This window comes from Glycine soja, chromosome 17, assembly GCF_004193775.1.
Source record: "Glycine soja cultivar W05 chromosome 17, ASM419377v2, whole genome shotgun sequence".
Classification (NCBI taxonomy): domain Eukaryota; kingdom Viridiplantae; phylum Streptophyta; class Magnoliopsida; order Fabales; family Fabaceae; genus Glycine; species Glycine soja.
In genome coordinates this window covers 9554073-9811754 of record NC_041018.1, presented here as the reverse complement: position 1 = coordinate 9811754, position 257682 = coordinate 9554073, and the positions used below count along the sequence as shown (strand labels likewise).

At 32.3% G+C, this 257682-nt stretch overlaps 23 protein-coding genes and 1 long non-coding RNA gene across 45 annotated transcripts; 17 read left to right on the top strand and 7 right to left on the bottom strand.

The window, feature by feature from the left end:
* The first annotated feature begins 1556 nt into the window (after positions 1-1556).
* LOC114394141 (arogenate dehydrogenase 1, chloroplastic-like) lies at positions 1557-4556 on the top strand. The gene is made up of 2 exons (XM_028355744.1): positions 1557-2857; positions 3395-4556. The coding sequence occupies exons 1-2, from the start codon at positions 1713-1715 to the stop codon at positions 4320-4322; spliced, it is 2073 nt and encodes a 690-aa protein (XP_028211545.1). The 5' UTR covers positions 1557-1712; the 3' UTR covers positions 4323-4556.
* Positions 4557-12772: 8216 nt separating this feature from the next.
* On the bottom strand, positions 12773-17134 carry LOC114392671 (translation initiation factor eIF-2B subunit delta-like). The gene is made up of 7 exons (XM_028353881.1): positions 16786-17134; positions 16526-16657; positions 15488-15843; positions 14523-15267; positions 14190-14286; positions 14048-14102; positions 12773-13141 (listed from the first exon to the last, which is right to left on the bottom strand). Exons 1-7 carry the CDS (start codon positions 16997-16999, stop codon positions 13079-13081), a joined length of 1662 nt encoding a protein of 553 aa, XP_028209682.1. The 5' UTR covers positions 17000-17134; the 3' UTR covers positions 12773-13078.
* Positions 17135-18944: 1810 nt separating this feature from the next.
* On the top strand, positions 18945-19921 carry LOC114392925 (oleosin 1-like). The gene has a single exon (XM_028354184.1). It carries the CDS (start codon positions 19190-19192, stop codon positions 19658-19660), a length of 471 nt encoding a protein of 156 aa, XP_028209985.1. The 5' UTR covers positions 18945-19189; the 3' UTR covers positions 19661-19921.
* A 7283-nt stretch (positions 19922-27204) lies between these two features.
* LOC114392557 lies at positions 27205-27904 on the bottom strand. Its single transcript, XM_028353734.1, has one exon. The coding sequence runs from the start codon at positions 27861-27863 to the stop codon at positions 27435-27437; it is 429 nt and encodes a 142-aa protein (XP_028209535.1). The 5' UTR covers positions 27864-27904; the 3' UTR covers positions 27205-27434.
* Positions 27905-35537: 7633 nt separating this feature from the next.
* On the top strand, positions 35538-38202 carry LOC114393551. The gene is made up of 8 exons (XM_028354905.1): positions 35538-35547; positions 36528-36583; positions 36678-36807; positions 36937-37019; positions 37423-37543; positions 37645-37751; positions 37835-38044; positions 38131-38202. Exons 1-8 carry the CDS (start codon positions 35538-35540, stop codon positions 38200-38202), a joined length of 789 nt encoding a protein of 262 aa, XP_028210706.1.
* Positions 38203-44153: 5951 nt separating this feature from the next.
* On the bottom strand, positions 44154-45054 carry LOC114393079 (CLAVATA3/ESR (CLE)-related protein 13-like). Its single transcript, XM_028354342.1, has one exon. It carries the CDS (start codon positions 44659-44661, stop codon positions 44317-44319), a length of 345 nt encoding a protein of 114 aa, XP_028210143.1. The 5' UTR covers positions 44662-45054; the 3' UTR covers positions 44154-44316.
* Positions 45055-46703: 1649 nt separating this feature from the next.
* LOC114394218 (general transcription factor IIE subunit 1-like) lies at positions 46704-58931 on the bottom strand. Of its 3 annotated transcripts, none has more exons than XM_028355879.1 (10): positions 58648-58931; positions 58368-58490; positions 57828-57948; positions 53956-54039; positions 53603-53712; positions 53305-53488; positions 51346-51537; positions 49248-49484; positions 48942-49134; positions 46704-47426 (listed from the first exon to the last, which is right to left on the bottom strand). In XM_028355879.1, the coding sequence occupies exons 1-10, from the start codon at positions 58665-58667 to the stop codon at positions 47326-47328; spliced, it is 1365 nt and encodes a 454-aa protein (XP_028211680.1). In that variant the 5' UTR covers positions 58668-58931; the 3' UTR covers positions 46704-47325. The 3 variants fall into 3 exon arrangements, with proteins under 3 accessions (XP_028211680.1, XP_028211679.1, XP_028211681.1); XM_028355878.1 differs by having other exon boundaries at positions 53911-54039; positions 58648-58927; XM_028355880.1 differs by lacking the exon at positions 58368-58490 and having other exon boundaries at positions 53911-54039; positions 58648-58928.
* A 2344-nt stretch (positions 58932-61275) lies between these two features.
* LOC114393349 (transcription initiation factor TFIID subunit 2-like) lies at positions 61276-76059 on the top strand. Of its 3 annotated transcripts, none has more exons than XR_003662548.1 (25): positions 61276-61614; positions 61773-62115; positions 63202-63347; positions 63471-63537; positions 64956-65155; positions 65259-65412; positions 65563-65647; positions 65759-65850; positions 66366-66491; positions 66618-66671; positions 67745-67813; positions 68076-68173; positions 68265-68609; positions 68691-68778; positions 69336-69461; positions 69546-69602; positions 70154-70233; positions 70321-70363; positions 71287-71373; positions 72179-72268; positions 72579-72637; positions 72716-72806; positions 72886-73051; positions 73524-73702; positions 74517-74817. XR_003662548.1 is itself a non-coding variant. In XM_028354652.1 (25 exons), exons 1-25 carry the CDS (start codon positions 61496-61498, stop codon positions 75712-75714), a joined length of 4167 nt encoding a protein of 1388 aa, XP_028210453.1. In that variant the 5' UTR covers positions 61282-61495; the 3' UTR covers positions 75715-76059. The 3 variants fall into 3 exon arrangements, 2 of the variants coding, with proteins under 2 accessions (XP_028210453.1, XP_028210454.1); XM_028354652.1 differs by having other exon boundaries at positions 61282-61614; positions 73519-73702; positions 74517-76059; XM_028354653.1 differs by lacking the exons at positions 61276-61614; positions 61773-62115 and having other exon boundaries at positions 63277-63347; positions 65237-65412; positions 73519-73702; positions 74517-76059.
* A 14856-nt stretch (positions 76060-90915) lies between these two features.
* On the bottom strand, positions 90916-92845 carry LOC114393281 (transcription factor TCP12-like). The gene is made up of 2 exons (XM_028354558.1): positions 91548-92845; positions 90916-91181 (listed from the first exon to the last, which is right to left on the bottom strand). The coding sequence occupies exons 1-2, from the start codon at positions 92625-92627 to the stop codon at positions 91119-91121; spliced, it is 1143 nt and encodes a 380-aa protein (XP_028210359.1). The 5' UTR covers positions 92628-92845; the 3' UTR covers positions 90916-91118.
* Positions 92846-96909: 4064 nt separating this feature from the next.
* LOC114392109 lies at positions 96910-98193 on the top strand. The gene is made up of 3 exons (XM_028353144.1): positions 96910-96950; positions 97035-97439; positions 97521-98193. Exons 1-3 carry the CDS (start codon positions 96936-96938, stop codon positions 98175-98177), a joined length of 1077 nt encoding a protein of 358 aa, XP_028208945.1. The 5' UTR covers positions 96910-96935; the 3' UTR covers positions 98178-98193.
* A 13227-nt stretch (positions 98194-111420) lies between these two features.
* Positions 111421-122964, top strand: LOC114393536 (DNA mismatch repair protein MSH2). The gene is made up of 13 exons (XM_028354889.1): positions 111421-111718; positions 111870-111919; positions 112895-112927; positions 113554-114627; positions 114879-115433; positions 115572-115682; positions 115814-115903; positions 116004-116075; positions 116309-116419; positions 118990-119116; positions 120350-120549; positions 121724-121876; positions 122450-122964. The coding sequence occupies exons 1-13, from the start codon at positions 111667-111669 to the stop codon at positions 122648-122650; spliced, it is 2829 nt and encodes a 942-aa protein (XP_028210690.1). The 5' UTR covers positions 111421-111666; the 3' UTR covers positions 122651-122964.
* A 4923-nt stretch (positions 122965-127887) lies between these two features.
* On the top strand, positions 127888-136304 carry LOC114393077. 3 transcript variants are annotated; one of them, XM_028354338.1, is made up of 14 exons: positions 127890-128324; positions 129646-129736; positions 129995-130079; positions 130400-130484; positions 130806-130875; positions 131813-131882; positions 132705-132750; positions 132863-133109; positions 133187-133392; positions 134222-134296; positions 134835-134904; positions 135134-135214; positions 135692-135771; positions 135908-136304. In XM_028354338.1, the coding sequence occupies exons 1-14, from the start codon at positions 128209-128211 to the stop codon at positions 135984-135986; spliced, it is 1401 nt and encodes a 466-aa protein (XP_028210139.1). In that variant the 5' UTR covers positions 127890-128208; the 3' UTR covers positions 135987-136304. The 3 variants fall into 3 exon arrangements, with proteins under 3 accessions (XP_028210140.1, XP_028210139.1, XP_028210141.1); XM_028354340.1 differs by lacking the exon at positions 127890-128324 and adding an exon at positions 128442-129341; XM_028354339.1 differs by lacking the exon at positions 135134-135214 and having other exon boundaries at positions 127888-128324.
* Positions 136305-140762: 4458 nt separating this feature from the next.
* On the top strand, positions 140763-145426 carry LOC114393614 (protein DENND6A-like). 3 transcript variants are annotated; one of them, XM_028354970.1, is made up of 6 exons: positions 140763-141053; positions 141219-141428; positions 141531-143314; positions 143476-143668; positions 144689-145022; positions 145118-145426. In XM_028354970.1, the coding sequence occupies exons 3-5, from the start codon at positions 141699-141701 to the stop codon at positions 144908-144910; spliced, it is 2031 nt and encodes a 676-aa protein (XP_028210771.1). In that variant the 5' UTR covers positions 140763-141053; positions 141219-141428; positions 141531-141698; the 3' UTR covers positions 144911-145022; positions 145118-145426. The 3 variants fall into 3 exon arrangements, with proteins under 3 accessions (XP_028210771.1, XP_028210770.1, XP_028210772.1); XM_028354969.1 differs by lacking the exon at positions 141219-141428; XM_028354971.1 differs by lacking the exon at positions 141219-141428 and having other exon boundaries at positions 140763-141154.
* A 3890-nt stretch (positions 145427-149316) lies between these two features.
* Positions 149317-150916, top strand: LOC114391893 (transcription factor SRM1-like). The gene is made up of 2 exons (XM_028352894.1): positions 149317-149897; positions 150133-150916. The coding sequence occupies exons 1-2, from the start codon at positions 149470-149472 to the stop codon at positions 150611-150613; spliced, it is 909 nt and encodes a 302-aa protein (XP_028208695.1). The 5' UTR covers positions 149317-149469; the 3' UTR covers positions 150614-150916.
* A 2423-nt stretch (positions 150917-153339) lies between these two features.
* Positions 153340-161670, bottom strand: LOC114391827 (histone deacetylase 15). Of its 4 annotated transcripts, none has more exons than XM_028352809.1 (18): positions 161469-161670; positions 161218-161335; positions 160547-160744; positions 160215-160326; positions 159115-159191; positions 158167-158242; positions 158024-158088; positions 157478-157533; positions 156845-156968; positions 156636-156743; positions 156458-156508; positions 156172-156240; positions 155432-155540; positions 154842-154921; positions 154510-154592; positions 154379-154424; positions 153985-154156; positions 153340-153718 (listed from the first exon to the last, which is right to left on the bottom strand). In XM_028352809.1, the coding sequence occupies exons 2-18, from the start codon at positions 161311-161313 to the stop codon at positions 153627-153629; spliced, it is 1614 nt and encodes a 537-aa protein (XP_028208610.1). In that variant the 5' UTR covers positions 161314-161335; positions 161469-161670; the 3' UTR covers positions 153340-153626. The 4 variants fall into 4 exon arrangements, with proteins under 4 accessions (XP_028208610.1, XP_028208609.1, XP_028208612.1 ...); XM_028352808.1 differs by having other exon boundaries at positions 156618-156743; positions 161469-161667; XM_028352811.1 differs by lacking the exon at positions 161469-161670 and adding an exon at positions 161016-161082 and having other exon boundaries at positions 156618-156743.
* Positions 161671-162239: 569 nt separating this feature from the next.
* LOC114394134 (tRNA (guanine(37)-N1)-methyltransferase 2-like) lies at positions 162240-167191 on the top strand. Of its 3 annotated transcripts, none has more exons than XM_028355728.1 (11): positions 162240-162547; positions 162622-162719; positions 162816-162920; positions 163238-163300; positions 163585-163658; positions 164622-165135; positions 165226-165315; positions 165561-165719; positions 166201-166307; positions 166522-166596; positions 166722-167191. In XM_028355728.1, the coding sequence occupies exons 1-11, from the start codon at positions 162396-162398 to the stop codon at positions 166779-166781; spliced, it is 1497 nt and encodes a 498-aa protein (XP_028211529.1). In that variant the 5' UTR covers positions 162240-162395; the 3' UTR covers positions 166782-167191. The 3 variants fall into 3 exon arrangements, with proteins under 3 accessions (XP_028211529.1, XP_028211530.1, XP_028211528.1); XM_028355727.1 differs by having other exon boundaries at positions 162241-162547; positions 165226-165345; XM_028355729.1 differs by lacking the exon at positions 165226-165315.
* On the top strand, positions 163686-164112 carry LOC114394135. Its single transcript, XR_003662646.1, has 2 exons — positions 163686-163861; positions 164025-164112. It is a non-coding gene; the product is annotated as an uncharacterized LOC114394135 (long non-coding RNA).
* Positions 167192-169718: 2527 nt separating the features above from the next.
* LOC114392961 (glucan endo-1,3-beta-glucosidase 8-like) lies at positions 169719-172024 on the top strand. Its single transcript, XM_028354219.1, has 2 exons — positions 169719-170308; positions 170849-172024. Exons 1-2 carry the CDS (start codon positions 169959-169961, stop codon positions 171960-171962), a joined length of 1464 nt encoding a protein of 487 aa, XP_028210020.1. The 5' UTR covers positions 169719-169958; the 3' UTR covers positions 171963-172024.
* A 2064-nt stretch (positions 172025-174088) lies between these two features.
* On the top strand, positions 174089-177331 carry LOC114392069. Its single transcript, XM_028353101.1, has 4 exons — positions 174089-175355; positions 175497-175715; positions 176178-176269; positions 176455-177331. Exons 1-4 carry the CDS (start codon positions 174255-174257, stop codon positions 177155-177157), a joined length of 2115 nt encoding a protein of 704 aa, XP_028208902.1. The 5' UTR covers positions 174089-174254; the 3' UTR covers positions 177158-177331.
* A 2846-nt stretch (positions 177332-180177) lies between these two features.
* On the top strand, positions 180178-183762 carry LOC114393910 (nucleolin-like). Its single transcript, XM_028355411.1, has 3 exons — positions 180178-180659; positions 182740-183004; positions 183138-183762. The coding sequence occupies exons 1-3, from the start codon at positions 180378-180380 to the stop codon at positions 183521-183523; spliced, it is 933 nt and encodes a 310-aa protein (XP_028211212.1). The 5' UTR covers positions 180178-180377; the 3' UTR covers positions 183524-183762.
* Positions 183763-186877: 3115 nt separating this feature from the next.
* LOC114394274 (dnaJ homolog subfamily C GRV2-like) lies at positions 186878-204216 on the top strand. Of its 2 annotated transcripts, XM_028355955.1 has the most exons (22): positions 186878-187786; positions 188461-188697; positions 188884-188971; positions 189072-189280; positions 189997-190098; positions 190182-190244; positions 190472-192706; positions 193053-193415; positions 193673-193813; positions 194326-194718; positions 194846-195340; positions 195904-196127; positions 196244-196588; positions 198204-198498; positions 199576-200028; positions 200107-200452; positions 200552-200895; positions 200990-201454; positions 202328-202452; positions 202939-203062; positions 203514-203582; positions 203738-204216. In XM_028355955.1, exons 1-22 carry the CDS (start codon positions 187358-187360, stop codon positions 203942-203944), a joined length of 7752 nt encoding a protein of 2583 aa, XP_028211756.1. In that variant the 5' UTR covers positions 186878-187357; the 3' UTR covers positions 203945-204216. The 2 variants fall into 2 exon arrangements, with proteins under 2 accessions (XP_028211756.1, XP_028211757.1); XM_028355956.1 differs by lacking the exons at positions 186878-187786; positions 188461-188697; positions 188884-188971 and having other exon boundaries at positions 189077-189280; positions 189987-190098.
* Positions 204217-216671: 12455 nt separating this feature from the next.
* LOC114393555 (palmitoyl-acyl carrier protein thioesterase, chloroplastic-like) lies at positions 216672-221069 on the top strand. Of its 3 annotated transcripts, XM_028354911.1 has the most exons (8): positions 216672-216854; positions 216972-217043; positions 218072-218581; positions 218755-218888; positions 219406-219519; positions 219909-220080; positions 220187-220255; positions 220338-221069. In XM_028354911.1, exons 3-8 carry the CDS (start codon positions 218090-218092, stop codon positions 220605-220607), a joined length of 1251 nt encoding a protein of 416 aa, XP_028210712.1. In that variant the 5' UTR covers positions 216672-216854; positions 216972-217043; positions 218072-218089; the 3' UTR covers positions 220608-221069. The 3 variants fall into 3 exon arrangements, with proteins under 3 accessions (XP_028210712.1, XP_028210714.1, XP_028210713.1); XM_028354913.1 differs by lacking the exon at positions 216972-217043; XM_028354912.1 differs by having other exon boundaries at positions 216672-217043.
* An 8248-nt stretch (positions 221070-229317) lies between these two features.
* Positions 229318-232904, top strand: LOC114393398 (serine/threonine protein phosphatase 2A 57 kDa regulatory subunit B' kappa isoform-like). 6 transcript variants are annotated; one of them, XM_028354733.1, is made up of 4 exons: positions 229319-229775; positions 230000-230057; positions 230923-232114; positions 232296-232869. In XM_028354733.1, the coding sequence occupies exons 3-4, from the start codon at positions 230954-230956 to the stop codon at positions 232677-232679; spliced, it is 1545 nt and encodes a 514-aa protein (XP_028210534.1). In that variant the 5' UTR covers positions 229319-229775; positions 230000-230057; positions 230923-230953; the 3' UTR covers positions 232680-232869. The 6 variants fall into 6 exon arrangements, with proteins under 6 accessions (XP_028210538.1, XP_028210534.1, XP_028210535.1 ...); XM_028354734.1 differs by having other exon boundaries at positions 229937-230057; XM_028354737.1 differs by lacking the exon at positions 230000-230057 and having other exon boundaries at positions 229318-229775; positions 230931-232114.
* A 7403-nt stretch (positions 232905-240307) lies between these two features.
* LOC114392265 (protein PGR) lies at positions 240308-243639 on the bottom strand. The gene is made up of 5 exons (XM_028353325.1): positions 243389-243639; positions 243177-243290; positions 242550-242772; positions 240851-241105; positions 240308-240641 (listed from the first exon to the last, which is right to left on the bottom strand). The coding sequence occupies exons 1-5, from the start codon at positions 243544-243546 to the stop codon at positions 240510-240512; spliced, it is 882 nt and encodes a 293-aa protein (XP_028209126.1). The 5' UTR covers positions 243547-243639; the 3' UTR covers positions 240308-240509.
* Between the last annotated feature and the right edge of the window lie 14043 nt (positions 243640-257682).

Sequence of the window (257682 nt, the reverse complement as noted above, 5' to 3'; positions counted from 1 at the left end):
TCTTTTTCTGGTTGTTGCTGGGTGATTTCCTCTGTAGTTGCTTCTGCCTCGGCCTTGACCCCTTCCTCTGCCTCTACCTCTACCCCTTCCTCTACCTGTGGAGTGAGTGTTGGTAGAAGCCTTCAAAGCTTGCTCTTCTGCTGTCAAATTTGAACTTCGGTTCATCTTCTGCTCATGTACTTACAAAGAACTTTGCAATTCATCAAGAGAGAATGCATCTATATCTTTGGACTCTTCAATTACACAAACAACATAATCAAACTAACTTTGGTGTTAGGGATCGCAAAATCTTTTCTACAATGGTGACATCTTTCATCTTCTCGCCATGGAATCACATCTCGTTGCTTATCTCCATTGTTCTTGAAAAATAGCTAGAAACATATTCACCATCCTTCATTGCTAATGTCTCAAAATCTCTTCTTAAGGCTTGAAGCTGTGCACGCTCCACTCTAGTAGAACCTTGATACTTTTTCTTCATAGAATCCCAAATGTCCTTGAAAGTTTCTTTGCAAAGAATAGTTTCTAGGATGGGCCAATCGATGGCAAGGAAGAGATAATTTTTTGCCTTTAGATCCTTCTGCCTTCTAGCCTCCAAGTTTGCTTTCTGAGGTTCTGTCAAACTTATGCCTTTTTCTGGCTCTTGAATTCTAGATTCAGTGATTGGGCAATACTCCTTTGACCAGAGAAAGTTTTCCATTAGCATGCTCCAATGGTCATAGTGACTATCAAATCGTGGAATGGCTACTTGCACAAAGTTGGAATATGTAGCCATGGTTATGGGGAAGAGATTTATTTGATGCAATATGTGTTTTTTAAACCTCACGTGTCTCACTCACAGGATCAACTTGATATCACTGTTAAATGGCAGAGAGCAAAAAAATAATATACAAGAGGAGAGCGTAAACGAGAAGAAGGTTGCAATCTATTTTATTCATTAAAGATAAAGCCTTTTTATAGGCTTAACAAACTCCTAAAATTAAGGATAAATTAAACTGAAACAATTCAACGAAAAATTTACGTGCAAAAACAATAAAAAAAAAGTTATCCTAACAATAAATTGTAGTGACTTATCATAATATTATTGTGTTTGTTGCCTTAAACCATAACCTAGAGTTACAGCTATTTAGACCTATGGGATGATGTATACCAAAACCATTATATTTAACTTGTTGTTGTCATTGTTATTATCAAATAAAAATATTATTAAATTAGTTTTAATATAATTTGAAACCTTTCAAATGAATCTATTTTAAAACTAAAAACTGAAAGAAAAAAAACTAAAACTAGTCACATTATTTTTCTCCAACCACATTTAAAAAACTGATTTTAAAATTTTCCAAAACTAAAAACTTACTGTGATTTTTAAAAATTCAACCCTCAAAATCACCCCAAAGTGGCTAGTTATTTAAAATGTCTTTATCAAACTAAACTAAAATAGGTCTACTGTTATTTTTTTCCATTAGTGATATTAATTTCAGCTAAGTTGACAAGATTAGTATAATGATTTAATAGAAGAATCAAGTTGATTTAAAAGAAACATTTGTCACAATAAGTGAGACAAAAAAAAAAAAAGATTTAAAACGTGTTACATGCAAGTGCGTAGAAGTTAAAAAAAAGTACTACTACTATTTGTAATGTGGCCGTGAACCCCACTTACGTACACTATCTCCGCCGATTCAACTCCGTCGGCGTCGCCGTCAGCAGCAACAACAATGGCTGTTTCCACCTTTCAGGCGCCGCCACTGAAGCCCTCATTGCCTTCCACTCTTCTCCGGCGCCTCAAACGCGTGCCCCTCTCCCACTCCTTCTCATTATTCTCCGCTCCAAACACAAACAGCTTTCATTCTTCTTACAGAGCCCTCCGTATTCGCGCCATCGACGCGGCCCAGCCATTCGACTACGAGTCGAGAATGGCCCAACAATTCCACGACGCCCAGAAGCTGAAGATCGCCATCGTGGGCTTCGGCAACTTCGGGCAGTTCCTGGCCCAAACCCTCGTCCGGCAGGGCCACACCATCCTGGCCCACTCCCGCTCCGACCACTCTCTCTCGGCCCAACAACTCGGCGTCACCTTCTTCCAAAACCCCCACGACCTCTGCGAAGAACACCCCGAAGTCATCCTCTTATGCTCCTCCATCATCTCCACCCAGCGCGTGCTCCTCACTCTCCCCCTCCAGCGCCTCAAACGCAGCACACTCTTCGTCGACGTCCTCTCCGTCAAGGAATTCCCCAAAAACCTTCTCCTCCACGCGCTCCCCCCCGATTTCGACGTTCTCTGCACTCACCCCATGTTCGGCCCCCAGAGCGCCCCACGCGCCTGGACCGGCCTCCCCTTCGTCTACGAGAAGGTCCGAATCGGCGCCCACGACGACCGCCGAATCGCGCGCTGCGAGAAATTCCTCGGAATTTTCGCCAGAGAAGGTTGCAGGATGGTGGAGATGAGCTGCGCCGATCACGACAAGTTGGCGGCCGGGTCGCAGTTCATAACGCACACCGTTGGTAGGGTTTTGGAGATGCTGACCGTAAAGTCAACTCCGATTAACACCAAAGGCTACGAGTCGTTGTTGAATTTGGTGGAGAACACTTGCGGGGACAGCTTTGATCTGTTCTATGGATTGTTTATGTATAATAAGAACTCGCTGGAGATGCTGGAGAGGTTGGATTTCGCCTTCGAGGACTTGAGGAAACAGCTCATGGCGCGTTTGCATGATGTTGTTAGAGAGCACTTGTCGGATAATGCTGGAATTGGGAAGGTGCAGAGTTTGCCTGATGAATATGTCCATCAACTGCTGCTCAAGAACGGTCAAAATGGATCTGCTGCTGCACCTCTGCTGTCACTGCCCTCCGAAGATCTGAGGTGTTTGCTTGTTTTAAAAGGCTTACTATATAATCAAATGAGCTTAATTTCTGTGCACCATTGGCGTTAAATGTTTTGTACTGTTTACCAATTAAGATAGTAATCGTGAAAGTTAACAAGCTTATGGTGGATGATAATTTGTGAATGAATGACATTATAAAAACCTTTGACACTCTTGAATGATAATGTGTAGACTGTTTTACTCTAATCTTAATGGTTTTTAGTACATTATGGGCACATGAATTTGTTTTTTTTTTTTTTTTTTTTACTTTTTTGCTTTTATGGGGTATGTAAGGGCAACTTAGCTTTGTTGTTATGATTTCTGCTGTTTCTTGTTTTGAATTGTCTTAATCTTTACGTGATGTAACAGAGCTGAAGATTGTTCTAGCAATGTTGCTAATAAATAATAACAGTTTGTAGGGAGGATTAAAACTGCTATTTTTGTTATGATTTCTACTATTTTAGTTTTTTGTTTTATTTCGGATTGGTCTTTCTGATCAAGTCTAATTTATAGTTACATTTTATGCTAATCTTCAGATCTGGTGATGTTGTTAAACTCAACAACTACAAGTCAAATGATGCAAACCAGTCTGATGACAACTCCAAGCTCAAGATTGCGATTGTTGGTTTTGGCAACTTTGGTCAGTTTCTTGCGAAAACTTTTGTGCGTCATGGTCATCGAGTGTTGGCATACTCTAGATCAGATTACTCTCTCGTGGCTCAGGAATTGGGGGTTTCATATTTCAATAACATTGACGATCTTTGTGAACAACACCCAGAAGTGATTTTACTTTGCACTTCAATCCTTTCCACCGAGAAAGTTCTTAAATCATTGCCCGTGCAAAGATTGAAGAGAAGTACTCTGTTTGTTGATGTACTTTCTGTCAAAGAATTTCCTAGAAACTTGTTTCTTCAGCATTTGCCGCGTAATTTTGATATTCTCTGCACTCATCCTATGTTTGGGCCAGAGAGTGGAAAAAATGGGTGGAATGGTCTTGCTTTTGTTTTTGATAAAGTTAGAATAGGAATAGATGAATCAAGATCATCACGGTGTGATCAGTTTCTTGACATTTTTGCTAGTGAAGGGTGCCGAATGGTTGAAATGTCATGTGCTGAACATGATTGGCATGCAGCTGGATCACAATTTATCACGCATACTACCGGAAGATTTTTAGAAAAACTGGAATTGGAGGGAACGCCAATTGACACAAAGGGCTATGAGACTTTGTTGAGTTTGGTGGAAAATACTGCTGGAGATAGTTTTGATCTATACTATGGTTTGTTCTTGTATAATAGAAATGCCATGGAGCAACTAGAAAGATTTGATCTGGCTTTTGAGTCTGTGAAGAAGCAGCTTTTTGATCGTCTGCATGGCTTCTACCGACAGCAAGTATTTAAACATGAAGAAAAACTCCATGACTCGCCAGAAAGGCGTATGTTGCCTAAGATATCTGAAGATAAATAAATGTAGGGTCATCTTTTTCTAATACTGTGGTCCGTGGACACTAAATGAAATTGATTTCCCAGATTTGCCTCTCATTTGTAATTATTGTGGGTCTTGCTTATTTTATTAGTTGGTTTAAATGAATGTCATTTCTAAAAGTTCATACTAGATTTCTTAAAGTTATTTTGATCTGCTTGATTGAGATGAAACAAAAATGATTTTGAAATTTTGGATATTATATTTTTAATTCTCAGATATTTTGATTTTTCAATTCATTTTACTTCCCATTTCTATCTTGCTGGATCAACACTTGAGGGAGCTTGCACGTTCATATTTTGTATTCCATTGTTATTTATGGCAATGAATGTATATTAGAAAGTTCTGCATCTAAAGAGAGATATTCAATTAGTGCAATAGAGTTATGAATATATAAAATCTTTAACTGAGAGCTTGATTACTCTAGGAATGATTCAAGAAAACAAATATTTACTTCGTCGTTATCCATCCAAAAGTTGAATACGATCCTTTAAACTAGTATGATCATGTATAATACTGGTACTGAATGCCTTGGTACAAAAGAACTTAGAAAATTGAAACAGGAAACCTAGGAAACATCACTAAATATGTGGGTACTTGTACTTCTAATTCAAGTTGAATTTAACTGTCATTATAGTCAGATTAGTGTGTTTGAATGTTGATTAAATTCAAGGTGCAATGGATTTGGTATGGGGAAAAGATGGAGGTTGTGATCAAAGGTCATCTTCTATTACTTATTCATTTATCACATGGAAAGGGATTCTGGTTCTGGCGTTGCTATTCTTTTTTATTCTTCCTGGAATCACTCTACAACACGAGATTTGTGGGACCTGGGTTGATGATATAATCTTGATTCTGCTCAACATCAAAAGGAGAGTGCTGTTGCCAATGAGCTTCAGAAATTGGTCACTGAAAACCTTGGCACTTGCACGTGTTTTCTTAATGGTGATCAGAAAATGTGAAAAGCTTTCGGGCCCCACTTTGAAGTTGACATTCCCCATGACAGCAGCACCCAAGTTGAAGTTGCGTTCGGAAATTATTGTTGCCTACCCATGTAATATTTTATCGATCCCTTGTTCCTAAAACATTAAACATATATTAGTTAATTAGGAAGATAAAGAAGTACTCATAATTTCATATCATAAGTTGTCTTGCCAAAGATAGATACATTTGTGTAAGATAATTTGAAGCGTTGCCTCCACCAATTACAGTTACAGAAGCTATTCAACTACATCTGAAACATTCCTTCATTCGCCCTAGTTTGTCATAATCAGATGCCTAAATGCATTGAATTTTGTCTGGTTTGAATATTGCTAATTTGTTTCCTATCTAACTTTGTACAGTGCATTACTAAATCTCAGAACTCAAATTAAGCTCTGTTTTTGTTCATATTGCACAGCTTGGCTAACTACTTTAACTTTAGAGTACTTGCCATCAAGCTGAAGGAGCCTCGTGCGTCCCCACTGAGTCCAATGGTGGGAGTCTTAGACAGTTCAACAAACACGGACTTTTCACAGAATCACATATCTAGATTACAGTAAGTTTCCTAAAAATCTATCTCACCATTACTGTTTGTCAACGTGTTAGATTAATTATCTGTACACGTCCCAAGGATAAGGGGAATACTCCCTCTAGTCTCAAATATAAGGGGAAAAAATGACAAATTAATTAAGAAAATTAGTTAATTACATTTAATTGTATTAATTTTAATCAAAAATTAATAAATGAAGAGAAGTTTAGAGATAGTAACATTAAATAAGGTAAAATTAATTGAACTTTTTTTATATTTGAGATCAAAGAGAATATGTTTTACTTAGATTTCACGTGTTTATTATCATTTTCATGTGCTGGTTAAGTATAAATATACATCACTTTTAACACGTTTTTTTATTAATTGAAATTTATGTGAATCTCATTAGTATGGGGAAGAGACTCACTAAACAGGAAATGAGACCCACATATTTAGTCGGATTCACATGAGTTTTAGCTAATAGGAGAATTGTGTTTTCTTTATGAAGTAATTGAGGATTGAGAAAGCACAATGACTACCCAATTGAAGTTTCTAACGTTGATGCATTGTAGAGTTCCTGATAACCCTCAACCAAAGATAAAATACCGGATTTGCCTTGATACGATTGCAATTATTTGTAGATTAAGGAGGTCAAGGAGAAGATGAAAGGAAAGATCAACACTTCAAGCATATTTTGAAACTGACTGAGACACCAAGTCAAGCCATAATCTAATTTTTCTTTCAATTTCTTATAATTTATATTCGCCAGCCATAGATACACAAAAAAAGAGAGTACAATTAGCCTTGGTATAGTTTGGTTGTTTGTACCTATATTGTTTGAAGGATCTTGTGTTAACATTACCACAGGGCATATTTGAAGAATAATGTCAGTTTTCTACTGTGTACCAAGCAATGAAATGACCAAAATTCAAGGCAGTGACAATGAAATTAACCTCAATAGTATACCAAAAGATATCCACCTCATATACCGCTTGGGGCTATAATCTACACATAAAGGCACAACTAAAATTCTATCGAGGACCACATAGAAAAACTAAAGTCACCAATAAGTATAAAATGCTCAGATCAAAGATACCCCATCAATAAAAATGAAATTTTTATTATATATGTATGCAAAATTATGAAAGTTATATTTGATTGATAATCCTAGTTGTCAAGGAATTACTTTTTATAACCATTAGATTAAAAAAATAAGAAGTAATATAAGAAGTAACTTTTTAAGAGTTATTATATATATATATATATATATATATATATATATATATATATATATATATATATATATATATATATATATAATGACTTAAATATTTTTATTAAAAAAGTAATGTGTAAAAACAAGGGAATTAAGTAATTTAACTTATCACATCTACTATGGTGTGCAAAAATATTAATCAAATTATTTTAAAATTGAATAAAATCATTCTGGAAAAAAAGTTAAATCAAACTGTTTTTATAAAAACGGTTATGTTAAACAATATGCTTTTATAAGAGATTTGGTTTGATTTGATTCTTAAAAAATAATCCATGAGTATAAAATGAATAATCAAATTGAATCAAGCTAAATCATTTAAAAAAAAAAGTAAAAACAATCCACTTAATAAAAATTTGCTTTGTTAAGGTTAAAAAATGGATCGCTTTAGTTTTTCTTTCTAAAAAAAAAATTACACAGCCCAAACATCTATTATTCTACTATAAGTTAGAATGCACAACTTGTAAAGTGAGTGTTTCATTCTTGACACTTTCTTACTTATACATTTTTAATATTCTTTTTTCTATCTTTCAAATATACATTTCACAGACAAATACCTAAAAGAAATCTCTCTCAAGTATATGGAATTATTTCCTTTTTTTATTTTCTTTCTTTATGTGCATATGTTAGGTAAGAATAATACTTCTACAAATTAGCTAACATTTAACTAATGAAGAGTTTATTTTATTTTTTTGTTTATTTTTTCTCTTAAAAATACTTATAAAAAATCTTATCCAATCGCCTAATAACTTTTAGGTTTAAATACATTTTTTGTTTATATATATTTTTTTAATCATTAAAAATAGTAATTATTTTATTTTTTGTCCTTAAAGTATTTTAAATAGTATTTTTTTCACGGTTCAAAATACTCAAAATATTTTATTTTATTGTTCAAAACACAATTTACAATATTTTAAAGATGAAAAACAAAACAATCACATCTTGAAAAGACTAAAATGAAGAAATTTTTTTAAAGAAATGAAAATAAAAAATATTAAATTACAATTATGAAAAATGTATTTAAGCCTAACTTTATGGTGGCCTCTCTAATATATAGAGGCCAGCTGAAGTGAGGGAAACATGAGAGTGAGGGAGTGGGAAAAGGAAAGTGGTGGGCTATACTGCTATAGTATACACTGGGCTAGGGAAGAGGAAGAAAAGGGCCCAAATTTAAAAAAGTAAAAAAATGAAGCCGACTAACTAAGGTGACTGACGTTGGGCTTAGGTGAAAGCTCAAAGCTAGCTGGTGTAGACACCAATGGCTAACTCAACTCATTCCGTTGTTTTTCTCTTCTAGAAAATAACAGTAATAATAATAATTGAAAAGAAAATAGTTTCTTAGGCTCTAGCGAAGCGAAGCCGTGTTAGCAACAAAAAACTAAAAACCCCAGATCTCATCTACCTTCACTTCAGCCACGCCGCGCTCTCTCTCTCTCTCTCTCTCTCTCGGCTCAGATCCACTCCACGCCGATCTTCCTCAGCTTCAATCGTTTCTCTCTCTCTCTCTCTCTAATCGCAATTCAATTCTCCGCCAAAATTGAATTATGAGTCTCATCAACTCTCCCTCACGGGTATGTATGCCCAGTTCCTTATTTTAACAACATACAACACAACACTTAGAAGTTAGAAATATATGCTTATGCTGTGTTTGTTGCTGATCAGACAGGTGACGGTTGGTGATGCTAATTACATGGACTGGGGTGGTGCTGGTGCTGGTCTTAACAATCACTACAGAACTACTTACAAAGGTATATACTATATACACAAACACTATCAACAAAATTTAAACTTGTTCATGTAATTTTGCTGTTGAAGCTTACTGTATTGCTTCATTGTGCAAGTAGCAACAAGGAATCAATCAATTGATGTCTGTGAACTGTAGTTCCAGCATGTGATCAAACAAATTAGTAAATAGTGTAAGGAAATTTTCACACTAATAAATGATAAGTATATTGACTATTACAATAACTACTTTAAAAGTCATGCCAATGTTGATTTTTTATTGGTTGATAGATTGTGTGAAAAAAAATTCACATTGACAGTGTATGAAAAATTAAACTCCAAAGAAATAGACCTGGTTTTCAGCATTCTAACTGTAACATAAACTTCATTTTCTATGAGACTAAGTTTTTTCTTTTTTCTTATGAGTAGACGACCAAAAATCCATGATGGAGGTGGCACTCATTTCAAACATGGATCCTGTAAATATTGGGCTGGGCTGTTCAGATAAGCCAGCTCCTGTTACTTCACTGAAGCCAAGAAAGAAAACAATGACATCAGTGTATTTGAAGTTCTTTGAGACAGCTGCTGATGGTAAGACTCGGAGATGCAAGTTTTGTGGACAGAGCTATTCCATTGCAACCGCCACAGGTTACTTTCTGCCTCATCTTTAATTAACTCTTCATTACTTTCTGTATCTTTTCACCACTTAGGTATCATAATCCATCATAACCCATTGTTAATGGAACTTTGTTATGTAAAGATTGCAAGCTTTTGGCATTTCATCAAGTTAACTGTTTTGTATTTGCCCTTTTATTTTCTTATTTCGGTTTATATGAAGCTTGCTCAATTTTAAATTGTAGCATTCTTGGTTACAAATATTTTTGTCCCTAGTAATTGTTCTTCCTTGCACATCCATTCACTAAAGTTCCTTTGTTCATGAAGGCAATTTGGGAAGGCATCTTGCTAATCGTCATCCAGGTTATGACAAGTCAGGGGAAGCTGTCAGCAATGCAGCAGCACGACCTGTCACTGTGGTTAAGAAGTCCCAGCCTCATGGAAAAGCAAACCAGGTGGATTATGATCATCTAAATTGGTTGCTCATTAGGTGGCTTGTTTTAGCTTCTCTCCCTCCTTCAACTCTGGAGGAGAAGTGGCTCGTGAATTCCTACAAGTTTCTAAATCCATCAATACAACTGTGGCCAAGTGACAAGTATAGAACTGTACTTGATGAAGTTTTCAGAAGCATGAGGGAAGATGTAAGAGCGTTGTTGGAGCAGGTTTCTTCCAAAGTATCCATTACACTTGATTTCTGGACCTCCTTTGAACAGATCTACTATATGAGTGTAACATGTCAGTGGATCGACGAAAACTGGTGCTTCCAGAAGTTGCTTCTTGATATCTGTCGCATACCCTATCCATGTGGGGGTGCAGAGATCTATCGTTCCCTCATAAAAGTTCTTAAATTTTACAATATTGAAAACAGAATCCTGTCCTGTACCCATGATAATAGTACAAGTGCCATGCATGCCTGCCATACTCTGAAAGAGGACTTGGATGGTCAGAAAATAGGGCCGTTCTGTTATATTCCCTGTGCTGCTCGAACTTTGAATGCGATAATAGATGATGGGTTGAGATCCGCAAAACAAGTCATTTCTAAGATACGGGAGTTTGCAATAGAGTTAAACGCCTCACCAGTGATCTCTGAGGATTTTATTCAATTATCCACAGCTTATCAAGAAGGTATTTGGAAATTTCCTCTTGATGTTTCAGCAAGGTGGAGTGGAAACTACCAAATGCTTGATCTTGTTCGCAAGGTAGGCCTTTATATTTCCAATGGCTTTAGTTAATTAGCATAAGAATCATAAAAGAAAAGGTACTGCTAGACAAAACTTGGATTTGGAATGGCTTTTTGTGCTTGAAGTGTCCCATATTTGCTTGTCTAATAACTGTAAGAATTTTTTTATTTTGCTGATGAATTCAGCCTGTGTTGATGTTGATCTGATTTCAATTTGTTTACTACAACAATGTAGCATGTTACGTCACTAGTGTGAATTGAGTTGAATATATTAAACGTCACTCATGTGAATTGAGTGTAAGAATATATTAACATATCTTTTGAATTTGTGATGCATCTCATGCATGCCATTGCTATTGCTATCAAAATCAGAACAACGGAGCAGTTACAAAATAATGTATATATTTTATGGTGCAGGCAGGTAAATCAGTGGATGCTGTTATTCGTAAATACGAGGAAGTGTTAGGCAGTAGGATGCTGCTGGGATCTTCTGACAAAAGTGCAGTTAGCATCATGCATCAATATCTTGAACCATTTTACAAAACCACAAACAACATCTGCACAAGTAAGGTGCCAATGGTTGGGCTTGTCCTTTTCTTCGTGGATCACATTTCAGAAACAATTACTTCCTTCAGAGAATCACGGCTCAGCCCAGAATGGCTAAAAAATGCTGCAGAAGAAATGGCTAAAAAAGCCAGAAATTATATTAATCAAGTTTGCAACATATTTACTTATATGACAGCAATTCTTGATCCTCGAATAAAGGGAGACCTGATCCCTGATAGTTTAAACTCAGAAAACTTTCTGGATGAAGCAAGAACCCATTTTATAAGAAATTATTCAGCCAGCCATTTCTCATCCATGAGTTCTGGATACAATGCTCAAGAAATTGAAGATGGAGGAAGTGTTTCCTTTGCTGAGGAAATAGCACGCAAGAAGCGAAGGACAAGCATGAGCTCTGCCACTGATGAGCTTACGCAGTACCTATCAGAGGCTCCAGCTCCAATACCAACAGATGTCTTAGAGTGGTGGAAGGTCAACAGTACACGCTACCCTCGACTATCTGTGATGGCTAGAGATTTCCTGGCTGTGCAGGCAACTTCAGTTGTGCCTGAAGAACTTTTCTGTGGCAAGGGTGATGAAATTGACAAGCAAAGAATCTGTATGTCACATGATAGCACACAAGCTATTCTTTGTATCAAGTCATGGATTCAGGTTGGCATCAAGTTTAAGTTTAAATCAACTGAGATAGATTATGAGCGGTTGATGGAATTGGCAGCTGCAGCTGCTGCAACAGACAATAGTCCTTCAAGTTCTGACAAGAAGCAAAGATAGTGATAGAAGATGGTGGCACTAAATAATCAACAGGCATCGTTACTGTCACTGTTAGATTATATCTTGACTTCGGCCCATTGCCACTTCAACTTAGAAGGGGTAACTGGTGCGTGTTTTGTTCTTAAGTACTTGTTGTATCATATTAATATAATTATGTTGTACAGTTCTGAATTCTGGAAATTGCTAACCAGAGAAAAATCAAATATGCAACTTGACGATGGAACTCTCCCCATTTTGTGTCTGCTTGATTTGTGTCCACAGTCCACACCAAGAAAACGTATGTTTGTGCTACCGTTGAAACTGGGGCTGCATTATTAAACTTACCGAGAAGGCTAAGGATTTTAAAGCAGTGCCCTTTCACTTTGCAAAAATGAAACAAAAAATGTCCCTTTATTATTATTGTTTGTTTGTTTGGATGCAGCACCATAACTGAAAAGACACAATATGTGAAAAAAAATGACAGTTAAATAGTAAATGATAATAAACAGTTATCATATTATTGTGACTTCTAAGTGGCTATCTCAGCTCCGGCATGCTGCCAAGTGCCAATACAAATATAGCCAACCAATCGATGGCTTGTACAGAATATGACTCTATAACAAATTATCTATTGTATGCTCAATGCCCTAGGATCCTGTTATTCATTGACAGCAACTGTTATTATAACGCTGACAACTTTCTGGACTAAAAAGAGTATAAATAATTCATTATATAACTGAAAGTAAGTGCATCTTCGACATTGCTGGGAGCGGAAACCCTAAAAACATTCATTAATGTAGGATAATAAACGCAACTCAGAATGAAAGGAGATGAATACCCACTTTTTATTGAATAATAATTTGTTTAAATAGAAATTTTTATAACTAAAAGAAATCATAAAAGCAATAACTAACTTTCTAAACAATAGCCACTAACATAACGGCGACTAAGTAACAAAAAAAATAAACCGTCCTAAAGACTCGATCAAACAGCTAGCAGAAAACAAATTAATAGGCAATTGCTGATACACACATTTAACAACTAACTAAAATTTCGAGTATATAAAAAATTCCATTTATCTAGATCGATTGCAGGGCTGTTAACACCACTTTCTGCATTCTCTATATCTACATCAACAAATGCTCTCGTCCATATTCACGTACTATTACAGGCACGCTTGTAGGAGGGAGCTGTAACATCAACAAGAAGAGTAAATAGAATATTGTGAAACTGGTAGTTATGCAAAAGCATGAATTAAAAGAGTAGGAGATGACAATTTTCCCAATATTAAGCTTCGTCCAACTAGAAAAAAATAAAAAAGGATACTAAGTATCATGTGTATTGTATGAATATTTTTTCATTTATGCAAATATTTCAAAGTATAAAAAATATGCATAATTTAATTCAACTAAATAAAAATATAAATAACTTAAACTTGGGAAAAAGCTATATTAAAAAATTGATAGAGACGACCGAGAGTATAAGTAGTCGTGATTTGAGACAAAAAGGGAAGATTTTAATATAAAACAAAAAAAGGTAATATAAAATTTGAGTGCAACAGAGAATCATTAATTTAAAAGGAAAAATTTGACAGCAATTAATAATTGGAGAATTTTAAAAAAATATAAAAAAGTAATAAATAATAGTGAAGTCATGTGTCATAGAAAAAGAGGGTATAACCGCTCACGTTAAAGAACGATAACTAAAATTTATAATATATGAGTTTATTTAAGTGGAAAGGAGAAAAATTCAGATGTCATGAAGAGCATGTAGGGATAAAACTTCAATTTTCATACGTATGGATCTAACTCCCCCTCCAACCCCTTCTTTCCAAACGAAAAGGAGAACATAATTTAAGTACAAAAAGTATATAGACAAAAAATTCCAGGAAAAATAAACAGAATTCTAAAAATGCAGCTAATAAGTACAGAAAACAAGCCAAGGATATTGATTAATTAAAGAATATATATGTAAAGATGAAGCCATTAACAAATACAGATTTAGAAAGCTAAATAGTGTACTAACTACTAAGTGATGACTGATGACCCAGTCTCACCCAGCACTACCATCAAAACTTTAAACAATAATTAACTTACCATGCCATAATCTGTCACAATAACCGAGACATAATCTGAAGGAGTAGCATCATACCTGTCAGTGAAATAAAATCAGTGGTAATCTTTTCTTCTTTTCTTGGGGGGATAAGGTGTTCACACAAATGAAATAACTTAAGCTTACATCAAATTCAAAAGCCTCAAATTATCTTCACTGGCCCAATTGCTAAGATAACTGACATCCATTCGTCCAGGAACCCTGGCAATAGCATCTGGGTCACCTGCAAGCAATTTCAAGTTTATCGACGGACAACTCCTTTACAAAAATATGAGAGCATGTATTAAGACCACATTTAGAAGCGCTTGAAGTCAATAGAATTGGGAGCAAGATGCCACATTTTCCCGCATAAACAATACTTGATAGCAATAAAAAATATCCCATCCTAATCTTGAGACATAAAGATAGTTTATACTGAAGTGAAAATGTAACATTAACAAGCTGATATAACAAAATTACCTAGTTCATTAGAACATATTGAATCCAGTTGCACCCTTTCATGAAATTTATATGCTTCACAACAGATCAATACAGGAACATGAAAGGCATGAGCGACCATTGCAACACAAGAAGTCCCAACCCTTGAATATACAGTTCCATTAGACAAAACTGCAGAAGCTCCCAGAAGAACCCGTGTGACCTCATGCATGATATAAGAAACAGCATTTATATGAGTATATGTGCAACTCAGGCCCTTAGCCACTAGCCTACGAAGTAAGGCCTGACCTTCAAGCCTAGGTCGTGAATCTACCACCACCACACGGAACTTTTTACCTTGCTCATAGGCATATAAAAGAATCATCTCAACAACACATGACAATCCATATGTGAGAAGAACATCCCCATCCTTAACCTTTGTAAAAGCATGTCGGACAATCACCTTATCAGCAAGAATTATTTTTTCATTTATGAACCGGTCAATATCAGAACACAGGGTTGTTTTTGCCTCAAACTCCGAATGATTTAAAGTCAGATTGACAATACGACTCTTTACAAACCTAATTGCATTTCCCATGCTCATAGAAAGTGGTCTACATTCAGTAAAGAAAGATACATAACTACTGATTTTTGAAGCTAAATCCCTAACAAGGACCTTTTCATGTGGTGTGCAGTAATCTCTAATGGCATCTTGAAATGCTCTTAGCATTGCAATACAACGAGCATTACCCCCTGATATATCTCCTGCTGAATAACGCAGTCCAACCTGAAAATTAAATAAGACAATGAGCGCCATATGGTCCATATCTGAGTTGTTATTAATAGTTAAAGGGACAACAGAGCAAAGATATGCAACCATAAATAATGAACTATTGTCAATAAACAGAATAATTTATTTATAATGGCAACATTCATCTTCAGATCACATATGTAACTGTCCTGGTCAACAAAGAGATGCCATGTGCATTATTTCCAAAAAAGAGTACCTCAAATACAGCAGGATGCACTGAACCAATTTGGAAAAACTTTGATTCAAGATTAGGAAGCTGAGTTCCGTATTCATACTGAGGCAAATGCTGAAATAATTCAACTTTGTTTCTAGATTCAGTTGGATTGACTACTGCACATCTTCTAGCCTTTTCCAATCGGCTTTTGTCATCAAATTGCATTCGCGGAGAAGGAGCATCCATTTTCCTATCTTTATCCAGAGGACGATTTCCTGCATTCTTATCAGTGGCCACTGGAGACACACAGGAAGGACCACCTTTCTTTTGTGAAGACTGCTTTGTACTTTTACCTGGGGTGCCTCGACCAGATTCAGCAACTGCTTTACTTCCCTCGTCTGGAAACAGAACAATGACCAAAACTATAAGCACAACTACACAAACTATATGAAGCGAAACCAAGTATTTCAAGTTCCTGATTGTGGCAACTGAACTATTTAACACAGAATTTCATATTATCTCTTTCACGGCCAAACACAGTATATAATGCAAACTTAATATAATTTATCGATTTTCATCAAATACTTTCATAAAACAAAGGAACAGAGAAAAAAATGATGCCCTCAAATATATGAAACCAAAAATAGCAACCACTTTTAAAACTTAACTGAAATTATGTAACATAATCATAGACTTCACAATCCATATTCATAACAATGATAACATCAATCTAAAATTTCAATAAGAAAATAAGAATAGTCCAATATAACATGCTAAAGTTTATAGTTTTAAAAAACTTTTTTGTGTGTGAAAAAAGTGGTAGAATGGGGAGGCACCCCCAATGCTACTGGTCGGGGTGCAAATGGCATGCTGGGAATGCTAATCGAAGCCCACCTAGAATATTACTGCATAGGTCTAAGCAGCAAGTAGTTTTACACAATCACACGTGATGGATCAACAAATACAGCATCTGAATTCTAAATTAGTAACCATATATATTTAATCAATCAATCATGCCTATAAAATTAGTGATGAAGGGAGAGAATAAATAGCAATTACTACAAACAAAACCTAAACAACCTTTAGAAGCAGCTTTAGCAGCTCTCTGTGCCTCCTGCAAGGCCCGTCTCTCAGCCTTGGTAGTTTTTGCTTTCAACGGCTTTAAGCTTGATTGCAGAACCTCTTTCTCTTCCTCTTCCTCCCCTCTCTTTTCTAATATTAGAAAGAACAACGCACGTGAATAATCCTCAATGATAGGAGTATAATTCACGAATCATGCACGAGCACGAGCACGACCACAATAAACAAATAAATGATAATTCATATTCAATTAATTTTACCAATGCCAGTAGCGAGTTTTGGGTATTCCGTGGGATCGTAGCTCCCGGATGCCACGTGGCGATCTCCGGAAGGGTGCGTCGGCGGAACCGGAATGGAGCGATGACGTGGCGACGGGATCATGAGAGAATCGGTGGCGGAAGAATCTGAAGCGAAGAAACCAACGCGGCGGATTTTGGGGTCGCCGATTGCTCGAGAGACACGTGGTGCATCCATGAGGATGTTTTTCAGTTAACTAAAAATTCAGGGTCTGTTATCATCAAAAGGGGGGAATTAGGGTTTGTGTTCATTAGGAAAATTGGGAGGATTTTTCAGTTTCAAGAGTAGCGTTGTAACCACGTTCGGTTTCTGGCCGTTATTTCATTGCGCTAGGGGCGGGAATCGGGCTTTTATTATTATTATTACCAGGGGATAAATTTTTTAAATAATAAAAAAAATAGAAGTTAAATACCGTTAATAAAAAAATGATAGAATAAAAAAAATTAATAATAAAAATGATAGAAGTTAACTTAAGTTAAAAGAAAATTTAAAAATTTTAAAAATATTTAAAGGTAAAATTGTCCTATGAAAATGAAAAGTGATAAGTTACTGATTATCTAATTTTGGTTAGTAAATCAATTCTAATATGCATAATTAAAGAAAATTAATTATTATTACTACTTTAATATGCAATGAATGTCATAATTTTTTCATACAACTATCATATCAATAAAGGCTAAATTACTAAAATAAAATGAGTTAAATACTTTCATATCGTTAACCAATCAAAATTAATTTTTGATATGATATTTAAAGTATTTTTTATATATTTTTCAATAAAAATTTATCATTCATAAGAATTTTTTTTAAAATAAATGGTATAAAAAATAGATGATAAATCCATAGGATTGGCACAAAATCTATCTCGTGTATGATCTTAGTTGTGTTCAAAATTTATTCACACTAGTAAAAGACACAATATTAGAAATGGAATTAGTTTTTAATCTCAGACAAGGGATATTCGTGTCAGAAAAAAATGATTAGATGATATATACAATATATAAAAATTGGCTTAATTAGCATTACTGTCTTGATTGTAATAATTTTCTTGACTATATATCTTGAATATCCCGTTTCTATAAGAAATTTAGTTTAGATTAAAAAAATTAGAAATACTTACTGATTTGATTTGTCGAGGAAAGAAATATATTAGAGAAAAATCACACTTATATCATAATGTTTTATAAACACCACTAATGCAATGATAAATGAAATTTAAAATAAATTGTAAAAGAAATTATTATTTTAAATGAAAATTATATATTAAACATTTTTTACTAACATATGTAGTATTTTTATAAACATAATATAAGACCTTTTTTACTTTATAGAAATTAATGAGAATTGATTGACCTAAAACTTTACTTATTTTATCTCTAGGCCGACCCTATTCGTAAACAAAATTTATTTAAGAATCCCATTATATTTTTATATAAGTTTTAATTCGTGACAAATGAGTGAAATGACATGATAGCATGCTCGTATAACTCGTAAACATGAGAATGGAAAATTATCTATGTTGCATTAATACCGGTTCACGAAAAAAAAAGAAGTTGATATTGATAAATTTAATATTTCGTGCATGTTGTTATTACTTATTTTTCGTGCATGCTGTTATTACTTCTTTAGTTTAAATTTAAATATGATTTTAGTTTCTTAAAGTTGGCTCATTTCATTTTTAGTCTTTTAAATTTAAAATTAATTTTTTTAGTTCTTGAAATTTATATAATATTTTTTTTAAGTCTCTTTATAGTGTGAGGCAAATAAAGAATAAGAGAATTTGAATTTGTAGTGATTTTTTACCATCAACAATTAATTTTCTATTTTAAATTTTAAAATAGGATTTCTCGGTGTTTAAAATTGTCAAGTCAATAAAAAAATAGTTTTTAAAATAGTTAATAAGTTTGTAAATTCTGATCATTAAAATTTATTACAAATTATGAGTTTTTTTATTCTCTATTCGACTCATACTAAGAAACTAAAAAGAATATCTAAGAATTTTGTGGACTAAGAAAATAACTTCAAATATAAAAGAGCAACAAGAAAATGAGTTAAATTCAAAGACAAAAAAAATAAAAATGTTGAAAAGAGTCTAATACTATTGCAAAGTACTAAACACAGAGATGTTGAGTTTGAGAATGCGAGAATAGAGAGAGGTTGGAGAGAAAAAGAAGAAAAAGTCTGAGTGTGAAGCAACGATCTATCCCAGCACCTCCACGTAACCCTTTGCATGTCACCAAAATAGCACCCTCAACCCCACACGCCACACCTGTCCGTTTTAGATACTCCAGGCCCCTTCATTCCCTCATCTCGATCCATCTTTCCCTTAATCACTCCCTTCCCTTCTCCCACACAACACCTCCAACCATGGCGGACGCCCACAGAACCACCGCCCCACCACCCTCCCTCTCCGCCGCGTTTCTCCGAAAACTCCAAGACCGGGGACCCAACTCAACCCAGCTCGCCTGCATCTTAACCCTCCTCCTAACTGCCTCCGTCTTGCTCCTCCTCACGGGCCTCACCGTCGCTGGGGCCGTCCTGGGCCTCATATTTTTCCTACCCTTAATCATCGTATCGAGCCCAGTGTGGGTCCCAGCCGGCACCTTTCTATTCATCGTCACCGCAGCTTTCTTGTCCGTGTGCGGTTTCGGCGTTGCACTCGTGGCCGTGCTGTCTTGGATGTACCATTACTTCAGAGGCCTCCACCCGCCCGGTTCGGACCGGGTTGACTACGCTCGGAGTCGCATTTACGACACCGCCAGCCACGTAAAAGACTACGCCAGAGAATACGGTGGCTATTTGCAGAGTAAGGTCAAAGATGCAGCTCCCGGCGCGTGAGGATGACCCACCCGATTAAGATCGGATCGGGTCATATCCACCAACTTACGGTGTGCAACTATTGAAATTCCGTCAACTTTTTTATTTTTTTTTTGGTTTCTTGTGATTCTGTCTGTTCCTCGATCGACTTACGGGGTTGGTTGGTTGCTCTGCTGCCGCGTGTATTTTGATTTTGCTCTGTTTCTGTCGGTTATCGTCGTCGTTATGTTTTAGAATTCTGAATGAAAAAATGTAGTTGTTTGTTACAATTTTGGTCTTGTACGAGAATGAGCTCAAGACTTTACAATTTTTTTTCTCTCACGAAAATGACGATTCCACAATGTCTAAGTGTATATAACCTGGTGGAAACTGGAAAGAGACAAGCAGGAAGGGAATAGAAAGAGATAGTAGATATAATAAACTATGGGATAAAAAAGAAAGAAATTAAAAAAAAAAGGAGACAAGGGAGGGAGGAAAACTGTTTTTAACATGGTGGTTAAAATGCCAACTACAAAATTATAAGAGAAATTAATTAAACAAGACATGGGGTTTAATAAATTTTAGCTAAAGAGATAACAGTGTCTTAAAGGAGCGTACGTACTAGCAAGTTTATTGTTAATTAGTATTCCTATCAAAATTGGCCGAGAGATAAAGAAGAATGAATCACAATTACTCAATTAATTAGGTTAGAGTGAAGTTGGTTCTATCAATTTTTTGGTATGAACATTTGGCGATCCACGGTGGATGCTAGCAGAATCTTCTTCGGGGTAGCTCAAGTCGGTGGTGTAGAGGTAAACAAGCATCTATCACAATTAGGTTAGAGTGAAGTTGGTAACCTGAATTCTGAGATTGGTTATATAACGATTGTTCTGGGTCCATGGGCTTAGTTTCCTGAATTAGATATGATATAATGTTTATCTTAATTGTGATAGTTTCATAGCCGATCTGAAGTGATCTCATCTCAGCTTTATTTGATTTGTTGATCAGTAAAGACATACTTTCCTCTTTTACTGATTTATCGTGGTCGAGTAACCCTGTCAGCTAGAAGAATGATCCATTCAGCTGACCCTGAGTGTGGAGACTGTCGGGATCCCTCCTTAATTGAAGAGGTTCTAGAAAATTCTGGAGCTTTCTGGAAAAGTGTAGAATTTTCTAGAACGTCCTGAAGAACTCTATAGTAATGTAGAACTTTCTAGAAGCTTGTGGAAGAATGTGGAAACCTCTGAAATATTCTAGAGATGTGTGGAACCTTCTGGAACCTTATGAAAAAGTATGGAAGATAGTAGAAGAGTGTAGAGACTCCTAGAATGTGTGGAGTATTCTAGAGAATTAGTCTCCATCCTAGGATACAAGTAATCTCCACTATTCATTGTGGAGGTGGAGTAGTATAAATAAGGGTAGGATCCTTCATTCCTAAAAAATCTAAGTAGAGAGTCTCTCTGAGAGAGAAGATAAATAGCTTGGGAAGTCTCTATCCTCAAGCATAAGTAAGCCTCTCTGAGAGAGAAGATAAATAGCTTGGGAAGTCTCTATCCTCAAGCTTGAGTGAGCCGTCGTAGAGTGATTCGATCCAAGACAAAGAGTGAATCCACTTCTTAGAGTGAGAAAGAGCCTCTTTGAGAGAGAAGATAAATAGCTTGGGAAGTCTCTATCCTCAAGCTTGAGTGAGCCACCATAGAGCGAGTCAATTTTGTAAACACATCCTTGTAACCCCTACTATCATTTTGTATAGTGGAAGAATCTCTATATTGGAGAATTATAATCGTGTGCTCCCATTACTACCTTTAATTACTAAGTGCCTATCTTAACTTCACGAAGCGGGAAAGTCTGAGTTTTCCCAACAGTGGTATCAAAGCCAGGTTGTTTGACTTGGTGACCGGCTGGTTATACTCGTGGATGATGACTTTCGCTCGAAGGGGGAGGCTTCCATGTGGAAGAGACTCACACTTGAGGGGGAGATGTGTTAGAGTACAAGTGTGAGATGAAGTCCCACATTGGGTAAAAGAATCTCCCCGGTATTTCCTCCCATCGAGTTTTTCCCAACAGTGGTATCAAGAGTTAGGTTCATCCGGAGCCGTCATTAGCTCGTGCAGTTCAAGATAGAGGATAACGTCGCTCATGATGGAGACATGTTCAAGGATGTGTTTACAAAATTGAAGAATAGAGAAGAGCCATGCAAGAAGAGATACAATCCTTGCATGAGAATAACACCTATGAATTGGTGGAGTGGAGAATAGCCATGCAAGAAGAGATGAAATCCTTGCATGAGAATAACACTTATGAATTGGTGGTGGAGAAGAGCCATGCAAGAAGATATGCAATCCTTGCATGAGAATAACACCTATGAATTGGTGGAGTGGAGGATAGCCATGCAAGAAGAGATGAAATCCTTGCATGAGAATAACACCGGAGTGGAGAATAGCCATGCAAGAAGAGATGAAATCCTTGCATGAGAGTAACACCTATGAATTGGTGGAGTGGAGAAGAGTCATGCAAGAAGAGAAGCAATCCTTGCATGATGACCAAAGCACATTGACATAAGGTATCCAAGGTGCCGATTTGCTACTACCCCCGAATTAAGTCGGGAGGGGGAGATTTGTTGAGATCCCTCCTTAATTGGAGAGGTTCTAGAAAATTCTGGAGCTTTCTGGAAAAGTGTAGAATTTTCTAGAACGTCCTGGAGAACTCTATAGTAGTGTAGAACTCTCTAGAAGCTTGTGGAAGAATGTGGAAACCTCTGAAATATTCTAGAGATGTGTGGAACCTTCTGGAACCTTATGAAAAAGTATGGAAGAGAGTAGAAGAGTGTAGAGACTCCTAGAATGTGTAGAGCATTCTAGAGAATTGATCTCTATCCTAGGATACAAGTAATCTCCACCATTCATTGTGGAGGTGGAGTAGTATAAATAAGGGTAGGATCCTTCATTCCTAAAAAATCTAAGTAGAGAGTCTCTCTGAGAGAGAAGATAAATAGCTTGGGAAGTCTCTATCCTCAAGCATGAGTAAGCCTCTCTGAGAGAGAAGATAAATAGCTTGGGAAGTCTCTATCCTCAAGTTTGAGTGAGCCACCGTAGAGTGAGTCAATCCAAGACAAAAGAGTGAATCCACTTCTTAGAGTGAGAAAGAGCCTCTTTGAGAGAGAAGATAAATAGCTTGGAAGGTCTCTATCCTCAAGCTTAAGTGAGCCACCATAGAATGAGTCAATTTTGTAAACACATCCTTGTAACCCTACTATCATTTTGTATAGTGGAAGAATCTCCATATTGGAGAATTATAATCGTGTGCTCCCATTACTATCTTTAATTACTAAGTGTCTATCTTAACTTCAAGAAGCGGGAAAGTCTGAGTTTTCCCGATAAAGACTTACCAAGTTTGAGTAGTATACGGTTTTGTTTAAAATATAAAAAATGAAATGTGAGTAATATGTGCGATGATATTTTTTGTTTTTTTAACGTTATTTAATGTTTAATTAAAATCGTATGTAACGGGCAAAAAATGAATAAAAAAACTTTACACAAGGAACTAAAATTGAAGAGGTTCAAATTTATAAGAATTAAAAATAAAAAAGAAATATTGATGATTAAAATTGAAAATATAGGTACAATAATTAAATTAAAAATATATTTAGGTCTATATTTAATTATAAATTATGTCAATTGTACAATAATATCTCTGTGCATACGGGTCCTCAAATTAGTATTTTACACAAGCATATTGGTCTTGGTCCAATGGGGGGAGAATAATAATACCCTTGTGTTTCCTAAGTACACTGCCTCCCTCCTTTTAATATTTTGTATTGCTAATTATATCTATTTTATTTGTTAAAATAAAGTTCTATAAATTAATTACTAGAATAACATATATCAATTATGAAAAGAAAGTTATGAAACTATGTTTTTAAAAAAATACATAGTTTAATAAAATAGTTTTTGTAATAACACAAATCAATTTTGAAATATAGTTTTTGAAATTATATGTATTTTGTTAAAGCACGGTTACTATAACAACACATCAATTTTGGAAAGAAATTTCCAGAACTATGTTTCAAGAGAATAACATGTTTCTAGAAACTATTTTTCGAACTATATATATTTATACATATGTTGTTCAGGAAAATAATTTTTGATAGTTATGGAACGTATCCTCTTTTATGAGTTCCATAAATCGATGATTTTGACGATAGATATTAAGAAGCCGATAATTTGTATAGGTAAAATTAAATTAAATTGAAGTCATTTTTTGAACCCTAATAAATAAATAAAGGAACAAACAATTTAACCTAAAATTTAATTAAGTACAACCCAACCAAGAAACAAGACTCACAACACAAGCATATTGATCTTGTGCAATAGGGTGGGGGGAATAATACCTTGTATTTCCTAAGTGCATTCCCTCCCTTCTTTTTATATTCTGTATTGCTAATTATGTTTCAAGAAAATAACATAGTCTTAGAAACTATTTTTTCGAAGTGATATATGTTGTTCTGGAAAATAATTTTTGATAGCTATGGAATGTATCATCCTTTATGAGTTCCAATAATTGATAATTGCTAATTGTTGGATGTATACTTATTTTGACAATAAATATTAAAAGGTTGATAACCTATATATGAAATTCTCAATGGATGAAACATGAGGAGATATGATGGTGTGCTAACAACTCTCGTTTGTGATTATTAATTATTATTCTTATTTTTTAGTCTATAAAAAAACAAAGTATTATATACACAATGTAATAGATGAAATCAACCATGCACATATTTTGAAAGGTAACGTCATGCGGAGGAAAATACAAAGTATGACAAATATGACATTACATAAATGTTTGATACTTTTTTTAAAAAAAATTATTCGTAAGAATTAAAAATATATCATAGGATCAACTTGAGGTAGGCTCCGTTGACAAAAGAAAACTTTTGACACTTGAATTAGATTTTTATAATTAAAAAATAATTTTAAAAAAATTTCATTAAGGGATTATTGTAACAGTAATCATAAGAATAAACTATACTGATAAATTATGTCATCTCTACGCAAGAGTTGCCCATCTACACGGCAAGAAGCGATATTTGCAATATACTCTGCGTGCTTTCAAAGGTTTGAGCATTTGACTCGGCGTGATGCAAACGACAATTTATGTATGGTGATTGATGAATGGGTCAGACACAAACTTTTCTTTTCTTAAATGTGGATTCATGGCCTATATGTCAACTACATAGCAAAATTTGAAGTCAACTACCGTCTTAGATTTGACCAGAATCATTAAGTTCGCCACTCGCCAATCCATTTTGTTAACACAGTACTTTTTTAATTAGTCAGTTTAAGGAGAAGAGGACATGCCAGAATAGAATGTCGTCAATGTTCCATATCACCTACCAGTAGAGATAAATTTAATATCAGCTTATAGATTGAAAAAAAAATTCTCTAACATTTGTGCATTATATGATAATAACTTGGTAAAAGAATATATCAAGAACATTGTAAACTAGATATGTCAAACATTTTTTCATCTTCATATGTATTTCTAATGTTTCACCTGACATGCTTTTATGCCATAATTTTAAATCATGTGCACAGATTTATATGTCATTTTATCATATATGTAATTTGTTAAATTAATGTGTGTGTATATATATATATATATATATATATCATATATGTCTTTTTCTGTAAAAAAAAAAAAGCTATGTAAAAAAGCATTTATTCATACAATGCAAGTGCTAAAATACTAGTATATTTGTACATTTCGTCATACTAGCTACAAATATAATGAAATCATGAACTCTTATGTCCTTGACCCATTCAACATAAAATTATAAAATTAAGGTTCAAAATTTGTAATAAACAAAGTAACATATATATTGAAACATTTTGCAGCTTAAACAAGATTTCATTTGAATACTTGATAACAAGTTCCGTTAAAGATAAAAGAAAATAAAATATTAAAGAGTTGAATTTGTAGGCTTCAAAGTCTCAAATTAACATGACATATGACGCTTGAGAAATTAGAACAGAATTTCATTTTTGTATTCTCATCTAAGGTCATAAATCGTTAATTGAATATACATATTATAGTGATTTCTCTTCCTTCTTTTACCACGTCTTATTTTAGTTATGTTGTGTTTGGAAATACTGTAAGATCCTTGTGAGATTGTTAGGTTTGGGAAAGAAAGTGAAAGTAAAGGAAGAGAAATTCTTTTGTTTGATTGTGTAAAAGGTGAAAGAAAAAAAATGTGCATATACGACATAAATAAAACTAATGAATTAAGATTAAATTATACATTGATATTTTGTTTACTTATATATGTAGAGTTATAGGCATCCATATTTTTTTGTTTACACGTATAGATATGATGAAAAAATTATTCATCATAATATTATATATATATATATATATATATATATATATATATATATATTCATGTAAAATTTTATATTTAATATTAATTATATTATTTATTATATTTACTTTTATAATATTTTTTCCCACAAATAATGATAAAAGGTTATCCTTATTACTAAGTAATTTTAAAATCATTTTAATTGATATGCAATTTATTTAATAATTTCAAATTGGAGCCTTTAAGATAAAAATATAACTGCATGAAATACTTGAAATTTACCAACTGTAATTAGATTTGAACAATACGCTTGGCCTAAAAAAATGTTTGTTGAGTGACATAATGGGTTGTACTTTGTACCCGACCAAAGAGCAGTTTGACAAATCTTCCATTCCTCTTTCTAGTTTTTTAAATTAAATGACTGCGTGGTGCGTGCCAATGCCATTGTGAGAGAATCAAATTCGGATTATACCTAATCAAATACACTTGTCTTTGAAATACGATATATTCCTTTGAAGACTTATATTTCATTATGTTATCTGTATCTTTTTTTAATGGATATATTATCTGTATCTATCTCTACTTTATTTTTCAAAGAAGTAAATACTTGATTGTTTGCGGCTCTCTTTCGATCTTTCAATTAAAAGAGCAAAAAAAGATTTTCATAGAAACCTTAATTTCATAGAAACTTTAATTTCATAAGGCTGCGTCGAATCTCGAAATCACGTGTAAGAATTACAGCCACGTTTAGTGTGTGTTTGGTTATGAAAAAACAGGATAATTTTTTAAAAAATTATGTTTGGATCCCCACTTTTTTTTCTATTTTATTCAAATATTTTTTCTTAATTTTTTTTCCATTGTTTTCTCTCTTCTACTTAACCTAACTTAGTGGACACTGGAAAGCAAATTAAACTTTCGCAAAATTAAGTGAATGCAAATATGACTCAGTGAACACGTAATTAAACATACATCAAATCATCCCTGATAGAACCTACCACTTAACTTAGACTGAAAAATAAAATTAAGAAAAGAAAAAAATATATATATTACCTCATCCGCCGGAATAAACTTTAGACCCGTTCAGCACGATGGCGTGAAGCCTAGCCCGTTATAATTTCATTCTCAGTTTCTCACACACTTAAACTAAAGGAGGCTCACAATTGCAAATACTCTGTACATATGTTTTCAACAAGAAAATAAAACGATGACTAATGGGAGAGTGAAAGAAGATGGAAGTTTGAAATTCGAAAATATTTTATTAACAAAAACTATAAATACTAATAATTAATATTTATCCGATGAAAAAAACAATAAAATCGAAGAAAGCAACAACCTAGAAAACCAGCCAAACAAACAGAAGCTTGAAATTAAATTAAATTCAAGAAAACTAAAATTAAAACAAAAATAAGAGACGCGCGTGATCTGAAATCGCTCGTGGCGGTGGTGATGGATGATTCATTGGCGGCGCGTGAGGTAACCGGGCAAGGGGCTGGCGCGTGGCGACCTGAGAGGGATTTGGCTTAGCTGCTTCCCATTCCCATCGTAATAAATAACACCGGAGAAATTCAACGGCTCACACTTGCCACCCATGAGAATCTCCTTCTGCCAAACGCCGCCGTTTCCCCACCCTTGTGCTTGTTGTGTCTCTTCCACGCTTCGCAGCTGCTTCTTATTATTCTTCTTGTGACCGAAAAGCGCTTTGCTGCTTATGTTGCTGAGAAGCTTCTTCGGCCGCGACGACTTCTTCAATTCATCCTCTTTGCTCGCCTTCACTGCTGCTTTGCGCTTTTTTAACAGCGCCAAGATCGCCGAGATTGTTACGATGAAGCCGTTGTGGTTGTGGCGCTTCGGCGAGCCCGAGGTTCCAAAGTCCACGTCAACCATCGCGTTTTCTTTGGTTTCTTTTCTGTTATGCTCGGAAGTGTTGGGAGGTATATATAGATGCTTGTGTGGGTGCAAGTAGAACTGGAACCGTGAGAGAGTCCACGGTTGTTTGGGTTGACTCGCTCTCTTTTCTTACTTTTCGAAATTTTTAAGTTACTACTATGTAGGGAATTTTGTTAAACCCTGTTAATCTTATTATCACGTTTTAAACTTTTCTTTTCAACGGTGAAAAAAAGGAAAATTCGTTCTGTTCAAATAATTAATGTGACAAAGAATAAATATCTTTGGCCAAGGGCATACCAAGGAACATAGAGGAATTTAGAATCAGAGTTGTTTTTTTTTTTTTGTTCCTTTTTTACTACAAAATCATAGCTAAGTATGTTAAACATGAATAACATGTGTAAAGTAGATTGCATTTTAAATTTTTTTTTGTAAAAGTCACAATTACATATATCACAAGTAAGATTAATTTATAACTCAATAAATTAAGAGATACACATAATCTCTCACCTATGACCCAAAGAAATAAGTTACATGAAATTTTAATCCAAAATTTACATGGTCCCTTTAAATTAAGCCTTAAATGTCACTAAAAATAGTAACTAATAGTCATAAAACTTATCACCTGACGGATACCAAAGGATTTTTACACTTCAAAGTATTTTTTAAGATTAATATTAATTATTAATTTGTTAGTTTTTATTAATGGAAGATTTTTAAATCCATAATTTCTCTCTCGTCTCTTCCCCTTTGATCCCTGAGTCAATATTATAATTTCTTTCATTTTAAAACTTAATAGGAAAAATCATATAATCACCATATTAATTCCAACAAGAATTCAGCCCGTAAGAATTTATCGTGAACAATCATCTCTAGATATTGTTAAAAATCTAGACCAATATTGTCAATACTTAAAAGTTCATTTGGAAATAGCATGGTATATTATTTATGAAAAAATAATCAATGAATCAGAGTTTCTTGGCCTCTTCCTTGGTACAACCATTTACCTCCAAGAAGGTTGTCACTAGTTGATTTTGAAATTTAATTATTGTTAAGTGAATTTTACCGAACATAAATTTTTTTATGCACGGACAATGAATGAGTGTGGAAACTAGTTAGCGATTCCCACATGTCACGATCCCAGTCATTCCGTGTGCGAAAGGTAAAACAAGTGGTGGAAGCAGCACTGATGCAGTGTTGTCGACGTTGGGTTTTTATATTTTTTTCAGAATAGGTTACTCGATAATGCAAATTGCAGAGTGTTGCTTTCTACAAAATAGAATGTAATTTTACACTACACATTAAGCATTTCATAATGTGATGAAATGTCAGAAACAAAATTGAAGGTGCAGGAAGTTTTACTAAAAATAATTGCAAAGGCCTAAGTCTTAGCTTTTAAAATACCTGGACTGAGTGAGTGGGCCCAGTGGAGGCTTGTTTGGACCAAGGGTTGGACCCATCACCAACTTTACAAATCAATATCTTGCGCTTCTGGTTGCTATTGCTCCCTGACCCACCAACTTTACAAATTAATTAAGTTGGCAACTTGTGTTGTGTGACAAACTAATCACGCTAGTTAATTTTTTCTTTTAAATTATTTTGAGTTATTTATTATTTTTATTTTTCTGTAACCATATAATACTATATTATAGCACTGATCAATTTTTCGTGATGAAAATATCCTATTACAACCTATTGTTTTGTTTGATTTAGAAAACAATGGCAAAGAAAATAAAAGAAAACAAAAAGGAATACAAACTAAGATAATTTTTTTAAAAAAAAGTAAAAAAAAATTCTTGTTTTATTATGTAAACAATAAAAGGAAATAATATATATATATATATATATATATATATATATATATATATATATATATATACACACACATACATAAATATCCCTAATAAAAAAGAAAAAGTATGTAAAATTAAAAAAAAATTAGCATTTTAATTAAAAAAAACAATTTTCTTTTGCTTTGTGTGCAAAATAGACGGACTAAGAGCGTGTTTATTTTGTCGTTTCAAATGAGATGACACAAAATTCAACTCACTTTTCCGGTAAAACAAGGGGAAAAAATGTTTTTAAAAATAGAGGTTGAGATCAACAATCCAAATACACACTAAAACAATAATAAAGTGCATTTACTTTTTCACATTTCTTTCCTTCCCTAATACTAACCAAATGAACAAAAAAAAATTTTAAAAAAAATCTTTCGGTTCCTTTCTATTCCTTCATCTTCCAAACATTCGCTACAAGCCCCAACATCCTTAGTCGGATTAAGTAACCAAATCAAACAAGAATCCTAGCTGAATTTATTATCGTATTTAATTAATTTGGTTACCTATTGGAGGCTTATCTTACAACCAGAAGGGAAAACAATTCATTGTTATCTTCCAATTGTGAACGCTGGTGAACTGAACTGAACTTTAGTAAGGTATTGATTGGTAGGTTACCTTCCATTTTTACGTGTGCATTTGCCACGAATATTCGATGAGTTTGATTTGGTCAAGGACAAATGTGTGGTACGTTTTTGTGTTCGTCCACAAGAATCCTAAGATCCATGGTTCAACTCTTGCCAAATTATATTTAAAGATTTAAAGAAAGAATAAAAGCTGGTTGTGTACGCTAGTTTGGGTCAATCTTATGCCCTGGATTCTGACCTACCTTTTTAATGATTCCAAGGGGGCATCTTTAGATGATTTGTAGGGATCATTTGAATTCAGCATGCAATTACGGTTAACATAAATTTATTAATTATAGATGTATGTCATAATCATTCATCAATAGTTCTGACTTACTTGCTAGCTTTTTAATTTAAGCATTGACTTAATTATATAGAAGGATGGTCAACAGATCATGGGGATTAAAGCTAAACAAAATACTATTTGCGGGAAAAACATCTAATGATAATGATAACAATTTTAGTTTTTTTTTTCTTTCCGATTAATTACTTAATTTTATCTACTAAAGTACTGAGTGTATATATATATATATATATATATATATATAATATATATATATATATATATATATATATATATATATATATATATATATATATATATATATAAGATAATAGTAAAAAATTTAGACTTGTCTGGGCTATCTCATTTATTCTTTTTTTGTCAACAAGTTATCTCAGCCAATCAAAAAATTGTGAAGAAAAATATATTTTGGATTTTTTTTTAAAATTAACCCGTTATGTTGACTTCTTTTTGTGTTAAAAAGGTGAACTAAAAACGTTGAAGAAAGTAAGAAACACACTTGTTTTCATTATTTAAGTGCTTAATTTTATTAAATTTATACCCATTAATAATTATAATTTTTCATTTTTCATTTGATTCTTAAATTGACTCTGAAGTCGATATTGTGGATTAGACTAAGATTGTTTCTTAATGTTCACACTCTTTTTACTAATCACACCACCTTCATTTTTTTGTCCAAAATACTCTGTTATTGCTACATTAATTTCCCAACAATTGATATTTAAATTGTTAGAGGTATCTTTGATTTTGAAAAAAAAAAACAAAAAGAAAAGAAAAGAGAAGAAAGAAAAAAGAAGAAAAAGTGATATGATTTTTTAGATTGTTTGGTAGGGAAGTAAATAAAAGAATTTTTTTCTTTCTTCTTGCTTGATTTTCTTAAAATGAGAGAGGAAAGACAAAAAATCTACATAAAATATCTGAAATAAAACATAAATGCTATAATTGAAGAATGAAATGTAATATAAATAAAGATATTTTTGTCTTTGTAGAAGACACTTTGTTTTCCTTTTCCATCCACTTTGGAAGATAAAAATGATATGAATATTGTAATTTTTTTCTTCCATCTCCTCTAACAAAACAAATGAAGGATTGAAATTTTGAAGTTTTTCCTTCATTCCTCAACTCTACATTTTATTTCTTGCATATCAAACAAAGTCGAAAACTCTATCGTCGAGAATACACTCTTTTTTTGGTTTTCTTCTTGCTCTCGATCTCTACTTAACCCCCCCCTCTCTTTGTCACCTTTGGTGTTATTGAACTCAGTAGTAGTATGAAGCAAAATTTATTGATTATTAATTTAACTGACAATCCAAGAGGTTATACAACAAAAGCTTGAATAATTTTGCACATGGAAATCCTTCTGGCATGTACGCTTTGGAAATCCTATTAGGTGATTTGTAATGGGAGTCGGGAGATGATGATTCCGTGTTTTTTATGGAGAACATAGTTTTGTGTTTGGAAAAATTACGATCGCAATTAAATGTATTACACTGGTGGGAATTCTAAAAGTGGACCAAGATCAACATGTGATGCATTCGGTCGTCAGTTATATACATTAGCAGCTCAACTAGCCAAAAATTCAATAAAAATTAACAACCCAAAAATAATATATGGTTGTCTAAGTAGATAGATAGTACTATTTTTTTTTTTTCTAATCTAAGGGTCTAAGACTGTGTGCATGAAATTGGGGTGCCTCTTATCAAAGAAACGGGAAATATATGGTTAATGGAAGTGAGGATGTGGTTTTGTTGAGAGGCATGTGATGACGTGATGAGATAGGTGGCGTGTTTTCAAAAGAAAAACAAAATTAAAAAAAAAATGGGCGGTATGTTTAGTAAAAATGAATGATAATAAAAAAATAATTACCTTAAATTTAATCTGATTTGAGTTCTCCTCCTTGGATTCACAATAAAGATCTTTAAATTCACACATTAAAAAATGAATGATAATGATTTTTCTCATATTTAAATTCACTAACTATCATCTTATTAAATCTTTAATTTATAAATAGTATCTTTAAAATTTAACAAATCCTAAACATAAGATAATATATTTTTTCGAAAAAAAAAAATATCTTAGATATCTGAATTTTAAAATTTGAGTTATTCTACCAAAAATTCTAAAATATCAATTGTTTTAGAAAGAAAAAAAAAAACTAAAACATACAAAAAGATATGGAAAGGATATAATATTCTCGATCGCCTAAAATCCATACCACTTAATGTGAGATGAGATTCGCAGTTCGCCTATATATATATAAGATACCATTATTATTACATAATGATGGTGCAATTACAGTATTACACGAATTTGCTTGCAGAGAGGTAATTTTTTATACAATTTATTTTCTGTATAAAAAAAAGAAAAAATAAAGTGTAAAATACCTCTCAGCAAATTTTATACATCTTTTTTTCCATATGTTTTGTGCACCTAGCTGAGCCGTTCTAAACATTTACCTTATCAGGTTTCTATCTTGTTCTCACGTATATTATTTTATTATATCATATCCTAACTACAAAACAAACTCGATCTTAAGGTTCTAGCATTAAAGAAATACAATCAATAATTTAGATTTCATGAAAAAAAATGCTAGGTAATAGTTAAGAAAATAAAATGGAAATTTTTTTTATTGAAATACGAAAAAATGTGTTCTTTTATAATTCTAAAATATTTTCAATAAAAAATTATCTTTTAATTTTTTAATCAATGTTCTTTTAATAATGGTTAACAAAACCAAATTTGTATTTAATATATCTTTCATCTTTTATATTAATTGCTTACATTTTCTCTGTATATTTCTATTTTGTTTTTCACTTCATAAGAAATGATTAAGGATATAAGAAGAATTTTAATTATACTTCATCAATATTACAAAATAAAAATAAAATAAGAATTTTTTTTTCCTGTTAAAACGTCAAACAAGATTGAGCGGATGGAATATGTATTATAATTTATAGTGTAGAGAAGCCACGGGATGTAAAATTAATAGAATTTTTCTTTTTATATTTTCCTCTTCCTCCAACATTAATAAATGAAAAACTACGATACATAATATGAAACAAACTTCGTGAATCTTGGATGAATTATATAACAATTAATTTGATAAAACGAATTAAGGTCATCATGTTGACATTAATTTCATTGTTTCTTGAAAAGAAAATATACATCTTGGTATATGAATGGAATAAAAAATATCAACTGGAATCCTTTATCTATGGTAATAGACAAAATAAAGAAAATTAAAAGAATTGAAGTAACAAAAATATGAAAATTAAAATATATGAAAATCCAACCGATAATGAAAAATCTTGAGACATGGTATTCAAGAAATTAAATAGATCAAAAAGATTCCCGAGATAGGCAAAGAAATCGAAGGATCCCAAGAACAAACACTCTCAAGAAAACCTGCAGCTAATGATGCCTTGTTCTTGTTGGGTTTAATTTGTTTCAGTAGCTTTTGTATTCTTCTTTAAATTCACGGTGAATAACTTCTTTATTTGCTTCTTCATAAACTCCTTGTCTTTCTGCTTCCCTTTGAAGGGGCTATACATAACAAGGTATTTTTGTCTGTACAATGCATATTCTTGATGATGTATTGACAAAGGTTGAGAAGGAACAATAACATCACGCATCGACGAAGGTAGAGAAGGAACAATAACATCACTGTCTTGTTTCACGCATAGGCTTTTCAAGAAAGCCGCTTCTTCGGTAGCTTGTCGATAAAGCTTTGCATGTTGAGATTCTTGGTTAACATCTAAACGGGTGACGTCTTCGTTGATGGAAGAGTAACCCATACTTCTGATGATTGAAATTTTTTTTTTGGTTTGGTTGTAACGTGTCAAGAGTGTTTTATCATAAGAGAGGTGAGAGAATTAAATAACAATTTTTAAATCAAGATAGAAGGCTTAAATCTAATTGTTAATTAAATGAGATGAAAGAAGAATTAGGCATACATTTAATCCTTTCACATGAAATTTTTTTCTCCCACCTTATTTAATTAGCAGTTAAATTTGGATCTTTTATTTTGATATTTAATCCTCTCACCTCTCATAACAAAACACTCTTCTCACACCTGATATACCTCTTATATATATAATTATTAATTAATTAGGATAATAAATCTAATTTTGAATACAAATACTTATATCTTTCATAATATTTTAATTTTTTTAATAAATATATATTTAATATTTTTTTAAAATATTTAACACTTTAAAAATATTTTTAAATGAACATGGCATTTGGTATCGGTGGAATGGTGGTGGATTTTTCAGTTATACATTAGCAGCTCAACTAGCCAAAAATTCAACAAAAATATAATAAAATTAACTACCCAAAAATAATATATTGTTATTTAAGTAGATACATAGTACTATTTTTTTTAATCAAAGGGTCTAGGACTCTGTGCATGAAATTGGGGTGCTCTTATCAAACAAACCAGAAATATATGATTTATGATTTAGAGTTAATGGAAGTGAGATTTGTTTTGTTGAGAGGAATGTGATGATATGATGAGATAGGTGATTAGGTGGTGTGTTTTTTTTTAAAAAATAAATGTGTGGTATGTTTAATAAAAATAATTACCCTAAATTTTAGGATTGTTGAGCCAGACTTTGTTATTTTCACCTCCCCCTCCTAAGTAAGTTTAGGATTTTGCTAGGTGCACCTAACACAAATACTTATGCACCCAACAATTTAAGTGAAGTGATAAAATTGTCCTTCACTTAAATTTTAAAAACCTGAGTCTCTCTTTCTTGTCCGTACACCCCGGTGTTGTGCTTCCTTTCTTCCTTTTTTGTTTTGTTCTTGTTGTTACGTCGCCACCACCGTTTGCCTCCATTTGCACTGTTGAGCCAATTCATACCATCGTCGTCGTCATAAGTGTCTCTCTTCCTTTTCCTCGTTGAAAATGGGTGCGCGTGAGTTTATTGGATTCAAAATCCGTATAAATCATGCAGATTGACAATTCGTATATTTATATATTTTATTTTAGTAATTAATAAATTAATTGAATTAAATTTTTATAAATAAAAATAAATTATTTATTTTGTTGTAAATTTTTTTAATAAATAAATATTGTTGTATATTTTTATGTGTTTATATCTAATTAATTATATTTGTTTTTTGAATTTGTTTTTTAATAAATATTTTATCAATTTTGTTTATTTAAAAATGAATGTATAAATATTATTGTCATTTATTTATTTTTAAAATATAAGTAATTTATTTATATTTTCTACTTAAGTAATTTATTTTTTTATTGATCTAGTGGTATATATATTATTACACTCATAGTATTAAATATTTTTATAAATAGTGGTTAGAAGTATAAAATTATTTTTTTTCTTTTGTTTTAAAAAATAAAATTTATTCTCTTAGTAATTTATTAAAAAATGAAATAGTCATTTGTTAGAAATAAAAACCAAAATTGTATTTATATTTTGGTCATTAATTTAAGTTCACTAGAATTAGTGATGCCAACTCTTTAAATTTGAAAAAAAAAATATTGTATATTCATTTATGAATTTATAAAAGTAATACAAAAAGTTATTTAAAAATAATAAATTCTTTATTTATGAATTATTAAATAGTGATTGATTGTAGTATTGTTTGAACGATGACTTTAGTTGTTATGACTGTTAAAATGTGCAAATTATGATTAGAACCAGAGGTTTGGGTCAGACTTTAGGCAGGGTTATAGGAAGATCCATAGGGAGAGAAGTTAGTTGTGATTCAGATGAAACCCCCCAACGGCAAAGACCCACAATATCTGCATGTAGGCAACAGGAAGTTGCACTTGTTGCTAAGGATGTTTAGCATGTGGATCATGTAACTGATGAGGTTCATGAACAATCTGAAGAGGTAGGTGTTGATGATTTCGTTGTTGATGCCTTTTCAGGTGAACCCCACGATACATCAGTTTTGATGGACTATGTTTATCATGTGGCAGTGACAGTTTGAAATAGAGAGGTATTTATATTTTTAAATAAATAATATTTTGATAACTATTTGTTATTATTGTTGAAATGATTTAAATTTTTATTTACAGAAGCGTCTTGAGTTGAAGTTATCCTCCCATGGAAGGAAGGTAGAGAAATTTGGCAAGCCTGCTCTAGAGATTGAAGGCTTAGTGGCTGCTATAGGATTAAGTTCTCTTATCACATGTCCGTTGGACACTGGTGATCGGGGACTTATATCTGCTTTTGCAAAGAGGTGACATAAGGAAACTAGTAGTTTCCATCTTCTGGTAGGAGAGGTGACCATCACCCTGGATGATGTGGCATTGTTGCTACATCTGCCCATTACAGGCACCTTCCATAGTTTTGAGACTCTTCATGTGGACGAAATTGTCTTTCTGTTAGTGAAATTGCTTGAAGTTAATTCAGAAGAAGTAAGAGCTTAGATAGTACAATATCATGGGGCATATGTTTGACTATCCTGATTGCGAGACATCTATCGTAGCAAATGTGATGCAGGACAATGGATTATAGCAGCTCGAGCATATATGTTGCATCTGGTAGGTTGCACACTCTTTGCTAACAAGAATGTCACACACGTGCATGTGGTATTCTTGGATGCATTTCGTGACCTCACCCAGAGAAGCTACGCATAGGGAGCTCCTGCACTGATACATATGTATGAGAATTTGAATGATGCATCAAAGAGCAACGCCAAACAACTTGCATAATATATCACACTATTATAGGTATTTATAATTTATTTTAAATTTAATTTTTATCTGTAATTTATATTGAGAATTGTTTTGATTTTTTTTGTTTTTAAAATATATGCAGTGTTGGATCTACGAGCATTTTCCTTCTATTTCTTCTTCTATTTCCGTCGAAGATTATCATGAGAGGAAACCACATGTCTGCCATTGGAAGTCTGGGAAGACATTACCAGTGTTGACGTATAGTAAGCGTTTGGATAGATTGACGTCTGATGTTGTGTGTTGGATTTCTTATAATAACCACCGTGTATTCAAAGAATTTGAGCTAATCTCTTTATTTTTTCAGACATGTCTGATGAGGTCCATCTATTGTCATACACCGACCAGAGAGGGTTGTGCGACAGTTTGAGTATGTGCAAACCATTCCTTCACACCCCGCTGCTCCTTCTCTATGTATAAAAGATATTGATGATAGATGAATTTAGTTTTTTGAATACCTTGCACCGGTGGGTCAGATATGTGTTGTGCCTGGACAGTGTGCAACAGACTACATAGAGTGGTTCTACATAATATTTCATCCCTTCATGAGTCTGGCACAACCTGAGAATCCTCGTAGACATCTAACTGTTGTGGACGATGAGACATTTGTTGAACCAAATATTCCTCAACTGCCGGTGGCCGTAGCGGCTATGGACGAAGCACCTGCAGATGCACCTACTGATGTAGAACAACCTCGACATGGACTAGTAAAACATATTTTCAATTAAATAGTCACTGATTTTATGTGTCATGCATTAAGTGCAAACTTTTTTCCTTGTTGTCGATGTGTTAGGAGGCTTTCCAAGCAATAGCAAAAAGGTTGGAACGGTTGATCAATCTAAGGGTTGTCACTGAAGGAACATAAGCATACACAATCACTGAAGAGTGCCTAAGGATCGCAAGAAGTGTGATTGCGGAACACAATGTATTTGTTCGTTCGAGACGAAGGCGGCATATGGAAGACGCAGGAAGACTTTTAGGATTTTTTAGGTTTTATATGAATTGTGTTTGCAATATGACTAAACAATATTTATTGTTTAATGTTTTTTTAAAAAAATTATTTATTTTCGTTTGTGTAACATGTGAATTTTTAATTAATCACGTAACACTAACTATAGGTTTTCAAGTAAACGTAAACCATAATTGCTCTCATAACCCTAAACCCTAGGTATTCAAGTAACACTAAACTCTAATTAGTCGCATACCACTAAACCCTAGGTATTCACGTAACACTAAGCTGTATGTATTGTAGTAACCCTAAACCCTCTTTAGTCAAATAAGTTTGTCATCAAAGCACTAAAACAAATAATTATATATTGTTTGAAAGTTAAGTAAAATAGATAATTATATGAACATCCAATGAAACATGCATATATTATCGTATTACATGACAACCCCATAAGTAACTTCCTGTTCAATCTTCCCCTAAATCAACAAAGTCACTTTTCAACCTTGACAAATTTGTATACTGTTGCATTCTACTAATATATGGTGTAGGGCACTACTTTGCTTGATGATGACAATGTATAAACCATAACAAAGCTATTGGCGATAATGAACAACGGTCTATTAGAAATACTTGTTACATATAGACATACACTTTCCAATTATCATAAAACAATTTAATACATAAATTACATAAATAGGATGATGGTGCTTTTACCTAAACAAAATGATTATCAGACATATGACCGATACATATTACACTATGTACAAAACAATCTTTTGGTGGTCAACTTCTAAGAGGAAAAATGTCATGTTTTGTTGGAGAGAAAGAGAAACAAAGATGATATTATACCTTGATGTAATCACATATTCAATGTCAGTTATATTCAACCTTTTATCCATGGTAACCTACATGTAACAATTATAATTACATTTATTTGAACCAAATTTAATCCGAGAAAACATAACAAAAATCATATACCATGGATAATCCATCAACAAGTAAGAATCTCTTTAATTCTTCAAATTTGTCTATGCCTCAAAGCAAATTGATATACTCATCAAACCATTTTGCATGCTCTTTAAGAAAATGGTTGCACACCAAAGACCATGAATCTTCACCCATACCTAATAAGACAACAATTGCATGATATCCACAGTTACCATCAACTTTGACATCAACAATATTTTCAATGGAATCATGAATGCATGGATGAAATTAATCCAACATCGGCATGGTCTTTCTTGGGTTTGCTTGCTTAGATGATGAGACAATATGTTTGATTGAATTACTATTTTGCACAGAATGTAATGCATCAACATACTCCAGTAAGACGGATCACGCTTTGTTAATCTTTGATGTTTGGTCATCGATTTCTTCTAAGCACCTTTTGTTTTGACCTTTCCAGGAGGAGCACACATAAAGTTTAGATCAAGGTAGACAATTTCTCAAAGTTTACTCTTTAGAGTAACTTTGCCACAAACATTAAGTTTTTCAAACTGTTTGAATATGGTTTCCATCTCTTCAGTTATGCTGACTTCGGGTTCAGATAATCCTTGGTCTAAAAAACTTAGCCTTCACAAAAACATATGGATTACGCTCAGAGGTATGCTACCGACAACATATCTAGCTAACTCACATGCACAAGAAAGACCATGAGTACTTCTCATTACACATCCACAACAAGAACTGTCAATATCAGCATAACTTACACACTCATACTCAGTAGCAATCTGGTTTAAAGCATACCTTGATACCATGCCAAGTAGAGGTAAATTTAAAAACATGTCCAACCACACATGTATTTGTCTCAAAAGATGCCTTAATTTTAGTGTGTTGCAGTGTGATCATGTTGTTCATGGCTTCCCAAACACTACATAGGTCTCAAAGCCTATTCTATAGTATTATTTTTAAGGCCCAATGAGCAGTTTCAATCTTGCATATGAAATACACAAAAAAGTAAACAAAGACAACTATTTTTATCCATTAAATCCTAAACCCTAAACAACAACAAAAAAATTACAATTTTCATACTGTTAGTTGTTGCGCTTCCTAAGTGCATGACCTTATTCGTCTGGCTTTAACAAATTTTTCTTTGTGGGGAATTATCCATGTTTGGTTCATATAGTTAACAAACATTGGCCATGGTGAACAAACAATTTCAAACTTCTTAAGACACTCATCGAACTCTTTCTCAGAAGGACAATCCACTAAACCCCCTCAGGCTTCCATGACATAATCCTATGCATTTTTTTACCAACCAAGGTTTTACACTTTGCCTTCACATTCTTGTCAATGTGAAACCAACACAACAATTTGGTACACTCAAGGAATACAGTTTTCATTGCATTCATCAACGCTACATCCCTGTCAATAACAATAAGTCTAGAGCCCAAACAACATTATTTACACATTTTCCCTCCAAATAAGCAAAAACAACATAGAATGTCATCCATGTTGGTGTCACACCAACAATGTCAAGTAACGAGAGTTTGTACTTGTTTGTTTTGTGGGTACTATCTATCAAAAATACCAAATTACATGCATTGGATAGCTTGACTGCATCAGGATGACTCCAAAAGATATCACGTACGACATCTTCATCCTTCAATCTATGCCAGTGAATATATTGATCTCGTTCAAGGAGCTTCATCAATTGTTGCATTTCAGTATTACTGTCTCTTATCGAAGAACGGTATACATTTCATGCATTGCATACTTGTTTGATTGTTGTATAATTATTGGCATTGTGCTCCTTCAACATTAGAAGAATATTTCTTGGTTTCATCATTGACTTTGTCATATCAGCAATAATAATCTTCTCATCCTTAGTCAGTCGACCAACATATGGATGTCTAACTAATGACTTGTCCAATTCATGATTGTCACTCCCACATATTAATTTCACCATCCATCTTTCACTTCCCATTACTGATTTTACACGCAGCTTAAATGGGCACCCAAATTTTCTACTAGTAGTAATTATTCTTACTAAATCTTTCTTCCTGGTCCTATAATGACCACTCATTTCACAATCAATTAAAACAAATGAAGTCCTTCCTCTGATACTAGTATCTATGTCTGACCTCATAATGACCGCCACAAAACCAATTTCATAAGCAACAGATCAAGCCCAATGCAAAACATCATCACGGGTAGCAAACACCTATAATGCAATCCATACAAGTTTAGTCTTCAAGGGACATTCATTTACTTACTTTAATAACAATAAATCATATTAATACCTGAGAAGTATTTAAGGCATCAAAACAATTAACGTGTTGATGCACACCAAGTTCCTCTTTATTTCCTTCATTCATATCAACTTCTTTAGATGTTGCGCTCTCATGCATCCAATGATCTTCATCCATCTTAACAAAACATTGAAAAAAATTAATAACAAGCAAACGACCACTAAAAGGTACAAATGAATTATGAAACTATACATATTTAAATATATTTTAAATAATATTGCTAATTAGTTTTCAAATAACAGTAAAACAAATGTTACAAAAATTGAATAAATAAATTTAGAACTTACGGATTGGTAATCCATATGAACCTTACAGATTGTCAATCCGTATGGTTCTTACGGGTTGTAAATTCGTAAGTTCTATAAAACTTACGGATTATCAATCCATAAATTATATACATAAAAATAAAGTAGATCAAAGAGAGCTACCTTACCTCCACCATTGTTAACAGCCAAACCAATCACCACCACTTGCCGATGAACCACCGTAATGCTACCACCTCGACCAAAGTGGACAAAACAATGACAGATCTCTCCTCTCACGAAAATAAATGAGTAGAAAACAAAACCAACATAATGAATGAGTGAATAACAGAAAAGGAAAAAGAAGAATTAATCAGGGGTATTTCTGGAATATCGAAAATATGTTGGGTGCACAAGCAATATTCTGAGTGCACAAAGCAAAAGCTCTAAGTTTAGCCCAATATAAAATTTAACCAGGCTTAATCTCTGGATGGCCCATTCAGGAAAACGAATGATTGGACCTAGGACTCGGATGTATTCTATCATTAAGGCTTAAGGAGTGTTATTTTCTGTACTAATTTATGGTTTTAACTACACCACATATGAGTATATTTATTACTTCTTCCAAAATTTTATTTCTGTAATGTATTATTTTTCTGAAATCTTAATTCAAAAAACAATTTTCAAAACACTTTCTATTTTTTTTATTAGTAGAAAAGTTAAAGACAACAAAAACAGAAAATAAATTATAATTATTATTTTTAAATCAATCATTTATGTTTTCTGTGTTTTACATATATTTATATATTCTCCTTTATATACACTCCCTTTTTATTTTTGTGGTTATTTTTTCTTATCAAACGTGATAAAAAGCAAGTGTCATTATCTATTATATATGATGGAACCAATATATTTTTATATGCTATTTTATTTATGAAAAGTTTGTCCAATCATATATATATATATGATTCTGATTTTTAGTAGCTAATTCTCTTAACAAATGGAGAAATTATTAATATTCATGTTTTAAAGACATTAAATGTATTTATTATTTCATTCAATTATTTTTTTGTTAAATATTAAAATCATTAACAAAAGAATATTGTAAATCCTTTTTCTTTTGTGTTTATATGTAGGTTAAGGGACTTGGGTCTCTAAGTATGTTTAACAATGTTTTCAAATTATTTTTTAAACTTTTTTTATTAACGGAAAAATTTATTTAGTCAATTAATCCATTAAAATGGGTTAGCTCAACACCTAAAAGCTTTCACACACGAGGCATAATAATAAAATGGCATTTGTATAATTATTAATAATAACAAAATAATCATAAAAATAGTAAAATAAAATCCCCCATCAACAAAAAGTGGAGTCTCCACTGTTTCAAAGTCAACTACATAGGCTAGCAATAGTTGCACGCACGCATGATCGAAGCACAAAGGACATAATTTGAAAGCATTAGAGAGGTGAAAGTACAAAGGAAGAGGAGGGAGGTCCCCATTAAGGGTCCCCAACCCTAAAACCACAATTAACCACTCCACCAAACAGACTAAAAAGAGGCCTAATTTCACTATCCTTCAATTGAATCAACACTCATCGGATGCCTCAACTCCACTGAGCTTTTAAAGATGGCATTGAATTGTGAGGACGGAAATGAAGTTGTTAAACTTGATCAAACTAATACCCACCCCGGTTGAAATTAGAAAAGACAAAATAAAATTTTAGAAAGTGATCGAATGTGACATTAAGTACAAAAAGTCCGAATTTGATGGTAAAATGTTACTTAAAACAACCATTGAGGCCCAAATTGAAGCAAATATTTCCAAAGTAAAGAAAAAAAAAAAGAGACAATTACAGCAAGACCTACGTGAGCATCTATGTGGAGAAAGTGTGCTTAATTCATCCATATGTAGTTTAAAGTCAACCCCATTCTAGCAACATCCCTGCACGATCACATGTATTTTCAAAGCCCCTTATTATCATAACTAACACCAATATTAAAATGCATGTCTTTTCGGATATCTTGTTAATTATTTTCTTCTTCGTGATGTGCCGTGCCGTCACAACCACTACAAATCAAACATAATATATAGCATTTTTTTTTTATATCAATCAGCATAATATTTAAGCATCTCATTATTGATGCATATTGCTTCAAGCTAATTAATTAAGTAGGCCATATTGGCGCGCGTGTTTCGTCAAAACAAACTATATAATTCGAACAACATTAATAGGAATTAATTGTTCCCATAGGATTAATTATGGCGCAAATTCTAAATTATAAAAACATAAATAGATCAATGAACTGTACATTTATAAATGAATGAAAACAATAATACTCATCACACACATGTGTACACAAGAAGATATAATATGAATAATAGTAATAATAACTTATTAGTTTATAAAGAGAGGAATTATATGTATATATAACAATTTTTTTTTTAACTAGAGCTAGACAAATTCTCCTTTTATGAATACACAAAATTACATTATGTCACGGTGAAAAATTGAAAAAACAAAGTATGTGAACCTCATTAATGGTGCAATGGGTTTGGACCCGTTGGAACAAGGCGTTTCTCAACACCATAACGTGGATCAATCTCGGTTTCCTTTGACTCCGGCACGCGACTCCGGTGGTGGTGGCGCCGATGATGACCACGATGGTGGTGGTGGAGAAACGGGGTGAAGTCAAATCCTCGGCCAGTTGTTAAGATTCTTCTATTTCTAGACAGAGAGAACTGAAGTTGGTTGTTGGTGAAGACGGCGTTGTTATCATTGTTGGATTTGGAACCAAACCAGACATATTGAAAGAGTACCAAGAAGAGGAAGAGCCAAAGAATGAAGCTTAGTGGATGTTGGAATCTGATGATCATGGCCATGATGATGGGTGAGATAAAGTAGAGAGAGATATGAATGATTGCATGGATAGAGAGAGAGAGAGAGAGAGGGTTTTTTGAAGAAGGAAAATTTGAAGACAAACAATAATGGGGTTTTAGAAGAAGAAGAAGTTGGACTTTTGAGGGTTTGACAGCTTGAAGGTGCTAAGCATGCATAAGAAATACTGCTACGGAAGCTTGACATGGGGGAGTGCTTGCTTCCATTAGACTATAGCTTATTATTTTTATATATACATATATAATACTATAAGGTATAATTAATTTGGAGTGAGAGAGAAAGAGGGGGTTGAGTTAATTTGGAAGGTCCAGTAGATGCGGAGAGGGGGCAGAATTGTCGAGCATTCTTATTCCAATGAAGCTTCCTTTGCGTTCAAGGAACAAAGGGGTCATTAAGAGCAGATTGTCAAACCTTCAATTATATATTGCACACTACCACCATACCTGCCCGAAAATTTTGTAACTAGGGGTACTTAGGTACGGGTATAATTATATATAATATGAAATCAGATATGTGCGAATTAGTGAGTAGTTCCAACATTTGTCCAACGAAATGCCAAAGTGGAAGGATAATTAAGCAACCCATTATTAATCTATTTAATATAAATATATTGTGACGAAATCTCATTTTTGTTTTATTTCTAAAAGGCTAAAACACAAGCATTTGGTATGTATTGTTATCAGATTATGAAGCTCCTTGAACTCTTATAAAAAGTTATGGTGTAATCGCTTATGGCCTTAAAAGATATAGATGGATAGAGTTAGACGACGTCTCGAAAAGGTACTTTAATTTGTCTCGTAAATTTGGTGGGTTCTTAAATTTTTCATATCCATCATCAAATCCAAATTTCTAACCCTCATCTATAAAGAACGACACCTCAATTGTGTACAAGAGAAGTGGAGCAATCGAAAACGCTAAAAAAAATGGAAACACAGAATTATAAATGCAAAATGTTTTTTTTTTTTTTTTTGTGGAAAATGCAAAATGAATTCATTTAAATTGAAATACCTCCTTTCTCTTTTCCCGTTTTCTTGGGTAAAATAACTATTCTTAAGATATACTTCGTCTTAACGCAAGTTACGCCAAGATGCTGTATAGTAACCGGCAGAAAAAGAGAGAAAATACTTGAGATTATTTTGACTAAGTTTTTTGTTTTTTTGGTATTGACCGACATTTTATTTTAAATGAAGAAAATAAACTTATATACCTACATTTGAAATCCCCTATTTTAACCTTATGTATAATTAATTATAAAATATATCATTGGTATTTGACCTTCAGCTCAGCTTCAGCATAAACGAGCTGGCATTAAAAATTCAGATACGTTTCATCAAATATTTATTTATATATAATTATGCCAATTCACACTTCTGTACTCTACATTTTATATATACGTTGGAACACGCTAAAGTTGCATAGGAGAGCTGAAAACACTTGCTTCAATTAGACTCTTCTTTCCGTCCTCTTTCAAATTATATTGTTTGTTTGATTTAAGCTGACAAATGAATTGATAACATGTTCACACCCCATATATCTCTTTTGATGGACTTGGGGCATGTCGATGTGAGTCTTAAAATTTGTTTCTAGCTTTCTCTGACTTTTGAGTAACGGAAGCATGTTACCTCCAAATAGTACATATTTATTTTGACCTCTATATCTTACAGTCCACAGATAAATGCGCGCAAATATGCATCTTGATTATTTTATTAATGCAACGAAAACAACATTGTAGCATTCAAATGCTTGCAAGGTGGAGTAACCTAAACAAAAGACAGAGAAAAAGGGATCCAGATTAAATGGATTATTTTTCTTTTTAATGATCTTGAAAATTTTTAAATTGCAAAACACTTCTAAATTATACGTCAGTGTTTTTCAAATAAACTTGGTGTTTAAAAAATATATATATAAATAAAATTAAAATTACTTGTTGATAAATTACTAATTACTAAAGTCAAAGAGTTATAAGATTAACTTAATAATCAGATAGAAGGGTTTAAGAGTTGAAGGAAACAAGGGGGAAAAGAGATTGTTGATTTGAATCTCTACATTAATATTCTAACAAAAACTAACCATGATTGATAAAAAAAATTACTAGAGCCAGTTTCATGGGATATAAACTTTGACTTTAATTGAAGATGCCAGGCAACGAACACATTGCCCATCTCTCATTACAGCTTTTTGTACATTTTCGGGAAATGGACAACTAGGATGAGTTGGAAATAGCCTTGTTGGAAATAGCAGAGGAGATATAATTCAGGGCTCACCATTTTCTTCATTGGTGTGAGCGACACCACAGGTAAGTAAAACGTTGGGATGGCTCATTACTCACAAATCTAGGTATCCATTGGTAAATAGTATGTGATCACAATGAAATAAAGTTAGAGACACTATTTTTGGACGGCTAAGTGTCAAAGTAGAGCTGTTGTTCATTCAATATGTGACGAATACTGATGATTAGCAACTAAAAAGTCAACTGCGCACCTTATCTGAAGCCGTTGACGCATAACACCACAATAAGATGCACAGGCAATAATAGGAGCAGCTAATTCTGGTTTTGTGGTACATAATTTGAAGCGGTATTATTAATGAGCACTGGCCATTGCAAATCAGAATAGACCATTACATTATACTGATCAGATAATTTTTCATCAGCCTTCCTCCCAGTCAACATCGTCATCATCGTCGTCATCTGCTGCAACTTCCTCAGCTTCAACATTCAAATCAACCTTATAACCTCCATTTCCATTGCCTTTTAAAAATTACACCCAATGCATAAATTAGTGGACACAAATAACACTTCATCAACCAAAAGAAAAATAAAATAAAGGGAAGAGCGGAGTTGCTAACTAGGAAATTTCAGAAATGGACCCAGTCAATATTAACATTAACATAAACTTACAAAGAAAAGTTTTATTAAATTTTAATACTTCTGGTGCCAGTCAAATCTGGGGGAGAAAAAAGGTGTTCAGAGCAATAACAAACAAGCTTCTGCCATTGCTATTATTTATGGATGGCTTACAAACAAGTGTCCTATGTTACCAATAACTTCTTAGCATGCGTTGTAATAATGGAAGCAGAACAAGAGAGAAAAACATAAGGATTTAAATTCTTTAGAGAGTATATTTGTGAGAGATTAAGAATTCATAGAGAATTCTTCTTTGTAGTTTTTTATTCTTTTCTCATTAATAGAGATTCTTCTTTAGCATAAACTTTCTACGTCAAATACAATTTGTCACAACAAGAATGGTGGTTGTGCCATATAATAGTTATGCTTTGTAGTGGATTTTCTTAATTAAGGAACATGTGAAAGTGCAGTCATGACATTCTGTTTGTGACTTGAATTTGAGAACAAAGATGTAGTGTGTAATAGTCAGAATACTATCTCTGTAGTGTGTAATTTCAGCTTGTTTCAATAAATGCTTTCAGTTCAAATTTGATGTACTATCACAATCACAAACATAAATCACAAAATTGATCCTCAATTGCATCAGTGTAGTCTCTGAAAAAAAGTCTTAGTTTTCTAATTCCAATCTTTTAAAGTGTCTTATCAATTTGAAAAACCCAGTACAAGTACCAGCATATTACTGAAACATCAACTTAATAAGAACCAGACAAATTAAATGGGTCCATAAAACAGACATGACTCCATATGTATAATTATTACCAGCAACACATCACCTAAAATAACAAACTAATCCTTCCCATGAACAACACTTAACACAATTTCTTGACAGTAGTTCCTTCCATATTGTTCAAAACAGTGTTGAAGGGAACCAACTTTTATGCTGGTCCAACTAACACCAGTCAGTCAAACATGATCAAAACAAAGGATTTAAATAGAAGACCTTATCAATTGGTGCAGCACAACACCATATTTGCAGAAAATGTCACAAACACATTACAGTGAGTACAGATTGTGCATTAGCCTGCCATGGCTGCAACACATACTGCAACTGCAATTTAAAATCCCAGTATAGCAACCAGCCTAAGAAAACTATTAAAGCCACATTATTGTTTCCTGAATTACGTTGAGAACACTGATGGAATACTAAGGTAGCATTTGACATGCGAATAGAATGGAATCAAATAGTCTGTTCTATTCTCAGATCCACCCTTTTAGTGAAATCAAAATTTATTATTTAAAGTTTTATGCTTTTTAGAGGGGACTGGGGAGGTAGCATTAAACATATGTTTCAAAACATTAGGGATTTAAACTTGAGGATCCAAATTTTAGTCAAATCACATCAGAAGAGAACAATTGTACCTGCAATTGGAGCCTCCTCCCATTCAGTACAATCATCATCTTCCTCACGTTTTGATTTCATGCCAACCTGGCGATTGGAAGTACTGCTAGAAGGATCATCAGCAGCAAGTGTATTTGGCAATTGTTTTTTTGCAGCTTCTTCCAATTCGTGTTGCTTAAGTAAAGCAGCATAATAAGCCTTAATATACTCATCCTACAGAAATAGTAAAGGAAACAGAAATATTTAGCAAACAAAAACGGTCTTATACCTTTGGGAGGAAGGGCAACAGAAACAAAAAGAAAAAAAGTTCATCTTATTTTAAGAACCTGTATATTTTGATTATTGTCATGTCCAATTGTTAACTTCTTGTCATCTGTGTACTGCACTGCTGTGGAAGTTGAAGTCTCATCCATCTTTGTTTCCTGCTTCACCTCTCCACGTTGTTCCTTTGTAAGATTCATACCTGATGTAATCATCCATGGAGGCAAAACCTTTAAAGATGTACTGTCAGTTTCAGACTTAACACCCTCTCCTTTGCCTTCAGTATTGAAGTCAACTACAACCTGTCACATTCAACAATAGACTACTAAGTATTTAAAACTATTTAAGGAATATATTCCCAATGCAAAAATTGAAAATATTCATAGAAGATTCATTATGATATAATATAACTTGTTTCAATAAAGAAAAGGTAAAAACTGTTTTTAACTGCAAACACTATAAGAAAGGAAAACAAGCATGAAACCAAGACAATCAAGCAAGTTGGCAAGGATGTTCATGATACACCTGGACATACAAACTACCATATTACCACCACAAATAGAGAAAGATCCAATTTCATTTCAGGCCAATTTAAGACATGCTCTACTTTTTTGTATTCATCCACTCCTTAATGAGTAGAAAGTTGTCCTTGAAAATCCAAAACTCCATCCAATATCTTTGGACAATGGTTCAATAATAACAGCAACAACGTGTATGGTTCTAGGCTTCTAGCCCAGAAATAACTGGTAATTTGTTTTCACATTTCCTTATGAGCAGATCAATGTCAACTTATCAAGTAGGCTATTTGGCGAGTTTGGTTACCACTGTATGTCCCCTTTTCTTTGAATCAGTTTCTTTTTAACTTCAAAGGCTTTAGGAGGACTAAGAAGGAAGTTTATTTGATGGTAGGGTGTTATCTTCTTTGGTGTCTATTTGGTTTCAAAATGCTTATACTTAAAAAAAAACACTTCTCAACCCTCAGATCTGATTTGGTAAAAGATATTTTGAGTGATGAAAAAGGCTCAGATAAGGATCAACTATAGGGCTTGGATCCTAGCAAGGAACGTATACCGAAAGTGTACTCCAGAAGGAGGTAGGACAGTGAGGGAATTTTCTGTCATGGGGATTTCGTGACGTGGCTGAGTTAGTTAAAGGATATTATTATGAGAGAAGGGTCAGAATGGGGGAGGAAAGCACTAATTTGCAGGACTGAGGGTAGCATCTCAGAGGGGCCTTTGGCTCCAGTAGGAGAATTGTATTCTCTGGTTGCCAATGATAAAATCATTTTCAGTGCTCATTTTTCTGTTATTTCCTGGATTACAATTGTTTTCTATCTTTCTTCTCCTTGGTATCTATCACTATCCCAATTTCCAATTAGCTTTAGTTCATTGTACAACTTAGGTTCATTGTATCTTAAGAAATTGAGATAATTACCCTTTTTTGTGAGTGTACTCTATTAATAATCTCTGTATATATATAATCTAACTGAGGGTGTGTAACTTTGTATTGACCACTCAAGAATATTCACTCAAAATCAATCTTATTTTTATCTTCAACTATATTTTTCAGGCCTCCCTTAGGTGCTAGGCAAATGGTTTTTTAAGAGAGGTAGCAACAGGCAGATATGTAAAGACACTGAAATGCTTTATTTGTTATAGCACTAAGTACCAATATGTTTATCTGATTTCTCTTTGTTTCTTCTTGCAGAGTCTCTGACTCCTTGTTAAGTAAGGTACTATCCTCTTCCATCGTATTCTTTCATTCTTTCTTCCTTCCAACAATATTTCTTATTTTAACACCACCACCACCACAAAAAAAAGGTGCATGCTACGAAATGCAACCCAGAGATTTAAATTCATCCAAGTGATAAATGCAACCCAGAGCTCCATCTTTTTTTAAAAATTGAGATATCGGCACTATTTGATGACCAAATGCAAAGGAAAATTATTTTGTTTCAACTAAATGAAATCAATGAGTTTTTAATTTTCTTAAAAAGGAAATTTTATTAGAAAGAAAAGATGTAATGTACGATATGAAGAGAATAATACATCATTCATAACAGGGAGGGATTGAATTAATAAAATTGTGGAGAAAAAAGTACCATGGTTGCCCAGTCTTTGCACATGCCAGAATTAATAACACCCTTAAACAGGAGAATGTTACCTTAGTGTCTCCACTGTAAGGCACTCCATTATATCCTAGCTGCGAAATTTTAGAATCACCAGCATTGATATCTCCATTAGCTGCACGAACAGCAGCACTAGCTCTAGCTTCCCATGCTTGAAGACTGCCAAATTCAGGAACAGGCAAGTCTTTTACCCGACTGAGTTGGTCCATTAAAGGCTTGAGCTGAACCTGCACTAGCACAAGAAGTACAACAATCATCACAAGATTAACTGTGGGCCAGTAGCAACAACAAAATTAATGTCACAAATATGTAAAGTCTAACAATATCAGGAAATTTGAATGAGATTAAGATACCTATAGGCAACGATGTGACATTCATAAACTATCCCAAGTTTTGCACCTATACTGAATACTCTCCCAACAAAATGTGCCCAGCATATATATTATATACTAGAATGGAATATGATGGTTGAACAAAACTAGTGAAGTAGTTGACCTGCTAAAAACTTGTGAGTGTGTCAGGTTTAGCTCAAGGTTATCTGGTTGTCTTGGGCCATTTCTAAACTAAAGTGGGTCATACATTGGATTGGACCACCAAAACCAAGGTATCCACTAATGTTTGGCACCAAAATGCTGCACTCAAGCTTGAACTAGCAGCAAATTCATTGTTTTGATCATCTCCCAGGTCCCAATTAGGGCAGGACTGGAATGATGTATAGAAGATTGGAAAACAGGGATGCTGCCTTATGGTTCTTTCCTCTTTGTAATTTGTTGAAGTTGGTAACCTCCCCATGGCTGCTACAGTTATGAATTTCTTATATTGGTAAGATGGAAGAGCTAAATTCAGTTTTGTCTTTATCTTAGGCAGTGATTATCATTGTAGAGACAGGTTCAAATGCATCTAACCTAACAGACATTTAACGTGGGAGGTTTTTTTTTTACATTTCATAATGCAGGCTTCTGGTTGAATTTAGAGTGGTATTGATAGGACTGGGAGAGTAGACCTAGACATAGAGGCCAGGCCCAAGATGTGGAGGGTGTATGTGAGGAGAAACTGGGGTGTGAAAAGAGGAGGTAATGTGGCAAAGGGTATAACCGAATGGTCAATTGCATGAATAAGGTAGGGGAGTATTTAGGGAATGTTGAGGAGAGAGAAAGGCACCTTTTGATTTTGGAATTCTGTTATGGGCAGAGGACTTTAGCCTCTCTGTAAGGAGCTCAGCTCTGTGGCAGTTGGATTGAATTCCCTCTGTATTTACGTTTGTTATTGAACAACACAAGCATTCCCTGATTCTGAAATCTGTTTATTCTGTTACTATTTCAGGGTTCTATCCGGTATCCAGTTCCAAAGTGAAATATTATGATTGGCTGTAAGTTTTTAGTAAAATTGGGTTTCAAACATTCTTTAGATTTGGACTCATACACATGGGAAACAGGCTTACAAGGTCTATCTACATTAAATTCTGTTAGCTAAAATATCAAGCCTGTAAAATTTTTTAAAAAATAAAAATACTCTACTATGCAACATGAAATCAATTAGAAGTGATTAAGCATTTAAGCTTACTACCAAATGACAGGTCTAAACCTGAAATGAAAGTTTCTGAGTTATCAGCATGCCATTACACATACTTCTTTTGTTTATTTATATTTCAATTTAGTTACTCCCCGATGCATCTTAGTAGGTGAATCACATTACACAACTTATTTCAACATTAAGATAAAGAATCAGAGAGATAGTCTAATGGTGCATGAAAACAGAAAATAGACCCTGCAATCATCGTCCTTAGGGAAAATATGACTTGGCATATTCTAACATTTCATACATAATAGCACAACCATTGCTTGCTACAAACTATGTTAATTAAGTTTCCCAGTTCTTGAAAAACAACAATGAAAACCAATTAGGCATCATCAACAATAACAAATTTAAGTAAATAGATCCATCATATGAAGCAACAACTAGAAATAAACTGCATAGTAAAATCAGATAAGAACCTCCATCTTTTGAAGCATGTCCTTTAACTTTTCACGCCGTCGTCTTCTTGCATTATCATCTCCATCTCCCCCTTCTTGAACAGCTATCTTATCACTTTCAACCTCTAGTCTTCCATTACAACTTTCACAATGGAAGTCCTCATCTTCAAACGATACTAACCGCAGAGCATCCAAAGCATTGTATCTAAAATAAGTCATAAGCCCCAAGTGTTATGAAACGGAAAATCTGAAAATGCATCAAAACAAACAAAATAACTATGACATATTATGATCTTGATATTACAATGATTATTGAAACCTTTTTCCACAGTTTGAACATATATATTCCTGAAGTGTGTTTTTGTTCTCCAACTCATCTTTCAGCTTATGCTTCATGCGATGTAGTCTGTACCTAATCACATCGTATATCTGCAATGAAAATCAACATAAGATTTTCTATAATCTATATAAGGAGGGGGCATAAATTGGCTGTACACTTGTAATGGATCAAATTAAATGCTACTAAAATGGGTAAAATAACACCGTTTTCGACTTTTCCCTGCAATAAAACACCCAAATATCCTTGGCAAACCACAATTATGGAAAAATTAGATTGAAGAGATGGACCTGTGCATAATCTAGACAACAGTAAGAGTGTGTGTGCAGCTTGACCTTTTCTTCTCCCTCTTTTGCTGTCTGTTGACCATCAGCTGTAGCAGCTACAGCAGCACCATAAATTTTTGCACCTTTCGCTGTCTGAGGTCAAATCAGAAAAAATGTACTTGACTATATAAATTCACCCACACTTCTCACATACATGCAAATCTAACAATGAAAAATAACTAAAAAAAACTAATAAAGCACACATCAATGGAGGAGAATTACAAACCGGAACCGCTAAATAACTAGTTATGCAGAATTCAAACTTAAAATAGATGGGTTGATGGAAGAAACTTTGCATGATAGAGAAAAAAATATGAAATGTATGCAAAGGGGCCCTTTCCGAACACTAACAGTGATCTTTCTTTTGCCACTTGGCATTCCAAATTAGGTCACCCTAGTGGTGATACTATGAAACTTGTATCCAAGCTTTGTAAAACAGGTTCTGATTTTTGTTCTCACTGTTGCATTGGCAAGTTCCATCTTCTTCCCCTTCTCTTACTGTGTATTCTAATCCTTCTGAACTCATTTATACAGATTTGTGGGGTCCTTCACCTGTCTTGTCCAACACTGGTTACAGCTATTATGTAACCTTTGATGCCCACACTCGGTTTACTTGGCTTTATTTGTTGAAAAGTAAATCTGAGACTCTTAATCTGTTCAAACAGTATTACACTTTAGTTAAAACTCAATTCAGTTTACCTATAAAAGCTGTTCAGTCTGAGGGGGGGGGGGGGGGGAGAATATAGGAGAACTTGGTATGCAACATAGATTGATATGTCCATCATGAGAATGGAGTTGTGGAAAGAAAGCACAGACACATAGTTGAAACTGCCCTAACTATGTTGTCTCAAGACTCTATGTCTCTTGAGTACTGGGACCATGCTGTTATTTCTGCTATGTATCTCATCAATCGCCTTCCATCATCATCTATTAATCAAGAGGTACCTTATCAGAGATTGTTCAAAAGACTCCCAGATTACAAGTTCTTGAAAGTGTTTGGGTGTGCTTGTTATCCTCTTCTGCGACCCTACAATCAGCATAAACTTCAACCAAGGTCTCAAGAGTGCCTTTTTCTGGGTTATTCTCTCTCTCACAAGGGTTACAGGTGCATGGCTGAAGATGGAAGAATTTATGTCTCAAAGGATGTGATATTTGATGAGTTGAACTTTCCTTTTCCTAGGCTGCTTAGAGAACCAGCCACAGATTCATCAACTACTGCTGATGTTTCTCACTCTCAACAGACCTTAACAGTTCTGTCGGCATCTCCAACAGCAGCCACTCCTCCCACTCTTGGCAGCCATACAACTGCAGAACAAATGGCTAACGATCCCTCACTAGCAACTTCAACTTCAGTGGGTGCAAATTCTGTTTCAGATAATGATTCTCAGCCAGACCAAGCAACAGTACCCACTGTAGCTGCTCCCACTCCAACAGCTCTTGTCAGACCTAATAACACTCAACCTATGTTTACTAGGGCCAGGGCTGGTGTAGTTAAACCCAGGTTCCAGCCTACTCTTCTTTTAGCTCATGCTGAGCCCAGATCTACAAAGTTTGCCCTTTCTAATCCAACATGGCTGGAAGCTATGAAAACTGAGTATGAGGCCTTGATGAAAAATGTTACTTGGTCTCTCACTGCTCTTCCTTCCAATAGGTCCCCTGTGGGTTGCAAGTGGATTTTTCGAATCAAAGATAATCCTGATGGCACTGTCAGTAAATACAAAGCCAGACTTGTGGCCAAAGGCTTTCACCAACAACTTGGTTATGATTACAATGAGACATTTTCTCCTGTAATCAAACCAGTCATTGTCAGAATTCTTCTTTCTCTTGCTATCACTCACAAGTGGAGTCTTCAGCAGTTAGATGTCAATAATGCATTTCTCAATGGTGTTCTTGAAGAGGATATCTACATGAATCAGGCCCCTGGATTTGAAAATCCCAACAAACAGCTTGTGTGTAAGTTGCATAAGGCAATATATAGTCTCAAACAAGCCCTTAGAGCTTGGTTTGACAAACTAAAGGCCACCCTTCTTTGGTTTTAGTTCAGGTCCAGCAAGTGTGATCCCTCACTTTTTGTTTACACTGACTCCAAAAATACTGTTATCTACATGCTTGCGTATGTAGATGACATTATTGTCACTGGAAACATTCCCACATTCATCAAGTCCTTATTCACCAACCTCAACTCTGAGTTCTCACTCAAAGACCTAGGGAATCTTCACTATTTCCTGGGGATTGAAGTCAGACCTCAGCCCAATGGTGCACTCTTTCTGACCCAGTCAAAGTACATTAGGGATTTATTGGGAAAAACAAAAATGGATGAGACCAATCCTATTTCTTCTCCAATGGTTGGAGGCTGCAAGTTAAGTAAGTTAGGGTATGAGCCTTTCCCTGATCCCACTCTATACACGTCTATTGTGGGAGCCTTGCAGTATGCAACGGACACTGGACCTGAAATTAGTTTCTCTATTAACAAAGTCTGTCCGTACATGTCAGATCCATCAGAACAGCATTGGGCAGCAGTAAAACGGATTCTCAGGTATCTAGCTAGTACCATCAACTTTGGTTTGAAGTTTCTCCCTCCTTCTACTGGACCTCCCTTTACAGAGCATGCTTACTGTGATGCTGACTGGGCATCTGATCCTGACAACAGAAGGTCAACTTCTGGCGCAGCCATCTTTTCCAGGTCAAATTTAGTTTCTTGGAGGTCAAAGAAACAGCCTGTTGTTGAAAGGTCCAGTACAGAGGCTGAATATCGCAGTCTAGTCTTAGCCACTGCAGGATTAGGTAACTTCTGTCTGAACTACACATTCCTCATCACTCTCCAGTCATCTTTTGTGACAATCTAAGCACAATTGCTCTTGCTCACAATCCTGTTATGCACTCTCGAACTAAGCATATGGAACTGGATCTCTTCTTTGTTAGAGAAAAAGTTTGGGAGAAGCAACTTCAAGTGGTTCATGTTCCTGGCATTGATCAGAAGGCTGATATTTTGACAAAGGCTTTGACTCCTTGCAACTTTACTACTTACAGATCCAAGCTCAGACTGGCTGAAAAGTTTTCTTCCAACCTCCCATGAGCTTGCAGGGAGGTATAGGAGTACATTTACTCGATAGACTGTTTTTCCTTTCTTAGCTTCTATGTATAGGATTAACTACAGTTTATTGTACTGTTATAGTTAACTGACTAGAGTCAGTTGACAGTTACCTCTGTGTAACTGCCTATATAAACTGAGGTGTAACCTTTTCTCATTGGGTTGAATAATTTTTTACTTCACCTCAATTCTATTAGTGATATTTTCTCTCTAAGATTTCTATACCCCCCCGCCGGAAAAAAAATGACACTGTTTTGAAAGCCAAAAATGGGTTTTCCCAAAGCCTCGGTTTAACACCGCTACAGCCACTACTTTGGCCATGAAATGCATTGCTATTCAAGCTGTGCAGTGGCCCGTGGCTGCTTCTCACCGCTATTGCACACTTTTGATAAATGTTAACTAACCCACATGACTAAACATTAAAAGTTTATTGCGCCTTATTGGATAATAATCTATCAGGTTGTTCTATCTTTTATTAAGTGAAACTCTCAAGTATCCCTACCTTATATTCTTCATTAAATAACAATGGGGGAAAAAGCATTAAGGTTTAAGAAAATACCATATTAATATAGTGTTATTCTGCAGTTTTCAACTTATATGAAATATGGTCGTAAATAATCTGTCAAATTGCTATGTAAAGGGATGACTTAACACCAGTCACCAATAATGAGTCTGTTATAAGCTCATTCAAAAGAGAAATGCTAAGCCATTTCTCACCATCAAGATATGAATCAGACAAAAGAAATTGTCTATTAGATTGGCTAATTCATAGACAGAACCAAATAGTTACCTCTCTCCTATGATCCCGAGTAATGATCTTTTCTTCTTCAAAAAACCGCAGAGTTCGACGAAGTTGTTTTGTGTGTAATTTGAGGTCCTTTGCCAAGTCTTCTTCCCTAACCCATTGTCGTCTGAAATATTAAAAGAGTACAGTTAAACACCAAATTCAACAAATTAAACGACCCTGCATTCTTTCAACTACATATATAGTCAAGTTCAACCTACATCATTTTTTTTCCATTTTCTTTCATTTAATCTATTCTGCTTTCCCATTCTCTCTATTTCACTTAAAAATTCAAATAACTTCAATTCTCTTTATGTTTCCCTTCCTTTGTAACTGCGCACACGTATAAGTTCCATGGTTTAAAATTGCAGTGAATTGAGCTTCTTAAAGTCTCACAAAATCATTGTAACCACAGTCACAGCAGCATTTGCCCACAACTATTCGCTACTCAGCTACCAAAACTCAAAACCATGCGTTCTACTTTCAACAGAGCAAAACACCAAGGCATGTCTTCAAAAGCTGATAAAACAAGATGGAAAGCCGAACCTCGTGAGCGCGTCAAGAACCACCACAGCTATTCCCCTGTTATCACTCCTTCCCGTTTTGGGCTGATTATCTCCTGTGCTCGTAAGATCATCGTAGAAAGCCCTAGCCCCTAGTTTAATCAGCCTACGCACATTCATTCAACAAATTAAAACAAAAATTTATATATCCTGAATTATTTAGTGAATTGCAGCTCAAAAACCGCTTATTCTTCTTCTTTCTCTTTTTAATTTGATTAAACGCAACTTTTGGGCAGTTGAACTAGAGAGAGATGAATCATTACTTGTTGTAGGGTTCAATCATCGATTCGACGTGGTTTAGGGTTTTAGCACAAAAGTTAGAGTTCTAGAGAGCAAGGTGGGTGCAGTTCGTTGAATGACAAGTCGAGAGACCTCTGCCCCGAGAATTTCGATTTCAATAACTGCTGCAAGAACAAGTATTAAGACTTTGTCAACGGCGTTTATATAGAGGGGAGTGGAACGAACTAGAGACGCTTTCGTTGTCGTGGATGATGGATGTGCCTTTCGTTTCGGGCTTTATCCATTTCCGCGGCTTAGCCTTACAACTCTTGGATCTGACTAGGCTACGGGGAAAAAAAATCTTTGAATTCGTCGATATTTTAAATGAATTTATTTAGGTATTGTGATTTTTGAATTTCTAAAAAAATTATCTGTTGGTGTCGTAAAATCTATTTATTTCAATATATTTAAGTAAAAAATAGTACAGACTAAAATATATATAAAAAATAAATGGAATGACATTTTTGTAAAATCGTTCTGTTGTTTTAGTTTTAAAGTGGATTTAATTAAAATTAATGTCGTGATTTTTTTATAAATGCATCTGAAATTCGCATTTTACACATAATTATTTGGGATTTGAAATAGATTTAGTATACGAAAACATTTAAATACCTTGAAATTTTAATTTAGTGAAAATTGAACGATTTTGTAGGAAATTAAGTTGAGGTTCTGATTTTAAAAAGAGAGAAAATTATTATAATTAATATGGTTTATACCAAAAAAGTCAATGAAATACAAATAAATAGTATTGGTTAAATAAATTATAAATTTAATTGTGTGTTCTAGATAATTGAATGACATGACTTTTGTTTATTTTTCTCCTAATCATCATCATATAAGCATGAAAGGAATAGGTGTTACAACTCCTTAAGAAAATCTACTTCTCCCTTAATTTTTGAACCACGAGAGGTATCTTATTAAAATGAAATATTTTCATATTCATTTTAAAGGTCTTTTAAAAGCCACATAATAAAATTTAAGTCAATATCTTCAAAGTTTTGTGAATTCCTTTTAGTTTCACTTCTAGATGTCTCTCTATGGCAAAAATGTTGCAAAAATTGAGTCATTCAAATTTTTGTTGAAGGATTTAAACAACATTGTCTTACTTTTTCAAGGTTTATAGACTAATGAAAGATACTCTTGTTACATATACTCGGTTGCCTCAAATCTAAATATTTTTATTTATTTATTTATTTTAAGAACATCGAGTTACTATATCTTAAGAATAATGAATCACAAACTATAAAAAATACATATATCAATAATTATGAACACATCGTCTTTTAGTCAAATGTTCTATTTTAACCTATAAAAAATACATTATCCAACTATGATCACAAACTCACCTATCCAACATAAGAGAAACCAAACAATCTACTCAACATTATCGTTGCAAAGTATATTTGCAGCCAAATAATTCGTTGTATATAAAACCACACGTGTTTAGGCACTTAACAATCATATGTGCCTTGATCATCTTTCTAAATCTTAGTAACCAACCAGTTGAGATTCATGTGAAACCCACATGTTTTTACTCTCATCTCTTCTTTTATACTATGTTTTCAGCTGTATTAAACAAAGCCTAATTTAATTGAAGTTAGAGTCCAACTAGCAAAGAGAGTTGGATTTAAGTTATCCACAACTTTTAAAACATAGTCATGTTGAGTTTGGGATTATAACCTTTTGAACTTGGCTCTGATCTCATAAAGTCATATATATAAAAGTTGAAAGATTTTTTTTAATTATAAAAATTATTAATTAATATTTTATAATCAAATAACTTAAATCATAATAATCATTAAACAAAAAAGTTAAAATTATACAATTAACTAAAAATACAATTTAATTCTTAATTTGTTAGTTTTTTGTTATTGTTTTTATATATTATTTGAATTTAAATATACTAATATATTGATATATGTTTTATTCTAAATATAAGTAAATCAATTTTTTTATAAAAAAAGTGAGATGCATTTTAAGAAATTGTTTTCTAACTTGAAAAATCTAACAGGATGTTTTTTTTTTCTTTTTTTTATTTTTATTATTTATAAATCCAACTTTAAACTTACTAAAAATAAACTCATAGAAAAAATATATATTTAATGAAAAAAATATTGTGTTTGATCATTTTCGTTTGAAATTTTTTATCAGATCATGACAACGTTGAAATAATGAGAATCATGCAACAAGTACATGATTATTTGAATTTAAATATACTAATATATATTTTATTTTAAATATAAGTATCAGATTCTTTAAAAAATGTGAGATGCATTTTAAGGAATTGTTGTCTAACTTGAAAAATCTAATAGGATGTTGTTTTATTATTATTATTATTTATAAATCCAACTTTAAACTTACTAAAAATAAACTCATAAAATTAACATAATAATGTAAGATTTATTGTGTTAAAAAAATATTTAATGAGAAAATATTGTATTTGATTATTTTGGTTTGTAAAATTTTATGAGATCACGTAATGAGAATCATGCAACAAGTACATGATTATGATTAGTTTACCATCCTTTTTTTATTTATTTATAATTAACTTAGCCAAAAATTGAAAGCAGTGACACATCTTTAGATGAAGGCATTTGGCGTTTGCATTGCCAAAGTAGGGCACACAGGAACAGACGACACCGATAGGGCACTCTATCGTCATCGCTTGTCAAGGCGTGACCCAAGCATCCTACTACTGCGCTACCTCCTCTATAAATAACGCATCACTTCAGCTATCTCAAAGGGAGACACACAAGAGAAGAGAGAGAGAGAGAGAGATTCCTATTTCCTAGATTCGAATTCGATTCCCATTTCTCACTCTTTCTTTCCTCCATGGCGAAGCCTCGCAAGCCCAAGAACAACGAAGACCCGAAGCCCGAAAACTCCGGCGCCGTAGTTCACCACCAAAAGCTATGCCTCTCCATCGACATCGACAAACGCCAAGTCCACGGGTTCGCAATTCTCTTTTCCCCCTTTCCGTTACTCGATAAATTAGCATTTACTGTTCGCGACTGTTGTAAATTAGGTTTTATCACCGCTGAGATTGTGTTCGTGATCGCGTTGTCAAAATCGACCTAGAACTTGATTCGAGTTAATTTTTAACATGCAGGTACACTGAATTGGAGATTGCGGTGCCTGAGATTGGGATCGTAGGGTTGCACGCGGAGAATTTAGGGATTGAGAGTGTTTGTGTTGACGGCGAGCCAACGGAGTTCGAGTATTACCCGCACCATCAGCAGCAGGGGGAGGATGAGAAGAGGTTTAGCTCCGTGTGTTCTCCTAGCTCTGCTGCCGATGCTGCTGTCTCAGTGTACATGTCCGCTCTTGAGAAGGAATTGGTTCCCAATTTGCTCATTAATTGTTGCAAACCTTCCAAGGCTGAAAGTGAACAACAGCAGGAGCAACAACCCACTTCTGAGAACGGGTTTCACTCTTCGGCTGAGCCCAAGCAGGTTATAGTTGCTAACTTTGAACTCTTGCTTCCAGTGCTGTGCCGGATGCTGAGCAATTTTTGAGAGTTCTGTTACACGAGACTCGTAAACCCTATGCATAGCAACTGAATTTTAAATATTGGAGTAATTGGCTGATTTAGTCCCTAAAACCGTGACTCGTTGTCACTTTAGTCCTTAGATTTAACGAAATAAAATGTCATCGTCTCATCTTTATCTCCCTAAATCTAACCGTCATTTTGGTCACTGAACATATGCTGATATTATTACTTAAGTCACACGTAGCATGTAACTTTGGACCAATGTGAGTGATAAAATACAATTTCAGGGTTTTGAATTTTGTTAAATTTAGGGACTAAAATGACAACGAATCATAATTTTGGCTCTAAATTTGTTATTTACTTGTAAATAATGTGTACATATTCGTAATTATTATGATTTATTTAAGTAATTAAGCACTGGCTGAATTTTATAATATGTGTGTCTGCATTATGTATCAGTTGAATTGAATTTTTTAATGTATGTATATATTTATAATTGTGATATGATCGTATTTTTTAATTATCGCTGCCAGCCTGCCACGTGTAGGGCCCATATTATGTAAATTGCGGTTGCATTTTTTTTTGTTGCTATCCTTGATATTGTGGGAAATAGTGGACAAATGTGGCCACAATTGCCGTTGTGATGTGCTTGTGCCGTTGTGGAGAGTCCACCAAAAAACCTTGATGTGTCTGAAATTGTAGTTGCAGATGATTTTTCAAAACCTTGTACCTAAGTCCATAGTAACAACTAACAGCCTAATTTATGAACATTCTCCTCTGCTTGGATTTTTCACATGTTTTATCAAGATATTGCATGTTTCTATTTATAATGGGTCACCATGGCTAATGTTTTTTCAAAATATTCTGCCTATTTAGCCTTTTGATATCTGTGTTTTTCGCCTACTCATTGTAAGGAATGGGTTCTTGTTTTTGATTGTTGATAGTGTAGTATCCTTCCCTGAAAATATGGCAGTTAAATGTGAGAAATGAGTAGTTGTGGTGAGGTTTACTATTTGTGTTTTCTCATGTAGGTTGATGTTGGGTGCAGAATGTGAGAACTGTTCGTATTGACTATTGGATAGAGAAGGCAGAGACAGGAATACACTTCAGAAATAATCTTCTTCATACTGATAATCAGATAAGGAGAGCAAGGTGTTGGTTCCCATGTATAGATGACAATTCACAACGATGCTGGTATGAACTATTAACTCTTTTCCATTTGTGTGTAGCCATACACCAGGTCCATGCTCACATTTGTAATAACAATATTTACTGTTCAATGCTTGAAGTAATTATTGTCGTTTTATTCATGTTTAGCTATGACCTGGAGTTCACAGTAGCATACAATCTTGTGGCTGTCAGTACAGGAAGCTTGCTTTATCAGGTATCAATGAATGATACTGATGTTCTGTTATTTTAGTTCTGAAAGCATGAAAAATACTATTTTTTAACAAGCTGATAATATTTTGGATAAGCGCATTAATGTTCTGTCAAGTCAAGTCAGGTTGGGAATTGGAATTTCTATTGTTTCCAACAACTGGGCAATTGGAGTATGGCTACTTTCGGTTTTTCATTTCTTATAATCGACAGATGTTAGATGATGATAGGCTTCAAATTCAATCAATATTTTTCTTTGGGAATATTCATTGTTGAAAATGACAGGATTTTGACTGCTGTGATAGAACTATTGAAAAATGCAAATTGCTAATTTTGTAAATATTGGAAATAGTTCTTTCCTTTGGATGGTCAGTGTTGCTCACTTTTGCTGCCTAATACTTAAGCTTTAGATTGCTGTTAAAACAGTGAAATAGCTGTTGTGGCTTTGTTTTTATACACGGCATGTTGTGGTTTCCAATCTGTTTATTCATAATTTGTTAACTGGACCCTTGACATAAAGGAAGAATGTTGTACAATTTGAATTGCTACTTGCTTTTCCAGTAAGTTATGTTTTTCGATATTGTGAGGCCCTTTAAAACATTCAAGGATTGAATCTGCTATTTTCTATTTTTTCCTCTTCCTCTTTGGATTGGATGCAGCCTTCCACTTTTTTTCCCTTGTTTTCTTTTTCTTCAATGATTAGATTCATCTAAAATATAACCTTATCTGTTCCTGTATCTGTTATTTTGACACAACTCTGACATAGTGATATGACCTGGATTTCATATGTGGCTGATCTTGATTTGCGGGTTTATTCTGAATAAGCCATTTTTGGTTATCACTATCACTTTGTTGGGTAGTTAATGCAACTCTGCAACACTTTGGGCTGGATATTGGTTTCTGGTAGGTGACATTTATTTGCGGTGATCTTAGTTGGGAGAGCGTCAGATTGAAGATCTGAAGGTCGCATGTTCAATCCATGCTCACCGCACCTCTAGGGTCAAGGATTTATGTTAGCCAGATTTCTTATCCAAGGGATTTGGCTTGTATTATTTAGCTTCATTTTGAAGAGTTCATTTTATTTTCACAAAAATTTGAAGCAGCATCACACTTTTTCTTGTACTACCATTTCGGGGAAGAGAAACAGAAAGGAAGAATGCTTTTTGTCCAAGTTGGAAAACAAAAGTATATGATTGATTTTTTCCTTTTCTTGATTCTATTCTCTACATGCAATGGGATATAAACTATGTATGATACCCTGTTCTGCTCCCCCCCCTGGCATTTTAGGGAATTTTCTATCCTCTCTGTTGTAATTCTTCTCTTTTGTCTCTAATAAAATTTCTAGTTCTATAAGAAAATTTAATGGGTTATATGCCTTGCAGAGTTAAATTTGTATATGATGTTTAAACCTCCTTTATTTTTCAGGTCTTAAGCAAGGACAATCCTCCTCAGAAAACTTATGTCTATAAACTGGATGTTCCAGTTGCTGCAAGGTGGATATCTTTGGCTGTTGCCCCATTTGAAATTCTTCCTGATCACCAATTTAGCCTTATATCACATATGTGTTCTCTGCCTAATCTGTCAAAGATGCGGAATACAGTGGATTTTTTCCACAGTGCCTTCAGGTTTGACATGTGATAGCTGCAATTTAACTAGCCTGAAACAGGTGGTTTTTTTCATCATAAAATTGTATAATGATTAAATAGTTGGATTTTTATTGGTGAGCAGCTGCTATAAGGATTATCTTTCTGTAGACTTCCCATTTGACTCATATACACAAGTTTTCATAGAGCCAGAGATGGCAGTGTCTTCATTGAGTTTAGGAGCCTCTATGAGTGTATTTAGTTCTCAAGTTTTGTTTGATGAGAAGGTTATTGACCAGGTCAGTTCACTACTTGAATTCTTTTATTTGATTTTGTATTTTTTCTAATTAATCTCTTTCTGAATGAATAAAAAACTGTTTTTCTTGCACACAAGGCTTTTTTTCTTATGATATGCCTGCTTAATGACCTGTCTTAGTCTTTGTTGACAGACTATTGATACAAGGGTAAAACTTGCATATGCTCTCGCAAGACAGTGGTTTGGTGTGTACATCACTCCTGAGGCACCAAATGATGGTAATTTATCAGAGTATATTTTGATTGTTGTTTTGATTTGATTTGTTTCTTTGTAAATTCAGCAGATTGTGTTTCCTCTAGTGTGATTGGTGAATGCTTTGCAATTTGCAGAGTGGCTCTTGGATGGACTTGCTGGTTTCTTGACAGATTTTTTTATTAAGAAACATTTGGGAAATAATGAGGCACGGTACAGGAGATACAAGGTTTGTTTTTCTTTCTTGGTTAGTCTGATCTATGTGAAGGTTAACTTATCATGCATTAGACTGTAAAAAAATTATGAACTTGTTGTTCTCTTTATTGCTGTCTAAAAATGTTGCTGCTGCAATGCTATTATTGGGGAGTCGATGCTCTGGAGTTTTGAGTGTTCATGTATTCTTAAATATATTCTTAGGCCTGGTTGCTGTTAATGGCTTTTTCCCCCACTGTTTTTATTTTTTCTGCTCTGCAGATTTGTTTCAATTTATTAATATTCTACAGCTACTTAGTTTCAAATGCCTGAGGCATTCTTCTTTTGTTTTTGCTTGGATTTTTTATTCTTCTAATTTTTGGACATAGATGACCGCAGCAAAGTTTTTCACTTGGATATCATTTCATATTTGAACATGCTTGATTTGTGTCAGTCTAGGTTGAGGCCATGGAGCATTATAAATGAGTTGAAAGTGCAGCAGTTAAATATGCTAATCTCATTTTTCACATGCTCTTGTAAATCAATCTGCAGGCAAATTGTGCTGTTTGCAAAGTTGATAATGGTGGAGCGACAGCTTTGAGCTGTTCAGCTTCCTGTAAAGATTTATATGGAACTCAGTGCATTGGTTTGTATGGAAAAATAAGATCATGGAAGTCTGTAAGTATTTTCCTTTCCTGTACTTCTCCCCCTTGTTGTATTCATATAGCAACCTGTGCAGTAATGTGTTTCCCACTTTTCTTATTTAGTATTGAATTAGATATATAAATTTTTACCCTTTTTCAGGTGGCAGCTCTTCAGATGTTGGAAAAACAAATGGGTCCTGAATCTTTTCGTAGAGTGAGAGCCATTGACATTTACATTATTTGTCCTTCTGACCATTTTACATATGCTGGATGTATCTTAATTTGTCATTTGGTTCATTTTTGGTGGTCATGTATATTTGTAATTTCTTTTGGATATCTGATGTGATGTGAGACTTAGGTTGGAGAAATATACTCTTATATCCCTAAATATAAGACACTTATAATTAATTCCCACACATTAAGATTGTTGGTTAATTTAGTTAATAACATTAAATTTGTTTGTAATTGTAAAATTTCCAAATTACCCCTAAAATTTTTGGGATTAGTTATATCACTTTTCCCCACTTGATTACTTTCCACCTAAACAAGGAATGTATGGAGAAGAGTATTTTTAGTGGATTTTTAATTTTTAAAACTAAACTCTTCAATTCTCCAATCGTCATAAGAGAGAGAAACACAATTCATAGTATTTATGGAGTAAAATAATTAATGGTATTTTGGTAAAAAAAATAGGGAAGGCTAGAAAAGAGTCTTATAAAAAGGGACAAGGAAACTTGAGTTTCTTTTATTTAGAGGGAACGGATGGAGTATTATTTTGACTTCTTGTTTAATTATATGTGCTAGATTAATTTATTTCAAAATGTCTTTGTCCTCTCTCTTTACTGATTCAATGAGTCAATGACATTGATTTTGAAAACATTGATGTTCTTATTCACTGAAAAAATGGGTAAATGATATGCAAGTTACTTGGGTTCCGGTTATTTGTTATGCATTATCTGTAGGCTATGTTGAAGAATGTTTAGATGATTGTTGGCTGATACTCTGACAGATGTCAAAGAATAGTTGTGGAATCTAGTGTGTTAGTTTTTATGTGTATTAAAATATACTTAGTGATTAACTTAGGTGGAAGCATTACTTGAGATACTTTTAGTGGTCTCCTTGCATATGAGACCTTTTCCTGTTCATGATCTGCCATAATTGTTTTCCTGTGCCTTTTGTTTTTGTTGTCATTACTCATGAAGTTTTTTCCTCTTTATTTCCCCCCTGGAAGTTATATGTTTGATTGAGAGGTTTGATGATATTGTTTCCCTTGTTATCAATGTGTAGATTTTGCAAACTATAGTTTCTCGTGCTCAAGATAAAACTCGTTCCATAAAGACTCTTAGTACTAAGGAGGTAATCTGCTTTTGGTTGTGTAAATTCTGTGACTTATTTTCTGCATGTAGGTTCTATGAAATTATCTTGAAGATATAAGAGCTGTAAATTTTTTTTTCTGAAATTAGCTTCATTAACAGAATTTTTTTCTTGTAATCTCACTTGAAACTGAGAAATATTAATGTAGTTTAATCTTCAATGTTGTATTAACTGAAGCATCTTATTCTTGACGGGTTTTGCTTGTCAATATAATGTGGATCTGATCATTTTTTTCAATATGCAGTTTCGACATTTTGCTAACAAGGTTGGGAATCTTGAACGCCCATTTCTTAAAGATTTCTTTCCTCGGTGGGTTGGTTCTTGTGGATGTCCTGTTTTAAGGTATAAAATAAGGATTTACTCATTACTATTTATTTCATTTTTGGAATTCTTTCTGCTCATGTATTCTGATGAGTTACTTGCTGTTGCTAAGGATGGGGTTTTCCTATAATAAAAGGAAGAATATGGTTGAATTGGCTGTGCTGCGGGGATGTACAGCATTGCAGACTTCAAATACATCCATTCTTGATATTAATCCAGATACAGAAACTCGAGATGGAGATACTGGATGGCCTGGTATGATGAGCATCAGGGTATATGAACTTGATGGTATGTATGACCATCCAATTCTACCAATGGCTGGAGATGCATGGCAACTATTGGAAATACAATGCCACTCAAAGCTTGCTGCTAGACGCTTTCAGAAGCCCAAGAAAGGTTTAAAACTTGATGGGTCTGATGATAATGGTGATGTGCCTTCCATGGATATGCGTTCAAAGTAAAAATAAGTTTCCTTTCTCTTTTTTTTTCATCTGTGGTTGTTGTCTTTGAGTTTCTGACAATTTCTCTGTTATGGCAGTACCGAGTCCCCTTTATTATGGATTAGAGCAGATCCTGATATGGAGTACCTTGCTGAGGTTCATTTTAACCAACCAGTTCAGATGTGGGTAAGGATAAAATTGTGGTAGACTGGTAGGGGGGCAGCCAGTTGATTCTGTGGAGTTGTTATTGTGATATAGTATTTTGCCACCCTATGAGAGGCACTGCATATGTTCAATTATTTAGGTCCTCTTTCTGGGTTTATGTATACAACTAGTTTACTTATCATATGGTAAGAACTTTAGGAGGACCACATAATGAAATCTAGTTATTGTAATTGAAGACCTCCTATGGCCACCACAAACCCCACACCAGAAGCCCATACTTCCAATCTATCTGTTTCTAAGTGTTCCTTTTAAGTTGTGCATCGTACCACTATTTCTTGAACCTTTTTTCATTCAATTGAGGAAACAGGAAGGCTTGATTACATAAAACATGCTATGATGCAATGTTTTGTAATCATGCTCAATCATGCTCTTTAACCTTTTTTATTCTCTCTTCTTGGCTTTTTTTTAGAAACAAATCATGCTCATTCATTTGTGATGGTGTTTGTATTTTGTACCTTTCACTATCATAGTCTTTTGTAGTTATTTATTGATTCTAGACATTTGGCTTCTTCTTTTAGATCAATCAATTAGAGAAGGACAAAGATGTTATTGCTCAGGCACAAGCAATTGCAGCCCTTGAGGCATCCCCACAGCTATCATTTTCTATTGTTAATGCCCTAAATAATTTTCTCAGTGACTCCAAGGTGATATACTTTCTGTAATATATTTTCAATAATTGTTTTTAAACCTGTAACTAATATCTGGGAGTCTTTTGGTTCTAACTCAAGGCTTTTTGGAGAGTACGGATCGAAGCGGCATTTGCATTGGCAAATTCAGCATCTGAGGTATTCAAAGCTAGGTTACTTATTGCATTATAACTTTATGAAATACCGGTAGATTGTGAAATTCATATTACAGCCATGAGTCGAGTGGGAATCAACTAGGCTGTCTTTAATTTACCGAATAGTTTCAGTGTTGTCAGATCTGGTTTTGATATAATTATGGAATTTTGATAATTTGCCAAGTGCTGGTATATCAAATCTCTGCACCTAAGAAATAATATTCACTAGTGTTTTTTTTCTTCAAAATTTGGTACAATGCTGAACTTAAAATGGAAGATTTATGCCTTTTAAGTATGCCATGCATCTGGTTGCATTTACAACTTTGAAATCCATTCAAGAGGAGTTCATGTTCATGAATATCTGTGATGCCATATATATGACTTATTGTAGCCTTAGCATCACTGTATCAATAAAGTTCATGGATATAGTTATTTGAAATGTGAATCTGAATAATAAACATGCCATATGGTCTACAAATTCAAATCATTGTTGATGCTTGGTTACAAAATGCAGATGGTTGTATCTAATTATGGCGTTATTTCATTGTTTAACAGGAAACTGATTTTTCTGGTCTACTCCATCTGATGAAATTTTACAAGAGTCGAAGGTTTGATACTGACATTGGACTGCCAAAGTAAGACTACCGAAATTATTATTTCATTTTATCTCATTCAACTTTCACAATACGAAGTGACTCTTATTGGTATACTACTCTTGCCAGGCCAAACGATTTTCATGACTTTGCCGAGTATTTTGTTCTTGAGGTAATGCAAGGAGGTAGGATGTGTAAGTTAGGTCCAATGTGATGTGATTACTTGTGTTCTGAATTTGTATTTATATTTAAGAAAATATTTATACATAATTATATATTATGTAATAGACACACACACACACACACGTATTCAGAATAGCGGCCATCCAACAATAGCATTTGTTGGGGGCTGCCACTTCACACCCATTGTTTCTATGCTCCTAAAGTTATAATACTTCTATGAGCAATTCAAAATGATTTCCAAATAAGTGCCTGACATTTCTTAGATACCGTATGATCTTAATCTTCATCTTCATAGTCATTTAAATTTAATTTTGTTTTATTTATTTATTTTATGATTCTCAATCTGGTTCTCTTCTTTGTTTCAGTCTTCTTTTAGTGGCTAAAGGCTGAAGCTTGCTGTGTGCTCTGTTGTTGTTGTTGTTGGGTTTTAGTGGGTTCTGCCTTCTGTGTGCTCCTTTTTCTTTTGTTTTAGTTTTTATGCTGTCTAAACTTTTGTGCATTATGAAGTATGTATATTATTTGAAACTTACGATTTGTGTTATCATATGATGATCCGGTGGCCTCCCCCATTCCAATGTTGAAGCTTGATTTTTGTTTCTGTGATTGCTCTACTTCCTTGAACTTTCCTGCCCTTGTCCTTTTACAAATTTTAATGTTATCCATGGATTCTGCCCTTATCCATTGCTGTGATTATTTGTATTTTTTTTCTTGGCCAATGGTTTTTTGTTTTTCACAAATGAATAATGAATGTCCCTTGCTGTTTAAAATCGGTTAATAAGTTATCTTTGTGCGTCTATGGTAATTCTGACCATTTATGCATATTCTGCTTGTGACTAAATAATAAATAGTTGTTTATTGATTTATTTTTAAAACTTGGCCAGTAATTTTTTGTTTAATAAATGGCTGTTGTAGGCTATTCCACATGCTGTTGCTATGGTTAGAGCTGCTGACAAGAAAAGCCCAAGAGAGGCTATCGAGTTTGTTTTACAGCTATTGAAGGTAATTGTTTACTTCTTGCTGCATGCATTAATCTCTTAATAGTAGCTAATGTGACATTGGCATCAAGAGTTATATCCATGAAATGTAAATAGTGAATGCATTAATATTTATAGTGTCTTGTCTGAATAATCCTCTGCTTGATGATGTGAATGGGATTCGTGTTAAATGAGCTTTATTCATCAAGTTATACTTGTGATTTTAGAAGGGAATATTTGAGACTCTGAAATTGAAATTAATATGTGGCAGTCACGCATTTTGAAGTCTACAACCAATATCACTAGAGAGGCTTCTTCTTTCTTTGATTCTCTCTAGTATTTTTATTTTTCCATTCTGTTCTCTGTTTATATTTTTTTCTGTACTGTCTTGTTAACCGTATATAATGCATGTCTTGTTCTATATATAAATGCATTTTGTATGGTTGCCATGCAGTACACCATTTGCCACAGTGCTGTCTTCCATAATTCTATGGCTGATTTTTGGTTTCTCTCCATAAACTGCAATCTACCATTGATAATACTGTAGCTGGCCAATTTTATCCTTATTTTATATTTAGGAATCGGCTACCCAAAAAAATGGGTAATCAATTAACTTTCACTGATTCTGTCTGCTTTTTGGTCCCTTATGCTATTTTGAAATATTGCATAATTTTTGGTTACTCATATGGCACACATCACTGCACTAAGGATTCATGATATGCTGGTTGGGCAGGATTATTATTATTGGGATGTTTTCTTGCTTTTAGTTATATAAAAGTTGTATGATCAGCTTTGTGGCTCATGTCATTTTTATCCTCTTATTTTTTCAGTACAATGACAACAATGGGAACCCTTACTCAGATGTATTCTGGCTTGCTGCATTAGTCCAGTCAGTTGGTGAGCTTGAGTTTGGGCAACAGGTTCATAGACTATTCCTTTTGCTGATTCTCATGGTCACCTTTATGGATTAATATGCTGATCTGAGCTTGCTGGGTCTATTTTGTTTTACATTTACCAAGTACATAGCTCCTTAAGTACCTTTCAATTAACTAAAATACTAGTTCTTGAGTATAGGCTATAACAACTATGCAAAGGTTGCTTGCTTTGTAGTCTATATATTTTTTTATCAGTTGTTGATTTATATTTATCATTGATATAATCTTAATCTTTGTAACATTACTCAACCTGATTTTGAGTATTAGGCTTCTTTCTGACTGAAACTGTTGACAGAGTATTCTCTTACTGTCATCACTCCTCAAACGCATTGACCGGCTTCTACAATTTGATAGGTGTCATTCCTTTCTATGCTGGATTTATTAATTTTATTTGTAACTATAATTTACATTTCTGGTAATGTCTTCTGCTAGTCTCATGCCAAGCTACAATGGAATCTTGACTATCAGTTGTATCCGGACATTGACCCAGATTGCATTAAAGCTTTCAGGGTTCATTCCTCTTGTAAGTACCTTGTCATTGAGATTCAAACTGCTGTTCAAAGGTTGGCATGAAGATACTTAATGCTTCAGCTTTAATACAGGATCGAGTTTATGGACTTGTAAAGCCTTTTCGGGACATAAAGGCATTGTGGCAAGTTCGAATTGAAGCAAGTAGAGCACTCCTTGATCTTGAATTCCACTGCAAGGGCATGGATTCAGCTTTGCTTTTATTTATCAAATACATAGAGGAGGAGCATTCCTTAAGAGGTTGTAAATCTTTTCCCTGAGAGAGGATTTATAGATGATGTGTGACAAACTAAAAATTTGGTTCAGAATGGTAGAATTAAAATTATTTATAGAAATGTTTCTAAAGTTGGACAAATTTCAAAACATATGTAGATTGTGCAAAATAGTTATTGTTTAAATCTTGATATAAGTTTTACATTAAAAAATTTCTATAGAGCAAGGGAGAGAAAAATATAGTAAATAGCTTTATTATCACCTAGTAATGGTTACCTTTGAGCTAGGTTTGATTTTTTTTTTTTTCAAATTTTTAGTCATTATCATACAAGTTTTTGTATCTGATCAACTGATCTAGTGGCACATAATTATCTTGTTTTTTAAGGTTGACAACCTTCTGAAAGAAGCACTCCTGCTTCTCTATTTTTTCCTTTCATTTCATCTATAGTTTCCCCTTTTTTATGTATAGGAAATTTTACATTCGTTTATTGCAGGGCAGTTAAAACTAGCCACCCATGTTATGAGGCTATGTCAGATGAGAGATGGATTGAATTCAAATGACGAAATTACAAGCCAAACTCTTGTCTCTATGCTTAATTTACTGGAAGGGCGTATAGCTTTTAATAATGCCTTTCTCCGGCATTACTTGTTCTGCATATTACAAATACTTGCAAGAAGGTACATGTTTCTTTCAGAAATGAAATGCTAGCTTGCTGATTTTGCAGCTAATCTGTTGTTTGAATATTACTGGTAACTGCTAAAACAAAAGTAATTCTTTTTTTATTTGTAACTTACCAATTGTTTCATTTCACTTTTCAAGAAAATAATTTGTTGTGAAATGATTTTTTTTTTTTGTCTTAGTCCAGACTATTAACCATTTCTTACCTATATATATTTTGTCAATTTTTGTAATTCAATGAATTTTTGGACATTAGTAGAAAATTTATTCCAGCTGATGTTGAGAGTAACTTCAATAATATATGATCTAAGCTTAATTTCAATTGGAATGGTTCCTTTCCTATGTTGTTACTAGTTCTGATTTTACTTGATAACTTTCCCTAGGAAATGAATCTCATCTAGAATATAATGGCCTGGTTGGTTTGACAAAATGTTTTGTTTCTGTTCCTGATTTTACCAAAATACTATTTCACCATCTCCTGTATTTAAATACATGAGATGGTGAAACAGTGTTGTTTTTGTCATTTGATATACATGTCTTAGGAAGCATGAAGTTAAATGAGAGTAAATTGATATTTTTGTAATTATTGGTGAAAACTGATTTTCTCGATCAGCATCTTAATATTTTATAGTCAGTTACCGTTTTTCACTTTACTGCTATTTCTGTAAAAAATAACGTCCTGTTGATGAGCTTAGGTGATGCTAAACAATGCTACTTGGTTTTGGGTGTGGTTATATATTTACACTGAAGTTTTTGTATGTATCTGAAAAAAGACTATTTCACTACAACTTTAATCTGTACTTTTGTCTGCAGACACCCAACTCTTCATGGGATTCCCAGAGAAAATAGAATGCTGCATATGAGTCTTACAGAAGCTAGTAACTATCAAAAGAACATGCTTGCTCTTGATTCAGAAAGCAAACCTTTGGATCTGCCAAGCTCTATTGATGATCTTACACAAAATTTGGGCCCGACAATGGAGGGCTTGAGGGACGCACTTGATGAAGCTCCTAAGGACCAACCTTGTGAAGCTCCCACACAGGTGCACCTTGAAGCTCTAAAGGAAGCGTCCCTTGAGAAGCCCAAAGAGGTATTTACTGAATTTCCCCAGGAAGCACCAATTGAAGCTCCAAATGAAATTTCTAAGGAGGCTGATACTGTATCCAATAGCCATGAAAGAAAGAGACCCATTAAAATCAAGGTCAAACAATCTTCTGCCACCAGTAGGGCTGATACTGATAATCAGGTGGTTGAACGTTCTTTAGGTGGTCGTAATGAAATGGATCATGGAGCTAGCAGTTCAGTTTCTGTAGATGCACCCCAGAGGAATTTTGCTGAGACTGTTAGCATCAGTAATCACAATATTGATGAAGTTAATTCTTGGCATGATCGCGGTTCACGCATGACTGCCAGCATTGGTAGTGCAAAGTTTTTGAGTGATGGTGATGAATTGGTCAAAGAACTCCAGTGCACTGCTGATTCAAGTATAGTTTATTCACAACCTCAGCCAGAAGATCCATCATCATCCAGTATTATCCAGGATAACAATATAGATGCTGATGCACGACGATATGCCAGCCTTCAAACTCTTTCAGTTGCAAGATTTGATCCTGACGGAGAACCATTAGGTAAAGAAATTTCTGCTCGGGGGAAAGAAAAGCACAAAAGCAAGGAAAAGAAACGGAAACGGGAAAGTAATAAAGGACACCATGATGATCCAGAGTATTTGGAGCGCAAACGATTAAAGAAAGAGAAAAAACGTAGGGAAAAAGAACTGGCAAAACTTCAGAGTGATGAAGCGAAGAGATCCTCCATAGATATGTCAAGCAAGAAAGAGGAGCCTGTAGTGGACGTTGTTGCTAGACAGGTTACATCTGTTGAACCCACTGGATATGATTCTAAATTAGAAATAAAAAAGATAGATACCACCAAACCGGAGCCATCTGAAGGCACATCTGGTGCACCAAAAATTCGAATTAAAATTAAAAACCGAATGCTCAGCAAGCCCTAGAGAATATAATGTCCTATATTTTGTAGATGTTAGAATGAAAATTACAACGCCTTCATATTTTTTAGGTTGTATTTTTTTTTTCATATCCGGCTTAGTAGACCACTTAGGTACATACAATTGTTGATTCAATGAGCTTTATTCGTTGGTAGTTAACTGATTTTAAAGATATATATGATTGCAATTTCAATCATGCAATTTAAGATTGCTATCGATGGATAGGATTTGGCTTTCTTCAGAGCGGCATAATTTGTAAATGAAGCTAGCTTATTACGAGGTTGTTTGGGATATTGTTGTAAATTTGTAACTCTTAAGTTGTAAATTTATAATTATGTTGTGTTCTCTCAAGTAATGCCTTATTTTTGGTCATATTTTAGGTATTGCTTGCAATTTTAAATCTTGCAAAGATCGTTTGTGGGTTTAGTATCTCACACACAAGAGATGGTAAATCTTGCGGTAAAAATGATGTCTACGCCATTATGATTTTTGTTTTAGACACGGCTTTCAAATGTGCTTCATATTTCTTGGATGACCAAATCTGTTGTTTTGTACGTCTGTTGCATTATTTCTTGTGGGTTTACATGAATTTAAGTAATCCTAATAAGGCTTAAATACGTTTTAGGGTCTCAAATTTGGGACACTTTTGGTTTTGGTCCCTCATTAAATATTTGCTTCTTCTAGTTGCTCAAATTTGTAAAATGTTTTAGTCTCCCAAAGTGTATTTGAGGGGACTGAAAAAGCATATTTTGTGATTTTGAGGTTGATGTATGTTATTCTAACATGATAACATAAGGGATATAGTGTCAAAACATCAAAAGTGGTGGAAACGATTTTTCTTCCTGTTTAACCGGCTATCTTTATATTTTTGCTGAATAGGTGAGTACTCTAACGGTGCAAGTGCAACACGTAATAAAATGTTCCTTATTATTAAGATACTTCGTTAGAGATATGTACTTTAAAGTCCAATTTATCCTTAATTACTGCTTTTAAGCCGAAAATGTGGTCACTAAATATGTCTTCTGCTAGAAAGCCAAATATCGACTTAAAGCATCTTCATGAGGTGAGTGTTGTTAAGGAATGATTGCCAAACAAATACTACCATTATTAGGTAATGAAGTGGGAGTGTGTGAGTTATTTCTATAAACAACAATAGAGACCACAAATCCACAATACTGTAAAAATAAAGATAATCTTAAATAAAATGCTGATATTGTTCTATGGATTTTTTTTACTGAATTTTTTATGGATCTTTTGCCGTTAGTATTATTGGTTAATCTTCAAATGGAATTTATTTGCAACTAAGAATTGAATAGAGTCGTAATTTCGGAAAACATCAGATTTAGGTCCATACTACATCCGCATGACTGTATGTACAATTATAAAAATTATACGGGTCTTTTTTTTTTTTTTTTTTTTAACTAACAAAACCACATGCAGTGCAGGCTGCTACTTATCATATGCCATATTTCAACCTCAATAAAAGATCATGATAATAGATTCAGGGTTGGTGTAATTAATTGTATCATGCAGATGGACGATAAATTTTGATAATTTGGGTTATTTTATTTTATGTGGATGACAAGAGATGAGTAACTAGTGACGATTCACGAATCATAATGTGACAGTGTTTAAGATCTGCTATTACAATTTGAATCCGATATTTCTGAAAAGGGAGATTGAGTTGTGTGTTCTTTATAGCGGCTTTGGGGGGTAAAGCATGATTTCTTAAGCATACATACGACCAGATAGGGATGTACTAACCATAGCTAAGAGCTGTCTCAGTTAGCTGAGCTAGTAGCTAGATATCATACAGCTTATGAGTATTTATTGGCTTTGGAAATATAGTATATCCTTGTTGGGCTAATGTTCCTCTTTACTCCACAAAATTTGGTTCATAATTAAAAGCATTGCCAAAGGTCAAAAAGAACGGCAGTACTACTGGTGCTCTTCTTCCTGTAAAGAACGCTTGCAGTGGGCCCCACTAAACTGCATATATAGCCTCAAGAGTTATACAGTTTCCTCCAAGGAGACGTCTCTACCACCAAAATGAAAAAAAATAAAAAAGCTTCTCTTTTTTTTAAGATAAATTGAACTAATCAATCCACCAAAAATGATTTTGAAGTTGGGAAAAGTATGAAATTATTATGTGTGAAAAACAATAAATTATAGGTCTTGATGAAAACACCTACACATGATAAAAATAAGAATGTAAAATTGATAAAGCTTCTTCTATATAAGTATAAATATACATAAGTTAATTTTATAAAAATTCTAGCATTTTTTTTTTACAAACTAACTTTTATTTAATACATAACTTAATTCTAAATCATGAAAATTCATTTTTCATAAGAGCTTATTAAGAAATTTATCCAAAAACAGATATAATATAATAAAAAGGTATAAAAAGTTTAAAACAATTATCAATTTGTGCCAAAGTGAGAAGGGGTAGATAATATAAAAAGTTCTAATACTTTTACGGTCACTCTATTTGTTTTATTGTCTCTCTCTTATCTTTTTCTTTTATAAACAACTTAATTTTTTTAAACTTACAATTTTGTATTTATCTTACTTTTTTTTCTATTGTATCATTGTAACATAATATTCTTCTATTTTTGGCACTATTTTGTTAGGTATATACGTGGGAAAATAGTCTATTTAGCAAAAATATTCGTATCCAATTTTTATTACAAAATTTTCTTATCTTATCATGTGTTATGAATGAGATTAATTTTTAATTGAATGAGTTATAAACCCTAGATCACCCAAGACAAAAAAATATATAATATTTTTTTTAAGAAATTTGTATCATTCTATATAATTTTTTTAATGTTTTTTTTTTACTTTCTTTTTTATCAAACAGCATTCAAAACCATTCCAATCTTTATATCTTTTCCTTTTCTTTTATTTGTTTTTTATTAACTAAACATATATGTATAAAACGAAGTTGTGGGCGGAAATATCGATCATATATGTGGCAAATTATTATGAGCTAATGAACTCAATTGAAGTAAGTGCTGAAACTTGAAAGGGACCTCTCCATGAGATAAGGCCATAACATCAGCATAATTAAGCCACAATGGTCAGCCAGAAAAGCATAAATGAGATGCTAGACGCATCTACATCAACATTCCCTGGACAGAAGTCTTTCAGTTTTAGCAACAGATGTACGAATGAGGTGCCATGGAGACGAAAATAATTGGTCTCAAGAGAATAAACAGATATTGATTAAAAAACTATTGTTTATCACAACAAGCTGAGATTCCCCTTGTTATTTGTGAGTGAGTTAATTTTGTTATAGATTTTCTCACAATTTATGCCAATCGATAACATAGATTCTTTTCTTCACTGGGTTTTGGTATACTTGAATTTCTGTATTTATTAGAAAACATGTAGTTAGTAATCCAGTTAGTTCTTGTGCTTGTGCATAATTATGTAACATCTGAAGGTTCTAAGACAGATACTTAGCCTATTTGGATTCGCGTTTGTTGGCTTCGACGTGGATCAAGTTAAAGCAAAAAAATACTTGTTTCTATGTCATTTGAGAGTTTCGGACATGAAAATGTAGGAAAAGGTAGATCACAAAATCTGATCCAAATAAGCTATTAACCCTTTGATACTTATAAAACAGGTAAAACTTAGATATAATTCTTTAGGTGTTGTTGGTTTTTTTTGCCAATTGAAAATTTAAGTTACATTTCAATAATTGGCATAATAAAATGAAACTCTATTTCTGATTAACAGTAAACACCAATAATATCTATAAAAAGTCTTCCGAAGACAAAAAAAAAAGAAGTGTAGCTGAAATGTGAGTATTTAATTTCTTTCTTCTGAATAAAAAATAAAAATAAAAATCCTTGAAACAACATGGCATGGTCAAAAAGAGCCATGTCATGGCACATTCGTAATGTCTAGATACTAGAGTGAGTAGTAGACCTGTGACTAGCTAGCTCCCTTTCCCTCAGTTAGCAAGTTCCTCAAGCTATGCACCTAGCTTATACTTCAAAGAAAAAAGGTAAAACAAAAGATATGGAGCTGATTGATTAGCCTCACTATGACAGACCTATATCTTAATAAATAAAATAATGTGACAGACCTATATATACTTACATTCTATATGCTTGTGTTAGAAGGGACGAGGAAGCGATCATATATATATATATATATATATATATATATATATATATATATATATATATCACACAAACCAAGGTAACTTTACATCGCTATAAGATTAAGTAGGACAATCTCCATTCTAGTAAATGTGAAAGTTTCTATACTTAACACACTGTTACAAAACAGTGTAAGTAGCAGTTGTATAGTAGAGACTATATAGAGAGAGCTTCCTGTTCCTTTATGTGACAAGAGCTAGCTTAGCCACTATTAAATTACAAGGTAAACCTCCCCTACTCCTAAACCCTATTTATTTATTATAGCAATTAGTTTGCAACGTACGCAGGCATTTACTAACAAAAATCGAACAAGTATCACTTTTCAGGATCATGCCTATAAAATGCAATCTATCTTCTGACAGATTTGTTCCATTCATTTTTAATTTTGTTCTCTTTCTTCAAATCGAACTAGTAGGCATACAATAATACTTTAGAATCCCTTGTTTATATATATCTGCAACTGATGATGGATCGTTTAATTTCTAGCTGTGTCTTTGCTCACCATATAATTAGTTCTTTGCTGAGATAAAAAAGTCCCATTTGCTCTTTTGGATCGATCTCAGGTTAGTTCTTCTCAGACACGTTTACTTTAACAATTTATTTATTCTTCTACAGATTAAGAAAGGATAGGGTTAATTTATACACATGTTGAACTTCATTGCACTACTACATTGTTTTTGCAGCCTGCCAAACTAACGTTGCTGATTACATGTGTTAGCAGCTGTTGAAAATTATGAGCCACATATCAGACCTCCATTTTCCAAGGTAACTTGTAACTAAATTTTTCTTAGCATTTCTATTTCTTACTTTTGGTGTTTCTAATTTTTTCACTAGTTACGGTTTGTTTGATAAGTTTGAATATTTTGTGTTCATTAACATTGCACTGTGTGAGAGAGAGATATATTCTTTTTCCCTTTTGGGGGGGTAGGGGTGTTAATTAGAACTGTTTTTGATTATGAAAAAGGGCAAATGGTAGCAGTTTTAATGTGTTTTTATCGTTTGATGCGTGTTAAGATAAATCATATACATATGCATGAATTGGTTTGTGAAAAAAGGTACAGACGTATATGTATAGCGAAAATATCTTAGGATTTTATTAAAAATATCATTTTTATTTTGATAATCTCATCTGACCATATGGAGTGATGCCTACCGACTCAAAAAGACGAGAAGAATGGAATCTCATTTTTTTATAACTTAAATTTCTCTCAATTTTACAGTAATATCAATTTCCCTGTATTTCAACAAGATTTATAGTAAAATATGTTTAACATAAAAGAAGATTAATATATTTCCAATCTTATCTAACTAAAGGTCTGATACGCCACTAAAAGTATGGTTGACAATTTATTTATACAGATTACAATTTATATATGCTGTCCCTCTTTGTTCAGAGAGATAAGAGTCTATTTTTGTGATCTCTATATCTAAAAAAAATCCATGATTCATGCACATAAATATATATATATATATATATATATATATATACTTGTAATTAAATAATTAAACAATTAATAAAAACTTATCTCGCTTTTATAAAAGTATATGTTTTCTTTACAAGTATCAAGAACGAAGTAGTGCATTTTTATATAAACATTCTTTTCATATCTCTTCTTTTAACTTAATTTGAGTAGTAACTTTGACTTCAATTCTTCAACCAACAATTTTTTTTTTTATCAAATTTCTTTCTTTTGACTCCCTAATTTTCTACCGAGATTACGTGATTTGATTTGAATAAGGTAAAAGAAGAAACCGATCCCTGTTTAATAATTTTGTTCGTATAAATTTTCTTAATTTTTATGATTTTCATTTGTTTTATTTTTTTATGGAAATTAAAGACAAACACTCTTATTTAATCAATTAAACTAGACCCTTCACCCATTTATTTTCTTACAATGGTGGCTTTAAGTTCCACTTGGTTTGCTTAAAACGTGCTGTAGGCATTCGTCCAAAACGAGATTGAAGGTGGGGTACCTATACGGGTACTCTAAAGTCCGAATTAATATGTCAATCAGCAAAATTGATTTTTGTGAACAGTGTGCATATCTTGTACCAATCTTAGTGGTTTATTTATTGGGGTAACTCAAAAAAGGTAGTCATGCGTGGCAATAAGGTAATCTCCTTTTAATTTACTTGTCTGGTCATGTGAATAAGTATCAGGGATAAGGATAATGGATATCAGATGGTGATTGACCAATGCGATAGTCGCTGATAGGCCTTGCTTGTGCTATTAGTTCTCTTGCAGTAATTTGATCTTTCTATCTATATTTTGGTTGGGATGCAATTTATATAAGGAATAAGGATGGAGAGAGTGTGAATGAAGTAGAGTTTAATACCATGTTTTATTTTGTATTGTATGTTTACATAATAAATGTTGGATATAGTATATATATTTTTATTGGCAAAGCAAACATTTTATAGATAATTAAGTGATACAACTATACAAGGGATATCTTAACTCATACGAAATTGGTACATATTTCGTCAGCACTTTCATCAAAAGTATAGAATCCATAGACCATTAAAAAATATGAAGAAAAACTAATTGTTAGTCAAAACCTAGATCTAAATTTTATAAGGTCCAAAATGTACTTAGTATTTTGCAGCACCTTTTAAAATAATATTTCTATGCAACTATATAGACCAAATGGAAGCAAACCACACAACTCACCAAGCCTTTTTTTTTTTCCTGTAAGATCATAACAATGAGTCAATGATGCACAGAATGGTTCTTGCTAGCATTGGACATCGTGGCAAGAAACCCCAACCTCTTTCCATATGAAAGAGGAAATTCGGAACAGATACAGATGACTTAAGTTGTATTTTGTTTGAATCCTGTGCATTAATACCTCTATGCAAAAGCTAATACATTCAACGAAATGTTGATGTTCTACAAGCACTTGAAAAAGGATGTATTTATAGGACCCCCTGTTGACTTAACGAGGCATATAAACACAATTATTATCTCCATTCCATATCTATACAAAAAGTTTTCCAGTAATTATTGTTTGTCCCAGTCAAACCAATATCTCCTCCACCTTGCTAAAGCATCATACACTAATTAATCCCTCTCGCTCAGATTCTCATCTCACCAACTTTGTTCTAAATTCCCAAACAGTCTATTGGTTGTATGTTGTACTTAGTCTCCCTCCCCTTAACCAAATATCCTCCCAAAATATCACCTTCCCATCCCCAATCTTCCGTGCTGTATTTTTTTCAACCCTTCGTGCTATAATTATTTATCTATAGAAAATAAATGGATGATTTGAAGTAACTATATATAAAAATAAGGTAGAATATGATGTATAACTAATTAAGGTTGTAAACTAGGTTATAACAGCTAAAAATTATGAATTTTATCATTTACAGTAATTTTATTTTGCTTAAACATAATTGCTCTGGATAGAAGATATGAGCCTATCATTGAAGGATAAATTTATTATTGAAGTAGACTATATGAATAATGCATTTCAATAAACTTTTTTATTAGTTGAATTTCTTGTTGATTTTACTATTTGTGAGTTTGTGAATGAGACTTATGTTTAATTAGTACCACTTACATAATTTCTCTTAATAATACGATGTTAAAAACTTTTCGAGAGAGTATTTCCAATATTTCTTATATGATTATGATAATGATTAACAACTAAATTATAATTTAATTTTCTCATGATATAATATTTATCAGTGTTGCTAATTTCTATAAAAACTGACGTGTTATATAGTGGCAATATTTTTTTAAATAAACATTGATTAAAATATTAGGAAAAAATATGAGAAGAAATTTGACAGAAAACGTATTGGGTACGGTTTTGACGAAAAGCCGTTAGTAACAAATAACATTTTCAATATCTATTTTTTTTAATATGTAATATGTAGCACTACTATATAATCCAAAACCTTTCGTACGGACCGTCACGAATTGATGGTTACAAAAAAAATGTACAAACCCATCAATTAGTTAGAAACAAAAGAAAGTGAGCGAGAAAAAAGCCATACTATATAATAATTCCTTTCAATACAATTTTTTCGAACGTACAGATATTATAATTTGTATGATAAAAAATAAGCGTTTTTTTTAATATCCCGCACCAGCCACTTTTAATTGTTTTTTAATTTGAATTGTTATTCAAATACAAACATTTAAATTAAAAAAAAGGTATGTTTTTATAATTAATTTTTAGAAAAAGAAATAAAAAAATGATGAATGATTTCTCATAAATATTTTTTTTTAAATAAATTATAATTATTATCTTATAAATTATTTTAATTTCCTTTCCTCGTCGATAGATGGGCATTCTTGTACGGAGTTACGTTTTCAACAAAATTTGCCCTTCACAGTTGTTGTTTACTTTAATTTTTTTTTAAAAAAAAACAATCAACATTGCTGAATTGAAAAGAATAAATAAATTAGATACTCATACGTCGTACCGAATAGGGTCGTTCATTAATTAATCAAAATCAATATGCTTATTCATTCTAAGTCATGTTTTATGTACTAATTGGTTGAGATGCATTATTTGTCGAGCTACACTATAGTTAGTTAGTCGCCCTTAATGGAAAAGGAAATGAATGGAGAGAAGTAGAACTTTCGGTTATGGATTAGCCATAACATAATGTTTCATTGTTTCATGGTATCTGGTCGTTTTTCTTTTGCGTACCATATTTCTGTGGTGGCAGTACATGTCGCACTCTCACATGTTTGGGGCCACTAGTAATTACGACTCTATACTTTATTTATGAGAATATAATGAATTAAAATTGTATAAATTTACATTTTATCCTATGAAATATACACAAACTAAAATTCTAATTTTGTTTTCACTAATATATCAATAATTGAGATTCATGCAGTTCATTAAATGAAGTGAAGTAAATCTGCATATCCGTATCCATATGCTAGTTTCAAAATTGGTCAGACGACAGGTTTCACATGACCGATAAAAGAAATTGTTTCAATATTTAAAATAAATAATCATGATTTTTTCTTAACAATAATAAAAGTAAAAGTTAATTAGTATTTACATAATATAATTGCTAGAAGAAAGGTTTAGGTGTCGAATTTATTATGAAAATTTGAATGGATCTCTGAATGAAAGTCTTTGGTTCTCTGTGTAGCAATGGAATGACAGTCCATTATGTTGCATTTGATTTACTTTATGAGCGCTAACGTTGGAATCACATTTCATGCCCTACTACAAAGACGGAAATTCTAATAAATTCTAGCTAGTATTACTAATATGACCATTAGAGTATCCCATGTGACTTTTACTCAGTGATTTTATGTTTCTGTTTCTCCCCTTTTTGGTGCTTCCCTTGATTTGAAGGTATGGGTATCTTAAGAAGTGTGCAAACAATAAAAAGACAGACATCGAGGGTTAGATAAGCTGCAGAAAATAAAGGCACACTTGTCTGGGTCTTGGTGCAATTATTTTGTTGCCCTAATAATAATCCTTTAAGCCTAAAAGAAGATGTCATTTTCTGTCACTCAAGGACGGGCACTGCCTGTTGCTCTATTTGAGCCCTTATTTGGTGTTTTCTTCCCTTTGTGCAATCATTCAAAGACACGCATTATGTTCCATTATCCATAGCCATTAGGGTTTCTCAGACCTCAATGTCTTCAATTTCATCCCTACCACCTACCTAGGGCTTCTCATTACAATTTTTATCAGAACCATCCAACTCTCAATCTCTTCTGCCTAACCATATTTGCATATTTTAGGATTTGCTATTATATCTGATTTCTGGATCCGGGTAAATTTCCTCTTCCTGAATTTGGTTATGTGATGATGTGTTCTTTTTCTGATTTATTATTCTTTTCTGATAAAAATAAAAACTAGTAAAAGGGTTTCGAAATTTTGGGAAGTGGACACCATATTTGTGTACTGGTAAAGAAGATAACGTTTTGATCATTCAATAGTTTCTGAAGTTGCAGATATAGGTATATAGATCTGGGGGTGGTTTTCTGTTTGAGATTTTTATATTATTTGTGGTGCATAAAAAATATATGGATCTGTGTGCCCAATTTTTAGTGCTATGGCCGAAACAAAAGGGTAAAAGGATCTAACAAGAAAGTTATTAATTTACTATATGTGGAACTGGAAGAGCTGAAGTATGCTACTCTGTAATCTAGGATCTAGGGCATCATCCCGCTGGGTTTCTTTCTCTTGTTCCTGTTTGTTCTTGCTTTTTTTTATATAGAAAAAAATAATAAAAAACGCAAAATAAAATCTTTTTTTTTTTTTTGTGAATTTCAACACATGAAGATTTAGGGATTTAATTAGTAGTTAGCACACCAAAGATGTCTTAATTTGTCAGGTCAGATTTTGGTTTTTCATCACCTCTCTTGGGTGGTTTTCTGGATTTGATCCTGGATTAAGGGAAAGATGGTTCTGCTGTCTTTTTTGTGCTTTCGCTTTTCTGGTTATTAATTAATTAAACTTTGCATCGATTTTCCTGTGTTCCATGACTGAGAGGGAGACTGGGAAAGGAAATTATAAGAAAACACCGATTTGAAGGCCGGTTGTTAGACTAGGCGCTGGAATTTCTGGCTTTCCGAGTTTGTTCCTCCAGCGAGTCCTCTCTTCTGCTGCAATGAATGAATGCTGACAACATTGAAAATAAAATTAAGATATTGGCCTAATTTTTTTTCTTCAAAATAATCATCTCTTTTCCTCAACTTCTAAATCTAAGTTTTGAAAGAAAAAAGAGAGATTCTTTTATTTTTAAGAAAAAAAGAGAGGAAGATAAAATAGTATATGCGAGTTCATAACAATACTATCATTCATGATAAATTTATTGGCATCGATAATAAAGATATAAATGATCATATTAAGAATAATTCATAATGCATAATTATTAAACTAAAAAAAATTATTTTTGAAAAATAAGTATAGTAGCATACGAGTATAGCCCATTAATAATATTAATTTTCTAGTGTTTTCGTTTGACAATTTTCTTTTATCCATTAAGGTTATTTATATATTTATAGTCCCGTTTTTTTTTCATAAATTAAAATAACAATAAATTCAGAACAGAGTTCTTTAATTATTTAATACTGTATAAATCAATACTGTTTTGATCTTCTATTTGCTTTTATTAATTTTGTGCATGCCTAGATTAAACATGATACTGGTATATATCTCTTAATCAAGTAGTTTAGAATTTAAATTTTTATTAATCTTTGGGATAAAATAAATTGTGTAAAGAGGAGAATATCCATTTTCTATACGTTCAAGGGTTTCAGTGAAAAATTATTAGTGTTTTCGGTGGGTGCTTTTAGTAGGAACAATTTCATACCATGATTACTTAAAAAAGATTAAATTTATAGATAAAAAGAAAAATATATATATATAAAAATTTGGAGTTCATTTTCTTAGGTGTTTGTAATTGCTTACATAATGTTGGGTGGTTAGGGTACTTTTCATAGTTGTAAATTTCAAAGTCTTAACTCTTAAAAAGTAAATTCAGTATATTTTATATATTAACTAAATTTTAAAACAAAAATTACAAGATTATGACTTCAATCGATGTTAGTGATAGATTTGAAATGAAAACTTTATGATAATATGAAATTGAAGAAGTAAAGGTAGGTTTTTCAGCAAATTAATTAGAAGATTATGGAACAAAATTTCCGTTACCAAACTGTACAAATATTTGAAACATTTTAGCTTTTAGAATTTAGATTCCTTCTCTCTCTAGTAGAAAAAAACAAAGGAACACCAGTTGGAGAGGCACTGCTGCTGATATTCTGAAACAAAACAGTAATTCATTGCTCTCTCTCTTCGATGTTATATAAATATTAGCTAAAAAGGTCTTCTAGTTCCAGCAAGCAATCTGATTCTTCCTATCTTTTCCTTTGTTGACTGTTTAGTTTTGACCGCATGAAATGGAATATTAAGACCAGCCACCACAAATCTAAATTTCTGCTGTAACACTCTACACCTCCACCATGAATCTAGAGTTAATTTTATATGTATGAAGAGAAAATAGAAGAAAATTTAAAAATTTGTTATACTAAAATTTAAGTTTCTATTAAACAAAATAAATATTATTCTTATATAAATAGATGTTGATTTTCCTTCTTATCCAAAGGATTAATCTTTAATTATATAATTTTTATCATTAAATACGTGTATTGATTCTAGACATAATTATCAATGCTTAGAATAATATATTTATGACTTCGGTGTATAAAAATTAATTCAAAAAATTGCCTTCAAATGGTAAAAAAAACCCTAAGTGGATACATTTGGATTTCACCATTTCTCCATCCAGAAAAGAAGTACAAATCTAAAATCAAAACCTCCCTTTCATTGAAGTTCTGCAAATATTGATAATTGTTGTGTTTATTTTCTGAAACTCATGAAATGACTAAGGACCTGATTTAATATGATAATTACATGGATCTAGCATCTAAATTCTAAAAAGTTATTATAATATTTATTATTTTTATAATATTTAATAATGTTTTTTATAGTATTATTTTTTGATTCTATAATTAAAAAAATTATTTCATAATTTTATTTCTTTTATATCTTTATCATTATAATAAATTACTAAAATAAAATTTCTTTATTTCAAATGTTTTTTATTATGTTATTGGTTGAATTTATCAATTTTATTAATTATTAGTTTTTATTCAGAAATCTTGTCGGTTAATTTTAGTAGAATTTTCTTTTTTCCATCATATTTTTTATGAGACTTAAATATAAAATCTTGTTTAAAATGATGAAATTTAGTATCATTTGAATCAACAAGTTACCGTCTACTTCAAATGCTTTGAAGTCACACTATCAAAACTAAGCTCAAAAAGGGAATGGGGAGGATAATTAACATGTCTCTTTATTTTTCTCTACTCATAGTTGTCATTTAGTGTGTGATAAATTATTTTCATATTATATAAATATATATTATGTTTACCAACTTAACTATATAGACCTTATTTAGATAAGTTTCTCCATGATATCCTAGATTAACTTATTCAATTTTTTTAACTTATGGATGAGTTATTTTTGAATTATGCTGATGAGTTCTTTATTTTTCGTCTTATAAACAATGGAAAAAAATCAGATTATTCTCATTATAAATAAGAAATCAAACCATGTACTCAAACCGAAAATGTGTCCAATATGTTTGAGTGTGTGAGAATATATATCTTTTTGTCTCGAAACTAAGTCGTAGCAAAACTATTTATAGTTGTGTTTTAGGTCTAATTATGTTTTTTTATAGAGGTTTAGTGGTTTCTTAGAGGTTATAGAGGTTTACTTATGTTTAAGGTCGTTAAAACATGTGATCAAATCGATTTTAGTCTTTCATTTTTTTTTAAAATATTTTACTTTCTCAAATTTTAAAAAATACGTTTTTAGTTTTTAGCACTAGATTTGAAAGATTAAAATGATTTTTTTTCAGAAGCTGTTCGAAGTCTCTAATTAAACAATAAATTAGAGGAATTAAAATAGTATTTTTTTTTCTAATTTAAGAGATTAGTTTTTATTTTTTAAAAAGTTTGGGGGATCAAAACGATTCATCCCAAGACTGGACTTATTCCTAGAATTTGTTCATCTTCTTCAACTTTTTGAAATATATACTTCTTTCTTACATGCTAAAATGAGACGACTAGTTATATCATTTCACATTTTACTCTCTCTTTTATCTCTTTGTGTGGTTAAATAATTTTTTGTACAATTTTATTGTACGAAACCAATTTCTAAAACTAGATGACTCAGGTAACTCCCCTCCCTAAAAACAAACTGAAATGACACGTACATAGATGTTTAAAAACCAAAAAAAGATTAAATGAAAATGAATAAGAAAATTATGGAAAGATACGTCTGTAATTAAAAAAATGCATAATATATTTACCAAATAGTTTATGAGATCTACTTTGTTGAGATGTTTTCTCTGTTTGACATGGAATTTTTTCTCAATGGACCTGTTATGTTGCTAACTAGGAAGACAACTTTAGAAACTAGACATAATTGTCTAGATATGAATTTCTGATGTTCTTGGATATAGTAGAATATGTCATTGGAGTCAAATAATCCCTTTTTAATCATAATACGAGACAATTTGCAATTACTAATTAAACCCCCCTACATGCTACCGTACGGAACATATTGGTTGAAGATTGAACTACCGCCAACATCTAGCATAATTGACATAATCCCTCAACTAAACATATTGACCCGTATACGTCATCCATTTCTAACTGTATATATGAAAAAGGAATAATTTCTGTACAACACGTCGCCCAAATATTGTTTCATCAAACTTCTATGAAAAAATATGAACCTACACTAACAACCCTGGCCTATAACAAGAAGTATACAGTCCATTCCATTCCTTCACATTTTTTTAATTTCTTTGTAACTAACTTTCACCCAAATCATATATATATATATATTTCAATTTTGTCTACAGGAATTGTTTTCTTCCACCATCCCTTCTAATTTTACTATCCATCTCAAATGTCAAAACTTTGATATTTTATTTTATCTTTTTTCACAATTAATTAACATTCCTCTAATTGCATGCTCAGCTTCGTCTTGTGTTTGTCTTCCTAAATTCTTTGTAACAATCGAGCTAAACAGTTCATGTTAAAAATTCAAACGGATAAGTTAATCATACTTGTCCTGGAAGTGGATTTATAGTGGATCATCACCAAGTGTCAATTCATGTCACGTCTATAAAGCTAAGCCAAATTCACACATTGAAATACATTAGGAAGTTATCCTCAAACAATTAGAAACATACATACTTCTGAGAAGTAACCCTAACACTTTTCCGAGGGATGATTGCACTTTGAAAGAAAAAAACAACCACAACATGAAAACAATCCTAGTTATAGCCTCAACAACGCTATTATATGTAAATGGATTTCACGGCAATATTAACAGTATAATTTTTTTTATTAATGCATATCCAACCAGATCGAGTTAGCAAAAGATTCAGGTAATTATTTCTTTAATTAAAACACCACTAATACAACTATAAGATACTAACAAAAATTTAACAAGTATAGAGGTTGAGCATAAAAAAGAAGGAAGTAAAATTTTATATATGGAGATGACATACAAAGCATTCACGAAATATTGTTTCCCATATGCTGGTAAACGGAAGATACCTTACCACATTACATGCCAAAAGGAAAGTAAAGAAATACACAGCATGATTAATTGTATTTTTATTCTGCTGACACAAAAACATGATGGGTGCAATCGATGATGAGCACAAATATCAGATTTGATTGCTGTAGGCTTCCCATTGTTTCCCCAAGGACTGAAATTCTGCGAATTGATGCTGCAAACAATTTCATCATGAATCATCGGCAACATTACCGATATATATACTTCATATATAGAATATGCACGGTTGTCAGTGAATCAGACCAACATGATAGTGTTTAAAGCAACCACATGCATATTTATATAACTCGAGGGTCTTGCCAACACACACTAATTAATATACAGAAAAATCATATTTGAATGTATAACGGTAGAATAGAATTGATCATGTGTCAATAACACTTTCGTTTAATTTCTTAACTAGTAATATTCTATTAAGGACACTTGTTTACGTTCTCTATAACTTAATTATGTGCTAGTTTTTTGTCTATATGAAGTTAAGTGCAACCAATTAATTAACTATAAATTAATTTGAACTTACTTCCTGAAGGATTCCTGAGTTGTGAAGAGAATTGAACAACATAGTTGGGCTCCACTTGTTCATGAGCGCCAAAGAATTATCTTCATGCGCCATGTCCTCTCCCAAATTATGCTCCTTCACGTTGTGAGAACTAATTGGTTCTTGATCAGCCTCATGAAGGTGCACATCCAAGGAGGGATGATGTGTAGTACCCGCAGAGTCTTCAACCGTTTCAAAGGGGTTCCAAGAACTCAAACGGTTCAGGTTTGATGCATCAGAAACAAGTACTCTCCGAGTTCTCATCTTCTCTCTTGTTCTTTCCCTTGCCCTTTCTCTTGCCTTTTCCCTCGATTCCTTATCAATAGCATTGAATGCACTCTTTCTACAAACCTTACTTTTTCTTCTCTTCATCATGTTTGGTACTGTCTCCCTCTCTTGCTCCTCGTTATTAACTCCTCCAGTACTCACTGCAACCTCGTCCAAGCTAGACACCCCTTCGCATTCCGAAGTTGATGATGCACTCTTGCCACCACCACCAACAACACTTGTTTTTTCCCTTGCAAGTTGTTTGATTTCACCCTTTGCTTGGTTCAGTAACCACTCCACGGTTTTGCTGGCCTTGTCAAAGCCTAGCATGTCTTGCAACCCGAAAAACCGCTTCGCGACTTCGAGGGACAGCCTCATTCTTCGATCCCTGAGGCCTCTCGCGGTGTTGATCTTGCTGTGGCGGTCTCTCTTGCTGGATCTCTTTCTTGGAGTGTGCTCCATCGCAATTCCACCTTGTTCAGGGCAAGGAATTGGCGAGATTTCGGCCACAACTTCAAGGTTTTTTGATACTCCAGAGTCAGTCAGAGAGTACTGATGAAGTAGGAGCAAGTCATGGTGGTGGTGTTCTAGGAAGATATTTTCGTCAAAGGGAGATTGGAAAAAGGACAAAGGAGGAGGAGGTGGAGGAGGAGGAAGGGCGTAATTGGAATTGGCTTCTTCTTTTGAAAAATTATAAGTTGGGTTGCTTTCAAAGGAAAAAGGCCTAAAGCAAAATGGTTGGTTAGGGTACGAGATTAGGTCATTGCCGTTGAGGAAGGTATTTGAGGAATACATATCTGGAAAGAATTAATATTAAGCTTGTTGGGACTACGACTGCACCAAAAAAAAATAACCCTACCCTTGAAGAATATGGAAAAACACTGGTTATTGGTTGGGACTTTCAATGCCTGAGAACGACATGTTTGCTAGCTCTATCTATCTCCCTATTGAAAAAGAAAGAGTAGCTATTAATTCTATCCTTTTCCATCCGTTCATTTTTGTTTTGCCTGTTCCCTGCAAACGAAAAACATATAACATAATTTGAGAAAGACAACCAAGTGTTGTTAATTAATACTTACTAGTACTACTAGCTGGTAGTGTTTTTTTTATATATATATTTTTCACCTAGGGGTGAGTGAGTGAGTCTGTGAGTGAGAGGGACACGGCTACGGATATGATGCACCACCGTATGTGTTTGTGTTCGTGTGTGTGTGTGAGTGAGTGGTAGCACAGTACAATTGGCTTGCTCAAGCAAAGTTGTACAGTGTGAGAATGACAGCACATAGACAATAATACCTTATAAGCATGAGGGTTGAATTATGAGAGGGTGAACTGCTGAAGTGAAGGAGAGGGAGAGTAGTGAGTGAGTGAGTACTAAAGATAATGTGAGAGACAAAGGACCCAACAAGAGCAATTTATTGTAGACAAGGGGCATCCTTTTTCCTAATCGTTTCTTTTGAGCAAAAAGTTTTGTGATCTCTTTAGGACGATAAAATTTGCGAGAACAAGTGATGAGTGGATGGGAAAAAAGTTTAGTTTGTGCCACTTCACGTGGTGCGCACGGAACACACACATGCGAGTTGACAGAAAACTAAGACCAACTTCCCTCACTATACACTCCTTTAATTTCCTACTATACTCAACCAAGCTTGAATATAATTCTCACATTATTGAATGTTCTTGAGCAAGAATTTTCACCAAATTATAAGAAAACATCTTATAATCTTTCCATAATTTAAAAAAAACTATGAAAAATTAACCTATTTTATTATCAAATTTATGATATGATAAACTTTTAATGTATTGGATAAATGTTTTGTTGAAATTAAGCTTACTATATTTGCGTTCAACCTTGTCCCACAGAGCATGGTGCGTAGGAGTGGGATGTCACATGCCGTGACTTTTTATGGGAAGATTCACATAACTCAAATAATTTCTTTTCTTCTTATTATTCCCTTTGTCATTTTTTAACTATATATAATGTAATTTTGATTCACTACTGTTGATAAAACCTCCAGGTGTCCGTGTGTGTCTAACCCTAAAAGTAGATATAATGGGTGGAAAAAAAGTACAATTATTTTCCATCCAACGGGCTTCTTGCAGTGGTAGCCTATGCTCCCTCCCTTTGACTGCGGTTTGCTCTGAACGTCACTTTCTCCAAAAAGAGATGCCCTATCACTCTCACTCTCACTCACAAACTCTCTCTCCCTCTCTCTTCTTGAGTTGAAGTTGTGGTTTTGTGGTTGATGTCAATGTATGTATCTGTCATCTATCTATCTATCTATCGTTATCAGAGAGTCTTTTAGAGACTATTTCCCCATCTGGGGTAGTTTTAGAAACTATTTCCCCAGATGGGGTCGTTTCTAAAATAATTACAGCATGGGGCAGTTTTTTACGTGCATGCAAGACCCTAACTGGTGTCAGTGAGCAACCCGCCACACCCAGTGGCGATATGACCCTAATCCGCTAGCCGTAATGGCGATTTGCAGAGCCATTGGGAACCGCCAGTCAAACTGGCGAGTTCCAACAGCTGAGGGTGCCTGCCATGGCAGTGAAGGGCAGAGCGCGTCGCGTCAGTCAAGGCCAAATCGCCAATGGCAATGGCGATTTGCCTTGGGCATGGATCGCCAGCCATGCTGGCGGGTTGCTCCTAAATATGCTTCTTCCATTATAAAAGCTCAGTCCGAGAGTGCACCAGCTACGCTTCCTTCGTGGCTCAGTCCGAGAGTGCACCAGCTAGCTTCCTTCGTGCCTTTGCTTCCATTGATCCTTCCATTGCTTTGCTTCCATTGCTGTGCTATTTTCTTCATAAGTTTCTCAGTGCGTTTTTGTTATTTTGGTAAGTGATTCTTAAGTTTATAACTTTAGTTGATAGGTAAATGTCAATATTATTTAAGTTAGGTTTTAAAAATAATATATTATTAGTTATGTTATATATATTTAGATATATGTTAGATTAGTTATAGTTAAATTGATATATATTATTTTCTTTAATTATAGTGGTATATTATGATTTAAGTTAGGTTCTTATGATTTGCACGTTATATATATAGATATATGTTAGGTTAATTATGTTACAAATTTGAGTTTGTATATTATGATTTGTAGGTTAGTTGTATTGGATTTATTAATATGATTTTGTTAACATTTTTAAAATTTGTATGTTATTATTTGTGATAAAATGATTTTTAGGTTAATTTTAGTTATTATGTTATTATTATTTGGTTTAGATTTATTAGGTTTGTATGATATTATTTGTATTTTATATATGATATTTTTAGGTTTAGTTAGAATGTGAATATTATTTAATTGACTTACTTATAGTTTTTATTGAAATATATGATATTTTATTAATTATATACATATATACATATATATATATATATATATATATATATATATGTATATATATATATATATATATATACACGTTCTTTAAATTATTTATTCCATGAAATTTTTTTGATTTAATACCATTTTTTTGTGTATAATATTTTTGATTTAATTTAAATTTTAATAATTAGAAAAAAAATATGGTCATTTAATTAAATTTATGTACGTATTTTAATATTTAATTTTGTTATGTATAGAGTATTTTACTTAGTAAATTAAGTTTTTTTGTGTAAAATTTATGTACGTGTAACAATTTTTAATTTTATTATGTATTTTAATTTGGTCATTTATTTAAATTTTTGTAGCTATTTAATTTTTAATTTTGTTATTTGTAGACTATTTTAGGTAGTATTTTAAGTTTATTTGTGTACAATTTATGTACGTGTTTAAATTTTTAATTTTGTTATGTATTTGAATTTGGTAATTTATTTAAATTTGTGTAGGTATGTAATTTTTAATTTTTGTATTTGTAGACTATTTTAGGTAGTATTTTATGTTTTTTTGTGTTAAATTTTTGTACGTGTTCCAAATCTATGTATTTTAATTTGGTCATTTATTTTAATTTGTGTAGCTATTAAATTTGTAATTTTGTTATATGTAGATTATTTTAGAACATTTATTTAAATTTGTGTAGCTATTAAATTTGTTAATTTTTTTAATGTAAAATTTTTGTTGTCAATTTTTTGTATTATATTTAACTTTACAGCATCAATGGCATCTTCATCATCATCTTCATCTAGTATACACATTAAGTCTGGTCCAATAGAAGGAGACGTCTTATGGCTGCAACCTAAACATGTTTCCGAACATGTTTGGAATGGAGAAGCAGACAGAAAACTACATATCAGACGAGCCGTACCCATGTATCAAGGACAAGAAGAAATACCAGAGGAAATTATTCCTCTGCTTCGCCAATCAGGATTCTATTGGATAATGAAAATGGGGTACCTGAAAATTAATTCTTCATTAATTACAGCCTTTATTGAAAGATGGAGGCCCGAGACACACACGTTTCACTTGAGATGCGGAGAGGCTACGATTACTCTTCAAGATGTGTCAGTGTTGTTAGGTCTTCATACTGAGGGGGCACCATTAATTGGTCAGACTAATCTTGATTGGGCTGAATTGTGTGAAGAATTATTGGGAGTCAGACCACAGGAAGGTGAACTTCAAGGTAGTGTGGTCAAATTAAGTTGGCTGGCTCACCATTTTTCAGAAATAAATATCCATGATGGTAACGTAGAACAATTACAAAGGTTTACCCGTGCATGGATCCTCAGATTTATAGGAGGAGTTCTATTTGTTGACAAAAGCAGCAGTAAAGTTTCCCTAAGGTACCTCCAATTTTTACGGGACTTTGAACAGTGCAGCGCGTATGCATGGGGACCTGCCGTGCTTGCTTATTTATACAGAGAGATGTGCAGCGCCACCGATTACAAAATAAAATCAATCGGAGGTATGTGCATCTTAATCCAATTGTGGGCATGGGAACGCTGCACGACTTTGGCTCCAAAGAGAACTCCTTCTATAATAGAAAACAAACCACTCGGACACAGGTTAGTTGCTTTGAAAAAAAAATCATTTGAAAATAATCAATAATGTAACGCGTCCGCACTAATTATTTCATATTTTTTTTGTAGGTGGCTGCGACGTGGAAACCAACATATTGGCAATGATGATCTAATAGTTTTCCGTCGCAAATTGGATATCATGAAACGACATGAGGTAACAAGATCATGATATATTCGTTAAATAATAAATAAAATGTCATGGTTTAAGATAAATTAACAATTGTGTTATTGTATGCAGTTTCTGTGGGAGCCTTACACAGCAACTGTTATGTCGATGTTGCCTCCCATTTGTTTGGTTGGCAGTATGTCGTGGTGCGCAGTGGTGCCACTCATTTGTTTCCATGTTGTAGAGTGGCACCAACCGGATAGAGTGTTGCGACAATTTGGAATGCAACAACCTATTCCGGAGTCTCCTTCGCAACCATGGAATGTCCACGGGCTAACACTGAAAGGCAAAATGGATGAAAATTGGTTCCAGCTGTTGGCCCCATTTATCAGTCAGTGGAATAATCGAGCTGAGTTTAGGGTCGACGTTTATGCTCGACAAGAGGGCCTATTGAGTTTTAACTCGGATTACATGGTGTGGTATAGGCGCAAAACAAAAATGTTTATCGACCCAAACAATGCAAACACGGCTACATTGGTATTTATTTCTTTTTAATTATTTAACTTCAATTTACTTTTTAAAGCATCGACATTAATTTCCTTACCCTAATAATTGCAGGGTGAAGTTACCGAGACATTGCAGTATATGGTGTCACCCCAAGGGCGAAACACATGGACAGTTGATGATCTCGTGCCATATGTGGAAAAGTTAGCGATTTTATCCCAAGAGCAAGAGAGGATCACTGAGCCTGTGGCACATGGTCCAGCATCAGAGCGTCGATTTCCCCCACAAGAGTTTCACATGCTTCAGTCAAGTGTTGAAACTCGAGGTTTTGACAGACGAAGGGAGATTGTTCAAGCGGAAGATTTTTCCCAACATATGGAGCAGCGTGGTCATGGAATGTATTACACGCCACCAACATTTGCTCAGTATCCTTCGCAGATGTATCAGTATCCTTTCGAGGGCCATGACACTGATATGTCTGCAAGCGAACATTCGTTTGGTGGTGTTGCCGAAACACAGCCTCATTTTTCATGGCCGACCATGACCCCTTCGCAGCAACATGATGCCCCAATGGCAACACCTAATGCCCCATTAGGTCAGCAATGGGATGTACCTGGAGCAATCCCTCCTATGGGTGATTTATTAGGTGTTGATTTGCGTCACGAGTTTTCTGCAGAGGCTGAGGAACAAGGGCGGAGACAGCGCGCAAGAAGAAATCCGGATCGTCAAGCCCGAAGGTGGGATCGACCATGTGGCACATCCCATTGCTGACTTAAAAAATTTATAATACAAATTATTTTACTGCAAACTAACAAATATAAAAAATGACTTCAAAGCTGAAATTCACTTTTAATTAAAAATTACTTTAAAAATTTATTATACAATTCATTTTACTGGAAACTAAGAAAAAAAAATTACTTACAAAAAATAACTTGAAAGCTAAAATCTAGTTTTAATTAAAAATTACTTTAAAAAAATTATAATACAAATACAAATTATTTTACTGGAAACTAAGAAATAAAAAAAATTAGTTAAAATTTTTTTCTTAAACCTTAAATCTAGTTTTAATTATAAATTATTACAAGAAAATTATGTTATAAATTATTTTACTGCAAACTAAGAAATAAAAAAATTACTTCAAAAAATTACTTTAAAGCAAAAATCTACTTCTAATTAAAGAACCAAATTTTTTTGACCTATATATAATTTTTTTCATATTTACTTCTATAAATAATTACTTACATAAAATTATAACAAAAATTTATTATCAATTACAATTATTTTGACTGTTATATAATTTTTTTCATATTTACCAACTTTTTTCAAGACTCAAATTTTTTTTATTTAAATAAATATCATGACATATTTCTTCTCTTTTATACACACAAACAAGGGATATAAAATATAAAATTAATTTAATTAAAAAATTATTAACAATTATAATTTCAAATTGGTCTAAAAAATTACTTCAAAAATATCTTATAATATAATTTATTTGACAGAAATTTACGAACTTCATTCACAAATTTAACTCTCAAGAACCAAATTTTAAACCAATTAAAATTTTGATGGCAAATTTCTTCTATTTTATACACACAAACAATCATATAAAATATAAAACTAATTTAAATAAAAATTTCATAAAATTTATACATTGAAACTGCTACAAAAAATTACTTAAAAATAAATAATACAAATTATTTTATGGGATATTACGAAATAAAAATATAAAACTAATTTAATTAAAGAGTTACTAAAAAGTATACCTTCTAACTGCTATAAAAATATAGGTTACAAAAATTATAACACAAATTATTAATTTCAAAATTATAAACCTAATTCAAATATTTAACTTCAACCAAACAAATTTAAAACAGAAATCCCTACACACTTACAAAACTCAAGGCTCTTTCTGTATTCAGAAAACTCTAAGTCACTGACCACACACAACTAGAGCTCAGCATACAATGAAAGAAGAAAGAAATTTCTAATTTGAAGCCGTGAGCAATGAAAGATTTATTTCTAATTTGGAGCTGAAAACGTGAGTTCAAGTTCAAAACGTGAGCACTGGTATTTATAGCCAACAAATCGCCATTGGTGATGGCTATTTCTTCTTGTGCAACCCGCCAATGGGAGTTGCAACTTGCAGGCAACTCGCCAATGGCAGTTGCAACTCCCTTTTCTGAAAAGCAAGCTCCTGCACCCCTGCAAAAGCGCCTGCAGCCTGTACCATGGAACTCGCCAGTCAAACTGGCGGTTCCCAGCTGCTTCTGCGTCTCGCCATTAGGACCGGCGACTTAGGCTCTGCACGGTCATATCGCCACTGGGTGTGGCGGGTTGCTCACTGACACCAGTTAGGGTCTTGCATGCACGTAAAAAACTGCCCCATGCTGTAATTATTTTAGAAACGACCCCATCTGGGGAAATAGTTTCTAAAACTACCCCAGATGGGGAAATTTGCCATGTTGTTGTAGTTGGTTCTCTTCCCATGCGTGCCGCGTGTGCTTATCGCTTATGCTTACTTTGATATATATATATAGCAAAGTAGCCTCACTCTCTCTCTCTTTCTTTGTCTACCACATCTGTGTGAAGAAAGAAATGAAATGGCTTGCGCAGTTGTGCACTTGTGTGCCTGTACTTGCCACTGGCATATATGTGAATAGAGTATGACACCTTCCATCAAGCCCTAATTAATAACCAACCAATTGCAACTTTTCATGGATAAAAAAGAAAAAAAAACACCCCATGATCTCTCTCTCTCAACTTGGTTGTCAAAATGGTGGCAATAGTCCATCCACACTTGAAAGCACTCTATATAGTACTACACCAAAAAAATTCTGTTTTTTTCTCTCCCTTTCTCTTTGTGTCTTTCCATTTATACATGCCGTCCTCCCCACCGATACTTATCTCTCTCTCTCTCTCTCTCTAGCTATAGCAGTCTCGATCAAGACCACTTTAGATGGCATAATTACAAGGACCACACGATATATGGCAAAGCAAAGGGGTTGGTCTGGGGTTGTTTTCAAGCAGGATGAGATAACTATGACAACAAATTAAGCACTGGTTAATTTGTGTAGTAGTACATACACGATAATATATGTAGTAGGGAGTGCTTGATTGCGAGAGCACAATTATCCTCCAAAAAAGTCGTGCTTAAATTTTCTCAAAATGCCTTTAATTTCATTTCTGTGTGTATGGATGGTTTTTGTCTTTTTTTTTTTTTTTCCTGTCTGTACTATATAAGGAAAAAGGAACGAGAAAGCATTTGTGGTTGAAATTGCAAGCTTCAATTTCAACTCATTTGTTTCAAAACTTGTTGTTTCTTTCCCCCTTGTTTTTTTTTCCTTATTGTATAGAGACACATAATTTGTGGGTTTTAATCAGTTGATCATAATCATTTATAAACAAAATGGCTACCCACTTGTCTAACTTGTACAACTGGATATAGATAAATAATTCTGACTTTGTGCAGACTAAAACAAATTAAAATGTTGATAGTGAGGGGTTGTTACCTCAAATAAATTGTTTCCTTTGAATCAGAAATTAGTTATGTACTAAGTTTTCAGGAATTCATATATGATTCTGATGGATGATAAGCCTATAATTAATTCATCTTCCCCTCATGTTGAAAGTATCTGAAGTTCATGAATTCCGACCAGTCATATATGATCTAATAAAATAATTAATGTACGTGTGGGCCAGAAGAAAAAGGACATTTGCTAGTGATTAGGGCATTAAATTAAGTAACACAAGTTATTCTGCAAACTTTACATATACATAGAGGGCACCCATGTACCTCAAGTGGGTATACAGATATTTTTCATGTTGGAGTATTCCATTGGCTTTTCCCCTCAACATCAGAACTTGACTAGGTTGTTTGTGTTCTGTGGAGTTAACTGGATACCAAGATAGAATTGTTTGGTTCTTCTTTTGGATTTTTTTGGTTGAAGCTGTATTCATTATTGAAGTATAGCTTTTGACAGAAAGCAGAAATCATACCCATCTTCGTCCATTATGAGAGGAACTTGTCTCCTACCAAGAGTTTAACTATAATAAATTAAATTGATTAATAAGAGCAAGTTCTTCATTGCATTAATTGTATTATCTTTTTTCTTCTATGATTTGATTAGATGGCCCTAAAGTTTCTTTCACACCCTAGGCAACTTTCCCAAATCAATGTTAATTGGTAGGGCCCAATGATTTTATGATTAAAATCTACACGCAGTCGTTAGGGTTACCTCCAATGGTAGAATTAAAGAGAAGCGACAATAAAGTTTTGATTTTGATTTCCACTGTTGTCCTTTGTCTAAAGCTTGTATTGATTGGTTATCTATAATTATTAATTACCTGTACATGTCTTTTTTTATCAGAAATAATTACCAGTACATTACCTGTTGTACATTATATAAATGCTTCTAAATATTGTAGATACAAAAAAATATAACTATATAAGAATTTAATTAGGTGCAGCATAGCGAATTTTAAAGTTTAATTATTTTTTTTCCTCTTGACTAGGCATTTTCAAAGATGAAATAAAATGTGGAACTAGCATTTAAATCTGAGCTATAATTAGGTAAAGTCTTCTGTAAAATAATTAATGGCTGTGACATTTTGGACCCTAACATTAGGGGGTAATGTTTCCCTACGACCAATTACTTTTGGTTAGAGTATAGGTAATTAATTTGAAATAAGAAAAATATAAAATAAAGAGAGAAAGATTACAAATTTATTTCAAATTAAATTTGAAATTTTTATCAGTATTAAATTTGAGAATTTATAATTAGGAATTGAGAAAAAAGTTGTGGTAAATGGTAATGCAAAGACTGTTTGTCTTCATTTCTTTTTTTTTTTTTTTGATAAATCAAATATCTTGTCTTCAAAAAGTGACGTCCGTAAAGGTTTTGCAGTCGTCTATTTGCATCAGTAAAGTATTAATTGTAAGTTGGTTTATAGCGAAATTTGATTGAAACAGGGTATATAAGGATAATAACCTATAGTATAATCTTTCAGAAACTAGCTAGCAACAAAGTTCGATCCATTGTAATCAAGAACTAGTTTCAACAGTGACCAAGATTCTACATATATAAATCGAATAACTCCTAGCTAGTTGAAGATTACACATTGGTTAGAGTACATATATATTGACGAAAAAGCAGTGAACCAAAGTAACTACCCAGATGTTTAACCTTCCTATCATCCATAGGCCCCTATGTGCTGCAGAAAATTATCTATGATGGAAAGAGCTGTTTAAAAGGCAAGCCAAGAATAATAAAATTAAGTGAGACAACACAAGGATAACATCTTTACAGGAAAAGTGGACATGATCTGAAGACTCTGGGTTGGATTGACACAATGCAATCTACTGGCTGTTTAAAATGAGTGACATTACTTATTATAAGAGTGTAAATAAGATGACATACGTTCTTTTTAACATATTTTTTATGATTTAGGTAAAATTTCTTGTAAATTACAAAAATGACGAGTAAGGTTCATTATAAGTAAATTGAGATTTGTTGGCAGTGTACATAAAACCTGCACACAAAAACTAGCACCTTTCACACTCTTTCATGGACTCTAAGAAAACTTAAAATCAGTTGTTGGCCATGGACTTTATATACAAGTAGATCAATCCGCTGCAAATAAGTATTTGGGACATTGGACGTGTATCGATATCGTCGAGGGATGTATAACCAGTGTTGTAAATTCTGACTGTTTCATGAACTGGACCATCTAATTATAATGACCCGATTAAGATTTATGCCTGTTAACTTTATTCTGCTGATGAATTGGGTATCAGATCGATAAATTAGTGAAAACCGTGACTATAACTAGCTAATTGTTTGAACTGGTGGTTATTTAAGTGCAGGTCATTTTGCAATATTATAGAATCAATCTTCCATCATTATGCCACCGTACTATTAATCAGTGTCCAATGTATTTTGACTGAGTGGATGCCTACACTGTATTATAACAAGATAAAGTATCCTCATTCAATTCCTCAGTACTATGAAGTAAGCTTTGTGGGCAATCATTTTGTTTTCACTATCGTGCTCTTATCTACAATATTCTTACAGTTAACATTTTGGCAGGAGTTTGAAGCACGTTTGAGAGTAATAATTTAGTACTATATTACAAAGTTCTATAAATTATTTTTATTATGATACTATGTCAACCCAAAATACCAATACCAAAAATAAGTAGGATGCTTGACAAATAAACACGTGCGCACAGATGTGATTGTGTTTTGTTTAATTTCTTCTTTCATGCTAGTTGTAAGTATGAAGAGCTACGGAATTGGATATATATATATATATATATATATATATATATATATATATATATATATATATATATATATAAATGAAAATGTATTAATCCTTATAATTAATATCTATTTCCATGAATGACTAATTCTTATAAGTTTCACTCAATTACTTAATTACAAAAGTATCGATCTCTTAACTTTAATGTCTAAACGAGTACAAATATATGGATGGTAATAATAACAATAAAAAGTTAGAGCCTGTAGGAAATATTTCTCACGAATCTAAATTTTTCTTAGCGGGTAAATACAAAATAGAATAATAATACGTGAATCATTCATAATTTTATACATCTCATCAACAATTTTCATTGTTCTATATCTCTTCCAATCATATCATACTTATATTACTTATATTTTTCTCTCTCTTTTTTACTCTTTTTAGGTGTTAGATAATATATATTGGGCGTTCACGAAAATATTTTCCTACAAAATATTTATCATCTATGTATAGAATAATGTTTGTTGAGATCAGTTACAGTATGTGTGTCTCATACATCACTTACATTAATAAATTTAACATGACAATTAAAATAGTATGTAGATTTTTTTTATAAATTTACTGTAACTAGTAAAAATTACTCAATAATTATCTATGTCTTATTTATTATCATTTCACTTGAATAAATTATTCAATATTTTATTTTATCGAAACAAAATTTATTTTTTCTTTTATTCTACATTTATATTGTATGTCTCTGTGTTCCCTTACGGATACTAATACTAGTTACTCATAAATGAGGGAAGTGCATATGAATGTACTTAATCAAGTTCGTTCTGATTAATTAGCGTATCGATCCTGTAGTTTGTTTGTCTCTTTCCCTCTTATTTAACCTTGTAAAGTTGTAATACTTTTGTTTACTGGTTAAAGCTTAAGTAGTCAAGTTAATATTCTGTCTCATTTATTTTATTTTTTTATTAGTAAATATTGATTGTTAATTTATTGGTTTTTACAGTTAGATAAATTAATACTCCAGTCTTTTGATAAAACTTGGTCCATAAAAAAAGAAAAAGAAAGTTTGTTCTAATTTATAAAAGTGTAAATCTTTTAGTGGCAGCCAATATTGACTTTTCATCCTTGTGACTATTATTTGTGCAGTTTAAGTTCTTGGTCATCTCCTTTGCTTGTTCCCCAAATATAGTAGCAGCTGCAGCTTTTAGAGTAGCCAATACTCTGGAAGGCACTTATATCTCCTGCCTAAACTTAGTGTAATGGCACGCACATCTTCATCCACATGTAGTATCTCCTTTGGATCACGTTTTCAAAGCCAATCTACTGTAAAGAAAGATAAGATTGCACGTGCAATGAAAAGTAGGAACGGTCAAAAACAAACAGTGTAAGTGTCTAAGTCCTTAATTAATTTTGTCTTTAATCATCTTCTCGTGCTCTTGAAATTAAATGCAACCCTCTAAGGATCAAATTTGGTCTCCTGCCATTGTTGGAAAATATGGAAGTATTTTAGGCTGAGAATAATTCTAATCATTAAAATTTTATAATTATTTTAATTATTAGGTGAAGACTTCATCAGTTGGGAAAGGTTTAAATAAAAGTACTTGTGCATCCTCCTTGTTAGAACCCGAAATAAAGTGTTGTAGGGTGAGCACAAAAGTAAAATAATTAAAGTATAAATTTTAGGTCTATCAATAAAAATGATTTGTTTTTAATTTTTATAAAGCAAAAAATATCTCATTTATTATGAAAAAGGTGACATATGTTGGAAAAAAAGTCTCATAGTTATCTCATTTAAAGTAATTTTTTTAAAAAAAAATTGTTTTAAGTTTCACTTACAGGTGGATCGGCTCTATCTGTTCATCCTTAATCTCTTCGATCTTTTAGCTCTAGGTTATAAGATTGTGTAGCTTCCTGGCTCGAAACTCAATCTGATTCGCTCACCCTTAGCCTCTTAGCCCTTCTAACTAGTTCAAGGTTGGAGGACTATGTATTTTTCCAATAGGAACCCAAATCCATTCGATCACATTGGATTATATATGAAACTCATTCTAAGGAAAGAGCGTCAACTCCACGATAATAGAAACCAACTTCCCATCTCGAGCATACCGAAATCAATGTAATCACTCATGGATAAAGGCCTAAATGGGTCAAAAGGTAGATGTAGATAGATCACACTGTTGAATGCTCTAATTATGTCACCTCAAATCCTCAAAGAAACCTACATTAGAATAATTTATTACAAAAAGTTAAATTAAATTAAAATTCCTTATAAGCTGATATATTCTTTCGGTATCGCTCTAAAAGTGTATTAAAAGTAAAGTAGGAAATATATCCAAATACAAACCTAGATTTAGTTGAAGAGGTAAATTTATAAAAAGGGACGAATCACAGTTCAAATTTATGTCAAACTTAATTATCTCTTATGAAACATATGGGTTGATAGATAATTGTCACTCTTAAATGTGATATCCACCAATACATGTATATATAACTTAAAAATTACTAAATAACGAATCATAATTCATGATTAAACCATGAAAAGATATTTTCCTATTTATATATATCAATATCAGCAAGTATACTAAATTACTGCATGTATATCATCCTTTTAAGATTCTGTTATAAATTAGGAGGTAGGGAATCTATGATACTTATATAAGGAATGATTCTATTAATTTGGGTAGTAGTGTCAATTATGGATACTTAATTACAGGATTATTTATTTTTATCGTCTTTGCCATAATTAAGAACCGTGTGACGCTAAATTCTTTCTGGGAAGATAGTGAAAGAAAACGGTAGTACATTGCAATGATAGGTGCTTTTAAAGGAGTTATGTCTTTTCATGTCCTATACGAAAGGGTATTGTGTCTTACCCTTGTTCTTTTTTGCTTGGTCTGATACGAAGACAAATTACAGCACAAGTTAAAATTGATTTCAGATAGATAGAAAATGAAATAATCACCGCCATCAACTAACTAATTCATGATTCAAACATTAATTCGTGGATTTTACTAGATATATTTAGACATGCATAAAATAAAGAGCTAGAAGCGATGCCTCTGTACTCTGTAGCGTTTCATTGTCAGCATGCCAATGAATAGTTGATTGTTAATTACAACCCAACTTGGAACATTTTCCTTTGACAGATAAAACGAGGTAGCTTAATTATTGCCAAACTGGGAATATTGACTAATTGACCCTTCTTCTATATGTTCCCCGATTGGATTAATACTTTTATAATGTCACAGTAATTAACAATTTTTAATATGTGTATTAAACTTGCCTGTTTCATATTTGAAATATTTTATTGAAGTTTTAATGAGAAAGCCTTAAAAAACTCATTTAATATGAATAAAATTTAAATACATGATACATAATATATAGAGAAAGAGAGAGATTAGTTTTGATACAATGTTAGTGTGAATTTTTTTACACTATGAACCAATTGAAAATGTTTTAAAATAACTATTACAAAAAATGATAAATTTTAATTATATGACCATCTATGGTAAGATGATATTATAAAAATATATTCTAATTAAATCTATATAGACAAAGAATTCAAAGTGTTCGATATATAAAAGTCAAAATGACTTTGTTCTTTGGCAATTCTTCTCATCATTCTTATCCTAATTAATAAAATTTGAACTAACATTTTCAACCTTTTTATTGATTCAATGCGGTTATTCAATGCAATAATAATAAATGACATTTAGGCATATATGACAAAAACCATCCACCGTGTATTTTATTTACAACTCTAGCTAAAAGGTCACATTAACAGAATACCATATATATTGCGTATATGATATCATGATAAAGATGATGCTACATGCATTAACTTTCTAAGAACTGATCATGCTTGTGAATGATGACTAACATTCAGTGGAAATTATCAAGCAAAGAATTGGGTTTCTTTATGAACAGAAGAAGAAGAAGAAGGGGGGGAAAAGATTAAAGGAGGGGGGCCATGCTAGAAGCTGTTTAGTCATTGTGTCAGCATGTGTCACAAAACAGAAACCATCTAAATGCTCAGGGCCATATATATAATTCTTGGAAATATATATAACTCTTCATATATATCATAGTATATAATTCTTGAACAATTGTAAATTAAAGCTTTTATACACACAGAAAATGTTGTAAGGTTCATCAATCATGTTGGGTGGCGTGCATGGACAAACATAATGGGTGGGGGAGGGGGCGACAAAGACAGTTACATTCAGGTATACATATAAATTAAAGGGGTACATGATTTAGTTTTTTTGTTGAAGGCAGGTACATGATTTAGTTAAAACATCGGGGATATGTCATTCAAATAATTAAAACAAAGTTCAACGAGTACATATATAAAGTTGTAAATCTGAATTATTGAATCTCACTGGTCGCACTGGTGTAATGGAGAGGTGGTAGTAGTGTGGACTGTGGTACCACGTTAAGGGCTTTTTTTTTCTTTTTAAATAAATTTTCCTAATTAAAATAATTATGTATGTTCTAAAAAATTAAATGAAAACAAAAGTTACTTTTTTAAGACTTTTACAAAATTTAAATATAATTACCCTAAAAAAATTAATACAATAATTTAAAAACCTAAAAATTATATTATGGAATCACTTTTTTTTTAATTCAAACACGCACTCTATTAATAATTAAATTAAAAAAATTATACAGTTTTAGCCATTCTTAATGATAAACAAGAAGTGGAAAAGTTAGACTTTTTTAAGTAAATTTAATTAGAGAAAGAGAGTTATATATGGATAGTAGTTTTTTAAGTAATTTTAATTAGAGAAGGAGAGTTATATATGTTACATAATCATCTAATTACAATTCAATATATGATAATTTATTAACTTTTAAAATAATTCAATAAGCATCGTATATATAAATCTGTTTAACATTCTTCCATATCTAGTTTTGATTCGATTGTATGTTATGATTGTATGTTTTGATTCAAATTTTGAATATTCTAGCTAGTGTTTGTGTTTCAGTACAGTTTGATTCTCAATGAAAATTACGATAATTATTTTTTAGAGGAAAAAATTTCGAGACTTCGAATTCAATTATAGTGTTTCTCTAAAAGTTCTGCAATCTAACAACGATTAGCTTTCAATTGATGACATTTATATGAGTCAAAATCTTAATTTTTTGAATTAGATTAAGATCTTGATTAGCCAATTAACAAGTATAAATAACCAATTTTGACTTAATTTTCAAGTTGAATGCAATAAAACAAAAAAAGTGTGCCAGCTTGAACAAGTATAAACATGTGTAAGCAAATAATTTTATTCGACTTATTCTCAAAGAAATTGAATTGCGCAATAATCGATTTGATCAAGATCAAGTCAACAAAAGGTTAATTGATCAAGTCAACAAGGTTAAAGAAAATACTGAATTATAATTTTGATCTCCTAATTTTCTAAAATGATGATTTTGATTTTCTTAATTTTTAATTATAATATTTAGTCCCTTATAATTTTATAAATTTGTGATTTTGGCCTTCTAATAAATTATTAACTATTAATTATGATCATTAGAGATATTAAATTAATTTTAAGTTAAATAAAAATTATTAATCAATAAAAAAACTTTAATAAAAAAATTATTAATCCTAATATAGTGTTAATACTGGTGAAGTCACATGGGACGGTGAAAGTAAAAGAGGTGTTGGTGGAGAAGAGGAAAAAAACTATTGTGAAAAATTATGATCAATAATTTTTTGTTCAATTTTTCTAATAATTAATATTTTGATTAATTTATAATTTTTTCTAATAATTAATATTTTGATTAATTTATAATTAACTTAATATTAGTTAGAATTATTTATTAATAATTTATTAGAAGGATCAAAATCATTAATATATAAGATTGGGAGATCATATCTTATAGAAAACTAAAATTATAAATTTGAGAAATTAGAAGAATCAAAATTACAATTTAATCTTAATTTAAAAACAAAAAACTTCAGTGTTGGCTTAAATTGATGCTAATTTCAAATTAGCGTCTCTCTTGCATCAGCTAGAGACTCGATTAAATATAACATACAAGAAGAAGGTTCCAGTTAAAAATAATAATTTATGAACCTATTTGAAAATTCTCAACCAGTTTAGGGACTTAGTAATTTTACCATTTAGATATTGTTCTTAGTTGAATTTTGATGTTGGAATTTTATTCACTATTCTTAGTTGAATTTGACTGATGTAATTTTTCTATGTTCTGATTCTTCTTGATGACAGACTTTTGATGTTGAAATTTTATGTTTTAATTTTCTTTTCCATATCTTGTTACTGCTTGAATATATGAATTTTTATGCTTGAATTATTTTGTTATTACTTGAGTATTGTTCTTAAACTTTTTAAATTTATTTGAATTGTGCCAAAGGAAATTGGAGTTATAACAAACATTTCCCTTCCCAATTTAAGTCTCCATTATATGAGGTTTCTAATTAATCAAATGTATTTCCATTTGTCTTCTAATGTTGAAAACTTTGTGGTGGTTCACAGTACCTTCAAAGTTTAAAAACACACTTGAAGATTATAAAATCCTATCCCAACTCAAAGGACCAGGGCTTCAATATCTATCCAAGCTCCAGTCCATATGGATAATGCACTCTTGGATGTACCCCATCAATAATTTTTCTAAACCTTTGCTTGCTGGGACATGTAATCATTTGACAAACTTGACACCATCAATTGTCTCTTTTTCCAACATGATACAACTTGGTACATTATGAAAAATAAGAATAAAACTTTTATATATAGGGCATGGCTGTTGATAATGAGGGAAGAAAAATAATGGAGAAAAAAAAAGAAATTTTAGGTAAACTAATAATTAGAGCCGTGCATAAAACTTTGACACTTTTGGAAAAATTATCTGTGAAACTTAATATGATATATTTTATCATTTTGTTTGTTTTTTAACTGAATTTTTTAATCAATAAATTATAATTAAGTAAATTTAATATTTTTTCAATAAATAATATGATAATTTCATTCAATTCTTCTTATAACATTGGTGATTTAAATAGTTTTAAATTAAATTTTTTTAACAGTAACAACTATTAATTCTGAAAAAATGGATATTTAATTTATATTTTAGGTATTATGAATAACACCATATGAGTGATAAATACATGTTTTTACAGCATAAGTGATACATACATTAAAAAGTATTTTAAATACTTTAGTATTTATATTATATTATCGACTTATTTTGTTAACATTTTTCTTAATAATTTTAATTATTAAAACAAATTAAGTCTAATCTTTCTTCTACCCGATTGATCTTCATATACAATTTTCTTTTAGTACGAAATCATATTCTTAAAAGTATCATTGAAAAAATAATCGAGTTAAATGATATCATTATACAAGATAAAATTATTTTGATTACATCTTTTTTTAGTTTAGACATAAAATTATGATCGATAATGTCACTTTATTCTAAAATTGATCAATTATACCATAAGAGAAAATTAATTAGATATCAAATAAAAACTCTAAATATCTTATGGTTAAGAAAAAGATTAGACCATTATAATTATGAAAGCAATAAAACTCTTCCTCAATTTTTTTAGTTATATTTAGTTGTATATGTAATTGTGTTTTCAAAATAAAAAATATAAATTAAATTTTGAAGACAAAAGTACTAATTTTACTAAAAAAAATTACAAACAAGTGTGATAAAAGAACCTCAATTTGGCCATAAAAAACATATACTTAAGATATCTCTTTGGACCGGGCTTGGTTGAAAATAATAGCAGTTACCCAGACGAGTGAAGTCACGGGCTTCAACTTCAGCGTCGGGCCTGAGGCCTACGAAAAGCCCGCGAGTATTTCCCGCCACCAACAACACCACAGAAAGTAGAAACGCTTTAACTTCATCACTCATATATAAACAAACACACGCACGCGCGCGTTCTCTCAGTTGATTACACTTCACAATCACAGACACAGTTTCGCTCTACTACTTGAACCCTATTTGCAGCAATGGCTGAAAACTTCGACGACCTAAATAATAAACTCCCTGAGCTCAAATTAGGTATCCTGTATCTTTTCCCCCTTTTATAAGAAGAGATAATTGTTCATATTTTAATTCCAGTTATATGCGAACCATTTTTTTTTTTTTTGTTATTGGTGATTAGTTCAAGTTACTAATGGCTTTCGTCGTTTTCTTTCATTACTGTTGCCAGATTCTAAGCAAGCGCAAGGGTTTCTGTCATTTTTCAAAACCCTACCTGATGTAAGTATTTTTTTCCTCCATCGTCGTGTTCCATTGTCTCTCTCTCGGAATTGAGCATGACTCTCTCTCGCGAGAGTGTCATTACTTTACTTATTAGCATTATATGTATGTGCCATTTTATTTTTTATTGCTAAAAGTATAAATCTTTCATCCATTATGCTCATGAAATTTCACATTAGCCTAACATTGTTGTTTTGTTTCTTACTTCATTGAAGTGTCTACAAATTAAGCATATATCAAGTATCAACCACTTCGTCATATACTTATTCTTGTTTAAATTTTCTAAATTTAGGCCCAGAAGCAGCTACATGATAATTACTTATAACTTATTTAGACCAATTAAAATAATTTTCTGCACAAAGTTATTTAGAAAGAATATGAAATTTTATAGTGGGTCAATCCTTCCCCAACTTATATACGTAGTAGTGAATATTTTAATGTTTGTTGTTTTCCATGCCTATTATTTTACATGTAATGGAATGTCCAAGCATTGTTTAAAAGGACTTTTGGATATATGGGAGAGGATGAAAACTTAGACAAAAATGATGAAATGCTCACTTCATTGAATAAATCATTGGCAGCATACATTAAAATAAATATACAGCTATATCAAAGGATAAGAAGGAATCTGCTAAAAAGACACCTATGCAAAATGACAGCTAATAACAGCTATACATGACAGCTGCATAAACAGCTCATAGCATCAACAGATATTCTAGAAACTGCTAGAAACTTCTAGGAGCAATATTGAGCTTGGGCCTGATGAGTGGGCTGGCTTGGTGTTGTGGGCTGCTTTTCTGATATTGTTGTTTAACTAATTTTTCATTTCCTCATTGTTACATGAAATCAATGCCATGATGAAATGGCATATGGGCATGCATGCACACAATCCATTTTCTATCCCTTTAACTCACGTTTTAAATTGGTATTGTTCGTTTTCCATTTATTATGTTTATTTTCATGTTTCTGCTACAGGATCCAAGGGCTGTACGGTTTTTTGATCGCCGGGTAAGTTTATGGACGATATTCATCTTTTTCATTATTATGTTTTTAATGACTCTGTTCAATGGATGCCGAGTAGTACAATTCCCATACCAGCATGTCTTCAAGATATTTTGAGAGGCAGCTTCTGATCTCTGAAATGTCATAATCTCTTCAGTTGTCACTTATTTTTCTATGGATTTCCTGAAGAAGAATAAATTTATTTAAAGTGACTTCACTCACCTCAGCAATATTTATTAGAAGATTTTCAAAATTTGTAATCCTGAAGTAATTTGGATAGGACTAGGTCCTATATTTTTTAAGGCTCATGTAGTCTTGTTGATTACTGTTTAATATGTGCTATAATATAAAGATATCTTGGTTAAATATTGTTTGTGGATTGTTTAAATACGATGCTTAAAGCTTATTAACCCTGAAAGCACATCTTCCGAAAAAGCTATTATCTAGTTTTTCTGGTTTACAAACCAACTTGTTGCTACTTCTTTTCATCTTTTGAAGAGTTTCTACAATTTTTGTTATAACTTTTCAGAATGGATTTTTGTTAAATAGATTTTTCTTTATATTATGTCAATGGGATTCTCTAGCATTATGATGATCATAATTGGATTGAATGCCCTTTTAAAATTATTCAGGACTATTATACTGCCCATGGTGAGAATGCTACATTCATTGCAAAGACCTATTACCACACTACTACAGCTATGCGACAACTGGGCAGTGGATCAAATGCTCTTTCCAGTGTAAGTGTCAGCAGGAACATGTTTGAAACAATTGCTCGTGATCTCCTTTTGGAGAGAACAGACCATACTCTTGAGCTCTATGAAGGTAGTGGTTCTAATTGGAGACTGGTCAAAAGTGGAACACCTGGTAATATTGGCAGTTTTGAAGATGTTCTGTTTGCTAACAGTGAAATGCAAGATTCTCCAGTTGTTGTTGCTTTGTCACTTAACTATCGGGAAAATGGGTGCACCATTGGGTTAGGATTTGTTGATCTAACTAAGAGAGTACTTGGGATGGCTGAATTCCTTGATGACAGTCACTTCACGAATGTGGAGTCAGCATTTGTTGCACTTGGGTGCAAAGAGTGCATTCTGCCTATAGAGTCTGGCAAATCTACTGAAAATAGAATGTTGTGTGATGTGTTGACTAAATGTGGTGTGATGTTAACTGAGAAAAAGAAATCTGAATTTAAAACTAGGGATCTGGTACAGGATCTTGGCAGGCTTGTTAAAGGTCCTATTGAACCAGTTCGAGATTTAGTGTCTGGATTTGAATTTGCACCTGGTGCTTTAGGGGCATTACTATCTTATGCAGAGTTACTGGCAGATGAAAGCAATTATGAAAATTATACTCTGCGTAGTTACAATCTTGACAGCTACATGAGGTTAGACTCTGCAGCCATGAGAGCACTTAATGTCCTGGAAAGCAAAACTGATGCAAACAAAAATTTCAGTTTGTTTGGTCTCATGAATAGGACTTGTACTGCTGGAATGGGAAAACGGTTATTGCACGTCTGGCTAAAACAACCATTAGTAGATGTAAAAGAAATTAATTCCAGGTTGGACATAGTTCAAGCATTTGTAGAGGACACTGCTCTTCGCCAAGATCTGAGGCAGCATCTGAAAAGAATATCAGACATTGAGCGATTGATGCACAATATTCAGAAGCGACGAGCTGGTCTGCAACATATTGTTAAACTTTATCAGGTAGAGTCTTATCTATAGTTACTGTTAGGTTTTGATAAGGTGTAGAATTTCACCAATGTTATGGCTATCTTACAATTGCATTTGTGCTTGTTTTGTGATTCAAGACTATTATTATTTTTTTCATCATCATTGTCATTAACTACATAGATAATACATCCATGCTAACCATATTATTAATTATATAGAACTGTCCTTGTTTGGATAAAGATATGGCCTGTTGTTAACTCCACCATTACTGTCTTTGAGTGCAGTCAAGTATTAGACTACCTTACATCAAAAGTGCTTTGGAAAGATATGATGGACAATTTTCCACAATGATGAGGAGTAGGTATCTGGAACCTATTGAGTTATGGACTGATGATGAGCACCTGAACAAATTCATTGGGCTTGTAGAAGCTTCTGTTGACCTTGATCAACTGGAGAATAGGGAATACATGATTTCTCCAAGCTATGACTCTATACTAGCTAACCTAAAGGACCAACAAGAATTACTAGAGAGCCAAATACAAAACTTGCATAGACAAACTGCTGATGATCTTGATCTGCCTATGGACAAGGCATTAAAGTTAGACAAGGGCACACAATTTGGACATGTTTTCAGAATCACAAAGAAGGAAGAGCCAAAAATAAGGAAGAAGCTCAATACTCAGTTTATTATACTGGAAACCCGTAAAGATGGAGTGAAATTTACCAACACGAAGCTCAAGAAACTAGGGGACCAATATCAACAAATTCTTGAGGAGTATAAAAGTTGTCAAAAAAAGTTAGTTGATAGAGTAGTTCAAACTGCGGCAACTTTCTCTGAGGTGAGTATATGTATAGCAAGTTTAGATTGGACTAATGTTTGGGAAAAAAATAGTTTTTGTTTTGTGTTTTCAAAAGCTTTCAATCTTAAGCTGTATCAAATACAAAATAAGCTAAATTGAATATTTTTTGCTCTGCAGGTGTTTGAATCTTTAGCTGAAATAATTTCTGAATTGGATGTATTACTGAGCTTTGCTGATTTGGCTTCTAGTTGTCCTACTCCCTACACAAGGCCTGACATCACTTCATCGGTACTTAATTTGCTATTTTCACAATTACTGCATTCTTCTCGCATTTGCCTCCCTTCTCTGTTTATCCCCTGTTTTGGTTGGAGAGATATTTTTCGGAATAGCATTGAACATTGTCATTTTGACTTTAATAGGACGAAGGAGATATTACTTTAGAAGGATGCAGACACCCTTGTGTAGAGGCACAAGACTGGGTGAATTTTATACCAAATGATTGTAAGCTTGTAAGTATTTGTGACTCATGAGATCCATGGAAAGTAAGCATTTCTTCATTTAAATTGGGAACTTATAATTTTTCCTTTTTTGCTTCTTGTAACAAATTAGGTCAGAGGAAAAACTTGGTTTCAAATAATAACAGGACCTAACATGGGTGGGAAATCAACATTTATCCGACAGGTGCTTATCTTCTGTTCCATTTTATTGTAAAAATTAATCATCATTTGATTGTCTTATAAATTTTATTGTCAGATCTCATCCTTCTACTTTTGTTCTGGTGTTAATTATGACCATCAATTTTGGGTGCCCGAATATTCTTTCTGAAGACATTTTAGTCCTCACAATTCACATACTTGCATTCTTGCCACCTGAGGTTGGAGATTTGGTTAACAGTTTTTTTTCCCTATATGTAGGTGGGTGTTAATATTTTGATGGCACAAGTTGGTTCCTTTGTTCCTTGTGACAATGCCAGCATATCTGTCCGTGATTGCATTTTTGCCCGTGTTGGTGCTGGTGACTGTCAAGTGAGTTCTATACCATATTCTTTGCCCCTGTTAGCAGCCTCCCCCCTCCCCCTCCCTCTTTGAATAGCTTTTCTGAGACTTTCACTCAACATAAAGCTACATGTAGAATATTTTTTATGTTCCTGTTAGTATCTATCTATCTATCTATCTATCTATCTATATATATATATATATATATATATATATATATAAACTTTGATTACTAATTTGATTATTAAAACTTTTTTTATTGTCATTTTCTTCTTTTACTTACGATTAATTTTTAGAACGTAGTGTAAAATTTCATTTACTTTTACTTATGATTGATTTTTTACTCCTTTCTTTTAATTAATTTTAAAATAATGTTTACTTTTAAAATAATATAAGATTATACATATATAAAATTTAATACTATTTATTTTATAGTTTATCTATCTATCTCTCTCTCTCTCTCTCTCTATATATATATATATATAAAAGTAAACTTCACTTGAATTTTTGAGAGTGGTCGGATCAAAATTTTAAAATCACAACCATTGTTGATTTGATTCTCTTATGTAACATTCACTTCAACATCTTTGAGACATCTGATCGAAACTTTAATTTTACATTAGTCGTTGATATGGTTAATGGAAGATTATTAATTTTAAAACTTAATCTTTTATATTTTTTTTATTAAAGATAATTACGATTCAATGTCTCTTGATTTACTATTATTATTATCTTTTATATATTAAATAAAAATAGAGAAAATTAATAAAATAAGAGATAATGTAGCTATTCCAAAATAGTATTCATTTTCACTTCTCCATTGATATTGCTTTACTATTCTCAGTTCTTTGAACAACAACAATTATGATAATGCTATACAATATTAATTATACTAAATGAGAGTGTTCAGTCTATGATGTGAGGCCAGTCAATTCAAATCTTCAATAATATCTCATAATTAAAATTAATATATTTAACATCATTTCAAATATTCTTTAAAAATAACTAACAATTATATGTATTTAATAAAATCTATTTTAATAAATTTTAATTTTGATAATAAATGCATTTAAAAATTACATGTTAACATTATATCGAAAATAGATTAAATAAATAGTCAAATTTAATAATTATATAGTATTCCCTCGAGTCCTTTGTGAAAAAAAAAAAAGACAAATACACCTAGTATGTATGCAGGTAAGTTAGTTGATTTTAATGAATAATATCATAAATTTAAATCTTTCTTAAAAAAAAAAATACTTAGAGAGGGGTGGTAATAGTTAATGACAACACATCATTCAAGAGCGGCTATGTTTTCCACCAATCATGGTTAATTGTTGGTCAATAAATGCATCCACTTGCATGGAGGATCAATGTGCACCTTTCACAATAAATCAAAATCAAAGGTATAAAAGAAAATTAAGTGGATTCATGTTTCTTGCAATTTAAGACCAAAACAATAAACTCACTTTTTCCTTATAAAAAGGGGTAGAGGAGTATTATATATTCATATCTATTATTTTTAGCTTTTTTTAAGGAAAAATAGACTTGAAAATGAAAAATAAATTTTTGTTCATGTTTTTTCTCTCCCTTCACATTGATTATATGAGCAAAAAATTATATAAATATGAAATTACTCACACCATTATGATTTTTTTTTAGAACCATTAAACCATTGTTATGATCATGTGCTAGAAAACTAAACTCATATCTTTGATAATCTTAGAGTTAGGTTAATATTTATTTTATATTTTTCTCTTTTTATATATAATTATAAGGAAATATTTATAAGCTACTATAATATTTATTTTATTTTATAATGATAATTTCATGAAAAAATTGACAATCAATATGCTTAATTTTAAAAGAATACATGTAATACTTAAAAATTTCATTTAAAATGAATTATTTATAATAAATTATAAATTAATAATCATTTTATTTTAAAATATTTTATATATTTAAATTATCTTCTTATATTTAAATAAACTCATGCAAAGCACAAGTTTAATAAATTTTAATTTAAATAATTATAAATTTATATTTACTATTTTTCTTTTGAACTTATACATTTCATACAGGTATTACATCACTATTGTTCTTCATGGAATAAATCTCAATAGACTTAATATTTTGTAGGATAATATCTGCTCAATTAGAAATACAGTTAATCTTTTATTACTAAATTTTAATGTGATACTACATATTTTAAAAATGATAAGTTTATTTATTTATATATTTTTTAAAAATAATACTAAATACAAATAATATTAAGTAAAAATATAAAAAAAGTATAATATAATCAAACCTGTGCATTGCACTGAATAAAACCTAGTTATGCATGAAATTGAACTTCTTATATCACTTTTAATTTAATTTTCTTTCATTAGAAAAAGTAACAACTCTAATGGGATTTGGGTATTTGGAGTTGCTTAAAAATGATCAAAATTGTTAAGGTGGCTGTAAGGGTATCTATAATGTTATTCTATTCTTTTTCAGGCTAATATATAAAAACTGCATAATGTTACTGCTTGGTGATTATTAAATCTCTAGTTAATGTTATATCCTTAATATGAATTCTGATTTTTTTAATTCCCCAGCTTCGTGGAGTTTCTACCTTTATGCAAGAAATGCTTGAAACTGCATCAATATTAAAGGGAGCTACTGACAAGTCCTTGATAATCATTGATGAGTTGGGACGTGGGACATCAACTTATGATGGATTTGGTTTGTTTCACACTTAAAAGTGTTCCTTTAATGTGTTGGTGTTGCACCCTCTTAAATGTGAATCATAATTGTCAAAATATATGTGTGGACAACTCTAAGTTACTCATGTGCTTTTTTAGTTAGCTGTACAATCGCTTTCCTAAGATGAAAAAGAAAATTAAAAAAATTGCAAAACCCAGTTTCTATCTTAATTCTTAAAACTAAAACTTGTCATATAATTTCTTTTTATTACTTTGTCTTTAGACACTAATTACTTGTTATAGCTGGACCATTTTTTGAAATTTTGTGTTCTTGAAAATTCTCTGCTGTAATACAGTCCTTCATTTGCTTACCACTAGGCTAAAAGCTATAGTTGAAGTCAACAATACTCTGATACCACTTGTTAGATCAAGCTCTTATGACTAGGCCAAAAGTTATGATTGATGGCACAAGTGCAACTTTGTTTTCTCAAGAATTGTCCGAGTTGCATCTAACTTAAGGGACTGCACTCTATAAATTCCATGGTCTGAGATATTAAGGTTGCCAAATCCTAGGAGTGATGTTTACCAAATAAAAAGCTAACAATATTATTTTGGTCTTTTGCTAATTTACAAAGTGATTATTCATATAGGTGTTCTATGTTGTTCAAAGTTGAATATTCATTGGAGTTATATAATCAAATATAGAATAAAAATACAGCTTAAAGATTAAAAAAGGGAATAAATATTTTTGACAAGGCTTTCTATGTATGAGTTAGCCTCTGCAGACAACAGTATAAAACAATCATTGTTACATCATTGCATAATTCTTTCTTTTATTGGATACAAATACAACCATACAAATGGCATTGTATAACTTTATAGGATGCTGTCTGCACAGAATCTAGTGTTGGATTTAAAGCTCTTATCACATGAAGTATCTTCAAAATTTTATGTTGACATGATGAAACTAGTTTATACATCAATATATTCTTGTCAAATATAATGAGTAAAAAGTAATTATGTTAATAAAAGTTTATTGATATCCATTTTTCTTAAATTTTGCATGCAAGGTGAATTTGGTGATTACTTGTAACATAATGGTTGGATTTAGAATTTTGTTCTGCAAAAGATTATTAAGTGGTTTATGTGTTGGTGCCAAGTTATCCTAATAAACTAACAGTTCGAAACAGTTGATTTAACTCCGGCTGATGATTGAAAGCCCTTAAACATTTCATGCATTAAAAGTTGAAATAAGTTTTTATGTGATATGCAGGTTTAGCTTGGGCCATTTGTGAGCATATTGTTGAAGTAATCAAAGCACCTACTTTGTTTGCCACCCACTTTCACGAATTGACTGCATTAGCCCTTGAAAATGTAAGCAATGATTCACAGAAGCAAATTGTTGGTGTGGCAAACTATCATGTTAGTGCACATATTGACTCATCAACTCGAAAGCTAACCATGCTATACAAGGTAAAAATGCATTCTAAACATTCTTTTCACATAGCAAGTTACCTTTTCCTATCAGCTTTATGATGTGTGTTCCTCATGAGTCATGAAACTAAGGATGTTTTTAGACAAGTTTGAGGGAGGGGGGGGGGGGGGGGAGAGCACTTTTCTGAAAGCCTTTTTAGAGCTTTCCCCTCCTAGAAGTTGCACTTTCTAGTTTCTGAGAAAAGAAGTAAAACTGCTTTTGACAAACTTATCTAATTATCACAAAAGAAAAATAAACATGATTTTTTATTTATTTAAAAAGTGTTTTTTTAATAAATAGCACAATTACTCTTTCCAATATCACTGGAAAGAATATGATGTTTAAGTGGTAGAGCTCCTATTATGGTATAAATCATCACAAATTGAAAAGAAAAAGAGCATGACCTTAGAGGCTTGAAATAAATCTAATAGGGTTCATCTTGTTGCACTTTTTTGTTTCACATACCGCCAAAATCTTTGGCAGATTTTTCTCCCATACCCTCCCTGCATTTTTTTTCTTTTCCAGATTTGGCAGATCCTTTGATGATGTTTCTTCTATACTGTGGTTTACTTGAAGGTCAGGTGATATTGCTAAGAAATTGAAGGATATGAGAAGCTTTAAAGAGAAGGAAAATTAAAAATAATTAAAGTATATATATGTAATATGTTTGGCCTGAGTATTAACTACAATTAGACTTCGGTCTATAATGAAAAATATCCTCTTATTTCTTGCCAGTGATACATCTCTTTAAGCAAATAATTGACCATTATTCTGAAGTCAGAACAATCAATCAACAACCAGCCAGAGTCACGTTTTTCATCACCTAAGTACTTACACAAAGGAAAAAAGAGACCTACCCAGTTTCCTCAAAAACAGCATGAACAGAGATTGAATGACTCATCATTCTACCTATGTACAGCAAACACCTTGTTATTATTGATTATGTATTTCATTGTTTATAGTCTGTCCCAAATGTAGCATCCACTCATAATCTTGTAGGATCCTTGCTATTATTGATTATTAACATATTTTGGATGACCTTTTGTGGCAATGTGCTTATAAATTACCATCTCTAGAAGTCTGGACATCTAGTTCAGAGACTATAGTAGTGTGGTCAAATAGAAATCTGCATTTGCATCAACTCATTCTTTTTTTACATGTTTTAATTTGTAGGTTGAACCTGGAGCTTGTGATCAGAGTTTCGGTATTCATGTTGCCGAGTTTGCAAACTTCCCTGAAAGTGTTGTTACCCTAGCTAGAGAAAAGGCAGCAGAATTAGAAGACTTTTCTCCTTCTGCAACATCCTTAAATCATACTACACAGGAGGTATTGCTTACAGCATTTTTTTGTTTAATTTTTATGCCTCATTGATGTGTGGTATGAATTGAACACATTATTCCTCAGAATAAATTCATAAACAGATGAGGATAATTACAAAACTTCACCAAGTAAAATAATGTTTGGTTGATATATATAAGAGTATACTCTTATAATATATCACATGTCTTGTATATTCGTAGTTTATTCAGCATGGGAAGAATCTTCTACGTAAAGCTGGTTTCATGTGAATATACCATGGAGGGAACATGTCACTTGCTCATGTACTTAATTTAATACTTATGTTCAAACTTCAAAGGATGTCACTGTCTCGTGTGTGCCTCTGTTTGCTGAGCTACTTTTAATTTCTTGTTTTAATATTTTATTGTTAACATGTCAGAAACCTTTTTTTAGTTGTCTGAATTTCGTAAAAAGAATGTCAGAAATAGTAGCCTCAATATTCCTACAGGAAATCTGTGCTTCTCTCTGCAAAATTATAATAAAAAAGTTACTATAGTTCTCTTCATTTTAGAAACCTACGTCATTGGAATGTCACTAAAAATTTGCAATTATATTTTGCAGGTAGGTTCTAAACGTAAGAGAGCATTTGAACCCGATGACATGTCTCAAGGGGCTGCAAAGGCTCGCCAATTTCTAGAAGCATTTGTTGCTTTGCCTCTAGAAACCATGGACAAAATGCAAGCTTTGCAAGAAGTAAAGAAGTTAACAGATACTTTGGAGAAGGATGCAGAAAACTGTAATTGGCTGCAACAGTTCTTGTAGTATGAAAAAAAACATAGTCAGTACCCATGCATGTTGTGAATTTTGAAGAGCTTCTTGATGTACATGATGTGTTCAATGGATTGGGTAAAAAACAGAACTGTACCAGGGTGTTTTGTTCATTTATACGCTGAGTGTAGGGAAGGTTAAAGCTTCTAGCATAGCCCTGCTAGAAAAGAGAAATGTGTATTCGAATCTTGCTTGCCTTTTATTTTAGTTTTCAAAATGTTAAAAGACCATATGGGCTTGCGTCCTGGTACCCTATGGATAATATATTTAACAGCTATTGGTCGTATTATCAAAGCATGTTTTCCAGATTTGTCTGAGTATAGAAACTTTACCATTAATTTATTCAATTTTACGGTTGAGATAGACAGAACAGGTCATTATATGACTAGATAATTTAAGCAACAATTAAGAAATAAGATGAATGCAGTTTGTGCAATTCTAAGTTGATATAAGAATATCTTTCTCTTCTGTCAAGATATTATATTAAGTTTAGAAGCAAAACAATGAAAATAGATATGGCAGCAGAACAAGATATATTAATATATATAATCTGCTTCCTTTTGTCAAGATATTATATTAAAGTTAAAAGAAAATATGGCAGCCGATGAAATATAAATAATAAGAGGAGCACACGACCTGTGCTATGCTATGATGGAAAAAATAAAAGATCTTGCTAAAAGATTGATGTGAGTCAGAACAGGTATTGAGCACTATGTCTTTTTCTTTGTAGATATCATATGTATTTGTCATGGTGGTAGGACGTGGTGGATACTTAATTGTCATTTTCCATATAAGTGCTTCTTATCCAGTTATTTATAGACTCAAATCGTTAGTCACTTGTCACTAAGCTTCGTTGTGCAAGTAAAGGGATGCTGATGGGGGCGTGTGGTTGCAACTTGTTAATTTTCTAAGACTTGGTTTTATAAATTTATTATCACATCATCAGATGCTAACCAACTTTGTTTATGGTGCTAAGCCAAAAAAATTTGCCGCTAACCAACTTTCAAAAACTAGTTAAAAAGTCATCCACGCAGCCTACTACTCCCTACTGTATGCCAAAATACAAAATCAGTCTAGTTTCCCATTGAGGGACTAAAACCTTCCCAACGAATAATTAATATATAATTTTTTTTTCGAGGGAATGGTTAATCGAGGTTTGAGAAGTCAAGTTTATACTTTATAGGGAATGAAAGTATAATCAAACATGTTATAAGTTTAAATTTTAATTTATTAATAAAATAATATACTCTATTGTTTTAATAGTGAATTAAAATAAAATATCTGCCATGCATCTCCAAGCTACTCTTATCAATTTCTCAAAAAAAAAAGCCACTCTTATCAATTAAAGTAGTATTCCTTCCTCAAAAAAAAAAAAAAAACTCGATTAACCAAAGTAAATAGATAACTCCTGCCAGCAAGTATACATTGCAGCGAATAAAAAATAAAATAAACAGTACTAAAAGTTAAAACTCAGGTTCGACTTCTCGTCTCGCATAGGGGTTGGGATCCTTTGTATTTTTTTTAAAAAAAATTGAAAAGTTTCATTGATTAAAAATAATTTTTATGATAAAATATTAAAAGAAAAATAATCATTAACTGCATACTATTTAATTGAAAAAAAAAAACTAGAGCCGGTTCCCTTCATTGTTCAAATTCTAAAATATGATGAGGTTTTTCTTACCTCTTAAATAAAAAATGGCTATGTTGAAGGTAGAGAGTAATGTTTTCCAACTCCATTTCGATGAAGTAAATGATGAAGCTCAACATTTGCCTATAAATATAGAGTTTTTCCATCATCTATAACATTTTCGACAATCATAACAGTCCAATATCAGATAGAAATATTTAGAGAGAAGACTGTATTCTCCAATGAGGTTTTCTCTTAGTGAATTTATTCTTCTATTTTCAAGAGAAAGTGTAATTGATCTTTCTTTGTATTCAGAGTGATGTAAAAAAAATATTTCTATTCTTGCTCATGCCTTTTTTTAATTCTGATTTTTGATTGTGTGATACTATTTCACCACTCTAGTACCCAACACAAAAAATGGTTGCGCATTTTTCATATTATACCTTGAATAAAAAGTTCTTTTCTTGGTTTAATAAGTATCAAATTTTAGACTTATTTTGTGTTTTATTGTTTTTTGCCTTTGCCACTTTTTAAACAAAACACAAGATAAATATTTTTGTGTTATCTATTTCATAAAAATTTAGCAAATGCATCTTGTGATTTGGAAAGAAAAAAAAACACAAACAAGAACTAAACTTTTGCCAAACCATGATTTGAGACAACTTTTGAAATATAAACACACTATAGTAAAAGAAAATTATTGAATATCTGCGAGAGAAGACAGATTTGATGATTCTATCTAATGTTGAATATCTAACAGTAGGGTGTAGTCAAAGGACATTTTACCCCCAATCCCAATGGTAAGAGTAAGATCCCCTGATAATTTAAAATTAAAAGTAGTCTGTAATATTCTATATATATATATTGCTGAATTGTAGTATTCTATATATAAAAACAGCTATAACAAAATTTGTGATAAAATTATTATTCCTTATTATAGCCATTTCATTATGGTTTACAATTTTTAAAATATTAAATAATATGTTTTATAAGTTCAAAAAGATTTAGTGGGTCTAAATTCTAAAAGTTACGGGGACCAACAAAATCTTTGAAAAATCATATAATTCAATTCACCTATCCTGTCTCCATACGGGTGCGATCAATTGTGACACTGTAATTTCATTTCAGAACTATTAGTAATATATTATGTTGGCTGCAATTCCTGTAAATTGATAATGACCCCATAATTGTTTGGTAATAACGCACGCTATCATTTTCATTTGTATAAGAAAACGGCCCAAATAATAGTAGTTAGTAGTTACCTAGGCTGGTTTTGGAAATAATAGTTAATGTCTAATAACTCGTTAAAATTTGAAAATTTAGTTTATCAAAAAAAGTTCTAATTATTTACTACTAAGGTGATTTAATAAGTTAGTTACTGAAAAATAGTTAATGTGACTCAATAAACTAAGGTAATTTTAAAAAAAAAAGAATCTAAAAATAAAAAAATGTAAGAATCGCACCTAAAAAATGATACTGTTATTCTAAACAAATAACGTATGTACTGATTTTTACATTATTATTTAATTATTATTATTTATGGTAAGTTTAATATCTTTTATGATAATTATTTTAAAAATCTTACTAATAATGACTTTTGATTGGTTAACATTATAAAGCTTTTACTTGAACAAATAAAAGAAGGGCTTTTCTAAACCAACAATGAGACGTTCATTGCTTGAATAAAAAGTTGTGGGACATATGGACCCTCAACTTGAAATAGTGTTTCTTGTCTCAAGAGATGGGCAAGAATTTCTGCCATTGCTCATGACTCATGAGTTACCCTCTATCCCACAAAATTTCGTCTCATTTGATCTCTTTCATTAATTGCATCATTCCCAATCATGCCTTACCAAAAGCAAGATATGATATTTTATCAAGTGGTGAGGAGAAGCTAGTTTTGTGTGAGCAACCTAAGCCTCTGTTTAGAAAAAAACATAAAACTCAATGATTCATGAATATGGTTTTAGATCAGAATTGAACCATCAATAAACCATAGTGATACTTGCAAGAGAATCAATGCAAGATGCCACAAACGGGTTGATATAAGTTAGAGAAGGAAATTAACTTAAGCATAAACTTAAAATTAATTTTTGGATTAGTTAATATGATTTTTTATGAATTAATTCATGTATAAATTAATTTTAATTTATGAAGAGACTTATTTCATTTTTTATTCTTATTTTCTTATGGTATAAGTACTTATGAACAAGTTTATCCATAAAATTTATAAATTGTTATTCTATACAAGTGAAAAAAAATGTTAAAAAAGAGAGTTGATAAGTTACTTAATGACATAATAATTGTTGGAAAATATAAGGGTAAATTAAAATATATTATTTAAAAATTATAATTCAAATTTTAAAGTGTCTTTATAAGTTTTAATTTTTAAGTACGAAACGATTTTTATCAAAAAAATGTTAAAAATATCTATTTGTTATAAAACATTTTAAATATCTATTTTAACTAAAAGTATATTTTATTGGAAAAAAAAATAATAAATAAAGTTTTATGCTGACCCAATACATTTTAGAGGTCTTAATCAGTCTTATACAGCTACATGGTTGATGTGGTATCTCATGCACGAGCCGACTCTATACTAATATTATAAATCAAAATCCATAAGTAGATTCATTAAGACAAAAGTTATAAAAATTGAATTTATAACTAGTGTATGTACAATCATAAAATTATTTTAATATGGCGTATGTATAAGGGATACGAGAAAAAAAAAACATAGTTAGTATATCAATTAAAAACAAGAGAAATAAATATAAGCATATTATATACTTTGCTTAGCGTGTGCTTGCGGATTGAGATCACTATCACTCATCATTCATCACTTCAGACACACACGCCTTTCATTTTGACTGTGGCTAATGTTGTGCTTGTTTTAACTTTCGAAATACTCAATTGTGATGAGAGATGAAGTGCATCAGAACGTGTTAACCAAAAATAAACACAGTAAATTAAAAGGATTAAAAGGAGGGAGAAAATAGTCATTTACTCAAAGTATATTAAAAGAAAAATGATATATTCTCTTATATATTATTACAGTATTAAATGAAAGATAAAAATATTTAATATTGTTAGAAAAATATTATTAGGCATTATGAAAAAACTAATATTACTAATAGGAGAGTATAAACATTAAACACCGACAACCACCCAAATCAAAACATGGAGGTTGGGACCGGCGCGCGTTGAAGCCAAGCCAAAGTGTCGAACGAAGAGCAAAACAAACGGTAAAGAGAGACTAAGTGGGTTTTGTTAATTTTATTATATTCATCTTTTTTTAAGGTATATTCATCTTTTTAGATACATTTATATTCATTCATTCTTCATGGTCATCATATCATAATATTAATAACATTCACTGTTTCTTTGAATATTGAAAAATATTTAAAAAAATAAAATAACATTATTATTTAAATGTTTATAATAATAATAAAGTAATTTACCCACCTAGTTGACTCCACCCCAATACCTCAAGTCAAGACAAAAAAGATTAATTGAACTCACAATAGTTGCCCATAAAAAAATATATAAAATATATAGAGACATTAAAAAAAAAAAAAAAGAGGTTATTCTAATCTTGATAATAATCCTATTGAAGCAGACCAAACATGAATGTTTGCTTTTCTTCTTTCAGATGGCACCCCTTGCTTTTTCTTTTTCATCTCCCAACTTAGAAATTGAATTCAACCCAACACTACTAATACACTGTGCCTGACTCACTTGGAAACCTAACCTAGGGCTTTTTTTTTTTTGTTTATATATTTTTTGGATTGTTGTGTCCATCCATCAAGTGGTGTTTGTGTATAAATTTTGTGTGGTTTGTTTTCTGGATTAGGATTTGGTTTCTGTGTGCTGTGTTAAAAATAGTATCAATCAATCAGAAAGGAAAAAGAGAGAGTTAGGGAAGATGAGCTGGCGCAGGGTATTGAATTCAGCACAGGCCTTGGCTGCACACACTTTCCTTTTGTGCTTCACTCTCTTCCTCGTTCTCAAGCTCGATCACAACCTCTCTTGTTCTTGGTGGTTTGTTTTTCTTCCCAGAACCCTTTCAATTCAACGCCGATTTTCTATTTGTCTGCTTCTTTATTATTATTATTATTATTATTATTATTATTATTATTATTATTATTATTTAACCATGTTATTGGTATGGAGTATCACCGGATTTGCCGATGACCATCCTCTTTTAGGAACCTGGCTGACCACCTCCCAACCACGTTTTTTCCATCACAAGGCTCGAACCCGAGACTTGCTATTATTATTATTATTATTTTCCTTTGGAGATGAGGGGTTTGGCCCCACATGCATTGCTTTGTAGACCTGTTTTGTGTTGATCATTATGGTTTTGCCTTTGATGATTATTTGACTCAAAATTGGCACGGTTGAATTTTCTGGTAAGAAAGAATATAGGGGTGGTACTACTTGATGGTAGTATTAATCGATTAATTAATTTAAAATCAATGTGTTTCTGTTTATGGAAACACGTGCAGACTGCAGAGTACAAACCGACAATGTTGGTGGTTTTTCACTTGGTAGTGAGTTCTGTGACGTAAAGTTTTTTTTTTCTTTTTTACTATTAAAAGTGTTTGCAAGAGTTATGCTTCTATAAGAGGTTGTAGAACCCGTTTTGATAATAGTATAATTCCCACCTAAAACCTGGAACTTGGGGTTATTGGCAGTGTTAGTTTGCTTCCTTTCTGAACCTCTATTTTGGGTGTAGTTGGGTGGCTGGAGATAATTCGATTCAGTGGTTGAGCGGGGAGAATGGGAATAAGTGCATTTCACTATTGTGTAATAAACACTTGGTAGACCAAGATAATCAAAGAGTGTGCAAGCTTCTGCTTCAATTGGAGTTGGAATGATGCCTGTGTGTTAAGTAGTTAATAAGCTACCAAAATGATTACCTGAGAAATCAAAGTGGGGGCCTACCTTTAGGTTGAAGCCTGAGTGGTTAGAAAGACTCCATAGGTGGTGAAATGTGAAGTGGCTTCATATCATCGTGTGATGTTGTGCCTCAAAAAGTTAATAGTTATCTGGAAGGTATTATGAGATTCAATTAAAATAATTGCTGTGTAATACCCTAAATTATTAAGTGCAGTGCAAGAACATATTATGCTGTTTGTTTGGTGCAAGTACATTAAAATTCATAATCTTTTAGCAAAAAAATGTAAATAAATGAAAAAAATGTAAAATGTGTCCTGAAGTGTATGCCATGGTGTTGGTTTGGTGCAAGTCCACTAATATGGAAATTTTATGGTTGTAAAGATGTATGGAAAGGTGTGGTGTATATTAGGTTCTGAGAAGATGGTGCTTGTTGACGACTGACTTCAACTTTAATATACAGGGTAATATTTTCACCTCTTTGGATGTTCCATGGTGTTGTGGCTCGAGGAAGGTTTTCATTACCTGCGCCATCTGCTCCACGTAATCGAAATGTATGCCAATGTGATTCTTAACTGAAATTTAAGTCATTTTCTATTTTGAGTTTTAGTTTAGCCGTAGCGGTTGTCAGTATTGGGCCATTTGATTTCCAAACCATGAATTTGTGTATTGTTCTTTGGCTATCAGGGATAAAAACTCAAAATAGGGCGCTCCTTGTTTTCTCTTGTATAAATTACTATTATATAGCGTTTTTTCCCCTGATGATGTTATGATGAATAAATTTACCATACTGAATTGCTCTATTGTGACAGTGGGCACCATGCCATGCCGTCATTGCAACACCATTGCTTATTGCATTTGAATTGCTCCTTTGTATATACCTTGAGAGCTTATATGGTATGCTTTCATCTTAGCATAAATACAAATTTCCAATTATTTTCATGTATTCAATAAATATGTATTTCAGTTATCTGTGCATAGAGTATCTCTAAAGAAATATGAAGTTAGTATTTTTTTTTTTTGGTGAATAAATATGAAGTTAGTATCATACTATGATTTGTTCCTCCAGTTACTTGATGCTCACAAGCTCCTACTATATAATTGTGAGCATTTTTCCGTCTATAAATGAAAGACTTTTGGGGCAATAGAAGACTTAAATTCTGTAATGACATTTATGCAAAATCTCCAATTATACTAATGCATTTGTTCTTGCACAGATCTTGGCTATGCTGCAGTTGATCTAAAGATAGTGTTTCTTCCCTTACTAACATTTGAAATCATTATTCTCATTGACAATTTCAGGTAACTTCTTTAGGATGTTCCCATAGACCGTAGTTTCTTTTGGGTTGTTCTCTTATGTTAGACAAATCAATGATTACATGAGTAATTTTCTGAGTTCCTTACACCTGCTAGACTAGATACTTCAGTGAATTCCTTTATCATCTCTTACTTCTTTGGAATTTTTTAAATCTCAATTATTGATGTGCACAATGGGTTTGTTATGACATGCTTTGTTTTAGAGAGATGAATGTTAACCCCTTCAGAATAATTCATTGGTGTGGGGGCCCATATTCATCAATTATTTATCTGCCCTTTGTAACCAACTATATTTTTATTTTGCAGGATGTGTAAGGCTCTAATGCCAGGGGATGAAGAAAATATGAGTGATGAGGCTATATGGGAAACTCTCCCTGTAAGGATATTAGTTTTGAAAATAATTTTCAAAAACTACTCTTCTCAAACAAGTTTTTTTAAAAACAGAAAATAGTTTTCAAAAATAGGAAACAAACAGGTCCTTATTTCATGGTGCTCATGCCACAGTAAAATAGGAAACAACTCTTTCGTCATTGACAATGTGATAATTTTATATGGGGATGGTTAGACACCAAAGTATTTCTATTTTATCTAAGTATACATGCCACAGTAAAATTGCATTAGGATTCAGTTGAAGCTGTATGCTGTAGGTTTTCAAATTATTGTCAGAAGAGTGAATTTGAGGTTAATGTAGCTTCAATTCCATCTCCAATTAACCCTGTATTGATGCTCTTCTAAATTTTTACTTGATATTCTATTGTGCTGTGCAGAAACTGCTATTGCCTTTTTGAAAAACTTTTTAATTTTTATTTGAAGTTTAGTGTTATAAATTGTTGCAGGTATCCTATTTTTGGCACTATAAAATTGCTTAATATTGTTATGCTTTAGTTTACTTTTGAGGATATCTTGTCATGCCAAATTCAGTGCAGTACTCTCACCTAGAATGTAGGTTTGAGCCTAACTCAACCCCAAAAGCTAGCTCGAAGGGTGAGAGTTGTCCTCCACTTATATACTCTATATTGGCCTTATCTCTAGCTGATGTGGGACTTGGGTGTTTCCCAATACTCTCTGATTGTGATGTGCACCAAATTTTTAAGGAATACTTAAATTTGGAAATTTTCTGATAGCAATTTCTGCTTGAGTCAAGTTGAAATTTTGTAATGTTTGTTATCTTTTTTCAACTGTGGTCTTTTTTTTTTTTTTGACAGATTTCAACTATGATCTTGAATTGCCTCTTTTTATCATTGAGATATTTTATAACTTGAAATTGGTAAAGCCTTATTATACATTTATACTTTTTATGTTGTTGTTTGTAGCATTTTTGGGTTGCTATCTCTATGGTGTTCTTCATTGCTGCTACAGTCTTCACACTCCTAAAACTTAGTGGTAACTCTTTCTTCTAAGTGTTGATATATGTTTTTCCCCCTCTTTCTTTATAAATTATGTTGTTATTACTTTTTCATCTCATGATAACAATGTTGTGATCTCATGATTCCTTTTGGAATTTGTCTTATACTGCTGTTGAAAAGGTGACAGTATATTTTTGTTATATTTTTTCTTCAATATTTTCCCTGGCGAGATAAGACTTTTAAGTTATACAAATAAATAAATACCAAATTTATTTTTCTTGACTATACTTCATAAGAGTATGTTCCCCTCAAATTAAGTACCCATTTATTGTGCTGGATTTAAGGTGTGATTACTCAAACAATGAATCAGAATTTAGTGTACTTTTTTGTTTTTTCCCCATGTTATCAGATATTGAGTGGCACAAACAATGTGTTCTCAAATGGTCAATTTCTCATGCTTCATGCATATTTCACTCAACTTGAAATATGTGCTAAAAATTATTATTCATTGTAAATATATTTTTATCTCAGTTTGAAGTTATGGAAATATACATTTCCATATACCTGCTTCATTGGACTGGATGTTGTACATATTTGATAAAAAGACAAGCACAGTATGATTCTACAGTATTAGGTTGAATATTTTTTTTCTTTTTTTTTTTAATTTAAGAATGCAAATACGGAGTCCATATCTTGCATAAAATTTGATCCTTTTGAAATTTGTGATAAGTATTAAGTGATAGCATCTAGGTGATGACTAATACAGTTTGGTTACTCTTGCATTTATATGTCTAAGATATTTTATTCATATGATGTCGTCTTTCTATAAGTAAGGCTTCATTTTTCTTGTCTATTACAGGTGATGTAGGTGCTCTGGGCTGGTGGGACTTGTTTATTAATTTTGCGTAGGTTTCTTTGTCTTAAGTGCTAAAAAATGCATTTTGTTAATAAGTTGTGTTTGTTAAAATACTGACATGAAAGCTTTATATAAGGTTTTTATGACCTATAATTTTGCAGTATTGCCGAGTGCTTTGCTTTCCTTGTATGTACAAAGTGGTCCAATCCAGTCATTCATAGAAATTCAAGAGAAGCCAGTAGTTCATCTTCAACTACGATTACATATCTTGACTGGAACAGTGGTTTAGTGGTTTCTACAGACGAAAATCAACACCAGGGGAGAATGTGTAGCCTTCAAGACATAGGAGGTCATTTCATGAAAGTACCAATTATTGTATTCCAGGTTCTTCTTTGTATGCATCTAGAGGTATATGATATTGAATTGTGTGTTTGGCCAGCCTTTGGAATATTGTTTTTGGAGATCTGAACTGTTTTGCATTTCAGGGAACACCTGCTTGTGCTGTACATATACCTCTTCCAGTTATTTTCTCTCCCCTTTTCCTACTGCAAGGAGCTGGGGTAATGTTATCTGCATCTAAATTAGGGGAGAAACTTGTGCTTCTGCTACGAAGTGGAGCTGGTGGAGGAATATATTTTAGATTTTCTTCAAGAGCTCATGATTGCTTGGGGTTCTTGCATCATGGTTCTAGGTAATGAATTTTCTTTTATTGCTATTATTGTTAGGGAAAACTTTAGATTTAAACTGAGTGGTTTGGTCTGATTTCATTTGTCATTCTGTTCCCCTGAGCTTTATTCTGTTATCACTTATTTCTGAGCTCTTTTCCAATTTATAACTAAATTTAACAGTCAACAAACGAGTGGCACATGTGATATAAACCTCCTTTCCCCCTGTTCTTTTTTCTCAAATTAAATAAATCCTTGATTACTGCATTCTATTTTATAAGCTATTTTCAGTAAAATTTGGATCAAAGCAGCTCAGTTATTTGAGTCCATGAGGTTGCATAGTGATATCATGTCTAATCCTAGGAGAATTCTTGGATAGATACAATGTATTATGTGTATTATGTGCATTTTTTAATTTGGGACCTTTCATGTAGAATATGCAGACAAACTGGATGTTCTTATTGGTTTGTTTCACAAATTCAATGTATGTCTTTGTTGTGTACCCACTACCCAAGGTTGTCTTCAAACCCAAATGTGCAGGGAGAAATCTGATTTTTATCTGTTATTATTTTTGCCACTACTATGACTTTAGATGCAAATCCAATATCTATTGGGGTCAAATTTTTCAAAAAGATGCTCTGATTAGTTTAGTGCACAAACTGACCATAATATCTCCAAACTTCAAGGGATTAATCTGAATATTTCTCCTTATTAGTTTTACCACTATTTTAATTGGAGGTGACAAATCTAATTTGGGTCAAAGTTTTCAAAAAGTGAAGCTGTGATCTTGTTGAATTACCATATGCATGTACTATGCTGCAACCACATCTGAATTCTGACAATTCATGCAATCAGATTATTAGGTTGGTGGTCAATTGATGAAGGGAGTCGGGAAGAACAAGCACGACTATACCATGAGGGAGCAATTGGGTAATCCTCATTTCATTTTATTACTACGTTGGCGTGTACCATCAAATAATGTAACTTGCATGCTGTCTCATTCATATCTACGACAATGTCTCTAGTCAATTCATCTGGCTTGCTTGTGAGTGTTTAATTTTCAGTAAGTCTTATTTTATTGGTCTGAGTTTGTTCTTTTTTTTTTTTTTTTTTAAGTCTTGCCATATACATAGGGTGTATGGAATTATGGATAGACCAAATTGAGATGAGTTGAATCAATCAAGTACTCAAGTGAAATATTTAACACGGGAAGCAAATTGGGCTGACATTTTATCTTTTAAGTACCAGAATAGTAGGTTTCTGTTTTTTTTCTTTTCCCGTTTGACAGTGACAAGTGACACTAGATTTGTTTGACTATGATATATACTTTACAAGTTCAATACTATATGAAGACATCCTTTTTTGCCTCTGCTCGTGATACATTAAGCTAGTTTCAATTTTATTGCTTTATGTTCACCTTGTAGTTGTTTCTAATGATCTTGGTACATTTTGACTTCCCACTGCACAGGTATAATACATTTTGTGGTTATCCTCCTGAGATTGTTAAGAAAATGCCAAAAAAGGAACTTGCTGAGGAGGTGATGACAATTCTTATAATATAATATATAGATATAAATTTATTGTGTAGTATATTCAGGTCTATCCGTCTATGCATATAGATGAATATGACCTTGTGTAGTATGTTTGAAATAATATGCATAGGTTTTATTTCCTTATGTTCTTTGTTCAATATTAGGAACAAAAATTCTCAGGAAGCCAATAACTTTGTTTTCCTTCATTAGCATGCTTAAAATTTTCGAATGTCAGGTTTGGAGACTCCAGGCAGCTCTTGGCGAACAAACTGAAATTACAAAGTTCAGCCAACAGGAGTATGAAAGACTTCAAAATGTATAACACATAACCTTAAATGAGTAATTTTGTGAGTCATGTACTTATGCTGTATATCTTCCAAAGTTTCTAATATGATGTATGAAGAAGCCCTCCACAATGGCAAGGATAAATGGGGTATCATTTGGTCAGAATATTCTTTATTTTGACTTCTGATGTTAATCAGTTGGTCACAATGGCAAGTCTCTAATGAATATAGTGGAAATATGAATAGATTGTGATCATAATAATTCAATATACTACCATTTCTGAATTATAAAACTGGAGCAACTATTATGTGGTAATGTTATTCACACTAATATGGTGCATTGGTGCTTTCCTAACATATTATTTTGATATTGTGACAACAAATATCAACAATTCTAACCCATTCATCCGATTAAAGTTAAGTTTCTGATTGTTGTCAGTCACTGCTGTGTTTAGATTCACTATTAAGTTTCATTTGACCAATTTTTTGTTCATATCTTGTGGTATCAGGAGAAAGTGTTATGCAGAGTTTGTTTCGAGGGAGAGATTAACGTTGTACTGCTCCCATGTAGGCATCGTGTTCTTTGCAGGTGAGATCAAATATGTGATGGTCAATGGGACAACTTCATGCATTACATTATAGTTTGGCCTTATGCTTTTTTATTTATCAATTTTTTTCTTGGTCAAAATAGCTTTGGTCTTATGCTTGATTTCCATGTACTGCAGCACTTGCTCAGAGAAGTGTAAGAAGTGCCCGATTTGCCGTGACTCCATTGCTGAGCGTCTGCCTGTATATGATGTTTAGATGTTAACTTGGTCAACTTTTTTCGTGTTAAAAGATCATAGAAGAAAGGGACTAGACAACATGTTTTAACAGGGTGAATATACTTAGTACAGTGTTGGCAGTGACATTAATTCGACACCAACTTGACTGTCTAATACAGCATCAAAGGATAGGAAGAAAAATAGAGCATCCACTTGATATACTTTGGATTTTGAGTTTGATTTGTTTTGTTTTGCATTCAGTCTCTTCTGTAATTTGTATATATATACTATCTTTTTACAGGCTCTACAATTGAGTGATGAGTGTTGAATTATATTCTCTTTTCGGTTCCTTGGTCAATCAGCGTGTAATGCATTTCTTTTAAATCTTTTTCTGAGGTGAAATGCATTTCTGAAAATGTTTGAAAAATATTTTTTAATTCTTTTAAATATAAAAAAATATACAATATTTTCTTTGTATAATTATTAATATTACTGGCAACTAATTTTAAATCCATATTAATAACTTTAGAATCTTCTAAAAAACACTTTAGAATCTTGAGAGATAAATTAAAATTGAGTAAAATATTAAAATTACTTAATTGTTAACGGCATTAAAAGTTAGAAAGTGGAAAATTTTCTGAGAAAATTGTTCATAATTGCTTATGATTATTTTTTTTACACAATTGCTTATGGTTATTAAGTTAGTAAATTTTGATCAAGGTGCCTCAGATGGATTAAATTACTGTGATTTCTAAACTATTTCAATTTGTTTAGTTAGGTTTCTTATTAATTTTTTTAATTATATTCTTAGAAAAAATCTCTCGAGTTAGTTTATAAAGACTTAAAATAATTATAAAAAAATATAATTTCTAGCAATTTAAAAAGTTTTATAGATTCAAATAAAAGAATTATATGATTTAGGACTCAATTAAAATAATTAGTTAAAAGATCTATTTGAAAATTTTAAAATAATTGAATATCAATTTACAAATTTAGGAGAATTTTAAATAATTTATTTTTGGATAAAAAAATCTCATGTATTTAATCAAGACTATCATAAATTTATAGAGGACATTTGATAATATTTAATTAGGATTTTTTAAGATTTTTAAAAAAAAAGTCATATAGTATTAAAAATCATATAGATTTGGATAGATTATTTTGTTAATTAGATTTTGATGAATTATATATGATTTTTTTAGTTATAATTACCCATCAAACAATCTCCCATAAATCCATAGATTTTTTTCCTCTCTCTGACTTTTTTTCCCCTTGCATATAATTATTTCTTCTATCCTTCTTGAATACGGTAGCAGTGTAGCACTACTAGGCGCTTTTTCTACAGTAAAAAATCCTCTCTATTTTTTTTTTCTTTCCTGGAAACCGGACTCTTCAACGTCCACAATACCTTTCTCTCTATTCTCTCAAAATCGCAATTCAATTCTTGTATTTCTTATATAAAAGGGTGTTTATTAAATTGTATAGGTATAGCTTCTTTGGAGGCATTATAAGAAAACTTTAATATAGAGTAACAACTGGTTATGTTATATTTATGTGCCTTTTCTGTCCATTAATATAGAATACTCTGTTGAAGATCAGTGCTTATACGGTGGTGTAGTTAATCATAATAATATATACTATTTTTACTGATAAAAAATTATTGTATTTCTAATATTATTTGTCTTGTTTGTTCTGTTGTTGTTTTATTTTCTTAATGAAGTGAATTTTTATTTTCCGTTTTGTAGAAGGGAAACCCCTTGCTCAAATACATTAGGAATGTTACATGGGCATTTTTTTAGACGGATTTGTAGGCATAAAAATCTTCTAAAAAAACTTAAAAGTCATTATATTTTTATAAAAACCCTTTAAAATTTACAGAATTTTTACGTAATTTTTTTTTAAAATCCCAATTCAATAGACTCCTTTAACCTAAATATTAAATAGTATAATTTTATAAGTTCAGAGATTTAATAATAAATCTATAATTATAAATACTTACTAAAAACTTTTCAAATAATTCAAGGAATACAATATTAATTTTTTGATACTTTCTATCTCAACATGCATATAAACGAAAAAAATATATAAAATGCGAAATCTAATTAAATCAATTTTATTTAATAAAATTGTAAAGAAATTTACGTGGGTAAAAGGTCCACATTCGTTTCACTGTTATTAAATAAAACTTCTCAGAAACATTTTTGGCTTAAAATAAGACCATTAAAGTTTACAAAAGAACTCGAGTTAAGTAACAAAATAAAGTAAAGTAAAATAACATGTTTGGAATATCAAGTAATTAAAACATAAACTCATGCTTTAATGTCACATCCTATTAAAGCATTGTGTTTGACGTTCTCTAACACAAGGTTCCTTAAAATAATTCACCTAGTCATATGTTCCCACGAACACAAGGTTCGAGATCATCATAGGATCTAAACACAAACAACACACATCAAGTGAGTTATTACATTCTTAAAAGGTAGAGATAAATGAAGACACTTATATATAGTATAAGTATAACAAGTTCAACTTAGCATAATTCACATCATTTTATCACTTATTGCGTAACATCATTTGTCCCATGGATTTAATCACATTCCACATCTTCACATTAATCATGTGTTGAGGAAATCTCAAGCATAGCACAACATCTCACACTCACACAATTCATTACTCACCATCATGTAGCAAGTCACAATGATCATTACACATATGTTATGCAACTGATGATGCACTAAGACTTAATCATATATACAATATAGTACCATATAAGTGAATAACAACTCCAAGGTGCCTAGGAGGAGTACATAACAAGACACGTCATACAATGGGTATGTCAAGTTACTCTCACTAAGTGAAAATCATAAGGTGACTAGTTAGGCCCACTCTATTTTGTGATAATGTTCCAATCATATGGGATCAACATAGGCTTAAAGGAGTACTCAAACCGAGTGTATTTACTCCCAAAGCCTAGACTCAGAAGAATTTGTTAGGGTCTCACCTTCCTGATTTATGTCCAACTTCTAAAACAAATTTTGCATGCAAATACTACTCATGAATTATACAATACCCACAACCTCACACTTATTTTCAAACATGTTTAACACAATACACTATAATTTAACACCTCATGTTCTTAACTTGGAACCTTACACTTTCCTTTTAACACCTCATGTATTGTGCTATAATTTAACACCTCAGACTCATAACTTGGAATCCTACACTTTCCTTTTAACACCTCGTGCATTGCATTACAATTTAACACCTCAAGTTTCTAACTTGAAATCCTACACTTTTCTTTTAATACATCGTGTATAAACACTTTTCTCAAGGTAAACATCAATCAAGTTATTGTATAATTCACAACTCAAGATATAAGTAATATCACATCAAGTATTAGTTACACACTTATTCACAATCATATCTCATGTCCACAATTTAACACCTCATAATATTACAATCCACCATCATATGTTTACCTGTATTTCACAAATTAGCACATGCTTAACTTGTTACTTATACTCAATTTCAATCACAATTCATAATATACAAATAGTATTACATATATAAATAACTAAATAGAGAAATATTATAATCATGAATTTACAAAGTGAAATATAATCAAACAAAACTGCATCAAAGATTCACTAAAACATTCGAAGAACCATATAGTTAAATGGATTTTGGCCAGTTTTAAAGAATAACAATATGAAATGATATATACACTCATACTAAATATTAAAACTAAAATAATAATCAAGAATGTCTTTCTGTTAGCCTATTCTAATTCCAAATGATAATATTGATTTCAAACTATATATAAAAAATCCTAAAAAGCACGAAGAGGGGAAAAATACAAAATCAATATCTCATTTCCTCATAAAGTAAATCAATATTCTATTTCACACTCAACATAGGAACATATCAATTTCAAAACAATTTTGCATCGGGACATCAATCAGTCCGTCAAACATAATCAAATCGCGAATAAAAGAATAAGAACATAATTGAAATTCACAAAACAACCCAAAATTTATCCTCTAAGGATCCCTATATATGTTCATTCTAATCCTCAAGCGTGAGTAATGCATCCATTACCTCTAAGCGGTCTCACTTGTGTAGTCCGATAGTGATAGCGATGTCTCTGGTAATTTCCTAAGATTCCTCAAGTTTTTCTCTAGTTGTTCTGTTAGGATTTCCAAAGCATTAGAGAGCACGATAAGGGATTAAAACCTCAATTTCACTCTCCGTGTTAGGAATATTTCTCTCTCTACAGACATTATTTATGAAATTTTCACGGTTTGAATGTGAGAAAATGAGTTCTGAAAGTGGTGTACAAATTTCAGAATGATCTAACGATTAAAAAATTCAAGATCGTAGTTTTACTAGAATAAATTTAGATATATATATATATATATATATATATATATATATATATATATATATATATATATATATAGGAAAAAAGAAGTAGTGAGACAGAAAATGTGAGAACGAACTTGGAAGATAAAAAGAGTGATTTATAAGTAGGATACTCTAAACTTATTACTTAATCTATTTTTCTTATTTTATAAGAAAAAAAAAATCTATTTTACTATTTTATTAAATAAATAAACAATTAAAATATTATTTTATTTTCTAATAATATAAAACTCTTATTTTAATTCAAAAACTCTTTTTATTTATTTATTTAATTTCTAAAAAACTTTATTAATTTTTAAATAAAACTTTTTATTTTATTTTACGGATAACCAGATGTTACAAATTTAACCTATAAACTAGTTTTAATCCATAGGTTTTTAAACTATATTTCGCCTTCAAACTTGCAGCTCCAAATTTGTGCTTCTGCAGACACAGAAACCCCTCATTCACATGCTAACATAATTTAATGTTAAAATCAGATATTTAGATGAAGGGCTATTTTCAAATATGTACACAACTTGCAGTTGCAGTACTGTTTCCACATATTTAATAACAAATGAAATTTTGTTGCACAGAAAGTTCATAGATTTGGATACTCATTGCCGTCTGCACAGAAAGTTGTGGAATTTGGAGCCATAGTTACTGGTTCCAAGGCCTAAAGCTTCCAACTTTGTTTGATTTTCTGGTAAATACCACTTTTTTCGATCAATTTGGCTTTCTTTTTGTTGCCCACCCAGATGGGTTCGTGTTAGGAACTGTGTCTTGGTTCCTAACTCCTATATTCAGGTACCCTTTTGATGGATCTTGTTGAAATTGAAGTTGTGACTAGCACCATGATTTTTGTTAATAGTTTTGGTTGCTGAGAAAATGCATGAAGGGAACTATGTGCAATTCTGGATTTTGCTTAAGCCTTTGTTCTGAAAACTTGTTCGGTTCTTAGTCAAAGTAACATAAGTAGTTGACATGGTTGTTTGACTGAACTTTCTGCTTTGGCACTGTTCCGGAGAAAAGGTTTCAAGTGTTATAGTTGTTAATTGCTATCCTTCTTTCTTAGTTTCTGGTATGCAATGAGTTACACACCTCATACTTGTTTGTTGTTAATACTACCCCAAAATAGAGTTATATAAGCAAACTAATGCATTGTTTTGTGTTTATTTGTTAGGCTTTTGAGTTCTCTGTAAACTGGGAGAGAGATTTCATGTGTGAAACTTGAATTGAACTTCTTTGATCAATGAAGATTCTGCTGGTTTTCTAGCAGGAAATGGTTGTCAGAGGTGGTGTTGATCATTTTGATCATTGAAAGTTTGTATTATTAGTGTTTTAATCGGATATGAGTCAGTCTCCTTCCTTTAAAGTTAAAGAAGAACTTAGTCCCAGTCTTGATCCAGAGTCTTTACAGAGATGGATTGTTGCTTTATGTGCTATAAGGTTTGATCTTGAACAAGGCCAACTCGTAGAAGTATGTTATCCACCTGGTTGTCTTACACATGATGAGGAACTGGAGATTGCTTATAGTTCGTTTCCAGATTCTATTTCCCAGCAACAAAATCGCTCCACCATTCATGATTGTATCTTCTTTTTCCGATTCCGTAGGCACCTTAAATGTCAAACCAGCAATGCCACTCATTCCAAGATAACTGAAGTGGACAAGGAGTTTTCTCTAAAGTCCATAGATAAAAATAGTGTTAGTAAAAGATTATCCAGTACAAGTAGTGGTAATGTTTCTAAATACATGTATGGCTTTGTCTTTAATAGACAGAGACACGATGAGAGGCTAAAGCGAGGAGGGGAGCAGAAGTCTGTGGTTATTTTGTCCCACAGTCCTTATTCTAGTGTGTTCAGGCCTTTATTACAAATTGTAGGTCCCTTATATTTTGACATTGGTAAGATAGCACTGGAGCATATTGCTGCTTATGTTTCAACATGGCCTGCTCCTGTTCCTGGTAAGTTAATGGATCTTCCAATTGGGAATACAATGCTTAAAGTGAACCTGCCACCTGCACACAGCTTGCCCATGGAAAATGGAGTATCTCTTGATGAATCTGCTGCTCCTGTGGCTCCTTTTCTTCCTAATAATCAGTATATCCCACAGGGCCTTTTTCACGATTCAGATCTGTTTGGTGCTTTTCGTGGCCTTCTATTGCAGCTTTGGTTGTTATGGGAGTTGTTACTCGTTGGTGAACCCATTCTTATCATTGCACCAACCCCTCCCCAATGTTGTGAGGCCGTTGCTAGTCTTGTGAGTTTGGTTGCACCATTACTTTGCAGTGTTGACTTCCGGCCTTATTTTACTATTCATGATCCTGAGTTTGCATGCTTGAACTCAATTCGAGAAGGGGAAACCTTCCCCCCAATGGTTTTAGGGGTGACAAATATTTTCTTCCTTAAGGCTCTCCGTAAAATCCCCCACATTGTCTCAGTTGGTAGTCCACCTCCTAGTTCAAACAGGGTACCCCTTTCGACTAGGTCTTCTACTGGAAAGGTTTCCAATAGACCTGAAAGTCTTGGGCTTCAACAACTTTCCCTGCAGAAGTTTTCTCCTTCAAGTTTATTGAATGCAATTAAGCTACGGAGAGAAGGTCCTCTTTGTCTCATGACACAACATAAGGAAGCCATTTGGACTACATATTCTGCCACAACTAAGCCAGACACCTCTATTTTAAATAGGCTTATAGATGCTGGCATGTCGCCAAGAGTTGAGGAGTCAATGTCAGTTGTTAACAATGAGATCTTACGGCGACATTTCTTGGAGCTCACAATTAATTTTTTGGCCCCTTTTGGTCTATATTTTAGGACTACAGCGCCATTGGAAGGATCTTCTCCTTATGTAGATCCTCCTTCTTTGCCTCCATTTAATGCTGATGAATTTCTTGCAAGTTTATCAGCCAGAGGTCCAGGGAAGTTCATTTTGAAGCGAATGAAATCTAACTGGCTTGACTTCTACAGGTAATGAATTTTATTTGCAAGATTTGTCTTGTACTATCATTTGCTGCCTACCTCTCAGTATGATAGTCTTTTACAGTGTGATCTTGCACTAAAATTTTAGTTCCTCTGACTTCACTTATTAGATTTATGGTCTTTATGGTTCACATGAACCTTTTTATCAGGCGGTTCCTGAACGGACCCAACTTCATGCCTTGGTTTCAGAGGAGGCATGCTGTAGCTGAACAGGAACAAGATAGATTGTGGAGGCATGCAAGAATGAAAACTGATATACAGCATCTTATATCTAAAATGTCTGAGTTGGAAGTTGTGGATTCTTTCTGTGTTATAGAGAGACTTCTGCTTAGAGAATTACTGGTAAACTACCCTCCTAGGGTCCTCCAATTGTGCTTTCAATTGACAGTGCCTTTCTTTTGGTATTTTCCCCTCACCAAGACAATCTTGTGACATGTGTCTACATCTATTTTAATTAAAATTACTTTCACTGTTTTCATTTGCAAAGGACTAAGTATCTAATCTAATGTATTATGTCACAAGTTTAGAAGGTGTTTTATTAGGACTTGGACCCTTTTTACTAGCAATTTATATCTAGTTTTGGATCCAACAAGATAAATGATCAAATTGAATATACCAAGACTGATGCCAACACAAAAGTATATGACAACTGAATATGTCTTATTATCCTGGACATTGTGGGGAAACAGTCATCGAGGAGAATGCTTGCTTGTGTCACTCATCCAGTGATGGGTGGCGGCAGTGTGTGAACAAGGAGCAACTAGCTTAAAACTAGGGTAACCAAAACTATTTAAGAAAAAAGGAAATTTTCATTAACTTCTGTGAGTCCCAAATACATGTAAACAAGCTTAAATAAACATAAGAATAACTGTCATGACATCTTAGCCATCGACGTGGTCATTATTATATGAAAGATCTATGGCTAGATTCGAATAAAATCCTTAAGCTTGGAAGGAGGCCTGGTCTGACATTTGGGCCTTGCTGACGATGAGCCCAATTGGTCCTACTCCTTGGGTCTTGTTGTGGGTTGCTATCATCGAGTTTGTGAATAAGAAGAGATTGTGTGTCAGATACCATGAGCCTTTGGCTAATAAGATGTTTTGGGATGAAAGTTTTTGCCATGCTATCTATAAGAAAACCTATCATTTGTATTTTCATGGATTGACATAGCATTGCTTAGGCTCAAACATAGTTCGAAAAGTTTCATTGGCCTTTTGATAGTATATCTGCTCATGGCTGTGCATTATTATTCATTGCATACTGTGCTGCAGGATATTGTTATATGCGTAAAACCTAGGATTGTTTTAGCTGTAAATCACACATACACTGTGCTTTTATATCTCTGTCAAATGTAATTATCAGCTGCAGCAACCTGGAAATGGAGGTATTGATTCCACGGCAACTTGTCACAAACTAATGGGAGATCTTCAGGCAGTTTTCAACGCACTTACAAAAGATATGCAACAGCTCATGATTTCAAATCCACAAAGGGCATCCCTCCTGCAAGGTAGCCCAGAATTGACAAAACTTTCAGCACACTCACTTGTTCAAGCCGGGGATGCGTCTTCTACATCACCCACTTGAATGGTAAAAGCATGAAAACAGGTGGTCTTCCTATGGTCTCGAAAGACACTTTTCCTTTAAGTCACCACTTCTGTCTGATTGAGAGAATTTGTGACCTTTGACGAGCCATGGGGTAAGACTTATTTTTGCAGACATTTTATTTTCCTGTTTATGTCGTGCGATTCATTTCAATAGAACGTGTTTGCTGATTTTTATATTGTTCTTCAGATAAACAGTTGTGTGATAACTGCAATTTGATTGATCAATCCACTTTGAGAAGCAGACATGAGAGAACTTGCCTCTTGACAAACATACATGGAAAATTGATTTATTTGAAACTAGCCAGGTTGTAAGCTTGCCTTTGTCGGTTATAATTGTGGCTTCATATTGTTTCTATTATGAAGGACCAAGCTGTAAATTATTCACTTTATTTTAGCCTCTAGTAATGATCTCTATTCCATGCTTTCTACAATTCCAAAATTCTCAATGTATGCAATGGATTATCTCTCGAGCAAAGATTCATTTACATGGGTTGTATCTTGTTGTTTTGTATTTGGAAATACAAAGCAAAAACAAACTAAAAGAATAATATGAAAAGGCAAAGAAACTGAACATTATATTTTTTATAGCAGCAAGCACACAGATTTCAGAAATTATATTGCTCTTTATACAGAGCTAAAGTGTATCTGACAATTAAAAAAAGAAACTACAAATCAGTGCTCTCAAAAGCATAACATAACAGAAAACATTACTATAATATCACTTAAAGACTCTGTTTACCGACAATTACTTAGTAACCTCCATAGCTGAATAACTAAGGCATTTTCTAACATGTTGCAACCCTCACTGGCAGTTTCACATTGCTATTTACGAGTCACTTTGCAGCATCCATATTTTTAATAACTTAAAAATATTGATAAAACAATGATATTAATATGGTGACAATTGTAATTTGCCGAATTGATGTGTGGTTACAAGACCACTTTAAGAAAGGTATGGAAACTAGCAAAAGCTTATTACAATATCACTTAAAGACTTCGTCTAACTTACACCCTTTGAAATTTTTTAGCCATAAGATATATATAGATATCAACGGTACAGAATGTCCGTGTGTTGGCTTTCATAAATTGTCACTACAACGCTTACCAGGGTCTTCTCCAAGAAGAGAGAATTAAGTGCATTGTTTGGAAACAGAGACCAAGAACATGGTTTTTCATGTCAAAACAATTGTTACTAGTTGGAGTTTTTATGTTTGGCTGTGCAGCGTGTTTCTAAAAACGCTCTACATAGCAATATTAGATAAAACAAAACAAGGACTATGTAGCAAAACAAGTAAAATAAAAATAAAGGACCAATTGAAAAAGTGCATGCATGCTCCAATCATCGTGTGGTAAATATCTAAGACTGCCTTACAGTTACATCTCACCTCCTGTGAAACGGTACACACTTTCTGAGAAGTGTGTAAAAATATCCCTAGTAGAAGTGTATAAAAATAATGATAATTTGGCATTTTAAACTTAAAATTTAATATTTATGCATTTATATTATTATTAAATCACAAATTATTATTTAAGTTACTTTAAAATAAATATTTTAAAAGTGAATGATTACAAACTAATGCTAAGGGTCTATTTAATCTGAGAGAACGTTTTCTATTTTTAATGATTACAAATATGTGACTTTGGTTTTATTTTATATTTTATGTTTATAGATTTGTCCAAAAAATAATGCAAACAACCAAACAGACTTTATTGTCCAACATACGGTTGAGAAACCGGAAAGATGAGAAAGATTTTACAATTATGATCATTATTATCATGATTATGATTATGATTATTATGACATGTGTCAACCATGGCATCTACTTGTCATATCAATGCTCGATTTGCTACATCCTGTTGTATTTATATAGCGTGACTAAGGATTAGGACCCAGATTTATTTGTTTCATGAAAAGAAAGCTGAAGCTATGTGGTACATGAAAATTTTAGGATGTGGATACTTTGTCCACCAATCAATTAGGTTGCACCACGGAGTTATAATATTGATTTGGTTGAAGAGATTAATGAAAAAAAGTAATCATTGATTCAAATCTTTTTACTAATAAAAATTAACAATTAACGTTCAACAGTAAAAAAAAGAAAAAAAAAGAAAGAGAAAGGTAGGTTGCACTGTATTTTGTTTATTATGCCTACCATTTTAGAGTCACTAGGCTGCAATGGAATTCAAAACCCTCAATACTAAACGTAACTCAGTGGAACCTACCTTTGTTAACATTTTCCATAGCATCATTGATTGATAACTGAGTCTGAAACAAGAATGTGTGGTATCAGTTTTATTTTATCTGAGAAGTGAGATACTTCTAAGAAGTTGGTGCTCTACCGTGCCCCAACTAGCTGGGGTTATATATATCATATCAGTAAATGAAAAGTAGTTATATGGTAACATCGCCATGTCTTTATCATAAGGAAAATATTTTTGTTGTTGCTTGCTGATAAAATTGTACTACTTTTAGACGTATCTGATAGATGTCACTTCTAACTTACATACGCTAAAGGGAAATTAGAAATTAATATCTGTGATTTTTTTGTATGTGCGTAAATTCGTTGATGTATAAAAATTATTGACAGGATTCAAAAACAGCTTCAGAAATAAATTCAATGGTGTAAAATACTAGTATAGAAAAATGACGACAGTTTTGGAAAGATAATATATAAGTTAAAATATAATTTTGATTCCTCATCTAAATTTCTTATTTTAGTTTAATTTCTAAAGTTTAAAATGTTTCACTTTGATATGTGTTAAGGTGTCTCTATGATTATTAGACTAATTAAATTAGTCCTTTTGTTAGTTTCTCATATTAATTAATATCTGTGAATTTGGTGACATGTAACAAATTATAAAAAATGTCATATGTCAAAACATATATCATATCAGTTAAAATTAATATTGTTAGTAAAAAATACTATTTTGGTTTAACATGGCTATTTAATAAATTAACAAAGTAAAAGAGTATTAACTTAATATGTCAAACTTTAAAAATGGAGAAAAAATTATATTTTAGCCAATGACCTTGTTGTGGTGTGTGAAAAATTGACTTGAGAATCTATTCCCGTTCTTCCAAAACTGAGGTAAAGGGAGAATAGTATTGTAGAAGTTTCGATTGATATAGTGCAACTTGACGTTGTATTGTACTATCCTTAGCTTCAACTTGAAACGGTACATATAATATTTTTTGATGTGAACACTATTCACTTTATAATATTAGTGCGTGGATGTGGATAGTATTCTTTCTTCTTGCTAGTTTTCATAATGTAAATGAATAGGTTCCTCTTTGCGAAAAAGGAAACTAGCAAATGTGGTTCATATTATCCCAGAGCAAACGTGGAGAATTCGCCACGTCTCTAGTTTTCTTTTTTCTTTCAATAAGACAAATACTATAATTTCATTAGAGGGTACGGGCACGTGTCATGTATTATGTGAAGTTTGGATTAGGGCAGCATGATATCAGATTTGAATTTTATATCCTGATAAAATATAGGTGATGTTGTTTGATTAAGTTTATTACATGCCGTGAGTGTTTAATTTTTAATAAAATATTTTGATAAATTTTATCATTAAACTTATTTATACGAACTTGTAAAAAAGTTTGTAAGTTACTTATTTTTATAAATGTAATTGAACACTTGTAATTTAAATTTAAGTGTTTATATGATAAGATTGTGACAAAATAAAATCTAATTAAGTTCTTCTAAACACCCTCTTTAATGGCAAATTGTAGGTTGAAACTTATACTCTTGTCTCCTCTAATTGCTTTACTATATTCAGCGGTGTCAGATAAACTAAATGAGTACACTCACTGTCAATTCAATTCAAAGCGGTAATTAAATGGAAACAAGTGACAAGAAAATTTTAGCCGTGTTGGAGAATTACAAGTTATACCTAAATCATTCAATAAGAAGGGAAAAATAACCCATACCTTAATGAACTTGTCTTTATACCCAGTGGTCTATTCATTTGTATGGTCGAGATTCCATTTGATTATGGTTGTATTACAAAAAATTCTATTGGCCCTACTATATACTTATTCATAAATGATGTAGGTACATTGAAAAGTTTACACCATTTTAATGCTATTTTCTTCTTTTACATAATTAAAACAAAATTCTAACAATTTTTTCCCCTAAACAAACAAAATATAACTATGATGTAATATTTGAAAGGTGTAAATAAATATTACTCACTCATTTACAGACTTTGGTCAGTATAACTGAGTGAGATTTTACAGTAATATGCAAACAGGAAAAAAATAATATGAATGAACATGTTACATGACAAATTACACATCCCTTCAATTACAGAGTGTGGTCCTCTTGAAATTGATTGTTTGATACCACTTTACTTCTTATCCTACACACATTATGATTCTTCTCCTTATCCTGCGCATCCCTTCAGCTACTTTGTTCAATAGAGACAAAAGTCCACACACCAAAAAATGACTTACGCTCCCATCTGCTACCAATTTCACCATTCTCATCCTCCAAAGTTGAACCATAATTTCAAATCCAACCAAGAGACACCATGTCATCAAGTGGAACCATTTGGAGCTATGAGGAAGAAAAAGCATTTGAGAATGCCATAGCTATGCATTGGATTGAGGAATCCTCAAAAGAGCAATGGGAGAAAATTGCTTCAGCAGTTCCCAGCAAAAGCATGGAAGATGTGAAGCAACATTACCAGGTTCTAGTAGAGGATGTAAGTGCAATAGAGGCAGGTCACATATCATTCCCAAACTATGCTGCTTCTGAGGAAATCACATCTTCAAATAAGGACTTTCATGGCTCTTCCAAGGCCACAAGCTCAGATAAAAGATCAAATTGTAATTATGGACGTGGTTTTTCTGGGTTAGGACATGACTCCACCACTCATAGTAGTGGTAAAGGAGGCTTGTCAAGGTCATCAGAACAAGAAAGAAGAAAAGGAATCCCATGGACTGAAGAGGAACACAGGTAATTTCCAATTACATTTATAATAACTATTAACTCACATAGTAAGAAACTTCTCTTACTTTATATGCTCCATAGTTCATATATATTCCATTAGCCGGTCATCATAGTAGTCTTATTTGATTCAAACAGAATTGTTCTGATGTGAAAGACACCTGATGTCTCTACCAAAAAAAAAAAAATGGGAATCCAGGTAAGAGTAATTACTAATTAACAAGTTTCTTGTTTTGTTTTTCAGGTTATTTTTACTTGGTCTAGAGAAGTTTGGAAAAGGAGATTGGAGAAGCATTTCAAGGAACTTTGTGATATCTAGGACTCCCACTCAAGTGGCAAGCCATGCACAAAAGTACTTCATAAGGTTGAATTCAATGAATAGAGACAGGAGGAGGTCTAGTATCCATGATATCACTAGTGTGAACAATGGAGATGTGGCTAATAACCAAGCACCTATTACAGGGCAGCATAGTAGCACAATTCCTTCAAACACAATGGGTGTAGGACAATCCCTTAAGCATAGAGTTCAGGGTCACATACCACCTGGTTTAGGCATGTATGGAACACCAGTTGGACATCCTGTGGCTGCTCCTCCAGGGCACATGGCATCTGCAGTTGGCACTCCTGTCATGCTTCCTCCTGGACCCCACCCCCATGCTCATCCTCATCCACCTTATGTTCTTCCTCTTGCTTACCCAATGGCACCTCCAACAATGCATCAATAACAACTCTTTTTTTCTCTTTCTTATTTGTAGTTAGGTTTTTTTCTTCTTTCTTATTAGTATGGAATTAAAATCCTTTCTGTGGAAATTCATAAATATGTTGTTTTAAATTAAATTCTACTCTTAGTTTAAGCAAGGAAATTGTTGAATGGATCCAATGGTACTTAGTTTATGTCAGTATAGAGTTAGTTTAAATGCCAACCCCTTTTTTCCAATGTAGATGTAATCCTAAGAATTGCCTTGTGGTGTATATGGAGATAGATATGGATTTAAATACCAAGGAAATGAATTTCTCTTTATCATCAAGTTTGTCTATTGTCATGTCTCTATTACCTTTCACCCTTGTTCTGGGTGCTGGAAATGAATTTCTCTTTATATATATATATATATATTCTGGGGCACTTGCCTAATCATTCAAGTTGAGAAGGTAATGGATGCCGTGAAGAAGGGACTGGTAGAGACGCATGGAAATGAGTGAGAATGGAGCCGTTACAGGCACTCAGGCAGTTATTTTTTTTGGTCCACAGAGTTAGAGATTAATTTTCATATACTATATACTACTATTTAAGAGTTTAATAGTTTTCTGCTAAAACTTTTATATTTTCAGTTAATTAGAAGTTATTATACTATAATGCTTAAAGTAATTATTATAAATTCAATTCGACAATCTTACTAATCAAAACAATATATAATTAAATAACAATATAAAAATATACATTCTAACTAAATTCATTATTTAATTAATATTAAAAAATAGCTTTATTTTGGTTTGGAGTTTTTATTTTTAATCTTTCTATCCCGATTAATTTATTTTGGGTCTTTGCAGTATATTAAAAAATATATATTTTTTGCTTTGTCACACCATTGTACTTAAATGTTATATGTTGAAGTCCCATGAATATTAATAAAAAAAAATTGGCAGCAAATAAGCTATTTTCTTACTTCAAAGTTTATTTGAGCTTCTAAGCTATTAACTTATTGTTTATTTTTTCTATTTTTATCCTCATTTTTTTTATTAAAATTCTTCCTTTGTTTTGCCTATATTTAGAAACCCTTTACACTATCTCTCATCTCATAAAAAATTATATAAATTCATTTGTATTATCTATTTCTATTCAATAAAAATATTTTTAAAATAATAATAAAATTATTGTAATTTTTCATATGAAAATTTATTTAAAATAAATTAAAATATAAAAGTGATATTTGTTAAAAAAAATGTAGATACAAAATGTAGAATTATAGTCAAGTAGTTAAATATAGTCTTTTATGACATTTTACACTTATCATGCAGTTGGATAATTAAAATAAATGCTTGTTTCTTAGTTGTTTTTTTTTTTGTTGTTTTTTCTATTTTACTTCAATTATAAGAACTCGCTTCATTGTTTTTTTTTTTTTTTTACAACCATGAGTCAAAAAGACAATCTTATTCAAATTACAAACTTCGTCATAATAGTAGGACTAACTCATCTATTGAAAATTTTCTTAAATAAGATTTGAAGATCTTGTTTAAAAAGAGAGAATTAGGCATGCATCATTGAACTAATCATTTGTTAGTTTTGTTTATTCTATCATTGTTTTCACATTGAACACAATTGCAATATAAACATGGGATAAGTGTGGAGAGAAATTAGACTTTTGTTTACTTTGATTTTATAATTTATTTTCTACTTTTAGTGATTAAACAATTGCAATATAAATTATAGAAAGGCTAATAATGCGGCAACAACTCAGACGTGCAAATGGTCAAAAAGGTAAATAAAAAAATCATCATTATTATTTATGTTCACTTGATATACTTTTATCAATTCTAGCTTGAGATCATATATATCATTTGTTTGATTAGAAATGCACAGTTTTGGAATTGGCATATCTATGTAATTTGATTTGATTTGCTTTTTGCCTTGTCTTTAAACACATCTTCTACTTTAGAAAGATCGTGCAACTTATCACTTATTCTTATGTTCACTAAATTAAATGCAAACAATAAGTAACTTGATCTTCATTAAAAGCATTCAAATTCATATTGAGTCAAGCACAAGATATCTGAGTTTTATAGAGGAGAGAGGGAGGAATTGGTGGCTTTATGTCTACTGCTATATCTATGTCTATGTTTGCCATCACCTCCATTCCATCTCCATCCTCTGGCTCATACAAAGAACCCTGGACTGGAAACCCTCAAATTATTTCGGACAAGATCCACATATACAGCTCAATAAAGTTCAGTTCGTGTAAAGGGTGCCAAACAAGATAGGCAACAATTTGTTTGCTTCCATTGTCAGCTGTTCCGTAACAGTAGAGATTAAGCATATTAAGTCCCCCAGGACAAAACCAAATGCAACTTACCACTTAAGCTTAGTCCACAACTGGCAGAACCATTGTCTCCCAAATTATACCAAGTGGCTACTGCGCCTGACCAACTGAAAACTCAGTTGTAACGTTCAAGAATGAAAAATTCTGTACGTATCAAATTGAAAGGTTATGCTTCTCAAGACTATCAACCAGTGGATGAAAGCCACTTTATTGAGATGGTTATATAAATAACTAAAAAACAAGGCCACAAGACAGCAGCATATTAACCCATGTTAAGATAGATCTTGTTTTCAGTTTTACTTCAACTAATGCCGCAAAAGTATTCAAACTTGTTTATAAGTTTTTGGATTTAAACCAGAAACAATGAAAATAAAAGATGACATGTCACCACCACACATCTTTGAATTTGCCACAAGTTTTTTTTGTTGGAGCAGAAAGTGCTTTAATTTCTCATATTTCCCAGTTGGTAAACTATCAAAATTCAATGATCAAACAAGGAACTGGGAAATCATTTTTATCCTTTAACACTTGCCACCCTCCCCTTCTTTCCCCGATTTGTCTCACCCTTACGCACAAATCTATCATTTGCACGATCAAACAAAAATCATATTGTCCTGAAGATGGAATGTACAGCATGCTGATAACTACTATGTATTTCCCATGCTTACAAAATTCATCAGCTCAACATAATTTTGATTTTACATTAAGGTGGCCGTTCAGAAAATGGAATAATAAACTTTCGTCCCCACCTCCACATTGGAACCAGAATTCGGTGTCGTTTCTTAATATGTTTCCCTACAAAATAATAATAATAATAATAAATAGTAGTGCTAATAAGGTATTTTAAATTGAAGCTTCCCTAAAAATACTAGATTCTAATATCTCTCAGAGTGCACAGTATTGGTAGAGCAGGAAAAAAGATACCGAATTTCCCCCTGCCCACAAGTAATCCCACCATTCGTCCCCATTCCCCCAACTAGTCCATATATATATATATATATATATAAAAGAAATAAGGTTGTGTGAAATTCAATGAATACAAATCAAAGACAGTTCCTTACTTTTTTTTCCAAAACAGTACACCCTCCATTGTGACTCCAAAGTCACAAAAATGGGACCCAGGGCAGGCCAAAAGTTCATCTGAATTTTGAGGACTTCCAAAACAGTTTGCAGGCCAGCTTTGGAAGGGAAACTATTTTCCAGTTCACATCCAGGACTCTCACCCAGTAATACCTGTTCCAATAGAACCCAAGTAAGAAACAAAATATATCAAGGAGAAATATGCTACGATATATCATTCTCACATGTCACAACCATGCAACAGATTACATACATTAAATTAAAAATAACCAGCCAAATACAACCTTTTATCCTGAAGGTGGTAGAAGAAATGAAAGAGGAGGCACAGCGCAAACAGAGATCACACTAACGATAATGAAGAGCAAAAGAATTCACCTTGATTACTGCAGTTGCAGAAGATGATATAGAACGAAGATTATAGCTGCAGTAACATGTATGTAAATCAACATGAAGCAAAATACAAAGCATAGTGGGATAAAAAAGTGTGAAAGGCATGAGCTACAAACCCCCCCTCAAGAATAACAAGCAATTTTCCGCCAGAAAGGGCATTCAACATATGTGTCATATGTGCATAGCCAGAGGGAGTAATCTGCATCATTGACGAAAGTTTCAGATTAAACCTCATAAATTATGATTTACTGTTGTAAAATTTGGTTATTTTAATTAAAGTATATTGAATGTTTATAACCCTTAATCAAACAGTAAAATGCACTTGAGTTCTTTATTTGGCAATTTTGTGTAATTTATTGCACATTACAGCAAGTGATTTAGTCCAATTAATCCATTCATAATTTTTTTTTAAAAAAAGAAATAAAGATTGAAATAGTAAAAATCTTACATCGCAACATCCTAGGGGATCACCTCTTGCAGCATCAAATCCAGCAGATACTATGGTAAAATCTGGATTAAACTCAGCAGCTGAAAAAGCATGCCCACTCATATTTTATGTTTTTAAGAGGATATTGTATATTTTAAGAGATACAGCCCAGGGGATGGGAAGAATAGAATATCAATATCATATTATACAATGCCACTTATTAAGACACACATGCTACAATCCAATATTCCTAAGCACCCTAAATTAATTTTCATTCCCAAATAATTTTGAAATTCTTGCCAGTTAGCCGTTGCCAAAGAATTTATCTTCCAAGGCAGCGTGCAAGGCAAATTAGATCAATAACCAAAAGCATATTATTGATCATATATAATCACCTTTTGACAAATAGTTCAAATGTTTATCATGCTTACCAAATAGGTTCCAGAACATTAATTATCATTAATGAGGTCATAAAAAAGAGGTCAACTTATAGTTGATTTCATTCACCATTTGTTCGTTTTCTTCCTAAAAGACAGTTCTGAAATTATTGATCAATTCATCATCCAGGAATCAAATTAAATATATTTCAATAGGCCACAATATATGCTAACCTATAGGAAGGACAACATGCTGAAATGAAAAAATATAGTCATTGTCACCAACTCCTCCTCGACTCCATGGAATATTCACACAGTATCCTTCTGCACCCATACTACCAACCTGAAAACATGAAAAAGGACTTATGACCACTTCTCAAAATTTGAATTCATTAGCCACTATTCCTCCTATAATTCATAATTCATGAAATACAAAGGTCAAAAGACTGTCAAGTTTCAGGAAAAAAAAAAAAGATATCAAGGCAAAATAGACGAAACTTTTAAAGATGTATAGGCATTTTACACCCCAAAAGAAAAAATGGCACAACCAGAGCACAGATCAAAGTAGAAGAGGCAAACTAAAAATCCACTCAACCAAAAGCACACAGCAATAACAGCAATATAATTTCAACATTGAGCATCACTATAAAAGGTATATTGATCTTCCAGAATTTTACAATGAAACAATATGCTGGATTTCACAAAACCAAATAAAATCCACAAAATCAAATCACATCTGCACTGCAGGACAAAAGTAAAACCTACTCTGGCTAGATTCTGCTAGTCGTGAAGAATAGCCAAGTTACGTCACTCAATGCAATACTTATCTTCATCCCGTTATAAATATTTTAAAAAAAAAACTTTACCAAATAAATAATAATAATAGTATTTCCACAAATACCAGACCAAAAAGCACCTGGCTAAGTTGGCCAGCAGCAGCAGTTTAATTTGAAAATTTGTCTGCAGTCATGTACCTCTTCAGCAGCTCCAGTACCAGGATAAAATTTTCCTCCCTCGTGTCTATGCAATGATATATACAAGACCTATGGGAAAGAAAAAACTTGTTAGCACAGGAAAAATCATGAAAAGATTAGTAGCTTAGTGACTAAAGACACAATAAAACTTTAAAAAAATTATAAAAAAAAGTAGTGGAAAACATAAAAAAGAAAGGGGAAAAAGAGCAAGAATAGCACGTTGCTAAAATTTCATCACACAACAGTTAGAGAAAGCAAACAAATTATAATATTAAACACAGCTCACCGATTTGTTTTGTTCAAATATTTCTTGTGTCCCATTTCCGTGATGAACATCCTGTGATAATCATGAAGCTCAATCAACTCATAATTTAATAAGGGTGTAGCCCCGGCCTTCAGGAAAATCACACAATTTCAGGAAGGCATATTATGAGTAGCAACATTACCCAATCCAAAATTAGCACCTTCCTAGCCCCTGCAGCTTGAGCTGCCAATGCAGCCACAGCAGCATTATTGTGAAGGCAGAACCCCATTGCATGTCTTACACCAGCATGATGACCAGGAGGCCTAACCTGATTTATAGAGGGAAAAAATAAAATTAATAGTTAATAGATAGCAACCTTAAACTGCAACTAATGATGATAGTTTTCAGAGGTAACTCAATGATTCATACCAAAGCAAATCCATTTTTGGCTCGCTCAGAAACAATTGCTGATGCTAGATCAGCACATAACCCAGCTGCCAACCTAGCAGCAAGTGCTGAATGCTCATTGGCATATGTGTCAGAAGTGAAATAACTGCAATCACAGAGACATTAATCATAATTTTTTTTTTTGGACAGCGAAAGTAGTTTTTATTAGATAAAAGTACCAGAGGTACTAAAGATACATTATAGTTATAGATAGGCATTAATCATAATGAATACATCCTGTCAACATAAAGCAAAAAGCATTAAGCATCCTAACACTAAAGCATTGAATAGAATCCCATAAAGTATATAATATTCAATTAGAGGATCTGGATCCAGGTAATGGTCCAGGAGATTTCTGCTTAGGTATAAAAGTAAGCAAAGAGAACCAAACAGGGTACAAGTCTTAAAAAAGAGAAATGCTAACAACACACTTCTATCAACTGAAATTTATTAGAAATCACAAATTTGTAGATCTCACTTCTTATTTAATGAGCCTCACTCATGATTTTGTAGTTTCTAATAAATTTTAACCAAGATTATTTGCACTCTAAAAAACAGGCAAAAAGGAAAAATAAAATATGCATTTGAGAGAAACAGAGAGTGATATTAACACACCTAGAAAGTGATTCGCTTGTAACTTCCACAGATTCAATATGCTCCAAGGAATGAACCTTTAATTCCAATATGGTAAAGGATAAGATTGGGTGAGGATCCAAGAGTTACTTAATAGATTTACTGGTAGATAACAGAAAGAGGGGAGCCAGAAACTACAAACAAGTTTTCCTATTACCATAAACATAGAATCTAAAAGACAACTACAATATGCTATATATATTTTTGAACTGGAAGTTTTTAAGAACTAATAATGGTATTGGTGATTAATGGTGTCAAATAAAAAATGGGGTGTGACAAAGCAATTACATGAGTTTTGGTCCTATTATCTATGGGTTTGAATCCTTCCAAACCAGTACATATCATTAATACACCCTACCTAACAATATTAAGCATATATCAGTAACATTAATGCGTAGTAATTGAATTGCATTTGTTTGCAGCCCAGGCCCTACTGTATCTCACATATTCTTCAATAGAAAAGTAATGCATAGGTATTAGAAATATGTACTGCAGCATATTCATTCAAGATAAATAGAAATCAATTACCGTAATAAGTTCTTCTGGTGTGATTTCTCTAGCAGGAATTGAATAGCATTTTCCAGGAAATATGCCTGCATGATCAATAAAAATATATCAAGACTGGTAGTAGTAACGCTAAGCTGTAAATTTTGATGGTAATAGATAAATACCAGCTCTAGCAAGACTAGCAGCAATTGCTTGAAGACGATCTGGCCTCTCAGGATGCAGAGTGGATTTCTTTTCAACCTATCCTAACCCAAAAACAACTAGAAAAGATATCATATAAACAGACATATAAGGTACACCAAAATGTTTCCAAAATACAGTAATCCCCAGTATAAAGCCACACTGCAATCATTCTGCTGCATGTATAAGGTACACCAAAGTGTTTCCAAATTACAGTGCACTGTACTGAAACTATTGCACGGTGTATTGTAGACCATAGATCTAGCAATCAAGCTTTTTCCAACTTAAAAGAGTGGAAAAAGAAGAGGGATATAGATATGAGAAGACTCAGGTTGACTGACAGCAGGTCAAATGAGTATATTTGTCCCACAATTTTTTTACCTTGCTTCCCTACCCTTATTCAGATATGGTGTTGCCAGCCATAAATACATAAACTCTTGCAATTATAAGGAGATCATTATGGGTAGTACAGTACAGGAATAGTCCGAGAACAAAAATGGGAATAGCACTATTTCATATACAAAATTTAAAAGATTGTACATACATGACCTGCACATTTGAGTATACTTGAAATTATTAACTAAATTGGAAAACAGTTTTTCAAAATATGAGTAGATCCTTGGAAAGAAAAGGCCCCTACTTTGATATATTATCAACCTAAAACTGCACTCTGTCCTCACACTTGTCTATAACATTCCTAGAGTAGGGTGAACACTGAAAATCCTCTCTTCCAGTTAAACATATTCAGAGAGCACAAAACAAAACCAAAGCATTAGTGTTTCTAGAAAATAAAAGAATTTTTTATGCTTTCTATGATTGGATATTAAACCAATTTGACAAGATCTATATGAGGTAGTGGGTTACTAATAAAGCATAGCATCAATTTTGATATGAGATAAAAAAAGACATAACAAATATTAGCTGAACCATACTTCTGCATGTAACAACATTCTCTCATCAAAGCCGATTGCTGTAGAACTATTTGCCACTAATTCCTGTGAGCCAACATCTACAAAGATATAGATAAAAAATAAATTTGGAGTTTATACCACATTAGACTGAGAAAAGAGTAATCATATCTTAACTAAGAATCAAAATATGTAGTTGTGGAAACCTTAGCAAAGAAAAAATATCTGTAGATTACAATGGCAGACTGGCCCTGCCGGCTATTTGGAAAATCTATAGAAACAACTATCATACTGGTCACCCTTAATTTGAATTTATAATATTAATACTGATACCCAGCCTGTCTAAATTGTTTTTGCCATAGACAAACACTCCCTAGGATTTTAGTTATCCTACACATCTCTATTTTTAAAACCTACGATAAAAAAGGAAAAAAAAAAAAGGCATTCAACTAGAAAACTTCAGTGGAAATTTTGAAAAATTATATTTTTTTCTTGAATTTATGTTTTCAAAATCACTAACAAAAGGTTATATGACTTTGAATCCAATAACTGCCTTTTGTTCATTTTATTTTATATTTTATGTCTTTCAGCATCTTTTCATCACATTGCCTTAAACAGATAGGATCGGATATAGCTAAGGGACCAACATGTTTTTAACTATATATATAAAGGGTTTTTCTTAAAATGTTGAGTTAGTTCAGTTTTTCCTTAATAACAGATATTTTTCTTCTATATTCCATACATTAACCAGAAGACCAACCCACTAATAGTTATGTACAGATCTCATTGTCCATTCTTTTCTCCCCTTGTTTCGTGAATGATACTGATTTAACCCAAGCTCCCACCCTACATCACCCCACTCTGCTCCACATGAAAAAACTAAATAATAATAAATTTTAGTGACAGCAGAGGAAGCTACAAAGTTTATAATAACAAAAAACCCTTGGCTATGACAGCTTAAAATGACCAGCCATTAAGGAAACCATTTATTGAACTTGAAAAATGACAGTTTGACAAGATTTGTAGCCGAAACCAATATTATTTCTTGTACCAAGAAAGCATGTTGAAAACCATTTGGATTCAATTACAACTATCACAATTATTAGCCAAACATGCATATACACCTTTCAGTCCTTTAGCGATCCCCTGGACTTCAGTCAGATTCTCATCTTGGGCTAAAGGAGATGCAAAAAACCCATGGCTAAGGATTTTAGAATCCGTATGCTCCCCGCATATCTGCATGTACAAGGTAGCACTAAATCATTCACCAAAACAAAGTGAAAAAGTGCTTCAAAACAAAAGATAGAATACTAGTTTATTAATTACCACCAAATAAAGACACATGGATCATGATTGATAACTATCCATATAAGAATAAGGCTTCCTATGCGCAAAAAATAAACTCGTAATAAAAGACATGGCATAAAATACAACACAAGGTAAATTACAAACATACGTAGCAACAGTCATCGTGATCGAGGTTAACCATGGTACAATTTCTGCAGAACCACTTTTTGATTTCAAAATCCATACACTTGTGTAACTGAAACGGCTCCCAATCACTGTCTTCGTCGTCAAACACGCCATCATTTTGATATATGTCCTGAAAGGTCAAATCCTTCTGTTCCTTCTGCAGCCTGGCTCTCTTTGCAGGCTAAACAACACAGCCACACATGAAACACAACATGTTTAAGAAACAACACACAACACTAAGTAGTTACAATTTCATAAAAAAAAAAGGCTTGAATATGTTTTCCATACATGTAATATACTCCTTTTTCATAAAAAATTATTTATTTATTTATTTTACTAACTAACATTTTCAAACTTTTATTTTTTATGTCTGTTATTAGTCTAAGTTCGTTAAACGACGATGTGACACTCTATTAGTCTGTCACACCATCACTTAACTACCATCACTTAACTGATGATTTGACAATGTGGCCCTTTGTTAGCTTGCCATGTAATCACTAACCAAACTGAGACTAACAGCTGCCAAAAACAAAAAGTTTGAAAATATCACGCAAAAAAAATTTAGGTAGTAAACTGAAAAAAAGATATATTATAGGTATGAAAAAAATATTTATGCCAAAAAAAAAAATTAAGGGTGGTCCAACATGCACATACAATATCAGGGTCAGCAACTGCATCATTGGCATCGGAAACCTGAGAAGCTTGCTTGTGAAGACTGTTCTCAGTCGTTTTGAGAGCTCCACTAACCATTATTCGAAAACCTAGCAAGCAGCTACCACATTTCCTCAGAGTAAGACAAAGTCACCACCAAAATTACACAACAGCAAAAGACAATGCTCCTATAAATAGGGGCAAGAAATTCAACGAAGAAAAAAAAAAAGAAAAAGGGGTGAGAAGGGAAGTACCTTTGCGAAGGAAGCGGTTGGAACTAACTGGGAATTGAAAGAGGGAGAAGTGAAGAAGAGGGTTTAGTGAAAAGAGTAGGGTTCATAATGTTGGTTTGGAGGAAGTACCCGTGTGTGCAAGATTCACCGTTTGACGTATTGGCTTAGGGTACGAAGGGAACAACACTATTATATGACATGTTTTTTCTGTTCTTTTTAGGAAATATGAATTAGACAAGCATAGACCCAATCTGAGGCCCCAAATACACTGGACCTGAGCTGTCTGGTTTTTTAAATGGTCCCACTCCAATACAATCCCTTTTTAAATATTTTCAACTTAATCGCACTCTTTATTCTTAATTTTTTTTTTACTTTTTTAACTATTTTTATCACCCATTTTTGTAAAATATAAGAATATATCAATTTATTTTTTTCTATTTTTATAATTTGATCTCTATCCCTTCTAATAAAAATGTTTATTAATATTTTGATCTCTATCTCTAATTTTTGATTTCATATCCTACTAATTTAATTCACAAATTTGGTTCCTACTTTATATAAAAAAATGGGTGTAAAGTTAATATTTCAGGACATTGACAAGGTTAATATCACTCTTCAATTGTTAATTGCATCCTGGAGACCAATATTGCAAGATTTTAGAGGATTAAATTTGTGAATTAAGTTATTGGAGAATCAGATGGAGATCACATTTATAATTTTGTCAAATGTAAAATAAAAAATAATAGTGTAAAATCTAAAATATTTATAAAAAAAAAATAAAGAAGGGCTAGCTGCAGCATATCACGACAGGGACAGGATTTTGAGACGCCTTAGGTTTTTGTTTGAATCAAAAACCCTAAACCGCTAAACAAGTCTCATTCTTCCCCTGTTGGAATCAATATCGACCGTTGCCAAGTCGGATTCACTCGAAATCCCCTTCTCCGTTTGATGTCGCCGCCGCCGCCGCCGCCATCACTAAGCTCCGACAGTGTTCAATTCAATTCAATGTTGGACGAGAGCAAGTTCGAGGTGCACCTCAAACTCTGGGCCCTTCGAATCCCTTGCCAACATTGCAAGCTCGCCACGAGAATCCTCAACGGGTCACTACCTCTCTCTATCTTTCTATTCACTCTCCCTTCTCTCTTTCTGACTTCCCTTTCCATTCATTCTGCAGTTACTTGCTCGACAAGCCCCGAGTTAAACCCATCGCCGAGGACCCAACCTGTGACAAAAACCGTTACCTTATACTCTCTGACAATGTTCATAATCAAGGTATGTATGTGTTAGCTTTTGCTTCTGTAGAAGAATATCCATTTCTTTCAGCGGAAATTCTTATTTTTTTTTACTTGATTTGCATGTTGGAGGCAGATTTATCTGATATTCCAAAACAAAAGCTAGATGAGCTCAAGGGCTTGTGTGAGATTGAAATTGTGCCCTATTCGTTGACTTTAGGGTATTCTCACTGGAGTGCAGGCGAGTCAGGATTTTCTTCTATTAAACCATACTGCTGATGCTGCCTTTAACCTTTTGTTTATGAAATAGTTTCTTCAAAATGTTTGCAGTAACTCTGATAAAAAAAAATCATTTTTTACTTATAAAAAAATAAAAGGAAATTACAGCTTTCTTATTATTTGCCCAAGTGATGTGGTGTCTCTATTACGCTGAGTTGTTATTCCGTTGCAACACTAGTTAGAAGCATTCTTTTTGTAATGTCCTGATTTATTTCCTTTTCCTACATTGTGCTTTCCTCCATTCTAATAAATTATTGTGATTTGTATTTGTGTTTGTAGATCATGTGCTGAAGCAGATACTGCCTACTGGAGTGGAGGTGCCTTCGTCCTTTGAAACAATTGTTAAGTATTTAGAATTAGAATTTATGATCATTTTGTGAATGGCATCTGACATGTGTTATTTCACATTGCTCTTTCTGGGTTCTAAATACTTTTTTTTTACTGTTTTAACTGTTACAAATATAATTTATTTCATGTCCTTTTTTTTATCAACTCGATGCATATGATTTGTAAATTCATTAATTATGATTCCTTCAAAAGGGAGTAGTGAGCCTTCATTTCTGTTAACAATTAAATCTGTTTGGTCAGCCACTGATGGTAAACTAACATCTGTCCTACTTAAACAGGTCAAATTGCCCATTTAAACCTACACGATGAGTTACTTCCCTACAAAGATGTTATTGCAAAGGTTATTTATGATGTATGTATGACTTCATCAAGGTTTAAGTCTTATTTTCAATCTTCTTTTTTTTTTAAAGCATTCTTTGTCTATTTACTGCTGCTATGAAATGCACTAATCTTGTTTACTTGTATGATACAGAAGATGTGTTTGTCTTCACTGAATTCATTCCTTTTAATTGATTTTGGTTTGCAATAGTCAGCATTACATCATTCTCTTTTTGGGTAAATAACTATTGCTGCAGTATAAAACATTTCCTATTCTAAATCCCTGTTTAGTTTTTTTTTCTATTGCCCTGTCTTACTTTGTTAATTTTGTAAAGTTTTCTGTAAATTAAGCATTAAAATCTTTGATCCTGTTTGACCTCATATCACTACTACTTTGAAGACAATGTGAATAAAGAGCAGAAGAGGAATTTGGACTGTGCAGTGCTGTAACAACCTTGTCTACATGGCAAGGAGTATGGCAAAATGAGGTAACTTGTTAGCAGCAGTAGAGATAAAAGGGGAGGGAATGATCTGGGAGAGGTAGGCCAGAGTTAAGTAAAATGGAGAGGTTTTGAGTTGGTTTGGGTTATTCTGTGCATCTGTAGAATTCCCTTGTTATCTTTGTTTATTTTTTCTTGCATTTTCAGAATTAACAAAAATTTTGCTTGTGAGGAGCATGATCTCCGGTCTCCCAATTTCTACTCTAATTATGAGTTCCTATCGGATCTATTTGATGCTTCTTCCTCATTTTAGTACTATGTTACTGACATGTACATCTGTGTTAGTTTATGCATGTTTGAAGCAAAATGAATGATGTTATCACTTATTCTGCAGATTAAGAGGCTACATTGATGTCTGCATTTATGTTTGAATAACATGCCCTTTACATTGCTATGAAGATGTCCATTTGAAGATTCGTTTATGAATTTTAACTTTAAACTGTTAAGCATGCTACATGTTCTTCCTATTAATTTTCATGTTTTCACTATTCTTTCAGAAAAACTATCCAAGAATCAAAACTATTGTTAATAAAGTTGGAACCATTACAAATGAATTTCGTGTGCCAGAGTTTGAAATTTTAGCAGGAGAGCATAATATGATTACAGAAGTGAAGCAATATGGTGCCACTTTTAGGCTTGATTACAGATTGGTTTATTGGAACTCGAGATTGGAACATGAACACAAAAGGTTAGTCTCAATGTTCCAAGCTGGACAGACCATTTGTGACATGTTTACTGGTATAGGCCCTTTTGCCATTCCTGCTGCACAAAAAGGATGCATAGTCTATGCAAATGATTTAAATCCGGATAGCATTCACTATCTGAGGATTAATGCCAAAATCAATAAGGTTGATGATCGCATTTATGCATACAACATGGATGCTAGAAAATTCATCTCCCAGATGATGGAAGTTCCAAATAATGAAGTTACATTAGAAACCTCACATGAAGTTCCCATTTTGGATACACGAGACAATGCTGAATCAAATTCTGAAAATGAGTTGCTAACTGGTAATCTCTTTTTGGTAAACAACTGCAAGTATCTTAATTATGATATGAGAAAATGTTCCTTGGTAATTAATACTAATATTCCTGCTGTAGTTGATACCAAAGACCTAGGAGATAGCAATAATAGTGGGTTAGAGGATGTAAAGGGTTCAACAAGGCACACTGCTACATCTGTAATTGCTGGTAAAAGATCTTCTACTAGTTATCATGAAGGTATTCTACAGACTGCAACATCACATCAGGCTGTCACTAGATGTAGCTGCTACTTGATCTTCTAGCTTGGCAAAGATTTTTACAATTTTAGTTATAGATTTAAAAGACATAAAATATTTTCTATAATAGTCCCCATCTTTTCTAAGAAAACATTTGCAACATTGATAACAACCTGTAAGGTTGAAATTAGAATTACAGCCGTTTTCATTTGACAGGGAATGGAGAGGCTCATGGAACTGACATTCTTGAAGGTTGTAGGAGAAAAGGAAGCACAAACAAAAGAATGAGAGGCTCTGAAATCTGTGTCACAAAAACTTGGGAACATGTTGATCACGTAATAATGAACCTACCTGCATCTGCTGTTCAGTTTCTAGGTACAACGTCATTTGATATAATGTGCCTTTTTCTTTTTACAAATTATGTGGCCTTATTTCCTTGGTTGTGGCACTTATGTTTTTTCCTTCTATTAGGATTTAGGAGTATTCGAACATGTTCCTTTGCTTAGTATATTAAAACTGTAGGCAGTTTCTCTTCCACCCCTAGGTTGGTGAGCAGCTCTACTGTTTTAAGTGAATTTAGATTGATATATATTTAAACATGTATATTTTTTATAATCAATTTTGTGAGAATTTTTTTTTATCTTGCTTCATTTTTTGTGAGGGATGGATCCATTGAGCTAGCTATCATAATTTAAACCAAGATTCATTGAAGACATTATTTCGTAGCATATTGTTTATTGTGTGTTCTACAATGTGGTTAAATGTATGCAGATTCGTTTACAAGACTTTTTTTTATAATTTCATTACCATTTTAAGATTTATAGACATATATCTGACTGAAGATATGCCCTGCCAGATGCATTCAGGGGATTAATCCAGAAGAAATATTGGAAAGGATGTCTACCATGGATTCACTGCTATTGCTTCATTAGGGCGACTGAAACTCCTGAGACTATAATAGCTGTGAGTTCATTCTGCCAATAGTCTTTCACATTTTCCTTTTTCTATGTTAAGGTTAGAATATCAATGACTTTACTGTTTTTTGGTATTTAAAATCTTCCATTCATCTTGATGGCTTAGGTACCTACATTTTTGTTAGCTATTTATTTGGATATGAACAATGATAAAATGTGTGTATGTTATTTGTTTGGATAGTTTATTGAACTTTATCTTGCAGGTGGCAGAATCTGCTTTGAACACTCGTATACAAGACTCAACATTTCATAGGGTTAGGGATGTGGCTCCAAACAAGGTATCAGTAATTCATCAATTTTTAGATCATTTTGGTAACCAGTCATTCTTCTAGTTTATTTGTAGAACACTAGAACTTGTATAATCACACCTACTCATGGCTTTTGCTTTTTATTTACTGTGCAGGCAATGTATTGTTTAAGCTTCAGGTTGCCAGAAGCATGCCTTAAAGAAGATAGTCAATAACATTGTCCTTGGTGATGCTGAAGGGAAGTTAGCTTTGTGTAATACTACCTTAGTTTTCAGGGTTTGACAGGGGTGCATTGATGGATCCAGACATTCAGTGCCATGTGTCAAATTTAACAGAAGGAATAGGCCATGTTCATTGAAACTATAGAGTGGGATTCATTCTTCTTGAGATGGATTTTATTCCTCTACTTGTGTTTCAAAGCAAAAAGTGCCCAGTTGACTGCGTTTGGTATATTCTTTGGAATTATACACAGTGAACAATAATATTATTGTATCTTGCAGTGTATGGATTATTCCACCAACAACTACTCTACTAAAATTGTGGGCCAAGCACAAAATCTGTATAGTGCATGAGTGCTTTTTGGATATACAGCAAAGTTGAAATTTTTTGGCCTCTTGGCTGTAAATCAAGCAAAGCAACACTTTTTTCGCAATTATAACGGTTCACTAAATTGTATAAAAAAAACTGGAATTTTCTATCAGAAGTATTAAATTCAATTAATATATTAAATATTAGTTTACTTTTTATCGGAAAAAGGGGGATGAGTACTGGACTAATGCAATCTTAAATGATATCATGTCTCTTCTTTCGGCAAAAAGGAATATATATTATTAAATACGACGATGGTATATATATCTGGGTCCCTCAAGTACAGTGATTTTGATTACTAATTATCTGTATAGAAAACGGCTTTTTAGAAAGACAATTTAATTAGGTAATCTCTATATTTCAATAGAGATAAATCTCTTGTTGATTAGGAAAAACCTTTAATGAACTAAAAAAAAGGAAACAGTAGAATCATTTATTCAATCGTAATCTCTTTAAAGGATTAGATTTTGAATCAGGTCAAAGGTTTCCTCAAAATAGTGATTTTGATTAGTTCGAAAGTAAAGTGATAAAAAGAAAGGATAAAAAAAAGGGTGAGAGGACTTAGTGGAGGATTACAATGGACAAGTGGACTAGTTTATGAGCGGTTTATCAGCTTAGTTTGTTTAATCAGAAGATCCAATACAAGTTTCATGCTTGCTTTGCAAACAATCGTTCATCCGTTGGAACTGAAAAATACTGCGTCACGTTGGAAAAAAAAATAACAAAAGAAACATTCCAATTAAACATCTTAGTCTAGGAATCTAGTTTGCTTTTTTTTTTTGTTAGGAGAACTTGTATGCTGTTTTGATTATTGAAAATTATGTTGATTTGTGTCTCTTAATCAAGTGATTTAGGTTAGAATCTTAACTAACCATTCAGTATGAAATAAATTATATTAAGAATGGAACATACATCTTGTATATCCTCCAACTAAAATTAATAATTATTTAACGAAAGTTATTTCGTATTAATATCATGATCATAAAAAAATCTAGTATTATCACGTTCAGATAATTTGACATTAGTAATATTACAAAATTTAATAACCATGCATCTACACCTACATTTTAGTAAAATATAATACATTTTGGATTAACTAGGTGTACACATGACTCATTTTTAAAATCATGTTCATAAAACAAAAACTTTTGTCCAACATTTTGAAAGTCTTAATCATAAAACAATAACTGAAAAACTAGAATGCTGCCTCATGTGAGGATAACTTTTGACTATTTAATTTTCTAGATTTGGGAAGTGCTGTTGCTCTTTGCAATACAAAATTGAGTCCTTAGAACGTACTCCCCTTTTATTAAAGCAAAAGGCTATGCTTTACTAAAAAGATATATACAAAGGATAATAGGATTAAGAGTACACGTAAATTGAAGGTGGAAAGTTGTAGAATTGACGACCCTGTCTGTCTCTCTTCTATTCTAGTCAATTACTAGTCAATGCGTTGTCCACAACCAAAGTGTTTTGTGTCCCCATTTTGCATGCGCTTATTTATAAGCTTTTCTATTTTGAAAGCAACAACACTACTGTTGAATTCGTTAGCACAAAATAAAATAAAATAATATAGTGAGGGCACTAAGTTGGACAGTTCACCAAAAACTAAACAAGCATGCCTTATAGTCAGTCACTTGAGCATCACAAGAAAATATTGACATAATTAGATGTATATTAGCATGTGATTGATTGTAGCTGGCAAAAAAAATGTGATCGGTTTTGATTGTAATCCTCCTAGAATATTTCTAAACTATAGGAAAGTAGCTCTGTGAATATTCTGTGCATAATTTTCTTCTTGTTGGCAAAGAGAATACTACGTGATTGCCTTCTATCCTTTTCTTTTGAGAATGAGAGCTTGAAGCTTTTAAATTGATACTTTATATTTCTTATAATATGAAAATATGGAGATTTGACTGTATAAACTATAAACTTCTCTTAAAGCTATAACTTCCAACGTGTGTTAATTAGCTTTGCTTTTTATATATTGTGATGATTAGGTGGGGTAGAGACAGACTTGCATATAGCATACTGAGACAATTCTAGAACAATCTAAGATTAGGAGATCAAAGGGGGAAAAAATACACACATTGTTATCAAAGAAAATAACTAAATGACGAAATATATGTTACTCATCAGGTACACCTATGAGTCTATGACCCAATTGTGTAGCAGATGAGAAAACTATTGATTTTAATAATAATGACGTAATTTAGTAATTAGTATGTATATGCATATAATATTAGCTATTGATTTTTTTAATCAATGATTAGATTTTCTCTTTAGAAGTGTAAACATCAAATAAAATATTGTCCCTCTAAAGAGCATTTTAATTATCTAATGGCCCAAATGCCCTGTGATGTGCGTGATTTCGTATGCATGCTGGCTGGCAGGGGAGAGCCACTTGATTTCTCCTTTTAGTCTTTTACTAGTATTATTGTGATTACGATTATGATGATGATGATCATCCAAGAGCTTAACACTAATGCAACACATGCTGGCATTATAACTGAATTAAGGAACGAATCTTTGTTCCATTTCCTGCTTTTTTTATGATATTGTATAAAACTCCAAAATTTTCAGTCCTTGTTTTACCTTCTCTGTGAAGGCACTGAAACGCACGCAGCACTAAGAAAGAAAAAAAACCTCTCCTTTTCTATAAATTCCTGTGGGAAGAATCATACCTTCCCCTTTCTCTTTCTCTTTTTTTTCCTAACATTTGTTTGGCCTTCTCTTCTGTCATTATTCTTGAATCTTTGCAAGGCCAACAAGACCAGAATATAGAAAGAAAAAAAAGCCATAAAATGGAACAAGAAAAGGCACTTTGTGTTAGATACCTAGCGGCATTCCTTCTTGTGTTCTTCACCATGGCCTCATGCGGCTCAGGTGTTGGAGTTAACTGGGGAACCATGGCAACTCATAAGCTTCCCCCAAATAAGGTGGTCAAGATGCTTCAAGAAAACCGTATCGATAAACTGAAGCTGTTTGATGCTGAAGAGTGGATTATGGCAGCACTGATGGGGACTGATATTGAAGTGATGCTGGCAATACCCAATAACATGTTGGAGGAAATGAGTAGGAATCCTCAGGTTGCAGATTCTTGGGTTTATGAAAATGTCACTGGTTACATGTACCCTGGTGGACTAAATATCAAGTTAAGTAGTCCAATGTATACTATACATATATACAACATTCATGATCACATCATTTGTGTGTCTTTTCCTTGCAGATGGTTTCTTGCTCTTCAATGTTTCTACTATTTGACTCACTCTTGCTTTCTTCCATTTGTATCTTGCATTTTTTTTCTCTTGTTTATTATATTTTCTTATTCTTTTATTCAAGATGCTACTAGCTTGTGTTTCATTTTTCTTGGTCCAAATTTTTTATAGTATCCCAAATTTTTCATGGAAGTCACTATTACTACATTTGGTAGCAATTGATTTTTATGCTAAGGAGTTGAAACCACACTTCTTCTTCCAATGCATATTCATGATCTTTATCTACTTAGCTTCTTGAAGTAGTAATAAAATATGATTACTGTTTCAACGAATGTTGATAAATCAGAAGCCTGATACAGTACCTCAATTAAGGAGTTTAAATGGCATCATTCTTTTATGTAATGTAACTTAATATTCTATCATGTGTATGTTTAAGTCCAATTTTAACACTACTCTGAACTATGCTTGTGATGCAGGTATATTGCTGTGGGAAATGAACCTTTCCTTAAGGAATATAATGGCGCCTATCTACAGTCAACTCTGCCAGCTCTTAAGAACATACAAACAGCACTCAATAGTTGGGGCTTTGGTTCACAGATTAAAGTCACTGTTCCCTTCAATGCTGATGTTTACTATTCCCCTGACTCAAATCAAGTGCCATCAGCTGGTGACTTCAGGCCTGAAGTACGAGACCAAACCATTGAAATAGTCCAATTCTTATATGCAAACAATGCACCTTTCACAGTCAACATCTACCCTTTCCTTAGTCTTTATGGAAATGATCATTTCCCTTTTGATTTTGCATTTTTTGATGGGAGCAACAGGCCTCTTATAGACGGTAATTCGGCTTATACCAATGTGTTTGATGCAAATTTGGATACCCTTCTCTGGGCCTTAGAGAAGTCAGGGTATCCAGATATTGAAGTTATAGTTGGAGAAGTTGGATGGCCAACTGATGGTGACAAAAATGCTAATGTCCAGAATGCAAAAAGGTTCAACATGGGTTTGCTTAAGCATGCTTTGAGTGGAAACGGTACCCCTAAAAGAAAAGGCATAATTGACATTTATCTATTCAGTCTGGTTGATGAGAATGCTAAAAGTATTGCTCCTGGCAACTTTGAGAGGCACTGGGGGATTTTTGAGTTTGATGGCAAGCCAAAGTATGAATTGGACTTAAGAGGACTTGAAGAGAATAACGGTTTGGTCCCTGTGGAGGGTATAAGGTACATGGAAAAGCAATGGTGTATCTTGGATTCAAATGTTAAGGACCTGCATAACTTAGCTGAGAGTATTGACTATGCTTGTAGCAAATCAGATTGCACTGCTTTGGGCTATGGTTCTTCTTGTAACAGTCTAAGTCTCCAAGGGAATGCTTCTTATGCCTTTAATATGTATTATCAAGTAAATAACCAAAAGGATTGGGATTGTGATTTCTCTGGCTTGGCTACAGTAACAGATGAGGATCCATCTGAAAAGGGTTGTCAATTCCCGATAATGATCTCTTATGGCTCTTCTTTACTACAGCAGGAAAGGCTAACAAACATTCTGAAGAAAGCTTTGGGTATATATATATTTGTAATTTTACTATAGTTTACTGATTAAAGAAGCTATGGAGCACTTAAAGAATGTGCCCCTTCCATTTTTTTTCTTCATTTTCAAGGATTTTTATTCTTCTATGTTGTTAACTACTGTAATATGATAATATTATAAAGAAAAACACATAATTTTTTTATCAAATATAGTTAGGTAGTGTTTGATGTAACTTTTTTTCTTGTTTATCTTCTCTCTGAGAAGAGAAGCTGGGTCAAACATATTCAGAGAAAATACTTTTATAAAATTAAAGAACATAACTTTGATTAAACAAGACAAGAAAAAATAGCTTTTTTAAATAAATAAAAAAACTTAACTAAAAGTAACTTGCAAAAAAAGTTGACCAAATATTCAACTTTTTAACAAGATTTAGTAAGTCAGTAAAAAATGTTTTACCTCATCTCTTAAATCCATCATGTATTAACATATATGTCTATCTTCACAAGGAAATTCAACTTTTCAATTCTCATCACCAATATTTTGAAAAGAATATAGTATAAAACTATAAAAATGAGTCAAGTCTAACAAACCCACAAAACAACTTTGTGTTCCTAGAGCCTTTATGTTGACCTACATGAAATCTTCTTCCTTCAAGGCCAAAGGATAATCATCCTTGTTTTGATGAATCTTTCCCTTTGACATTTCTTCAACATTGCTAGAGAAAAATCTAACCTAAATAAGGCAAAAAAATATCACCACCATAGTCACTATAACTCAACTCAATTTCTTAGGATTCTGTTTTCAAATTGCAAATTGCCACCACTGAGTCATTTCAAATGCCACTGCTTAGTTGAAGCTTGAGCAATAATTAAGGGGGACTTGATTAGCCTCACTTAGAGCCCAAAAAGAAAGCCACTCCTACTCCCCTCTAGAAAAGAACCATGAAACCTAAGTTGCATCCACCTGGTGCCTCCTAAAGAAATTCTTTTAAAATTGACAAGAAGTCCTTAAATGAGACTCATTTGTTACCATCCCAACCTAAACAAATGTAAGAATGAAAGGGGTAAATCTTGACACCCTTCCAAGTGAAGATTGTCTTCGCAAAAGAAAGTCCCCACCAAAAGGGGATGAGGGATCATTATGGACAACCCCCCTCTGGATTGAATGAAAAAACAAAAAATGAAACCTCGTTATCTACAAGACAACCCCTTCAAAACCTAACTACAATGAGAATTAAAAAATAAGTACAACCAAGTGAGGAAATGATAGTTGACAAAAAGAGATCAGAAGTAGAAAATTGAAACCCCCCAACTTAACGCAACACAAAAGGCAAGGAAAAAAGAAATGAAGTGCAAGAGAAGTAGAAGAATAAACATGAAGCGACACCCTTCCCTTTATTTGTGGAATTTTATTTTTTTTTTTGAAAATGAACAATCACATACATGTCAAATGATCAACACATGACTCTCTTTCACACATTTAGTCAAACCTAAATGGATTCAATAAAAAAAATTGTAGAAAACCAGAAAGGTGGAAAAATTGAAGTCACGCTATATCTAAATCAACATGAGATATCCAATTAACCTTAAACTAGTTACTTATCTCTCAAGCAACTAACTTAAGGGACTACTATTATAGAGATGACTTATATCCAGGCAACCTTATCATAGGCATAACCCATCCTACCAACCATGTTAACAATTTTTCTAAAAAAAAATACAAGTGAACAATTAATAAACACCGGAAAAAGGAATCCCAATCCAAAAAATTTGAAAATTGTTATAGGTTGAAAGTTACATGAATAGAATGAAATAAGAGTAAATGACCATTTGGTATTATGTTAGAAAATTAATTTTAAGTTTAAAATTGATCTCAAATTTTAGATTTATTTTCATATGTTTAATTTTATAAAGGAGAATAATTTAAAATTGATTTTGAGTTAAAAATAAATTTTTTAGATGTTTATATTAGAAATTCTATTTGACAAGTAATGATGACTTAAGTATCTTAATCAAATAGTTCAAAATTAAAATCATGACTTATAAGAATAAATCAAATTGAAATAAGTAATAATCATATTAAAAAGAATCTTGATCCGTGTATGCTGACGGTGAAGTTAATGGCTGCTTCCAACAAAAGGAAGAAATTTAAGGAGCACGAGACGAGATGTGAAGAGGATGTGCAACGGTAACGTAGGCGTGGGGGCAGCTTAATTCAAAAATAAATGGCATGAAACGGTAGAGAGAGAAATATTTGAATTCAAGCAGCTGTAGAGAGAGAAGAGTAACCGTTCTCTCTCTCTCTCACATACATACATAGATACATCTCTCTCACTCACTCAGAGCAATAGCAATGGCTTCCCTCACCCCAGGCATTCTCCTGAAAATGCTGCAGGCCATGAACACCAACACCCGCGTCACCGGCGACCACCGCTCCCCTCTCCTCCAGGTCATCGGCATCGTCCCCGCTCTCGCCGGCTCCGACCTCTGGTCCAACCAGGGCTTCTATTTAAACCTCTCCGACTCCCTCAACTCCACCTACGTCCTCCTCTCCCACCCCGACACCGACCTCATCCTCTCCAACCGCCTCCAGCTCGGCCAGTTCGTCCACGTCGACCGCTTCCACTTCGACTCCCCTCTCCCCTCTGTCTCCAACCTCCGCCCCCTCGCCGGCCGCCACCCCTTCCTCGGCACCCCGGAGCCCCTCATCACCCGCATCTCCCCCTCCTCTCGCCACTTCCTCATCCAACCCCTCTCCGATTCCGAACTTGACCCCCTCTCCCACCTCTCCCTCAACAACAACAATAATAAATCCCCAATCCCTAACCCTAACCCCAACCCTAACCCTGAAGAACCAAAACAACATCACAATCACAAAGACAGCACCAAAGAACGAATAATCTCCAGAGACCCTCTCGCGCCTCGCGACAACAACTTACCGCCTCAGAGATTCTCATCTCCGGCGACCGCCAAAAGGTCACAGTCCGCCGGGAGGAATAAGAGTGTTATTACTACGGCGGCGGAGAGGGATCCCTCTCCCGCGGGGAAGGGGAAGAGGTCCGCGTCTCCGGTGCCTTCCAAGTGTGTGGTTCCGAGCCTCGTCTCGGCGCGGGAGGAGAACCGGAAGGTGTCGAAGGAGCCGGCGATTATCGTGCCGTCGAGGTACCGGCAGCCTTCTCCGACCGGGAGGAAGCAGCCGTCGCCGAGTCCACGGCGAACTTCGCTTTCTCCCGGGAGGAGGTTGTCCGGGGGACTTAAGGTTTCGCCGCTGGTGGTGGACTCCTCCGGGAAGAAGAAGATGGCCACCATTGTCGCCGGAATCTCAAAGGTCTCCGATGCGTTGGTTGGATCCAAGAGTGCCCGGAAGAATTGGGATGAGCAACCGCCGGCCACGCCTGTTGAAGCTGGTGGTTCCAAGAGTAAGGTTGATGCACAAGCAATTTTGCGTACTCAGGTAAATGAAATTGATATTTTGAGATGAACAAAGTAGAAAGTATTTAGAGTGCAATTGCTTGTGATTGAGGATGAAGTGGGAAATTGCAATTCTGTTTCCTGTTTTAGAAACAATGCAACTAATGCTGATGCAAATTTGCAGGCTGCGATGTCAAGGCGGTTAAGTGACGTGAGTGGTAAAAAACCAGGTAGTAATGATTCTTCGAGCAATGAGAAAACTAAAGCTGGTTCTCCTCAAAGTTGTGTCCTTGAAGAGAAATCCAATTTTGCAGCAACGGGTTTCACCATTCATGAGAAGAAATGGACTGATGGAAGTGTTCCATTAGATGCTGTGTCTGGGAACCTTGCTAGGCTTGGAAAGGTATGGATTTTGAAAAATTAATAATGCTTTTGGCACAGGGTCACACTTTTATTGCACTGATTAGTTCCAATTAGATAATAATACTGAACATATCTATGCAACTGCACCTTAATTTTGTCCCAAGAAAAAAACATATTTTGCATCCTTCTAAAGTAAAATGCAGTCTGGGGACAGTAAGTGTACGAGAAATATTAAGGGCAGCAACTTATTTTTCACGTACAAATTATATTGAATTATACTTTTTGCATATTATAATTTGTTTCTACTAGTGTTAGCATCCAAACCACTGATTTTTCAGACATAATTGTTAGTCCACGACACAAGTAGATTTTAATCCAACCAAAACAAGCTAAGATCCTTTGTTATCATCCTGATGAAGGGCTAGAACAGACTCAGTTGATTTCATTTGGTTACTTGACTCACTTTAAAATGTTAAAATCCCTTGTTATCAACTCAATGCAGGAAGCAATGCAAAGGAAGATCCTTGCTTCTACTGCTGCTGCTGAAGCGTTAGAGGAGGCCAATGCTACTGAATGTATTATAAGAAATTTAAGGTAACAATTACACTTTAACTCACTTTTGAATTCCATTGGCGGTTTCAATTTTTAAACCCTCAATAGAAAACTCCATTTTTCTATTAAAGGGAGTCACTTCATATCTTTCTTTCACATATTTCACTTCCTCCTTAGGCTAGTATGAATGATGCATTTTTTTTTTGTTTGTTTTTTCTGCCTATCAGCATGTTTTCAGACCTCTGCTCAGTGTGCCAGGCCAGAAATCCATTGCCAACCATAGACAGATTCTTCACTATCTATGATGATGTTCTGAAATCAACTGCAACAGTTGAATCCGTTGCCAGCAGACATAATTCTGAGACACCTGATGAAAGCATTCCAACAGAACACTCAAAATCACTTTCTCTTTGGGTTGATGCTGCCTTGGCCACTGATCTCCAGATAGTGTCCCTTCTTACTGGCACAACCACGGATCCTCCATCGACACTGCAAAAAAGCTTATCAAAAAGACACTCTCTCGGTGCAGCTAAGAACCAAAAGGTTCCTTCATCACCACAATCCAGTCTGAGTATTGGTGTGTGGACAAGAGGTAGTGGAATGAAAGAGACAGTAGAGCTTGGAGCAAATTTGCTGTCTGAAATGCAAATGTGGTTTCTACATTTTGTTGAAGAGTCCCTTGATGCAGGATTCAAAGTGTTTGGAGAGTGTACAGCTGATGGGAAAAAAGCATTGCCCCTGGATGGTGGCTCCATTGCTGTTGTTTTGTCACACTTGAAACGTGTAAATGCATGGCTGGACCGTGTTGTTTCCAAAGGGGATGACTCACTTACAGAAAAGATTGAGAAATTGAAGAGAAAGATCTACGGATTTGTTATTCAGCATGTAGGAACAACTTTTGATAGTTCTGTTTCCTCTGCTTCATCATGAATTTTTGAGTTTATCTCCCATTTAACTTATGGACCTTGAAATCGATGAAAGGAAGTGCTTCTTCTGTCATAGGGAAATTATTATTATTATTTCATTGTATTTCGGTGTGGGTGAGATAATGGACTGAATGTATTTTTTCACATAAGGATTGATCAGTTTATAGCTTGATTATTAGTTGTTGCATGCATTTTTCAAAGGCTAACGATATCTGAAGCATTTTGAATTACCATGAGTTAAGAACGCACAAAACTTAAATGAAAGTTAAAAAGATTTAATTGAATTGGAATAGGTTGAATTTAAGAAAATCAATTAAGTAACCTGTTTCTTTTTTAATAGCCACGACCGGGAAGCATTTCTCTCTTCCCAAACTAGCTATTTTGTGATGTGAAAAGTGATATTTTTTTTTGCTGAATGATGGGAAAAGTAATTACAACAAAATTTTACATCAATTTTTACAACAAAAAAAAAAAGAGAAATGTGAAGAAAGTGAATGCGTAAAAGTAAAAAACATTTTAATCTTATGAATAGTTATGTCTCGATAGACGTTTCTCTATTTGCTTTTTCATATTTCTTGAGATGTTATAACTTATAATTCCCTTACTTATTCTTCCTCCCAAAATTTTAATAGTTATAAATTTTTGTTTATCAATATAAATTCTTATTTTATTGAAAAAAAATCATTGTCTCCGATATTATATTGTTTAATAAAGTGATTATATTGATTATGTTTTATATTCTTTTATTTGATGTAATTATATTGAGTACATAAAAAATTGTTATTTCCGAGTTCTGCTTTGGTTTCGATCATATAAAGTACTTTCATTTCTCATATATAATAAAGGCACAATTTTAACTTACAGACAACTTTGTCACCTATTTTTGTCAAAAATCACAGTTTTAATCCTTTTATTTTAAAATAGAAATATTTGATGTTATTATTTTAAGAAATTCATATTTTTGACTCATTTTTTAGTTTTAAATACTTTTATTTATTATATTTTAATTAATTAAAATATTTTTTAATGGTACCTGAATATATTAAGTATAATGTTTAATTTAACAAAATAAACCTAAACAAATTTGAAAATTTGGTCAAATTTATGGATTTTATAAAATAAAAAAATTAAATATCTCTATTTTAAGATGAAAGAACTGGAATTATGTATAATTTTGGACAAATTTAGAAAACCTGATACTTGGAAGCGGTTGTTTTGTTTGCAAGCAAATAAAATTTAGGAATTACTATCTTATCTCACCTTTTTGATGTATCGCTCACCATATTTATGATAATTAATAAAAAATAATAATTTCATGAATATTTTTGGCACATTGCATTTATTGTTTTCGTAGATCTATTCAATGCATGTATTATTTCTAACATTCATTTAAAATATTTCTCAGTCATTAATTTTCTGATTTATTTTGAATACTTTTTGCGAGATGTTAAATTACGTAAAGACAAAGACAGAATGTAAAATGGATGAATTGTCAAAAGAAGCCCCTATTTTGCGTGTAAAAAATCAACCAAGTAATTATGAAAACTGAAACCAAGTTACTGAAAAAAAAAATGTATTATATTTTTGCTCAATTGCGTTTTTTTTCCGGAGGAGTTTAAGTTTTGAAAGAATTATGATAATAACATCACATTCGGATATTTTATTTTATTTTATTAGTATTATTTTAATTTTTTTTAAACATTAGACACGTTGGGTTTGATAAAATATTTTTCCATAATATTATAAAAATATCATATAATTTCTGTTTCATTTTTAAAATTTTGTTTAAAAATTATAAAAAAAATACTGTCTAGCATTTTGAAAATATGAAACAGAAAAACGCGCCACATAATTATTAGAGAAAATTAGAAATAAAAAAATATTTTTTAAGCCAAACATACTTTTATTTTAAGTATGAACCAGTGTAAACAATTAATAATTAATATAAATATTCGTGGCCAAGGCAATTCACTTCAATGAAATAATAAAATGGAAAATTTTAATTATTAATTAAAATTTATTGTTTATACAATGTCTAAAAATTTCTCTAGATATATTGTAATATATTTAAATTAATTTATGATTAAAATTACGCCAATTCATTTATAAAATAAATTAAAAATTATTAAAATTTAATTCATTAATCTTATCAAAATTCCATACTTTAACTTGTTCTCTAAAATACATATAAAATAAACTTAACCCTCACATTTATATAAGATTTTTTAAAAATATTTTAGATCGAAATTTATAATTTTAACATAAGCGAATATGCTCAGGTTAGATGCATATTTGATTTGATCTCTAGCAATAATTGATTCACCTTAAGGCGAAAAATAATTTCTACATTTTTTTTTTCTTTCTGACCTAAAAGATACATAAAGATGCCGCCGCGGCTTCAATGTGTGTCGAAAGTCCAAGTACTCGAAATTTTTTCATCCTAAATTGGTTTGTTAAAGTATTTTGTGGGAGACGATACTTTTATTTGAGAAAAATAATATATTATGAATTATAATTTTTTCTATAAATTCAAGATTCAAATATTTTTATTATGATATATTCCCTCAATTTTATTATAATTATCATGTAAAAAAAATTAAAAATAATTTTATTTTAACTTTTAATATAACATTAATTATTTTTATTTTTTTAGTTACATCTTTTGTAACATTAATGACAAACAATAAAATCTATAAATAAATGAATAAAGATATAAAATTAATTTACAAAATTATTATATTTTTATTTATTTATTATTTACTATCATATAAAATAATCTAAGACGGCAATTATGAGACAAAAAGAAATATATATTTTTACTTTAGTTTGTCTTTGATGAAAGTTACTAGTTTGGAACGAATGCTAATTTTATTTTCATTTAAAAAAAATGCGTAACTATGAAAAAATAATTAATTATTGAATTGAGTAGTTAAATACATTTTTAATTTGATAAAAAAGATATTGAGGAATGAGGAGGCCCATGAACATACATGCGCATATAAATAAAATCCCAATGCATGTATGTATGTATGCTACTATTGCTATGCAAACAGTCATCATCCATCTTTTGTTGTTGTTGTTGATCTCCGCCTCCCTCCTCAACTCACTATTCCACCCAAACGCACCGTTTTTTCATTCACATTCCTCTCACTCAGAATCAGATCACACCACCGCAAAACCCTAAATTCAATTTTTCGATCTTGCCCCTCGCAGCCGTTGTGGAAATGGGGAGCAGGAGGGACGAGGCGCCCGCCATAAACAGCACCAACGTCTTCGCCGCCCTCGGAAGCCTCAAGAAGAAGAAGAAGAAGCCCGAGAAGGACCACCAGGGCCCGTCCAAGCCCAAGGACAAGAAGGACGTCTTTTGGGCCCCCGCGCCTCTCACCTCCAAGTCATGGGCCGATGTTGACGACGAAGATGACGACGACTACTACGCCACCACCGCTCCTCCCGAATCTGTTTGGGCCGCGCCGACCGTCACTCAAAACGACGCCGCTGCTGCTGAGGTTTCATTTTTTTATTTGCCCTATTTTTTCCCTCCCTCCTTATAGATTCATTGCTTTTACTTATTTATTTGGATTGTTGTTTGTCTTTGACCAGACTGTGGATTGGTTCAACTGCATGGACATCACTGCTATTCCGAAATCTGTGTTTCTATATCTATCTATCTATGAAAATTAATCTGCTATACCAAAATCTGTGTTTTCTATTAGATTTTTATTTTCTTTAAAAAATGTTCTAATTTTGATGGTTATTATTAATTGATGCAGTATATAGTTCTAGTTACTCCTGATGATTTTGTGTGCCCTTTAGTTTCTGGTGTGGATGGTTCTTTGTTTGTCTCTGTCTTTTTCTTTAACCTGATTGTGGATTGGTTGAGTTGCATGGACACGACGACTACTATACCAAAATCTGTATGTTTATCTATCTATGGATAATGCTTATATAAACTCATATTGATGAAATTAATCTGCGCTGAAATATTTCATTTTCTATGTATGATGTAAATGGGAGTGTAAGTGCTTCAACAGGAATTTTGATTGTGTTGGCGTATTTATCTGTTATTTTTTAAGTTTTGTTTACATGTGGTGTTTAGTGTTGCCGGGTGGCTTTATATATCTGGGGAGAAAGATTGGTGTTGAATATTGAATGATTTGCATGAAAGCTGAGTACCTTTCAAATTTACAAGATACAATGTTAAATGTTCAATTTGTGTTGTTGTTTTCTTATAATGATTATCCAAATCTTGTTCCGGTTGTCTAGCTGCATGATAATGTTTATCTATCCATACCAAGTTGTCGTATATATGATTTATGTTAACGTTAACGATTTCTTGATTTGGTGTCTTGTCTACTTGCAATTAACGGCCCAGTTTTTGTCTTTGCTGGTTCTTGTTCTGGTTGTCTAGCTTTATGATAATATTTATCAATCCTTCAGGAGTTGCGTATGTATGATTTATGTTAACAGTTTCATGATTGGGCGTCTTGTTTACTTGCAATTAACGGCCTAGTCTTTGCAGATTTGATTATAACGGTGCACTGATTCTTTATACTTCCCCGTGTGTCTGATCTTGTGTTTAACTGTTGTAATATGATTTATGTTAACAATTGCATGATTGGGCATCTTGTTTACTTGCAATCAATGGCCTAGTCTTTGTCGGTTTGCTGATTTGAATATAACGGTGCAACGGGTTTTTATACTTTCCCTGTGTCTGGTCTTGTGTTTATCATGTGGATGATTTTGTTAACGGTTTCATGATTTGGCGTTTTGTTTACTTGCAATTAATGGTCTAGTCTTTATTGTTTTGCTGATTTGACTATAATGGTACAATGGTTCTTTATACTTCCCCATGTGTCTGATCTTGTGTTGTTAAACTGTTATTATATTGTTACCATCAACAAACTAATGTGGAATAATGTAGCCTGTAATTTTCATGGAAAGGCCTTGCACATTGCAAATTGGTTTTGGAAGTAATAAAAAATGACATAATTGGAGGTTCTTTTTTCTACCTTAACATTTAAAGAAATGATAGGATCATTCTAGCTAATTTAGAGTTTCTAAGATAGTTCTTTGTTAATCAGTATCAGGCAAGCTGATGTTGGCTAAAATAGTTCTTAAAGCAAGCATCTCAAAGGCTATAGGAACAATCTGTTCTTGTATTTTTCTTTTTGAGAAGAGAACAGTATTTAAATGGGGTATTGGGAGCTAAATTCCTGCAAAATAAGGGGAAGGTATAAAGATTTACACTATATGCCAACAACAATCAAACTTAAAAATGGAGCTTAAGCCAAGATGGTTAGTACTTCGTACACATTAGCAAATTTGCTGGAAAAAAAAATCCATTCATTGGCTATTACTGGGAATAAAGAACTGAATAAAATTATCTAACATGTAGACGAGGTTACTTTTCCCTGCTCACAATCAGGAAGCTAAAAGAGCCTGAGTGTTGTCTTTTGCTTAAAATCAATCAATAAGCCAGTCTTCACTGTAATTCTCTCCCTTTGTATGTATGTCTACTATCTCTCTGGGTGGTTTTGTTGGTTACATATCCACTAACTGGTCGACTTGATGAATATTTGAAACCAGGAAAGTGAGAGTGAGTTGGAAGGTCTTGATGATGCAGATGATGATGCTGAGGATGAACAAGAAAATGAAAATGACTTAGAAGTGACAGAAGAAGCTGAGCCTGTTCTCCGGAAGCCTCCTGAACCACCAGTGGTTACAAAAGAAGCTGAAAGGCAACTTTCTAAGAAGGAATTAAAGAAAAAGGGGCTTGAAGAACTTGAAGCTGTTTTGGCTGAGCTAGGATACACACCGAAGGAACCCACTGGCCAAGAAGATGATTCCAATGGTAATGTAGTGCTTTCAATCATATTCATGTATAAAAAAGTTAAATTGCCCTAAATATATTAGTTATCTCAACTGAACTATATATCTAACTGAAATTTTCTTGGAATTTTTTGTCTGGCCCTTAAAAAATTTAGGTGCTGAGAAGAAAGAAGAGGATCCTAATGGTGCTGTGGAAAAGAAGGAGAATGCTACCGGGGAAAGCAAAAATGCTAAAAAGAAGAAGAAGAAGGACAAATCTTCAAAGGAGCAGAAAGAATCACAAGACCAGCCTCATGGTGTGGATGCTGGAACTGGAAATGCAACTTCTGAAACTGCTGAAACGGAGAAGGCTGAGGATGCATCTGCAATTGATGTTAAAGAGAGGCTTAAGAAGGTTGCTTCAATGAAGAAGAAGAAATCAAGCAAGGAGATGGATGCTGCTGCTCGTGCTGCTGCAAATGAGGCTGCTGCAAGGAATGCAAGGCTGGCTGCATCCAAGAAAAAAGAGAAGGCCCACTACAATCAGCAACCAGTGCGGTAAACGGGGTGGTGGGTGTCAAAGTGACTGTATCTTCTCTTTGGTGTTTAATTTTCCTTTTGTCCTTTTTCATTTGCTATCTTTCTATATCACATATAATGAGCATATGCTCTTTGTTCATTTGCAAATGCAAAATAAACATTGGAGCGGCTTTAGGTAATTTGACTTTTGAGTAAGTTTTGTCTAATTTTTATATTTAGTGGGGAATAGAAGTATTTATTAGTGTATGTTGTTGTTGTTCATCTTTCTTCAGTATTGCCCCTATCTTATTGCCGGATCTATTTTCTTTGTTTTGGAATTCGAATGAAGGTCTCTTGGTCCGGTTGGAATGAAATCTGGATAGTAGCTGGTGATTGGATTTTCTCCGCATATTTCTTCATACACACCCAATATGGTGAGGAAAAAATCCAAAATAGCCTGTATGGTTGATAAGGATTGACAACAAAATAATTTTAAAATAATGGCTCATGTAGGTCTTGGACTCATGGTTCAACGTTAGTTAATAGGTTAATTATGTTAAAAAATAAATTAATATCATTATATATAATATTACAATTTTTAATAGATATTTAATATACATATAAGTTTATATAATAAATTTTAATCTAATATTAAATATATTATTAGATTAAAATTAATTATATAAATTTATGTGTATTAAATATATATTAAAAATTTTAGTATTTATATATTAATATTAATTATTTTTTAATATAATTAATCTATTAATTTGATTGGTGAAAACATAATTTATTAGTTGAATTGATTAGAACCTCAAGCTAGTAAAGTAGGGTCACGTGAATTGACAATTTGACCATTGATATAGATTATATGTAAGACTATCTTTTGATTTCCCAAAATATGCAGGAAGAAAATCCGTATTGAGTTGGCAGGAACGGGTTAGTTCTAGAGGCACTTTCCATTGCTTTAGGTTTTGAATTTCAGTTTGTGCACGATGTCTCATTGCCTCCCGGTTCAAAGTTGAAAATAGTGCAACAATAGCTCACATGGCGTGAAAGTAGTTGAAACTTTATTTTGGACGATAATATAAATATAAAGTCAGCGCCTCACACTTATTAGATAAATATAAACTTTATTCGATCAATTTACTTATGAGTACCAGTAGCTTAGTAGCTTAGTGCATAAATTTAATTAAAGTGCTAATAAGTAAGTTGTGTATTTTTTTAAGTATAATTTACTGTAATTGAAAAATATTAATATATAATAGATGATTTTTGAAAGAAAAATATTTAAATTAAAAGAAAGTGTGTATAATTAATTCAGATGTGATTTAAAATTATAGAATAGACAAAAAGTAATAAGCATTATAAGTGACTGTACAAAAATCATTTTTCACTTAGGTAATTTTTGTTAAATTTATCTATATCAAATAAAAAGTCATAAACACGATTAAGTTTACTTAGGAGAGTTTATGGGTACGGAGTACTCACGAACTCAAATTGACTCAAATGATTCAAACAATTTAGGTTTGATCGGGTAAAATTGAATCGAATCGATCAAAATTGTTGATTGTGTCACAATTTTAGATTTATAGATTTATTTTTTTTATACTTGTTTGGTTTGAATTTAAATACTGTTAATATTGGGATTCTAAGTGTTGTGACTTGGACACTATTGAAACTTCTTAAGGTATTAATTTAACGTACATTGTTATTTGTTTTACTTTTTTCATATTTATTTTTTCTATTTGATTTATAATATTAATGAATCATATTTTATTCATTTGTTTCATTAAATTTGGTTGTAGCAAAGCTTACGGTAAAAAATTAGTTTGTAGAAAATAGTTATGATTCAGACTATTATAGTAAATATCGCTTAATAATATTTTGTCTTAATTTATATTAGTTTATTTTACAATATTATATTGATGGTATTAAATGAATCAATTTTACAGACATTTAATAATATTGTGTTCATTTTATTAGATATTTGAAGGAATCATGATATAAAATAGTAGTTATAAGAAAAAAAAATTAAATTAAAATAGATAACTCGTTGGGTCAAACCGAACCAAATCGTTCATAGATGAATTGAATTTGGTTGAGTTTTTTAAAAAAATTATGAAAATCAAACCGAATCAAATCGATTAAATTTGATTGGATTGAATCCTGAATTTGACTAAAACCGGTTTCAAATCCACAAATACCCCTAATTTTACATGAAAAGTAAAATTTGCTATTACCTTCATTAACTACCTCCTCACAATCGGTGTTAGGATTTGCATGTTGACCCTTGTTTGTCAAGCACCAACGTTGAATTCCCTTCATTTGGTTGGATTGCTCCAATGTCACAGGTGGCACACCCATGAGAATCCCATAACTCAGTGAAGTATGGTAACAGTGGCCACATTTTTTGTAAAGGAGGGAAACATTCATATTCCATGTTAAACTAATTTAAATTTCTAAACCAAACCTTACCTACCACAGGTTGTTCTTGATTAATTTTCTTACAGTCTCTAACAAACTCATCTCTTGATATGCTTCTATAATATTAACATCAACACGAATAGGTCTCCCTGATATCGATGTTAAAGCCGAGAGAATGCTTTCATTGTAGTACTTCATGCCAAAACTAGGGAAGCATATTTAGAATAATGTCTTCTAGATGTGGACAAGTGATGAAACAAAGGACCAATTTGTTTAAACTTTAAAGTGAGAACCTTCTCGAATTATTTTTAGTGAACAAGAGTGTCAATAGAAATTAAGTCATGTATTTATCTCAATCCTCATCATAAAGTCCATTTTAGTGGGTTAAAAACTTCTTAATTTTGACTTATGATGAAAAAAGAAAATTTCCAATTTTGAATAGAAACAACTTAGTGATCTAAAGTTGTTTTATATTCATGATTGAGTTCAAACTAAACTAAACTAATAAAAAATATCTACTATAATGATTTTTTTTTTCTTTTCTTCTTTCAAGACCTAATGAATTACTAGAAGCAATTCATTTTATATTTTATAAATTTAAAATAAGAAAGAATTTAATTTTGAATATTATTTCATTTCAAGTTGTTTACTGAATAGCTGCATTTTGATCCAAGTTTTAGTAGTTTTAATTATTATCAATTTCACCTCCTTTATTCAGCAACTACTATGTAAATGAGAAAAAATATTAAAATAAAACAAAATTCATCTTTCTTAAAATGTTAAATCCCAATAGTTTAAATATGATTTTTCATTGTTCTAAAACACACTATCGTTTTTGTTTCTTACGTATAAAACCACATAAGTAGAATTTTGCTCCTGTAACTTAAAACAGAATAAAAAAACCACGTAATAGAATATTTTGATTTTTCATTAGTGTCTTTATTCTGAAGGAGGTATTAGGAGTCATCGCGAATAAGAAACGGCCACGTCATTTTGATCAGCATCAGACGGTGCGTTCGGTCCTCCCACTACGCCCTTCTCTCTCGCTATTTCTCTCACTCCAACGTGCGACTGCTTGCTCCGATTCGATTTTCCGTTTTCCGATTCCCGCAACCCTAACCCCTCCCTTCCTCATCGAAACTCCAATCGAAACCTCGCATTGGATGAACAAATCAATTTAGTTAGGGTTCCGATTCGATCGCGCGGAAAAACTGAATGTAATCCACACCGCTCTTAAGTCTCAGAGCTGGGGGCGAATCACTCTCGGCCACTCGGAAGCCCGGCGGCGGCGGCGTCACCTCCATCGTCGCAGCAGCAGGGACTCTGGTTCTTCCTCCGCTTCCACAATGCGCCACGTGTCCACACCCTCGCGTATCTCCCCCAGGTCGAATCCGTGAGCCGCTACGCATCTGATCTCAACCGCCCCGTCCAGCTTCGCCCGCCGCCTGTCATGGAAAACGCCGCCAACGCCTCCGCCGCCGTCATTTCCGGTCCCCCGCCGCTCGAGGAGCCCGAGTACTTGGCTCGGTATATGGTCGTTAAGCACTCGTGGCGTGGTCGCTACAAGCGGATTCTCTGCATTTCCAGCGTCACCGTTCTCACTCTCGATCCTTCCACGCTCTCCGTCACGAACTCTTACGACGTGGCGACGGACTTCGAAGGTGCCTCGCCCGTTCTCGGCCGCGACGAGAATTCGAACGAGTTTAACCTCAGTGTGAGGACCGATGGACGCGGAAAATTCAAGGCCACGAAGTTCTCATCGCGGTACAGGGCGAGTATTTTGACGGAGTTGCACCGGATTCGGTGGAACCGGTTGGTGCCGGTGGCTGAGTTCCCGGTGCTTCATCTTCGGCGAAGGGCAGCTCAGTGGGTTCCTTTTGTAAGTCACATTGCTTCTTTAGTTGTGATTGGTTCTCTTGTTTTTCGATGATGATTGCTTTTCTGTGAGCTTTATCCGGGACGTGAGTAAAGAGAGCAGAGAAGAGTTGACATGCATGCATTTTGATTTTGGGATTATTTTTGTTTGCATTGCGATGGTTAATAGTTTATGGTACTGTTTATTAGTTGTCTTGTGTTGTTCATAGTTTGTTGTGGATGATGGATGAATTGTGAGGATGTGCTTTTGTGTCATTCATTTGTTCCATGCCAATCAAGAGAAAAGAAAAAATAAGTGTGTCAAGCAAGGTTTTAATAAATTGACAAAATGAAATTTACATATGGAAATTGAATTACTTTATCTAAACAAACCATTTGAAACACAAGGTATTTGAATTGACTTATCCAAACAAAGTATTTTGTAAATGAAAATAATCTAATTGAAGCAATTCCATGCATGCCAAATTCCTTATAATTTTAAAATCCTTAATCCTAACATTACCTTAATGTTTTATATTGTGAGAATTGTGGAGATTAGGATGGTGGGGAGATAGTTTTTTTTAATAACCGGCAGTTGTCTTTGATATACTGTATGATGAACTTATACAAAAAAAAAAAAAAAGAATGAGTGGTTGATAAGCTAAACTAATTATCCTATATGGCTGGTGGCTTTCACAGAAATTGAAAGTAACTTATGTTGGTGTTGAACTTCTCGATACAAAATCGGGTGACCTTCGCTGGTGCTTGGATTTTAGAGACATGGATTCCCCTGCAATTATTCTTCTATCTGATGCTTTTGGAAAAACAAATGTTGATCATGGTAGCGGATTTGTTCTTTGCCCCTTATATGGAAGAAAATCTAAAGCTTTCCAAGCTGCTTCTGGATGCACAATATCAGCTATTATCTCAAATTTGGTATGGATGGATTTGTTTAAACTTCAATATTTATTCTGCGAGATATTGGATCCTTAAATTACGTTGCCTTTAGGCATGAAATAAAACAGCATTTGTAAGAATGGTTTACTTGTGCTTTCTTGATAACCAAGGAATGCTACCTGTTTTAATATCAACAGTAATAACAGCGCATAAATTTTATTGCAGACTAAAACTGCAAAATCCACTGTTGGGCTATCCTTGTCTGTGGAGAGTTCTCAAACTCTCTCTATTTCTGAATATATAAAACAAAGGGGTAACTAGTCATAACCTTGTTTATGTTCCTTCCACTTTCAAATTCATTATTTATTGCAGTGAATTTATTTTTTAACCTTGAACAAACAAATGTAATGCAGCAAAAGAGGCAGTTGGAGCAGAAGATACCCCAATGGGGGGATGGTCTGTAACAAGGCTGCGTTCTGCTGCCCATGGAACTCTAAATGTTCCAGGATTGAGCTTAGGAGTTGGCCCAAAAGGAGGACTAGGTGAGCATGGTGATTCTGTATCTCGTCAGCTCATTCTTACAAAGGTTTCACTTGTGGAAAGGCGTCCTGAGAATTATGAAGTAAGTGACGCATTTATTAAGTCAACTTGTGAATAGGATGTAGCCATTTGGCCCATTTATAGATGAAAATCTATTATAGGCATTGATACGTGCTGATGGAATTTCTTGCACAAGAAATTAAGCATTGATAAACTATTGTTTTTCTCAAATATTGTTTTTTAATAAATCTTGAATGACATGATTACAGATTTGCAGCATAAGATGCTACTGTGTGCAATAGGTTTTTGGAGTTTTTTACCACGGTGATTTATGCTTTTTTCTATAAGGCTGCACATTTAGGGTACATGTGGATAAGGTTTGAAATAGAGTGCTTTTATTATATAACTTTTTTCGTCTGAGAAAAGTCCTAATTGATTTTCCCCCCTAAAAAGTTATCCAGTTTTTTTTTTAAACGTTCCTTTTAATTAGAAAAAAAACTTTGTACTAAGAAAAAGCTTGAGCAAATGCGGCCTCAATTTGTTATGGTAACAGCAAGCAAGCAGTATCTTATTCTGAGCCAGGTTGAACAGATTTTAAAGATATATTAATCTTGAACAATATATGCATCATCAAAAGAATGTGGATTTGTGTTTTTGTCAATAGTTTTATGTTGGCTTTACATGTTTTGATGCAACCAATTTCATTTAATGCATTTATATGTGTCTATGCTAGCTGAGTTTTACTTAGAATCAGAGGGGTTATGTCAAGTGTTGAGAATTTTTACTAGATGTGTGCAGGCTGTTACTGTTCGTCCTTTATCTTCAGTAAGTGCTCTTGTTCGGTTTGCTGAAGAGCCCCAGATGTTTGCAATTGAATTTAGTGATGGATGCCCCATCCATGTAAGCTTTTGTTGTGCTATTTAGTTATGATTTGTTATGCACTTATGCTATAAATTTTCTCACCAATGTGGCATGAATTGTAGGTTTATGCAAGCACATCTCGTGATAGCTTACTTGCAGCAGTTCGTGATGCTTTACAAACTGAAGTAGGTAGATGTATCTCATCTTGGTTGAGAATTGTTTTTAATTGTATGTGTACATTGAAGCATGGTGATTTATTTCCTATAATGCTTGTCTAATCTCATAATATCATTGTTTAACCTGTTCCTGAACTGGAGGCAATCTTATATGATGTTATAAAAAAGAAAGAATGTCTTATTGCAGAATGGAGTGTCCAAGTGCTTGTTTGACTTCTAGTGATGTTTATTTACAGGGTCAATGTGCCATACCTGTATTGCCAAGACTGACAATGCCTGGTCATCGTATTGATCCTCCCTGTGGGAGAGTTTTTTTGCAATATGGTCAACAAAAGCCTGTTACTGATGCAGAAAGTGCATCCATGCATTTGAAACATTTAGCAGCTGCTGCCAAAGATGCCGTTGCTGAAGGTGGTTCTGTTCCTGGATCTAGGGCTAAACTATGGCGTAGAATAAGGGAGTTCAATGCCTGTATACCATATGGTGGTGTGCCTACAAACGTTGAAGTACCGGAGGTTACTTTGATGGCCTTGATTACTATGCTTCCTGCTGCCCCAAATCTTCCTCCAGAATCTCCTCCATTGCCACCCCCTTCACCAAAAGCTGCAGCAACTGTGATGGGTTTTATTGCATGTTTACGCAGACTACTTGCCTCAAGAAGTGCAGCTTCACATGTGATGTCTTTTCCGGCGGCAGTTGGAAGGATAATGGGTTTACTCAGAAATGGTTCAGAAGGTGTAGCTTCTGAGGCTGCAGGGCTTGTTGCTGCACTTATTGGTGGTGGGCCTGGTGATGCAAATGTAACAGATTCTAAAGGAGAATGGCATGCCACAATTATGCATACAAAGTCTGTTTTGTTTGCTAATCATAATTATATCATCATTCTTGTCAACAGATTAAAGCCCACGTCAGTATCGCCTTTACTGTCAATGACTGTTGTCGAAGTGCTCGAGGCTATGATCTGTGATCCACATGGTGAGACTACCCAATATACTGTTTTTGTTGAATTGTTACGCCAAGTTGCAGGGTTGAAGCGTCGCTTGTTTGCACTGTTTGGTCACCCTGCTGAAAGTGTTAGAGAAACAGTAGCAATGATCATGCGATCAATTGCAGAAGAAGATGCTATTGCTGCAGAGTCCATGCGGGATGCTTCTTTGCGTGATGGTGCTTTGTTGAGACATTTACTGCATGCATTTTTCCTTCCGTCTGGTGAGCGGCGTGAAGTTAGTCGACAACTTGTTGCTCTTTGGGCAGATTCCTATCAACCAGCTTTGGAGCTATTATCCCGAATACTGCCTCCTGGCCTCGTTGCTTACTTGCACACACGTGCTGATGGAGTTCTAGCCGAAGACACAAATCAAGAAGAGTCATCAATTGGGAAAAGAAAAAGACGTTTACTTCAGCACAGGAAAGGTCGCATTGGGAGAGGACTTACCTCGCAAGAACAACCTTTCCCTTCAGCTAATAACTTTGATGCTTCTGATTCAGCTAGGCAGACAGTGGGTGCTATTGTTAGAGGCTCAGACAGCTATCATAAAACTGTTATGGACCCAGGTTCTGGACAGGCTTCAAATATTCAATCATCAGTTGTTCACACTAGTGAAAATTTGAACAATGGATCTTCTACAGGAGAAGTTCAAAATGGGCATTCAACTTTTGTGGATTCAGCTATTGCGGTATCAACAAACTCAAATGAAGCTCCAGGATCTGAATTTTCAAATTCAGTTGATCCTGACAGCAATGCAGTTGGTTTGCAGAATGCAGGCATTCCTGCTCCCGCCCAAGTTGTTGTGGAGAACACCCCTGTAGGATCTGGTCGACTTCTATGTAACTGGCCTGAATTTTGGCGAGCTTTTGATCTTGATCACAATCGTGCAGACTTGATTTGGAATGAGCGTACTAGGCAAGAATTGAGAGAATCTTTGCAAGCTGAAGTTCATAAACTAGATGTTGAGAAAGAGCGTACTGAAGATATTGTTCCAGGGGGTGCTACATTGGATATGGTATCTGGGGTTGAGAGTGTGCCACAAATATCTTGGAACTACCCTGAATTTTCTGTTCGTTACCCAAGCTTGTCAAAAGAAGTTTGCGTGGGACAGTATTATCTTCGGTTACTGCTTGAGAGTGGCAGTGGTGGCAGGGCGCAAGACTTCCCATTGCGTGATCCTGTTGCTTTCTTCAGGGCACTTTACCATCGGTTCTTATGTGATGCTGACACCGGGCTTACTGTAGATGGTGCTGTTCCTGATGAATTAGGTGCGTCTGATGATTGGTGCGACATGGGTAGATTAGATGGTTTTGGTGGAGGTGGTGGATCATCAGTGAGAGAACTTTGTGCAAGGGCAATGGCAATTGTATATGAGCAGCATTACATGACCATTGGCCCTTTTGAAGGTACAGCTCACATTACTGTTCTCTTGGATAGGACAGATGACAGTGCTTTGAGGCATCGACTTCTTTTACTTCTGAAGGTGTGCAAATTGAATTTACTTTTTCCTTGTTTTGTCTTCTCTGAGTGGGAGGAAGGATTACTATGCTTTTTTATTGTATCATAGTTCTGTTCAAAGGCCATCCTAATACTTGTCCTTTAGAGTACTGCAATTTTGGCACTATTTGGGCAAAAAGAAAATACATTTTAAATTTTGACCTTCATTGCTGGTAATTGCAATTTGTAACAGGATTGGTGGTCAATATTGATTATTTGATTTAATGATTATCCTAAATGGAATAAAGTTTTCAAAATGCTCAAGTAAACATTGCAGTATGTCAATTCTATTGTTTGAAAATTTAAATTAACTATGGTTTACTGAATTTCAGGCATTGATGAAGGTTTTATCAAATGTTGAGGCTTGTGTTCTAGTTGGAGGTTGTGTATTAGCTGTTGATCTGCTTACTGCGGTTCATGAAACTTCAGAGAGGACATCTATTCCCTTGCAATCCAATTTAATTGCTGCTAGTGCTTTTATGGAACCACTTAAGGAATGGCTGTATATTGATAAAGATGGTGCTCAAGTTGGTCCTATGGAAAAAGATGCTATTAGAAGATTGTGGTCCAAGAAGGCTATTGATTGGACAACAAGGTTTTGGGCATCTGGGATGCTAGATTGGAAAAAGTTGCGTGATATCCGTGAGCTTCGTTGGGCACTTGCCCTCAGAGTTCCTGTCCTTACCCCACCTCAGGTAGAATCATGCTGGAGTTGGAAGATAATATTGATAATAATTTCTTTTGTGATGTTTTCTGTAGATTTTGTGCTGTTATCTTGAATTGTTGATAACTATAAGCTTAGGCCCATTTGGAAATCTACCGAAAGTCATAGAAGATAGCTATGTTTATGGCTAATAAATTGTCTTGTCAAAAACATTTTTTTGACACTTCATTCTTTAATTTTTTTTTCCTTGTATCCTACTAATAGATAAAATATGTATATTGTATTCAGGTTGGGGACACTGCTTTGTCCATATTGCATAGCATGGTGTCTGCACGTTCAGATTTAGATGATGCTGGAGAGATTGTTACTCCAACTCCTAGAGTAAAGCGAATCTTGTCAAGTCCACGCTGCCTTCCACATATTGCACAGGTAATTTTAGTAATTGTTCATTTTTTTAATCAGCCATGTTAGAAAATATTGATATTTGTTATCATGAGTTATGACTTGCATCTTTCTAAGTAGCATTTCTTTCCCAAAATTATTTTGGCTAGATTCTTTGATTCTTGATTGTCTTTATCATTCTTGTTGAAAGAGAGAGAAACAGATGCAAGAGAGGCTGAAACTGTGTGTCTTGACTACACAATGGAGTTCGTTTTATATAGACTTAATGCAATAAATACAAATAGATATTGGAGATAATATTCCTATTTACATGATATTATATGCCTGTAACTACAAAGTTCAACAAATAATAATAAAATATAAAAGAAGAATAAATCCCAAGAGATAATCTAGGATACTCTAAAATATTCCAAGATATAAAAATGATATCATAAAATTGTATGTTTTGTCTACTCTTCCAACTTCTAAACAAATTAAATATTATAATATTTTGATTTCCTTTTTTCCATTTCATTTTGTTTTTCTGGGGGTGCGGACAGGCCTTTCTTTCTGGGGAACCAAGTATTGTTGAGGCAGCTGCTGCATTGCTTAAGGCTATTGTTACACGGAATCCCAAAGCTATGGTCCGTCTATACAGCACTGGTGCATTTTATTTTGCACTGGCATATCCTGGGTCTAATCTACTTTCAATTGGGCAACTCTTTTCTGTCACCCATGTCCATCAAGCATTTCATGGTGGGGAAGAGGCTGCAGTTTCAACTTCATTGCCTTTGGCAAAACGTAGTGTTCTTGGTGGACTTCTCCCTGAATCTTTGTTGTACGTACTAGAACGTAGTGGTCCAGCAGCATTTGCTGCAGCAATGGTTTCTGATTCTGACACGCCAGAGATAATATGGACTCACAAAATGAGGGCAGAAAATCTAATTCGTCAGGTAATCTAAACTTAGCCACCCTGATGAGTTTTATTTTTCCTCAATTTTTATAATATTACATTCACTGGGTTACTAATATGATATTTACATAGTATAATTGAATCCATTCTCCTTCGCTTTTTATCAGGTTTTGCAGCATCTTGGTGATTTTCCGCAGAAACTGTCACAGCATTGCCATGTTTTATATGACTACGCCCCCATGCCTCCAGTGACATACCCAGAGCTGAGAGATGAAATGTGGTGTCACCGTTATTACCTCAGGAACCTATGTGATGATATTCGTTTTCCAAATTGGCCAATTGTTGAACATGTAGAGTTTCTTCAGTCACTACTTGTAATGTGGCGTGAAGAGTTAACTAGAAAGCCTATGGATCTTTCTGAAGAAGAAGCTTGCAAGATCCTTGAAGTATCCTTTGAGGATGTGTCTAGTGATGGTGTAAATAAAAGAAATTCTCTGGAAGTTATGGATGAAGCATCTAGCTTATCGAAGCAGATTGAGAACATTGATGAAGAAAAATTAAAGCGACAATATCGGAAACTTGCTATGAAATATCATCCTGACAAAAATCCAGAAGGGAGGGAGAAGTTTCTTGCTATACAGAAGGCCTATGAACGCCTCCAGGTAAACATAAGTTTCCATGTCATACACAGGCTTCTTTCGAATCATGTTTCAGTAAATGTCACTAAGATGGCATGATTATTTCTAGTTTTCTACATAACGGTTCTCATACTTATATTGTCTTAGTATCTCAGCTTAAAAATTGTGGAGACTTGTGTTGTCTTAACTCTTGGGCAATTAATTTATGAATCAAGTATCTTGTGCATACAAATCTGAAATCTAGTTGTAATTTTTCTTCGGTATGCTATTGACTTAAAAGCCTCATAGGGGAAAAAGTTGCACATTTATACAATTTTATTTTTTAGCTTATATGTTTTAATCTTCTAATGAACCACCACTGCAGAATACATGCATGCAAGCTTACAATGGTTGTATACTAGCACAAAAATGGGCCATCAAAATCATAATGCTCATTGATTTTCATTTTGATTTCTTTGTGTGTGTTTATATCCTCCATTACAATGAATTGTTCTACTAAAGTTTTTTTTTTTTTTTTTCATTTGCAAGCAAGAATACATATGCCTTTTATAATTTGTTCGATTATATTTTTTGTGACCAAAACATAGGCTACCATGCAAGGGTTGCAAGGTCCCCAGCCTTGGAGATTGCTACTTTTATTGAAGGGACAATGTATTTTATACAGAAGACATGGAGATGTATTGGAGCCATTCAAATATGCCGGCTATCCCATGTTGCTGAGTGCTGTTACTGTGGACAAGGATGACAACAATTTTCTTTCTTCAGATAGAGCACTTCTCCTTGTTGCTGCATCAGAGCTTGTCTGGCTGACGTAAGAGTTTCAAGTTCTTTCTTAGGATTATGCAAATAAGTTTCATGTTCTTTCATGTCCTTGTTGCAACATTTTGTGGTAACTTTTGATCCTTAATTGAATTTTCATATGGTTAGATGTGCATCTTCTTCATTGAATGGTGAAGAGCTGGTAAGGGATGGAGGAGTACATCTTCTTGCAACTCTTCTTTCCCGTTGCATGGGTGTTGTTCAGCCAACTACTCCTGGAAATGAACCATCTGCCATCATTGTTACAAACATCATGCGAACATTTTCAGTTCTTAGTCAGTTTGAGGCTGCCAGAGCTGAGATACTTGAGTTTTCCGGACTAGTTGAGGACATTGTGCACTGTACTGAATTTGAGCTTGTACCTGCAGCTGTTAATGCTGCTTTACAGACTATTGCCAATGTTTCTATTTCCTCTGAATTGCAAGATGCTTTATTGAAGGCTGGTGTTTTATGGTATGCCTCTTCAATTATTGTTTTAGGGTAAATTATTTTATATCTATTTCAAGTTTGTAGGAGGGTGAGTCTAGCGATTAAATAGGATAAGTAGCTTCTACAGTTACGTATTTAAGTACAGCTTGTTACATGGGTTTACTGTTATAAGTGCATTCCAACTCTTGTTCTCAAAATGGTCTTGACTAGTTCTCCCCAGTTTAGATATCCTGTTTCTATTTTCCAATTCTCTTAAACTATTCCTCTTCCTCCTTAGGATCACCTTATGAGAGATCTTTGAATGTGTTGCCATCCTTATCTTATTGCAACTTTTGTTTACAACTGAATGCCTTCTATCAATCTTGAAGATTTTCTTTTTTAATTCTGACATCTCCAGAGACATTCCTGACTCACTCTTCCAGTCTCCTTCTAAAGTAGGACACCATCACCTAAATGGCTAAATCTTGTATCGCATGTTGATCCCTGTAATAGAATGAACAGGATCCAAGTTTGAAACTGAGCTAGGCAAAGAATGATGGGACAATGATGTGGGAACAACTAACAAGGGAAAGAAAAAAAGGATTAAGACAAATACTCCCTGTAAATGATTAGCCAAAATTAATTTTTTTCCTTACTCAAAGAATTGTTACCAGTAACAGGGTTACCAGCTGAGGCATTGAGGGCAACACTCTTCTCCTGAATGCATGAAACTGATATCATCAAATACAGAAGACATACATAGAGTTTCCTCCTCAAACACTAGCTTCCCTTCAATTGGGGAGCTATTCCCATCTGTGATAATCTTTATGAGTGCATTTGTTTCACGGATTAAAAGTTGATTCCTGGGGATGTAAACATGGGAATGTACAAGCTTTTAAAAATTCTTCCCGGGTACTGTTGATTCCTGGGAAAGTTGTAACTTCCATTTTTACCATACTTTCCTACAATTTTATTCGCATGTGGTAAGGGAAGTTATCGTCTAAAATGTAACCAAGCACATTTTAAATATATTCAGGAATAATATTCCTAGTCATAATATTCTTGGGAATATAACATGATACTTTGAAACAAGCGTTCCTTTTGGAACCTGAATTTTGTTTGTGTTTGATTCAATACCTCATTAAATGTGCTGCACTGAGCATTATGTGAAAGTTGACCAAATATAGTACAAGCTCTACCTTTTATCTAGTAGGCATAAGAAAGAAATTTACATTTTTTTTGTCTTAACCCTCCAGTTCATCAAGGGAAAGGGACCTTGACTAATTCAAAGTTCGGTCAGGAGGTAAGTAAAGCCTGATCAAGAATTGCTTCCGCCAAGGATCAAACTCGGGTAGTACCCGAACAATTTAACCTTAACTTCAACACATTAACCTTACACATTATCTAGTTGGCATAAACGGAATTTACATAATAATACCATCTGATTCTCACCTAGTATTATAATTTATACTTTACTCCTCTAGGCATCTCAGTTAATCCTGGTAATGAAGTATTACTTTTTCAGTTGTTGGTTAGCTAATGAGCTCTAACTTTTATATGTTGACCATAATTATTTATGGTACATAAAGAATATTTTTATCCTATTTAGTTTTACTTGTAAATATTTTTGGACTTATCTATTTAATATGGTCCATAATAGGTACCTTTTGCCTCTGCTGCTTCAGTATGACTCAACTGCAGAAGAATCTGATGCAACAGAATCTCATGGTGTCGGTGCTAGTGTTCAAATTGCCAAAAACATGCATGCCATAAAAGCATCACACGCTTTGTCAAGGCTCAGTGGTTTGTGTGGAGATGAGAGTGCAACCCCTTACAATCAGGCAGCTGCTGATGCCGTCAGAGTTTTGCTAACTCCCAAGCTCTCTAGCATGTTAAAAGATCAAATGTCCAAAGATTTACTGTCCAAATTAAATGCAAACCTGGAGTCACCAGAGGTATTTTTTCTCATCATCCTTAACCCTGTGTAAGGATGAATTGTTTTGATAAGGGCACTTGTTTTCTTGTTTGTGGGACTACCATTGGAATAAAAATGAATGTTTTACTCTGTAAAGGTTTTTATTAATGTCTCTGATTGCACAGTTATTGGAACATAGTTTAAGTGACAAGACAAATATGTTGGACAAGAAACTATATGCATAGTCATTAGTAGCTAGGTTTTAGTCTGTGCCCATTTTTGAATCAGTCAGAAAAGATTATTGTTTAGGATGTAAGAATAAATTGATGATAAGTTAATGATGTTATTGTTAATAAAATCGGCATGCTGAGATAAAGGAACTGTTGGTTTGGCCGATGATAAAAAGCTACACATTTTATAGGAAAGAACTTAGAATACTGTTAAGCTGAAGAAATTTTGGAAGGAAAAGATTGGCAGATTTTGAGTTGAATAAAGAAAAACCTAAATATTTTGGGAAAAAGAACGTCAGATAAAATCTGAACTCTGAAGAGCTGAAATTTTTTTGAAGAGAAAAGAATAGGCTGAAGAGATCTACAACATAGGCAAAAAGGAGATAGGTCCTCTGGCAACTGGGAAAGTAGAACTGAACTTTTTATGTTAAAACTGATTGAACAAATTTATTAGAGCCTTCAACTCATTTTGAGCCTGCTACTATGCTTCTTGCTAGTTGACACAGCAATTAAAATTCAAAATATGTAACCTAATGTTTCTAAAATACTTACACCGGTGTAAATGGCACTCTCCTTCCCCCTAAAGAAGAAAAGGCACAAAAGGAAAATATACCAGACTATTGTATTGTTGATATAGTCGTACAAATTAGTTGGTATAGTTATTTGTTGTTTCTTTTAGTCACTAGTCTTCCTGGTCATTTAATAGGTTCTATCTACTGACTACCTGTAGTGTTCAATGAGATAATCCATGAATTCCTGCAATAGTTAACCATTTTTTGCTTTAGAATATTTATGTTTCAACTTTTAAGAAAATAAAATTAAGCCTTTTCTTATTTGTATTTGCATGTTGATGTTGATGTTTATACTATCTTTTGAATACTGTGCAGATTATCTGGAACTCTTCAACACGAGCAGAGTTGCTGAAATTTGTGGACCAGCAACGTGCAGCTCAAGGTCCTGATGGTTCATATGATATTAAGGATTCACATGACTTTGTCTATAAAGCACTATCCAGAGAATTATTCATTGGAAATGTTTACTTGAGAGTCTACAATGATCAACCAGACTTTGAAATTAGTGAACCAGAAACTTTTTGCCTTGCTCTGATTGATTTTATATCTTATCTTGTACACAATCAATGTGTTGAAGATGCCGGTCATAAGGTTGAAGGCACCTCTAGTTTCTTTGAGACTTTTGAGCATACAAGTGAGGCTGTTGATGGATCTGTCAATGAGCAGCAGGTTCTGGAAAATTCTGGCACAATGTCTGAAGAACAATCTTTAGGGAAGGAAGAGCTTGAGCTGATTAAAAATCTCCGTTCTGCATTGACCTCCCTTCAGGTTAATTCATAACTGCCTTATTATGTAGTGAACTACTTTTATTCAGCATGTCTGACTATTCTTCTTTATTTTCTGCAGAACCTTCTGACTAATAATCCCAATTTGGCATCCATATTTTCTAATAAAGACAAGTTACTGCCTCTTTTTGAATGCTTTTCTGTGCCCGAAGCATCACTCAGTAACATTCCTCAACTTTGCCTAGGAGTGTTATCACTCTTAACAGCACATGCTCCTTGTTTGCAAGCCATGGTTGCAGATGGATCTAGTCTTCTGCTTTTATTACAAATGCTTCACTCATCCCCAAGTTGTCGTGAAGGGTCTCTCCATGTTCTCTACGCATTGGCAAGCACACCAGAGCTAGCCTGGGCTGCTGCCAAACATGGGGGTGTTGTCTACATTCTTGAATTGCTCTTGCCTTTGAAGGGTAGAAGACTTGTACATCTTAGTTGGTCATTTATTATTCTCATTTTTAGAATCGGTTTGCAGATTTATACATATTGATAAAAATCATAATTCCATGCAGAAGAAATTCCACTCCAGCAAAGAGCTATGGCGGCCTCCTTGTTGGGGAAGCTTGTTAGCCAACCAATGCACGGACCAAGAGTTTCTATCACACTTGCAAGGTTTCTCCCTGATGGCCTTGTATCAGTAATCAGGGATGGACCTGGTGAAGCAGTTGTAGTTGCCCTTGAGCAGACTACAGAGACACCAGAACTTGTATGGACGCCAGCGATGGCGACTTCCTTATCTGCACAAATTTCCACTATGGCATCAGAGCTATACCGTGAGCAGATGAAAGGGCGTGTTGTTGATTGGGATGTGCCTGAGCAGGCATCTGGACAGCAGGAAATGAGAGATGAGCCACAGGTATTCACCAGATATATGTGATTTTTTTTTATAAAATTATGTATAGAATAATATATTTTCTCATAAATGGATTTCAACTTTTGTGTGGATGCAGGTTGGTGGCATCTATGTTAGGCTGTTTCTGAAAGATCCCAAATTCCCTCTTAGAAACCCTAAAAGGTTCTTGGAAGGTCTACTAGATCAGTATTTGTCGTCCATTGCTGCCACCCATTATGAGGTGCAGGTTATTGATCCAGAGCTTCCTTTGCTCCTGTCGGCTGCACTGGTTTCCTTACTGCGTGTGCATCCTGCACTAGCAGATCATGTTGGATATCTTGGATATGTACCAAAACTAGTTGCTGCTGTTGCATTTGAGGGAAGGCGAGAAACAATGTCATCAGGTGAGGTAAACAATGGGAGACATGCAGAACAAACATATGACCCAGATAAGGAATCAGCAGAGAACACACAAACTCCTCAAGAACGTGTGCGCCTGAGTTGTTTGCGTGTCTTGCATCAACTTGCAGCTAGTACCACCTGTGCGGAGGCCATGGCAGCAACCAGTGTTGGAACACCTCAGGTAGCTGACAAGACATGTTCTATAAGTATCTATTAATTTACAATTTTACAATGCTTTATGCCAGTTATGCAATGTTCTGCTTTTAATTAAACTGTTATCGTGGCTCCTTTTTTGGTTTGGAGCCTGCTGAAAATGGTCTTTTGTCTACCTGCTTTATACCATAATATTTTGAACAAAATCCTTACCTCTTATTGCAAAGAAAGAAAAATAAATGTGAAAACATATCATACGACACTTGCTTGTCTGTCATGAGAATATTCTGTTTTTCTCAGGGATCATCTCTCTCTAATACTTGTTTCCCTCAAATCTCTCTGGATCCTGTATTGTTCATCTCCAAATTCCATTAAGTGTGTGATCCTGGTTCACCTGATCTAGAAGCAACTTTTGACTTTTTTTCAACAGTTTCTTAGCTGCTAATCCTAGTTTTAAACTTATTTTTTACTTCAGAATATATAAGTCTCAACGGAAAATGTTAAGACTTGCAATTGTAGGGAAAATCATGCTATTTTGGAGAATCTTTGGTTCGATGACAGCTGTCATTTATTTATTATTTATTTCCTAGGGTGGGGTGGAGAGTTTAGATATGTTTCTGTTGGTGATAAAGGCTAAATATTGATTGTGGGAGGACATACCATTCAGCTGCAGTTGATATTGAGTGACTTAGCTGATGAGTATGTAAAAAGAAAGATTTAAAAGTTTACATGTTCTGATAGCCTCATGCTTTAGGGAGGGTTCTAATTTCTTTTTGATATTGTTAGTATGCTTTTGTTGCTCTACTTCCATTATCTGTATATATAACTTGCATTGACCTAATTTTTAACTGTCTTTGACCAAACAAAAATTTTATTTTGTTGTTTAAATTTCTTCTTCCAGGTTGTTCCGCTGCTAATGAAAGCCATAGGGTGGCAAGGTGGAAGCATTTTAGCTCTTGAGACTCTAAAACGTGTTGTGGTTGCCGGAAACCGAGCCAGGGATGCTCTTGTTGCACAGGGACTTAAGTGAGTACCTTGTATAATTGAAAATTGATGCGCTTTTAACTGATTCAATATTTTTTGACTTGGAGATCCAAGTTCATGATATAACTTTGCATTAGCTGCATAAAACTTACACAAGATGCAAGTGAAAGAGAAAACTCATCAAATCAATTTCAATTATAAGGCCTTTTTTTTTGTTTATATAAAAACCTGGTTTGAGTCCTTTAACTTCCCCTTGTTTTTGTAGATTTGAAGTTCAGTCGTGGTAGTGATGTGTGAAGAGTTTGAAATTTGAGTCAGTAATTAAAAAACTTACTAAATACCCCTTAATTTTACAGAAATATAACTGCAAACAACCACCTTATCCCACCAAGTGAGGTTGGCTACAAGAATCACATGATGCCATTGGATTCTGTTATATATATATTTTTTAAGAATTGCAAACCCTCTCTCTCTCTCTCTCTCTCTCTCTCTCTCTCAATTCTAAAATAAATTTTACAAACAATGCAGAGTTGGTCTTGTTGAAGTTCTTCTTGGTCTTCTTGACTGGAGGGCTGGTGGAAGGAATGGCTTTTGTTCTCAGATGAAGTGGAATGAATCTGAAGCATCTATTGGCAGGGTGCTTGCTATTGAGGTTGGAATCTCGGTCAATTTTATTCTTCCTCTTGAGTTTGAGTTTCTCTCTCCTCCATATCTTCTTCTTTACTATTTTCTGCAATTTTTAAAAAATTGTATTTCTGTATGCTCCAGTACCTGGTGTTTCAGTGGTTTTTAATCAGATCACATTTTGTTTGTATATCTGAGTTTCCATAGAATCAACTATTACTTTTAAATTTCCCATTTCTTAATTCTGACATCTTGCACTTTAAAATAATAATTTTGCATTTACTTTGAGTCTGGATTTTGTATTTTTTTCTGCAGGTATTTTATTTCTTTTTCATTAATTTATTTGCACAATTTGACTAACATTAAAGAAAGTACTTGCAGTTGTTGTTTCTAAAAAAAATGATATTGATTAATTTGTAACAATTTTCTGTTGATGATTAATTATTTGTTGTTGACTAGTTACTTATCTGCTTAATCAGGTCTTGCATGCCTTTGCTACTGAAGGAGCCCATTGCACTAAAGTGCGAGAACTATTGAACAATTCTGATGTAAGTCTCAACACATGTAGAGTAGTAATATGGCATGGTTGTTCGAGTTTTTGGCTTTTACCTCTTGGCACCTCTGTGCATTTTGCTGCATCCTGTTGCAAGTATACATATCTAAGTTTTTACCTTCTACAATCATTTTCCCTCCTACGTTCCAGGTTTGGAGTGCTTACAAAGACCAGAAGCATGATCTCTTCCTCCCTTCAAATGCTCAATCTGCAGCTGCTGGCATTGCTGGTCTCATTGAGAATTCATCATCGTCGAGACTCATTTATGCTCTTACTGCTCCACCACAATCCACTACTTCTAGAACTCCTCCATCATCCTCTCCCGACTTCAATGGAAAGCAGGATCAACCTTTATAGTATTAAAAAAAATAAAATGTTTTTACATGATGGAGCATATACCCAACAAACCTATACCTGTAACCCACCTGTATAGTGCACTGTACAGTTTTGTTATCTAGTTGCTCCTGGGTTAACTGGGAAGCATGCGCAATTTTCTCTAGAGTTATTCGTTTGTGTAAAGAGGGGATCTTCACCTTCCCTTCCTTTTTTCCTTGTAAATTGGATGATGTATTTACTATTGCTAAAAATAGTGAGGTGATTTTGCGCATTATCGTCAAAGTTGAGTTTTATTTGTGGTGTTATTGACATGATCTCTGAAGCAGCTGACCTTTTTGTTTTAACTAAAATCCGTATTCTACCCAATTCCCTCACACCCCTCCCCTTCTATTCCTTTTTTTCCCCCTCTGCTACTCTCCCCCTACCATTCCATTCTCTTCACTTCCCCGTCTATTTAACCCTTTTCTCTTCTCTCCCGTCCCATCCCACTCTCTTCTTTCACATGAGACACTTTTCTTTTGCCTCTTATCTTCTTATCCATCTCATTGTGTATAAATATATAATAGAAACTAGTTTTCAATGTGAATAGAAAAAAAGTAAAACAAAACATGTTTTTACTGTATTAATTTTTTTTTGTCAAAAAATTTAAGATAATGGTAACGTGTTTGAGTTATATATATATATATATATATATATATATATATATATATATATATATATATATATATATATATATATATGATCCATTGACATCATGTGTAAGTCTAAAAAATTTAGTCAAATTTATACTGTTAATATAAGTTAATCTTATGGTTTATAATATCTTAATAAATATGATAACTTTAACATATTTTATAACTATCAATTAATTAAAGATAAGCAATCGGTTACATTATTTGTATTGATTCTTTTTAACTATTTCTAAAATTTATTAACAAAATAATGTTTTCTACAAATGTTTCCCATAATAAAGTCTATATTTTTTTATGCTTATGATATACAATTTTCACCCTTAATATAGGTTAAAGAAAAATTATGCATCCCTTTAAAAAAAATATTGCATAATGCTTTAACAATAAAATGCATAAAATAAAGAGTAAGATAATAATTTTATAAATAAGTTTATATTGTAATTACATTATACATTTATTTTTTTCTATTTTCTAATAAATGTATTTTTTAACTAGTAAAAAATAAACTGTTATGATATGTTTTATTGCATGAAAAAAATTAAAAATATATTACTGTTAATAATTTTAATAAATAATTAATTTAAAAAATCAAATGATTTAATTTAATAATTAAAGATAACTAACTGACAATCATTAAATATATTAAAGTTTTCATATTTATCAAGATATTATAAATCATAAGATTAACATACACCAACAATGTAGATTTTGTGTAAATCTTTAGATTTATATATAAAGAAATTAAGACAATGGAAAAATGATTTTTTTGTTAAATTTTTCAAAAAAAATAACAATGGAAACTTGTAAAAGCAAAATCAAAAGAAAATTCAGAAGAAAGAAAAAAAAAAGCAATAACAAAAGAAGAGGGGGCAGTAATAGAGAAAAGTGGTGAACATAGTCCTTTCTACATTACTGCACGTTAGGCGTGCTAAAAATGATATTTTAATTGGTTGGATGGGTATCAATCCCAAAACAGTCATAATAATAATGATGTTTTAAAATAATAATAATAATTACTTTTAAATATATTTATATTGAGAAAATAATTGTAATATCTAATTTTTTATGATATTTTTTTTCATTTTTCATATATATATATATATATATATATATATATATATATATGTTTTGATATTATTCTTTGATATTGTATTTATTATTAGAATATTTTATTTTCTATTAATCAGTAATTGATTGATATTATAATTTCATTTTTCCATATTATAAATAAGGTGTGAATTATATTGACACACAACTTACAATAATTAGAATTTTGATAAATTGGATTAATTCAATTTATATTGATGTACAAAGTGTATGCTAACCATATTTAATTCTTAAATATTCCTACTTTTTTTTTAGAAACATTCACATCTCTTGACCATTGAAGATGATGACAATAATAACAATAAAATTTTATTCTATTAGATGAGTCGGTGACATGAATTACACGATCTCATTCGACACATTAAAAATTAAAATTTTAAAAATATTATTAAGTCTAAGATTTTTCTTGATAATTTTTTCCAATGTCTTTTTTGGTCTCTCTTCTTTTTTTCAAACTAAAAATCATGTTATTCACTCTTATAACAGATACTATTGTGACCTCTTTTCTTTTTACATGCCCAAATCAGCTTAAGTGGTTTTCTATCATCTTTTCCTCCTATGCTATATCAATCTTCTATAATATATATAACACCATTTTGTATTGTTAAGGGCAGTTGAAGATAACAACGAAATTACTTTGTTATAATATTAGTTAACACGAATATTGGATTGTCTTTGGAATTGCGACTATCGAAGAGGAGCAATACCACTGTTAAGTAAGGAGTCCAACCAAATTTTGCAATCAAACATACAAAATGTCGAAAAAAATATGTTTAAAATAATTAGAAACAAATAATATGATGTATTTAGTATTCTTTTTAACTATTATTTATAAAAAAAATCTTTTTAAGTAGGAACTTTAAAACACTCATTGTTGGTTAGGCTATTCTTTTCAACACACTATTTATCCTTGGTTGAAATTCATGTCTAACAGTAACAGCGGCATGCTGATTAGGGACTATTAAGACTCATCCAATGTTATAAAATACAGACTGAATAATTTGGTTTGATCAATGATCAGTTATATGACTGGTCTAGCTAGTTAACTTGTCAAATCGTACATGCAAATAATTTGATCGAAAATAGGTAACTTGGCAAGTTTAACAGATTGGCACATCAAAGTCAACTTAATTCGTTGAGGAGGAAAGAACAAAATCATCTAGTAGCTTGCTTCTAAACGCATCTAGAACAACTAGATTGGACCATTCCCTTGCCAATACACTCCACAAAGCCATTAGAGGAGCTCATCCAACATTGTCACAAACTTGTAGCCACTAGAGCTTCATCAACGTTCAATTTCTAGTTTGTAGTCTAGTATATATAGTGGTTGCATTCGTCTATTGTACTCGGCTTTACCTTTTCCCTTGTATTTGTACTCAAGGAGCAATAAGTCATCGTGAGACGACAGTTGACAAGAGTGGAGTTTTAGAAATTAGAACCATGAAAATTGTTGTGATACTATATAATGCATGAGGAGATATGATGAACATACTAAATTCTCTCACTTTGTTTAACAGGAAAAATAAGAAAGAAGTTTTCTTTGGAGTTTCACTTATAAGAACATTTCTCCCCCAAGTTGTCATGAAAATGCACGTTTGCTGCATTTGCTATTTTTTGTATTTTTTAATAATAATAATAATTTAAAAATAATAAACAATTGTGTGTTAAGGAAAATACTAGAGTGAACAAGTTTAATCTTTTTATTAGTGTTAAAATTTTATACTATTTATTTATTTCCACTTTTTATCTTTTTTGTTTTTGGAAACCACTCTTTTATTTATCCAAACAAGCATGCAGAACTTTATTCATTTCTTTTTTATTTTCTTATTTCTATCTATTTAAACAACACCTTTTTAGTAATTTATTTCTCTTTGACTTCTGCATTTTATACATTTAAACCAAACAGAGTATAAATTAGAATGAATTTCTATGCGAGTTGGAGCCTTAAAATTTCTAAAATAGATAAAAAAAAATGATAAAATATAATGTAATTTAATATATCAAATCAGAACTACTAATATAAATCACAGGGCAAATTTTTCAATAGTGCACGTGCATCTTGGTAGTTAATTTTTTTTAAAAATAAAAAAAAAAAGCAAATAAGTATATTGATAAAGAGGCACAAAGAGTGCCCAGCTACCATTACAAAATAATTTGTTTCAAGTGATAAAATAAAAAACTTTTAATGTAGCAAGGTAATGCACACCAATCTCTTTTCTTAATTAGTTTCATCTTATGCACAAAGTGCCAGAAACAAACTAAAAATGTTTTTAGCCAAAATCAGAAAGAAAGAAAATCTATATATCTATATAAAAGAAATATGGATATTGAGCATCTTTAGTTACTTTAAAAAAAAACACCAACAAACCTTGCATTTTCAACATTTGGCATTAATAGATGAATGCTTGGCCAGCTCTCTATAAATCCCGTTAGCATCAATTATGTCGAGCTCCTCCTAACCTGCTAATTAATATAACCATAAAACCTGCTAATTAAAGACTCATCGTGTTAAACTTTGATCCCACCTTAAACTCCCTTCAAAATTGTTTTCAGATAATTAGAATAAGCCGCATTTTACGTAGTAACTCCACATGCCTTGGGACAAAATAAGAATTCGCAAGCTCATGTTGTCAAAAAATTCGCAAGTTCATCATGAGAATTTGACTAAGCATGTATGCTGATAGTTTTTTTTTATTATTATTATCATGACATTGATATAAAATAATCATTTTTATTGGTGATCAATCTGTATTGAAAAACCTAACTCATCAATTTTAATGAAATTTTTTTATAATCATATTATTCATAATACACAAATTTGAGATCTTATTTAGAAAGATGAAGTCTGCTATCATTCAAATGAATGACTTATTGGTATGTATTTTATTAGTTAGTGACTAATCTTTGTCAAAGAACATAATTGATCACCTTTAATAAAGTTTTTTTTCTCAATTATTTTTAATTCTCATTTATTATAATTCAATTCTTATGATGTTTAAAATCTGAGTTTAATGGTAATATAAAATAATTTTATATTATTATTCAATCACAAATTATCATTAATATATTTTTAAAATAACTATTTTAAAAGTTATTAATTTTACCATACATTATTTAATTGTTTGGGGTATTCTTATGCCTTTGTTACTCTATTTATAATATCATTCTTTACTTTGGCTGATGAAAAATAATAATCATACACTATACCTTGTGATTGGATGATAACATTTTTTCCTCTTGGAATATATACGAAGACAAATCCAATTAATTAAAAAAACACATATATTTTTACATTTATTATAATTAATAATATATTTCTTATTAAGTATGCATGTGAAGTATAGGTTCATTTACGCTCAACGTGCGCGTACGTACGGCAAAAAAGGGTCCAAAAAGTTAGCAAAGGTTGTCACTTTTCCTTTGACCTTTATCTTCCTCTTGATTTAGAGCACAAGTTAGGTGCGGATTAATTAATTTGTTTATAGTTGAGTATGCAAAATTCAAAAAATGAAATATTCATGACATACACTTTCTATTAACATCCCATGAAAGTTGAAACTGATACGATGTATATATATGGTCCACAAGAATGGAGGTGCTAGCTAGCTCTACTAACATGAAAGTACAAGTCAATACGAATATGTATTATAATTTTTTTTTGTACAAAGTCAATGTGAATATGTAAACTAAAGTGAGGTGGCTTAATGAAAAAGATGAAGTAGCAGCTGTATGTACGTACGTGGATGTGATATACGTAAAGGGCTCCATAATTTCCTCTACGTACGTACGGTTCAACAAACTAACCTACCCTTCATGGAACCCCATAAGAAAGAAAGAGAAATAAAGAAATGTCTTCGGGTGATAGGATATTGCTTTAATTGAATTCTTATGGATGTTGGTGAGATCTCGATTGAAGCCAAATTAATTTTATTTAGTTGTCGAAAGTCAAATGTATCTCTCTTTTAATGTGTTATTTGCCTCGTGATTCATTTTTCTCATTCTCTCAACGGTCTTTCATTAATGCTATTATTATGTTAATTTTTGTCCACAAATTGATGGGCTTCTTCGTGCTTCTCACCAAGATTCCAGACCCATCAAAGTTTTGTCCACATTTAGTAATGGGGTGAAAGTAAACTTGATTTGTCTAAGTTACACAGCTTAATTTAATGAACACAAGTCACACTATTTATTTATTTATTTATTTATCTATCTATTTATTATTCATTTTTTTATTGTGTGCGTGCCACAGGCTGACAGCTAATTATATTTAGATATATAAATAATGGTAAGATAACCACTCAAGCCAACGAAACTAATTACTGAAAGGCAAAATTAGATTATGTTAATTGCATCACGTTATCTATTTTACACTCCACTCAAATGATTAGCCAGCATATGAAGTAGAAAAGGAGATATAATTATTAAATGGAAAAAATATAGTATCCATTTGGTTTAGATTTTTTTTATAAATAATATTGATTGTTTATTCTTAAGGATGGTTTATTCACCGGATTTAAATTAGAAATACTTCGAAGTATTACGGGGAAATCAACCTCATCGGCAAAACATATACTTATAAGAGAATTTCCAAAATTTTATCGAATTATAAGAATATTTTTTGTATTATGATAATTTCTCTAATTTTTAATTTATTTTAAATATAATATTTGAGTTGTTTGACAAAAAAATAATATGAAACATTAAGGTAATGGTTGACAAAATTAACTAATAATTAAGAATTAAAGACTAACATATTAAATAAGTGTTTGATAAAATTATTGATTGAAATAATTGAAAAATAAAAAATTACATAAATAGACATATTTATGTAATGTTTTTATATAACTTTTAATTTGATTTTCTTGATAAAAATATATTTATTAATATTTATAATTTTACTATTAAATTAATTTAAACACTTATAGCTTTTTATTTATAAAATATAAAAAAAACTACAAAAACTTATTATATATTAGTAGATCACTATCAATATCATGTATAATAAAAACATAAAATGAAAAATCTTAATGTAAAAAAAATAAAGATAACAAATTTTACGAAAATATTAAAAAGAAAATCTAATAAATATTCAAGAACAACAAATAATAAATATAAAAAAATAAAAATTAACCTTTTAAAAATATTACTTTAAGTGGCATCTAAAAAATTTTATTAAAAAATTAAATAAACTTTTCAATTAATAAAAAAATAAAAATTAACTGAAATTTTTTTTGTCAAGCATACTCCTTTTATGTATATGTGACTTTCTTATAGAATATTTAAATTACACAGGTGCTTTTATTTGCGGTTGGGACGGCTACTGTTCTTCAGGCTGAACTTAAACGGAATTCTTATTGGCCTAAAAGTTAGCTTCATCAATAGGATTTTGAGTTTATAGTTCGTCAGATTAAAGCTGTGAAGCTACGTAATGATCATTAAATATGATGGGAATTGAAGACGAGAGTTATAAGCTTGGTTTAACATGATTCATTTTTCTCGTTAATAAAAAATACATATATTAAGGAATAGCTGACGTCTTTAAATTTTAATGTTTCATAAAATAAAAAGGCCAATAAAGGCTTGGCAATTAGGTTAAAGAATATATAAAAAAGAAACTTATTAGAATTTGTTCTTATCTTACCTTAAACTCTGACTTATTCTTTAAATTCTTCATTTTTTTTAGTCATTGTATATTCAATTTACAATTAGAGATAAAACGGGAGAGCTTTAATTTGTTATTTAATTCCTACAGAATAGAAATTTATAGTTATTTTATAATGTATGGTTACTACGTATGATTCTCAAATAAAAAACTACTACGTATCATATTAACGGACGAATATGGTTTTAGCATTGTAGAAAATTAGACTTGAATACTTTAGTACGTTGACGGCTTTCCAAGTATAGTGAAAATGATAGCTCTTTTGTTGGGTGGAAATGGAAACATCTAGACTCTAGAATGATGCAGTAAAATACTAATATCTTTCTTTGAAGCTTTAGATTCTCAATACCCCCAAAAGGTCAAACGGTTGGTTTACCAACCTATACCTTTCAAACTTCAAACTTCAAACTCAATTCAAGTTTAAAATCTAGTCATAATGTGATTTTTCCTTGTTATAAGAAATCAAATAATAGTTTTAAACTTTTAATAGAAACAAAAAATATTGATTATTGCTTGAACTACATATATAAATGTATTTAAGAGTTAGTTGACTTCACTCAACAAATACTTTTATATATATATATATATATATATATATATATATATATATATATATATATATATATATATATATCACTTAGGAAAAAATAAAAATAATAAATAACTATTTTGTTGTGAAAAAAAAGTTACTATTGTATTTGTTTTTTAATTAATAAGATTATTTAATGTTATAATTATTATATTTTTATAACGTATCTACTCCTATATTATGAATTAAAAAAAACAACTTAAACAATCTTTTGCAAGATATTTTTTTTCAGTTTTAGGAATATTATTTATGGAAATAAAACATGAAAATTTTATTTTTGAATATTTAATTAAAATGTGTTTGATTAATTATAAATTTAGTTGGAAATATTTTTTATATTCTTGAGAATAATTAAAACATATGTTTGATTAAATTATTTTTTCCTAAAAATATATATTATAATTATTATTTTAGAGATGCTGGAGTATTTTTTTATAAAACAAATTTTATCATAAAACTAATAAATGACAAATAAATTATACTTAAAATATCATATATCTCGTGTTCTTAATGACAAAATTTCTCAGTACTCTTTTACTATTCACTATAATGGAACCAAAATAGATATACATATCTGCACTACTTATACATGTAAGAAAAATTAACGTAAATAAAAATTGGTATATGAATAAAATTTTTAAAAAAGATAAAAATTAAAAAACTTAAATGATAGAGTCATTAAGAGAAAAGTGTGATAATATATAAGAATATATATATATATATATATATATATATATATATATATATATATATATATATATATTCACAAAGAATTTAAGTTCCATTTTCATTCTCGGAGTTAATTATTGACTGAATGTAACATTATTGTTTATTCAAGTAAAAAATACTTATGATTAATTATTTTATTATTTGGTAACGTGAGATTATTTTTTTGGCTCCGGTGGGGCTAAAAAAATCTACCAATCAAATAAACCCTCCGTAAGATTTTCACTATTTTTACTCTCTCAACTGAACAGTTTTAATATTCTATTATTTTTATCATAAAGGTGCGCATTCACATACTATCCTAGCAACTAGTTAAAAATTTCTACCAACCTTTTTAACGGCTTATCACTTTCAATCTATGGTTTTTTTTATTTCGATCTATAAATTGAATTTTAATATTTTTTTAAATAAATTATTAATATTTTAAAAAATTTATATCACAATTTAAATTATTCAATATAAATTCATATTTTTTTAAACAGAAAAATGACTAATAATATTAATATATATTATAAATTTTAACAATATAAAGCATAAACCTTCTTCTTGTATGACTATTTTTACTTTATAGTTTTAATGAATCTACAACACTACACCATGCAAAAATACTACTCCCTGTAAGATCATAAAGAATAACGAGTTCATCAATTATATATGACATTTATTGAGTAATTGTGATGATAAAGAAAACAAAAGAAATCGTGGATTGGAGCAAAAAGTTATCGACCCAACAAGAACTTGGGAAATATCGTTCACCGAACTGCTAATTGATTATGATGTCATGTGAGACTCCTCGTCAAAGTAAAATAAATGGAAGAAAGTTCCGATTTTTGTTTCCTTGTTTTCTTCTGTGAGAGAAAATGGATATTGACCACGATTCATAGGCCTTCATTCACGAAACAAATATCCTTTTTTCTCTTATTTTATGATTTCTTCGGCCTATACTTTGTGTTTTCTGGTTGTATTTAGGAACCTATATATTTATTATTTATCTATACTTTCATTATTTAAGGTTAAAAATCTAAAGCACAACACATTCACAAGACAAAACAACAGTTAAAACGTATAATCACTTGTGAGTTGCATGAAGTTGATTAACTTTTAGTTGTTGCAATAATAATAATAATAATAATAACAAAAATACAATTGTATAGGAATAGGACGTAATCTCTGTTATGCATTAGCATAATGAGAAAAAGAAAATTCCAACTAATCAACAAAGATTACGTCCTAACAATATGCTTGTATATATTAACTTGTTTTGTAGAGTGATGCTGTGTTCTCGGATGACAGAATTAATTTTGTAAAATGGATTTAAAGTCATGTCATTTATGTTTAGATTTTTTATTATAAAAATAATAATAGTAAAATTCACTGTAAATTTTAAGTAAAAAAAAAAACGATGTAAATTTTTTGATTAAATACAAAAAATTACCTAAAATTACTTTAAGTCATAATCAATTATTTAATGTGAAATCAAACATTAAAAAATTACTAAAAACCTAGTTAACCAATAGATAAAATCTGATGATCAAACCTAAGTCGCAACTCATATGAGGGAAAGACTTAATCAAATGCATTAATTCCTGTTGATTTTCTGAAAAATGCATTATAAGAGAAAAATATAAAACATAAAAAAATTACCTTATTTTTGAAATTTTTATTTTTCTTTAATTGCTCAGCAATAGATACAAATTTTCTTTACATATTTTTTTCCAAAATTATTTAAGAAAAAATGAATAACAAAATTTAATGCATAAAAGATGTTGAAAGTAGTTTAAAAATAAGTATATTTTTTTACTGAAAAAATATGTATATTTAACATGCTAATCTGCGTAAGATGATTTGTAGATAATAATACTAATAGCTACTGACAAGTATAAGATACTAACAAGAGGCATAAAACTATTCCAACACAACCAAAATGAGAGTAACAAATCGAAGATACATCAATTTGAGATTTTTTTTTTTTTTTTTTTTTGCGAATGGATTTGAGATGCTATTTTATCGATTGACAGCAGCAGCAGTAATAATAATAATAATAATAATAATAATAATAATAATAATAATAATAATAATAATAATGATGATAATAATAATAATAATAATATAACTTAACAACTAATGTAGTATTAGTTCCGTTTCTTTTTATAAGAAAAATAAGTTACATTATATTTTATACAAATAACTTATTTTTTTATAAATAGAAAAGGATGTAGTATTAATTAACACCTAATTCTATAACAGACATGAAGTAAATGATGCAAAATTCCAACACAATGAAAGTATATGTTCTATTTTAAAAAATTAAATAAAAATAAAATTTAAAATATTTTAAATAATAAATTTGAAAAATAGATTAAATTAGATTTTATTGTATAAGAGATATTTAAGCTGAAAAAAATGAGGCGTACTAAATTTATTGGGTAAAGAAATTACAAATATTTATATAAAATATGAAATTCAGTATATTAATTAGGTGTAAAGCTAAATTTTTTTAAAAAAAATGTATTTATATTAAAATTATAATAAAAAGGCATTAAAAAAGAAAAGTAACTAATATCTAAAAATTCTAAAGTAGAAAAAATAAGATTAAACCTTATTTTTATACAGTAATTAATATTCTTTTTCTTCTTTTTATAAATTAATTTTTTAAACCTTCATTAAAATATATAGAAACAATAAAATAAGGGTCTAGCGTAAAAAAAAGTCATGAGATGTTTTTCTCATCCATATAAAATAAATATGATACCAAAAAATTTATAAAACTTACATATCTTATTCAACTAATTGAGCTAAATCCCTTACCTTTGGATTAGGAATTTCAAAATTTTAAGGAATTTAAAATGCTTGGAATTTGAGTTGTTTTAATTTTAATTTTCTTCATTTTTCAAATGCTTTGTTTGGATAAATCAATTCAAATTTCTTCAATTTTAAATTATTTGTTTGAATAAGGCAATTCAATTTTCTACATCTGTAAAATTTTAATTTTATATTTTAAATAGATGAAATTTCAATATTGAACTTTATAGAAAACAAACACAATCTAATTTTAAAATATTAATTAAAAATTATTTTTCCATTTTTAATAATTTAAAAATACAAAATATTGATAATTTTATTTAGGGTTGTTTTTCCTGACCACAATTAGTGACGTTTTTCAACCGACATCAACCAAGGCTATTTTTCGGTTGATATCAAATAAGGTTTATTTTGTCAAAGTATGTCGGGAATATTTGTCAGCTGATGTCAGTCAGGACTATTTTTCGGCTAACGTTGGTTGAGTTTATTTTTTTGTCGATGCTGGCTAGGGTTTTTTTACCAATGTCGCATAGGGTTTGTTTGGCCGACACCGACTAAGGCTTTTTTGAACGACATTGACTAAGACTATTTTTGGCCAACATCGGCTTGGGATTTTTTGGTCGATGTCTTCTAGGGATTTTTTAGTCGATAAATAGCCCTTACTAACCAACATCAACCTTAAAAACCCTAGTAGGCGTTGACAAAAAAAAAATTCTATCCAACATTGGCTAAAAAATAGCTTGGTCAATGTCAACTAATAGAACCTACCTGACCTCGGCTGAAAGACATCATTGGTCAACGTTGGCCGAAAAATCCCTAGTCTAAGTTGGCTAAAAAATAGTCATAATCAATGTCGGACAAAAAATCCTAGCCAACATCGACTATAAAATAGTCTTGGTTAATGTTGACTAAAAATAGCTCTGATCGATGTCGACCGAAAAAACTCTAGTGGATATCGACTAAAAGAACCTAGTCGATGTTGACTAAAAATAGTCATGCCTGATGTCGGTCAAAAATACCTAGCTGGTATTAGCAGAAAAAACCATAGCGAACATCAACCAAAAAATTATAACTAATGTGGTTAAGAAATAGTGGCTGATATTTGAAAGGGAGGCGGGAGGCCCAGCTGGACGGTATAAAAAGAAGTGGCAGGATTGCTAATTCCTTATCCCAATCAACACATAATAAAGAGAGCATTACATTACAATAACTCTGTCTCTCTTTTTTAAAATTAGGGAAACAAGGAAGCAAAATGACACAATAGTCCTTCTTCCCTGTTTCCACTTTCCAGGTTTTCTCCTTCTCGTTTGTTGAGCGCTTTTCTCTCCCTCTCCCTCTTCTTCACTCAGTCAGGTACGCTAACAAATCTGCTATTCAATCAATTCCTCTTTCTCTCTGATCTACGTACGTGTCCGCAAACTGCACCTCCACTCTCCACTCATTCCATCTAATCTTCCCTTTTCGCTTCAGAGATCCAACTCCTCATATAATTCAAGACAAAATCCCGCGTTTTCTGCATTTCTAGACGTTCTACCCTACAAGGTTCTCGATTCTTCTTTTTTCTTTTTTTTTTAGACTATTATTATTTTAAAAAAATAAAAATAATAATGAGAGCTGGATGCGTCTGTTCGTTGTGAATTTCGAGGCAATGGGGTTCTGATTTTCGTTACAGATTGCATTGTTTGCTTTCCTCCTCTCCGTTTTTTCTTTGCCTTGTTTTTATTTTTAATTTTGGGGATGTTTTCGGTCTTGCCTTTGTTTCTGCATTTTTTTTTCGGTTTGCGATGTTTTCAGATCTGCGCTGGCTTATACGACGAATTTGTTCTTATTCGTGACTTTCCGCTTGATTGACCTGTTTTACCTCTGGAATCTCACACGTGATCAAATAAGGCTGCTATTTTAGTTGAAGTAGAATCTATACACACTTTGTAGCATTCTTTTTACGATCACTTACACGGGTGGTTTTTAATCAGGCTTTTTTTGTGGGGGTATAAACATTTTCCTCCTCGATTCTTTCCGATAAAAGCTTAATTGGATTATAGGAAGTGGGAAACAATGCGTGGGAGCTCTTTGGTTTGTTTTTCGTAGGTTAAACTTGCAGGTTTAAGTTCTGAATCAGGAGTTCCAAATATAGAGGCTGGGGGCATAAAAAAAGAGAATTCTATGGATCTGTTCTGAAATTGGAGCCACTGTTTCGAGTTGCTATTTTTTTACTAGTATTAATAAGAACAAGTTTGCTTTTTATTTTACATTTTTTCCCGTTTCTTTTGCCAAAAGTATTTATGATCACTCTCTTCTGTTTGTGATATTACTTATAAGTGCTGTGCTGTAATTATTTGTTATTTGGGGTGAAGTATAATTTTTGGGTGAACTTGGAGCATTTTTAGTTAGATTGATTTCTCGATATCATTTAAGGTTTAGGTTGACCCCTTCCACTCGTTTGTGGTTGATTGTTTTTTTTTTTTTTATCTCTTATCATTTACAGTGCTTCTTTGCCTATTTTTTTCATTATCCCCTTTCGTGAAAGGTAGGAGAAGAAAAACAATGACTTGCGTAAATTTTGCATGCAGCTGCCGTAGAAATTCATTATGGTGGCAACAGCTGCAACTTCATCATTTTTCCCTGTTACTTCACCCTCGCCGGACTCTGGTGGAGCAGGCAGCAAACTTGGTGGTGGGCCTGCGAACCTTGGAGGTCTAAAATCCAAATCTGTGTCTTCTGGTGGCTTGAAGGCAAAGGCACAAGCCCCTTTGAAAATTAATGGAACCACAGTTGTTACATCTAAAGAAATCTTGAAGCATGAGGATGATCTACCTTCACCTCCCCCCAGGACTTTTATCAACCAGTTACCTGATTGGAGCATGCTTCTTGCTGCCATTACAACAATTTTCTTGGCAGCTGAAAAGCAGTGGATGATGCTTGATTGGAAGCCAAGGCGACCTGACATGCTTATTGACCCCTTTGGGATAGGAAAAATTGTTCAGGATGGTCTCGTGTTCCGTGAAAACTTTTCTATTAGATCATATGAGATTGGTGCTGATCGAACCGCATCTATAGAAACAGTAATGAACCATTTGCAAGTAAGTTCGTCCTCATACAAGTGAATCTTTATGAGCTTCAGAGATGAGTATGTTTTGACTAGGACAGGGCTGTATATTTAGTTACACTGCATAATTGAATTTCATGTATAGATAATATCATCCTGTTGTTACTTTTCATACTTGATTTATATCAACTATTTGCTTAACAACAGGAAACTGCACTTAATCATGTTAAAAGTGCTGGGCTTCTTGGTGATGGCTTCGGTTCCACGCCAGAAATGTGCAAAAAGAACTTGATATGGGTAGTTACTCGGATGCAGGTTGTGGTGGATCGCTATCCTACATGGTTAGTCATCTAGATTCACCCATTACATGTCATTCGCAATGTGCCCTTGTTAAGCTGCTATTTCTCTGTCTATTTTAGTGATCTTTATGAGGAATGATCACTCCTAAATATATTCATGGTAACTATTGAGACTTAATTATGAGAACCACAATACTTTTGAAATTCGTCTGGGATGAAAATTGATTAGATACACAAGCTTTATACGTGATGAACTATGGGAAGCCTTGTGCAACAGAGCTGTTGATCTATACATGAGATGTAGTATAGTATTAATTACATATTAGATATGATGACTTATCCTTGTTTAATTATTGTAAAAAGAGAAACTGATACTATGTGTTCTTTGCAATTGTTTTCTTACCAGTTATATACCCTCTGTTCTGTTTGAGTACTAGATGTATAAAATATGCAATTATTCTGGCTTCTTGGTGTTGGATTGAAGTTAGATAAGCTATTAGTATTATTATGGTTATTCTGAATCTAATTAGCTGAAATTGTGTGTCTATGTTTGCTTCAGGGGTGACGTAGTTCAAGTAGACACCTGGGCTTCTGGATCAGGGAAGAATGCTATGCGCCGTGATTGGGTTTTACGTGACTGCAAAACTGGTGAAATCTTGACAAGAGCTTCCAGGTAGAAATCATTCTCTGTAATTTTCCTTCCCCTTTCCTTCTGCTTCAAGCAAATTTTAAGATGTGTATCTTAATGTGCACGATGCTGATTGGACACAATTTTAAATCTTTCAAACATTTACAAAAGTTATGGAACCCTTTCTTTTCTCTCTTGAAGATGCAAATTTGTCACGACTGAAGTTTGAGGAAATCATTTGAATTTTGCAATGTTAAAAAAGATAATGAACTACATATTTTGCAGGCAAAAACCTCTAATTGAACAAACTGAACATTGTATCTTAGTTTATTTATCAGACTTTATCATGTGTACTGATGCATCACCTTGGAGCTTGTAATGAATTACATATTAGCATTTTCTGAACTGTATGTTATGGTTTTGGTGATCTACAGTGTTTGGGTCATGATGAATAAGCTGACACGGAGGCTGTCTAAAATTCCAGAAGAAGTCAGACAGGAGATAGGATCTTATTTTGTGGATTCTGATCCAATTCTAGAAGAGGATAACAGAAAACTGACTAAACTTGACGACAACACAGCAGATTATATTCGTACCGGTTTAAGTGTATGTCAACTAGTTTTTTTGTAATTGTTGTCATTAATTTCTTTTCTTAAATTATTTCAGATGTTGCTTTCTAATTAGTTTACATTATGTATCTTCATTCTTCCAGTCTAGGTGGAGTGATCTAGATATCAATCAGCATGTCAACAATGTGAAGTACATTGACTGGATTCTGGAGGTATTTTTCTGTTCTTGTATTCTAATCCACTGCAGTCCTTGTTTTGTTGTTAACCAAAGGACTGTCCTTTGATTGTTTGCAGAGTGCTCCACAGCCAATCTTGGAGAGTCATGAGCTTTCTTCCGTGACTTTAGAGTATAGGAGGGAGTGTGGTAGGGACAGTGTGCTGGATTCCCTGACTGCTGTATCTGGGGCCGACATGGGCAATCTAGCTCACAGTGGACATGTTGAGTGCAAGCATTTGCTTCGACTCGAAAATGGTGCTGAGATTGTGAGGGGCAGGACTGAGTGGAGGCCCAAACCTATGAACAACATTGGTGTTGTGAACCAGGTTCCAGCAGAAAGCACCTAAGATTTTGAAATGGTTAACGGTTGGAGTTGCATCAGTCTCCTTGCTATGTTTAGACTTATTCTGGCCCCTGGGGAGAGTTTTGCTTGTGTCTGTCCAATCAATCTACATATCTTTATATCCTTCTAATTTGTGTTACTTTGGTGGGTAAGGGGGAAAAGCTGCAGTAAACCTCATTCTCTCTTTCTGCTGCTCCATATTTCATTTCATCTCTGATTGCGCTACTGCTAGGCTGTCTTCAATATTTAATTGCTTGATCAAAATAGCTAGGCATGTATATTATTATTCTTTTCTCTTGGCTCAATTAAAGATGCAATTTTCATTGTGAACACAGCATAATTATTATTCTTATTATTTTTGTATAGCCTGTATGCAAGAATGACTTGTCCATCCAATACAACCGTGATTGTATGCTCCAGCGTGTATTTATGCAAGCTTCCCACATGGGAATTATTGTGTGCAAAACATCCCTTCTCCTTCAAGCCTGTTATAATAATACTTATTATCTTAAGTTGATGGGTGAGTCTCCAATGTGTGGGGGCCTGTACATGTGCTGTCCTACGTATTGGGACCCTATAATTGGGCTCACGACTCTTACCTTTTAGAACTTAAAACTTTTATACAAGGTTGAAAATATCTGCTCGTTGAACAATGAAGAATGTGTCCAAGTTCTTGCTTGCTTTGGTTATTTTGAAATGAGACGTGTATTTTTAGAAGATAAACACATGCAGGTTATAATTTTTGTCAGAAAATTTGAGAGGAGGTATTAGTAATTTGATGATTATTCTAAGTTTCTAAATGTTAGTTTCAATTTACATGGAGCCAAATTCGGTCCGGTTGACCGAACTTCATTTTGACTTTTATTAGTAGAGACTAGAGACGAATCGTATTTCTTCTATTCAGTTTTTTTCTTTAAAATGTTATTTTTCCCTTTTATAAGATATACATTTTTTGAACTTTTTGTAACCAAAAAATTATTCAACTTTTAAAAAAGATCAACTAGATTGTTTTGTTTCTGAATCAGGTTAATTTTGGTCTATTTTTTCGCTACTATTCAGTTATTGCAATTAGCAATTTTAAGTAATTTTAGATCTGTTGAATAAACTTATCAGTAAATATTTATAGAAGAAGATCCAAAGCAAAACAAATTAGTTTTTTAAAGTTAAAATTAATTTATGCATTTCAATATTAAGAGGAATTAGATGAGAAGATTTCTATAAAAAATTATGTGTATAAATTAATGTTAACTTGTAATTTTTAAATTTATGTATCTCTTACAAATATTTTATTATTTATTGATAAATTTATCCAATAATCCATATATATCTCTTAGGCCTTAGGGTGATATAATATAACCTTAACGGGTCACTGTATAGTTAATAAAGTTGTTGCAACAAACAATAGCCCACGAAGTAGTTTGTTGTTCCAAAAAATAAAGATATACTTTTAATTTGAAACAGTTACAAAACTTTTTCTTACTAATTATGTGTTTGTAGGTATGTATAAAATTGAATAATAATAATAATAATAATATACTTTTATGAAAACAATAAATATACCAAAAATCAAATGAAGTTATATGTACAAATTTACAAATCACGCCAATAGAATTCCTGTTACAAACAGTCAGCATGATTAGTTTTGTTTCAACAATTTAATTAGAATAAACCGAATGATTTTTTTTTTACATTGTCCTTTTGATAAAAAAAATAAATTGTTTTGTGCGATAAGATAGTTGACTTTTATTATAATTATTTTAAAAATTATATCTAAAGTAATTTTTAATTGGCTGATAATATAATTTTTTTATAATTATAATGTGTAAAATTAAACTTTTGTTTGAAACTGAAATTCATGATTTTAGCAAGAACAATTTTTTTTTTACTAAACTATGGTTTTGAGCTTCTGAAAACTATTCTCGCTGTACTATATTTTGTAATCACCTCTTACAGAACTATTCTCGCTGTTAAAGGTTCCAAAGAGGGTTAGTTTTAAAAACTATTTACTAATGGGGTCTGTTTTCAAACTTTTAACACGGGTCTGTTTCTGCACACGTTGGTGCCGCGCCACTGAAGATGGCGAGTTTTGTTTTTTCGCGGTTCCGCTAATACAGTTGGCGGGATATCTTTTTTTTATCCGCAGTCCCGCTAATGCAGTTGGCGGGATGTCTTCTTTTTTTTTCCTGCAGTTCCGCTAATGCAGTTGGCGGGATGTCTTTTTTTTTTTTCGTTATTAGTTTAAGGTGAAAGCAATTCATTTTCACATGTTATGCATTAAAAGTTTAACTATTTAGGTAAGATAAAAATAAACATAATATAAAATATAGTTGTGTTTCTGTAAAATTATTTGTTAAATAAAATTATTATTTAAAATATAAAATTAGAAAACCTCGTACAAGGAAAAAAAATTATGAAAAAGTCAATGAATTTTTTAATGACAAATTATTAGTATACTAGTATTTATCTTATAATTTAAAAAGTTAAGAATTGTTTATATGTTAAGGTTTGGTTATAATTTAAAAATTATAATTTATCTCTTATATTACACTAACATATAAATAATTTTTTAATTATAATTTTTAAATTATAACCAAACCTTAATATATAAATAATTCTTAACTTTTTAAATTATAAAATAAATACTAATATACTAATAATTTGTCATTAAAAAATTCATTGACTTTTTTATAATTTTTTTCCTTGTATGAGGTTTTCTAATTTTATATTTTAAATAATAATTTTATTTAACAAATAATTTTACAGAAACACGACTATATTCTATATTATGTTTGTTTTTATCTTACCTAAATAGTTGAACTTTTAATGCATAACATCTGAAACTGAATTGTTTTCACCTTTGTATAGTTAAACTAATAACGAAAAAAAAAAAAGACATCCCAGCAATTGCATCATCCCACCAACTGCATTAGCGGGACTACTAAAAAAAAAAGATATCTTGCCAACTGTATTAGTGGAACCGTGAAAAAAAACATGCATCTTCAGTGGCGGCACCAACGTGGACAGCTATGTCGCCAGTTCTTCTGCCGGCATCCATGCAGAAACAGACCCCCTGTTAAAAGTTTGAAAACAGACCCCATTAATAAATAATTTTTAAAACTAACCCTCTACAATAAATTTGTCTTCCGAAGAGATAAACTCATATCCTGAATTAAATAAATAAAATTGTGCCTGATATTTTTGTTTGAGAGTGAACAGAGCACTGAATTTTAGAGCCTGCGCAAGGACATGCCTCACTCAACCTTGATTCAGGCTTCAGTCAAAGGAAGGGAAAATAAAAAAAGAAAAAGTAAATCACCCGTGTGTGTGTTTGATACTGTTATCGCCAGATGAGATGAGATGTGTGATTTGAAAAAAAGTTATCATGCAATGGCGGCAGACACGTACCAGGTTTAAAACTCTACGTGGCTTTTCATTCACCGCAAATAATATTCAGTTCAATATAATATACCAAGTTAAATTATTTATTTAACATTTGCTAAAATAATAAAAGTGGGATTTGAAGTTGATGGACGATGCAGCTCAGAGACATTACTTATTTTCATGTCAGTGCCAATCTCCATCCTTTCAAGCCTTGAACTTTGCGATTCTCCTGTGTATCCTAATCCGGCTTCTAATAGTTACCATTATTTTCACTTTTTTTTATATATGAAGATTCTTTTTATTAGTATGAATGTAGGAGTATATAGTATGAAAATATTAGTACATTTTATTAAATATTTAAAAAGTATGCATTTGTTTCGAATTGAACGTGAGTCGAAGTGATGAACCACTTTACTCGTTATAACTGTTGATTAAAACCAATCACAACTCAATCTAAGTGCACAACCACCTCAATGCCTTAGGTGTAAGGAAACTTACCTCAATTTAAAGTAAACAAATAGCATTTTACTTCAAAATAGATGGAAACTAATAACTATTCTTTCACATCCTTAGGTCACCTGTCAAGCAGACAAGCCTATCTTAGACAATACATGCATATGTGCACCAATGATCTAGTTCTTTTTATAGGCACCCATTACCCATTCATCTCCATCATAACTCAGCCACGCACGCTACAAAGAAGAACCCCTGTCAATCTATCCTAGGCCTTGGTCAAAGTCAAACTTGAGTCTTAGTGAGAAGTAACCTTGGATACTTCAAACATAACATGGGTGTTGTATATGGGAATTTAATTCAACATGGTCAAAATACTATATGTCAAGCTACACGATCATATCCTTGAGGTAACCTTTGAGGGTAACATGGAAGAAGTGCATTCTCCCTACTACTCACACATTGACCCAAACCCCACCTCAGCTCCAAGCCTCCAATTCTTGGCGCTACAACAAACTTATGAAGGCATAACTGAAAATGGTCTTACCTTAATTAGTCAATTAGGAATGATAATTCTACCTAAACCCTATCTAAATCATTGTTGACTTGACCATTAGAATCTTTTGTTGTAAATATTCAACTTATCCCCATCGTAGTGAAAGAGGGGATTATCACCAATCCACTTTGAATATTGGTCAAAATCAAACCTTTAGGGTAAACAACTATAAACATATTATTCTTAAAAAAATCGAATAGCAATTTAATTAAAATACACTAATAATTCAAATATTTTTTTTAGATTATCTCCAAATATAAATTATCATATATAATAAGATTATTGAATTTTACAATAATTAGTTTAAAAGACAAGTAGTTTTTAATTAATTCACAATGTAAATATTTTTTGTACTAATAATGTATAAAAATTAGATTTAATGAATAATAACTGAACATATTTTTATAAATTTTCCTAAGAACTCTATTCCTAAAAATCTTTTTGGCAGTAAAATATTTATTTATGAAAAACTCCCTATATCATAAGTTAATTAAGAGAAAAAACCTAAAAGTTTTTAATATACATAACAATGCATTTATATATAAAAAAATTATCTAAAATTCATCATTAATATTCGAGAAATAAACATTCAAAATATGGTATAATTAGCTCTCAATATTTTTTTATACATACAACTCAGACTCAAAATTACATGTTAATATACTAAATATTTTTTCTAACAAAAACTTTATACTCCTTTTATTTTTTTTTATCAAATATTGATGAATGTACATTAAAAATATTATATGAAATATTTTATCAATTTAAATTTGAAATAAATAATTGTTCCATTTTATTTTATATTTCAAATTTGGTATAAAATAAAATTATTTTTAATTCATCATAAAAATAATTAAATAATATAACAATTTTCTTACATCATATTTCATTTCATTTCGCTCTGTATTAAATATTCAAGTATGGCTTAAATTTCTTAATTTACCTAGCTATTGTAACTTCATTACATATGCATCTGTCCTTCACTTTGTCTTATTCATTGAACGGTGAAATTTCTCTTATTTCAATAAGCTAGTTCGTGATTAAAACCATAGCTTTAGCCGTGAAAAGAAGGAATATATGTCATGATCATATTGGGTTAGATGGAGTCACATATTAACGATCTTTTGGAGGAGAAAAAAAGAACAAAGTCATCTTCACAATCAACCAGTTCAAGGGCAAGATATAACATTAATTATTTACATCCACGAAAACAACAGTTGGAACTGTCATTTCGATCTCATGAAAATGGGTAGATATTTTCAATTGGGATAAGGGGACTTCAATTTCACAAGCAATATATATTCGTGTTTAAACATTTATTATAATTAATATTTGGACATCAAATGCATTAGCATAATAACATCGATCATATAAGTACCATGACATGCATATATCATTGTTTGATTACATTTAACGATATATATAATACAAACTTTACGGTTTGTGGAAGATGATGAACACTCTAGTGGGTGTAACCAGCATGGCAACATTTATCCTCGTAAAACTCTAGTCATGGATGGATCTGAAATTGAATTTTGTTTCCAATCTGAACGTCGGTGCTTTGAATTGGAATCTATTTATTCACTTGATCCTCGTGGACGATACACGGTTTCATTAGTTTACTCAGCTATCATTAGTAATGTCTGGCATTTCTCCATCTACGTACCCGTGCTATGCTTATAAGGAACCAATGTTACAAAAATATCAGCTTTCTCCTTACATTCTTACCCTAACACTTTTAAAATTATTATAAACTATATAAAGTTTTAATTATTTTTAAATTAATTAATAGTTCATCCCATTGCTTTATTTTAATGTGTCGTATGGTAAGTTTGTTGGAGAGGTTTAAATGGTTGTAATTGGTTTTGATAATCGCGAAAAAAATTTCAATCGGAAATTCGGAATTGTGACATATAAGATTCAACAATGGAAAATGAAGGTGATATTATAATCACAAGAAATGATTCAATTAATAAATAATATTCTAGAGTTAGTCAGTGTACGTAGGTTTTTTCTTGAAGATTAGTGTATGTATGTTTTATTTAATATATAATAAAAGGGATTGTTTATTGTATGCCCGTAAATGGATGCTGTATGTAAAAGTACTAAATACACTTAATTGAATATTTTAAATTACCTAAAAATATTAAATCGTATCTTTTTTATCTTTAATACAATAATATTATCTTTTAAGTATTTGTTCTTATTTTTAACATGTGTATGTAAAATCAAATAATGAAATATAAGAAAGAATCATATAAAAGATATACAATTTTGTATTAGCTTTTCAATAAAAGAAATACTAACAAGTATTTTGGCCTTTTTTTTAACATTATAGAGTGTAATAATCATGTATTTTTCATCTAAAATTTATCATTCAATCACAAATTATTATTTATATGACTTTTAAGTAATTATTATAAAAATTAACAAATTTATGATACATGATGAAATATTTTATACTTGGACTCAATAAGTCTTCTTATTTAATAATGACAGAGTAGACTATTGAGAATCCAAAGAATCTAATATAATAGAGAAAATATAAGATATAATCATATATTTTTCTATTTACATTATCTTACCATTAAAATTGAAATTTTATTATCCGATTATAATCTAAAATATATTACAATACTCACTAACTTAAGCTTGAGAATGTCTTTGCATGTATATTTCTAACACCTTTCATGGAAAAACACACGAAGGAATAACACTATGAAAAGATTTTGCAAGATTTGATAAAAACAATTTTAATTGAATGATTATTTAAAATTTTATAATGTGAGCATATATGATTTTTTTCTCTTATTTTTAGTATTAAATAAATTATATTCAAGTTATTTTATTGTTAGAAACTATATTTAAGTTTTACTACATATAGTGAGATGAACATGATTACAACTTACTTAAATTTTGATTTTGAAGCATAATAAGAACGAGTAGACCTGTTTGGTTACCAACTACATGATTGGTTCAAATCCTCTACGTTGATCATATATCATACTCATCTTTTTGGACGTCGATCTTTAAAATAACAGTCACCTAGTAATTAATTTCTGAAATTATGCAACTACCGCTATCAATCATTATAGACACATAAATACGTTTGAAAAATACTTTCGTAATGTGTACCCTTGATTCTCTGGATAGACATGATAAAACGATGATGAAGAATTACCTAATATATTATTGTCTACTTCTTATAAATACTTCATAACAGACCTAATATATTATTGTCTACTTCTTTATAAATACTTCATAACGACCTTTCACATTTACACATGATTTCCGTACATAATATAGTTATTTAGCTTAAACTTGAATGTTAGAATTTCTACAAATAGATTCTCTTTAACGAGTGAAAGATTCTCTTAAGACAAACTATAGAAAAATTCATTAACAGTCCATTTTGAATAAATTTCATTTAATAAAAATTATATTTTAAAGTGTTTTTTTTTTAAAATGCTCTTAATAATATTTACTTTATAAAATACTAATATTGAGCGATTTAATCATGTTAAATCGTGTGCTAAATATATTCTTAAAAGTCTTGATAATTATGTCGTGACATAGTTAATGTATGCATTACTTTCAAGGCATAATAAAAGAGATAATCAATTTATAAAAGAAAACACACATGAAAATTATAAATATTTATAATGTAAGTAATTTATTTTTATGTCTTGTCTCTCCTCTTGAAATGATGATAATGGTTGCCGTATTAAACTTTTTACCCTCCTCTCTTTTGTTTTTCTCTGTGTTTGCGGTGATTCTGTCCCTTACTTTTGGTGATTCTCTATTTTGTTTTCATCCACCCCACATACACTCATTATTCATTCATTCATCTTGATCGATATTCCCCTCTCTGCCTCTCTGTCACTCTCAACTCCAAAAATCTAGCCTCGAAATCGGGCATCCAAAATCTCCCATTTCACTTTACGTAATCCCAGCCTATGTTAGGACTATCCCCTATGCACCTTTTTGTCCGAACCAAAACAAGTAATAAAAATACCATTAAATAAACCCGAAAACCGACTATAAACTATAAACTATTTCATAAACAAATACATTTTAATAAAATAAAGTTCAATAGAATATTTTTATTTAACAAGTATTCAATTAAGTATCTAGGCGGTCATATATGATATACGTTTCTATAAAGTTTTTTCTCTTTAGGCCAACCGAAGTTTGGAATTAGAAAAATTAGATTTCTTTCATAATAATGTACATAAAGTTTTTTTTTTTTTATATATATATATAAATTCAGTTCACTGTGTAGCATGGTACATTGGTACAGTAAAATCAAGATTAAGATGGAGTTTAAGTTGGGTTGGGTGGTGATTGGAGCGTTGTTGGTACCTGCGGTTGTGTTGCGAGTTACAAGTTACAACATTTAACTTAACAAAACATGTGGCGTCGTTATTTCTCTTGAATCGAGGAAAGTAGAAGTAGAAGGCAGGAGGGAGCAATTTCTGAGCACAGTGCCATTCATGGAGGGATCCATCTTGATGCGTCAAAATGCTCCCTCTCCATCCATTTTCCAAATCTAGCATTCTTCTTTGGATCAAAATCAAACACCATTTTTCTCTCTTCACTCTTCACTCTCACCTCTGTCCCTATTCTTCTTTTTTTCTCTCTCTTCCCATTTCTTTCACCTATGTGACTTGCTCCATCTTTATGCAAACCGTTAAAGTTAAACTTGTTCTCTGACTACTTCTCTTCTCTCTCCCTCTCTTTCTCTTGAGTGGGTTTGCTTCTGTCTCACAGAAAAATTATCAGGTTGGTCTTTTCTGCCTCTCTCTCTCTCTCAAAAGCTGTTCTTAAATATACTAATTTTGGTGGGGTTTCTGTTTTGAACTCACCTTGGAGTTTAACTGAATTGTTAAGTACTGAAGTATTGATTTTTTTTTTCTTTCTTGTACTGGTAATGATCTTGTCAGGTACAAGGTCTTTATTGGTTCCTCAAGTGGTTGTGATTCTCATATCTCTTCTTCTATTTTCAGACCCAGATCTCCGTTTTACCCACCCACTATTGCTGCTTCTGTAAAGTCTTTAATTTTGGTATTGATCGTAGCCTTGTCAATTTCTTGCTTTAAAAGGGTCATTTACATTTTTCTTTATTTTTTTTTTTTGTATTTTGTCTTTCCCCTTTTCTCTTGTTGTTTGATTCCAAAATTTGTTAAGATGAACTTGTTCTAGCTTCTTGTTGTTCTGCTAGTGCTTCAGGGAATGGCTAGTTTTGTATTCTACAACAGCTTTGGGTGTTTAATTGTTGTTATTAGTTGAAAAATTACTGAGATTCATCTTAATGTGCTGAATTCTATAATATCTCTTGGCACAAATTCATAAACAATTGTTAGATCTGGCTTGAATATACTGCTAACTGCTCTTGGAAGATACCAAATACCATGTTTCACAAACGTATGTCTTGACTCTTGACTATCCTCAATTCCTTTGCCACATCCCCTTCTCCAACGAGTAGTGTTTCTCTCTTGATCTTCTCTCTCTCTGTGCTTATATCCCATTTATTTGCATCACTCTTCGGATTATCAACCTTCTCGGGCATATTCATTGTTAGTCTTCATCCCTGGTCTAATATTCTTTCTTGCACAGGATTTGGTCATTGTTTTTTAGTTCTTACCTTTTGATGCTCTAGTATAGTCTCTAAGTTGGTCTTAGTTACACTTTGTAAGTCTCGTACAAATGCCTTGTTTTCCATTTTTGCTATGTTGTTAAATGATTACTTAACTTGAGAGCTGATTTTGTGGTTACATGGCAAAACAATTTAAATAATTTTATGTTTTCCATTTTTGCTATGTTGTTGAATGATTACATTAACTGGAACTGAATTTATGGTTACATGGCAAATCAACTTAAATGAATTCCTAGGCTTTGAGCTTGTATTTGAGTGGTAATTTGCTTGCAGCCTTTCAGGTGTTCTTGGCTAGATTGCCACCATGATAAAGCAAATTCTTAGCAAATTGCCAAAGAAGGTGCCAAAATCTGACTCATCAGATTCTGCAAGGAGTGATTCTAGCAATACCACTACTTTTGGGAATGTTTTTCAGTGTACAAATGTTGGAAGTACCATTTCAAGCAAATTAAATGTTGTGAAGCGGGTATCATCCGTTGTTTTCCCAGCAAGCATGAGTGCTGGAGTGGAAGCAGTTGACCCTTGTCTGTCCTTCAAAGATGTTTCAAATACACAGAAGCAAAGCCTGTTCATTAGTAAGTTGAATCTTTGCTGCAAAGTTTATGACATGAGTGATCCTGATAAGAACACCACAGAGCAAGATCTCAAACGAAAAACGTTGTTGGAGCTTGTTGATTATGTTTCTTCTGGATCTGTTAAGTTCACAGAACCAGCAATCGCCGCATTGTGTAAAATGTGTGCAACTAATTTGTTCAGGGCTTTCCCACCAAAGTTTCGAACAAGTACTACTGGTGGGGAAACAGAAGATGAAGAACCTATATTTGATCCTGCCTGGTCTCACCTACAAGTTGTTTATGATCTACTCCTTCAGTTCATCAATTATAACTCTCTTGATGTGAAGTTGGCAAAAGCACATATAGATCATGCTTTTATTCTAAGATTACTTGACCTTTTTGATTCAGAGGACCCTAGAGAAAGAGATTGCTTGAAAACAATTCTGCACAGAGTCTATGGGAAATTCATGATTCATAGGCCTTTCATACGGAAATCTGTTAGCAACATCATCTACCGGTTTGTTTTCGAGACCGAGCGACATAATGGAATCGCGGAGCTGTTGGAGATTTTTGGGAGTGTCATTAGCGGGTTTGCCTTGCCATTGAAGGAAGAGCACAAGATATTTTTGTTGAGGGCTTTGGTTCCTTTGCACAAACCTAAATCTGTTGGCATTTATCATCAGCAGTTAACATATTGTGTTGTACAGTTCATAGACAAGGACCAAAGACTGGCTAGCTCAGTGATAAAGGGACTATTGAAGTACTGGCCAGTGACAAATAGCCAAAAGGAGCTCATGTTCATCAGTGAGTTGGAAGAGATTTTGGAAATGACTAGCATGGCTGAGTTTCAGAAGATCATGGTCCCACTGTTCCGACGAATGGCTTTCTGCCTCAATAGTTCTCATTATCAGGTAGTTTCTTGATTACCAATTAATCTTTTTTTGGTTTGTGCTGAACAAATAGATGAAATGGTTTTATAATGTAATTAATTGTGGCATTTTTTGACAAGACTCGGTTGAATCATGTGTTGCAATAATATGGTTATGTTGGTATGAGTGAGAGCTGCATATATTGATGTGGTTTATTATTCAGGTGGCTGAAAGAGCACATTTGCTATGGAACAATGAGCACATTCTGAATCTGATAACGCAAAACAGACAGGTGATTCTGCCTCTAGTGTTCTCAGCAATTGTACATAATGGTCAAAGTCATTGGAACCAAGCAGTGCTGAACCTGACTCAGAACATAAGGAAGATGCTGTCTCAGATGGACGAGGAGCTGGTAGCTGCATGCCAACGCAGGATTGAGGAGGAAGATTCAAGTGCAAGTTCTGCAGCTGAGAGGAGAAGAGTAACATGGGAAAGGCTAGAAGCTGCTGCTGCTAATTGTGTCCCAGTTCAATCTACTACTTCTGTAGGTGGAGCTGGAGATGTTTTAGTCCCAGTAAAATCTGCTACATGCTCAGTGGCATGCTAAGCTAATTAATTGGTTTGAGTAATGATGTAAGGTTAAGGTGGTTCTAATTACTGTTACTATTACACAATAGTGGTGTGGTTATTGAGTTTTTATTTGTATACAAATACTAGCCTCAAAAAGAAAATGAAATTGTGGTGACTTGAGGGGTCTTTGTTTGACAAAGAAAGTGTTTTCAAAGTGGTGGTGAGTAGGTGATAGTGTTATTTAATTTATTTTTGGTTTGAAGGAGCAGATGCAGAGAGCAGGTGTGGGGGTGTGTGTGTCGGTGGCTTATTCGTGCGTGCAATTATTTGCAGTGTCAGCACCGTAACCCTGACACTTTATTCAGTTTTTTCTTACCTTCTAGACCCCACTCTAGTCCCTTCCCCTGCAACTATGCGGTGTCTTTGCTACTTTCCCACACTCATTGCCCATATGCTATTATCTTCTCTCCCTATGTTCATTCCTTGTCTATTTTTACCTCCTTCAACAGGTTTTCAGGCTAGAGTTATCTAACTAAGTGGGTGTTTGTTTTCAAGTTAAAATTTAGTCTGAGTCTTTAAATTGATTATGAAGTATTCAAAGACACACTAACTTAACTTACTCCAAGAAAAACATAGGATTAATTCCTTAATACTTATAATCAATCATCTTAAAGTACATAAATAAATTGCATCAATCAGGTATCATGATATTGTTTAACCTTTTATTGGTATCCTGTAGTTAATATATATTTTTTTTTTTACATTTTAAAAGGTTTTATACATTGAAATTAGTTTATAAAAATGTTAATTTTTTTTAAAAGTATACAAAATTTTATTAATTTTATTGGTTTCACGAGAGTTATCAATTTAGTAGTGAAATTGATCAAATTCAATATCTATAAAAATTATTAAACAAAGTTATAATGAGTGGTGCTTGCACTTGAACACAGATAACTTAACATAGACAAAGATTGACTTCTTTGATGGGGAATGATGTGAACCTCTACTTTAACATAGGCAAAGTTAAAAGGAGGATTGTAAGATTCAAATTCTTTAAGTGGTGTTTAGTTATAGTATCTTTTATCTTTTTATACGTTATTCTAAAATTGTAACCTTATTTATCTCTTTTCTAAAACAACTATACAAAAATTAATAAAAAAACAAAACTTGTTTTTACCGTTTTTGTGTAAAAGTTTAAATATATAATAAAATTAAATAACACGGTTTGTAACTATTTAAAAATAATGTAATCAAACAAGTCCTTATGTTTCATTTTCACGGCAAACGCCTATTCACGTCGTTAATGGGATATCTGTATATCTTACCTACTGCAGCCGACCCCTAAAGATTACTTTAGATTTAATGCGTTCACCCTTTACACCGCTCTTCGTTTCTTATTTTCTCGTCTTTGGACTAATTAATATTCAATTCCCTTTTTATAATTAATGTCATAACTTTTGCGTCATAGATATAGACGTTAATGACCTTAAGGATCGACAAATTAAGATGTTAAAAAATTTAACTTTTGTGCTAAACAAGATTGTTCGCATTTGGCATTTGGTGTACATTGTTATGTGCTAAACTGTAAACATTAACACCCTGTTTGATTCGGTGGGACACAGGGAGGAACGATTTTGAGCTTTTGGAGAACACACTACTCGTGAATGCAAAATCTTTACATTGTTTTGTATTTCGCAATCAATAAAAAAAAGAATTTAATTTTTAAGCAATCAATAAGGATATAGTTATGAATAATATTAAATCATTTTACCATATCTTATTAATTTTTCTCTTGATTTGTAAGAGCATCTTCAACGCGAGTGTTTACTTAAGTTGTTTCACTCTAAGTAATATTTTTTTTTTTTACATTGGAACAAATGACATAATGTTACTTAACAACCTTAACATTAAAGTGAATTTTATGTAGAGTGTTTAAATCTTTATAGAATTTTAAGATCCCCACCAAATTATAATAAATAACTCCTCTAAATAATTAAGCATTATAAATACTCTAAAGTATTACTGTTTTTTATATGTTTTTAAGATATTAAATAATTTTTGTTGAATAAACATATATATATATATATATATATATATATATATATATATATATATATATATATATATATATATATATATCATTCAATACATTCTTTATAAAATATTAGTAAGACTTGTTAAAGATTTATAGAACCATATCACGTTACTATTTTTTTCAAGGTAGGCCAAGCTGCTAAGGTATTTCCACATCCAATAACTATGGGATTAATCTCTAAGGATATAAAGTACCCAGTTAAGAAACAATTTTTCTATCCATAAATGTTTATATATTCGCATAGATAGAATCAAACTCATATCACATGTCTCAAAGGCTTTAACTATTAGCTACTCGTGTCACACCTTGTGAATATACATTAATCAAATACTCATATTGTTATATCCTAACGACTTTATACGATTGTTAGATAGTTAATATTAAATGAAAGATCTAATATATTTGCAAGACAACAAATATGATTGGTACGAGATATGATTGTTACTAGATGTAAAGTTGTTTTGTTGAACAAAGATTCCCTTTACCCTTTATGTTTAGATGAGCCTGAATCAAATGGTCATTTGTTCTTTTAATTAGGGGCAGATCCACATCAGGTGTTCAAGGAAAATTATGGCTATAACAATTACAATCTATTGCATCTGGCTGTTTAGGAACAAACTGATTTTTGAAGATTATCAATTTTCTGTCATAGAAGTTATTAGCAAGATTAAGTTTCATACGTATTGACAAGCGTACATGTTGCATTTGTTGTTTAACTGCGGGATATGCCCCGTTTATTATTGTATCATTTTCGATTTAATATAATTTACATTTTTCAAAAAAAAGCAAGTAGTTACATAGTATCTCAAAATTCAAGTGGTGGGTCCAGTAGTAATATAGCTTGTCAAAAGAATAAAATTATGAAAATCTTCAAATTTTAAATTTAAAATAAAAATCAAACATGTATTTGGATTTGCAACGGTACTCTCTCCAAGCATGAAGTCAAATTTGTGCTGCAATAATTTTGGGCAACAAGTTTAAACTTGTTGCCTGAAGATTTAGTAGAAATAACCAGATTTCTACTGTTCAAATTAAAAAATTAAAAATTTTTACTTATGAGATTATATTTTACTTGTAAGTGTGTATTATAAATAAGAGGTCTTATGTACAGACTTGTTAGAGCAATTTTGAAGATCATCTTAGAAAAATATATTAAGTAAATGAGAATTTAATACACTGGACATTTTTATATGAGGCAATTTTAGTCGAGAGTTTAAAACTTTATTAGCTACCAAAAATTAAAACTACAAATTTATTAGAAAAATATTTTTTAATAGTTATATTAGATAGGGAGATATTGAATTTCATATAACTTTAATTTGATACCAATCATACCATATGTTTATAACATCTTCAATTGATTTTAATATATACCACATCTAAATATACATTTTCAATTGATTTGTTTATCATATCCAATATACGTTCATAGTTTTTTTTTTTTTTTTTCATTTTAGCTACACATGGATATGTTGAATCTACATATAGCTTGTATTCAAGAATCCAAGGGACAGCCATTAACTTTATATAATATTTAGTCAATGTTCTGTTTTATTACTATAATTCAGTTGAGCACTTAAAAGTCCAAAGAATCCTCAATTTAGAAACTTAATTGAAATTAGTTGAATGACAGTTGGTAGAGAGAGGAAAGTTAGTTGATAAGGAAAAATAAAACGAACGTAGTAAAAAGATAATACTCTAATAAATGATATGGTTTGTTCCTACCCTAATTAACCAAACAGTCCAAATCCAACCCCATGTATATATTATACTATCTTTCTGTGCATGACTCCATCACCTTATTGATCGTGCTTGTTACATAACCAGTATTCACCTTCTAGTTTTAATTTCTCCAACACACAAGGAAAAATGTATGCACCTCCCACATACCAAGAGATAACTTATGTGGAACATGTTCGCAGACGCCACGAAGAAAAGGGTTGTCTTTATGCTTGGTTTGTGTGTGTTAACAAACTGCTTTGGACTGCAACATGATCATTATTTTTCAGTTTTTCTGTTTTTGAATAAGTCCTCCTAATCAAAGTAGTTATTACAATTTGTTAGAGAGTTGTTGGAAAAATTTTAAATTCTGAAAAATTTTAAATTCTAAGAATTTTAAATATTTTAATTGAAAATTCTTTTATTTGAATAAAAAAAGTTAAAATTATGAAGGTGAAAAAAATGAATAATAAAAAAAAAAAGAAAAAATATGTTTGGTGTGCTAGTTATACATGTTTCTCTACGCTTAGATCTAATCGATGGTCCACAATCTCATACAGTGTTTCTTGAAAAGGACGGTAAGAAGAGAATTTCAATTTCTAACCTTTTTGAAAAAAATTGAAATTCCAGATTTTTAGTTATTTAAAATACTGTTTTAAAATTCCAAAATTTTAAATTCTTCAAAAAAAAAATATCCAAACAATAAATTTTAAATTACAGACATTCAAATTCTCTGATAAATTACTTTTTCCTCAGTTAAAATTCTTTATTCTAAGTTAATTTTTTTTCTGTTTTTTGCAGCATTTATAAATGTATACGTTTGCAGCTAAATAAAAACATTCCCCCAATTCGTTTCCCTTCAAATTATATATCCTCAGTATTTTATTTCTCTGTATTTTTTACTGCATTTATTCTCTAAAAACCAATGGTGTATATATATATATATAGTTATCATTGTTGCTTTTGTTTGTTAAATTTCTTGTTATTATTGCTGTTGCCACTCTAGCACATACATGATTTAATTTTCATCATTCTGCTCTCTTTGTTCTCGACAGTCAATAATTTCCTTTTTTTTTCTTTCACAGTGTTCATTCGTGCGAATATTTAATCATCGATTTTATTTTATTTTTTGCTGTCATTTGTTGACTGGTGGAGATTTTCACTGGGATTTGCAATTGCAGTTTGTTTGCCTTGTGTTGCTGCTTCTGCTGCTATGAGAACTGTGAGTGTTGTTTGGATGTGCTATGTTGCTGCTGCCCTTAAAATAAAAATATGATCATATATAGTTTCTTCTTATGTGTATCTATCTAAAGTAATAATTACAAATGAAGATGTAACTTTTTGAGTATGTTACTTTTGACTTATATATGGTTGTGATATCATATGCTTTCTTTGTAAAATTACTTTATGATATATCAAGGAGGCATAGGCCTAACCAGTAACTAGTGCTACCCTTTTTCGGTTTTTTCCTTGTTGAATATTTTAATTTAGCGCAAGTTACTCTTGTGATAATATAACGGTGAAATGAACATTTTGGGGACCCTTTTTTTGAGTTATGTCGGCAAAAAGCATGCTGATTCTAGTGCAGACTGATGAACTGGAGCCCTCTCCGGGGCCAAAATTTTAATAGGCATGATATTCAACAGTTTCTATGAGTTGAGTTTTGAATTTAATATTTAAATAAAGGCCAAACATTGCTTATTTGTTTTTGACCAGTGTAAAGTAAAGCCCTGTGAGAAGTGCTGTATTACCAAATGGGTTACACAAAACAGCTAAGGTCTTTTTCCAAAGTTGATCCAGAATTTATGTTTTGCTGTTCTGTCCCATGCATTCATCTGTTTGGTATGAGGGTAATGTAGTTAAAGGCATCTTCAAATTTTATAACTTTCCGTACAGACAGTGGTCAAGTTTTGAATTTAAGTCAGGACATTACCATTGAAAACCAAATAACATGTTAATGTAGTTAGGGTATATTGCGGGTGTGTTTGATTTGTTATTAAGTTTTAAAAGTTATTTTATAAAATACTTATGGAAAATTAAATTAGAGAGTAAAAGTAGGAAAGAGGATGTAAAAGTACAATAAAACATAAATAATAAAAAAGTTGAAAGTGAAAAATAAAAGTAACCTAGAGGTGTTCTGATTTTGTTATTTTAAAAATTAAAAATGAGATATAAGTTTTGAACATAGTTTTAAAAAATTACTCTTATCAAACGGTTTTTTATTTTTCATTTACTTTAAAAACAGAAAAAAGAGTTTTCAGGAAAACAAGAAACAACTAACTACGTCCTACTCTACATCTTTAGGGGTAAGTACCACCAATGGCCATTTGAAGTTAGGACAATCGAATAAAGATAGAAATAGAAGTATATATTTTTTACCGATGAAAAAGATTAGCAAAACAATCTTTATTGTTACGTAAAACTCACATGAAATTCATTAAATAACGAATGAAATATATAGAATAAGATATAAGTAAGATATAAAACTCACAATATTTAGTGAGTGAGATGCATATGACTTCTTCTTTTTTTTTTTTGACACAGATATGCATATGACTTTTACCCGATAAAAACGTGTATTAAAATTTATCCTTAACAGTGTGTGCGAACAAAGATTTGTTAGAAAGGAAAGTCATTTCAGTAACCTCAACGCTTTAAAAAACACAATCCTTGACTATCGACTTAGAAGATACAACCTTGATTACGATTGTTTATAGTAAGTATTTTTGGAAAATATAGTCGTATAATTTATTATTTCTCTAACATGGATAAAATCATAAAACATAACAAAAATTAGTTGGGAATGTTAATTAGAGGTTTCGGTCTTTTTATTTTGTTCCCGAGTCGTCCATGATGTTGAGTTGTTCAAACATGAAACGCAAAACTCGACCCGTTGGAGGCAGGTCTTTTAGAGACGGACCCCATCAACTTTGTCTCAACGATATCATACAATACAATTACAATGAGCACGATAATGATGCCTCTAACAAGTAGTATCACGTTGTGACCCTGCCTAACCTTTGTGTCAGGCCTTCTAATCTTATGGATTTTTTTTTAGTCCTATCTCATTCAAATCAGGGCCTTTTCTTTCAGTCGTAGATTTCTTCTGCACCCAACACTTTTTTAAAATTTTTAAAAATTATCCCTACTAATAAACATAAGAATTTATAATCTTTATGATTCATTTGGATTAACAATCAGATTATTATTACAAATTATTATTCAGGTGATGTTTCCTGCAATCAGATTGTGTTAATTGTTAACTAGATCCATCCACGTTTAGTCCAAAAAAAAAAAAAAGAGCACAAAGAAAAAAACTAGATCCATCTGTGATAGAAATGGTTCACTGAGCCACCATGGCCACATGTTAAAAAGGTACCATATTTCAATTAATAATCATATGAAATGGTAGAGTATCTTGTGAGAATATATTTTGTGTATGTGTGAATGAGATTTACAAGTATGTAATCATATATAAATAGTCAATAATTGAAGTTACATGATAACCTATGTGACTTTAAAAAGACTCACATTTAAAAAAATATATATAACGAGATCTAATAGTTAATATTTATAGTTTTCATTATCACATAAAAAAGTATTTTTGCTAATATATCCCTAAAAGGCATGTCATTAGTTGCAACACAATGACTATGATTCATATGTGGGGATAGCTGAATCTTTCACTTCCAACTATTGTTTATCTTTTATCTATATTTTATATTCAGAGTGAAATGAAAAATTGCTGACAACAAAATCAATTTGCACGTGTCAGTGTCATCAGGTCATTAGGGATTGACTCTTAATAACGAACTGTCAGACAGATACTAAAAATGCCATGTACGTAATCATTCTCCTAAACGGAAAAAACATACGATTGATTTATGCTCAAGAACCAGATACAGTTTTTATTCTATTGTTGATGTAATCCACTTTACCAATTGGTGAATGAGAATACAACAATATATGAACAACTAACGGTCTAATTCCACTGAATTACAAGGTTTCGAACTCTGGATCCTTTTGGCTGCATAACCCCTTCTTGTGATGAATTCAGAAAATGTACAAACAAGCGATTGAAGTAAAAAATGAGGTCAACAGTATTGATACGAAATTCACTGCGTTGTTGTCAAGAATGTTGGCACCTGAAATCCTTCTAACTGTTGGTCCTGGCTTTCCAACCATCTGCAAAAGTGAGAAATTTCAGGTATCAGATATCTAAGAATTAAAATAGGAGAGTTATGTGGTGTCTTATATTATGGTACCTCTTACACTATTAATCATTGGATATTGCATGGAGATTTGTTCAACAAACTCCCAATGCAATATAGGAATTCAAGCATTATGCCAATAGGAGAGAAAGTATCCTTTGTAGGCAGTGTACGTAAATTTACCTTGCCGCGAATGGAGCAAAATCCGGTGAATTGCAATGTTGCACCCAGGAGAGAGTCAATGACACTTCCACATAGTCCTGCAAGGGTGGCGATGGGTATGACCAGTAGTTGCTTAAGAACTGTACTACCCTTACCCTCACATCTGGTAGCTGAGATTCCCAAAAGAACAAACGACAGTCCAATGACACTTCCAGCTGCTGCAGCTGCTAGAAGTCCTCTTTTTGTCACACCACCATTTGTACCTTTCTTCACAAACTGATCATCACAAGAAACAAATTTGTAACCACAATTTCTGAAACTCAGTAGCAACGTTCTACTTGAATTTTCTATTTAAAGATCCACAGATGTAATAAGCCACTTGTCATAGCATGGTATTTCAAGGCAGAGTTTGGTAACACTAGCTAAGTAGCCATGTGTTTTACACAGATACTCACAGAATAAGACATAAGAACAGAATGTGAGGAAAATTTTAGGGAGGCTCAGAATCAATGTTAAACTCCCCTTAGTGGTTCAAAGTTCAAAACAAAATCAAGAATTTGTCATTTTGAGGAATGCAACTTCCCTATTCATGTCTTATTTTGGGTAAGGTTGTCACATTACCCAGGAATGTGAATGCTACTGACATTGTAAAGTGGCATCCTTGCTCACCCTTAATGATCTAGCCCTCCCAATGCCCCACCCCACCATTGGATAGCCATCACTACTACTGTCACTTCCATCACTTGATAAATTGTCTATAGCTTGAAATTTTGAAGAAGAAAAAAAATCCTATTTTCCCTCACTAACCTATTTTTGGTCTCAATTTAGTCCCTAACCTATCAAGTGAAACATTTTAAATCCCTCACAACTATCTGTCATCATTAGAATCCTATGCAGCATCACAGTGTCCAGCTTGTACATGCCACCCAATTTAGCAATTTATCACTAATATAAAGTTAAACTTAGCCTTGTAAAGACTATTCAAATATCAAATAATATATTAAAGGCGAGGCTAAATTTGGTCACATTCCACCATTCTCACAAACAGGTGGTGGTTCATGGAATAGGGGTGGATTTGATCAGCGAGCAACTAGATTGTAAAAAATGGTCTACTGAAAACTGAATTGATAGCCAAAATATTAATGATCTAGGAAGCATGGATACAACATTGGCACAGATAAGATACAACATGGACCTAGGGATATGGCAAGTTTTAGAAATTGTAAGAAATGACATGGCTATAGTGCAACATATAAAATTAGCATAAAAGTACAAAACTTTAATTGAGAGAACCAATGTTTTAAAAGTTAGCATTAGTTAATAAAACTGCAAAATGAAGCTAGAAGTATCCAAGTGTCCGTTTGTGTTTTAATAAGGGAATGTGTCTGACACGGGTATGATGAATACTTTGATGCGTCCATTCTTCCTGGTTAATGATGGACCAAAATTGATTTTCTATCAAAAAGTGAACAAGGGTGATTCTAAAAAAAGGACTGAGATTACAGGGAAAATGAAGCTTGAAGTATTACCAAACACATTAATTGAGAAAATTCAAGAGGCTTTTGACAAACATTCATGAATGTTTGCGACAAACTAAACACCAAACCCTCTGGTTGATACAATTGCATTAAAGTTGTGTTTAAGTTGAACTAAATAAGAGAACACCAAATATGGATAGAATGGACCAAGAATACAGGACCTTGACCAAGCAATTATTCACCTTGAAGTTTGTGATTAGACGAGGCTTCTCATCACTGAGAATTCCAAGCTCCGAAGACCAAGTATCTCCATTGCAGCAGGAATAATGGCCTATAACAGCACCAATGAGAGCAGTGATCAGAGGTGACTCTTCAGAGTTCAAGCATTTATCCTTCCCTTCGGTGAGTACCCATATAGCTACGACCAGAACCGAGGCAATGCCACTATTGGCCAGAACTTGTATCCTGAAAAAAGCAAAGGAAATTTAGTCAAAAGGAAAAGAAAAACCAAGTGTGGGTCAACTTCGTGTCCTCATAAAAATGGGGTGAAATTTCAAAATTCCAAGGATAAGCTTTATGTGAAAGATTGTATGAAAAAAAAACCCCTCAATTCAATGGCACCAAACTAAACTCCACGAAAGAACTATGCCAATCATCATATCCATAATTCAATCAAAGAATCCATCCAAATATGGACACAATCATTCATTTTTTGCATGAACGCAATCAATTCCCTTTTTTCATGTTTGAAATCTATACACAACACAATCATTTCTAGCTAACAAGAACATCAAACCCCACGTGACCTTAAAAAAAAGATTCGTAAACAAAAATCTTGAAGCAGAACAGAAAAGAAAGAAAGAACTCACCAGTTTCTTTGTCCACCTTCTTTGAATTCAGGATCAACTATTCGCTTTATATCCTCTCCTACCTTTGTGAGAGTGGACGAAGAGTAAAAGAACGCAAGCAGCATCGCCCCAAACCTTCACGACCCACAAACGAAAAGACCAAAAAGATTACAGTTTGGGACACCCAAGAACCAAAAGCAGAGAAGAAAAGAAGGGCGAAGAAGAAGAATTACCTGTAACCCACAAAAATGTGAAGGGCCATAACGAAGAACCCAGCGATTGCGCCAGAAGTGCTGAGGGATTTTTTTCGGTGAGCTCTGAATGCGATTGAGAACGCGATGAAGACAGCAATGAAGAGTTGAAGAAAGTCCATTGAATTGGAAATCGCCATGCGAATCACGTTGGTGAAGTTCAGAGAGTTCGTTTTAGAGCACACAAGTGTAACTGTAAGTTTGTAACTGTAAGTGCTTGATGAAATGTTTGACTCGGTTATACTTATAGCATGTAGTAGCCACTTTCCGTTGGGCACTTAATTAATTGTTGTTATTTGTTAATAATTTTTTATTTGGTGAAATATTTTTTAAAGTAAAGAAAAAATGAATTTTAGATTTTAGAATATCACTCAGCGGATTATCTGATATAAAATTGTTTTAGTTTAATTAAATAATAAATAATTCGTGTACAAAAAAATAATTAATAATTCAGAGTGTGAATTTTAATTATATAGTTAGATTTATTTAATGAATGAGTATCCAACTAAAATAGAGTTGTTTTCCATAAAAAAAATAATACACTTGTGAAAATAATAATTTGGTTATACATGTATTTTGAGTTTGAATTTTAATTATATAATTATATTTATTTAATAAAAGAGTATCCAATTAAAATATGGTTGTATTCCATAAAAAATAATACACTTGTGCAAAAAAAGAATTTGGTTTCTATACATGTATTTTGAGTATGAATTAGTGTAACATCATGTGTCCAGCACGTATACTCATATTAATTATCTTAATTATACTTATATTACCCGTTAAAAAATAAAAATAAAAAATAAATTTGAAGCACACTATTATATTAAAAAAAACAGATAGTTATAAAACATATTTATATTAAAAATAAAAATAAATAAATTTTTATATCTATACTAAAATTATATAAGAACCACTTAACTTATATATAATTAAAGTTATTTAAATTACAGATACCTTAAGTATCCATGCCACATTAGTAAGCAAATAGAATAAAAATTTATTTATGTTACCCTTAGATCAATTGAATCTTCAAATTGTGATATTAATTATCTTAATTATCAATTTAAATATATTAATTATCTTAATTAATTTTTCAATATATTAATTGTTTAAATCAATCATGGTAGATTTAAGTAAATAAATGATACCAACCTTTTTTTAGTAAATGAGTTTGTTTTTATTATTAATTTTTAAAAAAATATTAAATGAGAAGATATATTATTATGGATCAGTAACAATACTCCTGTGATTCCTAAAAATATAACATAATACTTGAGACAAAAATTCAAAATAAATTAATTATTTCTCTTTTCATGTTTTGATTGAATTTTATTTTATTTGTTTTAAAAGAAAACATAAATTAATTACATGTGACTTAATTTCACCATTGTTTATCATGTGTGCAAACAGACATAATTAACAATCCTGTTTCATGTGATATATATAGATAGATAAGAAGATAAGATAAAAATTTATTTATTTTTTCCTTAAACTATTTATAATGTATATTCAACGTTTTAAAATAAATAATTAAATCTTCAAATCATGATATTAATTACCTTAATTAGTAACTTGAATATATTAATTATCTTAATTACTCTTTTAATATAACATTTGCTTAAATCAATCATGATAGGTTTAAACAAATAAATCATATCAACATTTTTTAAAATAAATGAGTTTGTCCGTATTACTAATTTCTTAAAAAAAATATTAAATGAGAATATATATTGTTATAGATTAGTCATAATATCACTCAAAATGAAATTCTTGAAAGTATAATATGATACCTGAAACAAACGTTACAAATAAATTTTTTTTTTCTTTTTTATCCATGTTTTGATTAAATTTTATTTTGTTTGTTTTAATGAAAAAGATAAATTAATTATGTAGAACCTAATTTCATCATTATTTGTCACATGCGCTAACAGATACAATCAATAATCTTATTTTATATAATTTATAAAATTATCATCATACATTGATCATAAGTCTCTTACACAATCTTAATTTAATTCATATACATGTATTTTAAATTTGGTTTCTGTGTATAACATTCTTAATTTGGTCCCAATTTGCATAAGAACGTGGAATATCAAAATAGATCCAAACCCTTCTAAGAAAAAGTTCTCCAGAATGCTAAAAATTGGAAAAGTTTGATTTCTACTTTCTTTGAACGTTTTTCTTCTCTTTTTTTGGGTCTCGTTTTTAAATTGGGCCATACATCCATGAATATTCTCCTGAATATTAATATTGGAGAGAAGTTACTATGGGTCCCTACAAACATTGTTGTTGGTCCCTACAAAATTTTAAACTTCCTAGAAAGGATCATCTTACCCCTCAATTTAAACTTTAGCCAATTAGCCCTCCCTCCTCTTTCCTTCCTCTTAGTCGTGCTCTTGTTTCCCTCACTCCCTCTTAAATATTCAAAAAACATAATTTTCCTTAATCATTGTTGAGAAACACGATAGAATCACATTTATGTATTTTTTAAATAAAAAATAAATATTCAATAAAAATATGATTCAATTGTGATCTTCGTTGAAATACACAATATAATTATATTTTTATTGTATAATTTTTCTGTATCCCTTTTTATACAATGAAAACATGTTTCTGTTGTTATATCTAGATCGAAAAAAATATATAATAGAATTGTAATTCTATTATATACATGAGGGTGTAAAAATTATATAATAATAAAATTATGATTCTGTTGTGCATATGATTCAACAAAATCATGATTTCATGAGAAAAGTAATTCTAAAATATATATATATATATAAATCAACTCTTTAATAGAAACCGAGAGCAATTTGCATGGGCCAATAGTAATTCTCATATTCAAGCACATATTCCTTATAGCTCCTCCCAAGTCCAATTGGAGATTGGTGGACATGTTTTTTTTTTTTTTCTTAACAGCAATTGGAAAACATGCTTAATAAAAAAAAAATCATAACGCGCTTATTCTGGTATTTTATATTTGCAGTGCAACTTTGTTTGATTTTTTTTTCCAATTTAGTGCAAAATAAATAGATCTCATTTTTTTAACAGAGATAAATAGTTCTCTTAAACATATTGATAAGGCTTTTATTCCTAATTGTATGTATAAAAATATATTATGTTTTCAAAATAATTAGTTATTAATTATGAACTGATTTTTTTTTTTCTGAATTGCTTGAGCAATAAGGCCCAAGAAAGAATTATATATTACTCAAAATAGAGAGATCAAGATTTACATTCATACTCATGGAAGTTACAATAAAATTAGATAAGCTATCATAGAAACATACATTTCTATCAATGGTTAAACTATTCTTGGCAAAACAATCGGTCATTTTATTTGTCTAGCGCAATATATGAATAATGGAACATGAAGTAAACTTTTCCTTGGTCTTCACAATCTCAAAGGTAAGATCTACAAATTGGCCTTCATGATATTTGGGATCTCCACAAGCTTGATAGCTTTAGCACAATCTCAACAATAATTATTCCATAACTCGAATCATAGGCAACATTCATACCAAATAGTACAATGCCCAAGTCTCCTTGAAAGTGTTTTTCAGAAAATCACCTTTATCATTTCAGAGCTCAACATGACAAGCAACAAAAGCCATCACAATTAACTTTTGTAGTACCATGCAAAGGCTTTTTCCACCTTCAAGAAGCGTCGTCATTGCCGTTATCATCATTTGGTGTTAATACCATGAATGAACTTGAGTACCAAACCCAGAATGTTTGTCCACTTATTACTGAAGATGAATTCTTTCATTCTTGACCAAATATGACCAACAATAGGACCAAACATAGTATTTTACTTTACCTCTTCCTTTGTTCTCATGCTGCAAACATTCAAGGTAAGGTAGTTAGGCATATCATGGTTAAAGAACACAGATCCAACATTCATATTACATTCTTACCATATTGATTGCATCAATTTATTGTCTGTGAGCACATGCATCACATTTTTTACCTTATCTTTACACAACAGGTAGATGGTGTCATTTGTCATATGTCGTTGAAATCTCCACTCATTCGAAGGCAATACTCCAATATCAATTTTTTATAAATGAATCTAATATCCTTTTCGGGTCATCCCAACACCAAATGTTTCTAAATAACATAGATTCTCGAAGAGTATGGGCATTAGACAATTTGAGATAAGCATTTTTGATTGAAAAATGGTCATCAACATCATTATTCCACTCCAAATGACATTTTTTTGTCAATTTATTCACACACCAAAGATGGCAATAAAGTAGTTTGCATCACATAGGTAAGCATGACTTGAATAACAACTTTTGTTAAAGTTACTCAACCTGATATGGATAAATTGGACGCTTTTCAATTACTCAACTTTTGATTAACTTTGTCAATAATAAATTAATGATTTTGTTTGGACACTTTGTCATGGTGGAGAGGGACACCAAGATACTTCACAAGGTCCGTCGTCCTTTGAAAGCCAAGCTAGTGAACAATATCATCTCTAATATTTCAGTAAACATTATTAGAGAAGAAAATTATGGCTTTATCAACATTCACTTTTTAGCCTCAACTGGTACAAAAAATGTCTAGTGTTTTCTTCATAGCATCAACATGCTATAAGTTTGGTTATGCAAAAAATAGAAGATCATATGCAAAGGCACGGTAATAAATTTTTGGACCACCTTTAGATAATTGAATAGACTTCCAAATTTTTTGTTCCAGTGCATGAATAATCCAATAAAATAATCTCTCGATGCAAAGAACAAATACATATGGATTTTTCAAAAGCTTCTCCATTCCACAATACCTAGAAGGAAGGAGATGAAATGTATCATCTAACCAAATTGACAAAACTTTCAGGAAATCCAATATCTCTCAATGTATTCACTACAAACTCCCATTTTAATCTATTATATGTCTTTTTCATATCCACTTTGATTATCATTTATCTTTGTTCATCCTTTTTATTTTTCATAGAGTGAATAATTTCTTGTGTAATTATAATATTATCTTTTTTTTAAGGTAGAGATATCCTTACTTTATCATAATATATTCCTTCTTGAAATGATGTGAATGATGAAGAGTTGTGGGTTTGATCACTCACAATTTTATAGTAAAGTCATTGACAGCAGAGGTACACACATATTATGAAATTGTTAACTTGATTAAGTGAAGTTTGAATATTTCTTTTTTATGTTGCATTAATATAAAATCGCAGAGTACCATGATAAATTCTAAAGTCATAACCTGCATGAATCGTGACTCAGCTTTTTTTTAGGGTAGTCGTGGCTCAAAGAGCTACAGTATTAAATATTACACATGGGTATAGGAATTGACTATGTGAGTGTAGTTACTTATAAGATAGATGATGTTAAAATATTTGTTTATATTCATGTTATCTCATATTTTGTTGTTCCTCATCCCCTCCTACAATTTTTTTACCCACTTTATCCTTTTTCTCTTCTATCTTTGATTCTCTTTGAATTGGAATTAATAAAATTATATTTTTAGAAATAAATTCAATTCAAAAGAGTCTTTTGTATCATAAAAAATGAGAGTTTAATTTTCTATTATAGGCCAATTAACAATTTCGTGAAAATAGTGTTATTATTACATGTTTCGAGTTACATTTTTTTCTTCTAATTTTTCAGCTCGATAACTCAACTTTTCATAATTCCCATGGTTAAAATCAAATTATTGCACTACACGTTTAAAGGTTAGTTTTTTCACGTCATGCTTAGATAAGAAAAGGCAAAAAAATTCTCGTAAGATCCTTACAGTTCAATACTACTTGTCCGCAGTGTTGTGGATAAAATCATAAACCAAGAAAACAAAAAAGATGAAATCATTGTGACCAGAAAAATATTTTAATTTTAACAGTTTGTTTGTTTGACAGGTCTATTGTCTATGTTATGTTATATACACTTCAACTTGTCCTCTTTGTATTGGTCAAATAGTTCTTATTCATGCTCCCACTTTTTCTTAATAATCTAACTTTATGTTTTAGATTTTTTATTTTTGATATTATTTGAATTCGATTTTAAAAATATTCTTTAATTATACTTTATTTACTTTCCAATCGAATTATGATTTATTTTTCCTGATAAACCAAAGAAGAAGAAAAAAGATTTTCTAATTCGCCTAATAAAAAGCATATTTTTTCATCTAACTTCATATTTTATCTTGGTTGAAGATGCTCTAATACTTTCCCTTTTGTGTTTCTTCCAGCTAGCCACTTTAGTTTTTCAGTCTATAGTTTGATGTAAAGTCTTCATTTTCTTATTGTTCAATAACACAGCTGTAGACAGGGATGTGTCATTAGAGTGTAGGCCTACTGTACCGTCTTTATATTTATACTCTTTGCATATTTTTCTTTTCAACTACAATATATAAAATATATCGAGAGAGAGACAAGACAACGCATTTAATACTTGGGTAAAGTTTCTTATAGTTTTGATTGACTAATATTAATATTAAAGCATGGGACTACAGGGAAGAAGTGTGTGCAACGGGTTTCCAACACCAAAATTTTCGTGGCAAGTACATGGCATTAGGGTTGCTACTACATTTTACGGTGGGGTACCTTCTCATTAATCAACCAATAAATACCTACAACAATAATGCACTTGACCTTATCACTTTCTAGAGAGGGTCTCGTTTTTATTTTTATTTTTTGGGGGTATACTTATCATGTAATCTTCCTTCGATTAAACCATGAAATGTGAAAAACAAGTTGTTTAACTATCGTTAGTAATTTCTATTCCCCATTATCACCCAATAAACAACATACAAATTAAATAGTGTTTAGCAAACACTGAAAACGGGTTCCAAATGGTGATAAAATATGATGACGGACAAGTCTCACTGTGGAGTGTGTGTTCAAATGTAAATTTTGAGACGCATTAATCTCCCTCAAATACAAGTAGACCCACTCCACCACAAAGTCCTAACCCGGCAACTAGATAGATAAGCATTGAATAATGTTTCCTCCCCCCAATGTTTCCTCCCCCTCCTAATACTTCTTGAGACAGGAGTTGGTATTTAAAGATATTTCTTGACAGAAGTTGGTATTTTAAAGAAATTAAAGGTTTACTTATTATTTTAGTTTTTATAGTTTTAAAGTTATTTTTTTTAGTTTTTATAGTTAATAAGTAGATTTTCTAATTTTTAAAGTTTATAGTTTAATTCTCAAAAAGGTTTTTGTCGTTGAAATTCTTTAATTAACAGAGTTTAAAAAATTTAACGGCAAAAACTTTTTGAAAATTAACTTATTAATTATAGGGACTAAAAGGGATAAACTTGAAAACTAAAGAGATTAAATGAGTAATTAAACCTTAAAGAAAATAAACAACAAGTTTCAATAGTTCCTTGTGCTATTTTTTTCTTAGTTTAATTGCAATATGCGTCTTCCTATGTTGCATATTTCACCAGTTAGTTTTACTATTTTTTAATTTACTATTTGACCCTTATATTTCAAAATTTACTATCTTAGTTACAGAGTTGATCTTAACCGTTATTAAATTTTAAACGCTGACTAGACTAAAAAGTTGATCAATATTTTTTTTAAAAAAATAAGAATTTAAAAAAATGCTTGAGAAAGGAGAATCATGGTCCATGAAATAAGAAACACTCTTTTATCACTACACCCAAGTGCTCATTTGAATATTTAGTGTAAAATATAGTATTAATATAAGTTTTATGTGAAAATATTTCAAAATTTAAGTTTTATTATTTTTTTATTTTTTATATTTTTATAATCTTATATATTGTCTTTTAAAATATAATATATAAGATTAAATTCTATTTTCACATAAATTAGAATATGTATATTTATATAAGTTTTATTTTTATTTTATATATTGATAATTGTTATGCATGGGTATATTTTATGATTAAATCATATAAAAATTGTTATATTTCCCCTCTTTTATTGCTCCTTTTTGTGTGAATAATTTGAATTTTAGCATCATCTAAGTTTTTGTCCCGTGTTTAAACGGGTGAATTTATACTATTTTGGTGTTATATTTAATGCAAAAACATAAAGTAAAGCTTAGAAGAGAAGTCAAAGATTTGAAAATCCTCGTTTAACGCAAAGAAGTCACATGAAAAAATCAAATATCACTTGAAGGTGCGCTTAGCGCGAGTCGTGCGCTAAGTGTGTGATCACTTACTCACCCGCTAAGCATGGCGATCGCGCTTAGCACCAGATTGTGTAAATTTTTAGCTGACTTCACCTATAAAAAAAGGAGAAAGCAAATGTAAAAGACACACCGAGACACATAGCTCTACATTGAATATCCACGAATTAGAGTTTCCCAAACAGGGGAAACCAACCTTTAGGAGTCATCCCTTCCTTCCATCTCTCTCCCTCTTTATCTTTTTCTCTCCCCATCAATCCCTTGTAATTGTAAAGTCCCTTATGACAATGAGAGATTAAACCTCCCATTGTTGGTAGCCTAGCAACCAAACGCTCATGATGTAATTTATTTCCTATTATCTATTTAATGTTATTTTAATTATTAATGTCCCTTTTTTGTGCTTAATTTCATTGATTGTAATCTGATCACCCATATTTATGGTATGTTTTAAGGGTTTAGGCATTGGGAAATATTAATCTCTTAAGAATTGAGAAATGATATCTAAATGATTCATATATAGGGATAGAATGATATTGTTTAATGTATTTTATGCATCTCTGATCATAATGCAATTTAACTAATTTATTCTCTTAAGGGATTAGATAAATTAGGTTCTTTCATTTGATGGATCATGGTTATAGTAAATTAGTAGACTTGAGTGATAATTGGAATAATATTAGATAGAGAAAAATCATTAAAATTACATCAATAGTAATTTTGGAAAGCTAGGCTCCAACATATTCTTATTTTGAATCAACCTTTACATTACAGCCCCCGAAGTGTTTGTTTTACTTCTCTGACTTGTTTTAGTTCATTAGTTTAATTTTATGTTAGTTTACTTTTAATTTTCCATCTCTTAAATCGTTAATTTCATTCATTAATTGCTTGAAAAATTAGATAAGCACGACTCTTAGTACAAACAAAGTCCATGTGTACACACTCAGAGTTTCATCTTACTTTACTACTTAGGACAAGTTGATGCATTTGTCAATCATTCAACATATATTATATTTATCTTTTAAAATAATGCTTGTGATTTAGTGATAACATTTTTTATTTATATTAATATATTTTGTTATTTATTGTAATATAGATAAAAAATAATGTCAATAAATCATATACATAAATATTTTAAAAAATAAAAAACACTGCCATTTTATTTAATTACGTATCTTTACTATATAATTGATTTTTAAAAAAAATACTTACCTGACTAAATAAAGTTAAATATGAATAAAAAATACTATTATAATAAATAAAAAATATTTTAATATAAGTAAAAAAAATATTGTCATTAAATCACATATATAAATATTTTAAAAAATAATAAAATATTGTCATATGAAATTATAATTTATATAAAAAATATACATTAAAGATAAAATTTATATTATATATTTACTATATAAAATAAGTTTTGAATAATGTGATAAAAATATATAAGATTATAAAAATATAATATGTAAAAAAATAAAGGTTATATAAGTATACATATTTTAATTTATGCGAAAATAGAATTTAATCTTATACATTATATTTTAAAAGATAATATATAAGATTATAAAAATATAATAAATTTTAAAAAATAAAGTTTGAATTTTAAACTATTTTCGCATAAAACTCATATTAATATTATATTTTGCACCAGATGTCTTAATGGTCACGTGGGTGTAGTGGTAAAAGAATGTGTTATTTACTTCAAAGACTATGGTTTTAGTTATTTCTCAAGCATTTTTTTAAGTTTTTATTTTTTAAGAAAATATTGATCAACTTTCTAGTCTAGTTAACATTTAAAATTTAATAGTGAACGGTTATTTTTTTAAGTTCTTATTTTTAAAGAAAATATTTATCAATTTTCTATTCTAGAACATTTAAAATTTAACAGTGAACGGTTAAAATTAAGTGTGGAGAATAAGATAGTGAATTTTGAAATATAGGAGACTCAAATAATGAATTAAAAAATAGAAAAAATCAATTTGATGAAATAAACAAAATAGGAGAACAAATTTTACAATTAAGTCTTTTTTCTTTTGGTAGACTTTCCCTGTCGTGACAATACAACAACCCATAAAATTTAACATTGTTATTTTTTGTTCTAAAGCATGATTATAAAAAAGAGTTTAATGCTTATATATTGAATTGTTTAAAATATTCAATCAATCAATCACAACCACAAATCATCATTTAAATTACTTTAAGATAATTATATTTTAAAAGTTAATAAATTTATTATATATGATAAGTTGTGATTAAACGAATATGTATAACCGTTTACCTTGTTAGTATATAACTAATTTTTTTCCGTTAATTAAAAATATAAAAATTGTGCAAGAATAACATAAGAAAAGGAAAATCTCAAGGCCATATAGATCTTTCTTTTTAAAATTTCCGCTAAGATCGATTTCAGGATGATTCTGAATATAGTTTAGCTCCATCAGATCTTTCGAAGGATGCTTACATGTAGCATTTTACAAGGTAATAAGAAACATAGGTAAAATTACTTTCGAAGGATGCGTAAAATTCTTTTTTATTTAAAATTTAGACTTGTCGGTCATAAATGACTGATTTTTATTTTAAGTCTTTAATAAAAAATTTCATTACATTATATTTTGATATATCAAATTTTTTTGTTTTAAATCTCTTTTGTGAGTTAAATGTTAGAAGTAGATCTTTGTAAAACAAAAATTGACCGCAAAAATTCTAAATAAAAATTTTGATTTATCAACTATCTAATTTTTTTATTAAGGACCTAAAATAAAAAATCAATCATTTATCATGAACTTAAAACATATTTAAGCCTAAAATTTAATAAATGACTCGCTAAATTATTTTATTTTCCTACAAGTTTATTTAGAAAAATATCTATTTAATTTCACTCTTGTTGACAACAGTTAGCCCTTCATAACCAGAAGATTTTTCTTCCATGCAAGGGAAATTAAATGGAGATTGTAATTGTACAAGTACAAATACAATAATCATCCGGGGAGGGTTCAGTTAAAAGGTGAAGCACATCCATGTGCAAATATGCATTTTTTTGCATGTGTTTAGATAGCAGCGAGCATGACGATTGTACAACTCATAATATGCGATAAATGTGATATAAATCGAACATATAAAATAATAAAAATATCATTCTCATCATAACGTGTCCCACCTGTTCATGAACAGTGGAAACGTATTCGTGAGTATAAACGTATTGTTACATGCGCGCAGGTTTATATATAAATATAATTTTGGCTTAAATCACTTTTATTTCCTGTAATAGAGTGTTCTTTATTTTAGTTTTTTGAACTTTTTTTTTTCTACTCCTTTAAAGATTTAATTTTTTTTGTTTCGGTTGCTGTTCAACATTAACTAGGAGTGGGTAAACACGGACCCAGGTCCATAGACTGACCCGCGGGGTCTGCTATCCGCGCGAGTTAAAGACCAATATTTTTAAATGGTCCATGGTTATGTCATATTTTTGGGCCCGCTCCGCTTAACCCGTGGACTATGCGGGTTTGGCCCGCGGGATCCACGGGTTGTCCGTAGTCCGCATTAAGTTTAATTTGTATGATCATATTAGGTTTGATTTTCTCTTTTTCGCTTTAAACTTTTTTTTTAAAATAGCAGATAAAGAAATATATTAGATAAAATAAAAATAAAAGATTTAAATTAAAAGATGATAAAGATAAAAAAAGATAAGATAAGAAAAATAAAAGATAACAAAAATGAAAGATTAAGATAAGAAAGATAAGTGATAACATGTTAAAAATCTTTTTTTTTTTATTTTTTCTCGATCCTTTTCTCTTTTAATCTATCATTTTCATATCTGAAAGTCATAAATAATAAAAATATCAATTCTTATCATTTAAGTAAAAATAATTGTTAAATAAATATTTTTAAAGATATTTCAATATATTTTTATTATAAAAAATAGCTCATATCATATTTAGTAGTTGTAGCAAGCTAAGAATATTTTTTCTCCTCACGTGTGCTTAACAAATATCGAACTAGACTTCTTGTTGACAATATATACTAAAAATTGGTTACTAGCATTTGATATGCAGGATAGATAATATGTAATAATAATTATTTTTTAATCACTTAACTTGATTTTATTCTAATATTTATTATTATTTCGAGTTTTAGGAAAAGAAGATGAAGATATGAAGATGGAGAAGGCTCAAACTACTTCAAATATGAAATCATTTGTTGTTGGAGATGTTTAAATTTCATATTTTAGATTTATTGCTTGGATTTTCTTTTGTTAAGACATTATTTATTTTATTGATATAATTGACTAATTATTGAGATTTTATTTACATTTGTATTGAACTTAATTTGATTATATTATATTTTTATTAAAATTAAAATTCTTTTAAAACTAGGCCCACGGACCGGTCCGTTTGACCCGCGGGGTCCAGGCAGACCAATTTATTGGTCCGCTACCAATGCGGGCTTATGCGGGCGGGCTTTATGCGGGGCAGACCGGCCCGCTTACCCACCCCTAACATTAACTGATAGGGAGGATTAAAATAATTTGAGAGTTTCATAGAGGATAAATAACGTGAAAATAAGTTTATTCATCTTTTTTTTTCCAATCAAACAAGTTTACATATTATTTAGTTTTTTTTTTACCTTTTTTTATATTTTTATCCCCTCTATTTCTTTTCTCTGATACCAATCAGTTGGATTGTCTCTTTGAATGCTTATAAATATCCATCATCTCAGTATATCCATTATGCTGTTGAGTCATACCTAAGGCAATAAGTAGTATAGGATAACTTTGATGCAAGATATCTACAAACTAAAGAGATAACCCACCAATTGATATCAATATTCGGCATTCTGATACACAAGATTCTCCTAAGAGGCGAGTGTAGAGCATACTAGCTGTTGAGAGAGTTTCAAATGATAACCATTATATGGATCAGAGTTTCGAAGAAGAAAGAACTATTAGAAGAGAGTCATTTTAGTAAGAAGAAAGTATTATTGGATTCAGCGTGCCTTAGCATACAGACTCATCCTCTTTATATAGAAGAGGATTCGAAACTAACATCCAAAATCTTACCCGTGAAAGGATAAGATTATTACAACAACGGATAACATGGAATCTACTTTATTACAGATAAGATAAGGCTGCGTAGTCACAAGATAAGGCAACCTTTAAACGACTGACACGTGCACACAATGACTAGGATAAGATTATGGTTATCCTTATCCTGAAGATTATCTTTCTACAGCACACCTCTCTGTACAACTGTTCTCCAGCAGTCACTAGTCTGACCTGTAGTCTGATCTAGTGGATAATGACTAGTTGTAATTTTGTACCTCTGATCTTGTGAGACTTCCATACACTGGGTGATGATAACGACATCTCTTCTTGTGCAATAAGTCCTCCATTAATTGAGCATTATAGTCTTCCCAATCTCTGTTTAATGAGGAATAATCATCAGCTAAATCTTCTGCCTTTTGAAACACCGGTTCTGGAACATAAAACTCTGTTCGGATTTGACCATCATCAGTATTCTGGGGTATTATCCTATTAGTAGGATAACTTTCCTTTGGCCTCTGAGATGAACTTGACAGATTTGGATCTACAGTTTTGTATGAGTAATCATTGATCTCACAGAGATGCCTTGCTAGCTGATGACGATAACTTTCTTCCAAGGGATATGCTTCAAAGGTTCCCTAGACTTGAGCTTCATTTCTTGACTAGAGTTGTCCTCGTTCCATGAAATAGGGACGATGAATAATCACAATAGAAACTAAATTCTCTATGTTATCTTCTAAAATCCCTCTTTGTCTCTCAATGTCTAGAATTTGTTTCAGCTTCATACGCCACCATGCTAAAGGAGAAAACCATTCCAACATTGTCTATAAAAGATATTCATCTTTGTACGGATTTGTCAACATGTTGTATGTCATCAAAGGTTTTATGGCGATGGGGATTGAATACTGCACTGTGTTACACCAGATGGCCTAGATGGTTGGTTCACACAGATCCCACCCAACATCACAGAACAATTCAAATATACCTCCAAAGGGTATCTCAGCATTAAATATTTGTACTGGGGTGTGCTTGAATCTCATGGTCTGATGTAGAAAATGGAAGTAATGGGACTTAGCATATTCGAGGATTTATGCAGGAGTATAGGTAACTAATCC

What these genes read in the sequence shown, in the direction of transcription:
- LOC114394141 (XM_028355744.1), top strand. Translation starts at nt 1,713, where the DNA reads ATGGCTGTTTCCACCTTTCAGGCGCCGCCACTGAAGCCCTCATTGCCT. An exon ending in CTGCCCTCCGAAGATCTGAG is followed by an intron (nt 2,858 to 3,394) that starts GTGTTTGCTTGT and finishes GCTAATCTTCAG; the next exon opens with ATCTGGTGATGTTGTTAAAC.
- LOC114392671 (XM_028353881.1), bottom strand. Translation starts at nt 16,999, where the DNA reads ATGGATGCACCACGTGTCTCTCGAGCAATCGGCGACCCCAAAATCCGC. An exon ending in AAAACTCGCTACTGGCATTG is followed by an intron (nt 16,658 to 16,785) that starts GTAAAATTAATT and finishes TTCTAATATTAG; the next exon opens with AAAAGAGAGGGGAGGAAGAG. An exon ending in AATATGTTCTAATGAACTAG is followed by an intron (nt 14,287 to 14,522) that starts GTAATTTTGTTA and finishes AATTGCTTGCAG; the next exon opens with GTGACCCAGATGCTATTGCC.
- LOC114392925 (XM_028354184.1), top strand. Translation starts at nt 19,190, where the DNA reads ATGGCGGACGCCCACAGAACCACCGCCCCACCACCCTCCCTCTCCGCC.
- LOC114392557 (XM_028353734.1), bottom strand. Translation starts at nt 27,863, where the DNA reads ATGGTTGACGTGGACTTTGGAACCTCGGGCTCGCCGAAGCGCCACAAC.
- LOC114393551 (XM_028354905.1), top strand. An exon ending in TTTATCATGTGGCAGTGACA is followed by an intron (nt 36,584 to 36,677) that starts GTTTGAAATAGA and finishes TTTTATTTACAG; the next exon opens with AAGCGTCTTGAGTTGAAGTT. An exon ending in CACATGTCCGTTGGACACTG is followed by an intron (nt 36,808 to 36,936) that starts GTGATCGGGGAC and finishes TGCCCATTACAG; the next exon opens with GCACCTTCCATAGTTTTGAG.
- LOC114393079 (XM_028354342.1), bottom strand. Translation starts at nt 44,661, where the DNA reads ATGGCCATGATCATCAGATTCCAACATCCACTAAGCTTCATTCTTTGG.
- LOC114394218 (XM_028355878.1), bottom strand. Translation starts at nt 58,667, where the DNA reads ATGATTGAACCCTACAACAA. An exon ending in CTTACAGTGGAGACACTAAG is followed by an intron (nt 49,485 to 51,345) that starts GTAACATTCTCC and finishes TGAATGTGACAG; the next exon opens with GTTGTAGTTGACTTCAATAC. An exon ending in ACAATAATCAAAATATACAG is followed by an intron (nt 49,135 to 49,247) that starts GTTCTTAAAATA and finishes CTATTTCTGTAG; the next exon opens with GATGAGTATATTAAGGCTTA.
- LOC114393349 (XM_028354652.1), top strand. Translation starts at nt 61,496, where the DNA reads ATGGCGAAGCCTCGCAAGCCCAAGAACAACGAAGACCCGAAGCCCGAA. An exon ending in GACAAACGCCAAGTCCACGG is followed by an intron (nt 61,615 to 61,772) that starts GTTCGCAATTCT and finishes TTTAACATGCAG; the next exon opens with GTACACTGAATTGGAGATTG. An exon ending in TTACAAATACTTGCAAGAAG is followed by an intron (nt 73,703 to 74,516) that starts GTACATGTTTCT and finishes TTTTGTCTGCAG; the next exon opens with ACACCCAACTCTTCATGGGA.
- LOC114393281 (XM_028354558.1), bottom strand. Translation starts at nt 92,627, where the DNA reads ATGTATTCCTCAAATACCTTCCTCAACGGCAATGACCTAATCTCGTAC. An exon ending in ACTCAGGAATCCTTCAGGAA is followed by an intron (nt 91,182 to 91,547) that starts GTAAGTTCAAAT and finishes AATTGTTTGCAG; the next exon opens with CATCAATTCGCAGAATTTCA.
- LOC114392109 (XM_028353144.1), top strand. An exon ending in ATGCAAACACGGCTACATTG is followed by an intron (nt 97,440 to 97,520) that starts GTATTTATTTCT and finishes TAATAATTGCAG; the next exon opens with GGTGAAGTTACCGAGACATT.
- LOC114393536 (XM_028354889.1), top strand. Translation starts at nt 111,667, where the DNA reads ATGGCTGAAAACTTCGACGACCTAAATAATAAACTCCCTGAGCTCAAA. An exon ending in TTTTCAAAACCCTACCTGAT is followed by an intron (nt 111,920 to 112,894) that starts GTAAGTATTTTT and finishes TTTCTGCTACAG; the next exon opens with GATCCAAGGGCTGTACGGTT. An exon ending in GGCCTGACATCACTTCATCG is followed by an intron (nt 115,683 to 115,813) that starts GTACTTAATTTG and finishes TGACTTTAATAG; the next exon opens with GACGAAGGAGATATTACTTT.
- LOC114393077 (XM_028354338.1), top strand. Translation starts at nt 128,209, where the DNA reads ATGAGCTGGCGCAGGGTATTGAATTCAGCACAGGCCTTGGCTGCACAC. An exon ending in AGTATGAAAGACTTCAAAAT is followed by an intron (nt 135,215 to 135,691) that starts GTATAACACATA and finishes TTGTGGTATCAG; the next exon opens with GAGAAAGTGTTATGCAGAGT. An exon ending in AGGCATCGTGTTCTTTGCAG is followed by an intron (nt 135,772 to 135,907) that starts GTGAGATCAAAT and finishes CATGTACTGCAG; the next exon opens with CACTTGCTCAGAGAAGTGTA.
- LOC114393614 (XM_028354969.1), top strand. Translation starts at nt 141,699, where the DNA reads ATGAGTCAGTCTCCTTCCTTTAAAGTTAAAGAAGAACTTAGTCCCAGT. An exon ending in AACTGGCTTGACTTCTACAG is followed by an intron (nt 143,315 to 143,475) that starts GTAATGAATTTT and finishes CCTTTTTATCAG; the next exon opens with GCGGTTCCTGAACGGACCCA. An exon ending in TTCTGCTTAGAGAATTACTG is followed by an intron (nt 143,669 to 144,688) that starts GTAAACTACCCT and finishes TGTAATTATCAG; the next exon opens with CTGCAGCAACCTGGAAATGG.
- LOC114391893 (XM_028352894.1), top strand. Translation starts at nt 149,470, where the DNA reads ATGTCATCAAGTGGAACCATTTGGAGCTATGAGGAAGAAAAAGCATTT. An exon ending in TGGACTGAAGAGGAACACAG is followed by an intron (nt 149,898 to 150,132) that starts GTAATTTCCAAT and finishes TTTGTTTTTCAG; the next exon opens with GTTATTTTTACTTGGTCTAG.
- LOC114391827 (XM_028352808.1), bottom strand. Translation starts at nt 161,313, where the DNA reads ATGGTTAGTGGAGCTCTCAAAACGACTGAGAACAGTCTTCACAAGCAA. An exon ending in ATCACGATGACTGTTGCTAC is followed by an intron (nt 160,327 to 160,546) that starts GTATGTTTGTAA and finishes TTGTACATGCAG; the next exon opens with ATATGCGGGGAGCATACGGA. An exon ending in GAATGTTGTTACATGCAGAA is followed by an intron (nt 158,243 to 159,114) that starts GTATGGTTCAGC and finishes GGGTTAGGATAG; the next exon opens with GTTGAAAAGAAATCCACTCT.
- LOC114394134 (XM_028355727.1), top strand. Translation starts at nt 162,396, where the DNA reads ATGTCGCCGCCGCCGCCGCCGCCATCACTAAGCTCCGACAGTGTTCAA. An exon ending in TGAAAATGAGTTGCTAACTG is followed by an intron (nt 165,136 to 165,225) that starts GTAATCTCTTTT and finishes TTCCTGCTGTAG; the next exon opens with TTGATACCAAAGACCTAGGA. An exon ending in TTCTACTAGTTATCATGAAG is followed by an intron (nt 165,346 to 165,560) that starts GTATTCTACAGA and finishes TTCATTTGACAG; the next exon opens with GGAATGGAGAGGCTCATGGA.
- LOC114392961 (XM_028354219.1), top strand. Translation starts at nt 169,959, where the DNA reads ATGGAACAAGAAAAGGCACTTTGTGTTAGATACCTAGCGGCATTCCTT. An exon ending in CCTGGTGGACTAAATATCAA is followed by an intron (nt 170,309 to 170,848) that starts GTTAAGTAGTCC and finishes CTTGTGATGCAG; the next exon opens with GTATATTGCTGTGGGAAATG.
- LOC114392069 (XM_028353101.1), top strand. Translation starts at nt 174,255, where the DNA reads ATGGCTTCCCTCACCCCAGGCATTCTCCTGAAAATGCTGCAGGCCATG. An exon ending in AAGCAATTTTGCGTACTCAG is followed by an intron (nt 175,356 to 175,496) that starts GTAAATGAAATT and finishes GCAAATTTGCAG; the next exon opens with GCTGCGATGTCAAGGCGGTT. An exon ending in TGTATTATAAGAAATTTAAG is followed by an intron (nt 176,270 to 176,454) that starts GTAACAATTACA and finishes TCTGCCTATCAG; the next exon opens with CATGTTTTCAGACCTCTGCT.
- LOC114393910 (XM_028355411.1), top strand. Translation starts at nt 180,378, where the DNA reads ATGGGGAGCAGGAGGGACGAGGCGCCCGCCATAAACAGCACCAACGTC. An exon ending in ACGACGCCGCTGCTGCTGAG is followed by an intron (nt 180,660 to 182,739) that starts GTTTCATTTTTT and finishes ATTTGAAACCAG; the next exon opens with GAAAGTGAGAGTGAGTTGGA. An exon ending in CCAAGAAGATGATTCCAATG is followed by an intron (nt 183,005 to 183,137) that starts GTAATGTAGTGC and finishes TAAAAAATTTAG; the next exon opens with GTGCTGAGAAGAAAGAAGAG.
- LOC114394274 (XM_028355955.1), top strand. Translation starts at nt 187,358, where the DNA reads ATGGAAAACGCCGCCAACGCCTCCGCCGCCGTCATTTCCGGTCCCCCG. An exon ending in GTGATGCTTTACAAACTGAA is followed by an intron (nt 190,245 to 190,471) that starts GTAGGTAGATGT and finishes GTTTATTTACAG; the next exon opens with GGTCAATGTGCCATACCTGT. An exon ending in CAAACCTGGAGTCACCAGAG is followed by an intron (nt 198,499 to 199,575) that starts GTATTTTTTCTC and finishes AATACTGTGCAG; the next exon opens with ATTATCTGGAACTCTTCAAC.
- LOC114393555 (XM_028354913.1), top strand. Translation starts at nt 218,090, where the DNA reads ATGGTGGCAACAGCTGCAACTTCATCATTTTTCCCTGTTACTTCACCC. An exon ending in CAGTAATGAACCATTTGCAA is followed by an intron (nt 218,582 to 218,754) that starts GTAAGTTCGTCC and finishes GCTTAACAACAG; the next exon opens with GAAACTGCACTTAATCATGT. An exon ending in ACATTGACTGGATTCTGGAG is followed by an intron (nt 220,256 to 220,337) that starts GTATTTTTCTGT and finishes GATTGTTTGCAG; the next exon opens with AGTGCTCCACAGCCAATCTT.
- LOC114393398 (XM_028354735.1), top strand. Translation starts at nt 230,954, where the DNA reads ATGATAAAGCAAATTCTTAGCAAATTGCCAAAGAAGGTGCCAAAATCT. An exon ending in TCAATAGTTCTCATTATCAG is followed by an intron (nt 232,115 to 232,295) that starts GTAGTTTCTTGA and finishes TTTATTATTCAG; the next exon opens with GTGGCTGAAAGAGCACATTT.
- LOC114392265 (XM_028353325.1), bottom strand. Translation starts at nt 243,546, where the DNA reads ATGGCGATTTCCAATTCAATGGACTTTCTTCAACTCTTCATTGCTGTC. An exon ending in CACATTTTTGTGGGTTACAG is followed by an intron (nt 243,291 to 243,388) that starts GTAATTCTTCTT and finishes TGGGTCGTGAAG; the next exon opens with GTTTGGGGCGATGCTGCTTG. An exon ending in GTCTAATCACAAACTTCAAG is followed by an intron (nt 241,106 to 242,549) that starts GTGAATAATTGC and finishes TGTGATGATCAG; the next exon opens with TTTGTGAAGAAAGGTACAAA.